General features: G+C 37.5%; 3 protein-coding genes across 3 annotated transcripts; 2 read left to right on the top strand and 1 right to left on the bottom strand.

Moving 5' to 3' along the window:
• Positions 1 to 47648: 47648 nt before the first annotated feature.
• On the top strand, positions 47649 to 208575 carry SNAP91 (synaptosome associated protein 91). Its single transcript, XM_044000628.1, is given in 31 exon segments — positions 47649 to 47793; positions 49584 to 49743; positions 89691 to 89833; positions 91302 to 91377; positions 91885 to 91987; positions 116684 to 116777; positions 119884 to 119995; positions 122955 to 123061; positions 126345 to 126386; positions 136106 to 136176; positions 137882 to 137887; positions 151205 to 151232; positions 153768 to 153877; positions 154622 to 154746; positions 160358 to 160372; positions 160518 to 160682; positions 169253 to 169360; positions 170017 to 170283; positions 170508 to 170585; positions 170746 to 170817; positions 171273 to 171356; positions 172506 to 172536; positions 172538 to 172587; positions 182108 to 182242; positions 183821 to 183970; positions 192503 to 192533; positions 193248 to 193359; positions 200820 to 200903; positions 200981 to 201085; positions 205309 to 205411; positions 207118 to 208575. Coding segments are annotated over 29 exon segments (2727 nt in total). The 5' UTR covers positions 47649 to 47793; positions 49584 to 49613; the 3' UTR covers positions 205402 to 205411; positions 207118 to 208575.
• Positions 208576 to 227374: 18799 nt separating this feature from the next.
• Positions 227375 to 234832, top strand: LOC122755062 (40S ribosomal protein S21-like). The gene is made up of 2 exons (XM_044003444.1): positions 227375 to 227463; positions 234565 to 234832. Exons 1-2 carry the CDS (start codon positions 227375 to 227377, stop codon positions 234830 to 234832), a joined length of 357 nt encoding a protein of 118 aa, XP_043859379.1.
• A 6381-nt stretch (positions 234833 to 241213) lies between these two features.
• Positions 241214 to 259018, bottom strand: PRSS35 (serine protease 35). The gene is made up of 3 exons (XM_043963475.1): positions 258775 to 259018; positions 257992 to 258107; positions 241214 to 242580 (listed from the first exon to the last, which is right to left on the bottom strand). The coding sequence occupies exon 3, from the start codon at positions 242553 to 242555 to the stop codon at positions 241320 to 241322; it is 1236 nt and encodes a 411-aa protein (XP_043819410.1). The 5' UTR covers positions 242556 to 242580; positions 257992 to 258107; positions 258775 to 259018; the 3' UTR covers positions 241214 to 241319.
• Between the last annotated feature and the right edge of the window lie 29340 nt (positions 259019 to 288358).

The raw sequence follows: 288358 nt of genomic DNA, 5'->3' as shown, positions 1-288358 counted from the left end.
AAACAGTTTAACCTTATTGAGTTCCTTATGATTTCTCCTTCACATTTAGCTTTTTATGATTCTTTTGAGTTTGGGTTTTAAAGTCAAAATTTCTATTCAGCTCTGGTCTTTTCATCAGGAATGCTTGAAAGTCCTTTATTTCATTAAATATCCCTTTTTCCCCTTGAAGGATGAAACTAAATTTTGGAAGGCAGGTTATTCTTTGTTATAAGCCCAGTATTTTTGCCTTATGGAATATCATACTCCAGGCCCTCATCTAATTTAACGTGGTAACTGCTAAATCTTGTATGATCCTGACTGTGGATCCATGGTATTGAATGGTTTCTTTGTTGCTGCTTGAATTATTTTCTCTTTGACCTGAGAGCTCTAGACTTTGGCTATAATATTCCCTGGAGTTTTCATTTTTGTATCTCTTTCAGGTGGTGATCAGTGGATTCTTTCCATTTCTATTTTACACTCTTATTCTAGGATATTGTGGTAATTTCCTTGATAATTTCTTGAAATATGATGTCTAGCTCTCTCTTTGATCATAGTTTTCAGGTAATCTAATATTTCTTAATTACCTCTCCTTGATCTATTTTCCAGATTATTTATTTTTCCAATGAGATATTATACATTTTCTTCTACTTTTCATTTTTTTTTACTTTGTTTTATTGGGGGTTTTATGTCTTATAGAGTCATTAGCTTCCAATTGCCCAATTCTAATTTTTAAGAAATTATTTTCTTTAGTGAGCTTTTGTACATCTTTTTCAATCACCAATTCTGCTTTTTAGAGTTATTTTCATCAGTGAATTTTGTACCTCTTTTTATATTTAGTGAATTCTGTTTTTCAAAGTATTATTTTCTCCAGTATTTTATGCCCCTTTTACCAAGATGTTATCTTTTTGTAATTTTCTTCCTTTGCTTTAATTTCTTTACTAATTTTTTTCCTCTACTGGATGGTTGTTGTTGTTTTGTCCTTCATTCTCAAAAAGGTCCATGATGTTGAGGTAATGTCATGACTTGCAGTGAATTGGATTCAAGTGATGGAGGACTGTGCAAGGTCACCAACCTCACTCTCTCCTCCATAGCCATCTGGGTCCAGTGGCAAGATATAGATAAGAATGATTGGAGATGATCCCGGATGTTTAAGGAAATTGTGGTTAAGTGACTTGCCCAGAGCCACACAGCTAGTAAATGGTCGAGGTGAGATTTGAACTTAGGTCTTCCCAACTTCAGGGCCAGTACTCTATCCACTGCACCACCTAGCTGCCCCTACTGTATGGTGGTAGGATTTGAAAAATCATTTTTAGCTCTTCTAGGAATTCTTATTGGACTTGTATCTGATTCACATTTTTTCCCTCTCAACCTTTGATTGTAGCTGTTGACTTCATTGTCTTCTTCTGAATTAGTATCTTGATTTTCCCTGTCATCATAATAGTTTTTTAATGGTCAGGTTCTTTTTTATGTTGTTGGCTTATTTTTTCACAAATCAAGAGATTTTCAACTCTATGTTAAAGTTGGGATCTTTTTCTGGCATGGTGGGGAAGGGGCAGTGTTTCAAGCTTCAGACTTTTTCATGCTGCTGTTTTCAGAGCTAGTTCTGAGGTTTTGAAAGTTTTTAGTGTTTACAGGGTGGTATGATCTGGGGAGGTGTAGTCACTGCTCTCCTGGTCTGTACTGTAGTCCTTATTCAGGAAGCACCCTTGATCCCTTGGTACCAGAAGTGATACTGTTCCTCATGAACCTTGATCTTTGTCATGAAATGTGATTCTGCAATTCAGGACCTACATCACCTTTTGACTCAAATGTGCTCCTCTCTGCCTTTGAACTATAACCCAGAAATTGGTATAGGAAATGGAGTTGAGAAACAGTGTTTGGTCCTGAGTCCAGTGGTAATACTGGGATCCCCTATAATCTTTTTCTGACTAGTTTCCAAGGCCCTTTATAGTCTCTGGCTTGAGGGCTCTCAAAGTTGCTGTTGTTTCCTTCATCATCACCTGACCCCACCACTGTTGTTTCAACCCTATGTCACAGATCTTTCTTTCTGATCTCTTAGTTATCTTGGGCTGGCAGAACATCTCACTTTGATCTTGTGTTGGCTCTCCCACTGCAAAATTCAATATGAGGTGTTATTTTAAAGTTGTTGGGAGGGGAATGTTGAGAGCACAGCTGAGGGCTTTCTTTCTTTGCCATTTTTGTTCTGCTCCCCACCCCCCCCACCTACACTCGATTTTTAATATCCCCTTCTCCAGCCCTCTTGAACCTTCAATGCACAGTAAAGGATATTCATATACCTGAGTTTTATATTTGGGTCCCCTTTTTCCTTTTCTAGTTTGGACATTTGTATGCAAACACACACACACAAATCATTAAAGAAGCTTTTGCTACCAAATGTGGGAATTAGAATGAGCAAGAGGCCTTGACAGGCTCTCCTTTTCATTTTTAGAGAAAAATCTCCTATAGAATCAGGAAAATAACACTTATTCAAAGGATCAAGGAAGGTTTTTTCTAGCAGGAGGCATTTCAGTTGAGCCTTGAAGGAAGTCAAGGATTCTAAGCAGGGAGATAGATGGACATTTTCTGTGGAGGCATGGAGATGGGAGATGGAATACCGAGTTCTGGGGACAGCTACTGGACAGTTTAGGAGGAACTCATAGAAGGTGAAGGGTAGTAAAATGATTTAAGTTTGGAAATGTAAGTTGGAGTCAGATTGGGGAGGCCCTTCAATGCTGCTAGTGAGTTTGTGTTTAATCTTAGAGACAATAGGAAACCTCTTAAGATTTTTGAGCAGGGAAATGATGTGACCAGAACTGGGCCCCATGAATCTATAAGCCAAGTAAATTTGCTTCTACCCATCTGATGCCATCGAGAGCCCCCACAAGATCCATGACAGGCTCCCATCGTGCCCTTTGAGTAGGACTGGCAATGATAACCATGTATATAGAGGACATGTGTGTGGTGCCTCTGGCAGAGCATGGCAGTAGCAACAGTGACATTTTCAGTTGTAAATTTCTTGAACGGTATGCTGTGCATAGCAATATAAAAGCTTAAAGTAGTGACAGCAAAGGAAAAGCAACTGACTGAAGAATGAGATGCTAATAGGGACTATTAGCAGGATGCTAATAAACCTAGTAAATTGGCTAATAGTTTGAAGCCGTTTGAAGTAAGTTCAAAATATCTCAAATGGTGTGGGCCCTTCATCCACAGATGCAGGTCACTACCCTTCTATTGACAGTCTTTGACAGTGGCTGCAGCTGAAAATTCATCACTTGCAGACAATGGGTGGACGTGCCCCTTTGACTTTCCGGTTTTTAAAATGGTCTTTGGCATTCACTGACTTTGGAGTCAGAGGTCTTGCATCCAAATCTTGTCTCTCTACTACCTATTTCACCTTGGGTAAGTCTCTTGGTGACATCTAGGTGGTGCTGGGCCTGGAGTCAGGAAGACTCATCTTTCTGAGTTTAAATCTGGTCTTAGAGACTTACTAGCTGTGTGGCACTGGGCAAGTCATTTAACCTCTGTTTGCCTTGGTCCACCAGAAAAGAAAATGGTAAACTGCTACAGTATCTGCCAAGAAAATCTCCTAGACAGTATGGTCCCATGGGTTACAAAGAGTTGGACTGATCAACTGAACAACAACATATACATTGTTAAAAATGGAGATGGTTCATTAATGTAGCCTATCTAGCAATACCAGATGAATAGCCTGCATCCTTCACTAGTGCCTATGAACATATTGAGAGACCTAGAGGAAGAATTACACACACACACACACACACACACACACACACACACACACACCATACAAGATTTATAAGAAGACATGGACAAGAGTTGCACAGGATAAGAAGCGACTTTGGACGAGATCAAATATTCATTGAAGTATTGATTGTCCAATCCATACCTGAATATGATCTTAAATACATGTGACTACTGGTGAGTTTCCTCTCAGTCAATACCCAAAGTGCAGATGTTGCCATTCATACACTGGATCATCAGCCGAGCTCCACAACCATTAGGATACTTTGAGTACTTATCACCTACTGTGTGCTAAGTGCTTTACAAATATTACCTCATGGGGTAGTTACTGATTTTATTCTTTTTGTTTCTATGGGTAGGAATAAAGAACTAAATGCTGTTAAACCACATTTCTATGATCAACCCCATTTAAAAAAAACAACAAGTAGTACCTCATTTGATCTTCACAACATCACTGGGAAGGAGGTGCTATTATTTTGCTATTTTATAGTTGAGGAAACTGAGACAGAGAGAAAAGAAGTGACTTCCCCAGGGTCACACAGATCACAAGTATCTGAGGATATATTTGAATTCACGTCTTCCTGACTCCAAGTCCAGCACTCTAACCACTAATGAAAAAATAAGTCTAAGTATATGGCATATTTACCAATAAAATTTTTTTTGACATGGCCCTCACCTACTTAGGCACTCCCATCTTCTCTTCACAGCTGTCAATAAAAATCTTCTATATAATGTATAATAAATTTACTATGCTTTAACTGGTACACTGCTTAATAAACTGTTTGACTGGATCAGGCTAAAGATAATTAAATTAGAAGTATCATTACTATGTAAGATAACCCTAGCCCTAACTCCTCAGGAAAATGGGACATCTTAGGATTTGTTTGTTTAATGCACCTTATGCCTCTTAGGTTCTATTTGTAGTAGCTTGTTAACTTCTCATCAATATCAATGTGTAAGCCAAATCTTAGTATTTCTAGTAGACACCTTTCTGAAGTTAATTCATTAAATTTAACCCATATCTGTGAATTTGTAGCATTTATGTATCAGTAAGATAGTATACATTAACTTCTTAAGTGCTTGTTCCTCTTTCCCCCCACCTTTCAGCTTAAGGTATGGACAGGAATGACACCATACTAGCTGGTTGTGGTCAGGAAGAGCTAAGCAATCTTTGGAAATAATTGACCATGGTCCTGTTCTCAGTTGATTAATCAACAACTACAGGGTTCAGATATTTACTGTTTGGTACTGTGCATGCTAGGGATAGGAATAAAAGTACAAAAGTGAGACAGTGACTTAAAAATTACATATACACTCCCTCCCACTGGGCTGGAATTCATCTCTTTCCCTCTCAATCTTCCAACCCAGGGACAGAGCTAATCCACTAGTTCCGTGTCTTATTTTTAGACTTCTTATCTTCCCATGAAAAAAAGAAGAATGTACCTACAATTAAGTTACAATGATTTACAAGAAACTATAGACCCTTCTGTGATTCTCAGAGTTCAAAACTTCATAGATAAAGAGCATAGTCTACTTGGTTCTAATGTCCTGGGAATGCCACTCATGAGATTCTAGAACTTTTCTGTGCTTTAATCTGTTTTTGCAACCCCAGCATGGAAATGGGATGCTTATAAAATACCCCAGGGGCTAATTCCTACTTTGACTTGATAGTAACACAGGGAGACTCATCTTTTTCATCTTCAAGGTCTGCATATGTGAGTACTTTTCATACTACAGGGTCATCAATTACCTAACCCCTCTGCATCTCTTTCCATCTAGGGCAGGGATTCTTAATCTGTTTTAATTTTTGTTCTTTGTATCATGGACTCCTTTGTTTGTACAGAATTGTGTGCATTTTATCACTCCTATTAGAATGTGAGCCTCTCCAGGGCAGGGGCTATTTTTGTCTTTCTTTGTAACCCAAGGCCTTTAGCACAGTACAATGGAACATTTAAAAAATACTTAATAAATATGACTAACTGAAACCTATAGACCCTTTTCTCAAAATAATGCTTTGTTGCCTATATTCCTAATTGAAAGAAATGTTAAACTTCAGCCAGAAATTGGTGAAAATAAAGATGTAATTTTTTTTCCTCCCATCCAAGTTCACAGACCCCTCCCTGGATGCAGGTTAAGAACTCCTTATGTAGTAAAATCCAAACTCCTTTGAGGCAGGGACTGTCTCACTTTTGTACTTGTATTCCTATGCCTTGCATGCATAGTATCAAGCAGTAAATATCTGAAGCCTGTCATTTTTGATTGATTGACTTTGAACAGGCTCATGGACAGTTATTTCCAAAGGTTTTCTAGCCCTTCCTCACCACAGTCAGCTAGTAGGGTGTCATTTCTGTCCAAATCTTAAGCTGGAAGGTGAGGGTTGGGAAGAGGAACGAGCACTTATTAAGTGCTTCCTATAGGTCAAGCACTGGGCTAAGCACTTTACAAATATTTCATTTGATCCTCACAACAACCCTGCCAGACAAGTGCTATTATGATCTACTAAGGCAGACAGAACTTAAGTGACTTGCCAAGAGACACACAGCCAGTAAGTGTCTGAGACTAGATTTGAACTCAGTACTCTAAACACTGTGCCACCTAGCTGGTGGAATAAAATAGTACAGTCTAGCATGTCCCTGTCAGAGTTCCTGGAATTCCTGTTAGTGGCCTCTTCCCTCCAGATACCCATATGCCTCTTCAGCTCTGCCATAGTCTCCTTGTCTCATTTACATAGATTGGTTTGTCCTCCATTAGTCTAGGTAGTGAAGTGATTTATGAAGATTCCCCACCTGTGACAAATCTGAGGAAAACCTCTGGATCAGGGTTCTACAAAGGATCAAATCTGGGCAAGGTTATCACTTCTATTGTTCCCTGAATTCAATGATTCAACAAATATGTATTGTATAACTACTGATTCTATTGATATCTTTTGTTTCCACGTCATCATCATTTCTGAATATTCCCTAGACAGATACAGAGGGAAACAGAGACAGAGAGATAGAGAGCCATCCCATGTAACAACTTTAAAAGAAAGGGTGAAAAAGATATCTCAGTAAAACTGACCGACACATCAACCAGGTCTGACAGGATGTGCAACATTCTACACTTAGAGTCCCCAACCCCTTCAAAGAAGGAGGAGCATTTTCTCAACTTCTCTCCAGGATCAAGCTTGATCATTTACAGTTTACACAGCATTCAGTTTCATCTTTTTTGTTCTTTCTGTTTACATTTTGACAAATGTTTATTAAGTTGCCACTATAGTCAAAGCACTTTGGAAGGCATTCAGGTTATAAAGACAAAAATTATATAGACCTTCCTCTCCAAAGGCTTATATTTTCTGAACAGGGATACAACATGGATGTAGAGAAGTATAATACCTGTAAGGGTATGATGGGACAAAGGAAAAATACAAAGTACTCTAGGGAAATTTGAGGAAATAGAAAAACACTTTCTGAGGTAGGAAGGGAAGATCAAGTTTCTCTGGGAGGCTAAGGAACCACATATATTTCAGAGTAGAATCATAGAACATGAGAGCTTACCTTATAGGCCAGCTAGTCCAAACCCTTCATTTTATAGATCAGGAAACTGAGGGACAGAAATAACTTTTTGTTTAAGCCCATGTATCTAGTAAATGATGGAGCAGAAACTAAAAACTAGTTTTTTTCTGGCTCCACGTCCAATGATCCAACTTCTCCTTTAATACTAGAGCTCCGAAAGGACTTCCCAAGGAAGGGGAAGAGGCTATAGTCATTTGTTTTCCTCACAGGAGGAGAACATTTTTCTCTCTTCTATTCTACATGGAGCAGAATTCATTTTTCTCCAACAGCATGCACAGAGAGGCAGTCACTCACAATTGAGTAAAGGCAAGATGTCAATTGTGGATAACTACTACTAGGACACCAAGAGTGACTTGCAGTCTGGGTGAGGTAATGCTGCAAATGACCCTAGGGGAGTAACCAAGAGCTAAGGGCAGGTATTGAAGCAATGAATAAGACACATAGATCAGCTGTCAGTCTGAGAGATTCCAGGGCTGGGGAAAGGATTTAGGTATAACTTCAGCTATATTAGATTAGTGTTCACCTGTGATAAAATCATTGAAGTGGAAGGCAAGGTGAAAAGGCATATAGGTTCAGTCACCCCAGTAGAAGGAGAAATATAGCCCTTGTCCTCATGGTGTTTGGGGTAAAGGAGATGGAACCCTAGGTACTGATGGTGGTACCAGATAATAGCCCAGGAGGGTGAATGACTATGACCAACACAGGGTTGATCATTATAAGGAGCTTGGTTTTCTCCTTCCCTTCCCTTCTTCCCCCTCTATTCCTTCCTTCTTCCTTTCCTTCCTTCCTTTCCTCTCTCCCTTCTTTTTTTCCTTCTTTCCATCCTTGATGACTTGACATGTTGAACAAAAAGTTAAGTGACTTGCCCAAGGGCACACAGTAAGTGGCTAAGCTGGAACTTAAACTCAAGTTCTCTAACTCCAGATCCCATGCTCCTTCCAGTACACCACACTAGTTTGGAATCAAAGTCCTATTAGGAATGCCACTTTCAAAATGCCATTCTATTCAACCTGAATTCCAACAACAGGATGAAAATTAATCCCAAAAAGAGTAAGGCATTCTTGTCTCCCTATACAATTCTTAAGATTCTTCTCTTATTCTAGGTCTTTTCTTAGCTGAACTCATGCACTGGTCTTGGAGTTAGCTCATCTCTCTTAGCTCTAATATAGCAAGTACTTGTGACATTTCTTCCTCTCTCTTCAGGAGCCAAATTCCAGGGAGAGAACAATTAGGTCTGCATTTATGCCACCCAGAAGCCATGTACCATCTGATACAGCAACTCTTATTTTCAAGTTAGTTTATTTCTTAGGGAAACGTATTTTATTGGCACTGAATTATGATGCACTATCACTCCCACAAGAAACCTCTGGGAAGGAATTACACATCCCAGCCCTTTGCATCAGATGTTGGCTCCCTGAATGAGGTGCTGTTTGCCCCATGCTAGTTATGGCTCTGGCTGTGTTTTTTGGCTGTCACCATAGGTAATCAATCAACAAACATTTATTAAGCACCAACTACGCTTCAAGGACTATACAGATATTGAGCATATAAAAACAAAATGAAATAGTTATTGTCCATTAGAGGGTTTGTAGTGTAATGGGAGAAACAGCATATACATATACAAATAGGTACAAAACACATACTAAACAGATCCAAGGTCCCCTTGGTGGGGGAGGAGCAGAAAGACAGTAACATCTGGTGGAGACCAAGAAAGGCCTCATGCACACAGTGGGTGATCTGAAAGATTCCATGAGGCAGAGGAGAGGAAGGAGAACATTCCAGATATAGCTAGCACTGATATAGTTTGCCAAGGGTTTTAGATATGTTATTTCATTTGACCAACAAAGTAGGTCAATAAACTGTAGTAGCCCCCGAAATAAGGAGCAGTAGGCCAGGTTCTTGATAATGAGGTGATGGAGTCAGATTTCAAAAGTAAAGCAGGACCTGAGAGTGGAGAAAATGGTTTCAGTCATGGTAGAGGTGACTGCTTCCTTCGGAAATGTTGGCTGTGGCCTGTCAGAATTCCAAGGCTCTTGACTTGGGAGCTGTGTAGGGACTGGCAGATCTCCTCTCCTGCCATTATATCTCACTTGTTTTCCACATCACTACAGCAAATAGTTTGAAAATAGTTTTCATATGGAAGTGGTGAGCAGAAAGCTTCAGCTATTTTTAACTCAAAGCCCTTCACACTGAGGACTGATCACTTATCACCCTTCAGCTTGTGATTCAACGGTGATTTTTGTATTCTATTATTTCTAACAAGGTCCATTAAAGATCAGCTGTGGTCTCCTTTTATTTATTTGTAAAACAGCTCCCAAATGACCTGGGCTTCAGACAGCCTCACAACCATGTACAAAGCACCACAGATTTAGAGTCTGAAGAAACCTTAAAAGCCATCTAGCCATTTCATTTGTGGACTCTGTGCATTTCGTGTTTTCATTATCACTCATGCCTGAAACTCTCTCCCTCATCTCAGCCTCCCAGCTTCCTTAACACCCTACCTAAAACCCCCACCTCATACAAGAAGCTGTTCCTGATCCCTCTTAACATTCGCACCTTCCCTATGATGATAATTTCCAATTTATCCTGTATGTATGTATGTATGTATGTATGTATGTATGTATGTATGTATGTATGTATGTCTTGTTTGTACTTGGTTGCTTCCATCTTGTCTCTCCCATTAGACCGTAAGCTCCTTGAGAGTGGGGACAATCTTTTGCCTTTCTTTGTATCCCAAGCTCTTATCACTGTACCTGGCACACTTATTAAATGCTTAATAAATGTAGAGGCTGTTGGTGGAGCTATGGCTACAGCACTAGGCTTGGAGAAAGGAATACCTGAGTTCAAATCTGGCTGAATTTGAGTGATCCTGGGTAAATCACAACATCTGTCTGTTTCAATTTCATTCCTCTCAGAGTTTTGAAGCTCAAATGAGATCATATTTATAAAATACTTAGAAGTGTTTAGAACAAAGCAGGCAATTAACAAATTCTTGTTTCTGTCCTCCCCTCCTTCCTTCTTCCCCTCTTTCCTGCCTTCCTCCCCTCCTCCCCTCCTTCCTTCTTCCCTGCCTTCCCTCCTCCCTCCCTCCCTTCCTTCTTTACTTTCATCCTTCTTTATTTATTTCCTTCCTTCCTTCCTCCACTCCTCCCTCCCTTCCTTATTCCTTCCTTCCTCTCTTCCTTCTTTCCTTTCATCCTTCCATCCTTTCTCCTTTCCTTTCTTTATTCCATCCATTCATTCTTCCTTCCTTGATGACTTGACATGTTGAACAAAAAGTTAAGTGACTTGCCCAAGGGTACACAGTAAGTGGCTAACCTGGGACTTAAACCCAAGTTCTCTAACTCCAAATCCCATGCTCTTTCCAGTATACCACACTAGTTTGGAATCAAAGTCCTGTTAGGAATGCCACTTTCAAAATGCCATTCTATTCGACCTGAATTCCAACAATAGGATGAAAATTAACCCCAACCGGATTGAGGCAATTTGTTGTCTCCCTATGCAATTCTTAAGATTCTTCTCTTATTCTAGGTCTTTTCTTAGCTGAACTCATGCACTGGCCTTGGACTTAGCTCATCTCTCTTAGCACTAATATAGCAAGCACTCGTGACATTTCTTCCTCTCTCTTCAGGGGCCAAATTCCAGGGAGAGAACAGTTAGGTCTGCATTTATGCCACCCAGAAGCTATGTACCATCTGATACAGAGGCTCTTGTTTTTAAAAGGATTTATTTCTTAGGGAAGCATCTATTTTACTGGCACTGAATTATGGCACTCTCTTACTCTTGCAAGAAAACATCAGCGTTTTCTAATTAGGAAGCTTAAAATGAATAGCCCTGTGGCTCCTAGAAAGCAGGAAGAAAAGCCAGCACTGTTTGGGGGCTCCACAGATGTGGTATCTTTCATTAGTGGATAAATGATTCACTGACGGCACCAAGTGAACAGCTCGGCCCTTGTTGGGAAAGGGAGTGCTTCCTTGAACATGCCATCCAGAGTCACATGTACAAAACATACACTGTCAGTTTTAGTCACCAGAGGCCATTTTGTTTACATGACAGTAGGGTAGAATCTTCCCTAGCTTCCTTTAAGGTTCGCTCATCAGAATGAAATCACTGAGGGATCTCTCAAAACTGAACCTATAGCCAGGATGCTTTAATTTGTCTTATCTCTAGTGTGACAGCCTACTCCAATGAGATAATATGAAAAGCAGTTTATAAAATTTAATGTGCCATGTAAATGCCAGCTATTATTACATATATTAATTCCCATTTACATGGTACTTTAGGATTTATAAAGTGCTTCCTTCAAAATAACAATCATATGCATTTGAGTTTAGTAAGCCTCAAAAATGAGCAATTATAATCATAGAGAGCAGGGTGCAGAGGAAAAAGTGTTAGATCTGAAGTCAAAGGAATATCATTCAAATCCCATTTCTGACACTACTGTGTGACTTTGGACAAATCACTTAACCTCTCTGGGATTCAGTTTCCTCATCTGTAAATTTAGGAGGTCTGAGGGCCCTTCCAGCTTTAAAGCTAGATCCTACTACCTTTATATCCTTAGCCCAAAGGGTGCTAATTTTTCACTGTAAACTTCTATACTTTGCTACAATTAACTTTATATCAACTAAGGAATCCAAAAGAGGGGTGAGATGGGAAATTTAACAATGAATAAACTAGTCTAGGCTCATCACTGTATACAGTTTGGGGAAATAACTGCCTAATTTATACTTAAAAAATACCCAGGGGCAGCTAGATGGCGCAGTGGATAGAGCACCGGCCCTGGAGTCAGGAGTACCTGAGTTCAAATCTGGCCTCAGACACTTAACATTTACTAGCTGTATGACCCTGGGCAAGTCACTTAACCCCAATTGCCTCACTTAAAAAAACTACCCAGAGTTGTAATTTTATCAGTGTAGGAAACTTTCAATCAGTTTGACAGTCTTTCTTCAATTTATAGCTTTACAGATTTGCCTGGGATACTAAATTTAAGTGACTGGCCTAGGGTCACACAGCCAGCATCTTTCGGAGGTGTGATTTGAATAGAAGACTTCCTGACTCTGAGACAATCCTCTATCCTCTACCCCATATTGCCCCTCAAATGTTTTATATTAGTAAATTACAATGGAAAAATGAATAAATCTTAGCATGGTGGGAGTGAATAATTATGTCCTGTGCAGATGCAAATAACCGAGCATCATAAACCTACACTTAGACTGATGGAGTCACTGTGGTCAGTGCACCATAATTAGTGACAGTCATATAAAGCTTTCCCTTGGTTTGTTTTTAGAGGAAGCAAAGGAGTAATAACAGAAGCTTTCTAATGTGCCCAGTATCTAATGGGATAACAATTCAAAAGCACATGTAACAAAGTGGTCGATCTTAGCACGGCAGGCAAAGAATAAAGTCTTCAGGATTATTGATTAACGAGCAGGAGGTATACCTATAAGCGCTGTACATATTTAGTCACCACCTTTGTTTGCCTCTCCCCTTTCCAACCTCACCTCTTGAAATCCAATCCAAGAATTTCAGTACCTCATTCAGGAATATGTTTCCTGAAGGGATACCAAAATCTGCTGTCTTATTCTCCAGTTATCTCAACAAAGCCATTATTTACCACTAATAGATTGCCACAGGAAAAGAACAGAATAGTAAATTTTTGTTGTGAATTCGTACCACCTATGAAAGGCATCTCAAACATATACCCTCATTTTATTGTAAACTCCTTTAAAGTCAGAATTGCTCCTTTCAGAATGGATGACCTTACCTTCTACATGAGCTATCACTAGTTAATTCCTTTAACACCTTATTGCCCAGTACGGTTGGGTATCATGTAAAAATTGGTGCAATTTGGCATCATGTGAAATTACTTATTGACTCCTGGTAATCACGACCTTCTCTGAAGCAGGATAATTGACTGGTGGTGGTGTTTGTAAGTGGTTTTCTTTTTTTTTAATTAATAAAGTATTTTTTCCCATTAAATGTAAAGATAGTTCTCAACTTTTGTTTATACAAGCTTTCCAATTTCAGATTTTTCTCCCTCCCTCCCCTCCCTCTCCCCTCCCCTAGACAGCAGGTAATCTGATATAGGTTATATATATATATGTGTGTGTGTGTGTGTGTGTGTGTATACACACATACACATAATAACATTAAACATATTTCTGCATTAGTCATGTTATAAGAGAAAAATCAGAGCAATGACGACAAACCTCAAAATAGAAAAACATCAGCACCCAAACCAAAAGAAATAGTATGGTTCATTCAGTATCTACTCCACAGTTCTTTTTTTTTGCTGGATTTGGAGATCCTCTTCTATCATGAGTTCCCTGGAACCCTTCTGTACCATTGCATTGGTGAGAAGAATATAGTCCATCACAGTAGATCAACACTCAATGTTGATGATACTGTGCACAATGTTCTCCTGGTTCTGCTCATCTCACTCATCATCAGCCCACGCAAGACCCTCCAGGTTTCTCTGAACTCCTCCTGCTCATCGTTTCTTACAGCACAATAGTATTCCATTGTATTCATATACCACAACTTGTCCGGCCATTCCCCAATTGATGGGCATCCCCTCAACTTCCAGTTCCTTGCCATGTAAGTGGTTTTCTTACATTTTGTAGGACTAAGGAGACAGACAGTAGGGTCATGGATTTCTAGTTAGAACGGACCTCGAGGGCCATCTGTATGAAGCTGTATGTTTTTACAAGTGAGTAAACTGAGGCCAGGTCTCCCAGGTACCCAATTCAATGGAGGGATTTGAACCCACATTGTCTTACTCCAGAGTCAGTGTTCTTTCCATATGGCATGTCAGAGAGATTGATATGGATTTTCCCTTCTCTTTAGGAAATGAGGAAATCCACACTGCCACTAAGTCCACACTGCCATATTATGAGTTTTAACTATCTCTACCTTGCCCAAGATTATGTTCAAAATATGAAGGAAAGAAATAATTCAAAGGGCACTATCAAGTCTTTGCTTATCAGTCAAGTCTGGGGTCCAAAACCGTTAGTCAGTTCTCATGGTGTTGGATCCTGTTGCAACCTTATTCCTACAACCTGCAAAGATGTAGGAGCAATACAAACATCCCTAGATACTCTCCATACTTCTAGCACATACACAGATAAGACTAATTCCCTATGGTTTGGATCCCATATACAGAATCTAAATGGAGCCAATCAATCCATTCTAGATATAGATCTGGAAAGGACCTTCAAAGCCACATTCTATAACCTTTTCATTTACTTACAGAGAAATTGAATCTCAGAGAGGTTATGACTTGCCCAAGGTCACAAGGTAGTAAGTAGAAGAGCCAGGATTTGAATTCATGTCTTTTGATGCTATATTTTATGATGCATCATGAATTCAATTCATGAATAATAATAAGCTGCCAATTTATATAGATTATGTGTGTATGTCTCTCTCCGTTGCCCTTTGATTCTTCCTGGATTGTGTTACTCTATTATTGACAATCATGTTGCATCACTGTTTTATTTTTTTATTGGACCTGTGATTTAATTGGTAAAAGGAGCTTCTGCTGAGGAGGATCTAACAATATAAATCAATGCCTTCTCTGCAATTTAGTTGGTGGACAGGTTAAGTGATTAGCCCAGGGTCACATAGCTAGTACATATCCTAGTTCGTTCTTGATCTTCCTAACTCTGAGACCAGTTCTCTGTCCACTCTCAGATAACTTGGAATTATAGTAGATCAGTGGGATCAGAATGTCCAATGAAAGCTGGAATAATTATTAAATTTGGTTTTTTTTAAAGATGGTATTTTATTTCAAGTATATAAGCTTGGGATTCATTGAAAGTGTTATACAATTTCCCAAGTGCAAACCAGCATCTTCTTCTATTCATTTGTGGGCCCAGCTACCATTTATCTGCAGCATTTTTCTAACTGGTCTCAGAGTTAGGAAGATCTGGGTTCAAGAACGAACTAGGATATGTACTAGCTATGTGACCCTGGGCTAATCACTTAACCTGTCCACCAACTAAATTGCAGAGAAGGCATTGATTTATATTGTTAGATCCTCCTCAGCAGAAGCTCCTTTTACCAATTAAATCACAGGTCCAATAAAAAAATAAAACGGTGACGCAACATTCTTATGGCTACCTCTATTGGTAGTCCATCCAACTTCATATGATGACCTAGTTAACCACCCTTCTTCATCTACTTTGTTTTAACAGTGTAGATGAGTAGGCCAAATTATTTTGATTGATTATAAATTGAATTTAGGAGTCTTTGGTGTGTCAAAGAAAGAAACGTAATCAACTCAATATCACCTCTAAAGGAATTCTGGAAGATTTTACCATCTATAACGCATTCTCTTCAATTTGGACTCTGGGCATCCTCCATGACATTGGCAACCATCTGTTGTGAGTATAGTATTTTTCTGTTTTATGTATTGCTTGATTTTTGTTTTTCGATGTTGAGCAAAACTTAATCTGACTTCTTGCATGGTAGTTGCTTTAACATATTCTAATAGAGCTTTTTTTATTTTGGGGGTTCTTTTGCAGGGCAATGAGGGTTAAGTGACTTGCCCAGGGTCACACAGCTAGTAAGTGTCAAGTGCCAATAGAGTTTTTAAAAACTGCAATATTCTGGTCCTAAATGGTATCCCCTTTATATGTAAGTCATAAAGAGACAACCATGCTACAAATTTAATGGCAAATTACAAAGATTCAGTATGCATAAGTGTATTACTATAATCAAATAAAGTATGCCCCAAATAGAGATATATTTGATGTATTGCTTGTTAATAATGAGAAGATCATGAAACAAGATTATTTCTGTTATAACACTTACCAAGTAGTTTTACATAATTTTACATTATACATTGTCATTTCGTGGAAGAAAATTTTACCTTTGTTATTTTTTATTCAAATGCTTTTTTTTTTTTGCAGGGCAATGGGGTTTAAGTGACTTGCCCGGGGTCACACAGCTGGTAAGTGTCTGAGGCTGGGTTTGAACTCAGGTCCTCCTGAATCCAAGGCTAGTGCCTTATCCATTGCGCCACCTAGCTGCCCCCTCAAATGCTTTTTTAAAAGTTAAAAAGCAACAAGTACTGTGAGATCTTATATTCTTTGTCCGTTTTCTATACTTGTGGACTGTGATGATATGGTCTGCTATAAAATAGTTAACAAAATCTTATTTGTTCACTTTGCATTCTTTGTACAAGATACTATTTATGCCTGTGTACATTATTTATTATTACAAAATGTTTGTAAAGATGAGGAATTAGGCATGTGGGTTGGTAGTTATTGGTATCCTTAACTGTATTTTTGATAGTAGTAATGTCTATGATCTTCTTTTCTAATCATTTGGTATCTTCTCTTCCCTCACATATCTTCAGAATTAATCCCTCAGTTCCCTCAAAATTGCATCATCTCTGCCACAGACTTCCTCTGTGTATACTTGGCTTTTAATAGGTGTTCTTTCTGTTTATTTTCTTTAGTGCCATTTCCACGTTCTGCAGCACATTAAGCACAATGATGCTAGCCTCTAAATGTGGAGAGGATCCACTATCTTTGATAGAGAAAAGAGTTTGATATGGAAATCTTAACAGATTTTTTTTCCTTTTTTCATGTTGTACAACACCCAGCTTCATCATTACATGTTTTCAGGATGATGTGGATTAATGAGATCTTACACGAAGCTTTATGTAAGCTTTATGTTTTCCCTCTACTCATTAATTTTTTCACTTTTTGATATTTTATGAGCTGATACTGCTCATAATCCTCTAGCAAACTCCTTCATGAAATTTTACAAATGAGTTTATATTGTCAACCAGTGTTGAGCACAGCTGTCCTTTCTCTGTGTTTAAAAAGGAGATGAAGAGTATGCTACATAAGGTGTTCTCTGTGGAGGGACATTGTCAGACCAATGCCTTAGGAAGGTGATTTTGGCAAGCATGTGGAAGATGGATTGGAGAGAGGAGAGACTAGAATCAGAGAGACTACCTAAGAAGCTATTGCAATAGTCCAGAGGTGATGAGGGACTGAACTAAGGCAGTAATAATAAGAAAAGTGTTGGATACGAGAGATGTTGTAGAGGTAGAATCACCAATATTTGGCAACTGATTTTCTATAGGGGGATGTCAGATGTTTGTTGTTGTTCATCCTTTGTTCTCAAGGAAGACCAATGATACCAGGAGGGTGATGTCTTGAGTTACAAGTAAATTAGATTTAAGTGAGGCAGAGCTGTGCAAAGTCATCAGCCCCACTCTCTCCTCCTCAGTCATCTGAGTCCACTTGCAAGACATGGGTCAAGATGGCCCCAGATACAATGGGAGACCTTGGCATTTTTTAGCTAAGGTCTTTCCCAGGTCTCAGTCTGTCTGAGGTAACACCCATTCATTAGTTAAAAGATGGATAAAATGGGTAAATGGGTAATACTCATTCATTAGTTAAAAGATTAGGTAAAAGATGACCTACTTTGTCTTCACAAAAGAATCAGTCATAGAGGGAAAGACTTTCTGAGTTTCTGGCTCAAACAAAATCCATTAAATAAAGATAGGGAAGAATAAAGAATGACTCTGAGGCTGAAAACTTGGGTGACTGGAGGACGTTGGTACCCTCAACAGAAACAGGGACCTTAGGAGAAGAAAAAAAATTCGTTTTGTGTTTACATGTTGAATTTGAGATGCCAGAGGAATACCTAGGATGTCTATCAGGCAACTGGTGATATAGAACGAAGCTTAGGGGACAGAAAAACACTGGATACATAGATTTTTGAGTCATCTTCATAAGGATGATAACTTAATTTATGGAATCTAGAGAGGGTATTGAGAGAGAAGAGATAGAGAGACCTCTAAGGCAAACCTTGGAGGAACCGCTAAGGAAGCCTTGGTGATACCTCTACTTACAAAGTAGGAGATGGATGATGATACAACAAGAAACCGTGAAAGACTAACAGGATATATAGGAGAGGAACTAGGAGAGAACAGGTCATAGAAGAAAAGGTAAGAAGATGTCCAGGCAGAAGGGTTGGCCAAAAGCATAAAAAACTACAGGAAGGCCAAGAAAAATTATGTCAAGCAGTCAGTCAATTAAGTGCCTACTATGTGCCAGGCACTATGCTAAACAGTGGAATGAGGAAAGGCTTCTTTTGTAACAGTTAAAAATCAACCTTGGAGAGAAAAGTTTCACTATGGGTATTATCAGATCAAAAGTCAGACTGAATGATAGCAAGAAGTAAATGGGAGATGAGAAAGTGGATGTCATGAATGTAAGTGGCATTTTGGAGAGTATTGGCTATAAAAGAGGGGAGAGATGAAGGATATAGCTTGAGCGAGTAGCAGGGTCTAGTGAAGGTTTTCTTAGGGAAAGGAGAGACCTGGTGATTTTTTGGTCAATGAGTAGAATTATAGGCAATGGAATTCTCCTTCCACTCCTCTTATTGGCCAGGGTCTGGCACTAGCAGATTGACTCAGTATTATTGTAATGAAGCTATTCCATAATGACAGTGTAAACTGCATTAACATTTGGGTTGAGAAAAGTGTGTGAAAGAAGTAAGAAGGAAACAAACAATAATTAAGCAACTATTATGTGCCAAGCACTGGGCTAAAAGTTTTAAAAGTATTAACTCATTTGATTCTCACAACCCTGGGAGGTAGGTGTTATTATTACCCCTATTTTATAGTTGAGGAAAAAGTGACTTTCTCAGGGACTTACAGCCAGTAAGTGTGAAAAATCCAGATTTGAATTCTGGTCTTCCTGAATCCAGGTCTATTGTGTTATCCAATGTGATACCTAGCAACTGAGTGATACTATAGCTTTTAGTATGGGTCTCTAAGAACTCAGTTCCTCAAAGGTTCAGTGAGTGGTCATTGGCCTATGTGATGACCAGTCTTGAATTCCAATTGATTCAGAATGGAATGTTTCTCCAGAGACAGGAAAACTAAAATAGTTTGTACAGGATTTCTTGTGTAGTAATCTCAGATAAGGACCATCAACCCGGACACAAGAACATTATAATCCTTTGTGAGAGGTAATGTTTCCTACACCATGTAGTCAGCATTAATATTTGACTGTAAGCCCATGTTGTACGGACTGCTTTTCAACATCACATGGAGGAGATAATAATGTTGTTGATTATAATGATAACTTAACTTTATATAGCACTTTAAAACACTATCTTACTTAAGCTTTACAAAATCTCTGTTAGGTACATACTACAAATATTGTAATATCCATTTTATGGATAAGGAAACTGATGTTCACAGAGGTTTAGTGATTTGCCCATGATCACATAGCTAGCGCGATCTTATAAGTGTCAGAATGAGAATTTGAACTCAGGTCTTCCTGCCACCAAGTTTGGTGTACTGGTTGATAGGGAGGATAAAATGTAAAACAAATAATCATTTAGTGATTAGAATGTATTCTTTAAGCTCTTAAATACTCCAGCTTTTAAAAGACATTCTATATTTTCAATCGTGAAATGTAAGAATCATAAATTTGAAGGGATGTTTATCTTTCCTTCCAATGCATTGGAAGGCCAAGAAAAATTATGTCAAGCAGTCAGTCAATTAAGTGACTACTATGTGCCAGGCACTATGCTAAACAGCGAACCCATTCCAATTCCTAGTGACCACTTCTTGCTTTTCTAAATGCTCATAAAACATCTATTCAATAATTTATGCCAGGCCTTTACACAATGAGCATGAAACTCATCAGTATGTAGTTTCATGTATCTACCTTTTTTTCTGTTTCAAAATTAAGACATTTGTCCACTTCCAGGTTGCCAGTATCTTTTCCATTCTCCATGATATCGGGACTGCATCTGCAAGTTATTTTCAGTATCCTGAAAGAGATATTCCAAAGAGGTTTTGTTATATACAGAAATGCTTTGAATTCAAAAGCTCTGAGTTCTAAGCCCTAGCCTCATAATTTACCAGCCATGTGAATTTAGGTAAGTCACTAAATCTCTCTGAGCTCTGTTCCCATCTGTAAAGTGAGGATAATAATAGCATGCCTGTCCCCAGAGGTGTTTGGAGAATCAAATGAGATAATATATGTGAAACTGCTTTAAAAAGTATAAAATACATTTAAAAGGCAAGTTGTATGCAATAGAAATTCACAGTTTTACATATAATCTTCTTTTTCTATTCTAATATGCATATGGAATTCTGGGGGGTATTTGTGTTAAGAATGTTTTTAAAAAAGAAAATTGTAAAACACAAAATATGAGTTATTTTGTCATTATTCCAACTGGGGGATTTGTTCCATTCTGAATGATTTCTTTTAGAGCAAGGTTACTACTCTTCTTACTTACTATACCTCTTAACAATCAGTAAGAGGAGAAGCCATTGTGGAGAAGGGGCCCAGTTCCCTAATTACCACCAGCAACAGCTGCTGACCTACTTCCATCAAGCAGAAGCTAGGTACAAGAGCCCCCTCCCCACAACCCAGCCCCAGACCACCAGTCCCACATCCAGCCCAACCACCACATCATCCAAGAAGACAGCTCCTGTGGAGATGGGAATACCCATCCCCACAAAGTGCCAACCAACTGCTATTCATAGGCAAATAAGTCACCCTACCTGAAGCTAGAGGAGAGAGAGGGAGGGGGAGAAAGAGACAGACAGAGACAGAGAAAAAATGGAGAGACAGAGACAGAGAGAAAGAGAGACACAGAGATACAGAGATACAGAGAGAGACAGAGACAGAGAGAAGACAGTATGTTACTAGGCAAGTCAAACCACCAGAACCATCCTGACCACCATTTCTCCTCAGATACTGATAAAAACAACCCAGTAATGCCTCCAGATGAGTGTCCTCAGCCTGGGAATATAGCCACCCCTACTGAAGAACTAAAAATTAAAGTTCTTTCCAACAAAGTTCTTGGTGCCTTTCAAATGGTTCAACAGCTGAACTGATATGGTGTTGTTTTCTGTTTGTTTTTGTTTTTGTTTTTTTGGTAGGGCAATGAGGGTTAAGTGATGTGCCCAGGGTCACACAGCTAGTAAGTGTCAAGTGTCTGAGGCTAGATTTGAACTCAGGTCCTCCTGAATCCAGGGCCAGTGCTTTATCCACTGCCCCATCTAGCTGCCCCCACTGATATGGTGTTATCAGCAGAAATGACATTAAAGAAGAGGCATTATTATCTGATTTGTCCCTGTACCCTAAGAACCATGGGACTTTTCCATGACTTGCAGCAAAAACCCTCCACCTGAATTGTCTCCCATTAGAATTTGAGCTTCTTGAGAGCAGAGACTGTCTTGGTTTTTTTAAAATTTTATCCCCATTGCTTAACAAAGTGTCCCACACAGAGCAAGCTTTAATAATAATATTAATAATCATAATTGTTATCAATATTAATAACAACTGCTTCATTCATTCATTAACTGTGTTTGTTCCTAACTTCAGTTTTAAAATCATTCTCTGTAGGGGCAGCTAGGTGACATAGTGGATAGAGCACCAGCCCTGGATTCAGGAGGACCTGAGTTCAAATCTATCCTGAGACACTTGACACTTACTAGCTGTGTGACCCTGGGCAAGTCACTTAACCCCAAATGCCTCACACATACACACAAAAATCATTCTCTGTGAAGGGTAAAATGGAAGCAAAAAACCATACATTTGTATGGTTCTGCTTTTTCTTACCTTTTAACACTACTCCATTACTTCAGGTAGTATAGGCCAATCCCTTCCTTGTTTTGCTTTTTGCCCTGAAGTTAGCCCAAAACAGCCCTTTCTGTTATCCTTAGCTTTTCCCCTAAACCTGAGCTCCTTCTGTATTTTATCCCTTCTCACACTATTCTTTTTTAATAATAAACATTTTTATTTATAGTTTTGAGCTCCAAATTTTATCCTTCCTTCCCTCCCTCCCCTCCACCATCCCTGAGGCAGTAAGCAATCAGATATGGGTTATACATATATAATTACGTAAAACATTACTATGTTAGTCATGTTGTACAAAAAAAACTTGAATAAAAAGGAAAAAAAATGAAAGAAAGTGAAAAATAGCATGCTTCAGTCTGTGTTCCATTAATACCAGTTCCTTCTTTAAAGGTGGATAGTATGTTTCATCATTAGTCCTTTGGGATTGTCTACACTGTATTGCTGAGAATAGTTAAGTCATTCACAGTTCCTCATCAAACAATATTGCTGTCTCTATGCACACTGTTCTCTTGATTCTGTTCACTTCACTATATATGAGTTCATACAAGTCTTTCCAGGCCTTTCTGAAATCATCTTGTTTGTCATTTCTTATAGCACAATAATATTCCATCACCACGATATGCCACAGATTGCTTAGCCATTCCCCAATTGATGGGCATTCCTTTGATTTCCAATTCTTAGCCACCACAAAAAGAGCTGCTATGTTTTTTTACAAATAGGTCCTGACACTATTCTTATAGGGTTCTGCCATCCTTTTGTAGTCATGCTTGGTTGTGTCCCCTAATTCACCTTTTGTGTGTGTCCTTTTAAAATATGAGCTCAATAGAGAGCTTCCTGTACAAGCACCTTGTTTCCTGTAGATGACACTCATCTTCCTCATCTGGATCATTTGTGTGTGGAGTATCATGGTTCTGTTTTTTCAAGCTCTTGTCTATTTTGAGTCATGTAACCTTTTAGTATCTCAGCCACTGGATCATAGCTATTTTTTCTCTGAAGTATTTGAAATTTGCTTTCCTAAAGTTTTAGGATTATCTGACTATGCTCACTATTTTCTTGGTTGCCTAGTAAGGATGATGATGACCACTTTCTCCTAAGGTTCCCATCAATTTTATTTTACCACCCTATTCTTTCTTATTAGTAGTAAAAAAAATCCCCTAAGTACCACTTCCTCTCATTGCTTCCTCAACCATCAACAAGTCAATGAAGTGCTACTTCCCCACTCCTTTGATTAGATCTGCTACTTTTGAATGAAGTATAGTATAGTTCTAAAAGGAAACAGAAAGCAGAACTATGCACCATTGTTTTTCTTTCCACCTTTCCTATAAAGAAGAATGACTTTAAAACTGAAAAAAGTGGAACAAACTAGTTAAGAGATGTAGAAGGCTTGGCAAAAAGAGATTTACTTTGTCTGAAATGAGGCTATTTCATATTCCAGTCATATATCAAGTTTCAGGAATGCCTATGATATTTTATTTACATATTAGTGTTAAGATTTTAAGTTCACTTTGTTATGTGTATTCTGTAGAGATCTACTTAGAGATATCTGAATACATAAGTTTAATTCTTGAGTCTTTCTCCATTGTCTTAAATGGAACATTATAGGCATACTTGTCTATGCCAAGTTTATTTTGTGATCTCAAGATATGGTTTTATTTGGATATTTTTCTCATTCACTTTCAAATTCCTGATTAAGGCCATCTTGATCAAGTCCACAAAACATGTTCTTTTTATTCTCTGTAAGGTAAACTTTATACCTTTCCAGAAACCCATTCCATTTTTCAGCATCATGTTCACTTCCTTTCATTTCCTGTCATTACGTTTCTCCATGAGAAAATACTGAAATAATGAACTTCAGTTGCCTCTCCCCTCTGGAGGGCAGGACAATAAATACTGAGGGTTCAGGATTTCCCAGCCATCTCCACGTTTCACATCAGCTGCATTATTTGGTTTCAACTCTATAAATATTACACACACACACACACACACACACACCCTCCACCATCATCTCTTACCCTCTTACCCTGCTTTTCAGCTTCCTTTTGTTTATTTTTCTTCTCCCATTAGATTATAAATTCCTTGACAGCAGGAACTGTTTTTCTTTTTCTTACTTGTCCCCAGTGCTTAGCATTGTGCCTTCTAAACAGCAGGCACTTAATAAATGTTTATTGACTATGAATTATTGAAAATATATTTCTAACATTAAAAAGTTTAATATTTAGCTACCTGAACTACCAAAGTTTGAAAGATGTTATTAATGGTATGGGATACTGTAGTTTTATGGCATTATTATATATACCTGATTTCTAAATATACTTTTTTCAATGAAAGCAGTAAGTCTTTTTGGAAAATATACCCTGGCATAAGTATATGAAAGCAAAAATCTATTTTTGAAAAAAAGATAACTATCAAGCAATCACAGAGGTGTTGGTTAAATCAAAGCTTCAAAAGTAGATTTAGGGGGCAGCTAGGTAGCACAGTGGATAAAGCACTGGCCCTGGATTCAGGAGTACCTGAGTTCAAATCCGACCTCAGACACTTGACTAGCTGTGTGACCCTGGGCAAATCACTTAACCCCCATAGCCCTGCAAAACAACAACAACAACAAAAAAAAAAACCCAAAAAAGGAGATTTAAATCCTTTGATAATTAGAAAATTTTAAAGCTGATAAATAAAAAACCTCCTCCTTCTATCTGAAAGGTAGCAAGAAACAATGGAATGAGCATTAGAGTCAGAAGATGGGTTCAAATCCTGCCTCTCTTGTTTACTACTTGTATGACTGAGGGCAAATCATTTTAATTCTTTGGGCCATAGTTTCCCCACATGCGAAATGAGGAGTTTGGACTAGGTAGGCCCTAAGGTCCCTTCTAGCTTTAAATTGATCATCCAAACATTAGAACAGCCTACCAAAGGGACTACAAAATCTATTTTTAAGAGATATTTGAAAATAGGAGAAATTTCTACCCATTTAAAAATGATTGAAGTCACTGTGCATGCCCTTTGACCCAGCGATTCCACTTTTAGGTCTTTTTCCCAAAGAAATCATGGAAGGGGGAAAGGGACCCACATGTACAAAAATATTTATAGCTGCTCTTTATGTGGTAGCAAGGAATTGGAAGTTGAGGGGGTGCCCATCAATTGGGGAATGGCTGGACAAGTTGTGTTATATGAATACAATGGAATACTATTGTGCTGTAAGAAATGATGAGCAGGAGGAATTCAGAGAAACCTGGAGGATCTTATGTGAGCTGATGATGAGTGAGATGAGCAGAACCAGAAGAACATTGTACACAGTATCATCAACATTGAGTGCTGACCTACTGTGATGGACTATATTCTTCTCACCAATGCAATGGTACAGAAGAGTTCCAGGGAACTCGTGATAGAAGAGGATCTCCAAATCCAAGAAAAAAAACAAAACTGTGGAGTATAGATGCTGATTGAACCATACTATTTCTTTTGTTTTGGGTGCTGTTGTTTTTTTTTCTATTTTGAGGTTTTGCATTACTGCTCTGATTTTTTTTCTCTTATAACAGGATTAATGCAGAAATAGGATTAATGTTATTATGGGTATATATATGTGTGTGTATATATATATATGTATATGTATATAGATATATAGATACATAGATATAACCTATATCAGATTGCCTGCTGTCTAGGGGAGGGGGGAGGGAGGGGAGGGAGGGAGAAAAATCTGAAATTGGAAAGCTTGTATAAACAAAAGTTGAGAACTATCTATATGTAACGGAAAAAATAAAATACCTTATATGTAAAAAAAAAAAAACAAAAAAAAATGATTGAAGTCTTTAGGAATATTCCACCTAATTCTATTAATTAGTTTTACAGAAACTTGACTTTAAATGAAATAACATTATAAGAGATTATTAATGTCATAGAAACCATATTACAAATGGATAATTTGCTGAAAGATAAATATAGCAGGGTCAGTGGGGATTTGTGACTTTAAAGTGAGGTTTGGTACTAATGTATTTTTAATGATGCTATTGTAAAACCACATTCCTCACTGCAACCTTATACAGGATGCTTTTAGTCTTGTCAGGAGGCAGGGGAATGGAGTACATGAACTCTTAGGTTCTCTCTCACTCTGTCTCTCTTTCTCTCTGTCTTTCTCACTGTACTTAATTTCTCTATCAATATTGTTTGGGCATTTCATACTAAAGCACTGGGGCAGCCTTCTTTTCTCATTTCTGCAGCATTTAGCTTTTTATTTAGTTTACAGGCATTGGCAAGGCACCAGAATATTTAAATAAACATTTCACTTTACTTGGCCCAGAATCAGATCAATTATAGTAAAGGTTTTGTCTCTTGAAGCCTGATTTGAGGGTCCATACTATTTGATCAACAAGAAATGTGAATTGGCTTAGAACCAACTGGCTAATTTGCTACAAAACCCTATATGATTTAAAAGTGATAGTTACTTTAAATAAAATACTGCATACACATTAGAATTTACTTTAAGTCATTTTTATGTTTGAATCAGTGATTTCATTGATATGGGGAACTCCCAGTGAGGAGTTCCACAGCCATTTCAGAGATGGAATGGTTGGGTAATTTACAATCCTAAAGGTTTATCTAAGGCACTAAGAGGTTAAGTGGTTTGTCCTGGGTCACACAGTCAGGATATGTCAGAGATAGGATTCACACTAAAGTCATCTTGACTCTGGGGCCTGTCCTCTATCCACTTTGCCAAGTTGCCTCATTGCTTTTCACATAACAATAGAAACCTTAAGTCAACAATGGTTAAAATAGAAAGAGATAAAAGACTTCTGATTCAGAAACTCAAACTATATAAATTAGTTGATAATAAGTAAGGAAGGTGTTTGACATCAGCCTAGGAAAGTAGCTGGCTGGCCACCTGTGCCATTCTCTGAATTTCACCTGCCATCAATGAACCCAGTTTACCCTGGGTTTATTCCTCTATGGTGGCCTGACTCCTATAAGGATAAGGAAAGTAGGCTCCCTAATTCTCACATTCATTGGATCTTCATTCTCACCCTAGTGATGCTGGGGAAAGTTCCTACTTATAGAGTGGCTAAATATAGAAATGGTTATGGGCTCAAAGTCTAAGAATTCTCCCCAGCAAAGGGGAAAGTAAAAAAAAAAATGAGTACCCAGTGTTCAAACATGAATCAGGTATAGAATAAGCATTTTATTCCTATCCAGAAAAGGAAATGATCAGCAGTGAAGAATCATGGAATGATTACAACGGAATGCGTAATTTATCATTACTAGTACAGACATTTAGGAGCTTAATATTCAAGCCAGGTTAAGACATAAACAGTCCTTCTGACCCCTCCCACCGCAACCCCAAACTTCGAATTATCCAGTTCATATTACACCTCCACTGAGCACTGCCCGATCAAACACTAAGTCATATCATCTGCTCAGAGGCCCAACTCTCCAATGCCTATTCCTTTTTTGTTGCAAGCCAGATCCTGACATCACTGCTGCCACCCAGCTGTCCAGTGGATGCTACCCTTATTGTCAATACTCACAGACCTTCTATGACCATTTGATGTTCATAAGGTTGCTACCAAAGAAAAGAAAACATATAAGGAGAGATAACAAAGCCACTGCCCTTATGGCTTAACAATGGGTTGGGTTAACATTTCATATCAGGAGTGGGTGCTCAGAAAGCCCACCTTTCATTCTATCTACCCCTTTCTGGTACCCCACTGGAATGATATCTTCTTTTCTCATAAGCTATCTCCAAGAGATCTGTCAGCTAGAAACCACCTCTTCTTCTGATAGAGTGCTAGACCTGGAGTTAGGAAGACCTGAGTTCAAATCCAGCCTCAGACATGTACTATCCTGTGTGACCTTGGGCAAGTCACTTAACCTCTTTCTGCCTCAATTTCCTCAACTATAAAATGGGAATAACAACAGGGCTTAATTCACAGGGTGTTGCAAGTCTCAAATGAGATACTATCTGTAAAAATTACTAAAAACAGTGCCTGGCACATAGTAGGTACTACACAAATGCTTATTCTCTTCCCTTCCACGTATGGCACCTTGAACCATCAGTTTTTCTGGATCAGCAACCATTTAGGAGACTCTACCCAGCAATGTCAAATATAGCTGGAAACAGGCAGAAGATATCTGTATATACTCAAGTAGCTCCTTGATCCTCCCAGTGGAAAGGCAAAGAATTTCTGTGCTTTTCTCCAATTTGGGGGTGGGAGTGGGGAAGAAAATCTGATATACTGATATTCATGGGACAATATTGTATACATGCCAAGTCAACATCTACATTTATTTTTCTATTAAAAAAAAAATGAGGGGCAGCTAGGTGGTGCAGTGGATAGAGCACTGGCCCTGGAGTCAGGAGTACCTGAGTTCAAATCCGACCTCAGACACTTAACACTTACTAGCTGTGTGACCCTGGGCAAGTCACTTAACCCCAATTGCCTCACTAAAACAAAAACAAAAACAAAATGAATGTTTGTATGGCAATCTTAATGACATAGTGTAATATATGTTCCCTTTGTTTGTTGTAAGGAAAGCACTTTGTGAAGTTTATGGTACTGTATAAATGGGAGATGTTGATGTTGCTTCTGCTATGAAACCCAATAATATCTTTTGGATTTATAGGAACATAGGATTGCCACACTAGATCAGACCTATGGTATATACAACCCTTTACTCTTTTGACAATAGAGGGCCCAAGGGACATAGTGTTACATGATTAATCTCCCTGACCTTAAAATTCAGTAATATTCTTTTATCTTTTAATCAGAATAATCCCAAGCTAACTATGAGTTCTGCATATAATAATAATAATAATAATGAATAACCAGGACACTAACATCAGAGGGTACAGTGGGGGGAATGCTTCACTCTATCCTCGGGCTTTGTGCCCTTCTCCCAGAGCCTGCTCTAGCACCTCTTTTTTTCTCTGTCCTTCCCCCTGCCACCTCAGGCTCTTTACAGTGGTTGGGGCAGGAGAAACTACCCACCGGTCCCTTGGGAGTTTAGACTGTACTCTCTGGAGGATGAGCTGAGCTGTTCTCCCTCCCTGGGGAGAATTTTACCTGGGTCACACTGAATTTGCCTTAGGTGCAAGAATTCCTAGTTATGGTTCTGTACATATAACAAAAAGGCTTAATGAATCCAAACCACATTCTCACGTTCTCTCAGCACCAATGACTCAAAAATTGTTTTTACTCTCATTTGTTGCCTCTTACAATTGGTTCTCAACCTCTCTTTTCTCAATGCCACAATCAGGATCCTATATGCCCAATTATTAATTAATACTGGATCTTGGGAGCAACTCTAAATGCAAGATAGGGTTACTAATAATGAGCTTCTTAATGAGCAGTTCTAAGTAGAGTTGCTGCTCACTAACATCCATCATAGGATATCATTAGTGCATGGCACCCTCAAAGTTATCTTATTTGCATGGCCATGAAAGCAATGATATATCTATATCTACCTATATGTGTGTGTATGTATGTATGTAGATATAAGTAAATATGTATGTATATACATATATACACACACATATATTTACTTATATACTACAGAAGGCTATGAATAAGATTGATTAGTAAGAGATTTATAAAGTACTTTGAGTGCTTTCAGAAAAGATCTTTTAATGGACGTAGGATTTCATTGTTGTGAGTACTTATCTTTTTTTTTTTTAATGTATGAGGTATTTTATTTTTTCCGTTACATGTAAAGATAGTTCTCAACTTTTGTTTATACATGCTTTACAATTTCAGATTTTTCTCCCTCCCTCCCCTCCCTCCCCCCTCCCCTAGACAGCAGGTAATCTGATATAGGTTATATCTATATATCTCTATACATATACATATAGATATATATATACATATACACATATATATATACACATAATAACATTAATCCTATTTCTGCATTAATCCTGTTACAAGAGAAAGAATCAGAGCAGTGATGCAAAACCTCAAAATAGAAAAAAAAAAAAAAACAGCACCCAAAACAAAAGAAATAATATGGTTCAATCAGCATCTATACTCCACAGTTCTTTCTTTCTTTTTTTTTCTTGTTGTTGGAGATCCTCTTCTATCATGAGTTCCCTGGAACTCTTCTGTACCATTGCATTGGTGAGAAGAATATAGTTCATCACAGTAGGTCAACACTCAATGTTGATGATACTGTGTACAATGTTCTTCTGGTTCTGCTCATCTCACTCATCATCAGCTCACGTAAGACCCTCCAGGTTTCTCTGAACTTTTCCTGCTCATCATTTCTTACAGCACAATAGTATTCCATTGTATTCATATACCACAACTTGTCCAGCCATTCCCCAATTGATGGGCACCCTCTCAACTTCCAATTCCTTGCTACCACGTAAAGAGCAGCTATAAATATTTTTGTACATGTGGGACCCTTTCCCCCTTCCATGATTTCTTTGGGCAAAAGACCTAAAAGTGGGATTGCTGGGTCAAAGGGTATGCACAGCTTTATCGCCCTTTGGGCATAATTCCAAATTGCTCTCCAGAATGGTTGGATCAGCTCACAGCTCCACCAACAATGCATTAGTGTTCCAATTTCCCCACAGCCTCTCCAACATTTATTATCTTCCTTTTTTGTCATTTTAGCCAATCTGATAGGTGTCAGGTGGTACCTCAGAGTTGTTTTAATTTGCATCTCTCTAATCATTAGAGATTTAGAGCATTTTTTCATATGGGAATAGATAGCTTTGGTTTCTTCATCAGAAAACTGCCTGTTCATATCCTTTGACCATTTCTCCATTGGGGAATGACTTGGATTCTTATAAATTTGATTTAATTCCCTATATATTTTAGAGATGAGGCCTTTATCAGAAGCACTGGCCTCAAAAATTGTTTCCCAGCTTTCTGCCTCCCTTCTAATTTTGGATGCATTGCTTCTGTTTGTACAAAAATTTTTTAATTTAATATAATCAAAATCATCCATTTTGCATTTTATAATATACTCTATCTCTTGTTTGGTCAAAAACTGTTTTCCTTTCCAAAGATCTGATAGGTACACTATTCCTTTCTCTCCTAATTTACCTATGGTATCACCTCTTATGTCTAAATCATGTATCCATTTTGACCTTATTTTAGTATAAGGTGTAAGATGTTGGTCTATGCCTAATTTCTGCCATACTATCTTCCAGTTTTCCCAGCAGTTTTTGTCAAATACTGAGTTCCTATCCCAGAAGCTGGAGTCTTTGGGTTTATCAAACACTACATTACTAGTGTCATTTACTACTGCATTTCCTGAGCCTAGCCTATTCCATTGATCTACCACTCTATTTTTTAGCCAGTACCAGATAGTTTTGATGACTGCCGCTTTATAGTAAAGCTCCAGGTTTGGTACCACTAACCCACCTTCCTGTGAATTTTTTTTCATTATTTCCCTGGATATTCTTGATTTTTTGTTTTTCCAGATGAATTTTGTTATTATTTTTTCTAGCTGTATAAAATAATTTTTAGGTAGTCTGATTGGTATGGCGTGAGTACTTATCTTACCAATGAGACAGCAGTCTTGCTTTCTCATCTTATGTAATCCTTGCTCATAGCTCTCTTGTTGTTTCTCCTTCAATTGCAAAGAGGACCATGACATCTGGGTGATGTCATGACTTATAATGAACTGGATTTAAGTGAGGTTGGGCTGTGCAAAGTCACCAGCTTCACTCTCTCTTCCAGAGCCATCTGGGACCAGTGGCAAGATATATATCAGGGGAGCAGCTAGGTGGCGCAGTGGATAAAGCACCGGCCCTGGATTCAGGAGTACCTGAGTTCAAATCCGGCCTCAGACACTTAACACTTACTAGCTGTGTGACCCTGGGCAAGTCACTTAACCCCAATTGCCTTACCGAAAAACAAAAAACAAACAAAAACAAAACAAAAACAAAAAAACACAAAAAGATATATATCAGGGGGCAGCTAGGTAGCACAGTGGATAAAGCACCAGCTCTGGATTCAGGAGTACCTGAATTCAAATCCGGCCTCAGACACTTGACACTTACTAGCTGTGTGACCCTGGGCAAGTCACTTAACCCTCATTGCCCAGCCCAGAAAAAAAAAGATATACATCAGGACAAATGCAGATGGCCTCAGACATTTAAGGCAATTGAGTTTAAGCGACTTGCCCAGGGTCACACAGCTAGTAAGTGTCTGAGGTGAGATTTGAACTCAGGTCTTCTTGACTTCAGGGTCAGTACTCTATCACTGTGCCACCTAGCTGCCCCTCATAGCTCTATATACATCCTTCAAAAGAGCAATCCAGGGACAGCTAGGTAGCACAGTGGATAGAGCACCAGTCCTGGATTCAGAAGGACCTGAGTTCAAATCTAGCCTCAGACACTTGACACTTAACTAGCTGTGTGACCCTAGGCAAGTCACTTAACCCCAATTGCCTCACCAAAAAAAAAGAAAGAAAGAAAGAAAGCAATCCAGTGTGATGAAGGCTCTCTCTCTCTGTCTCTCTTTGTTTCTATCTCTCTCTGTCTCTGTCTCTCTGATCCTCTGTGTGTATGTGTGTGTGTGTGTGTATGTCCTTAATATCTTGGGAGTATTTACATGTCAGAAGTTGAAGAAAGGAGGAACAGCTGTACCTCTGAGGGTGCAGGGCAAACACAGCTGCACTCAGTTTCTTGGACTTATTTAAACATGTCACAAAGGATGGTTGAGAGATGGTTTTAGTCATCAGATATTAGATTGGTTATGGTGAAGGAAAGAACACAGACAGGAGTTAATGTTATGGTGAAATGAGTTTAAAGGGTTTGAGTGGCTAAAAATACATTTATATGGAATGAGGAGAACCAAGTTAGAGGGGAACTTAGAATTAGGTTAAAGGATGGATTAATTCAATGGAAAAACCTAAGTCCAGAGGACTGGAGATGAATCCTGTCAGCTGCCTTCTGCTAGAGGTGATGGACTTAAAATCCAGGATGAAAAATACATTTTTGGACATGGCCAAAGCTGGGTTTTGTTTTGTTAGACTATGTGAGTTTGTTGTGATGCTTGTTTTTGGTTTTGTTTTTTACTTTTCAATTGGGAAGGGGGCACTGGAAGAAAGAGATAACAATTTCTTGGAAAAATATATTCATAAATGATGTTTAAGAATAAACATTTTCAAAAAGTGAGTTGAGTGGAGTGAGTGAATGGAAGAGGTGATGCAATGACGATACTGGAGAGAAAAAGGGAATGAATATGAGATAATTAGTGCTTTGGACAGACCAAGCTACCACAATCTAAGTATGGGAATCAAAGTCCTAGTCCCTCCACTACTCCATACACACTATATCTATACACATACACACATATATACATATGTATATATGTGTGTACATGTATGTATATGCGTGTGTACTTGTGTGTGTACATGCATGTGTGTATGTATGTATGTATGTATGAAATGAAATTTGACAGCATACCAATCAGCTGAGGATTTAGGCATTTTTTAAAACCTCTTTGTAGGTAATTTGGGGAAGAGTCCCTTGAGGAGGGGTGTCTAAGTACACACATATATATGCATATAGACATACACATACATATATATATGTATATATGCCATTATATGTGATTATATATATATACACATATACATATATATGTACCATTCTTGTTTCTTGAAAAATCCTCTTTTTTGGTTGTATATATTCTCAACAATGTCTTTTGTGCTGCTTTTTATATACCAGTTATCATTGGTAATAAGCCGTAGCCCATTTATGCCCACCATCTGTGTTTGTCCTTTGGATTGGCATTTTGATTCTTCCAAGATCTTGGTGTATAGTGACTTGCAGTATATAAAATTCCTGGGAGTGTACTGATTTTTAAAGAAATGGGCTTTTGCTACAGTGAGCAATTTAGAACCACTGAAAGAATGGCAATGTTTTCTACAGTCAATCTAACCCTATCCCTACTCGATTTAGAGTCCAGTTCATTGTCTTCTCTCTGTCTGTCTGTCTAATCTGTCTATCTGACTTATTCAATGGGCAATGTGTTTTCCATTCACTATGTTTTTCAACATAAATGGCTGATTGAATCTCTTTAACATTGCTCTGAGGTTCACTAAGGAGATTTTGTAATGCAGGTGGTCCTTAGAAGATACTAGGGAAATATTACCATTTTACTGACTCAGTACAACTTTGGGCAATTTTCGTTAGTTTTGGTCAGCAATTCAGTATCCTTTATTGTTACTAATAAGGAATAGATTGAACTTGACAGTAGCTGTAGAAAAGAAATGAGTAAGAATGAGAAAATATATCTGTCTCCTTCTCTATCTACCAGATATAATAGATGCACTATTAATGCTGATGCAGTTGTCACTACATCAAATGCACGTCTCTGAATCTACTCAGTTAGAAGTAGATTCAAAAAGACATGATGAGAAATAATTACTTCTAAGGGCCTAAATGATGTGCTATGATGCTGATGTTAATGACAGGGCACTTTTCTAGTTTTGTTTCTGTGAACATGTTCAAAATCATTTATGAATACAATAGAAACAAGAATCCAATTTTCATATTAATAAGGCAGATTTTTAGGAAGGTCAAAAGGTCTACCAATCACATCAGTGCAAATTAGACTTCTGAGCTAAAGATATTGGCAATCCATTTAGTAATCTCCTTATGGAAATGATTGGGAATCTTTAAATAAATTTTTACAGTTTCTTGAAACCCCAAATTCTGGTATTAACACATTACCCTTTTAACAAAAGACAGAATTTGGAGGTTTAAATCTCTCCATATAAGTTCCTAAGAAGCCCAGTATGAACAAATTTTTTTGTATATCTTTTATTTTTGGCTTTGAATCAATAGATACTTGAACATTAATTCTGAAATTTTATTGTAATGTGTGACTCTGAAAGGTCTACATATCTAGATTATGGATTTTTCTAAACCTTAACACAGAGATGCTTTCTACTGTGTAATGCCTCTCTTCTGTCTGTTGTGTAAGTAAATGAGTACTTAGGCCATGGAAAATGCTTAAGGCAAACAGAAAAAACCCCAACAAAACAAAACCACTCAAGGCTGCTTAATCCATTCTGTTTGTAAAAAGCATTAAGACCACAATTATTCTGTCCAAGAGTCATTTAAGCTGTAAAACAGTCCAGTTTCAGATTGTTGCATTGAATTAGAAATAATAACACAATGGTTCGATTTCACATTAATTTTCTCATTGTTGGAAAAAGCACAAAAAGGAAAGATGATTGATTTAATGCAATTTTATATCTATCCTTTATTATTCTCATTGACAAAGGACATTTTATTAGACTAGAATATATGTAGCATATGTATATAAACACATATAACATATGCTCCCAAGAGATTCCAGTCTAAATCAAAAGATGAATAAAAAAGTCCTTTATTCCTACACCACACACACACACACACACACACACACACACACCCTTCCATGCTATCCATCCAATGAGCAGTAGAATATATAGACAAGGTCACTCCCTTCAATAGCTCAGAATATAAATTTAGATACAGACATATATAGATACAGTTACACAGAAAGGCAGAGCTTGATAGAAAGCACACTGCTCCAGCTTTTACCTCTGAATAAATGCTAGCTAATGCTATTCTCTTTGCTCAGGAGCTCAGCTTAGTATCAACAGTCTTCCCCCTGTCAAATAGCCAAAGGCATCGAACAATATAAAATTACTCCTCATTTCCAAAAATTCCTTTTCTTCCATCTGTTTTGGAGAAAAGAACTAACATTTTAATGCTATTTAAGTTCTATATACACTTATTTGTGACTCTGTTGTCTGTACTAGCTTTCTTAGAATTAATGAGATGATGATGAAAACAACTAGCATTCATATATAGTGCTTTAAAGTTTGCAAAGCACCTTCAATATATTATCTCAAGTGAAAGATATAAAGGTGTGTAAAGGCTACCACAACCAAGTACTACAGAGGCAATCTTGTTTCCCTTGTGTCCAGAATATATCTAGACATACTCACAAGGTGTTAAACTAAAATGATTCTGAATTTTAGGAGCTCTGAGTTCTAATCCTTTCTCCTGCCTTTGTTTTGCCTTCCCAATCTGTACAATGAAGCTAGTGGAATAATATTCATCAGAATACTATAGCAACTTTGGTGATTATTATCCCCAGCTAATCAACTCAATCAATACTTTCTTAGTATCTAATAATAATGGTCACAGTAGTATCTCACACTGAATAGATTTCTTTGCAGTTTACAAAGCATTTTTATCATGACCCTGTGTGGTAGGTAGAAAATTTTCTGAGGTAGGCAGACTATATTCTTAGTACAGGAAGATAAAAGGTAAAAATATCCTTCTTATTAAATAATAACATTTTCTAGTTTTGTCTCTGTGGACATATTAAAAATCATTCACAAATCCAAGAGAAATAAGGAATCCAATTTTCATATTAATAAGGCAGGTTTTTTAAGAAGATCCAAAAATCCACCAATCACCTCAGTACAAATTAGACCTCTGAACTAAAGATATTGGCTAGAATATTAAAAGTGTCTTCAAGTTTTTAAAGCACTTCATAAATCCTATCTCATTGTCTCCTCAAATAACCCTGGGAGGTAAATGCTATTGTTATCCTCATTTTACAGATGAGGAAATTGAGGCAGAGAGAGATTAAATTACTTGCCCATGGTCACACAGCTAATGTGTTTAAACTCAGGTCTTCCAGACTCCTAGTCTAGTGTAATATCCAAGTCCAAAGTGAAGTACCTGTCATTATACTTTACCAATTTAACTAAAATATTTCAGAGGAAAGTAGAGAAGGAAATTTGAATACGTCAAGTTTTAAAAGAATTTATTTTTTTATCTTTTGACTTCAATCTGGTTAACATAAAACAAGCTGTAGCTAGGTACAGTAGAAAGAGCACTAGTTTTGGACTCGGGAGGTCCAGGGTTCAAATGCTGCTTCTGATTCTTATTACCTGTGTGACCCTGGGTAAGTCCCTTAACTTTCCTAAAGTTTCAATTTCCTTATCTGTAAAGTGAGGGGCTTGGATTAGATGGCTTCTGATTTCCCTTTAGGCTCTAGTGCAATGAACCCTGGGAATGGTGAAATAGTTGCTTCTACCTCATAAATCAAAGAGATAAGATGAACAGAATCTTCCTTTCAATGTTCACCTTTAAAAAAAAAGCAAGCAAACTAAATAAAACCATTTTCAAAGAATAAGTAGTTTTAAGGGGGCAGAAAAAAGAACTGATCTTTAGGCACATTTATCATTCAATAGCATTTCTTCCTATCTGGGGTTTTATTTAACTTTTCCTTATTTTTGTTTTTTGGTGTTGTTTTTAAGGCAATCAGGGGTAAGTGACTTGCTCAGGGTCACACAGCTAGTACGTATCAAGTGTCTGAGGCCAGATTTGAATTCAGGACCTCCTGATTCCAGGGCCTATGCTCTATCCACTATACCACCTAGCTGTCCTTATTTGGTTTGAGAAAGATTACAGAGTCCTGTATATATTTAGATAGGCAATGTGTGTTTTTTTTAAAATAAAAATATTTTATTATTTTCCAGTTACATATAGAGATAGTTTTCAACATTTGTTTTTATAAGATTTCCAATTTCAAATTTTTCTCCCTCCCTCCTCTCCCTCCTCCCTCCCCTTTCTTGTACCACTGTATTGGTGAGAAGAATCTAGTCTATCACAGTTGATCAGCACATAATGGTGATGATACTGTGCACAATGTTCTTCTGGTTCTTAGGCAATTGTTTTAAAGGCTCACTTTAAATAGATGATGGTGGCATAGCTTATTTTCTTTTATTGATTGGTAAATAATATCTCTATAGACTCATTCTAGCTGTGTGACCCTGAACAAGTCATTTATCCCTATTTGCCTCAGCATATGGATAAATGAAGCCTTCTTTGACTGGTTGCACGGCTAGAACTGGGAAGCAGCTTCAAAAAAGCCCAGGCCTAGTCCCTTTGGCCATTTTCTCCCTTGATGGATCATTTGGACTCCTTGTTGATGGCATCTGGTGAGAGGCCTTGGATCCTCCTCACTGAGTCTGCCATGGGTTCCTGTGAATATAGGTGCAGGCTCTCTCCCAGCCTCCACATTTGTTCTTTCATTTTAAGTGAAGGGAGAATGTGTCCTAGCATCTAGGTTTTTGAAGCCAGCTTGGCACTGATGTCCCAAGGATGAATGTGATCTTCAGGAATGACCTTCAAGACTCAGTCCAGGGTAGCTGAGATGAGGACTTATATGAATATGATCTTCTTGGGACCAGTGTTGTGTAAGAACTATGCTAAGAGGGGGCAGCTAGGTGATGCAGTGGATAGAACACTGGCCCTGGATTCAGGAGGACCTGAGTTCAAACCCGGCCTCAGACACTTTACACTTACTAGCTTGTATGACCCTAGGCAAGTCACTTAACCCCAATTGCCTCACCAAAAAAAAAAAAAAAAAAGAACTATGCTAAGAGTAAATCTATTCTCCCCAGAGACAAAAATAGAATAGGGAGAGTGTGTCCCTGAGGTGTTGGAGTAGGGGTGGGGCAAAATGTTTGTACATTTGTTCTTGCTATAATTTCAAAGCAAATATTCAAAGTAAAATGATTAAATGAAAATGCAACACTACTGGATCGCACAGTGAGGGGCCACTCTGTGTGTGTCTGTGTGGGGAGAACATGGGTAGTAGGGATTTGAACCAATGGCATTGGAGAAAGATACCCCAACTCCTTTGGGGGGACCCCTATCACCCTGAGGAAGAGATGCAGATATCTTTCCTTTGGGAATGTGAACACAGAGCATAGAGCATACTCATTATACTCTTATTAGTTAATATCTGTAAGGAGTATAAAGTTAGCAGGAATTAAAATCCAGTCTATTATCACCATAAGTGCTGTGTAGAAGCTGTTGTCTACGTCAATTATCTGATGTCTGCCCTGGAATCAGATTTTCTATTCATGTCCAAGTAAATAATAGAATCAACATGTTTACTTCTGGTCCTCTTTTATTTGTCAAGTTCCCACAAAATAATGAGCCATTCTGGAAATGGGTATAATTTGTACATAATTCAGGCTTTTTCTATACCCTCTATGGAAGTTGGGTAATCATGATGTTCTTACCCAGAAAGACAATGTGGCCTAATGATTGATTGAACCGTTCTGGTTAAGTTCAGTGGTAAATTATCAACCTAACCCACTAGAAAGGAGAAAGAACAAAACAAAACAAAACAAAACAACCTCACCTCTTCCCCCCAAAAAAACACTTTCTCTGTGTCTGAGCAAGTAGGCCGGAGAAATGGTATAGACAGTAACACCAAGGGTGTACGTGAAAAGGCAGTTGTTTGATCATGTAGCAAGTATGGGAGCCTAAAACTACCCCATCCAAGTGCTACATTGATACTGCCAAGACAAAAAGAAAAGACCCAGGGAAAGGTCTCCAGCATGTTGGTTGTATCTTCTTACAGGATTTATGAAAGACACAGACAGGAATTCTGAAAGATAAGAAGGTGTGGGGTTGTGAGCCCCACTGGTTGGGCATGCACCCAAGTGGATGAGATCATTATTATAGAATTTTAAAGTTGGAAGGGACCTCACTGGCCAATCTAATCCATATAAGTATCTACTAAGCACTAAATAATGGTCATTAAGTTTACATGTAGTAGTACAGAAGCTTTTGCCTGTCTCCTGTTAATGACGAGGGCAATGGTAAGAAAGTTTGAATTTGTAAAATTTCATTTTCAGGGCACTGTTTCTACTTAATATTATTTTTGTAATTTTAAATTTAATTTTTTAGACTTTTTTTAATGATGTATTTAGGCCTTCAAAGAGAAAATCTTAAATGAGAGGGTTTTTTTCCTCATACTTTTATCAGGTAACCAGATAGTATTGTGGATAGAGGGTTGGCCTTAGAATTAGGAAAAACTGAGTTCAAATCCTACTTCAGACATTTCTAGTCCTGCAACCCAGGGAAAGTCACCCTCAACCTCATTTTTTATCTGCAAAATAGGAATAATAATAGCATCTATCTCATAGGGTTGTTGTGGGGATCAAATGAGATTTTATATGTGTGTGTGTATCTATATATATAAAGTGTTTTGTAAACCTTAAAGTACTATATAAACACTAGCTATTATATGGTAGCTAAATGGTACAGTGGTTAGAGTACTGGGCCTAAAATCAGGAAGACCTGATGATCAAATGGGGCCTCAGACACCCAGAACAAGTCACTACACCTCTCTCAACCTCAGTTTCGTCAACTATAAAGTGGGGATCATGATATCACCTGCCTGACAGAATTCATGTGAGGATCAAATGAGATAATAATTGTAAAGTTCCTAGCACCATACCAGACACATAGTAGGTACTTAATAAATGCTTGTTCCCTTCTTCCCTGCCCCCCCTTTTATCAAAGCTGCTTTAAAAGTCCCATCCCTATTTCAGGAGGCTTCTGGATTTGAGAATTAGAATTCTTTGCTCTAGCCTCCGGGTCATTTGCTTAACCATTTGGTAAATTTTGCTACTCTAAATGAGTAGTCAGTGAGATCCTGTGCCCAGAGAACCCACCATGGTATATTCAAACTTTAAATATCACCTTTCAGCTGAAATAATTGATTAAATCCTATCCATTATATTCTTTCCTAACTTATTTCCTGAATGACTCACAACTAAATGCTCAAATTTATACTTCAGCAATTCTTCATGGTATCCTATTTTTCCCTTCAAAGAGCAGTATACAAGTTTTGAGTTAGTATTTCACAACATCAATACACATCAGATTTTATCAAATTATAATGTTGTTTTGATCAAAGAGTCATTAGGATTCAGTCAAGTATCCATAATCCATACCACATAGCACTTTTTTATTTAGTAGGAACATTTCCAGAGTATGTTTTTCTTTTAATCATTGGTAGCCTTTGCTATATACAACATTTTTTGTCATTAAAACCTCCCTTTGGTGTTTGATCTTTGAAAGACCTAGATTTTATCTAAAATTATCATCATCTTCAAAGTAACTAGCATTTATACAATGCTTTAAGGTATAAAAAGCACTTTATAAATATTATCTCAATCTTTACAATGCCCCTGGGAAGAAGGTATAATTATTATCCCCATTTTACAAATGAGGAAACTGAGACTGAGAAAGATTAAGAGACTTACTCAGGATCAGCTAAGTGTCTTGGGCTGAATTTGAACTCAGCTCTTCCTGACTCCAGGTCCAGAACTTGATCCACTGTGCCATCTACATACCTCTGATAATCATAATCATTGTCATTAACAATTGACCTTCAAAGCTCAATGGGAAATATGACATAGCATAAGTATATATTATATTTAGGAGCTAAGACATTTTAAAATGAAAAATAACTATAACATGATACTATAGGTGCCAAATTGTTAGGAATACCTACCACCTTCCCTGTACCATTTTAGGGTACCTCCCTCTTAGCCCTCCAGCATCCTGCTCAAGAAATAAGACACAGTAAGAAATCTCAGTGGGTAGCTTCATACTATCGTTAAGAAAAAGTGTTTTTGTTGGCTAAAATATAGCATCAAAGCACTCATGTTTTCCCACTGACAAATATGCATAGCATACATGGCTATGTGAGAGGCATGTGGGCTGGATGGAGTTCACTAACCTTGTCTCCCTGGATGACCTTTTGTCCTACCTTAATTTCATTTACAACTCAGCTAGAGAGAATAATGGTGTGCATGTTGAGGGTCAGAGTGAGGAAGGACATAGAGATATATGAATAAATAACTGTTAGATAGATACTTATACTAGAAGATTTTGATCTACCATCTAGGTGTAGGAATCAAATGGGACCCTTTATCATGGAGGGTTTTAGCTACTATACCTTGGCAGACAGAAGGTCCAGTAAGGCAGAAATACTTTACACAGCAAGGAACAGGCCCAGCAGAGATTATGCAGTACCCAGCAAGGAGTAAATCTAGCATAGATGCCACTGCTCCCAGAAGGAATCAGTGGAGCAACATGTTCACCAGAGATGTCATACTCTTCAAGGAACAGAGCTACTGAGAACAAGACAGTAAGATCACCAAAAGACATCATCTTGTAGCACTGGAGGTATGGATAGTTCCTTTATAAATATTCCCATATGTAGGCCTCTTATTCTCTCCTTCATGCATGATCCCTATGGCAAAATTACTCTCCCAACTGATAGTGTTTATTTATGAGAAGCATGTGTCCCATGTTTTGGGGGGGGTATTCTATTGAAAATCTTGTTCCTATTTTACTAAATATCTTTCCTTTGTACTAATTATGCCTTCTAATGAACTAGAGAAAAAAGTATACACATTAGTGGAGAGATGTGTTATTGTTTTTGAGTAGATATGGACATACAAAGAACTTTGACCCCCGGGGAAAGCTGTGTGTAAAAGGGGGTACCATGGATGTTATACTTTATGTGAACAAACAGTGTCATCATGGCATATTTCTCCATAGTGGTACATCTTTTGTGGAGATATTGAAGCTGTTAAACCAAGAATCAAGATCAGCATGCACTATTTTTTTTTTTTGGTGAGGCAATTGGGGTTAAGTGACTTGCCCAGGGTCACACAGCTAGTAAGTGTTAAGTGTTTGAAGCCGGATTTGAACTCAGGTCCTCCTGACTCCAGGGCCGGTGCTCTATCCACTGCACCACCTAGCTGCCCCAGAATGCACTCTCATGAACACATTGCTGTTGTTCAGTTGTGTCCAACTCTTCAGGACCCTATGGACCACAGCATGCCAGGCCCTTCTATCCTTGACTATCTCTCAAAGTCTGTCCAAGTTCAGGTGCATTGTTTCCATGATACCATCTATCCCTCTCATCCTTTTTCTTTCAATCTTTCCCATGTGAAAACATAGAAATATATAATGATAACACAAGGGATGGATACTTAAAACAGAAAAACACAGTGCCACTCTAATTTGCCTTCCAGCCTTTACATATTTTCTCTAACCTGCCCTCTACAACCTGGTAAGCATTCTTCACTCATACCACAAAACATATGATTTCACAAAAAATGTTCTAGCACCCTTGGCTGAACTGGGAGGCAACCTGGTAGACCATGCCACTTACTACATGCGTGACTTCAGGTGTCATTCAGCCCCTAGATCTGAAGTCCATCATCTATAAGGGAGCTGGACCAGATAACCTCTAAGATCCCTTCCAGTTCTAAATCCAACAGCAAGCTTTCTCACCACTAAATACCATCAAGTTTCCACTTCTCCCACTTCTTCTATACTTTTTCCTTTTCTGTTCTCTAGGAAATACCTATACAGAAATGCTAGGATATCAATTGATCCCTTTGTCACAACATCTCTAGTCACAGTCAGCACCTGTGTACTTCTTCTCTCCAGCCCATGGCATCAGAAGTACCTGATCTAAATTAATGGTGTTGAAGACATTTTCATGAGTTTTCATAGCCAAAGAATTCATCACCTGGTGGTCAACCTATTGGTAATGAGCCCCTTTATAATTATAATTAGCTAGGCAGGTCCTTGAACTACTGTTCAATAGTTGGGTAGTTCAAGTGGGCTGTGTCTGTCACCAGGACTTTACTCAAAGCCTTTCCAGCTTGGTAAAAAGATCTGCAAGAGGGGCAGCTAGGTGGTGCAGTGGATAGAGCACCAGCCCTGGATTCAGGAGTACCTGAGTTCAAATCTGACCTCAGACTCTTGACACTTACTAGCTGTGTGACGCTGGGCAAGTCACTTAACCCCAATTGCCTCACCCAAAACAAAAACAAAAACAACAACAAAAAGACCTGCAAGAACTTCTACTCCTCTGGCATATACAATGAGGAATAGGGGTTACTAACTGTTTTAATTAAAAGGATAACTACCTGGTCAGGAACTACTTTCACCTTTACTATAAGTAGTATCTCATTAATTATCAATGATAAATACTTATTAGATGAAATGTTTCTCATGAACTCAATTGTTTTATCAAATGTTCTTTAACAACTAAATCTCTGCATTTTTTGCTTGGAAAACAACAGGTATAAAATAGCCAGACTTAACTAGTCCAATTCTGGCTTACTATTTTTGTAAGTATTTCATTGATCCAAATATAAGATACGCTCTCTTCTCCATGCAAACCCCCAATCCCCATCCCCAAATTTGGCTTGTATAAATCTGAATGTCTTCTGAGCACCACAGACAGTTTTAGTTTTGTTGGTCTTAAAGCAGCAGGAGCAGTAATAGCACTAGTTTTTCTTCTGATTCTTATATCACATTCAGGGGCTGTGGATAGAGCACTGGCCCTGAAGTTAGGAGGACCTGAGTTCAAATCTCACCTCAGATACTTACTATCTCTGTCACTCTGGGCAAGTCACTTAATCCCAATTGCCTTAAACATCTGGGGCCATCTCCAGGTGTCTTGATATATATGTTGCCACTGGACCCAGATGGCCCTGGAAGAGAGACTGAGGTTGGTGACTTTGTATAACCCTCCCTCATTTAAATCCAATCTACTACAAAACACGACATTACCATGATATCATAGTCCTCTTTGAGAATGAAGGGCAAACAACAACATCCCACACTGGTGTAACTTGTGTTCTATGTCCCTGTGTTGGTACAGCAAAATGAACCACATATCTCCCTCTTAATCACTGAGACTTCTTGTCTTCCCTTAGAAATTGAATTGCAAAGCCCATCAACTAGCTCCTTCCTTTACACCTGCAAGGTTTGGAGAGGACCATTAAAATCAATAGTGGAAGGGGCAGCTAGGTGGCGCAGTGGATAAAGCACAAGTCTTGGATTCAGGAGGACCTGAGTTCAAATCCAGCCTCAGACATTTGACACTTACTAGCTGTGTGACCCTGGGCAAGTCACTTAACCCTCGTTGCCCCATAACAACAACAACAACAAATCAATAGTGGAAGGGGAACCCTTAGGATTCCCCTCCCCAAAGAATTTCTACTGTATTTTGCATTCTGTCGCTGTTTCCCATTTACAGAAAAATGAATCCTCTCCACCTCTCCAAAACTTGTTCTGAGGTACAAAGTTTGTTCAGTATCATAAAGTAGAAGAATAAATGGGGATAGTGAATCCCAAATAGTTTAATGGAGTAACCAAGCTTTGAAAACGAAGGGAGTAGAAAAAGGAGGAAAATGAGTCTTTGAAGGTGACCTATAAGTGTTAACCTCCTTAAAATTAAAAAAAAAATGGCTATTACAGTTCTGGAGTCTTGGTATCCAAAATGGGTTGATTGTGAGGTACAATTATTTTCTAGTATCCCATGCAAAATGATCTCATTTTAGGGGTGTGGCCTATATTCACATTAGTACAGAAAATGGTATTACATTGACCTTCATTCTAAGATCTTTGTTTGGAGCAAGGGCACTTATAGCATGTTTGCCACAGAAAAAATAACTTGTGTCTTAGGAATATTTTTTAAAGGCTGCATTGCCACAACCCAAGGACTTCACAGACACAAGATGCTCCAGCCTGTGACCTGTTTGAGTTTTCAAGATGACCTAAAAAGAAAATGCTAGACAACAGCCATGGTGTTGTACAAATGTGAAATAATGCGAGCAAAATCTATATAAATGGAAGAAACAGCATTAGGCTTATTGTTTGCAAGTTAGGGAAGTTAAACTACCTTAAAATTAAACTTTATTTTTTACTTGTCCTGTGATTACAATCCTCATCAGAAGCTTCTTTTACCAATGCAGATGGATACCTAAGAGTTGCTTTGAGGCAAATGAGATTTTGACTTTCCCACGGACACACAGTCAGTATGTGTCAGGCAGGATTTGAATTCAGGTCTTTCCCATTCTGAAGCTAGCTTGCCATATCTATTCCACCATGGGAATTTAGCATATTTAAAATGCATTGGAGAAAGAAGAGGCTAAAGTGCTGAAACAAGCAATAGTGCTCATCAGTCTGAAGGATGTCAGTATACATAAACAAAATATAATTTAAAAAATATAATACAGGAAGTTGCATGCTACTCCATTCCTTTTAGAAGGCAGCTGCCACATCTGGACTTAAAGGACTGTGTCCTGGTATTTCAGTATGACACCCAACACAGTGAGGGTGTTGAATAATAAATGCTAATGAATTTCCATGAGTACTTTTGTTTGGACACTCAAGGCAGAACTGTACATGAGCACTGAGTAGTTAAGAAGGTTGGGTATAATGATGCAAGTACTTCCCTATAAGTGTGACCCTCTGGGCCTAACCATATGTTCCTTCCCTAGCCCCGCCTTTTAAAATTTTTGGCCTCCTGCCAACTGAGTTGCCAGAAAAACAGGCATTGAAAAGGGAGCCATGCAACTGCCCAGGAAATCCTGGTCCCTTGTAATGAGCTGCTACTGAAAAGAAATGTTTTTGTTCTTGGAGGAAAGGTACCAAGATATTATCACTTCAAATCTTCCAATGAATTTGATATAAGAAGACTTGAAAGTGATGTCATTTCAGCTGTAGCTCTGAAGGGCAGAGGTATCTTAACATGATACTAAATAAAGGATAACTTTATATAGCAAAGGTCTCCAACTTTTTTGTTGTTGTTAGTAGGAGCTACTTTCTGTTCCTCTAGAATCTTGAAACCAAGAAAGGGTAAGGCAGCGAGTGTGTGTGTGTGTGTGTGCATGCACGCATGTTGGGTTGAGAGTGAAAGAGCAATGATGAATAAATGCCATTATTTCTGGAGCACCTATGGAACACAGAGCAATGGCCCAGGGATGCCATAAAAAGTTAGAGGGGGAACAGAGGGTAAGCGGATGAAGAGATATAAAAGGAATATACATAAAACCTAAATAAAGTCATATTATGGCTGAAGTTTGAACAGAAGTTGCCTATAGTAGGTAATGAAAATTAACCTTCATAAACTGAAGACAAAATATTTTTACTGTGATGAATTTAAGATACAAAACAGGGTCCTAAAAGTATCAATATATTAAAATATTGAGGCTTGGGGTTGTTTCATGTGATTTAAGTGCCAATTCAAGCATATTTATGAAATCCAAACACCCCATCACTGACAGGTACCAATACCTGAGGCTTGATTTCATACGATAAATATTTACAAATGTTATCAATTCTAATCAGGACCCTAATTAACAAATTTCCTACTTATTCCTGAGAGGCCTTGGGTTGTCTTGAAGTATATCTCTTGGACCCTAGAAATATGGGGTCGGATCCTGACTCTGTTATTTGCTAGGGGCAAATCTATCAAATGAAGATATTAATACTGCCTAATACCTTCCTCACAGGCTTGCTATGTGAACCTAAAAGTATATAACACATTTGTGCTATCATTATTTATTGTTATTCCAAGTTCAGTCTGCCAGCAGTCATCTGTCCTTTTACTACCTCTGTGACCTTGGGTAAGTCACTTTTCACTCCCAGGCTTTAGTTTCCTCCCCTGTAAAATGGGGGGTGGGGAGAAGGAGGTTGAACTAGAGGTGCTCTAAACTACTTTTACCTTTACGGGTCTAAATATAAGATGCGGATGTGCCAGGTGTTAATACCCGAACTGAGATGCTAGTGCTAGAGCCATGTGGTTTTTTGGCCGGCCGAGATAAGAATGCAGCAGAACTGTCCAGCAGTGTCTCGGGAAGCCATCACTAGGACCAACGAAGGAGACATCCCGGCTGCCCTCCAGCGGGCAGCAGCGGGGCTCTGCCCTTGCATCGGCCTTCCACCATTTAGCATCGAGCCCAGCCAGGAGGGAAGCTGGGGGTTCGGGGCGGCGGTCTCCCCACAGCCCGCCGGGTGCCCGCTGCGGAGTCGAGAAGGCAGGTGCACCGGAGCCGGCTGTCGGCGTGCGCGTGCGCGTGCGCGTGCTGCACGGAGAGGGGGAGGGCCGGAGGTGAGGCTTCCCCTCGCAGTCTCTCCTGCACAGCCTTTCTGGGGATGCTAGCCTCCCGGTGAAGACCACCCCTAGAAAAGCTACTCGAGCCTAGCGGGACCGACGGAACGTGTACGTGTGAGTATGTATGTTTGCATGCATGCCTCTGTGTGTGGAAGGTGCGAGGAGGAGAGGGCACCGGGAAGGCTGGGGCTAGCGCTCGCGCTCCCCCCCCCCCCCGCCCATACCCACCCCGTGCGCCCCACCCGCTCTGGAGATCCTCGCGGCGGAGGGGCTCGCACCGGTTTGTCCGCGCCTGTCACCTGACTCTGTCGGAGGAACCAAAGCTGAGGTGGGGGCGGGGGGATGGGGACGCTGCCGGGGAGAGCCAGAGAGACGCGGCGGCGGCGGCAGCGGCAGCTGAGGAGGCGGTGGCGGCGGCGGCGGCGGCGGGGAGCAGCAGGCTGGTACATGCTACACCCCGGGGCGGGCGGGTTGGGGGCCCTGGGCAGCGTGGCACCATAGGGAGGGGGGGGGGACAGCGCCGAGGGCGAGCTCAGGAAGGCATCTCTCCCCACGAGACACCCGCCTGCTCGCTACCCACCCGCGGCTTCCTTCCTTCCTTCCTTCCGCTCCGTGGCCACGGACGGCAGAGCGACCGACAGGCGGGCGGACAGACAGACAGGCGGGCGGGCGGGCGGGCACGTTGTCTCTCCCCCGCGGCCCCGGGGAGCGGCGGGAGCGGTGGCAGCTGCAGCGCCGCCCTGGGGAGTGGGGGCGGGGGCGAGTAACGGACTCGTGCGGCTGTCTGTCTATACGGCCGCCGTCGGCACACCGCCCGCACCCGGCTCCTCTCTTTAGTTCTCGGGCTCGGCAGGGCCCCCTTCTTCGTGCTGTCCAGCGCCTCTGGGGCGGGGGGGGGGGGGCGCTCCATCGGAGGCGATTATCCTACCCCGGAGGGAGGCGGGCGGGGAGTGTCAGATCCGCCCGCCGCCGGCGCGGTTGCGGTGCTGCACCCCCATCGCCCAAGGGCCCGGTGCCCCTTTTCACCCTCGAGCAGCTGAGGGGCGGCAGCGGCAGGGGGACAGGGGGTCCTCGGCTTCAGCACCCGGGAAGGGTGAGCCGCATCGAGCCCTTCCACCCCTCCTCCCCAGGGCGGGCCCCCGCAGTGAGGACTGAGAGGGCTGCGGTGGGAGATGGGCGGAGGGCAGGGTCGGGGCATAAAGAGGACCAGGAGAGGGGTGCGGGAGGTGGGGGGATTAAGGACGTGGGAGGAGGTGGCGGCGGTGTGCTGAGAAGGGGGAGAAAGGGCATAATATGGCGCAATGCAACGATAATCTCCAGCTCAGAGGAGATGGGGAGAGGAAGATCCCATTGCTGCTGCAGGAGCCTCGGCAGCCGCGGCCGCATCAGGGGAGGGGGAGGGTAGGGCGTCGAAGGTTGGGCATCCGATCCAGTCAGTCTCCGTAGCCTCTTGGGGATTCCGGGGGTGGGGAGAAAGGCACGCTGCAGCAGCAGTAGTAGGGAGGTTGTCTTGTGGGCACAGTGCCCAGGGAATAACCCCAAAACCTGAAGGGTCTAGTACGAGATAAGGTTGGCTGGGGAGAAAAATTGCGGATTGCCCAGAGGGTGGGGGACATAGGGATGGTGGGGAATCAAAAAAGGGGGGGAGGATATGTTGCAGGGTAGAGAAGCCCGAGATTAGTGCACCTATAACGGGTTCATTTTCTGTGGGTGCATCTCAGGCTGATGGATTCCAGGTTCATCCGCAGCTTTACAACCTCTAGTTCTGTTGGTCCTGATACTGGGACAGCGCCTACAGGGGTCCTTCTAGGGTGGAAAAGGGAGGCTGCGGAAGGAAATAGGCCCTTGTAAAAGGCAGGAACCTTGGGCTCATGAGGGGGCCATCTATCTACTCTTTCTTGCAGAAGAGGAGGCAGTAGAAGCAGCAGCCGAAGATGTCCGGGCAAACGCTCACAGATCGAATCGCAGCTGCTCAGTACAGCGTGACTGGCTCTGCTGTAGCGAGGGCCGTCTGCAAAGCAACCACTCATGAAGTAATGGGCCCCAAGAAAAAGCACCTGGACTGTAAGCATCTCTCTTTATATAAGCCGGACATGCGCATGCCAAAGACACGCCAGAGATTAGGCAGAGGCTGTCTAGGCTTACTATCAGTAATGAATGCTGCAGCATTTGGTATTCTCAGCTGTGGAAATCTTTTTAAAGTCTGTTGTTGCCGAGTGTCTGTGGGTGATTCCTTTTCTTTCCATATTCTTTCAGTTCTATTTTTCTTCCTTTTGGTCTTTAATTTCTGTACTCAGGGAAGGTTATAGTATAGGCTTAGTGTAGAAAGCTAAAATCTGATGTGAGCTTTGAGAGATTTGAGACCCAAGCTTCACGAGTTTCTTAGGGTTGAATTGTGGGGGAGGTTTGTTATTCTTTCTTTGTTTTAAGAGTTGTCTAGTTCTAGAAATTCCGGAGTTGTACAGTTACAACTCAGAAAGAAGAGATGAACACCACAGTTGACTTTAAATGCATTTTAGATAGTTTTTTGTGTTTTTCATCCTGAGAATCCTGGTTGGCTTTTGTGATTGCATTGAAAATGCAATTTGAAGGTGTTAATAGAAATACTTCATTTTGCATGTGGAACAACATCGGGGAGATTATATTTTGGAATTAAAAATGGAAGCTTTTTCCCAGTGATATTGTAGTGATATATATTTTATTTTTCAGCTTATTCCCAGTGATGTTGGAGTGATATATGTATTATATTTTTCATATCTGTGACTTTATGGGGAAAATTTCAGACTAGTTTTAAAGGATTCCTTCTGAAATGCTTTAGCATTAATTAATTAATTAATTAATTCCTTTAATAGGAGGAATAATATGGAAACAATCTCAAAGGAAAAGACTTACCTGTCTACACAATAATTTCTGTGTAAGAAGCTACAAAATTAGCATTTTCCAAAATTGCCTTTTATTCTCTATTGGACTTGGTCAGAGCTTTCATTGGTAACTTGTTGCCTTGTACAAATTCTTGCCATTATCACACTTTTATCAGCAATTTGGTCCCAATTTCCTTTCAGAATTTTGGAAGGGCTTACTGGGTGGTCAAGGAATTGCACTGTCTAAGTTGTATTGTACTTATTTGGAATCTGTTTCTGTTCCCTGGAAAGAATGTCTATTCTTACACCTTTGTGAATTGCACTGGTATTAGCATCTATTCCTGGACCCATTAGCAGCAAAAGCACAAAATAAAGAGACTTGGAAATAGTCATAATAGACCAAAGTTTTAAGGAATTTCCATTCCTCTGGGCTTATAATATTAAATAGTTTTCCTTTTATAGGTTTATCTAATGGATATAAATTAAATATTTTTGAATAGTTTTTAAAAAGTGCTTTGCAATATATACATTTTACTATACACTTTAGGTATAAGCAAAACAATATGGATGGAGCTATGTTCCATGCAATATTAAATAATTGGGAATTATAAATTTGTAAAATGGTTGTTTTGCAGCCTATGTGATGAAAATTATGGACTTGCTTATTATCCTTTTTACCTGATAAACTTACCTATATATATGACTCATGAACCTTAAAAGGAGTGTATCTCTCCCTTTTAATGCTTTTTAATAAAAAATTCTATTAAAAGTTGTAAAATTTATATTTACAAAACATTACAAGGTACTAAACAACATTATGCAGAAATGTCAGCCTTATTTCAAAGAGTTTTCATTTTGCATGTACAAGAACTTTACCTGACAATTATGAAAGACTTATGGATGACCTGAATAATGAAGAGAGAATGATATTTTGCATAGAATTGGGGGTATCATTGGAAGAGACAGTAAAATCCATTAGCCCTGTTTTTAGGTGTTATTGTATTTTCCTTGGGGATCTCTTTGATCTGGAAAAGCTTAGTAAAAATGATGTAGACTGAAAACATTCTTTCCATTGTTTTCAGAAAGAATTAATGATTGGAATAGTTTAGAGTTGTGTAGCTTCAAGTAGTATGTGTCATTTTTAAATAAAGGAGATTATAGCATTTGATTTTTGCTTTGGTTGCTTCTGTGCATTATCAGTAATCTTTATTAAATTAATTTACATTATTAACATTAACATTGTACTCTTCTCATTTACAGGGTACTTTTTATGTTTATATTCATATTTTCTATGTATTCAAATTTGACAGACATTTATTTTGCTTACAGTGTACTACAGGGAAGGCACTGTACTAGGAACTGGGGATACAAAGAAAAAGGAAATAGTCCCTCACTTTGAGGAACTTAAATTCTTCATGTATACAAATAAATTAAATACAAGTTAATTTGGGAAAAGAGAGTACTAACAACTAGGGGAACCAAGGGAAGTCTTCAAGGAAGAGGTGACACTGTAGGTGAGCTTTGTGGGAAGTTTCTAAGTGATGAGTTGAAAGAGAAGTGAATTCCAGGTATGGGGGGAGGGGTGTCTTATAGGAATACCCCCCAGGCTAGAAAATATGGATTGTTAAGTCTGTGGAGCACATATTAGTTTAATTTTGCTCGAATCCTTCTAAACATTTCTATAGTATTAAACAATGTTGACCATTCTCTCCTGCACACTTTCTCCTCCCTGAATTTTCATGACACTACTCTGTTCTTCTACTGATCTGACTGCTCCTTTTCAGTCTCCTTTGCTGATTTATTATCCAAATCTCCTCCTCTAACTGTGGATGTTCACTAAGGTGCTGCTCAGTGCCCTGTTCTGTTCTCTCACTACTCTCTCACTTGGTGACCTCATTAGCTCCCATAGATTTAATTGTCATCTCAATGCAGGTGACTCCCAAATCTAGATATCCCATCCTAGGTCCCTCTCCTGAGCTCCGTTCTATTGTGTATTTCAAACTGAGATGTCTAAGAGGCTTTTCCAACTGCGGAAATATATTCAAAATGCATCCAAAATTGAACTTACTATCTTTCTCCAGAACCCACCCTTCTAACAAACTTCCCTATTGTTGTCAAGGGCAACAAAATCCTTTGATTCCTACAAGTCTGCAACTTGGGTGTCATCCTCAAGTCCTTACTCACCTTTTACCCACATATCTAGTCAGCTGTCAAGCTATACCTAGCACAGCGTCTCTTAGAGCTGTCCCCTTTTCTCATGGTCACCACCCTAGTTCAGGCCTTGATCATGTCACACCTGAGGTTACTGCAGTAGCCTCCTAATTGATCTCCCCACCTTCAAAGCATTCTCCTCTTTAATGTATCTTCCACATATCTACCAAAGTATTTTTTCTAACAGTTTAGATCTTAGCATATCACTCCTCTACTCAGTAAACTCCAGTAGCTCCCTATTATCTTTAGGAATATCCTCTTTTTAGCTTTTACATTCCTTTGCAATCTAGTATCAACCTACCTTTCCCACCTTTTCATATATTACTTTCCTAACCAAACTGATCTTGCTGATCTTTACCTGCCACATTCACTTCCCATCCCTGTGCCTCCACATTGACTCTCCTCCCTGTCTGGGATGCATTCTCACTACTTCTGCCTCTTAGAATCTCCAGTTTCCTTCAAAATTCTGCTCAGATGACACTTATTGAAAGCCTTTCTTGATCCTTCCAAGTGACCATTAACCACCCTCCCCATTTACTGTGTGTATGTATATCTATATGTATCTAAAGATACATATACACACACACACACACACACACACACACACACACACACACATATATATATATATATATATATATATTAGAATGTAAGTGTAAGTGGCTTTAGGGTAGGGTTTTGCTTCTTTTTATCTTTGTATCTCTAGAATCTGGCACAGTGCCTGCGCATAGTAGTTGCTTTTAATAAATGCTTATTAACTGATTGATCAAATGGACAGTATGTAGTAGATGACTGTGTGAAATGAAGCTGGAGAGTAGAGAGGTGGTTAGAGTTAGACAGTGGAGAAGCCTTAGATGCTCATTTGAGGCATTTGTGTTCTGATTGCATCAGAAATATGCATGCAGGGGGCAGCTAGGTGGTGCAGTGGATAAGGCACTAGCCTTGGATTCAGGAGGACCTGAGTTCAAACCCAGCCTCAGACACTTACTAGCTGTGTGACCCTGGGCAAGTCACTTAAAACCCCATTGCCCTTAAAAAAAAAAAGAAAGAAAGAAAGAAATATGCATGCAACATTCTGCTGAGAGAAGGGAGATATGCCTTCTAATTTATTGGTAAGAAAAACTACCTTTCACTCCCCCCAAAAAAAATCATAGATGGATGAGGCTGAGAGGAGATAGTCTAGAATTCTAAGATAATATGATATTCTGAATTTATACAACAGCTAAATTGGAATTAGTTAATAAGTTACTCTGCTTTATAATGTCACTGCAGGATTCTTTTGAGCAGTAGTCTCTTATAGTGCATTTGAATTTTAATTAATCAACCAATAAGTATTTATTGAGCACTTAATGTGTGCCAGATATCCATGGCACTGCCTAAACAGAGAAAAAAAATAAAACAATTTCTGCTCAAAAAGGACTAGAATATAACTTTTTAAGAACATATGTCGGGGGCGGCTAGGTGGCGCAGTGGATAAAGCACCGGCCCTGGATTCAGGAGGGCCTGAGTTCAAATCCGGCCTCAGACACTTGACACTTACTAGCTGTGTGACCCTGGGCAAGTCACTTAACCCCCATTGCAAAAAAAAAAAAAAAAAGAACATGTCTTACATAAATTGAAGAATATCTGTCATTAGAAGACCAAAGCTTAATTGTGCAATAGCAGCAACTGAGGGAATTTTAGGTATTCGTATATGGCTTTTAAGAATATGAGATTCTATAGATTAATGGTAAAATACTGTGCTTTATGTACACCTGGAATTTGGAATAAATAGAATGCCTGTATCTAGGGGAGAAAATGACATGCATAGTGATACTTTTTTTCATGCTTGGAGTTGAAACGGAATAATTTGGTTGAAAACAAGTTGTAACAGGTCAGGTGAAGTAAATGAATTTGGGATTCATTGGTAAAAAAAAAAATGTTTAATATATTTAAGGTAGCAGTGCATATGTTTTCTTCTCCCCTCCCCCAACCTGATTGATCATGAAATTTTAAAAAAATTGGTATGATCCTTTTTGATTGGAGTATAAGGTGAAAAGGATGCCCAAAATTAAAGTGATTCAGAAAGTTTGTCAATTTTTAAAAATAGGTGGATGACTTGTTTTAAGTTCTTGGTTACCAATAGTTTTGAACACACATTTCAAAAGAAAAGATGTTCACTTTCTACAGATTTAATGAGGATTAAACTCCTTCCTCTTTGTTCAATCATATTGAGTTTATAGGTTTGATAAGAAGCTTGTTAATATTTGGGGAGGAATTAAATGGTTAGATGGCAATGACAGGTATAAAGATTGGTTCCTAAATTTTGCTTTTTGGAATGACAATATATTTTGTTGGAGAAAAGCATTTCATTCATAATGACATTCTTATAATTAGCAGTTATTGATTAAAAATTTATTGTGAGAAAATATATGGTGAGTCTTAGTTATCTTAGATGCATCATTTCATATTCGTTTTCTTCATATACTAAGCAATGTGTTACACTACTCTGACTTCATATTTGTTTCAACGATAAGGATAATCCAATTAAGTGATGAAAGTTGGTATTTAGGATTCCTTTCTCATATCCCCCAAAACCTCTAAGATCCATTGTAAAATATAATAGTGATAATAACTTATTCTACTATGATGCTTGAAGATTTACAAAGTGATGTTGGTTTCAACCCTATTGGCTAGGTAGTGCAAATATTGTTCTTTTACTGGTGAGGAATTTTAGGCTCAAAAATATAAACATGCTCATTGTAATAGGGCTAGTTAGTTTTTGAAGCTGGGGTAGAAAGCCCAGGTTTTGAAAGTGTAAATTCAGGACTTTTCTTACTACATAACGCAGGTATGGATAATATCAAAGTAACAACCAACAAGCATTTGTTAAGCACCTACTTTGTGTGAGACACTGAAGACAGAAATACCCAAAAAAATCTTTCCCTTGTATCTTTGTTTCAGTAACCGCTCTGATGTGCTGTTTTTATGTTCAGTAATCTTAAATTGAACACATATTTAGTGAAATCAAAGTTTAAATCTTAATCTCCATAGAGTTTATAGGGAACTAATTTTTAAAAAGAAAAATTTGCTAAGCATAAAAGATAACTTAAAATTAATAAGTGCTACAAAAATAGTACTTATATCCATATTTTCCTTCTAATTTACCAATTGATTTTTAAAAATAATGATGATTCTCTTTAGATTATATTAACTAAACAGATTTTTAAGTCCTTAATCATTTGTAATCTCATTCTTAACATGTTTTTGCTATCCAGTGTTAATGAGGAATTACATTACATTTCTTTTCCTATATAATTTCTTCTGTGAAAACATTTGCAGTTAGAATTGAAGGACTGTGTTTACTTTATGGAAAGAGTTAATATCTCTTTAATTCTTATAAAGCCTTTGGAGGATTTACAATGATGTAGTACTATGCTAATAGCCATTAGCAGCATACTAGAGGAAATATGCTCCAGGCTATATTGTAATTACAGCTGCCTCAATCTTATCAGGAAAGTATTTATAAAAAGGGAATAAATTGCATGAATTTTTGAAATATTTAAATTAGAGAATAATTCACTTTACAAAAGGATTCATTTTCAGTTTTCTTAAGGTAGCTCTCCAAGACATTAAAATATTATTTGATTTACAGAAATTTTGTTTGCATACAACTTTTCAGGAGCCCCTCTGTGTATGTGTATATCTGTGTGTGTGTAAGTAAATATAAAAATACATACACAGTTATTTATAGATAGATAGATATACACATACATATATGCACATACAGTAATTTAGTCAAGGACTTTTTTGAATCATAATGTGAAAATAAGTAAAATCTGATTTTTAAAAAAAAACTAAATGAAAGTAGTGAGAAGTTTACCAGATACTAATGTAACATTAGATATGAGATAAATGGATTCTTACTATAAGTGAAAATTTGAAATCAGGAAACATGAATAATATTTATTAAGTTACTATTATACTTTTAATAGCGTGCTAGGGATGGTAAAAGAAAAGTATAAGACAATGCACTTGACTATAAGAAGCTTATAGTTTAATTGCTCTTCAACTTCTATCAGTCTTCTAAAATTTCTTATATGTGTATAGAATGCTAAGGCCAATATCAATGTTAGTTGTTTACTAACAGCCATAATGTTGTATTGTAAAATCTTGGGAGGAAAATTGCTACCTGAGGCATAACATTTAAGAGTATCAGTTATCACTTTTTAAGTTATAAGACTATAGGCTAATTTTTATGTATGATTTATGGAAATCAGCCTCATTTTATACTCATGCCCTTATACTTTTATATTTTTATAGATTTGTGATCTCATTGATATGTGAATATATAGACTATAATCAATTCACAAGCATTTCTTAAGAGCTTAATATGTGCCAGGCACCATGCTGAGTGCTAAGGATACTTAGGAAAAAAAATCCAGTCATTATCCTCAGGGCACTTCCATTCTACTGGTGGAGACAATATGTATATAAATAGGTACATAGAAGATACAGAGTAGATGAAGGTAACTGTAAAGGGGTAGTCAACCTTGCTCATATGTGTGTGTGTGTGTGTGTGTGTGTGTGTGTATTTAATGAGGCAATTGGGGTTAAGTGACTTGCCCAGGGTCACACAGCTAGTAAGTGTTAAGTGTCTGAGGCCGGATTTGAACTCAGGTACTCTTGACTCCACGGTTGGTGCTCTATTCACTGTGCTACCTAGCTGCCCCCCATATTTTCAATAAATTCTGTACAAGGGGCCCAGCCAGCATGCCAGTGAATACCAGTGGAACAACAGGTAGGCATTCCTTGGCTATCCTTTGCTAAGTAAGAACTGGATTCAAATCTTGCCTCTCACACTTATGACCCTGAGAAAGTCACTTTAAAATGAGTGGGTTGGACCCACTGGTTTCTAAGATCCCTTTCACCTCTAAATCTATGTTCCTACAAACTATCTTGTACTTATTTTGTATTTGTTCTTTGTATGTACACAGACACACCACACATATGTAGAACAGAATACCTCTTTTCTCCCCAATGGAATATAGGCTTGTTCCTTGATTGGTTGTTGCTTCTACAGAATAGATCATAATTAGTAATGTGTTAGAGTCTACTCTTGCCTATCCTGTGCCTCTTCATTGTACTTTGCCCAACATTCAATTTTAACTTTTAAAGGACTGAAACATTTAATGACACAGCTATATAGCATCACTAGAACAGTATTGATGTTCAAAAGATTAACGTTTGTTTCAGGGAGAGGCCTTGATTCACTAAAAGCATTGCATAATTTCCAAAACATAGTCCAGTTTGCTATTCAGGTTTGGGCCTAATCCATTGCCTTCTACATCGTGTATTCAAGATATATGTATTGATGGGCCATTTCTATCATCTATCCATTCAGATGAATTATGTGGTCTATACAATAGACATTTTCCAGCTCATCTTGTGTTGATAGGTCAAATTCTTGAGTGATTATGGATTCCATTTAGGAGCTCTGAAATGTTTTATATAGTAATATATTATTAATTTGAATTCCATTAATTTGAAACTTATGCTTTAGTAAAGATTATAGAAGCCTATTGAACCATCTTTTTTGGAGGAGGAAGCATTATTAAATTAAGAATCAACAAGATTTCAAGTAAAATATTCAAATTCAAGAAAACCACCATTTTCAGAGCAAATTTGCTTCAGTCTAGAGCGGTTCTTAACTCGAAGGGGTTCATGAATAGATGTCAGGGAGTCCATTAATTTATGTAGAGAAAAATAGATATCTTTAACTTCTAATCAAAATTTAGCATTTTCTTCAGTTTATTTTATACATCAAAAACCATTTTGAGACAGGGTCCATTGACTTTACCAGACTGCCAGAAAGATTCATGACACAAAAAGGTCCCTGTTCCTGAGGTATCACTGACATATCAGAATCACAGAATATGAGAATGGGAAGGGACCTCAGCTGCCATCTAGTTCAATCCATGCACAAAGAATTCCCACCGTAACATCCAAGTGATTATCCAGCTGTGGCTCGAATTCCTTTTTCTTGCAAAGTGCCCCGAAAAAGGGCTCGATGATGTTTTCTTAAAAACTAACCAGAGCTAGGGAAAGTTCTTCCTAATATTAACATCAGCAAGAGGAAATTTTAGACTCTTTATTTTAGTACTGCTTTATCTAATTCATTAGAATATAATATGAAGACAAAACATTTTTGCCTTATTTAATTGATATGCGTTGATATATGCCTGACCTTCTCATAGTATTTGCATGTTTCCCAGAGTTGCGAGGTATAGTATAGAAACCATTATGCGTTGGAGCTTAGCCATGGGAAGAAAATGTGCTTTGCTTAACCCCATTTCTTTAGCATTTGGAAGAAAGGGGATAATGGTTGCTACTGCCGATCATCAGTTGTGGAGAGAAACTAGTTTCCATGTTAACTTTTTGTTATCGATATTTTAGCTCTTCTCCATATTTTAGGAATGAAGCACTAGGGATATATAATTTTCTAAGAGGCCGGCTTCATGAACAGGAAGATGAGATCCTCAAACATTCACAATGCTTGTGACCTACATTATGAAATGCTTTCATATGTGAATAAACCATTAAATTGTTTGAATAAAAAGGAACATATACCCATGGAGAAAACTGATTTATTACTTTATGCCACTTTAATTGCAATATACACATTTACAAGATTTGCTAGGGTTGTATTGTCACCTCTTATCTGAAGAAAGAAAACAAGTGACATAGGGAATCGATGCTTCCCTGTGGCTTCATTCTTGCAGTAGGCTGAATATTATGCACCTAGCTATAAGCTGGCCACTGTTTTTCTTATTCTAGGTCATATTTTGTTTTTCTCAGATACTAAGTTGACAGTCTATTGAGTTTTGACCCAAACAGCCAGACTTAGAATAACAAAAACAGCTCCTATATCACTGTTTACATTGAATTGCATTTCTATTTTAACAAGAAGATAAACATTTATTAAGCATTAAGGTTATAAAGACAAAAATGAAATAGCCTCAGCCTTCAAGGATCTTATGTCTACTTACAGTTGAAGTGCTTTATTTGTAACAACCTTGTGAGATAAGAGGTGAAAGTGTTGTTATTCCCATTTTGTGGTGGTTCAGCAAGCTGAGTAACTTCATACATAGTGTTATATCTGGGACTTCAGCTCCATTCGTCTGATTCCATAGTCACAAGGATTATCAGGTGAAGGGTTTGATATTCAAATTCAGGCCCCTTAATTCTAAACTTAAAAAAAAAATATGTCCGCCAAAATACTTCTTTGATATGCATGTCTTTAGTACTAACCATTCAATATAAATGCCCCAGATCAGATAATTAGTGTAAGGGGCTAAAATTCTAGCTAGTCTGTCTAAAATATCTAATGAGTGGTTGCCAATAAATTATAAGCTTTAGCAAGAGTCAGATTTTTAAGCATTTATTAAGGAGAATAAGAATTTGGAAGAGAGAAAGGCCTAGATTCATCTGTCTATTAAAGGGAGAGCACATTTCTTGCTCCCTTCTCCACCCGAGTCGCCAGTCTCCACCCCTCTTCCTCCCACAAGCAAACGTCACTTCCTGACACCAAAGAGCCGGATGTCTTGCCCTCAGACGCCTTCTCCTCATGGCGGAACTTTGCCACAGTAAGTCTCCAGCAGGTGGCATCATTATAGTCATTACAGTAGTTAACATTTATTAAGTGCCTACTATGTGTCAAATACTGTTAAGCACTTTGTATATGAAGACAAAAATGAAACAGTTCTTGTCTTCAAGGAGCTTACACTGTACCATGGGAAACAACACACAAAACAACATATAAAGTAGCCTAGGGGGGAATAAGGCTGTTGGATGACTCGAATAGAAGGTGGCACTTGAAGTGAATCTTGAAGTAAGCCACAGATTCCAGGAAGGCTAAGATGAAAGAATACATCCCAGGTTTAGGAGACAGCTTTTAGCTGAAGTAAAAAGCGTGTGAATAAAATTAATGAGGAAGAGAACGAACAATCATTAAGTGCCTTCTATGTGCCAGGCAATATGTTAATTGCTTTAAAAATATTTCATTTGATTCTACATTGATCCTGTGAGGTAGGTGCTATTATCAATACCCACTTTATAGTTGAAGAAACTGAATCAGCCAAGCATTAAGTGACTTGCTCAGGATCACACAGCCAGTGTCTGAAGTCAAGTTTGAACTCAGATCTTCCTAACTCCAGGCCTAGCTGTCTATCCACTGGCCTGTTGATGTAGATGGGATTGGGCTTGCTTGTAAAGAGCTTTATCCATTTGACCATGGAGGTAACAAGGAACCAAGGGAGTTTATTAAGTAGAAAGGTGAAATAATCATAATTTTGCTTTAGGAAAAATATTGGTCATTGTATGGAAGATAGGTTAGAGATGGGAGAGACTAGAGGCAGGGAGACCCATTAGGAGGCACTTGCAGTAGTCCATGCTAGAGGACCTGCCCTGCAGTGCAGTGCTGTGTGAGTTTAGAGAAGGGAACATATGGTGAGAAATGTTGAGGATTATTTGTTAGGTGAAATATCTTTGACCTGCGTTAGTATGTTTAAGTTCTTCCAGTTGGGATCATAGAGCTGAAGAGGCACCTTGTCTCTTTTCTTTCACATTCTTGTTGATACGGATGAATTATTTTATTAATTACTTTAAAGCTATATTTTAGAGTTGTAAATAAGGAGGCAGAAATATAGTTACCATAGGGAAAAGATCTTCTGATATCTTGATATTATTTGCTTTTAAATAAAAACAATTAAAAGTGTATTTGAATTTTTAAAGCACTTCCATATCAAATAACCAACTTTTTAGAATGCCCTTTTATTGGACACTGTGGAGGTTATAAATGCATATGAAGCATTGTCCTTGCCCTTAGGGAGCCTGTAATTACATTAGAGAATACTTAGATGTAAACCATCCCTAATATCCCAATCTTTGGATAGCCTGAGTTGAATCCTAGGGGCTTCCCAAAAATATTATTGATTTTTATTATTCCTGCCCAGAATTTACTCTGGGAAATCTCGAAATGCAGTTTGTGTCCAGTTCTCTACAGATTCCTTACAGACACCTAAGATTAACCCCCCCACACACACACACACGCACACACGTATATCGACATACATCTACATATGTACATAAAAGTATGTGTATACATAGACTCCAGTCTTTATTTAACCCCATAGGAAATACACAAGATTCAGAGGACTTAGGAGTCCGTAAAAATGCAAAAATCACTTGAACAACTCATAGTAGCTCATAAAAAACCAATACAGTTCTCCACCCTTTCTGGTTGGTTCCATTTTTTGACCAGTAGTCTTTGAAATTCTTTAGTCATACCCTCTGGTATGAACTCCTCTCCTTTGGGAACTGAACTTGGAGTTGCCAGTGTGGCAAGCTAGTGAATTCCACTTGTTGGGGGGTCCTAATGTCCTCCATGTTCAGTATTACCCTGTGGTTTGGATCCTACCTGGAAAGGAAATTCACTTGTGGCTGCTAGGCAAGTAACATTCCAACTTCCCAGTGATTGCTTCATTGATCTTACAGAGACCTTTACGGTTATTCAGCCATCTGCTGTTATGATAACATGGACTTTTGGGGAAGAGAAACACACTTAGGGCTATTAGATAGGTAAAACCCTTTCCCACCATCTGAATAACTTATTGTAATAAGACTGGGCAATACAGTTCCCTTGTCATCTATATTCATCATCTTCTTGCCAAGAAAAGCCCCTGCTGAGCCATTACTCAGGATATCCCCCTGATTTTGGCAGAAGGCAGGATCCCAGAATTCTTAAACTTTGGATTCTTCAAGAAGAATAACATTGACCAGGAAATACCCCTTTCCTAGCTTAAACCATGTGGACAGGGACTTTTGGCTTCTGCCATGAAGGGTAGAAAAAAGGACCTTGGGCCTTAATGAAGTTTCACTTTATAGACCACTTCAAAGGGTAAGTTAGCCAATTCATCTTAGGCAATCCCTATCAGTGAAAACCTGGAGAACATGGTAGGATGTGTCCTTACCCTCTACTGGGAAATGCAATCAAAATTGCCTAAAGCTTACTGCCCTGGATGCTTATCAGAGAACTTCTTTGATCAACCCCTCACCTGAAAAAAACAGTTACAAAAAATAGCAGGGAATCATTGTTAAATGAAGGATACAAAAAGTGCTATACCATTTAAGAGAAATAAATCACTATGGGGTTAGGTGATCAGGGAAGCAAACCTTCATAGGGCTTTTATTGAGCTTTGCTGGATGAATGGAATGCCTTTAACAAGCACCTGTTGAATGCTGTGTATATGGTAGACATGGATGGGGAGGCAAAAATGAAAATATTGTTCTTGCTTGTAATCTATCAAGGAATTGATATCTACTCAAAGAACTATGATAGAAAACAGAATCTGATTAATCAATCAAGAGGTATAAACTAAAGCACTGTGGGAGTTCAGTGAAAGAAGAGATATCTCTTTTGGGGGGATGAGGGAACACTTCATTAAAAAATAGCATTGGAGCTTGGTAATTAAATAAAGAGTTCAACACAGAGTTATATTATGGTTTCAACAAAGTAGAAAGGTTTGGGGTATATTTGGGGGAATGGCAAGTTGTCCACTTGGTCTAGAGAAAAAGAATGTGTATGTGAAACAAGATAGAGACCAGATCGTTGAAGATCTTGAATGCCACTTTATACTTCATATAGGTATTTTTATGTTGATTTTAAAAAATGTTTTGCTACACATGCAATTATAACAATGTGGTTCAATTCTTATTCTGATAGTCTTTGCTTATGAAATACCTCTCTTCACATTTAATTTTAAGTTAACCACATTGTAAATAACCATAAGCAGATGTTTGTCATTTCAAAATATTGCCTGGACCATCTCTCTACCATGACCCCTGCATTGGTAAATTTCTCCTAGATACTCCATTCATTCCCCTGCTGGCCCTGAGTATAACCTAACAGACCTCCTCCCACCTCACTTCAAACCCTACCCCTTATAGCTCTTTTTTGTGTGTTTTGTCTTCCCCTATTTAAACTTAAGCTTCTTGAGGGTAGGGATTGTCTTTCTCTTTTGCTTATGTTTATTTCCCTAGTGATTGGCACAGCGCTTCGCATGTTGTAAGCACTTAATTGCTTCTTGCCTTCTATTTCTAATTGTTCCTTACACATATTTGTTAAGAATCTTTGTTGACCGCCCTTTTTTTTTTCTTAAAAGACCTTTTGTTTGAAACTCCTACTTGGAAGAATAAATTATTTCTCAGCATCAAAGAACATGTGAACCATTAAGTGTGCAGAAAAATACAGCATTGCTTTAGCATTAATCTGAGAGGGTGATACAGTCTTACTAGCAGAAGAAAAAACAAGATACAGAGACTGGATGTTTAGACCTTTATTTACTGCATAGCTCCATTTGTCTGTTCTGGTCATTTATAGTACTTCAGATACATTTATAGTCAATTATAATCTCAAAAACAAATATAAAATATTTTTAAAATATCCATATAATGGCTTTCTCACTAGTATTAGATTAAGAAATTATATTTAATTAAAATGACAAAACTTCTGAATTTATATCTGCTCCTGTTGGGAAAAAGAGAAAATGTTGGTGACTATTGAACTCATGGAAAATGCCCTGGATTTGGAGTCAGAGTTACCTGAGTTTTAATCTTGGTTCTACCACTTGATACCAAAGTGAACTTAGGTAAGTCATTTCAGTTTATGAGCCTCAGTTTTCTCATTGGTAAAATGAGAGAATTGAACTAGGTGATCCCTAAGGTTTCTTCTAGATCTAAATCTATAATACTAAATTTGTTATGTGTGGTAGTTGGTTACTTCAGTACTATGGTGGATCTATAATCTTATTCCTTGCTTTTCTCCTAGTGCTTCAATTGCTATACATCTATACTTTTCATCTTCTACAATTATTATCTATGTCCTCCAGTAATTTTACACAGTAGGTCCACTTACCATGCTTGGTGTCTTACTTTAGGTCTCTTGACATTATTTGAATATTAATACAGTATGTAGGCTGTCTCTTAGTTGTCCCTGGTTTTCATTACTTGACCAGTCTATCTCCTTTTCCCATGATACATCTCCCTGATTATATAATTTCTTTTTATACCACTTATTGCATGCAATTAGGCAGTGATAATATCCTGTAACCTTCATGAGCACCGATTGATTCTTAGCCCATAATTTTGATTCTTTGGAGACCATAATACTGCATGATTTGTAGCCATACAACATCACCAGAAGAATATTCATACTAGTATGATAGGATTTCTTGGTGGGAGAGAAAAGCTTGAGGTTATTAAAAAGTAGTATGTTTTCTGGAAGGAAATAAGCATTTATTAAGCACCTACTATGTGCCAGGCCCTGGGCTAAGCACTTTAAAAATATCTCACTTTATCTATACAACAACCCAAGGAGGGAGGTCCTATTATTATCCCCACTTGACAGTCAAGGAAATTGAGGTAAACAGAGGTTAAGTGACTTGCCCAGAGTCACACAGCTACTAAGTATCTGAGGTTGAATTTTAACTCGGATCTTCCTGTTTCCAGGCTCAGAGCTGTATTTGGTACATCACCTAGCTGACCAATCTTCAATTCTGGGCCTCATTGATATCATACTGCCCATCTGCAATGTCTGTCCATGATATATGTATTTATGGACTAGTTCTGTTAGTCATTTTTCCAATTTTATATCCTTATTTGAACAACTTGATCCACTTTTTTTTCTTATGCATCTAGTTAGACCAGCATTCTAGGGCTTGGTACAATCAGCATATCATCTTTAAGTAGGAGAAGACCTCTTCATCAATAGGGAATCATGCTTCCATCTGGACTCTGTGTTGGACTTCCTTTACGACAATGGCAAATACCTATGGAGAGAATACATTTTCCTGAATTATACCTTGCTTGATATTCATATGAGAGATAATCGTTTCTTGTATGTTCAAGTGTAATGATTAAAAAAAGTTTGATGGCATATTTTTGTGTGTCAGCTCTCTTCTTGAAGAAAATATTAATGATATATAATATGGGACTTCTGTTTTATTACTAGCTTAGTTACCTTCCAAATCTTAATCTTGAACATATTTTCTAATATTTTTCACAGACCACCAAGTATTAAAGTATCGATTTAACTAGAGGGTTTTATCCAGTTTTTCTTAGAATTTCTCTTTGTGTATTGTATGGTGATTATTTTGTACTCTTCTGATAGCTAAAAAAATGACATAGACTACAAATACATTTATTGATGGGTAAACATTTGGTGGCCCCAGTACAACAATGGGTTTTTAAATGAATGAATTAAAAACCATTTATTAAACAAGTGTTATATGCCAAACATGCTAAATCTGGGGAATACAAAAAGAATGAGACAGTCCCTTCTTTCAAGGAGCTTGTTTACACTGCAGTTGAGGGAAATAACACATAAAAGAAATATCAGTTGCAGGACAGATCGAAAGGTCCTGAGATCCTAAGAATGTGTAGTAGTAAGGCTGTCATACAATTCAGGGGTCTGTAGGTTGCATCAATAGGCTCATGTGATGGTATCTAGAGGTTTGGAAGACCAAGAGGCAGTACATATAGTAAGGCCTGGAGGATGTTGGGATGCATTTGCAGGGTAAATAGTAAGTCATGGTGGTTCTTCTATCTCACTGTAAGGAAAAGAGTTGTTGATATCCATCTTATTTAGGTGGTGCAAGCAGTCAAGAAACTTGAATGGGGTTTGAGTGGCCCAAGGCAGAGAAGAAGCAAAAGCAAAGGAAGGGAGCAGATAGGTAGTGCAGTGGATAAAGAACGGGCCCTGGATTCAGGAGGACCTGAGTTCAAATCCAGCTCCAGACACTTGACACACTTACTATCTGTACATCTTCCCCCACTATCTACTTCACCTAGGTCTCAGTTAAAGAAGTTGCCCTTCTTTTTGCCAAGACAAACCTTCTACATGTACCCTCCATCCTATCCCCTTTTATCGTCTCTGGCAGATTGCTTCCCCTTTCACCCCGATTCGATCTCATATTCAGTCTCTCCCAAACTGGAAGCTCCCTCTATGCTGCTCTGGACACCCATGGCTCCCTCATCCTTGAAAAACTCATTTGATATAGCACCTCAACTAGAACTTCCCCTATATCCCTCTTCTCCACCAAGAAAGCTGTCTCTTGACTTCCCCTCCTTTCACTTGTTTTGAAATAGTTAGCAATCTGGCTTCCAACTTCATCATTTAATTGAATCTGCCTTCTCCAAAGTTGTCAATGCCAGATCCAATGGTCTTTTCTCATTCCTCAAACTTCTTGACTTTTCCGCAGCATTTTACACTGTTGATTGTCTTCTCTTGAATAGTCTCTCCTCTACATTTCCATGACATTACTCTCTACAGTTGTTCTTTCTGAGTCTCCTTTGCTAAATCTTTATCCTTGTCACTCACACTAATATTGTGTATCCCTGTCAGGCCCCCTTCTCTCTTTACTTTATCCCAGGGGCTGGCAAACTATGGCCTGTAGACCAAAGACCCACTGATTGCATTTGTATTTCCCAAGGTTTACTACAAATCACAACAATGCAGTTATAACTCAACAGCATTTTGAGTGTCATCCCGAATCACTATATTGCGTTTTTATTAGCATCATGTCTAATGCCTATGATGTTAAAATAAGAAAAGAGAAAAAAAGTTTTATTATGATTTTTTAAACTCAGGGCCAAAATTGAAATTTTCTGAATGAGAACTGCCCTCAGCCATTATTATTGAACACTCAGTGACTTTGGAAATTAGCTTTTGGGTAGGTTTTATAATTTTTCTTAATAACCTGAAATTATAAGGGAAAGTAGTGCTTATATGCAAAACCTATACTACAGTAATGTTAATTCAGTGATAACTAATGTTTCAATTACAAGTAATGTCAAGCTTCTTTATACACTTCCTGTGCTGTCAAAAAATAAAACAAGAAACTACATCTCTGTTCTCACACAAATCTGCAGCAGATGTATTTTTGGAGCTTAAACTACAGTTCCAGCAGTGTTTTTCATACCTCAGTGCAAGTTCAAAAGAAATTTCCATCTTTCAAAATCCAGTTAACGAGCTTCCACCTAACCTTCAAATGGAAATGATTAATCTGCAGTGTAATAACAAACTAAAAGGTAAATATCAAGAGAAGAATCTAATAGAGTTCTATTAACTGTCTTACAAATGATGAATAAGCTCAATTAAAATCATCTTTGTGGATTGAGATCAATATTTGGCATTACCTGTTTCTGTGAAGGAACATTTTCAAAGATGAAATACATAAAATCTCGTTACAAATCAGCAATAACATGAAGACTTGCAGTCAATTTTGATGATAGGGATCACTAACTTTGAATCTCAAGAAATGTTATCTCAGGGGAAAAAAGAGAATTCCATTTTTCTTATTAATTTTTATTCTCTTAGATTTTTAAGAAATATACTCAATTATAGTTATATTTTGAATTTTGTCAGTAAAAATGTGGAGAACTTTGCACTCTCTCTTGTTATATCAGTACCTGGATAATATCCTTAATTTTGCTTCTTGACCCTCGAACTAAGATATTTACTAACTTGCCTATAGAAAAACAATTACTAACTCCTCTCTATACTTTGTAACTTGGTGAGCTTTCATAGGTTCAATTTTCATCTACATTCAAATGATTCTTAGATCTATATATTCCACTTTAACTTCTCCCTTCAGTTACAGTGATGTATCACCAACTGCCGTTTGGGTAATTTGAACTGTATGTTCTGTAGTCATATCAGCATGTCCAAAAAACAATTCACTGTCTTTCCTGTCCAAATCTCCCTTCCACTGAATTTCCCTATTACCGTGAAGGGCGCCACCATCCTCTCAGTTACTGAGGCTTGCAATTGCAGTGTTATCCTCGACTTTTTACTGTCATTCACTCCCCCACATATGAATCTAATCCAATCCAAGACTTCTTGTTTCTACCTTCACATCTCACATATGTTACCTTTCCTTCATTCACACATCCACAGCAGTCTTCCAGGCCCTTAGAACTTGCCTGGACTATTGCAATAGCTTTCTAACCAGTCTCCCTATAGTCTTTCCCTATTCCAATTTACTTAGCTGCTCAGGTGGTTAAGGTTCAGGTCTGACTGTCTCACCCCTCTGCTCAGTGGGCTCCAGTGGCTCCTTATTATCTCCAAATTCAAATATTAAACTTCTCTGTAGGGCATTTAAAGCTTTTTATAACTTGACTCTTTCCTACTTTTTATACTTTCCAAGTCTTTTTTACACTCCCCTCTGTACCCCTAGGTTCTAGTATATTGGCTTACTCTGTCTCCCTTTGTGCTTTTGCACTGGCTGTACCCCATGTCTTTAATGCTCTACCCTCTTACCTCTAATACTTAGTTTCCCTAGCTTCCTTCAAGACTCAACTCTAATTTTACTTTCAGGAAACCTTTCCCACTTCCCCCATATGCTAAAGCCTTCTCTATTCTGATGACCTTCTATTTATTCTGAGCTATTGGATCATTTATATGTTGTCCTGTCCTCCCTTCCTCCACTAGAATGTAAGCTCCTTGAGGGCAGGGACTGATTTGCTTTTCTTTGGCTCCCCTTAGCTTAGCATCATATTGGCATGTAGTCAATATTTAAATACTTGTTAACTGACAGACTTGTTGAAATGTTGCTGAATCATGGAAATATTAAATATTAAGATAATAAATTCTAAATATTAGTCAATAAACAATATGAAAATCACACCTATGCAGTGTTGAGAATATGAGAAGATTCTAAAAACCTTGGCCATAATATGTGAATAGTAATAACTTTATTTAAAGGTTATAATAATATAAGGACTGGGATTAAGCATGAGGCAGTCTCAATAAGACTTTTATAGTTAGTCAGTAGTTGTGGTTAAGAAGTTGCCTATTGGGGCAGCTAGGTGGTGCAGTGGATAAAGCTCTGGCCCTGGATTCAAGAGGACCAGAGTTCAAATCCAGCCTCAGACACTTGACACTTACTAGCTGTGTGACCTTGGGCAAGTTACTTAACTTTCATTGCCCCACAAAAAAAAAAAGGTGCCTATCATAAACTAATAATAAATCTTTATGGATGGGGAAATCATAAAATAAACAGGTTATAATTGTTCATAACCTTTGCCCCCCAAACCCTCTCCTGCTCTTACATGCTAACAGATTATATTTTGAAGCAAAATTTATTGAACACATTAGTTAGATTTTATGTATATTTTACTATCCTTACAAGCAGATATTTGGACTTAACTTTTATTTTGAATAATAGCAACCACTGCCCTATTAGGGCTGGAAATAATTTATTCTGTTATAGATTACACAAATGGTACATAGAATCATAATTACTGGCTTTAGCATGGATGTTTCAAAGTAATATTAGACTTGAAGCTTAATGAAAAATATATGAAATATCAAATATTTTGAATGAGTAAGGCATAGGCAGTATGCAGTGAAAAGAGCACTGAGCTTGGCGTCAACAAGCCCTGAGGTTGAACACTTAAATTCTGCCACTTAATACCTCTCTGTGCTTGTGGGTATATGATTTAACCTCTCTGGGCCTTAGTTTCCTCATCTGTAAAATGAAGGGGTTCAGGGGGAAGCTAGGTGGCACAGTGGATAGAGCACTGGCCCTGGAGTCAGGAGGACCTAAATTCAAATCTGGCCTCAGATACTTAACACTTACTAGCTGCGTGACCCTGGGCAAGTCACTTAACCCCAATTGCCTCACCAAAAAAAATAGTATAAGAAAAAATGAAGGGGTTGAGCTACATAACCTCTGAGATTCCTTCCAGTTTTAGATAAGTGATATTTTTAATCTATGTCATAAAAAAGCTTTTTTATTCCCTTGTCTATTGTCCTTCCTCCCACACATGCATTGCAAAGAAGTAAAACAAGACAATGTTGGAAGAGAATATAGGTAGTCATTGCAGCTGTGAAAAGTCCCCAAACATCCAAACATGGATAATCTGTGCTGAGTATCTTTTTTACTGGAATTAGCCTAGAACCATTATACTGCTTCATGTTCCTAAACTGCATTGCCTCAATAATGTAGTGAAAAAATATTTTCAATAATTACTATGCTTTCATCCTTCCTTTCAGGTTTGTTTGTATGTGTACAACCAACTAAACAAAAACCCTTTCCATATATTTGTTACTTAAATAACCAGAAAGTCTAATTGCTTAAGCAGAGAATGAAAAATGTCTTGTTATATATATACATATATATATGAATTGCATTGTGTACCATCTTTATTTGCAAACCTTTTTTAATGTTTGCTTATTTTTATATTTATATAACTATTCATTTTCAAAATTTGTTTCAGATTTTTGGTGTTTTGGATTTTCATATTACCTTCATTTCTTATTATCTTGAATTTTTCTAAATTCTGAATTTAAATATTAAAAATAAAATTTCCATAGACATAGCAGGACATGAAAGGAGGATTTTTATGAAACTGAATCTACATTTCACACTGCTTGCTGTTTTAAAAAGTATATAATAGGGGCAGCTAGGTGGCGCAGTGGATAGAGCACCGGCCCTGGAGTCAGGAGTACCTGAGTTCAAATCCGGCCTCAGACACTTAACACTTACTAGCTATGTGACCCTGGGCAAGTCACTTAACCCCAATTGCCTCACTAAAAAATTAAAAAAAAAAAAGTATATAATAAAGTCCACAAATTATTTTCAAAACTGCCCTGATTATCTGTGCTTCCTTCTGAACTAAGTTCCCTTCTGTACTTTTCCAAGTGTTACAATGACCCCCCCCCCCTTTTTTAGGATTACTAAGGTTAACATCCACCTCTCCCCATTTCCAGTTAACTTGGAGAAAAGGGAGAAAATCCTGTTATCAACTAAGCATGGTCAAGAAAAATGAGTCCACACACTATCATTTCTAAATACATCTGCCTGTTTTCCCTACCAAGACAGCCATTCCTCATAACAAAGAATAAAAAAATTTAAGCATTTCCTCATCATACATCAACATTAATATAACAGTATATGCAAAATTACATACTAATAGGCCCCTGCCTCTCAAATTAAGGGAGTGAGGTGCATTTTTCTCATTCCTTCTTTAGGCACAAGATTGGTCCCTGTATAATTAAATATATTTTTATTTTACATTTACTATAATTATAATTGCAGTGTCTAGTTTTTTTGGTTTTGTTTTTTTAATTTGCATTGGTATAGTGATTGTGGATTTTTTTTTGGTCCTGTTTACTTTGCATCAGTTTGTAAGTATCTTCGAGAGCTTCTACATTCTTCAAATTCATTGTTTCTTATGGAGCAATAATGTTAAAGCTGAGTTAACACATATATCTCATGTACCACAATGTTTAGCCATTCTTCAGTTTATAAGCATTTACTTTGTTTCCAGTTCTTTGCTACCATAAAAAATGATGCTATTAATATTTTCATGCGTATAGTCTTTCTTTTTATTATTGACCTCCTTAAAGATATATGCCTAGCAATGGGAGCTCTGGGCCAAAGTGTATGCATATTTTAGTCACTTTATTTTGGACAATTCTAAATTGTTGGACCAATTCAAAGCTCTACCAACAGTGTATTTATGTGCTTGTCTTTCTACAGGCCCTCCAACCTTAAGTATGCCAATCTAATGGTGACTTTGCCCATTTGTTCATTATGACATGGAATCCCAAGTTCGTTTTGATTTGTATTTCTCTTAGTTTTAGTGATTTGAAATAGTCTTTCATATGATTGATAATAGTTCATGATTTCTTTTGATTACTCATTACTCTCTTTCACACGCTGACTTTTCTGTTGTTCTCTCTGTACATGGTATTCCATCTCTAATCTCAGTGCCTAATCTCATGCCTACTCTCCACCTCTTTTAACCCTCAACTTTCTTCAGTGTTTAGTTTAATCACCACCTTCTATTTGAGGCATTTGCTGAATTCACCTCTCTCAAATGCTATTTCTCTCAGAAATTAACTTGTATTTAGTTTATATGTATTTAATTGATATTTCCTTATTTGTGTACATGTTATTTTCCTTGATAAAAAATAAGTTTCATGAGGGTGTAGATTTTTCACTAGAATAGTACCTGGCACATAGTAGGTACTTATTAGTTTTTTATTTATTGATTGAATAGTACATAGTGTCAAACTGTTTATATTATGGCTTTCGGTGTTGTGGAGGAGCTTTTTATGATATAGTAAGGATTATCCTGAATAACCAATAAAATCCCTTTTCCCTCCTCCTCTTCCTCCTCTTTTCTTCCTTTCCTTCCTTCTTTTTCTTTTTTTCTTTCTTTCCCTTCCTTTCCTTCTCTTCCTTCCTTCCTTCCTTCCTTCTTTTTTTTTTCTTTCACTAGACATGGGATTTCATCTGTCTGCTGAACTCCCAGTGAGAAACTTTCTCTCAGTTTTAGAGATTTGCCTGGGGCACAGAGAGTTTCAGTGATTAGTCCAGAATAGTCTCACAGATCATATATGCCTAGAGGCAATACTTAAACACTTGTCACCCTGACTCCAAGGTCAAATCTCTATCTACTAGTCCAACTTACCTTTTTTCTAACCCTTAAGATTCTTTAATTCTATAGGTACTTGAGAATGGGCAGCAAAAAGGGAAAAAACTAAAAAAACTAAAATTTGGATTTGGATTTGGATTTATAAGAGTAACACCAACTAATCATTTATGTGAGCTACTTGTCCTTTTTTAAAAATAAAGCTTATTTTGAAGAGCTTTTGGTTGTAACAAAGAAAAACAGTTAAGCAAAACTAATTACTAAGTCAGCTTCTCCTACACACTGAAAGGAATGAGTGAGGTCCGTTTCTTTCTATTACTAAGGACTGAGTTTATTCCTTATAATATACAAAGTTCTGCTTCCTCTTAGTGTTTTTTCATTATTGCAATTATATCTATCATTCTTTTAGTTCTTCTGCTCACTTTACTTTACCAGTTCATATAAGTTAATCTCACATTTCTCTGAATTTCTAATAATCATTACTACTTGAAGTGTTATACTATTTCATTCATATACCACAGTTTGTTCAGCCATTCCCCAACAGTTGGGCTTTGTTTCTAGTTTTTTTTTTGTTAATACAAAAAGGATTGCTATGACAATTTTGATCCACATAGAGAAGTTTTCTTTGTCCATGAAAAGTAGTAATATCACTGGGTCAAAGAATATGAATAAATAGTAACTTTTCTTGGATAATTCCTAATTGTTTTTCTAAATGGTTGAAACAATTCACAGCTTATATGAACTGATGCAGAGGGAATTGAGCAGAACCATAGCAGTTAACACGCTGACCACAATAATGTTAAAGAAAACAACTTTGAAAGACTTCATTCAGAACCCTGATCTAAGCAGAGACTTCTCCTGACCTCAGAAGACTGATGATGAAGCCTACCTCTCATCAGAAAGTTAATGGACTAGAAGTACAGACTGATATGGCCAATGTGTTGATTTGTGTTTGAATGATTCTACATATCTGTTAATGACAAAAGGGCTTCTATTAAAAGGGTTATTGAGTTAATGGGTAGTGATAGAGATGCCTCCCAGATTCATCAAAAAATATAAAGATTAAAAACAAGTTTTATAAGAGGATAGAAATATGTTCAAATTTGACATGCTTAGAATTGTATGGAATAAGAGTTCAGTTTCTTTTGTATTTCTTTTTCTTGTTTTTTATATATTAAAATTTAAGTTTCTAATAAAATTAAAATAAAAGCTTTTTTAAATTCAATTCTCTGCTCTTTTTTCATGCATGTTTTTAAAATTTTATATACTTGAATTTGTTTTATCTTTTATATTGTCCTTTAAAACCCTATTTAGTTAAAAAATATTACCACAACCATTGTTGTGAAAAGTATTTCATTCTAATTTCTTCTTATTTTTAAAAATGATATGACCTTTTATATTTGGATCAAGGATCTTTTTGGAACCTACTCTGGTATATATTATAAAATGCTAGTAAAAGCCTAATTTATGCTAAACTCCTTTATAATTTTCTCCACAGTTCTTGTTAAATAATGAGACTTCTTGCTCCCCTAACTCAATTATTTGTTAGAGTTTAGTTTCTTCCAATAATCTACTTTTTAATTTTTTTAACTAGCACCAAATAGTTTTGATGATCCATATTTCATAATATAACATGAGATACAGACATACTCAAAATACTCAGATGAATCTGTCATCTCTTTTAACAATTCACATCACAACCCATACATGCCTGCCAGCCTATAGTTTCTGTCCCCAGAATTCACTGTAGGAGGTCACCTAAGGTACTGGAGGCCTTCCTTGCTTTCTTGAAAAAATACCTGTGGAATATTCTGGTGATGATGCAACTGGCTTAATGTTATCTGAAAACAAGAATTTATGAAGGACCTTTATATCCACAGACTTTAATCAAATTGGACTGTGAGCTGGACTTCCTCCATCAAATTCACTGAAATCTTTAGCTAACATACATCGCCTTATATTTGTGATTAGAGACAAGGCCACCAAATGGAGTTATTTGTTGTATCTTTAACACTGGAAAGACCAGGCACATCAATTGACTCAAAAAATTATTGTAATTTTACTTGGAAATAAAAAACTTCACCTTATCTCTTTTTTTCTTTGCCTTATGGGTAAGAAAACCCACTGTGTTAATTGTTGCAGTTTAGTCCTTCAAGAGGTATTCTTAAGTTCTGGTCTTTCTGGTGTGAAGAGCACCTTCAAGTTGGTCTTTTGTTCTGTTGAATCAGATGATTTTTCATAATCTGACAACAGGCACAGTAAGATCTTATATTCTCTACATCTTTCAATCAGTTGAGAAATGGTTAACGTGTGGTCCATTGTTGAACCTCACTTATAAAAGCCCATTTGTCTCTTTATTATATTCTCATCAACGATATTCTTGTTTTGTGTATAAATGAGTATCATAAAGATTTTGCAGAGGGGGAAAAGTTGTCAAAGGTAGGGGGATTTGAGTCTACACCCCCCTCCCCCCATGTACCTGCATAATATGATACTAGATGAGGAAGTATAAATGAGTTAACAAGATGTTAACAAGAGATCTGATCCCTTTAGAAAACCTGCACACCTTTCTCTGATGAAATTAAAGGGAGCCTGGTCTTAGGAAGAACAAAGGCAAATTGGCTGTGCCCCTGGGAGTTTTAATAAGTAAGTCCTGAAGAACATCAACAGTAAAGTTGGAAAGTTTGGAGGTGGTCAAGAGAGTCAACAGTGGTAGAAAATCCCCTCCAGAGAGAAGTGCTGGTTTCTTTCCAGACTGCTGTCTCTCCTAGACTGATTCCAGCTGTCCAGCTGCATAGAGTATCCAGGGCTTAGCTATTTAAATCCTCCAAAGGCATGGCCAGTTTGTTTGCTCTTCCAATAACCACAGTCGCTTTAATTCCATTAGATAAAAGTGTGCCAGTTTCCTAAAAGGATCACTCCATAGTAATACCTTGTTACAACATTTGTACCTCATCATCTGTCATTATAATCCTGTGACCAAATCAACTGAGCTGGGGGAGGGGGGGTGCTAGATCTCCATCTACTCCTTATAGTAGGCTTATCTGTCAGGAGTAGTTCATATAGTTAAACTAAGACTTTCTAAAAGAAAGTACACTCTATGAGTAATGATAGATTTGTTTGGAAAGAGTAGTATGGAGTTTCTTTTGTGTGTAGCTATATGTCCTATAAACACTGTGCAGTGTTTAGACACTGACACTTTTAAAATATTTAGATTAATGAATTATTTTTCAGTTCTGTGTGGCAATGCCCAAATCTTTTTCTTTGAATTACTTGGTAGGAAGAAAATTAAGGACTTAGGAATGATAGAGAAGTAGTGATGAAAAAAAAAGTTGTAAGTTTAATAATCAATTACCCTCACATTACACAGCTAATTAGAATGGCCAATACTATGGTTACTACTGTGGTTAAAGTTTCAGGCATAGATAGTGGTATAAGCATGGATGGAAAAATGTTAATGTGATCTAGTAAACTCTACAGTTCTAATTTCTGGAGACCTAATTGGTTTAAGCGAGAGAGAAGTACAGCTTTTTAAAAGTCTTTATGGTCTTACTACTTTATTGTGAGAGTGCTTAGGAATGTGTTAATTATTATTTAGTCTTAAGCAGTTAGGATCTGCTTTAAAAGCTTTGGATAGAAAAGCTGTATAAAAAGGTTTTCTGCTTTTATCTCTGGGAACTCTATGCCTATGAATAGTAGTCCATTATGAACTGAGTGAAAGAGTAGACTTTTTTTTTTAAATAGGAGAACTTGACTTGCCCATAGTGGGTATTTAATAAATAATCCTAGATTTAACTAGAATTCTTTTTTTTAAAAGATTTGTTAGCATTATTCACTAAGACTGTCTTTTTACTCTTTTTGAAACATGAAAGTGAAACTGGTAAATATTGATCATGATGTGAAAGGGTTATGCCTAGTTTTCATGTAAATTAGGAGTTATTAGTGGGGTGTCACCAGTTATTTTCTGCTGAGGACAGAACATGAACTTAGCTGTAGCATGAGAAATTTAATTTAAATAAGAAAGTTGTTGATAGAGTTGATACTCATTAGAGTAGGTATAGATATGAAGATCAATTTTCATTCATTCTAGTTAGTGTTGACATGTCCCATCAAAGTTCCCAAAAGTTATGATGCCATAACTCTTCTACCTACTCCAGTTCAAAAGAGAATCATATTTCCTATTTCCCTCTCCTCCCAGCATCTTTACCCAGAATTGGGAAAAAGGTTTTCTGGTTTAGGTATTATTCCCACCATATTGTGTAGTGTTCATGTGTGTATGCATGTATGTGTGCATATGCTTGGCAAACAGATACTTAAATATTAGCACATTGAAGAATCTTTTAAATTTGAAGGACACAAATGCCAATATTGTAAAGATCAAAAGAATCTGCCAATCACAATTAGAAAGGAAGAATCCCAGGAATGTCACAAACAAAATAAAAATTCCTACATCAAAGAAAAACACCTACCAGTAACCAGAAAGAAGTAGTTCAAATAAAAAGGTACCACAATTAGCATCAAACAAGACTAGGCAACTTCTACTAAAAACTGGAATACATCTCAGAATACAAGATTCTAAATGACAAAAGAGAGGGACTTATAATCAAGAATAATTTGTCTTGTAAAGGCAAGCATAATCCAATAGGGGAAATAGTTTTATAGAAGTTTTTTTCAAGCAGTCCTTATGAAAAGACCAAAGCTGAATAGGAAATTTGAAATATAAACACAAAAATATGGAGAAACTTGGATAAATTTATTTAAGCACTTAGAAGGAACTGTATGTTGATTTATAGTGCTGACATGCAAATATGAGAAGAAAACAAAGTCTTCAGAATCAGCCTTCAGTGGGTATTAAGGGAGTTATGTAAGAAAAACAGAGATCCTAGAAGTGGATTGGGTATGTTTTGAGGATTTAAAGAGGGGAAAGAGAGAGCAGGGAAAAGGACAATTGCATTAATATAGAAATGAGAAAGGAGTTGGAACTTGGTGTTTCTCATAATTGGAGTACCCGAGAAGAAAATACAAATCAAGAGAAAGGGGTGGGGAGAATGAGCATCAGATGATTTCTCCCCGCCATAGCTTGAAATGGATCAATAGGTGTTGAACACACATAAAATGTGATTTATAGAAATACATCATACTTAATAGGGAAACAAACAGGGCTATCAGGGAACATGGGAAGAAATAATTACAAATAGCACAAACTTCCCAATTCTGTAAGAATTAGGAAGAGGGAAAAGAAAAAAAAATGAACCTAAGGGGATGACTTAGATCAGAGGTGTCAAAAAAAGCTACTGACACTCCTGAGTGGACTGAACCAGGTTAAAATATAATTGGGAAATATTTAGCAAAATAAAAATTCAATAAAACATAGTTAACATTACACTTTAAAACTAAATCAATATGCTACCTGCAGGAATCCTTATGTAGAGATTAATGGTGCCTGTTTATATTTATATTTATGTTTATATTTATATTTATGTTTATATTTAAGTTTGATATCACTAACTTAGAGTACCTCTTAGGCAGTTGGTACATGGCAGAACAAACTTATATAAATATAAAGTAATATTAATATGCTACAAGAAATGGAAAAAAAGACTTTCAAGAAATCTTAGGTAGTATGAACTAAGAAGTGAGAATAACCAAGAGAAGAGTTTATATAAGGATAACAACACTGTTTTTAAAAGCATTGGAAAGGTTTCAGAACTCTAATCAAAACAATGATCAACCATGTTTCTGGAGGAATTTTTGACAGATGATAGAAACATATATTGTTGAACATGGTCACTTTGTGGATTTGTTTCATTTAACTATGCTTATTTGTTACAAGATAGTCCCCTCCCCACTTTTAATTAGGGGAGGCTGGGGAAACTGTGGTAATGCTTTTAAAATGCAAAGATATACATGCACATATATACATACATATTTTATATTTTTTAATATAGCTATACATACACATATATGTGTATACAAATAAATATATACATACATAGTTGTATATCTCTAATTTATTTCTGATCTGCTATTGACTTCTTTTGGGTATATGCCCAGTAGTGAAATCATTACTGGGTTTGAACATTCTAGGAAGTCATATAATTCTAAAATGTTTTCTAAAACATTTGATAGAATTAGTATCTCCACCAACAATGTATCATGAGTGTGCTTGTCTTTTCACAGCCCATCCAACTTTGACTTTAACGCATAATTTTTTGGATATGATCATGCAACCTGTTTGCTAAAATTTTTTCATTTGTATTCATTGGCGATCTTTTTATAGCTCTTTATTTTATCCCTCCTTGGTTTGGGTATCAGGACCATATTTGTCTCCCCCAAAATTGGTATGGAGTGTGTTATTCCTGTTATGAGGAACACCTTTTGGAACTTTGGTATTAATTACTATTTAAACATTTAATAGAATTTGCTTTTAAATTCAACTGGACTAAAAAGGTTCCCCCATTCTTTTGCTGTTTTTTGTTCTTTTCAAAAAATGGCAATTTCTATTTCTTATTTTGACATTTTTTGATAATCCTCTATTTCTTTTAAATCATAAATTTTGTTGGCATATCATTTTGTTTAGTAAATTCTGATCATTTTCTTAATTTCCTTACTGTTGGTTCATCTTGTTCATATTCATTTTGACAATTTAATTTCCTCTCTTTAAAAAAGTTACCTAATAGTTTATTTTTCTTCATATTTTAAAGAAAATCACCCATTCTGTTTTGTTTCAGTTTAATAGACTTTCATTTTAATTATTTATTTCTACTTAACATTCAAGATTTTTTTGTTTTGGGACAGTTTTCCATTGCTGCAAAATGTTACCAGATTTAAAAAAAAACAACTATATAAAAAGAATTGTATTTAGTAGTACTTTTGCAAATAATTTATGTCACTTGGCCTACATGAAAATTCCCTGTAAATTGATGACCATATAGCCATCATTTAAAAATATATCAAAGTGTCTAATTTGTTAATGTAATACCCACTGAGTGAAAGATGAGACTCTTATTTTACTTCAGTGGAGGCTCTAGTTGATAAGATACCTTTGTTATCGGATGAAAGGACTACAGAATCAACAAGATTTAGTAACAGAATGGCAGCCACAACAGCATTTCCATTGATAGAAATAGGGAAATTTAGGTAATAGGCTTTCAATCTGTAAAATAAAGGGATCAGATGAAATTGACCTTTTAACATAAATTTATGGTTTGCATTTTCCATCTATAGGTGGCATTGAAATGGTGAGAATCTTGGTGGATAGAGTTCAGATGAAAAACAGGTAGAAAAGGCAGTTATTTCTAATCTTTTGGGAGTTGTTTATATGATATTTATTTTTATGACACTGCTTCATCATTCAGTAAGAATTTGTTAAGCATCTTCTAAGTACTAGGCACTTATGAGGCACAAGGGGATAAATGGGAAATGGAACAAAGGAAAAAATGAATAGTCTTGTCTTCTAAGAGCTTACAATCTATCAGGGAGACAAAAGGGCATGTATATGACATATTCTTTTCTGCTGTGGTGGAGAAGCAGGAAATGAAGATTGGTCTGGGTCTGAATAGATTTCTGGGATTTGTTGTTTTTTAGTTATCTCCTGACTAGGAAAAGAGCCCATAGGGACAGCTAGGTAGCACAGTGAATAAAGCACTGGCCTTGGATTCAGGAAGACCTGAGTTCAAATATGGCCTCAGACACTTGACACTAGCTCTGTGACCCTGGGCAAATCACTTAACCCTCATTGCCCTGCCCCCCCCCCCGAAAAAAAGAAAGAAAAGAGCTCATGAAAAAATGGAGGAGAGAGGATATGCCAAAAGGGGTGTAATGACGGCCCTTTTCCCAGCCATGAGGGTCAGTAGTGTTCCAACAGTAGTGGTGGTGACATTGGTAATTACTCCTTCAAATCCATAACCATGGGGAAACTATAGAAAAGAAAGTTAAAGGTGAAAGCAGTAATTTATAACACACACACACACACACACACACACACACACACACACACACACATATATGTGTGTGTGTGCGTGTGTGCGTGCATATATCTATATCTTTAGATCTCTAGCTATCCATCACTCTGTCTATCTCTCAGTATATTTGAAGCAAGCATTGGCTTTAGTGACTGGAGTGCTAAGGATAAAAAACTGGTTATAGGGAATACTCTGGAACTGAGAGGTCCCTATCTCCTTTTACTGTTTTACTTCACCAGGGTGCAGCTAAAATCCATTTCTAAGTCCATTATTTCATTCTGTTAAAAACTGCATCTGACTGATTTAATCTTATTTCTTATAAACACTTGTGATTGACCCAGAACTCTCCTTTTCCTTTCCTTGTGTTACTAGGTTTGTGACATAAGGGTATAACATAGCTTTGGAAGCCACACAGCAGAGAAAGACCTTTACTATCAAAGGGCTGTGATCCTAACCCCACCTCCCCAGCCCATTATTAAAGACTTTTCTTTCTCTGAGGGCATAATTACAAACCATTCATATGTTTTATAACTATACTCCCAAGAATTAATACAAGCCTCAGCTCAGTAGGCTACATCAGACCATGAGCCTAACCTATAGCGACACCTAGTGTTTAGAAAACACAAAGTAGTCAAGGTAAGGTGGACCTTTATGTTAAATTTGTGAATTAAAGTTTAATTTTGTTTTGAGAATTTTTTGGAAATTTTACTCCTTTACATAATTGGAGGTACTCCCAGAGTGACAAAAATCATATAATGGAATTTTTTTTAAAAAAAGACTTTTATTACCCTCCTGCTCTGGACTTAATAAAACAGTTTTTCATTCATCTGTTAGACTCTAAATTTCACAAAAGCATGGACCATGTCTTTCATTGAAAAACAATCCTGAGTTAGAAAGATTAAAGAAATTTGTGTTATTTTAATCAAATAGGGCAGGTTATATCCCTTTGTATATTTTAATTCATAATGGAGAGATAAATTACAAATAACTGAAAAAAGGTGGTCATCAAGTTCATATAAAAAGAGAAAACTGTGGAAAGGGAGAGGGGATTCACTTTCTCATTAGTTCATAAAAACTGCCTAGGGTTTTCCATTTAGCTTCTTTTGGGCTTCTTATTCTAGGTTTGTTTTTTTAGTCCTTCAAATGAAGTACTTTAAGAGGAAGTACATTATCATCTAAACCAGAAGTGGTAAAAAGAAACCACACATAAAATTGACTATGTATTATTTTGGATGTGTTACAGAACTGCTCAATAATACTAACAATAATAAATGAAATGCTTTTTAGAGGGAGTAGGGTACTATTGCATCTTCTTGAGTGTAAAGATTGTGTTGGAGATGGGAAAGACTAGAGGCAGAGAGATAATTTAAAAACTGCTACGGTAGTCCAGATGAAAAGTGATAAAGACCTGAACTTGTGTACTGGATGTATGAGTGGAGAAAAGAGAATGGATGTGAGATATGTTGTGGAAGTATAATCAACAAGTCTTAACAAGTGATTGGAAATGGAAGAGTGAGGTATAATGAGGAGTCAAGGATGGAATGTAAGATCCTTGAGTAGGGGTTTTCCATTTTTTAAAAAAATTGTATCCTTAATAGTGCAGTGTCTGGCACACAGTAGGCACTTAAAAAGTGCTTAAATTGATTGACTCAAGATCTAGATGTTGCAAACCTAGATGACTGGAAGGATTGGTGGTTCTTTCAACAGAAATATGGAAGTTTGGAAGAAAGATAGTTTTAAAAAGCTAATCAGTTCTGTTTCAGACATTTTGATACCCTAAGGACATCCAGATAGAAATATACAGCATGCATTTCATAATGTGGGACTAAATTTTAGCAGAGATATGCAATCTGGGATCTGTATATTTGGGATTCCTCTGCATAAAGATAATTTAACTCATGAGAACTAGTAAACTCACCAAGACACAAGAGGGCAATGCCTTACAGTACACCAGTGTAAAAGAAGAACAGAGATGATGATCCTGCAAAGGAGATTGTAGAGGAGTGGTTAGGCAGTCAGGTAGGTGGAGAACTGGGAGAGAGAAGGGTCACAAAAATCAGGGAAGAGGGTGTCCAGGAGGAAGGAGCCCTCTTGGCAGCAGCTAGTAAAACAGAGATCAAGAATGAAGAATGTGGGGCAGCTAGGTGGCGCAGTAGATAGAGCACCAGCCCTGAGTCAGGAGGACCTGAGTTCAAATCTGGCCTCAGACACTTGACACTTAATAGCTGTGTGACCCTGGGCAAGTTACTTAACCCCGATTGCCTCGCCAAAAAAATTTTTTAAAAATGAAGAATGAAATGAGGCCATTGTATTTACTGATTAAAAACATAATTGATAGCCATCACATTAATATTTATTCCATTATTTTCTCTGAAATTCTCTGTTCCATTTTTATATATTTATCCCTTCTCATATAATGGAAACTTGATGTATTATTTTGTGACATAAATTACTAATTTCATTAATGGCATTAACACATAGTTTTTAGAGGAATCAACTTATTGAATTCCCATTGATGTCAAAACTTTCTGTTTGACAAATTTTGATAAATGTGTTATAATGCTAGGGATGGAAGTATAAATTAAAGAAAAGTAGAATATTGGTTATTAGATGTTAATAATAAACAGTGTTAAAATATATTGCAAATAACAAACAAAGTAATTATTATAGGGTTTGCTTGTCAGTCATGCTACAAATTCTTTTTTAAATAGATTTTTATTGATACCATGTTATTATATTACCTTAATTTTTCCCAGTGTCCTTCCCTCTCCCAGAGACCTGTGCCTTAATAAAGAATTTTTTTTATTTAGAATTTTCCCCCACCTTACATGAAAAAACAGATTATAACATTGATTTTTAAAACTTTGTGTTCCAAATTCTCTTCTTTCCTCCTTATCCCCTCTTAGGAACTCAAGCAATTCAATATAAGTTATACATGTGCAGTCATGCAAAACATAGCAGACAAAAAACTTTAGAAAAAAGGAACAACAATAACAACGAAATTCCATCTGTATTCAGATACCATCAGTTCTTTCTCTGCAGATAGGTTTTATTTTTCATAAGTCCTTCAGAGTTGCCTTGGATCATTGCATTGCTAAAAAGAACTAAATCATTCGCAGCAGATCATCTTACAATATTATTGTTATTTTGTATATAGTATACTTCACTTTGCATCAGTTCATGTAGGTTTTTCTGATAGCATCCTGCTCATCTTTTTTTTAAATAGTAAACTACATTTATATAGTACTTTAAAGAGAGATTTCCTTACAAAACACCCATGAAATTGATTATTGCTACAACAATAATAGCCAACATTTATATAGTACCTTATACCTGACAAAGAATTTTCTTCACAATCGTACCATTGGCATCGTTGTCATCATTTTACATTGCTCTTTCCTCTGCTTCAAATTTTTTTCCCAGTTACTTTTGCTAACTGTGTTTCCTTCCATCCTATTCCCTCCATATGGTATTTACTCTATTTTCTATCTTTTTTTTTTTCGTGAGGCAATTGGGGTTAAGTGACTTGCCCAGGGTCACACGGCTGTTAAGTGTCTGAGGCCGGATTTGAACTCAGGTATTCCTGACTCCAGGGCCCGTGCTCTATCCACTGCGCCACCTAGCTGCCCTATTTTCTATCTTGTTTTACCCTATTCCTCCTCAAATGTGTTTTGCTTCTGACTGCCCCTCCCCTAATCTGCCCTCCCTTCCTTCATCCCTGGCCCCTTATCCCCTTCCCCTCCCACTTCTCTTCAGGGCAAGATGTATTACCATACACACTTGAGTGTATATGTTATTCCCTAATAAAGATTTTTTTTAAGAAAAGAAAAATAGAAAATAAGAAAATAATATTTGTGAAACTGACCCAATACTTCAAAAAAATCTGAAAATATATCCTTATGTCTCTGTAAAGGAACAGAGGGAGATATTTGGTGCCAACCTTGTTCTTTATAATTTCACAAGATTCAGTTTTGACTATTTCTGGTTTTTCTTTGCATTTACATTATTGTAGTCATTGTTTATGCTGTCACTTTATATCAGTTCATATGCATCTTTCCACACTTATTTGTATTCATCATGTCTATCTTTTCCTACAGCATTTTATATTACATTCCCATATCACTGGTGGCTTTGTGATTCCCCCAATTGCTGGGCATTTGTTTCTACTTCTTTTCTACCACAAAACAAGCTACTGTAAATATTTTGGAATACATGGAGCCTTTGTTGTTTTTTGTTTTTTTGTTTTTAATTTTTTTTTGGTGAGGCAGTTGGGGTTAAGTGACTTGCCCAGGGTCACACAGCTAGTAAGTGTTAAGTGTTTGAGGTTAGATTTGAACTCAGGTCCTCCTGAATCTAGGGCCAGTGCTCTATCCACTGCACCACCTAGCTGCCCTTCAGACTGACTCTTTTAGCATTTGTGTAGGTAGAGAGAATGCCTAGAATGCTCCCAGGAGAACTGATTTATGTGGAGTTTGGGTAGCACAAGAAATAGATTGCTTTGTAAAGGTCTGTGTGAAAGTCTTCAGGCATAACCCAGATGATTATCTTTAGGGGATATTATAGATTATTAGAATAGCTTCCTAATCTTGCTTCTTCAGGTCTTTCTCCTCTGCAATCTATCTTCCACACAGGTGTGAAAGTGATTTTCCTCATCTGACTACTCTCATACTCAGTCAACTCCAGTATCTGGCTACCGTCTGTAGAATAAAATATAAACTCCTCTATTTGGTTTTTAAAGCCCTGCAGATCTGGGCCCCAACCTATTTTACCAACCTTGTTGTACCCAGCTCTCCCTCCCACACTCTGTAATCCAGCCAAGGGACCTTCTCTTTTCCACATATATATGCCATTCTGTTTCTGATTTCTGTGACTTGGCTATAACCTGTGCCTGGAATGAATTGCCTCCTCTCTTGTGGCTCAAAGAACCCTTCTCTGTAAGGTACAAGATGGCAAACCACTCTAGTCTCTTTGCAAAAAAAAACCCAAAAAACAAATGGGGTTACAAAGAATTGGACATGACTGAAAAGTCTGAACAGTATCAACATATATCTATATCTGTAGCCATATATCAATGTCTTTAGTCATAGACTCTTAGAATGTAAGCTCCTTCAGAGTAGGGATAGTTTCATTCTTTGCATTTATATCCTTAGTACCTATGTCAATGTCTTGTTCACAGTAGGCATTTAATAAATGCTTATTTATTGATATTGCATTAATGTTTCCACTTGAGATCACATGTTATATTAGATGGTCTCTGAAATTCCTTTATTAGATTTTATGAATTATGTTTATTAGATTATATGAATGACAGGAGGGTGCCTCTTTCTGAGAAACTTGAAGATCTTTTTAAGAATTAAGCCTCTTTTCAGCACCAATTTCTCAGCACTCAAGGAGGGTTGGGTAGGCGGGGGTATATTTATCAAATATTTATTTATAAGAATAAGTAATAACTGAAATCCATATAACACTCTAAGTTTTATATAGTACTTTGCATAATTCTCATTTATCTCCACAACAGTTTTGAGGTAATACTATTGGTATTATCTCTATTTTAAAGATGATGAAACTGACTCTTAGAAGTTGGGACTTGCCCTAATTCACATAGGCTAATAAATGTCAGAGATATAATTTAAACCCAGATTTCTTTCAACTCCATATCCTACTACACCATGTCTATTCATAATTATGGGAATTTAGCACATAGTCAATTTAGAAAATTGAACAAAAGAAAGTATAAGCCATAGTGAATTTTTTTAAAGTCTCAACCTGTTTTTGGTAAATGAGGGGATACGAAGTACAAAGAAATTGAAATGCAGAATAAAGCTGCTGTTGCTGCTTATATATAATCTTTTGGTAGCTTGTGGATAGAAACTCATGTAGGCATAGTTGAAACCCATATTTAGTGTGTTAACCTCTTTTCATAAAATGAAATACACTTTGTATGTTTTAATAACATGTTAAAATTATAATTTGAAAAAGCACTTACAAAATAGTAATATTCAGAACTGTATGTGGTTCTTTTGTATGTGACTATTAAGATCTTTAATTTATGGATTAGCATATTTTATTATATTAAACACTACACGGTGTCTTTAGTAGTTTGGCTTTTTTTGGTTAACAATTGTTAATTATTGGCCTAGATCTAGAATCATATAACACTACACTATACTCTAAGTTGACATGAATCTGAGTGCATTGTTCAGTGTCCTATAAAATAGTTCAATTATTAAGGGTACTAATAATCTCAATGTACTTTGCTTTGGTCATACAATGTCTGGAGTATTGTGTTCAGTTCTAAGGGCCAGATTTTAGGAAAGACAGTGGTAAATTGGAACAAATGCAGAGAAGGGTAACCAAGATGGTAAGAGAACCATGCTAGATCTATCAACACCATTTGAAGCAACTAATGATTATCCTGGAGTAGAGGAAACTTGGAGGTGTACATGATAGCTTCTTCAGATATTTGAAGGGCAGTAAGAAAGGAGTAATACTCGTTCTGCTTGTTCCCAGAGGGCAGAACTATGAAAAATGGGTGGAAGTTTGGGAGATTTCAGCTTGATATAAGGAGATATTTATCAGTTGAAGCTATTCCAGAATGGGCATACTTGTAATTTAAGGGATTTCCTATCACTGGAGATGTTTAATCAGAGGCTGTATGACTACTTGTTGGGTATGTTGTAGAGTAGAGATTACCACTCAGTTGAGTTAGATGATGTAAAATCAAAGTGATCTGGGTCCTAGGCATAGGACTGTTACTAACTGTGTCAATGTGGACAAGGCACTTATCCTCTTTCTAAGTCTGAGGTTTGGTTGGGTTTTGTTTGTTGTGGCCGAATAAGGATACTAACTAGATGATCTGTATGTCTTCCTTCCATTTCTTATTTTCTAAGAAGTATTCTTTTAAGAAGGGGTCTGTGAATAGCAGCATACCATAAATAAAACTAGAGTGATATTTTATGGCAAACAATTACAGTAATGGAATTTATTGGAAGGGACGAGTATAGTATTCAACTGTTCATGGAGTAGAAGGACTATGAATTTTAAAAATTAAGGTAATATGTTTTGCTCTAATGAAGGCCTAGCAATTGACTGAGAATTTTGGTCCTGATGTTTTAGAAATGTTGCATGGCATTGTGCTACATGCTTTACTTAAGCCAAGGGGTATCAACTTAAAGTTGTATAGCATGACAAAAATGGCAGAAACTAGCTGTTGTAGATGAAGGCTCTTCTGAACATGACTATCTTCTAGGCTGGGTGCCCTTTAAAACACAGGGAAGTTTTGACCACCAAGAGATTCTAAAATGTGTTGGTAGTAGGAGCGAGAAAGACTGTTACAGTTTCTGCCTCTTAGAACCCTCCTAAATCAATACAATTGCATATGGGTTCTCTTCCAGTGCAATATCAGCCTGTCTCAGCAGGTTTCATCTGACCCATTGGGATAGTTTTTTAGAAATTGGGTTCCTCCTGAGGATTTCTCAAATCTTTTTCCCCATAAGGGAATTAGTACTATTAAGTCAAGTTGGTATTAGTACTGAAGATGTTGAGTCCAATGAAGTCCCATCATAATGTACTTAACTAGTCTTGTTCCATATAGTCATATAGGTATATGATGAAGGTTTCATTGTACTGATTATGTGAAAATCATATCCTAAAAGCTACTGCCTCAATTGACCAGGCTATCTACTATGTACTTGAAAGCATATTGCTAATATAGAAATAACACACATTCAGTGGAAATATCCTAAAGAAGTTAGATGTTTAATAAACTTTTCACTAAAATAAAGGCATGCAAGACAAGGATTAGCAGGTCAGATTACAGTACTCTAAACCTTCCACATTCTTTTGTCAGATCTTAGGTCCAAGCAGCTGTACCCATCCATAAGGTCATGAGGGAGTTTGTGCTCTACCCTGCCCTCCTGTCACTCTTGCTCACTTTAACAGGGAATGTTCTCAGGGATATTGATGCTGCTATTCCATTTAAGAGTAGAATGAAGTTTATTTTTAGCTCTTATGTTAAGAATGTAAGATATCATTTTAATGAGTACATGTGTATATTGACATCAAAGATGACACAGTTAAGAAAAGAATGCTAACATGTTAATAGAATCATCTGAATATTGAAAATTAACATAAATCCAGAGGCATTTATAATAATAGAACAAAGATGTGGGTAAGAAAAAGTAAAATGAAATACTGAAAAGAGATAATTTAACAGCAAGAGCAAAACACATGAATAAATCAAATACATTATGTTTAGAAGGTAAGCTATATTTGTGTATGCATGTATATTTACTATATAAAGTTTTGTGAAAATTTCTTATTAAAAAAACTGCCTTTGCCTATTTTATTAGTTAGTATCAAAGGAATTATGAAAACAGTTTTCCAGGAGGTATACTTTTCATTTATAAAAGTTAAAGTAAATAACCTGTAAAGATAAACATAATTTACCCTGTATCTCTTGTGTGTGTGTGTGTGTGTGTGTGTTTTTTAATAGATTTGATTCAGGCTACCAATGAGACAAATGTTAATATCCCTCAGATGGCTGACACACTCTTTGAAAGAGCAACAAATAGTAGCTGGGTGGTTGTATTCAAAGCCTTAGTAACAACACACCATTTAATGGTCCACGGTAATGAGGTAAGCTATAGTTTTGTTTTATTTTTTCAATTTAGTGCTTTTGTTTGTTTTTTTTTAATAGGAGGGAAGGTTAACAGGAATATTGCAACTAAGTTTGTTTAGTAATTAGTAGATGCTAAAGAGTCATTTCTCATCTCCTCCTTTCCTTTCTTTATTTTAAAAAAAAATTTTTTTTGAAACACGAGATCACTGATCACTCTTTTTCTCTCTCTCTCTCTCTCTTTTTTTTTTTTTTTGCGGGGCAATGGGGGTTAAGTGACTTGCCCAGGGTCACACAGCTAGTAAGTGTCAAGTGTCTGAGACCGGATTTGAACTCAGGTCCTCCTGAATCCACAGCCAGTGCTTTATCCACTGTGCCACCTAGCTGCCCCCTTTCCTTTCTTTATATACTCATTTTCATCTGTTCTTGGAGGGATTGATTAGGAAGGATAGTGAAATGTACCCTATGTGATCACTGATAAGATAAGGTTGATTTTACCTTCCTCTGCTACCAGAACAGGTTTTTCTTAGTATTACACCCCTGTCATTATTTATATAATATTAAGGTGTTTTTGCAGGGGAAGGAAGGGGGAGAAATTTGTTGACTAAAGGTTGTAAAGATTTGGATGTTAGAAAGTAAAGAGGAAAAACTGTCTAAGATATTTAATGTAATTTTTGGATCTTCATGTAGCCATTTTTCCCAAGAAAATTTTTAAGCTAAATATTTTCCTTTCTTTTAAATTTATGAAATAGCATTATGAATACTGTTTCAAATGCTAGGTAATAAATTGAAATTTGGTTTAGTTGTAAATGAAGGGGCAGCTAGGTGGCACAGTGGATAAAGCACCAGCCTTGGATTCAGGAGTACTTGAGTTCAAATCCGGCCTCAGACACTTGACATTTAACTAGCTGTGTGACCCTGGGCAAGTCACTTAACTTTCATTGCCCTGCAAAAAGAAAAAGAAAGTTGTAAATGAATTCTGTTTAAAAAAAAAAAAAGAAGTACCAGTTGTGTATAAAGGACAATGCTAAGTATATTTGGGTGGAATAGGATGTGATTGTGCTATTGCTATGTGTATACATAAATGAATATGACAAGTTTCTTGCCCTCAAAGATTTAGCATTTAGTAGGAAAAGATAGGCATATTCATAAATAACTACTAAAATAATTGAGAGATGTTCTATGAGAGGTTAAAAACAAATAACTGGCAAAATAAAAATTATTTTTGGCCAGATAGATAAGGAAAGATTTCTGGGGAAAGTGTCTTTTGAGCTAGTCTTTGAAAGGGAGGGGAAAATTTTGACAAAAAAATAATGGGTGGGCCTTGGGGATGAGGGGTGAGAATAGGAAGGACATTCCAAGTGTAAGGAACACTCTCTTTCCAGTGTCTGTGTCAATGCTTATGAAGCGTGTGCTTAGAGGAATAACAGTTCAGTTTCACTCAAGCTTCAGAGAAATAGAACATTTAATTATGATTTTGTTTTTCAGAGATTTATTCAGTATTTGGCCTCTAGAAATACATTATTCAATCTCAGCAATTTTTTGGACAAGAGTGGATCTCATGGTAAGGACATTTTTGTAATATATTGCTTGAGATTTGTAAGTAAAGAGATATGATCAAACTTGGAGCTGTATTATTATAGTTCTTGCCACCGATTTTGGCCCCAAACTGGCTTATTTCTGCCCCCTAAGATGATATCCTTTTGCATCATGAAGTAGAATAATGATTTAAATCTTTAGAAAGATAATTTCGGGGGGCAGTGGATAAAGCACTGGCTGGGGATTCAGGAGGACTTGAGTTCAAAAATGGCCTCAGAAAACTTGACCCTGGGTAAGTCACTTAACCCTCATTGTCCTGCAAAAAGAAGAAAAGAAAGAAAGAAAGAAAATTTCCTCTTTGGGGGAAAAATACTTATTTTTTTTAAAAATCCATGATTACATTTTAATTCTTCACAAGACTTCACATGAAGCTATTTGAATGTATTTGGGTGATGTAGTTTTTATCTTAGTAAACAAAATTACAGTTAAAGGTTTCCTATAAAATAAATTTTTGTTGTGTTTTTTTTTACAGGTTATGATATGTCTACCTTTATAAGACGTTATAGTAGATACTTGAATGAAAAGGCTTTCTCCTACAGACAAATGGCCTTTGACTTTGCCAGAGTGAAGAAGGGGTATGACTTGCATTTCATATTTCTATTTTAGCATAGTGAAGAAGTGAAACATTCTTGGTTTCTCTTCACCCATCAGCTAAGGAATTTATTATAGAGTTGCTAGGAAGCTTGAAAAGAAACATCAGCTAAGCTTGAACATTTGAAATTCTTCATGGAGGGGGGAGGAAATTCTCTCTATCAGTGGTACTATGAGAGTTAATATTGAGATATTTCTATTTATTATTTTTTTAATATATCTTTATATTTTCATGCCCCAAAGTCAGCTTTGCTTTTAGAAGTTGTATCAGGAAGTTACAATTTAGGTAATTATATTTAAATGTTTCCTCTACATCTGCCAATCTAAATTGATGCTAAATAGAATAATACTTTTACAGTCTTTTATTGAGAAGAAATAAAGCAACATACATTTTAAGTCAGGGTGACTTTTAGATTATAGATATTAAAAAGGATATTATTTTCTAAGACCCTGAGCACTTTAGGCTCATTTTACCTATTTTCCTGGGCCAGCAAACACTGCTCTCTTCCCTTGGGATTCTATGGGAAGCCTTTTAATGTTCTTCCTGGCTCTAATCCTGTGAATCCACTCTAGATTGGACTGTTGCTTTCCTCAAAGTCCTACCTTGGATGAGCCTAAGTCTACCCTTGACATCCCTGGGCATTGCTGAGAGCAGGAAAGCAGGGAGTTCTACTCTGTGGCAGGTTATTTTATATTAAGGTGTGGAGGCTCCGGAGTGTGTGGGGACAAGAGCACCAGGCTAATAGTCTGAAGGACTTGGATTTGAATTCTGGCTCTAGCATTTATTAGCTGTGTGAATTGTGTGTTTAGTCACTAATCAGTTTTCTTCCCCCCCCCTCCATGCCAGAACTGTGTCTGACACAGGCACATAAGTGCATAATAAACACTTGCCTTATTGCCAACTAGGGAACTCTGAAATAGAGGATGAGCGACAGGGAAGAATTAAGAATCATTCCAATGTAAATATGCTTGATGCTTTCAGTAAAAGCACATTGATTGTTCTCAACAGAAATAGGGATGTGTTCTGGTAGAAATATGGGGAATTCTGTTTTGGACCTATTCAATTTGAGATGCCTATGGGCCATCCAGGTGGAGATGTTGGTAATGGAGGATTGGAGTTAAAGAAATTAGGACTGGTTATTTAAGTTAGTTTTAAATTGTATTGTTGGGGGCAGCTAGGTGGCTCAGTGGATCAAAGCACTGGCCTTGGATTCAGGAGGACCTGAGTTCAAATTCGGCCTCACACACTTGACACTTACTAGCTGTGTGACCTTGAACAAGTCATTTAACCATCATTGCACCACCAAAAAAATTTAATTAATTAATTAGTTAATTAAAATAAATTGTGTTGTTGCCTCTTGATTTTAAACCATAGTAATTTCCCCTTAACTCCTCTCCCACAACCTCCATTGAAACTTTCCTTGTAACAAGGAAAATATTAAGTATAAAGAGATATACCCCCTAATTCCAATTAATGTAACTAAAAGATGCTCTGACTTTTATCAGATGGAAATGCTTTTTTTGAGTTGCATAATCATTCCATCTGTGTAATTTAAAATTCTAAATGTGGGTTCTAATCTGTCCCCCCCAGTTTTGGGGGGAAACTGGCTAAAATCACTGATAAATGAGTTTAGGTTTTTAAGGGTTTATTAAAAGATATAAGATAGTAAAGAAAAAGAAAGATCAAGAACAGATTTCTTATAGCATGGAAATCCTAGCCTTCCTAAACCTCCCACTTCTGAAGGCCTCTGCCACCATGCCGATGTCTCACACCAAAAGAGAAAGAACTCTTCCTCCAGCATTCACTTCCTCCTTCATGTTCTCCTCCCAGAAATGGGAGGTTCTTCTAGCTGATTGGCTAGCGTCATTCAAATTCGTTGGTTCACTGGACCTAAAGGTGGTCTCGATGTAAAGTTCAAAGTTTTCAGCTTCTGAGAACAACACTCTCTTAAGTACCAGCCAGATGTGCTTACAAGCGAGTCAGCAGTCAGTCACTCTCACCCAATTCAATCAGTTTAGATCAATCTCCAGGTGGGCCCCTGAGTATCTGCTAAATCCCCTCATCTACCACATTTCATTATCTTGACACACATCCATCAAAGGTGCAGACTAGGTCCAAACAAATCTTCAATCCATTGGCTGAAATCAGAATATTTACAGATGTGAGATTTAAAATTGGATATTAGATCATAAATCTCCCCTACTTAACCTTTCCCTTAATTTATCTCCCAAACTAGTAAATGGAAGCAGCTTTTGGTTTTCTAGATAGACCTTTTTATTTATAGTTATGATAGTCACAAGGTGATGTTGGTTAGAAGGATAGGAAAGTAGAAACACAATACAAATCGTCTTAAGTCTAAGCTTAGTCTATATTCCTTATAACAACTCACCAAACCGACAAGGCCACCTTTGGAGAGAGAATCTGTTCCGCGCCGTCAGGAGTCCCGCCAAGCAGGCAAAAAGGGCTCCTCTCCTTCTCTCCACCCCGGAAGTCCCAAAAAAAAACCCCGCAGGCAGTCTGACATGCGCAGCAGGCGCACTGTACCTGGCAGGCAGTCTGACATGCGCAGCAGGCGGACTGTACCCGGCAGGCAGTCTGACATGCGCAGCAGGCAGACTGTTCATCTCCTCCCCAAAAGGGTGGTCCTTGAAAAACTGGCGTCTTTCAGTTATCCTAACCGACTGTTAAAAACTTTCATATTTTACCACATTTCCCCCCTTTGCTTCCTCAAGAAACGGAATGTTTCCTTGATGGAACAGTAAAAAGAACATAATAACTTTTGCTGACTAATAATATGCGAACAACAATACAGAAAAGGAAGAGAGGAAAGTTTTGTCCAGAGGGGCGATATTTTTTTTTTTTTTTCTCATGAACCGACGCTTTGACATTAGTCTTGCAAAGGGAGAGCCTCTGCAGAGAGTACATGTTACAGATAGTATATAACAGAAAGGAGATAGTAAAAGCTAATAAAGCAAAACAGTTCATATAAAGTCTCTGAGTTCTCTTGTCTTCTTGAAGTGGTAAGATGTCATCAGGAGGAAACTGGATTCTGGTCTGGAAAACTGGATTCTGGACTCTGGTCTCTGGTCTGGAAAGCTGGATTATCTTCTTTAACTGTTTGAATTGCTGTATTTTTAAAACCTTAGCATAGCATTGTCAATGATCAAATTAATAAATTCCATTACATTCCCTCCTTTATATGGTTAGACTTGTAATAGAGGGTTGAGGTAGTTATGCAATGTGTAACACTTTTTACCACCATGTGTCTGGATCAAAGCCAAATTTAGTATGTGTTCATGACACCTGAAAATGTTATGGAAAGGTTATCATACCATATCTCATGGTTCTGAAACAGCCAGTGATTGTGCTAGGCCACAGGTGAATTCAACTGAGTGAGATAAAAAGATAAATAAGTTCAGTTAAATTAGGTTAAATTAGGAGGGAGAGAGGATGAATACTGGACTGTGCCTAGTAATTGTGCTCTACATAGTCACCATCATAAGCAAACCATGGACTTACGTATACCTGTCTCTCCTTTTGTTGCACATATATTCTCTCCAGGGCCTGCATCAGAGTTCACAGCAAGTTAGTCTCTGAAATGATAAGTTTCCATATTTCTGAAATCTCATTAATTTCACCAAAGACAATATGATGGTAAAAATGTGTGCTATGCTGCATAACTGAGAATATATTAGTGATATATACAATAATTCCAAACCATACCCAGAGTATAATGACATATAAATAATAAACGAATGTAAATAGCTGATTATATTAGACATTGTTACATAATCTTCTTTTAGACATTATTACATAATCTTCTTTTAGCAAGTAGACCACATCATCTTATACATGAATTCTCTAGTATAACAGTAGCAGATACTTAAAGTGGTGATTAATTCATCAAAAAGAAATAAGACTTCAATTAGCAAGATTCAATATTCAATGTTTTCAGTGAGGTATCAAGCAATTTCTGGTACTTTTTAGTTAAACAGAACAACATACAAGAGAAAGGAGAAAAATAAATAAATAAAACAAAACTCATTAGAACTCATGGTTCTCTCAAAAAGAAAGAGTAAATAAAAAAAAAGAATTCTGGTAGCTTCTGAGGCCCGATAGCCTCACCCACAGCATATACTTAAAATGTCTTTGAATAATCACTTAGTTTACAAAATTTAGTTTTAAAGAAAAGCAAAAGAAACAAAAGTAAAAAAAAAACCAAAGCAAAACCAAAAATAAAAAATAAAAAGCAAAAGATTCGCTAAGCACCCTTTTGTGCTCTTAAAGAACTTAAAGGTGCGGTCAATTCCAGGTCTTTTCAGTGCCTTTCAAAAGTCAAAACAAAAACAAAAAACCCAAAAATTAATAAAAAAAAATAGTTGAGGTAGGCCAGAAAACTAGGCCATGTACTTCAGTGCTTTTGCCTGTAGAAGGAAATGCTTGTTAAATTATAAGGTATTTAAGCTGCTAGAGTTTGGGGTATGCCACATTGTTTTAACTGGTTCCCCAATTCTCTGCATGCCAAAGTGGCAGGGGTTTCTGAATTGTCATTGATCTTTCTAATGCTGTCATAATGTTCTTTATGGTAGAAAATGTGGAGTTCTCTAGCATCAGTTTTGTCTGTGCCACTGATTTTCAATAAAGGCTGATTTAATTGATGAACCACAACATTCAGCTGATGCTGCTTAGCAAATGCTACAATTGTATCATTTCCTCCCCACTTTCCAAATTTCTTTAATTCATCAACATATTCTTCAAAAGGGGAGTCATTTACTCTAAAAGACTCAAACTCTTGTCTATGGTTAATCATATAAGAAGCAGCTTCTTGTCTGTGTCTGAGATGATTTCTACAGTGACCTTCTAGCTGGTCTGCTAAAGCCCTAAAAAGGCAATTTCCGTCTCCTGATACTTTACGAAGACTGAGTCCCAGAGCATTTAACTGATCAGTGGGATTATCAAATGGGAACTGCCTGTTTCCTCTGAACTTTCTTTGCTCTTTAACAGTTGCTATCGTTAGGGTTTTTACCTCTTTAGCGTCTACCTCAGGTCTATCTGAAATCTCTTCACCTATGAATGGTGCAGGCTTTATATGAGAGCAATGAATCCATGAGTCTTTTTCACCAATTTTAATGGCAGTAGGAGTTGTCAATAATACCTGAAAAGGTCCTTCCCAGGCAGGTTGAGTTCCACTGGTTCTCTGAAAATTCTTTACATATATTTTATCTCCTGGGTTGAAGTTATGCAATGAAAAGTCTAATGGTCCTGCCTGGACCACAGCTCCTGCCTCATGGAGTTCACGTAGCCTGGTCTGTAATTCCTGTATATAGGAGGCAACAGAAGTATCACCTCCCACCAGTGATGTATAAACTGGGGAAAAAGTTTTAGCTTGGATAGGAGGGTGACCAAAAAGCATTTCATAAGGAGATATATGAAGTTCTCCTCTTGGTCTACTTCGTAGATAGAATAATGCCAATGGTAGAACATCAGGCCATTTCAAATGGGTTTCAGTACATAATTTGCCAATCATACTCTTAAGCTCTTTATTCATACGTTCGACTTGGCCTGAACTTTGTGGATGGTAGGGCGTGTGGAACTTTGGAGTCACTCCCAAGAAAGAGTAGATTTGGGATAAAATCGAATCAGTGAAATGTGTGCCTTTGTCAGAATCGATGAGGGCTGGTGGGCCAAAACGAGGTACTATCTCTTTAAGAAGAATTTTGGCAACAAAGGCAGCTGTGGCTCGGGGGCTGGGAAAGGCCTCCACCCACCGAGTGAGCTGATCAACTATAACAAGGCAAAATTTATAATGTCCTGCTTTTGGCATAGTAATATAATCAATTTGTAAGTGCTCAAAAGGTGTATATGCTAGAGGACGCCCTCCATAAGCTTTGGCCTTAAAAGCATACTGATTATAAGACTGACATGTGGAGCAGCCCGAGCAGATTCGAGATGCTGTATTAGTCACACCTGGTGCTATCCAGGTTCTCTTAATAGAGTCTACAATGCCTTGTGTACCAAAATGGCCTTTTCTGTGAACAGAGAGGCATACCTGGTGGTAGAATTTCCGGGGAAGAAATGGCTTACCTTCCGGAGACACCCAGATGCCATTGATCTGTTTCGCCTTAAATTTCTTTTTCCACTTTTCTACTTCAGAATCGTCATAGGTTAGGTTGGAAGGAATATCCTCAGAAGGTGAAAGGTTAAATACATGTTCAGGAGCTTCTAATGCAGCAAGCTTGGCTGCAGAATCGGCTCGTGCATTTCCCTTTGAAACAGGGTCACTATTCCCTGTGTGGGCAGGGCAATGTACAACGGCTAGGGAAGAAGGCAGTTTTAGGGCATCTAAGAGGTCATTGATAAGGTCCCCATTGGCAATAGCCTTGCCCGAGGATGTTAGAAAGCCTCGTTGACGCCAAATCATACCAATAAAGTGGCATATGCCAAAGCCATATTTCGAGTCAGTAAAAATGGTGGCACTCTTATCTTTAGCTATATTACAGGCCTGTGTAAGAGCCACAAGTTCAGCAGCCTGTGCACTAAAATGGCAAGGCAGAGAAGCTGCCCAGAGGGTGTCATAATCAGAAACTACAGCAGCTCCAGTAAAACGGGTTCCCTCTCTCATAAATGAGGAACCATCTGTATAGAGGACAAGATCAGGATTTTCTAAAGGTGTATCAAAAAGATCATCACGGGGTTTTTCAGCCATATCAACTAAAGAAGCACAGTCATGCAACGGTTCCCCCGAGAATGGTAAATTAGGGAGTAGTGTTGCTGGATTAAGAACTGTGCAGCGTTTTAAAGTGATATTCTCATTACCTAACAGGGTTATTTCATACTTAGCCAGCCTTTGATCTGAAAAGGCTTGTGTCCTGTGACGTAGTAAGAGAGCCTCCACTTCATGAGGGCATTGCACAGTTAGAGGGTTACCTAGGACCAAATCAGAGGCTTTTTCTACCAAAAGGGCTGTGGCCGCCACTGCTCTAAGGCAAGGTGGCACTCCAGCCGCTACAGGGTCCAGCTGAATTGAATAGTAGGCTATAGGGCGTTGGTTAGGCCCCAGTGACTGAGTCAGGACTCCAGAAGCCACCCCCCTTTGTTCATGTACAAAGAGAGTGAAAGGCTTACTATAATCTGGCAGTCCTAGGGCAGGTGCTGATAACAAGGCCCGTTTTAATTCTTTTATGGCTGAGAGATGCTGGGGATCCAACTGTAAAATGTCTGGAACAGAACTTTTTGTAAGAGCTATGAGGGGTTTAGTAATTTCACCAAAAGAGGGTATCCATTGTCTACAGTACCCAGCTGCTCCCAGAATGGCTCTCAACTGCCTCTTAGTAGTGGGGGCAGAGAGTTGTTGAATGGCCTGGACTCGCTTAGAAGAGACAGAGCGAGTTCCAGCAGCCAAAATAAATCCTAAATATTCTACCTGGGGCAAACACCATTGTACCTTTGTCTTGGAAACCTTGTGTCCTCTCTTGTGCAGCTCCAGCAGTAAGTGACGGCTATCTTCCTGACAAATTTCAGCATTAGGAGAGGCCAAAAGTAAGTCATCAACATATTGTACTAGTGTGGAGGCTTTAAAGGTAATAGAGGCCAGATCCTGCTGTAAAATTTGGGAAAATAATGTGGGACTGTCTACAAATCCCTGTGGGAGTCTAGTCCAGGTCCACTGTCTATTTTTCCAGGTAAAAGCAAATAAATATTGGAAGTCCTCATGTACTGGTATGGAGAAAAAGGCAGAGCAAAGGTCTACCACTGTGAAACATGTAGATTCATAGGGAATTGAGGAAATTATCATAGCCGGATTTGCGACTATAGAATGTCTAGGAATAACATAATTATTAATCGCTCTAAGATCTTGCACAAAGCGATAAACAGGTTTACCATCTGGCCCAGGCTTGGGTTTTTTAACTGGCAAAATGGGAGTATTGCATGGAGAGTGATGACATGGAATAATAATACCCTGGCTTTTCAAAGCCTCAATTATAGGGGTGATCCCTTCTATTGCTTCCCTAGACAATGGATACTGTGGAATGGAGGGGGGTGGTCCCCCCTTAACTTTAAAGGTAACAGGCATGGCAGACTTAAGGAGCCCCACCTCATTAGGGGATGAGGCCCATAAAGACTCAGGAATGTCAGAGGGGATTTTGGATACCTCCCCTGCTGATCCTTGAGCTTCTGTAAGTAAAATTGGTAATAAATGAACAGTATCCTCTGGCAATTGTAGGGAGACAGCCCCATCTGGAGCACAAGATATGGTTGCTCTAAGCTTACAAAGGAGATCACGACCTAATAAATTTACAGGGGCATCAGGCATGAGTAAAAATGAATGTTCTACTGTTAAGGGCCCCATAGATACCATGCGAGGATTCAATTTTGCCACTCTCTGGCTCTTTCCTGAGACTCCTACTACATTTAAAAATCCTACAGGTCTACACCCAGCATCTGGTTTGCTTACTAATACTGATTTAGAGGCTCCTGTGTCTAGCAGACAATCATAATAAGTCTCCCCCACTTTTAGGGTGACATGTGGTTCTTTACTCTGGGGAGGTGAATGGACTGGTACAAGGGCATTCAAAAAATCTGGATCTGGGAATATATGGCTTTCATTATCTATGTTCCATTCCTCCCCAAGACCCCGTCAATCCTGTGCCCTCCTCTGAGAGGGACCTTGGTCACCATTATTCTGGTACTGCCTTTCTGTATTCCTCCAAAAAGATCTATTCCTATTTTGATTTCGCCTGTAATTAGAATTAGAATTTCTTCTCCAAGTCCTACATTCTCTCAATTCATGCCCCTCCTTATGACAGTAACAACACACCTTAGTGTCCTTGTTCCGGTGTTCACATGGCTGACAGGAACAACACACCTTAGTGTCCTTGTTCCGGTGTTCACATGGCTGACAGGAACAACACACCTTAGTGCCCTTGTTCTGGTGTTCACATGGCTGACTAGGAATCACCGGTGCCAGAATGCTCTGTTTGGGGTGATCTGGACCTGTCTCACGTGAGTCAAAGACATAATTTGCAAGTTCCTTAAGTCTATCAGCTGTTAAGCTCCTCCAATCTGGACATTGGGTCAGAAAATATTTGCGTACTTCTGGCAGTGAATTACAAATAAACATGTTGAGAATAATATAAGAATCTTTTGAATCAATTGGATCTAATCTGGTGTATTGCCTGGCGGTCTCACAAAGCCTATCGTAAAATCTGCTTGGTCTTTCATTAGCCTCCTGAAATGTGCTCATAAATTTCGTCCAGTTTTCGGGTTTTCTAGAGCATAATTCCATTCCCTTCAGAAGTGTTTCCCTAGCATCCTTTAATCTTTGGAAATCCCTGTCATTATTATAATTCCACTCTGGATCCTTTAGAGGCCATTCCTCATCGGCCTTACCCTTCGCAACAAGGGCATTTCCTGCCGAGATAATATCTGTCATCTCAGTTGGGGACAGTAAAGTTTCCATAAGGCAAGTAACATCAGCCCAAGTGGGTTGATATATATTAAATATAGTCCTTTTGGATCCATTTGGATGTTTCTCAAAACTAGGGAAGATTGTTTTCCATGAGCTCAAGTCAGTTGCTGTAAAGGGGTGATATTTTCTAACCTGAACTGATACTCCCTTTTTATTAAATTCTATATCTTCCTGCAAGGGAAGTAGTTTCAGCTGATTTGATTCTAAAGACTGGCCAATATCCGTTTCTGTAACTGGGTTACCTCCAGTAGGGGGAGCTATCTTAGCGTCTCCCTCGCCACGTGGTGAGGCTGGGTTACCTTCAGCAGAGGGAGCCATCTTAGTGTCTCCCTCGCCACGTGGTTTACCTTTAATCTCTTTCCATATTACAACTATGATAATACCCATAATGAGAGTTACAGTCATGTGAACTATCGTGAGTATGGTATTACAATTTATTTCAACTGCAGGCAAAAAATTCCTACTAATATTAAACACATTTTCAGTGGAGACAGTTACACTCATACCATTATACCAAAAAGATTTTGCTGTGTGAGTGAGGAGGAGACCTATAACACAATGAAGGAATACCGAGTAAACTAGATGTCTAAATTTGGACAGTATGGTACCCCAACATGCTCCAATGCAAAAAAACGAAAAAACCAAAGGGAAAATGACATATTCGATCATATTTTAAACTGGGCTGGCTTTTTCCTTTAAAACAAGGCTTTTAGAGGCTTAAAGTCTTTAAGGGAGATTAGACAAAGGGAAACTCCGTGGGGGGGGGGGGTATTTGGAAAATCCACCGAATTAGCCGGCTTATGGCCAAACTAGGGAGGGTGGGAGGGTCCTTAAGGTCCCTTCGGGGTCGCCAAACTGTGAGATTTAAAATTGGATATTAGATCATAAATCTCCCCTACTTAACCTTTCCCTTAATTTATCTCCCAAACTAGTAAATGGAAGCAGCTTTTGGTTTTCTAGATAGACCTTTTTATTTATAGTTATGATAGTCACAAGGTGATGTTGGTTAGAAGGATAGGAAAGTAGAAACACAATACAAATCGTCTTAAGTCTAAGCTTAGTCTATATTCCTTATAACAACTCACCAAACCGACAAGGCCACCTTTGGAGAGAGAATCTGTTCCGCGCCGTCAGGAGTCCCGCCAAGCAGGCAAAAAGGGCTCCTCTCCTTCTCTCCACCCCGGAAGTCCCAAAAAAAAACCCCGCAGGCAGTCTGACATGCGCAGCAGGCGCACTGTACCTGGCAGGCAGTCTGACATGCGCAGCAGGCGGACTGTACCCGGCAGGCAGTCTGACATGCGCAGCAGGCAGACTGTTCATCTCCTCCCCAAAAGGGTGGTCCTTGAAAAACTGGCGTCTTTCAGTTATCCTAACCGACTGTTAAAAACTTTCATATTTTACCACACAGAGGAAATATATTGTGATTATTCAGAGGAGAAAGTACTGCAGAAACACCTTGATGAACCTTGTGAGTGAGCCCAGAGCAAGTGTGACCTCCCTCTCTCCATTAACTATATCATAGGAACAACTTGACTGGGCTATCATAGGAACAGTGTATCTAGCTGAGAACTGAGAGAGAACAAACCAGATACTAACTGAAGGCAGCTTTAGGAGTGCGACTTCTTTGTAGGTGGAGAGAAGTGTAGCTATGACTCTTACAAAGAGATGAGCAGTTACATCTAAGGAGAACTTCATGAGGACTCCACAAAGGGAGAAAAAGTTTTCAGTGACAAAGAGCTGTGAATTACCTCTTTGCCACATATGTAGGCTTGAGCCCATTTATTTGCTGAACTCTGTATGTGTTTGTAGTGTGGAGTAATTGCTTTTATACTAATTGTTCTTTTTATACCACCAGAGAAATAGCCCTTTTATAGGCTTAAGCCTAGTAATTAGTGAGGAGCAAAGGAGATAGGGGTTTGTAAGCAACAGTATTAGAAAACTATCGTTAAGCCCTCAACATTACCCTCTAGAGCTGTGAAGGGAAGAGTAATCAGTTGCCCATTTGGGACCCAGCCTGCCAATTTGAATTGGACCTGGGAGAATTATCCCAAATTTGGGAAGGGAAACAACATAAGCAAGGAGATCAGTGTCCTTCCTCAAGGACAGTAACACATTCCATCTATAGTCATCTCTCAAATGAGAGTAAAAAGTATGTGTTTTTCAATTCTCTTGGACCATAATTGTTCATTCAATTTAGTAGGAAGAGAGCCAAGAGAAACAAATATGACGGAAGCCAAGGGAAGAGAGAGTGTTTCAGAAGATGGCGTAGTCAGTAGTGTCAGAAGCTGTAGAGATGTCAAGTTTAGTGGATTTAAGAAAAGACCCTTTCATTTAGCAGTTAAGAGATCATTTGTAAATTGGCAGAGAACAGGTTCAGTTACGTGGTAGATTGGGAAGCAAGATTGCAATAGATTGCTAAGTGAATGAGAAGTGAGACAGTGTAGGTCGTGAGTGTAGTCAGCTCTTTAAAAGAGTTGGACTATGAAAAAGAAAAGTGGTTATGAGAGGGGAGCTTAAGGAGATGGTAGGGTAACGTCTAAAGGTTTGGGGTTTTTTTAAAGATCAGGGAAGGGGCAGCTGGGTGGCGCAGTGGATAGAGCACTGGCCCTGGAGTCAGGAGTACCTGGGTTCAAATCCGGCCTCAGACACTTAACACTCACTAGCTGTGTGACCCTGGGCAAGTCACTTAACCCTCATTGCCCTGAAAAAAACAAAACCAAAAAAAAAAGAGTACTAGTAAAGTCAAGGAGTTGTCAAGGAGTTTTTCATCAGAGATTGGAGCAAATGAAAAAAGAATCAGGATTGATGGAGAGAGATTTTTAGGTGTTAGAATAGAGGAGAAAAGGGAGTACATGATGACTTACCTGTTTTCCAAATAAAGTAGGTTGGAAGACCCTCTGTTGAAAAGGCTTAATGAGGAAGTATGGTATGAGAGGTTTGAGCAGGTTGGGGGCAGGGGGAAGTTAAGAATAGCTGCTAAGTATTCTGACAGCTAAGGAAGGAGAGAATTAAGGTATTTCTGTCAATGGTGTATGAGTGGAGGAGTAAGGGTAGAGGGGTCTTTGAACTACATACTGAACTCCCTGAGAAAGGAAGAATGACTTGAAAGTTAGTAGTGTTGGGGGGCAGCAAGGTGGCACAGTGGATAAAGTTCCAGCCCTGAAATTCAGGAGGACCTGAGTTCAAATCTGGCCTCAGACACTTGACACTTACTAGCTGTGTGACCCTGGGCAAGTCACTTACCCCTCAATTGCCCCACAAAAAAAAAGAAAAGAAAGTTAGTAGCATACTAAGACCAAATTTTGGACTAGGGTTACAGCTTTCTAATGCAGTGTTCCATACTATGGTCTCCCACATCTGCAAAGATGTTTGGGGAGTTATTTTCCATAAAGTGTGCTGCACCTGAAGTTAATAGAGACTAAACATCAGATATTTTATTATGAGTGATTCATTTAACCTTTGAGTCTGTTTCCTCCTTAGTAAAATGTAAATAATAATGCCTATGTTGCCTCTACATCACAGGGTTGTTATCAGGATCAAATCATTATTCATACATGCATGAGTATGTATGTTCACATATATATATACACACTCACACACATTGTGCTTTGTAAAACTTAAAGTTATATATAAAATTGTTATTATTTATTATAGTTCAATGGCCAATTCCATCTTTTTGGTCAGAACCAGGTCCAGAATTAGTGTTTCCTGTTATTACTTACGTATATGCATCTTATTTCCCTGAATGGAATGTAAGGTCCTTGAGGGTGGCTACTCTTTAACTTTTGTCTTTGTATTTCCAATATCTAGCCCAATGCCTGGCATTTCGTATCACAGAGTCACAGAATCTGAGAGTTGGAAGGAACTTCAGTAGCAATTTAGTCCAACCTATACACAAAAGGAATCCCACTCTAACAACCTGACACATGGTGTTATAGCCTCTACTTGAAACTTCCAAAGGAGAACTCACTATCTCTTAAGGCAGGCTATTCTACTTTTGGACAATTCTAATTATAGGAAATTTTTTACTTATACTGAGCCTAAATTTACCTCTTAGCCACTTACACCCATTAACTTCAGGATTTGCTTTCTAAGGCTAAATAGAAAGGGTCTCCTCCACATCATGGCCATTAAGTCAATAACCATTTATTAAGCACCTGTTATTTGCCAAACGCTCTCCTAAACTCTGGGTTTAAAAATATGAAAAAGAAAAACAATCCCTGAGAGAGCTTATAGTCTAATAGGGGAAGACAACACACAAAAAGGAGCTGAAATAAGGGGAGAAAGAAAGTACTCAGTAGAGGGATGATGGAGGATTCCAAAGGAGGGAAATGAAAAGACAGCTGGCCTGAGTGCCCTTCTTAAATAGGGTTTTGGGGCTCATAATTCCTGCCCTCCAATAATAGGGGTAGAGGATATTGATGAGGTGTCAGTACCAACGTTGATTTGACCTTGCAGGATGTTGAGGTTTCCCTTTTAAATATTTAGAGATAGCTATTGTGTTCCTCTACTCCATGGCCCACCTCCAGACCTTCCCTTTAAACATAGCCAGTTCCTTCAACCAATCCTCATACAGCATGGACTTAAGGTCCTTCATCATTATATTTGCTCTTCTCTATGTGCCTTTTAAACTTAGCAGTGCTGTGTTTTTTAATTAACTAAGACTGTGTAGTGTGTTTTTTATTAATTGCTAATGTACCAGTTTGGGCAGTAAGCATAGTATTATTTTGTTAACATTATATACCAGTAAAGGATTTACCACATAGCAGTTAGCATGAGCAGGAGAAAAGCCCCAGATGACCCATGCTGTCTCTCAGAGAGACAGCACATGGTCTCGAGAGTTCGGAAGACTGACAAAGCCTATGCTGTTCTAAGAGGGAGAGCTAAGAGCAAAGAGTGTGTTCAGAGAGCGAGGGTCAAGTGCCAGCCAAGAGATCAAGGGAGCATGTGACCTCTTCCAGTTTTTATCCTCATTTGGTAGAAGCTTGTCATTATACATTGATCAAAGCTAATTGGTTAGCATCATTAAATTTCATTGGTTGATATGACTTGAGGGTGGTCTAAAGCTAAAATGAACTCTAATGATGACATCAAGGAGAAGACCCTCTCTCAAATTGCTTAAGCCAAAGTCCATTATCTAGGTGTGGTCCTTTACTGAGCTAGACAAAAGGATCAATCTCTATTTCTTTTGTTCCTTTGGGTTTCTCCCAGATCAAGATCTGAACTTTCTGGAGTGGGGAGGAAGAAAGGACTGAAACTAATCTCTGGGTTCCCCCCCAAGAAATCCATTATTAATAATATTTTTTCACACTACTCTAAAACCGTGGTGTCCAGAACTGAAAACATATTCCAAATGAGGTCAGGGTACATGGAGCAACATTTGCCTATTCATGAAAACTATGCCTCTCTTAATGCAACCCAAGATGGCAAGAGCTTTTCTTGGCTGCCGTGTCACACTGCTGTCTCATATTGAGCTTAGAATGTACTAAAATCCTAAGATCTTTATTAGAACAACTGTTGTTTAACCACACCACAGTCCCATCTTGTATTTATACAACCAATTACTTTGTACCCATGTTGAAGACTTTATACTTATCCCTGTTGAATTTCATCTTATTAGGTTTAGCCCAGTTTTCCAGATTATTAAGAATTTTTTGGATACTATCATCCTGTGTGTTAATTATCCCTCCTTACTTTGTATCAACTGCAAATATAAGCATACCATCCCTGGATTTATAAGTCAATCATTCCCAAACTTTTTGGTCTCAGGAGCTCTTTACATTCTTAAAAGTTATTGAATATGTTAAAGGGCTCTGGCTTATGTTGGTTATATCCATCAGTATTTACCATAGAAATTAAAATGTCTTAGTTTTATTATGAAAATAATTTTATCCTCCAGGACTCTCAGGGTTAGGAACCCTAGACCTTACTTTGAGGACTGCCAATCTAAGACATCGATACAGATGTTAAAACCTGGACAGATTCCTGGTGTACTCCACTGCAAAACTGCTATGACACTTACAAGGATCCATTAGCAGCTACTCCTTGAATCCAGCCACCCAATCAGTTCTGAATTCATCTAATTATATTATCATGTATTTTCTAGTTAAGTATATGACTGTTGATTAATTCTTCTACCTTTTACAGAATGAACTTATCATTAAAGTAAGGCATGGATTGATTAATTGCCCTACTTTTAACAAATAGTTTACTAGTAGATGACCATATAATTAGTCTCCTATCACTGCAATATTATATCTTAATGTCAGGCTTGTGATCTGTGTCCATCCTTCATCTGTTTTCTCTTCCTGTCCAGGAAGAGGACGCTCCTTCACAATGTTGCTTCTGCTTCTCTAATTGTTTATCTTAATCCTTATTCTGTTTCCCTTGAATCCTCATTCTGATTTCCTGGATTTTCTTAAATGAGTATATTCAATCCTATTGCACCACTAAGTTTATTCTATTTCTTTTGAATAAGATATGACCTTTACATTTATTCTAGCCACTTACCTAATCCTAGTAAGTTTCTGTTACTTCTGAGGTCAAATTTGTTCCCAGGTAGTAAAAATATCTCGTTCACTTTGCTTCTTAAATGTTTTGTGCATTTGTGTATTATCCTCCATCTTTTCTGTCCTTTGTGGCTAAATTCCTTGGAATGTCCATTTATGATAGGTACCTCCATTTTCTTTCCTTTCAGAAGTTTCTGTACAGTCAAGCTTCCAACTTTATCATTCCACCAAAACTGTTCTCTCCAAAGTTACTACTGATCTCTGAGTCACCAAATCCAAAGGCCTTTTCTCAGTCTTCATCTCCTCAGCCTCTCTGTAGCCTTTAACAATTATCCTCTCTTCTCAAGGTTCTCAGGATACCCCTCTTTCCCATTTCTCCTACCTCTCAGGCTACTTCTTCTCAGCCTGCTTTGCTTATCCTCATCCATATCACACCTTCTAACTGTAGGTGTCTGATAGGGTTCTGTTCTGGGCCTTCTCCCTCTATGTTAAACATGGTGATTTAATTACTATCTCCATGCTGACAATTCTCAAAACGACCTCTCTTGTCCCAACCTTTTGCTGACCTCCATTCTCTCATCTCTAGCTACCTTTCAGACATCTCAAACTGTATGTCCGGTAGGCAGACATCTTAAACTCATCATGTCCAAAATGGAATGCATTATCTTTCCCTCTAAGACCTTCCCCCTCCTACTTTTCATATTAATGTAGAAAGTAATGCCATCCTTCCAGTTCCTTGGGCTCACAGCCTAGGTGTTATCTTTGACACTTCACTATCTCTTACCCCACCCCCACCCCCAAAATCTAACCAGTTGCCAAACCCTGCTGGTTTCACCTTTGCAAAATTTCCTGAATATACCCCCTTCTCCCCTCTGACGTTGTCACCACTCTGATTCAGGCACTCATGATTACATGCTTAGATTATTATAATAGTCTTCTAGGGGGTTCTGCTTGCTTTGGGCCTCTTCCCCACTCTAATCCTTTCTCCATTTGACCACTAAAGTGATTTTCCTAAAGCACAAATCCAATCATGTCACACACACACACACTCACACACACACACACACACACACACTACCACCACCACCCTCAATATATTCCAGTGGTTCCTTATCACATCCAGGATCAAATTGTTAAAAAAATCCTCTGACTGGTATCCAAAGGCCTTCATAACCTAATCTACTACTTTTCCAGTCTTCTCAAACCTTACTCCCTAACACCCTTTAATCCAGTGACACTAGCCTCTTTGTTTTTCTCTATCTCTCTCTTCTGGGCGTTTTTCTGTGTCCCCCCCCCCCCAAAAAAAAATATGCTTCAATTTGTATTCAGTTTACCACTTCTCTGTCTGGAGATGGATAGCATTTTTCATCATGAGTCCTCTGGAATTATTTTGGATGATTATATTGATCAGAGTAGCTAAATCTTTCACAGTTGATCATCATTACAGTATTGCTGTTACTTTACACAATGTTCTGGTTCTTACTTTGTATTAGTTCATATAAGTCTTCCCAGGTTTTCTGAAACCATCCCCCTCATCATTCCTTATAGTACTACAGTATTCCATCAAATCACATACCACAACTTTTTTAGGTATTCCCCAATTAATGGGTACCCCCACAATTTCCAGTTCTTTGCTACCACAAAAAGTGCTGCTATTAATATTTTTGTACATACAGGTCCTTTTCCTTTTCCTTTGATCTCTTTTGGATACAGATCTAGTAGTGGTATTTCTGAGTCAAAGGATATTGGACTTAGTTCCAAATTGCTCTCCAGAATGGTTGGACCAGTTCACAACTCTATCAGCAATACATTAGTGTACCAATTCTTTACACATCCCCTTCAGCATTTGTTATTTTCCTTTTCTGTCATGTTAGCCAATCTGATAGGTGTGAGGTGGTACCTCAGAGTTGTTTAATTTTGCATTTCTCTAATCAATAGTGATTTAGAGGGGCAGCTAGGTAGCACAGTGGATAAAGCACTGGCTCTGGATTCAGGAGGACCTGAGTTCAAATTCGGCCTTAGACACTTGACACTTACTAGCTGCGTGACCCTAGGCAAGTGACTTAACCCTCATTGCCCCCCCCTCAAAACAAACAAACAAACAAAAAATAGTGATTTAGAACATTTTTTTCATGTGACTCTTGAGATCTTTGATCTCTTCCTCTGAAAACTTCCAGTTCATCTCCTTTGACCATTTATCAACTATAGAATGACTCTTTTTTTAAAAAATTAATTTAACTTAGTTCCCTATGTGAGAAAATGAGACCTTTATCAGAAAAGCTTTCCTTCTAATTTTGGTTGCATTGGTTTTGTTTGTGCAAAATCTTTTTTATTTTATGTAAAAAAAATACTCATTTTACTCCCTGTGATCCACTCTGTCTTTTGTTTGGTCATAAAGTCTTCCCTTATCCATAGATCTGACAGGTAAGCCACTCTGTGCTCTCCTAATTTGCTTATGTTATTACTTTTTATTTCTAAATCATGTACCCATTTTGACCTTATCTTGGCATACAGTATGAGATGTTGGTTTATCCCTACTTTCTACCAAACTACTTTCCAGATTTCCTAGCAATTTTTGTCAAATAGTGAGTTCTTGTCCCCAAAGCCTAGATTTGGGGGTTTGTCAAACATTACATTATGGTCATTTACTACTATATATTATGTATGTAATCTATTCCACTGATCCACAACTGTTTTTTAGCCAATACTAAATTGTTTTGATGATTACCACTTTTTCATATTATTTGAAATCTGGTACTGATAGGCAATTTCCTTCACAGTTTTTTCAGTGATTTCCTTACTAATCTTGATCTTTTGTTCATCTAGATGAATTTTGTTATTTTTTCTAACTCTAAAAAATAAATCTTTGGCAGTTTGATTGGCACTTAGTAGTAGATTAATGTGGGTAGAATTGTCTTTTTTATAATATATTGACTTGGCCTACCTATAAGCAATTAATATTTCTCCTGTGTTTTAGATCTGTCTTTATTTGTGAAAAATGTTTTGTAATTTTGTTCATATAGTTCCTGGGTTTCTCTTGGCAGGTAGACTCACAAGTATTTTCTATTGTCCTCAGTTGTTTTAAAGGGAATTTTTCTTTCTATCTCTTCCTGCTGTATTTTGTTGGTAATATAAAGAAATGTTGATGACTTTTTTGTTTATTCTATATGCTGCAATTTTGTTAAAGATTATGAATTGTTTCAACTAATTTTTTAGTTGATTCTCTATGGTTCTCTAAGTATACCATCATATCATCTGCAAAAAGCGATAGTTTCATTTTCTCATTCTCTATTCTTACTCCTTCAATTTCTTTTCTTGCCTTATGTATAGCTAGAATTGAATAATTCTATTTGAATTATTGAATAATAGTGGTGATAATGGACATCCTTGCTTCACCCTTGATTTTCTTGAAAAACCTTCTAATTTATCCCCATTAAAGATAATTCTTGGGGCAGCTACATGGCGCAGTGGATAAAACACTGGCCCTGGAGTCAGGAGGACCTGAGTTCAAATCCGGCCTCAGACACTTGACAACTTACTAGCTGAGTGACCCTGGGCAAGTCACTTAACCTCAATTGCCTCACACACACAGAAAAAAAGATAATTCTTGCTCTTGGGTTCAGATGGATATTACTTTTCCTTTTAAGAAAAACTCCATTGATTTCTATTGTTTCTGGTGTTTTTAATAGGAATGGGTATTGCATTATATTAAAAGTTTTTTCTTCATCTATTCAAATAATCATATGATTTTTGTTTTTGGTTTTTTGTTACTGATATGGTCAGTTATGCTGATAGTTTTCCTAATATTTAACCAGCCCTGCATCTCTGGTATAAATCCCATCTGGTCATAGTATATGATCTTTGTGATATATTATACAATATCCTTGCTAGTATTTTATTTAATATTTTCGCATCCATATTTACTAGGGGAATTTGTCTATAGTTTTCTTCCTCTGTTTTTTCTTTCTCTCTGAGTTAGGTTTCAAAACTACACTTTTTTCATAGGAGGAGTTTACTAGGACTCCTTTACCAATTTTTTCCAAAGAATTTATATAGTATTGTAATTAATTATTTTTTAAAATGTTTGGTACAATTCACTTGTAAATTCATCTGGTCTTTAGAATTTTTTCTTAGGGTGCTTATTGATGGCTTGTTCAATTTCTTTTTCTTAGATAGGGTTATTTAAGTATTAAATTTTCTCTTCTGTTAATCTGGATAACTTATATTTTTGTAAATATTCATCCATTTCACTTAGATTGTGAGTTTTATTGGCATGTAATTGGGCAGAATAGCTGCTAATAATTGCTTTATTTCATCTTCATTGGGGGTGCATTTCCATTTTTATTTCTGATACTAAAAATGTTGTTTTATGCTTTCTTTTTTAAAATAAAATTAATCAATGGTTTATCTATTTTATTATTTTTTCCATAAAACCAGTTCCTAGTTTTATTATTTTTTAACTTTCAGTTTTATTCTTTCCTTTCATTTTCAGGATATCCATTTTGGTGTTTAGTTGGAAATTTTTAATTTGTTCCTTTTCTAAGTATTTCTTTAATCATGTGCCCAATCTCTTCTTTCTCTTTTTTATCAATGTAAGTGTTTAGAGATATAATTTTCCCCCTAAGTAATGCTTTGCATCCCACACATTTTGGTATGTACTCTAATTGTTGTCATTATCTTTGATGAAATTGTTGATTGTTTCTATGATTTGTTCTTTGATTCTGTGATTTGATTATGAATATTTGATGTGGTTATTGTGATTTGATGATTTAATTATGCTTATCTATGGTAATAGAAATTATTTTATTATTTGATTTGTTTTTATAATTCTGTGATTTGTGATTATGTCTCTATGATTTGATTCTATGATTCTATTAGGCTTAGATTATTTAATTTCCAATTAATTTTAATCTATGCTTCCAAGGTCCTTTATTGAATGTAATTTTTATTGCATTGTGGTATGAAAAGGTTCTATTCAATATTTCTGTTTTCTGAATTAATTTTTCTGTTAACTGGGATGCCGGAGTGTCATGTGTTATAATGGTGCCATGTAATTAAAAAAATTTCTGACCCAAAATTACAGATGGATTTCTAGAGTTGGAAAACTAGAAAATTAGAAGTATTGTGGTGTAGAATTGTAACATACTAGAGCCATGAAAAAGCATTACTCTTTTTAATAATTATCAGTAAAGTATAAATTGAAAGTGCAGATAATTTTAAAACTAAAGATATGTATATAAAAATAGATATTTTAATGACATTCTCTTTGAAAGAAGTTGACAAATAGTATGATGTGATGATTTTCTGTCAGAAAGTTCTCTTTATGACCAGTAAGCCTAATGATTATGATTTATTTCATTTTTAAACTTTGTAGGCCATAGCATATCATGAGACAACTGTCCTTAATTAGCTTGTTACCATAAGGCATAAGTGTAAGATTTTTAGCAAAACCTGTCATTCAGACTACCACTTATTTATATATGAAATTTAGCTTATCTTAAGTACATACTATGTGCAAAGTATTCAAGTCATCATCCATTTATTGAGTGCCTACTGTATGTCAGGCCCTGTGCTAGGCCCTCAGGATACAGACAGTAGATCAGCCCTTCCTTTTAAGAAGCTTACTTTCTCTTGACGGGAAACAGAATGTACATAGATAACAATAAGCAAAATGTAGAAAGTAAATACAAAGTAATTTTGGAGTCAGAAGACTGTTCATAACTGGGATGTTAGGAAAGGCTTATATATTATATCTTATATCTTATATATATATATATATTATATTATATATTATAGCTTATATCTTATAGGAGGTGACCCTTGAATTGTAATGTGAATTAACTATTGGTTCTGTGATACAAAGGTGAGCAGGGACAGAAAAGCAGGAGGTAAAATGTTACATATGTACAAAAATAGACAGGCCAGATTGGCTGTAATGTTGAGTGGGTGAGGTGAAGTAATGTGCTATCAGCCTGAAAAAAAAAAATGGGTCAGAGCTAGACTGTGTAAATGGCTTTAAATGCCAAAAAAGAAGCATTTGCATTTTATCTAGAAACTATAAGAGTCAGTATGAAGCTTCTTGACCAGGGAAGTGACAGCTTGCTTTGGGGTTGTAAATCTGGCTGTTATGTGGAGAATGCAAGATAGAGTGGAAGAACTAAAAAGGAAGGAGGCCAATTATGTGGATATTATAATAGTCCAGGAAAGAGGGATTGAAGACCTGAACTAGGTTGGTCATACCGTGGTGAAGATAAAGGGGATGAATATAAGCAATGTTGTAGAGGTAGAATCAATAAGCCCTGGCAACTGATTGGCTATAAAGAGAGAATAGAGTTGAGCATGACTTTGAGGTTGTGAAACTGGGTGACCAGAAGGATGGTTCTGTCATCAACAGAAATGTGAAGTTTAGAGGTGGAATAGATTTTAATGGGGAAAGATAATGAGTTCTGTTTTAGATATAGTCAGTTTGAGTTTCCTGCAGGAAATTCAAGAACACATATCAGAGAGCTACTGATATGGGATTAGACCTCATAAGGGAGATAACAACTGGAAAGTTATGGAAATAAATATAGACACACACATATACGTATCTATAGGAGTCATGTGCTTGAGTAATAAGTATACTTTGATATTCTTACATTTTACAATGTAATTTATATCTATTAAGCAGTGTGTTTTTATTATAACTTAATGCAGGTGACATTTTAATAGTAAATTAAACAAACATCTATTTCATTCAAGATATTCTTGGTAGGTACTAGGAATGTCATGATGAAAATCTGCACAGGGACTGGGAATGAACTAATAAAAGATAATATATATCCTTCCCTTAAGTTTATGACATATTTGACCTTAGTCTAATACTCTTTATATATTATTTTATGATAAATACTTTTCCCATTTACAAAGGCATATTCTAAAAACACTGGGAAATAGGGAAGTCAAGGCATTATACTTTGACTGTCAGGTGGAGAGAAGCCCTCAAATTGGCACCAAACAACAGCACAGTAGCGATTACTGCAGAATCTAGAAATATCTGACTCGATTAAATTAAGGAGCCACAAGATGTTAAAAGGAAAGATTACAGCCTACTTGAAGCAGTTTCCTTAATATAAGTTAGTGAGCAGCTAATAACATTTTACTGTATTTGAGGAAAACACTACAATACAACTCAATGAATTCTGAGATTTTTCTTACCATTAATACAAACTGCCATGGAAAGAATTTCAGGGTTTTATTTCTGGTTCATTCCATCTTTACTCCATTTAGAGTAAAACCATTTTCTAACTTATTACACAGAATGATAGCATATTATATATATTTGTATGTTGCTCTATACCAGAGATGCCTTACCTTTTTACTTCATTTCCCCAAAGCTTTGAGATAATCAGGGGACAAAAGAGCAAAATATGAAGTGGAGCTGACTTTATTACCCCTATGTGTAGGTCTGTGTAGGGAGGAGAAACATTTCTTTGGGATACAGGCAAACCATAGAATCTTGGGCCATATTATTGGCAACTGGCTTAGAGATCTACTAGTAAATTTTTGAAATATAATGGTATACTCCTGCTTTATGCTTTTTCAGAGTACTTTCACAGATATAGTCTAAAATAACTTTAACTCTTTTAAACCAAAAATCCAGTACAAGCCCTGTTCTTTCCCTTCCTTAGCCCTATCAAAGGTGTTAAAGGTAAGGAGAGGTTATGAAGAGAGCCCAGCATCTAAAGGAAGCAAATTCACTTAGCTTATGTCGTTTAAAGTTTGTGGTTACTATCACCAAAAGACTGTTCAGAGCTTTCAAGCTCCAGACTCTGTGTACGTCATAGGATGAGCGATTCCTTGTAGAAGTCACCATTTCTCAGTTCAGGGGACAGCCCCACTTTTTAATTAAAGAGGAAAAAGACAGATTATAACACTAACATGGTGATTCTTGCAACTGTATTCAAGTAATATAAGTTGTTTTATAAACAGAGTGATGTGATCCTAACTAATAATTAAGTCTATTTTCTCGAATTCAAATGCTTCAGAAATTCTCTTTTCTATTCATCTCCTCTACCCTAGCCCTCATAAAAGTAAAATGAAATAAAATCCACCAAAGAACAAGTTAAATAAAGTGTTTTTAGTTGTCTTCATAGTCAATGGAGATGCTAATGGAGAACCTATAACCTTGTTTTTGTAGCAGTAAGTACTGATTAGGGCAGCTAGGTGGCATAGTGAATAGAGTACTGAGCATGAGCGCCTCATCTTCCCAAGTTCAAATTTAGCCTCAGACACTGACTAGTTATACGACCCTGGGCAAGTCACTTAATCTTGTTTGCCTCCATTTCCTCATCTGTAAAATGAGCTGGAGAAGGAAATGGCAAACCACTCCAGTATCTTTGCCAAGATAACCCCTAATGAGATCACTCACAAAAAAGTCGGACATAACTGAAACTGACTGAACAACAACAAAAGGTACTGATTAAGGTCAATATCATTTCTGTTCTTTTACTGTACACAGTAAAACATATCTCATGGAAAGAGTACTGAATTGCAAGTTAAGATGTCAGAATTCTCTAATGCTACTTGTTTGTTCCATACCTTGTATGTAGGCAAGAGTAAATGAGGTAATAGTGGAAAGTATTTGGACATTATGCATATAGTCTTGAGTTTATTACATCCTTGTAAAATCTAACATAATGTCTTCATTTTTGTCTTATAGAGCTGATGGTGTAATGAGAACAATGGTTCCTGAAAAACTACTAAAGAGTATGCCAATATTGCAGGGACAGATTGATGCATTGCTTGAATTTGATGTATGTATCCACAAACTTGGATTTTTTTCCACTTTAATTTTTTAAAAAGAGGTATCAATACTTCATGGATATATAATTTTGTCAGTGTGGTTACCAGGTATGTAGATGAATATTAGAAGGCATCTAGGACTTGATAAATGGTCTTCAAGTTGCTATGGCCAAAAAAAAAAAATTGTTCTGAAACCAACTTGTTGGTGGACTTTTATGAATTTAGTTAGGCTGATCCTTGGACAGTAGACATTCAGTCCCTCACTAAACTCATAGAGCCTTTTCAGCTTGGCATAGGAGACCTACCAGAGCTTCTGTTCTGATTATATAGCCTCCAAGAATCTAATGAGCATCTTATCAGGACTTTCCTCTAGATATACATACATGTGGCACACAAAATATTATTCTATCAATTGAATGTCATATCCTAACTGAAGTAACTTTTAATATTGTTTAAGATTTAGGATTTGTACCCATCTATTCACAAAAGGATTTGCAGTAGCTTAAAAAGTTAAAACACGGAAAAACAGGATAAACACTTAAATTGCATTTTTTGCCAACTTAGAGTTTTAAAATGATTTGGGGGGGATGACTTAAATACATCATGCTTCTTAGATTGTCTGAGGAATTTGAACTGATGTCCTTTTTCCTCTGAAATTTCCCTATGGTGAACAGAGGCATTTAGAATAATTTCAATAACCTTAAGACAAAATTTAGGATGATTATTTTCAAAAGTAATCTTTCCATAATCTAAATATTTGAAGGCCTCACTAAAGATCTCTTTGTTTCTGATATTCTTGTTCATCTTATTTTCTTTGTTCTCTTTATCAACACTACCACTCCTCATCCTCTAAAATGTTGGTAGGATGCCCAAAGGAAAAGAAATCTGGTATCTGGCTACTTTTTTGGCAGGAAACAAGCAGGAGGTGGGATTAATGAAAATTGGCTCCTATTTTATATTGTATTTTTAACTGTTTTTATACTGTGAAACTTGGATTCTAGAAAGCAATCACTTTCTATCCCTCAAAGGGGGAGAGACCTTAAGCCATTACTCAGTAATCCATTACTCAACAAATGGAAGATCAGAGGAGATACAGAATATGAGAAAAGGCCACAAAGTACATCCATTATTTTCTGGATCCAAGATGTATGTTACCTCATCCCTGTAAGCTGAGGACCAAAGAATTATGGAGGAAATCAATTTGAGCAGGAAAAAGAGAAACTATGTTAGAGAAAACATGGAGAATTCAGGCTTGGGAGAAAGGCATCTGGTGTTTTATACTGTATGATCTTGGAGCCACAAGGTCCAAAGAAAGAAGTAGACCCAAATACCAGAATTATACAGTAGAAAACCCAGCTGCAAAGATACATCTCTTATTAATATCTAGTGAAATAATTTCAAACAAACTAGGACAGAAAAGGGCCAGTAATAACATAATTTGGGGGGCTAGAGCCTCAGAATCTCTCCTCAAAAAAAAAACAACAAGGATGACAACTGTAAATTTTTATAGCATGAAGCTTAAGGGAAGATCTTAGGAAATATAGAGAAGGGTGAAACGTGAAATTTAGCAAAAAGGTAAACTGAAGCAATTCTCCAAGCAAGATATCAGTTTAAAAGGACATTGAATTTATTAAAAAGATTGGGTCAATTGCACTCTCCAGCCAAAAATCCAGAATTAAATATGTACTTCCTTTATAAACATAGAACATATAACAGAATGGTAATCATATCATTGGTTATAGAATTGACAACATCATGGGTTTGAGGAATCATCATTGGGTACTTTAAAGAGTGTAAGCATAGCATACATGTGGAATAAAGACCACCTCCCTCTTTCTCTAGGGAATGCCTTTTTGAATGTATGGGTCCCAGCTACATCCTGAGATCACTGATTGTGAACCAAAAGCTGCAGACTCATAGGTACCTGAGAATTAGATAAAAACACCTTTAAGTGGCAAGAATGAGAGTAAAGATGGAAAATGGTCGATTTGTTTTGTGCCCAAGGATAGCATACCAATGCTGTGCTATTTCTCAGGAACTGAAATTATAAGAGAAGACAAGAATTCCTTATAAAGGGATTGAATTGCAGGTAGCATTGAGATATCAGATCCCTTAGCTCAGAGCATTTCTCTAACAGTGGTTATGGGAAAGCTTTAACTTTTACATCTAGCTCTGAGAAAGGGACTGAACTTTTGAATCCATGAGCTTCTTCACTCAAAGAAAAGACTTAGGTTTATTACATTACAGAATATGGTTACAGAATAAAATCAAATATAAAATACAAGATCAAGAATTACTTTTCACAAGGAAAAAGCAGGATGGGCTCTACCAGGTCAATGGCCAGTGGTTGTTAAGTGACTTAGGAGTAGAGGGGAGGAAAAACCAGAACAAGAAGGGGACAGGAACTGATCTTCCCAGTGCTCAGAGCTGGTGAAGCGAATTCTACAAGGGCCCTGACACCTACACCCAAACCAAATCCATTGACTAGTACCTTAGAACTAATCTAACAATTATCTGAGGCAGGATTTGGCTAAATGTGAGGCCCAAATCTTGTACTAGTAGAGGGGCGTATAGGTGGATGAGAGCTAGGTCTGTAGAAGTAGGGTAGGCTTTTAAAATTCATTGTGGTAAGGAAATTACAGAGAGATGTATATACTCCAGAGATGAATTGTTTTTGTTTATTTGTTTTCATATGGGGGAATAGACATCTTCTTCTTTGGTTATCTCTGGATCCTATCTCAAACTTAGCATCCCAGACTGCAATAATTTAAAAAGCAAATATGAGTGAGGTAAAGATGCTAAGGAGTAAATTTAGATTGCATAGAATGAACAGAGCAGTGTAATGCAAACTGGGGAAAAATAGCTATTGTCTTTGCATCCACAATGTGGGTCACTGATAAAACGGAAACCTTTGATGGAATAATTAATCTTGCAATTTAGAGGAACTATTAAATTTCCTTAAATTGAAGGGTTTTAAAAACACATTATTAGGAAAATTTAAAAATATTCCCTTGTATTTATACATTGTTGTTAAGTACTTGACTGAGATTTTAAAAGTTTTGAGAAAATTGTCAATTCAGAATATGCAGTTAATTGACTTTTTATATCTATTTATAGGTTCATCCAAATGAGCTGACAAATGGTGTCATAAATGCTGCATTTATGCTTCTTTTTAAAGATCTCATCAAACTTTTTGCTTGCTATAATGATGGAGTTATTAATTTGTTAGGTATGTAAAACTGCTGAAATCTTTTCTTTCAACTATACCCCTTATTCAAGGAAACATTGGAAAATACTGTCCTGATAGTTAACAATCGAATTTTGATCTTTTATGTATAACAGTAGCAGGGAAGTACTTGTGGCTGAAACATTAGCAACCTGGTACCATGGGCAAATTTTTGATTAATAATCTAAGAGTTCAACAATAAGAGTTGAATAATGTAACAGTTTTCTCGGATGCTATTTACCCTCTAATCCCTACCCCCTCTCCCAATCTCCAGTCCTCCTTTTCCAGCATTGCCAAATCTGTGAGCAAGATTTGAGCACTGACAGCATAAAAGTAGACCCTGGGCCTGGGTTTTCCCCCATAAGCCCCTCATGTTTGTCTTTCTATTGTATCTTTATTTGGGATGAGAATCATAGACTTGATAGAAGCTTGCCAAATTAATAATTCAGTTTGTTATAAAAATATTCCATAGGAATGTGTATGTCATACTAACCATATTGAAAACATGCATTATGATGAGCCCCCATATAGAATATTATTTTCAGTTTTGCATGCCACTTTAGGAAAAACATTGACCAGCTAGAAAGGGGAGTAACCAATGCTTAAGGGCTTGAAAATCATGCCACATGAACATCCACTGTAATAACTGTAAATTTTTATCTTGGTAAAGAGAAGACTAAGGGGTGACAGGAGGAGGAGAGCAAGAATGCCCTATATATGAAAGATCCATGCATCTCAAATTCAAAAAAGGATTTAACTGAAGCTTTGCCTAGGCCCACATACTCTGGATGTCACTAATAAACCTGGAGCCTAGTTGAGCCTCTCAGGGGGAGTGAAACAAGAGTACATCAAGGTTTGAATATGTAGTGTACTAGCTATACATTAGGCATCACAAATAGTCTTTAACCCTAGTGTCTGCTCTATTATAGAAATTATTGTGACATTTCATCCTAATGTCACAATTCTTTGAGTGTTAGGAATAGTCTAAAATATAGTGACAAAAAATAAGAAAAACTTTAAAACTCCAGACTGAGAAAGGGAATTGCTTATTTTTTTGGAAATTGGTTGTTCAAAGAAAAATTAAGAGAATTAAAATTATGTAGCTAAATAAACTTAATTATTTTTAAGTATATGATGAGTTGATGATTAAGAGTTTATCTCTTCACTATTTCAATTAAGAAAACACAAGAGGAAATAGGTTTTAAATTATAACAGAAGGGATATATAAAGTTTTAGAAGATATTCCTTTCAATTATGAGAAAGTAAAAATGTTACCAAGAAAAGTATGAAATTATCCGGGGAAAAAGAAAGAAAAATATAAAAAATCTTTAGATAGCACAGAAGCCAACCTATAGTTCAATATCTTTAATGAATATTAATTCTTTTTTTTTAATCCTGTCAAACAGACTACAGTGACTTATCAAAAAAATAATTCTTTACAACCAAGTTGGATTTATGTACTAGAAGGTATAAAGTAATGGTGTTAACTCAAAAAGAAACAGGGGGCCACTAAACTATACATAACAATCCCTGTGGGCTATATATTGACTTAGAAAACCACACATTTATTTCTTTTTCAAAAAAATTTATTTACTGTATTAAATATTTCCCAGCTACATTTTAATCTGGGTTAGGCTACAACCAAGAGTGTCGTAGGCCACATATGTTTGACATTTCTGATATGAAAGGATGGGGGCGGGGGAGAGAGAGAGAGGTTTTTGCAGGTTCTGTTTACTTCACTGCATCAATTTGTGGTCTTACCTTGCATTTCTAAAGTTTTTATAGTCCTAATTTCTCTCTACAGAACAATATTTCATTGAATTCATGTACCACAACTTGTTTAGTCATTCCTCAATTGATAGACATTGTACTTAGGTTTTTGTGTCATAGGGATTTTTGTAGACTAACCCCTAGATATTTAATACATGTTTTTTTTTCAGTTTTATTTCCTCATAACATATTGTCCAGAATTTTGTTTGAAATATAAAAAAATACTGATAGTTTGTAGATTTACTTTGTATCCTACAGTACATTTTATTAAAGTTTTTAATTGCTTCAGTAATTTTTTATTATTATGTGGGGTTTTCTGTTTTACCTTCATATTGTGGGCAGTATGGCGTAGTGGATAGAGTTCTAAACTTGGAGTCAATAAGACCCATGTTCAAATATGGTCTTATACACTTAGCAAATATAAGACCTTAGGCAAGTCATGTAACCTTTTTGCCTCAGTTTCCTCAATTTTAAAATGACAATGGCACCCACCTTGCAATTTTGTTGTGATGTCAAATCCACTTATTTTGTACACCTTAAAGTTATATGTTAATGCCAGCTGCTATTATTACTATTATTATTATCTTTAGATAGAGAAAATTTTGGCTTTTGTACTTCCTATCCATATTATTACATTTTATTTTTCATTTCACATTGTTATCAATAGCATTTCTCATGCTCTGTTGAAAATTAATGAGGAGAAAAGACATCTTCCTCCTGTAGTTTCCTGCATTTCTCCATTAGAAGTAATGATTAGCTCTTGGTTTTAGAGAAATGTGTTTGATTATATTAAAGAAAGGTCCTTTGGTTCATTTTTAGGAAGCAAATGCTTTTTAGCATTTTTAACATAAATTACTTATTTTCTCAAAAGGTTTTTTCTGCATCTATTCACATATTATGATTTTTTAAAAATTAATAAATTGCTTTCCTAATAGTTAGCTTAATATTGGCCCTTGCTTGCATAATTGAAATTAATTGAACTTGGTTAAGTGAGGGCAGTTAACAAAAATGAATATAAAATTTTGGCAGTAAAAATACTGTCATGCTAAACCTGGAGAGAAAAGACCATCTAAATACATTTCATAGTACCATTAACATTAGGCTTAACTTTAGTTAACACAACCATAAAATAAAGTTAAATTATATTACTTTTATTTTCCAGATTAATAATTATTTTATCTATTATTCCTAGAAAAATTTTTTGAAATGAAGAAGGGGCAATGCAAAGATGCCTTAGAAATTTATAAGCGATTTCTAACAAGAATGACACGAGTCTCAGAATTTCTTAAAGTTGCAGAGGTAAGTGATATAAAATTTTATTATGAGTGGAGTCAAAGTGTCGGCATATATGAGTGGGCAGAATATGTAATGGAGCTTAAAAACAAGCAAAAAATCAGTAATACAATCACAGAGTCTTAAAAGTGTTAAAGAAACGAGTCATCTCAACCAACTTCCCACCCAAAGCAGAAGCTAGAGCTTCTCTATAGCATTTTTGATAGTTACCTACTCAGCAATTTTTAATACTTGGCAGCAACTGGAACCTCATTACTGTGAGAGGCAGCTCATTTCCGCTATGACCAGATCTAATATTTACTTCTCCCCATATTGTTTCCTTGTAATGTTTCAGAATGAAGTGGTTTGTCAGTCTGCTAAGTTCTAACTCTATAGGAAAATAATGTATATACAAAATGGAATTAACATCACTTTGCTATTTACCTAAGTATAATAGTGAATTAAAAGACATTTAAAAATAAGATGGTTTTCTTTTTCTTACTTCCATAAGTAATTTATATTTTCATTTTGAGAATCGTCATGCTAGTTTATATTGATATTTGAGACCTAGTTGATATATACAGTACCAGTACACTCACAATATAAATTTAAGTCATTTAATTGGGTCATTTTTTTGGATTAACATGTGTACATAGGAGGATAGATGATAACAAGAAAGTGTATGTACATATATATATATATACACATATATTTTTTCAACCTTGAGAGTATCATATTTAAGTTGTGTATTTATGAAATAAAAGATCTTATATGTGCTGTTAGTGACAACATTACTTAAGGATGACACAAAATTGAGAGACATAACTAAAACTTGGTTGGGAGAATTGGGATGCAAAATGATCTCAGTAGGTTTAACAGTGGGCTGATAAATTTTGGGACTTTGATAAATTAAGTCTGGTACTTGCATTTAGGTAGGTAGCTAGATATTTAGGGGTCTTAGTAAACTGAAAGCTCAATGTGATTCAGTAATGTGATGTAACAGCCAAAATGTAATACAATCTTCGAGCAAATTAATAGAGAGATAATGTATAGATCAAGAGGTATGATAGTGCTGCTGTATTTGAGCCTAAGCAGATCATATCTTTGAATATTATGCTCAATTCGATATGCCACACTTTAGGAGGTGAATTAACAAGTTACACATATACCAAGGGACGTCAATAACAATAGGAATGGGTCTTGAAATCATGCCAGACAGGGATTGATTAAAGAAATTAGAAGTGTTTAACCTGAAAAAAAAACACATGTACACGGAAGGTATGATTGAAATTTGAAAGGTTATCTTGTGGAAGGAAGCTCCATAAAGTAGAACTTATACTTGGCTACATTGGGCAAAGGTAATGAATAGAAATTATAAGGAGGCTGATTTCAGCTCATTATCAGGGGGGGAAAAGAGTTACATCCCTTTAAAAGGAGAACTGCTTGCTTTATAAAGTAGTGAGTTTCCTATCGTTGGAGATCTTCACTTGCTAGCCATATGGCTTTTCAGGAGTCTTGTGGACAGGATTTGTGTTTTAGGGAGAGGTGGGACTAAAATTCTATGGTACCAGATTTATTTGAAGCTTAGGATGTTTAACATAGAACCTTCAGGGAAAGATTCTAGACTTTTAGAAGGTGGAAGAGTTAAGGAGGAAGTGGATATTTAGTTTAAGCAATTCCTCTACAAATCAAGATAGTAACCTACTTCAGCTGCTGTGGGACAGTTCCAATATTTTAAAATAACTTTTAAAGAATATCCCTTTTTAAATATGAATTTTTCTATAGTTACCTTCATTACTGACCTAGCAAAAGTTCGTTTGGATCCCTTCCAGCCTCTGTCAAGAAATATACCAATATATTCCAGTAAAATATTAACAAATATATTTTCAAGGTAATAACATGATTTATAACTCCATTTCCAAGTCAGCTGACACAATCAGTATGACTGCTTAAACAATCAAAACTCCATAATGTTGTAATAGCTCATACTGTATAACACAGTGGTTGGAAAGAACTTCACATCTCTTATCCAGTTTTATCCATAGAACCAACCTGTGAAATAGTTTAAGTATTACCTACATTTAACAGATGAGAAAAATCAAAGTTCAGATAAATTAAATGACTTCTCCAAAGATACAGCCAGTCAGCAGTGAAGCTGACACCAAGTCTAGTGTCCTTTTTACTTCACTGGCAGCTTCAACTGGTAGAACCACTTACAGAAACTTTCTTGAGTAAAGCTTTCCAGTTTCCTAGTAGTTATTTATCAAATGCCAATACCTTTGAAAACAAAATAAAACTCCCCTTTAGAGAACTAACTAATCATAATTATAATTTAAGAAAGCAATGGTCAAAATATGAGGCATCCATGGTGTAGTAACTAAAGATCCAGCCTTGAAGCCACCTTTGGTTCAAATCTTGCTTCTGACTTGTAGTGGCATTTAACCTCTCCGTAGTAGCCCCAGGCCACTTTAAGATCTCTTAGTTGCTGAGAAGGCACTTTTGATCTTCAGGAGAAGTCTCTTCAGCAGGAATTCCCTATACCAGTCAAGTCAATTAAAATACCTGCTATATGTCCTAATAGATGGTGGATATGGTATTGGACTAATCAACAGGAAGATCCAGGTTCTAAGCACTATCTCTGGTGCTTATGTGCTCTGTGACCTGGGGCAAATCACTTGACCTAGGATGATAGATCACAAGGACATAGGCCTAGAGTTGGAAGGGACCTTAGAGGTCCTCTAATCTGGGCCCTCTCATTTTACAGTTGAGGAAACCAAGACCCAGAGAGGTTAAATGACTTACCCAGGGTCACACAGCTAGCATTAGAAGGGAGTTTTGACCACAAGTCTTACTGATTCCAGGTCTAGCACAAATCATTCTCCCTCTTTGAGTCTCAGTTTCCTCATCTATAAAATGCAGATAATAATACCTTTCTCACAGCACTGCTATGAGACACATATAAAATATTTGTAAAGCCCTTGGCAAACCTTTTATTATTTTTGTTTTGCTACTTTATTACTGACTGACCAATTAGGAAGTTTTAGAAGTTCGTGTTACTTAACAGAACTGTAACATTTTCCTTGGGTTCTAATAAAAGACATATATGACATATATGCACACCCAGATATAGAAACAGAATCATTTTTATATCTTATTATTTGCAAGAAAGTGAATGTGATCCAAATGAAATTGACTTATACTATAATACTTAAAATAATGGGCTATAGTTTTTTTCATTGTTTACAGATAATTTAAATTATAAAAGAATAAATAAAAACTTCCCACTAAATTGCTTATTTTTTATTCACAGCAAGTTGGCATTGATAAAGGTGATATTCCGGATCTTACACAGGTAAGAAATCTGTAGAGGAAAAGATAAAATAAAGATGGCATTATTCGGAGGCCAGATTGGTGCGTGCCACTAGTAACTAAGCTATTAAAGAGAAATTCCATGGCCTATCAATTATATGTGTATTTTCCAGGGCACATTTAGAGATAGGATGCGCCATTTTGACACAGACTATTCTTGTGAACAACAAATACTTTTTCCATTATGTCTAGTCCACTCTGTTAGAGATGATTGAAACTTTATTTTTATTGCCAATATGATTATATTTGTAGGGATAATTTAAGGATGACCTGTCATGCTTTTTTTCCCTCTATATAAGGCCACTAAATTTGCTTGTTGATTTATATATGTCAGTTTTGGTTGCCAAACTTGAACCAAACTAAACTATTATATAGGAATGCATATATAAAATGCTCTTATTAGCAGTAATGCCTCTCCATATGACATATATGTAAAAACAAGAACATTTTCCCTGCTTGTGCTGCTATGCCTCACAATTTCATTTTAATAGATGGGCTATAAATAAGAGGGCCAAGGCTAGGAAAAACATTGCTGTCTCAAGTCTACCACATTGCTTCCTGCTTTCCCTATACCACTAGGAATTTCACCACTGCATGACTTAAAGTATAACTGTTGATAGCTGAAGATTTTCCTGGGTGCTACCTGTGGTTTTTTATTTGCAGAGAGATGGGATTCAGATAAAAGGAGGTACTTTTTTCCCTCCATTTATGTGTCTGGAGTACAGAATTACAACTTTCTTAGGAGAATTGAATTTATTAATACTAATAAAATTTTCTCAGAAAATGTATTTCAAACATGGCATTTTATCAAATGTAGAGCAGCTGAAGTTTAAGTCAATTAATGTCTCATCTCTTCTGTTTAAATCCTAGCAGCATTTTTGCTCATACTGGAACTAAACAGAAGTCTTATGTAGTACTTATGAAAATCATCTAATGGAGACTCTTTTGTATTATGGTAATGATTGTTACAGAAAATGTTCTGTTTTAAACTAAGAAGACATTGTAGCAGATAGAAATTGTCCCAATTTTATATTTTTATAATACTACATAATATGCATTTGCATATAACATGATAATATATTGTTAATTTGTAATTTTATGTTATAAAAATGGAATATTTTTGTTATTTGACACCTTAGTCCTCAGCTTTATTCTAAATAATACCCTTAAACATTATTTTAAAATTCAAGGTAGAGCAGCTTGAAAAAAATGAAGCCTTAAGACTTAGTTAAATATAAATTAAATGTTAAGTTTTAGAAATTAGACCTAAAATAAAAAATATTATTAAAATAATTCACATATTGCAGATTATTATATTTCTTTCCAGTTGACAGTAGCTATATTTAGCATGAAATATTTTATGCTAAAGTAAGATAGTGTATTTTGAAGCCTGTAACTAAATAAGATGATTATATAATTGAAAATGTGGCTAAAAACTGTTTTGTCAGTTTTGTATAGAAATTAAAATTAAATTAAATCTGCATTATTACATTTTCTCCGTCACTTTAAGTCAAGACAATCAACAGAACAATGTATTGAAGCCTGATTTGTAGCTTTTGCTGATTTCCAACGTGTAAAATGTTCATCCTGAACATTTAACAGTTGTGTCTCATGAGCCAGTTCAAGCTGACTCCAGCACAACCCTGGTACAATCCATTATTAGACCTATACTTAAAAATGTTTATACCTTGGAAGTACCTGAAACAACTTATCCTTTGCCTACAAAACCTTTGAGAACCTAGGGTCGCCTCCAGGAAGCAAGGAGGCACTGGAATATAACCTTATTGAAGGTTATCACATATGCTTTAATTAAATTTTAGACACATTTTCTCAAATTCTATTTATTTACATAATAATCCCAACATAGAACGTAGTGATTTTAACCAAGCCGCTCTTATAAATGTTGAATAGTCTTAATATAAATATTAAAATAGTCTTAATAGCTGTAAGCTAATAAATATGGCTATAGAAAAAAAATGCAGTGTTTGATATATCAAAGGGGCAAATTTATCTACAGATTTTTAAGCAAAAGCATAAATGTTCATCTTAGTTCGTTTAAGTGTAGTATAATTTTAAAACTAGAAAATGGCCTAAAATTTACTCCTTGTTTTTAAAAACTGAGATATGGTTTTATTACAAAAAGATATATTGACTTGTTTGGGTTTCATTTTCCAGTACCAATTTTAATTTGTATATCACTTTTCATGTTAGTTATGAAAATAATGGAGCAAAGAATCATGTTAAGGCTACTCTTTGAATGTGAGGTCTCACGCATACATCAAAATCATTTAAGGTTTCTTGAAAGATGAACAGAAAAATCTTATTCAGTGATAAGCATCAGGTGGAGCATAAAACAGGGAGATGTGTATTTGCCAAAAATGCTAACTATTGTGATAGAGAACTAAGTTCAAAGAAGTATTCCTTGTGCATAATGAGATCTTTCAGATGCTCCTATTTGTAAATAACATTGTGCCAAATATAACAAGCCCCAGAACACTTAAGAATCTCCTCCTGAAAGTAAATAATTAAAAGAGGAAAGGTACTAGAATTAAGGTTTGGAAAAGGCTCCCTGTAAAAGATGGAATTTAAGGAAGTTGGTAGGCAGAGGTGAGGAGTGAGAACATTACAGGCATGGGAGTAAACCAAAGAATATGGTTTGTGGAGTAGCCAGGAGGCCAGTGCCACTGGATTGAGGAGTATGGGTCATGCCATAAGGTTTAAGAAGACTGGAAAGTAGGAAGAGCTAGGTTATGAAGGGCTTTGAATGCCATACAGAGAATTTTATATTTGATCTTAGAGATGACTGAATTTACTGAGGAGAAGAAAGGAGGTAACATGATTGGACTTGTGCTTTAGGAGGATGGACTGGAATGGGCAGAGACTTGAGGCACGCTGACCCACCAGCAGCAGGCTATTGCAGTAATCAAGGCATGAGCTGATGAGGGCCTGCACCAAAGTGGTGCCAGTGTTAGAGGAGAGAAGGGGATATATTTGAAAGATATTGCAGAGATGAAATCACTAGAGGGAACATCCAGATTGATGAGATCATAGATACACCCTAATATTAAATATTGAGTAACACCTTTTTGCCAAGCACATAAAAATTTTACATATGTATAGTTTATTTAATTCATTCTCACATTCACATAATGTGTTTTTATACATATAGGGAAGAAGAACCAGAAAGAACTTAAATGGCATTCTCTGACTTTTATAAAAAGAGTTTTGCTACAAATGGATTAGAACCAAAGTTGCATTTCACTTTCTGTTCTTACTGTTGTTTCTTACAGTTACATACCCAAGTGTACTTTCAATTTAAAAAGTTAATTGTGAATCATGCTTCAGAACCCCTGACCCTCACTTAATTTTAAATATATAGGGAAGGTATCTTTTAAACCCCAAGTCAGTTGTTTGGTATACTGCTTTGTTTGCAAGACATTCAATAAATAATTGTTGCCTAATTTTAGAATTTTAAAGCTTAAGATTTATTTCTATTTCAGTTTTTAAAAGGTTACAGGTTAAATAAATAAATAAAAATAAAAGGGTAGCTAGATGGGGCAGTGGATGAAGCACTGGCCCTGGATTCAGGAGGACCTGAGTTCAAATCCAGCCTCAAGCATTTGACACTAGCTGTGTGACCTTGGGCAAGTCACTTAATCCTCATTGCCCCACAAAATTAATTATTCTTTTTTTTAAAAGGTTACAGGTGGTATAGTCTAAAATGAACCTGAATGTACTTCAGCATGTGCCCTATCCAGCCCGGGTTTAGAGAACCAAAGGAGGCTAGATGAATTCTGTGAATTAGAATTCTAGATACACCATAACAACTGGATTAACTGAACCCTGAGGTAGTCCTCAGGAGTATTGGAAACCCTTGGGTCAAGCCAGAATTCACAAATGTCCCAGCACTGGAGTAGAGCCTCTATACCTCATTTAGAAGTTTAGAATAGAATCTGGTTAACCTCTGAATCTGTGGTATAGATAATATATATCCAAGCAGTTATCTTCTTTGACAATTTTTCTATCTTTGTCTGATCTTTGTCTAATAAATGGAGGAAAAAGGCTCTATTGGAGAAAGGGTAACATGAGGTCAGTAGGGATTTCCCTTGACTTGGAAGTGAAATATATATTTTTTGAAACAAAAGAAGAGAAAACTTGATTTTCCTGTTGACCCAAGGAATGGAAAAGAGGTGGCAGGCATTCTATGGGTTCCTTTTTCTTTCTTTACCAAGAAAATATAGGAGAACCTTGAGAAATCAAGCCAGTTGTCTGAAGCCCTTTTCTCTCATTAAATTTTCATTATAACCACCTATATATTTGAAATTTCTTGCTAACCTTTTCAAAGAGACATACAAGTTTTAGGTGTGAGAATATGAAGATTGAAGATTATATTGATATCAGAACTGGTACTTTTCTTTTCAACACTTAATATTATTTGGTTTTTAAAGAAATGACCAAGGAAAAATTTTAAATTTTCAAATGAATATGAATAATGTGTAAGTCAATTCTTCTTGCATTTGACTTATTTATAATACTCTTGTAATCAGCTTTATTTTCCACCAGAAGGATTATTGGGAAGGTACTAATTTGCTTTTGGGTACACATGTTCTAAATTTAGGATCTCCACTTACAAAAACCCTCTTAAACTTTTCTGACTGGTCCGAAAACCACTAGTAATAAAAATTCTCCTTTTAAAGATTGACACTGGGGGCAGCTAGGTGGCACAGTGGACAGAGCACTGGCCCTGGATTCAGGAGGACCTGAGTTCAAATCTGGCCTCAGACACTTAACAATTACTAGCTGTGTGACCATAGGCAAGTCACTTAACCCCAATTGCCTCACCAAAAAAAAAAAAAACATTGACACTGGTGAATTGGTAACTCTTATATAATATTACTATTATCTTAAATTTCTCTAATGCTATCCTTTAGTTCTTTGGACTTGTGTTCTAATTCAGTTAGTGTCTACTAGATTTGGCACTATTTTTCCTTGAGTAACTCAGGATACTGTTGAGTATTCTTGCATACTATATATTCCCTTGCTTCCTTTAACGATGACAGAGACATTTGAGTGTACTTCTTATCAGAGATTTGAGACATAATCCATGAATTGTTGAGGTCAGTGTACTTTTTCTTTTTTCACTGACAAGGATGAACTTATTTCTATTTGATTCCTAAATGGAATTGTTGATTGCAGGGGTTGCAATAGTTAGCTTTTGAGGTATTTTTCCATTCTATGTTTCTTTAGAAATGTTGACTTGATTTATGTTTGTATCAGCTATATTGACATTGTGATCAGATAGAAATTCTCCTACTAGTGGTACTCTCTAACCAGTAAATATGGTGGTTAAAAAGGATGTTTTTAACTTGGCCCTCTTCTTTCTGGAGCTCTAGTCATGACTAGCAGATCCCTATTAGACATTTCACACTGGGTGTTGTGCAGGCATTTCAAGCAGCCTTTCCAAACCAGAGCTCACCATCTTTTCTCTCAAACCCACACCTTTCTGGACCTCCACATTTTTGCCAGGTTCCTCATCATTCAATGACTCAGGTTCTCTATTTCAGCATTATTCTTGAATCCTTACTTTCCCTCATCTTATATTTCCAATTAATTGCCAACTATTGTTATTTATTCTTCCACCGTGTCTTAAACATCTCTCCCTTTCTCACTACTCCAATGGCCACCACCCCAGCCCGGACCCTCATCACCTCTTGCAACGGCCTCTTCATTTTTTATTGTATCCTTAGTGCTTAGCACAATGTTTGACATGTAGTAGGCACCTAATATTTATTTATTTATTCATTCATTCATTCATTCACTAGCCTCGCCCCCTCAAGTCCTGCTTTGTTCCAAACCATCTTTCACAAAGCCATTAAAATGCCTTTCCTAAAGTGAAGGCTGATCATGTCACTAAGTACATTCCAGTTTCTACTTGTTACATCAGGGATAAAATATAAATTCCTCAGTGACTCTTCCCTGATTCTAACCTTCCTCTTAGGCCTCTTATACTACCATACATGGTTCCCTTTAGCACACTTTCTGGTCTAGGAATATTGGCTCTCTTGCTATTCCTTATAGGATAATGCCTTTATATTATAGGAACTGCATGTTCTTTTCACCTCTGCTTCTTGAAGTCCCTTGTTTCCTTCAAAACAAAACTGCAAGTGCCCTCATTGAATCCCATTGCTTTACATTTATTTTATGTATATTGTGTATATATTTATATACGTAAGTGTTGTCTCCTCTGTTAAAATGTAATCTCTTTGAACTCAAAAAATATTTTATTTAGCCTTTTTAAAAAATTAGAAACTTAAATGATTTTATAAGAAAGGAATCAATGAACTTTATCTTTAACATCTAAATTGGTTCAAATTATGTACTGATATTTTAATGTGGGCAGCTAGGTGGCATAGTAGATAGAGCATTGGGCTTGAAGTCAGAAAGACTGATCTTCCTGAGTTCAAATCCAGCCTAAGATACTTACTATGTTACTATGGGCAAGTCACTTAACCCTGTTTGTCTCAGTTCCTTGTCTATAAAATGAACTGGAGAAGGAAATGGCAAACCACTACAGTATCTCTGCCATGAAAGCCACTAATGGGATCATGAAGAGTCAGACACTATTGAAAACAACTAAACAACAACAAATTTATTAATGTACTAACATATCTTTGACTTTTAGCTATTTCTATATATTGCGAAATCTTATATAATTAATTCTTATACCTCAGAGTTTACAATGCAGAGTATTAAAACAATAAAAATGACTTAATCTGATTTTCAACCTATTTTTTTAAATTAATAAAGTATTTTTTTCCGTTACATGTAAAGATAATTCTCATCTTTTGTTTATACAAGCTTTACAATTTCAGATTTTTCTCCCTCCCTCCCCTCCCTACCCCCTCCCCTAGACAGCAGGTAATCTGATATAGGTTTTATATATATATATATATACACACACACATACACATATATATACACATATACATATATATATACACATATACATATATATACATAATAACATTAATCCTATTTCTGCATTAGTCATGTTATAAGAGAAAAAATCAGAGCACTCTTGAAAAACCTCAAAATAGAAAAAAATAACAGCACCAAAAACAAAAGAAATAGTATAGTTCATTCAGCATCTATACTCCGCAGTTCTTTTTTTTTTTTTCTTGGATTTGGAGATCCTCTTCCATCATGAGTTCCCTGGAACTCTTCTATACCATTGCATTGGTGAGAAGAATATAGTCCATCACAGTAGATCAACACTCAATGTTTCAACCTATTTTAAAGAATAATCTTTTAAATGAATTTTATGCCCCCAAAATAAAAGTAGTTTGACAGTTTAAGCACAAAAAAGTAAAATCAACATTCTATTCAAATTCAAATTATATGCTTCCTACTTCATTACACTTCTGTTTAATTTTTTTAATTAGAAAATAGTTATTTAGCATTTATCTTAATAGTTAAAACCAAAATTTTAGTTATGCTGAAAGAGTTGGTTCTGTCATAAGTGAAGAGCAATATATATTTATTCCCTTGACAATATATCTGAATTTATTTTGTAATATCAAGATTGTTAGGGCAAATAGTGACTATAAGAAACACTGATGTTTGGGGAAAGATTTCTTTTTTTAAAAAATAAGTCCTAAAATTTCTTTTTAAGTAGTTTATGTGATTAAAATAAGACTGGTCAATCTGTACAATAACTATTAAGCACTTATTTGTAAAATGCTAGGGATAAACAAGACAAAAATACAAAACAGTCCTTGGATCTTGCATTATACAGGTCAAAAATATATTACACTGGTGAATTTATGACTTTTTCATTTAACTAGGTTAGACAAAATTTATCACATTTCTTTTACTAGGTGTATGACCCTAGGAAAACCATTAACCTCTGTCAGACTCAATTTCCCCATTTGTAAAATGGGGATAATAATAGCATCTACCTCACATAGTAGTAAGGATTAAATAAGAATCGTGAAATGCTTTTCAAACCTTGAATCTAAAGTCTTAAAGTGACATAAATATTAGCTTTTATTTTACCTAGTAGTATAAGTTGCTTTTGTAATAGAAATGTACCATTTCAAATGTACAATAAATTGCATATTGGAATAATTGTCAAAGTGAGTCACTCCAGGATTCTTGCCTCTCCATTGCCAAGTGACCTGTTCTTGGAGGTCATGGATATCTTGCATAGGTCGGAGTTGTACTCCAAAGCATTCTCTCTTCTGTTAATGATTTATTTAGAGATTTAGCTACAATTTATTGAACTTATTATTTGAAACTTAAAGTCATTGTAAAACACTTAGCAGAGGTCCTGGCACATGATAAGTGCTATATAAATGTTAGCCATTATGTAAGCATGAAATTCCAAAACTATGAAAATTTATGTATTTTATATTCTTGACCTAAAATTAATTTAATGTACCATTGTTGTAAAATGTATTTAGTGTGAGATTTTCTTACTATATTTTTCTATTATGACAGTTAAAATGATAAAAATGTGGTTGCTTCTTTGAAGCACATTTAAAAATAATTTTTATATCTAAAGAAATACTTATTAGTTTACATATAATTTCAGTTGTAGTTATGAATAGGTCATTTAACAGTCCTGTAAATGTCTATGAAGTTTTTGGATCTGAGTGTTATCAGGCTGAAGATAATGTTAAAATTTCTAAAGTTTTAAGATAAATTGGTTAGACTATTTCTATGAACCTATTACTTCAAATACAGCAAAATTCTGTGCATTTCTATTGCCTGGAATGTTTTTAAGGTAATCTTTGAGGCTTTCTTTAAAAAAGGATAGCATCTCAATTTAATTTGAGATATTTTAATTATCTTTTGGTATTGTTACTAACATAGAACAAAGTTATTTTTTAGTTTAAATTAAAATATATCTGAACAGAAGAAATTTTAGTGCTTATTTACCATTTAAAAGATATGTGCTTATTTTACCATGATTCCTACTTTCCATATTTTTCCCCTGTTCTTTTTTCGTTCAGGTGTACAGTACTGAAATTTTACTGTATTTTTATAAATTTGCTTTGGGATCATGTTTCTATCTGAGATTTACCTAACTATTCTTATGTTCTTAGTATGGATATGAATTGATGAGCTTTAGCTGACAAATATTTTTCAAAAATAAATATTAAACATTTTTTGTGTTGTATAATTTGATATGCTGAGACCTCACAATGGTCAGTGGCACAGTAGATAGAGTGCTTGGCCTGGAGGCCAGACAACTTATTTTCTTGACCTCAAATCTGGCCTCAGACAATACTAGCTGTGTGACCCTGGGCAAGTCACCACCCTATTTACCTTAGTTTCCTCATCTGTAAAATGAGCTAGCTAGAGAAGGCAAACCACTTCAGTATCTTTGCCAAGAAAATGCTAAATGGGGTCACAAAGAGTTGGACAGGACTGAAAACAACTAAACAACAACAAACCAACCTCACAACAATACTGTTTACTATAGGGTCAAATTAGGCATAATGTGGGTCTGTCTTAGATCCTGTCTAGTGGGGTTTAATTTTGCAATATCATAAGAACTTTATCTGAGAGAATCTTACATGTTCAGTGGAACCTGACTATGGATTTTTAGGAGATGGTTATAGTCTAATTCCAGGGTTTTTAACTTTGGCAGGCTAAGGGAAAAGAATATAGACATTCACTTTTACTTTTTCATTATAGGCTCCGAGCAGTCTTATGGAGACACTTGAACAGCATCTAAATACATTAGAAGGAAAGAAAACTGGAAACAAGTATGCTTTAGTTGTATATTCTAAAGTGTGTATGTGTGTATGTTGTGGGGGTGATCTTTGCTAGATTAAAAAAGTGATTTTTAATAAGATTATAGTATAATTTATAAATGACATCCTTAATTCTACACCAATTCCTATTATTAGGACATTTTTCAAAAATTTTTAACTCAAGTAATAGAATTTTGTGAATCTAAATAATTATGTTAACTGATTTGTTTTTAAATTGACTTGAAAAATGTGAGTTTCTATATTGGCAATATAGTTTTTTGCCAATGAAATTCTGAGTACATCACCCAAAAGATTTTGTTGAGGTTTTTTTTTTTGCCTGATGGGTTATTTTCTTTGATTCACTTTTCCTTTGTAGAGATTCTTAAGCAGTTGTCTCCTTTCCCCTTCCCTTCTATCTTTGACTCTAACTGAATTTGGGGAAGACAAATAAACACAAATACAAATTTGTGACCTTAACTACGTTCTGAAAATACTATTTTAGTTGGCTACTAGTTCCAAAGTAGATATAGAAATAGGTTCCTAACTGGTCTCCTTGTCTCTGGTATCTCCATTCAGTCTGTTCTTCACAAAGCTAATAAATTTATCTTTCTAAAACTACATTTATATTATGCAGTTCCCTACTAGAAAAACTTCTATGGCCTTTAGTCTAAACTTCTTAGCCTAAATTAAAGGCCCTGACCCCACCTTATGCCTCTAGTTTTATTTCCCACTGCTTACTTAGACAATCCTGAGCCCTCTATAGGAGTCAAATCCTTATACTTAGCAGGCCTCAAATTTTGCTATTTCCTTGGTTTGAAGGAAGCATTCATTTTTCATGGAATTCCTTTTTTCACCCTCTTTCCCTGTCAAAATCCAGCTCAAGTCCTAACACTTATGTGAAGCCATTTCCTGACTACCTGAATCAGAAGTTATTTCTCCCTACTCTAAAATAGTAAATTATTTTTCTACTTTGAGTTTTTTTAGGTATTTTTGCATCAAAAGAGCAAGTTTTGTGCCTTATAGTATTCTTTATTTGTTCTATATCATTCTTTGCATACAGAAATTATATAATGAATATTTGTTGGTGGTTATAAGAGCCATCAATTAAACAAACACACTAGGTTGAGAACAGAAAAGTCAGTGAAGATAGTCCAATAATTTTCATGTGATTGATGGATCTTGAGTTGTTGAGAGACTTTAGCTGGGTCATAATCCATCACAGTATATGTTTTCCCCTCTTTCTATCCAGTTTCCTAGATCTCAGAATTTTGTCCTGAGAAAAAGATTATACATTTTCGTGACATTTTTGTAATGTGTCCATATGTGTTATGATTGTATCATAAAGAAATATAATTTACTAATGGAAGCTAGTGTCTGACAATCTTAATGTACAAAAAGGCTATACATCCTTAAAAAAGAAAAGTTCATAATATAATTATTTTGTTTTAGAATCATCCTTTGGATGGAGTAAATGCTTTCTCCCCACTCCTTTTCAGCTCACTTTATGTTTATCAAAAATCCTTTTCCTCCCTGAATTGTGACCACTCCTTTTCAGCTCACTTTATGTTTATCAAAAATCCTTTTCCCCCCTGAATTGTGAATTAGTCCAGAGCATTTTTGGACATATGTTAATCTTCTTATCCGTAATTACAATTAACAGACTTGAGTAGTTAACGATTTTCATTTTTCTATATTTGTGCTTACCTGGGAACTTAAGTGATGGGTAAGTACTATATTGAGTGTTTACTTTGCATTCAGTTATTACTGTTTATGCAAAAATACTCATAAAGTAGAACTTACTATATTTAGAGCATCTAAATGTCAAGTTTCTATTTGGTTTTTGATTTGTTATCTTTTTCAGTGGTGCTTTTCAGGCTCTCAGCAAAAATGGCATAGATTTATAGTGGGTTGTTATTTGTGCCTTCTTGAGACTGTATAAAGAACCTTCTAGAAACATATTCCCTCAGTCTTGGTCTTAGTCTCTAAAATCTCAAAGATTTTACAGTGAGATGTTGTGTGTGGGGGGGGTTTTGTAAGATTTTACAAAAACAAGTTTGACGGAGTTATCAAAGGACAATTTCATGAAAATAATTTTTTTTATTTTTTATCATCCGTATAGAATAAGTCTGATCTCTAGGTCTGAGAGGAGATTTATATGCTCTTAGAAGGAAACCTACAGTTTATGTTGATGCCCTGTTTATCTTCAGGATTATGTAACCTACTCTCTGGTATTGTTCTGAGAATTATTTTATAACATTATACAAAATCCTTTTGTATTTCATCTCTTAAAAAACTCCCAATGGACAAAAAGTGATTTCATTCATGCTTTTATCTTTAAAATATTTTTAAAAAATCGTTAGTTGCTTTAAACTAATGTTGTATTGATGGGGAAAATACAAGATGGGTTTTCTGTAGCTTTCTTTTTAAGAGTAAAAGCTTAGGATATATTCAATATCATATGGATTATCATGTAGATACTTAATTTTGCCTCAATATTAGCTTGAGGATAGTATCAGATTTATTGAGCATTTTGAATAGAATTGAAATATTTGAAATTTCTATAGCAATATGTTTAGAGTCTTAGAGCTGTAAGGTACCTTGTATCACTTATCCCCATGTTATCTAACTCCCTGTCTAGGGCAATTTCTGCCACACATTGTTACTTTCCTTAATGTTAATATATTGGGAAAAAATCCCTGTCCTACTTGACGTACTTAATAGAATATCAAGGATTCATACTAAGTTATGCCAAGTACAATATGATGCTATCTGAAGCAGTCATCCTATTTTCTTTCATTAATATATGTTCCAGACCCTCCATCTTTTGGGGTGGAGAGAGGTAGGCAGGAAAACAAAATTTATCATAAAATCAGTGATTTGAATGTTAAATCTTAAAATATTTATTATCTAAGGCAAAGGTGGGCAAGCTTATGAAACTGTTCTTTTATGAAGAAAAAATGTCATATATAGAAAATGAAACCAATTTAGGATTTTGTTTGTGCATAAAGAACAAAGTATTCTACTTATACAGTTTTGAAATTTAAAAAACAAAGTACAAAACTCAACTCATTTATATTGAATTGCATGGTGAACTAACAATTTGTTAAAAAGTAGTGAGTGGGGCAGCTAGGTGGCCCAGTGGATAGAATACTGGCCCTGGAGTCAGGAGGACCTGAGTTCAAATCCGGCTTCAGACACTTAACACTTACTAGCTGTGTGACCCTGGGCAAGTCACTTAAGCCCAATTGCCTCACTTTAAAAAAAAAAGTAGTGAGTTTGGGGGGGGGGGGCAGCTAGGTAGTGCAGTGGATAAAGCACTGGCCCTGGATTCAGGAGGACCTGAGTTCAAATCTGGTATCAGACACTTGACACTTACTAGTTGTGTGACCCTGGGCAAGTCACTTAACCCCCATTGCCTTGGGGAAACAATTTTTTTTTAATTATTGAGTTCTAGAATAAAGGCATTTAAAAGCTTTGGTTTGTGGAGGGAGGGGGGTGGAAGTCCCCCTGAGTCATAAAGATAGCACTTAATTTTATAATACTTTCTTTTCAGAAAATGTTGATATTTCATAAATTCTAAAAATATTTATTTGTTTGTGAAGGGTTTCAATTCTTATTTAAAGTTTAGAAGCCCAAGAATTCTTGATTTTTTTGTTAATTTGATGTGAAAATCTGAACTTACTACTTTGCAAAGTATAATGTATCCTCTCTCATTTAATGAATAGAATGGTCTATTTTTATGGAATAACATCCCAATCTTACAAAATCATAGCTTCACAGTATTTTAGCATTGTAATAGACCTTTGCCACCATCTAATCATAATTTAGAACACATATTTTTAGCCAGTAGAAAAATCTTATTTACAAGGTCTCTGTTGAATTAGTTTAACCTAAGGTCCATGTCATGATGAGGAGGAAGGGGGCAGCTAGGTGGCGCAATGGATAAAGCACTGGCCTTGGATTCAGGAGGACCTGAGTTCAAATCCAGCCTCAGGCACTTGACAATTACTAGCTGTGTGACCCTGGGCAAGTCACTTAACCCCAATTGCCTCACCAAAAAAAAAAAAATTTCATGATGAGGAGGAAGCAGTGGCTAATTAGGAGAATGCATGTATATGGCAAATTAAAGGAAATGTGTGTGTGTGTATATATATCCATATGTTTAGATATACATAGGTAAGTATGTAGGTAGATTGATCAGGGACTTGTGTGCCCTGAATTGGGAAGGCTTGGCAAGAACCCAAGAACCATGAAACACTAGTGAATTGGGTTTTGATGATTCTGATTGGACTAGGATCCCTGTTATTGTAATTAATCTGCTTCTAATAAAGAAATAGGGTTAGAGTTTGGCCTACTTGAAACCATGATGATCAACAGTTTGACACAGGTGTTCCTTCATATTCTGTTACCACAAGAAGTCAACCTATACTGGAAAAAAATCATACCAATACCCTACCTTTTAGAAATACCTCAGTGCTGACCACTATAGCAAGCAAGCAGCAAATATGTATGAAATGCATTGAAGACATGAATATTTTCATTATGTACCACAATTGGGAAACTAACTCAGCAATTGTAGTCAAGGGCTTTGTATCAATAATACCATTTATTCCCAGTCACACAACAATTCATTGCTGACCAATATGAGACAATAATAAAAATAATTCTCTCTAAGTCTGGTTTAGATGAAATAGAGCTACCAAAACCAGAAGTGGGAAAGTTGGAAAATTTAAGGTCATTGGAAATCCTCATTTAATGCAAACTAGAAATTATCCCTAATAATGAAACAGATGACAAAAACCATTCCAGTGTCTTAAATTATTTCAAAAAGGAGATGGGACTACTTAGACTAGAATTCTAAAATGCCTTTGGATTTGATGGCATAATTCCAACTAGCTAGAACAATTAAGCCAAAACAAGAGTAACATAAAAAGCCATTATTTTCAGTAATTATCATGAATGAATGTATTTTCTCACAATATTTAACAAAAAGTTTAAAATCATTGCAGTGGTTGTTGCCATACAGGAAAGTCAAGCCAATAAAAGAAAGCATCTATTGAATTTTTACTATATGTGTGGTATTGTGCTAAGCTCTAGGGATATGAAGAAAAGCAAAAACAAAAACAAAGAGTTCTTGGCCTCAAGAAACTTGCATTTTGATGCAGAAGGCAACAGGTAAACAACGATGTACATCTAAGAAATATATAGAATAAATAGAAGGTAATTTCAGTGAGTGAAGAAGGCATTAGCAGCTAGGGGAACTAGAAAAGGCCTTCTTAAGTGGGTTGAGCTGAGTTTTGAAGGAAGTCAGAGAAGCTAAGAAGCAGAGGTAAGGGGCATTCCAAGCATAGAGAGAGCCAGTGCAAAGACATAGATGGAATGTTGTGTTCAAGGACCTTGAAAGTAGAACAATGTTGCTGGAACATAGAGTGGATGGAGAGTAAAGTCTAAGAAGACTGGAAAGGTAGGAAGGGACCAGATTATGAAGAGCTTTGCCCAAAAAGTGTATATTTGATGCTGGAGCATATACATATATAGCCTCTGGAAATCCTTGAGCTGGGAGGTGACATGTTAAGGCCTATGCTTTAGAAAAATCTTGCTGGCAGCTGAATGGAGGTTGAATTGGAAATGTGAGAGACTAGAGGCAGAGAGACCAATTAGAAAGCTATTGCATTAATCCAAGAATAGTGATTAGGGCCTGAACTAAAGTGGTTGTGTGAGTAGAAAAAAGAGAACATATACAAAAGATGTTGTGATGGTAGAAATTCAAGAATTTGGCAACGGATTGGAAAAGGTGAATGAAAGTGAGGAGTCAGGGATGGCACAGATTGCAAGTCTGGGGATTTGGGAGGATCATGGTGCTCTTCATGATAATAGAGAAGTTCAGAAGATGAGAGGGTTTTAAGGAGAAAGAAGATGAATTCCTTTTTTGAACATTGAATATTAGGTGGCTACTAGAAATCCAGCCAGTGGTATCCAAAAGTTAGTCTGTGATATGGGACTGAAGCTCAACAGATAATCTTAGAGGAAGAGAGGAACTCTAAAGTGGAGAGTAGGAAAGAGTGCATTCTGTTCATGAAGGATGGCCACTACAAAAGTATGGAATTGAGAGATGGAGTATTATGGATGAAAGAAAGAAAAGGCCAGTTTGACTAGATCATATATAAATATACATACATAAATGGGTGCATGTTTTTATAAGTGTGCATGCATGTATATATTTATATATGAAATATAAATATCCATTATATATTATATGTACTTCCATATATTAACATACATATATACATTTGCTATTGGGTCCTCTATTAGAATATGTTACTTGTAAGTAAGGATTGTCTCATTCTTTGTATTTTTATTCACAGAGCCTAGACACTGTACTAGGCCCAGGTTAAAGGACTTGACCAAGGTCATATAGACAGTAAGTGGCAGAGCTTAGATTTAAACTCAAGTTTTGGTTTTTTAATTTTTATTTTTAATCTATTGCTCTTTCTGCTATACTATGCTATCTTCTTCCAAAGAAGGGGGATATACAAGATTTCTGTTCATCTATATGATCACAGAAAATCCAACACAACGAAAAGACAAGCTTACTTCGACAAGAATTAGAAAGTTGGACACCATTTATGTAATCAATGACAGAACAGTTACGTTGAAAGATAACTAAAACACTTAACTTCTCTGCAAAGCAGGAAAGCTACTGGGCTGGTTAAGATCCATAACTATTGACTGAAACACTTCTCAGTAATACACAAATTACTAGAAAGGCACTTTACCAGCTTCCCCTCAGAAATAAATCCAACCACACATTTTTTTTTAATGGAAGACATTAATACTTATCACTGTAATATGAAGAACACTAGCAGCCTACCCAAATATAGGCCAATTACATAGTTGTGTTTTATACAGTGTTCAATGCTTGCATTACTAAAACACACACACACACATATGTGAATGTGTTATATTGGCTAATAAGCAAAACAAGTGTGACAAGAGTCTCAGAAAAAGCAACTTATTTGCAGTTCAGTAATTATTGAAAAAGCTGCACCATGATATTTATATTACCTCTGTTGTCTATCACAAAACCTTTTAACTCAGTTCTGCATTGTGACTTACTCACATGCTACAATTATATAAAATAAACCCAATTATAATGAGAATATTAGAATATTTTATATTCACATGGAAAACTTCTCTGTTTAAAACATACCACTAACACAATAATTGCTATTAAGAACAATTAAAACATGCCACTAACACAATAATTGCAATCAAGAACAATTTCTGTATAGCATGACATCTTTCATCAATTTAAGATCATAGTAGTTCTGACTAGCTTTAAATCCAAAGAATCATAGATTTAGAGAATTAGAGAACATGGATACTATTGAGTCCAACCCCTTCATTTCACAGATGAGGTAACTGAGGCTCAAGAAAGTTAAGTGACTTGTCTAGCATCACTATTGTTTGCTCAATAGTAGCCTTAATGTACCTTTTCAGAACTGTAAAAAAAACTGGAACAAGCCAACATCACTTCACCCAGCAATTTTACAAATTTATGTTAAATAATTCCAACTGGACCTTTATTATAACAAGACAATCCTATACACCTTCCTAATTGATTCACTGTGATTCAAACCCAATGACTCTTAAGTCACTCCACTATAGCATATCTAACTTTATCAACTCTCTTAAATAGAATGGAATATAGATTTTTTGCCACCTTCAATTAACAAACATTTATTTTCTCTCCCTCTTACCACCCCCCCACACTATAAAAAATCTCTTGTAACAAATGTACACAGTCAGGCAAATCAAAGTAAATTGAACCAAATATTTTATTTATCACTTATTACACGTAGATGACATCAAGCTATATGATTCCATTAAAATATCTTAAAGAACTCCATCCTTTCATAGAATTTTCTTCTCCAACGATATCAGAACATCATTTAAACTATATATGTAAAATTCTTAATTATATACCAAGAAAAATTTGGAGACTGAAAGTTTAAGTTTGACCAGGATTCATATTGAACTAATGAATGAAGGTGATACCTATGGATATCTTTGTCTTCTCCAGCTAAGATACATCCAACATAAAGATGTCCAGAAGACTGTAGAATTAAGAGACTTACTGGCAATATGAAACCAAAGCTTACTGGGAAAAGCTATAAAGCAATATTTGCTCAATAGGTGCCTTAATGTACCTTTTCAGAATTGTAAAAAAAACAAAAACAAAAAACGGAATAAGCCGGCATCACTTCGCCCAGCAATTGTAAAAATTTATGTTAAATAATTTCAACTGGGCCTTTATTATAACAAGGCAATCCTATACACCTTCCTAATTGACTCACTATTCCACTCACCACAACAGCTTTTCCCAAATCTTTTCAGCCCTCCTCAAACCTCTCATCCCCTTGCCTTCATTCTTTCAACCAGGAACCTTGCTTCATATTTTACTGAAAAAAAATTGGCCCATTTGATAAGAGCTCCCTTTTCTCTCTACTCCTCCTCAACTTGTATCACTCCAATGTCTTCAGCCATTTTCTTTTCCTTACCTATGTCTCACACAAAAGGGTAGCTCTTCTCCTTGCCAAGGCAAGCCTATACTGCACAAGTGATCCATCCATCCCTTCTCTTGAGATTATCCCTCTTATCATTCCTACTCTCTCATTTATCATGAATCTCTGCTCCTGGGTACTTCCCTGCTTACTACAAACATGTCCATGTCTCTCTCATTCTCAAAAAAAACCAAACAAACAAACCTCACTTGATCCATCCATTCCCTTAAGCTATTATCCCATATTTCCTTTTCTTTTTGTGGTTAAACTCTTCAAGAAACTGTCTACAATTGGTACCTCCGTTTCTTCCTATTCTATTACTATTCTATTCTGTTACTTTCTACCTCATTGTTTTACTGAAACTGTTCTCTCAATAATTGCTGATGATTCTTCTATGTGTTAAGGTTAAGGTTACAGACCTCTCTGTAACATTGACAATCATACTCTTCTCTTTGATATGCTCTTCTCTCTAGGTTTTTGTGACATTTCTCTTATAATCTGACCTTTCTAACTGCTCATTCTCAGGCTTCTTTACTGGATTTCATCCAGGTCAGGCCCACTAACTGAGCGACCCAGAAGTTCTGTTGTGGGTCGTCTTCTCCCTTTCGACTGTTGCACTTGAATCTCATCAGCTCCCATGTATTCAATATCATTCCTATGCTGATTTTTCTCAGTTCTAAATAATAATAATAACAACAGTAATAGCATTTACATTGTGCTTTACAGTTTGCAAAGTATTTTACATGTGTGAACTCATTTGATCCAGCCTTATCCTCTCTCCTAACTTTTAGACTGACATTTCCAACTACTAGTTGAACATCTTGAACTGAATATCCTGTAGACATCAGTAATTTAACTTATTTAAAATTCAACTCATTATCCTTACACTCCATCCCCAAACCCTGCTCTCTTCCCGACTTTCTATATTGACAAGGGCTATACCATGCTCCTAGTCACCCAGGCTCCCAAATTCAGAGTCATCCTTGACTCCTCACTTTCTCTCTTATCCCACCCTCACCCCCATTTCCAATCAGTAAGTTGTTTGGATTCTGTCTTTATAACATCTATTTTTATATATATATCCTCTTCTCTCCTCTGACATGCCTACCACCCTGGTTCAGGCCCTTATCACTTCATCCCTAGACTGTTGCTACTTAATTTCTGTCTCAAGCTTCTCTTCTCTCCAGTTCATCCTCCATTCAGCTGTCAAATAAGCACAGGTCTAACTATTTAACATCCTTGTCCACATTAAATAAATTCTAGTGGCTCCCTTCCAAGATCAATTATGAAATCTTCTGTTTAGCAATCAAAGCCCTTCATAATTTGTCCCCTTCCTACTTTTCTAGTCTTCTTACACCTTAATCACTTATACATATTCCATGTGTGTAGAGGATGGGCCAGGGATACTGGCCTCCTTGCTGATACAAGATATTACTCTCCCAACTCCGGGCATTTTTATTGGCTGTCTGCCATACCTGGAATTCTCTCTCTCTCTTCATCTCTATTTCCTGATTTCCCTGTTTTTCTTTAAGTCCCAGCTAAAATCCCTCCTTCTACAAGATGGCTTTCCCATTCACCCTTAATGCAAATGTCTTCCCTTTGTTGATTATCTCCAATTTATACAGTATATATCTAATTTGTACATAGTTGTTTGCATAGTGTCTCCCCCATTAGACTGTGAGTGAGTTCCAGGAGAGCAAAGATTGGTTTTTGCCTTTCTTTTGTGTCCTAGCACTTAATACAATGTCTGGTATCTAGTAAGTACTTAATAAATGCTTCTTGACTGAATGACTAGTAAAGGTCACTTGTATCAGGTAAAATACCATTACATTGTTTAATGTAACTTACCAAAAGTGATTTATCTCTGGATGGAATCTATGAAATGGTTACGGTCAAGAATGAAATGGAAAGGCCCTCCATGGGAGACATCCAAATTAATTCAACCAACAATAATATTTTATTCTGATAAAAGTATTTTATTTTTTCCAGTTACATGTAAAAATAGTTCTCAACATTTGTTTATATAAGCTTTCCAATTTCAGATTTTTCTCCCTCTCCCTTCCCCCTCCCCTAGATAGCAGGTAATCTGATATAGGTGTTATATATATATATATATGTATATGTATATATATATACACACACACACATACACATATATACATATATACATATACATGTACATATGTGTATATATGTATATACACATACATAATAACATTAAATGTATTTCTGCATTAGTCATGTTATAAGAGAAGAATCAGAGCAATGAGGAAAAACCTCAAAATAGAAAAACAACAGCACCAAAAGCAAAAGAAATAGTACGGTTCAATCAGCATCTCTACTCCACAGTTCTTTTTTTTTCTGGATTTGGAGATCCCCTTCCATCATGGATCCCCTGGAACTCTTCTGTACCATTGCATTCAACCAACAATAATATTGAAAAAGTGGCATTAGACAAATGACTAAGTCATGTGAATTTCTTTGTGGATATGGAGTTTTAAGATGGCAATTTATAACCTTGTCATCGCAGCCAGAGATTATATAAGGATTATTCTTAACAAGAATAGACATAGTAATCAGTGTAGATGATGCAGTGAAATGGTGAAAAAATTGTAAAACACATCATTCAGGTTGTAAAATTTTGTACCCGTTGAATACTTACGAAGACAATTTTTTTGCTAGAATTACACACCATAAGTTCACTACCATTTACTCACAAATTCCTGTACTACAAATGCTAGATCTAGAATGTTATCACACACTGAAATACTACCCACCATCACTTGTTTACATTTTACATTTATATTTTAAATAGATGTCATCATTCCAAATGCTCATAACCCCAAGGAAAAATAAATACGTTCCTTCTAATGATATATTTAGAACTGTTTAGAGGTCATCTCTTCAGATGCCATTATTTTACAGACTTGTCTGAAGTCATACGAGTAGTAAATCCCAGACAAGCATTTTTTTTTTTTCTGTTTTTGAGGAAAGGTTTTTTATTCATCCTTCCTTGTCCTGGATCTCCACCCACTTACCTCCTATGGTCAATGTGCAATCATTTATACAATTTGCATAACCAGTGTTGTTTGGATCCAGGATTGCACAAACTCCAAATCTAAGAAAATAAACCCATGGTGAAAAAAAATCTAAACTACATCCCCAAATGTCCCTTCAAGTAAATGAGATCCCTTTTTCTCCCCAAAGGAGAGCCCACTGTCAAATTAGGTTCCTTTCACCTTTCAGCCAAAAACCAAACAAACAACAAAAATGGTCAGAGGGCTGGAGATGAAACTGAAAAATACAAAAAAAATACAACACACAAAATCCTGGTTCAGGTAAGAGGAGCAAGGGAGTTAGTTGGTCAGGAAAGTAGTGAAATCTTTTGGGATTCCATATCAAAAAATCTTTCACAGGGGAGCACAGGGTTGGGGAGGCCAACTAAGTACCTCCTAAGATCTAGGATAGCCACAACATCCACAATTTGAACACAATGGGTACAAAAGAAGACAACAGAGTGTTTTGTTACTACTTATACTTAGGTCTTATTACTTCATATCTAGCTATCCTTCCTCTGAGTTGTTGCACTGCCTTTATTCTCTATTTTTATTAACAATATCACCATTTTCCCAGTCACCTAGATCTGAAACTTGTGATTTATATTTGACTGCATTGTCTCCTTATCTCCCTATATCTAATCATTTCTGAAGACCTATTGATTCTATGTTCAAAATATTTAATTGTTCCCTCTTAAACAGAATTATAGAATAGGAAAGACCTTGAGAGCTCACCTAATTCGTCTCTACTCAATCTCTGACCAACATTCCCCTCCATAATATGCCCAAATAAGTAGAAATGTTAGTTTTTCCTCGAATTAACTGTAAAACTCTGAAACTTTTACCCATTGCTCCTAGTTCTCCCCTCTGGGTCCAAGCAGACCAAGTCTAATTTCTCTTTCTTTGACACCCCTACAGATAACTTAATATCATTATGTTGTGCCGCACATATCTTTTCTTCAGTAGGCTAAACACCCATACTTCCTCCAACTGAAGGTTGTATGCCATGTTCTTGAGTCTGCTAGCTATCCTTGTTTCCTTTTTTTACATTTTCTCTAGATTATCAATATCCTTCCCAAAATGTGGTACATAGAACAATAATTAAGAAACAACCTGATTGGGGGAAAGTACAAGATGGTATCTTACTCATTCTAGACACTGCATCTCATAGCGCAGTTTAAAATTAGATTAGGGTTTGGAGGGATGGAGTGAGGGTTGTGTGTGGGTTTGGGTTTGGGGTTTTGATGGGTTGGGGTGTTTTTACAGCCATGTCTCTCTCTGACTCATACTGACCACTAAAGCTCCCAGATCAAACTGTAGTTAAGCCTTACACACCCCATGTTATATTTTTTGAACTTTATCTTTTTAATCCAGTTTTAAGACTTCAATATTTATCCTTGTTGAATTTCATCTTACTAGATTGAGCCTATTATTCTAGCCTACTCTTTACCCCTTATTTCTAGGTGTTGAAATCTTGCTTACATGTATCCTTTTCTAGGTATTCTCTGATTTTGCTCCATTCCATTTGATTTCTCTCTCCTCCAAATCTTCATACTACTTTATACTTTTCTTTGGTGACTATATATATAGAAATAAAAATCTACAAAACAGATAACTGTATAATATTGATTTATACACATTCTTTTTTTCTAGATTGTAAGCTCTTTTATTCATCTATATAGTTCTTTTCATGGCCTAGACCAATATATTACATATATTAAACTCTTAATACTTTCTGAATAAATGAAAAAATGGATAGAAATCTGTGGCTTCCTGCCCTCAAGGAACCTATGTTAATCAATTAGATTTATATCACGTGAGTTCAATCTCAGTCATCTTCAGTAAGTATGACAAACATGGACCCTTTGGCAACAGTATTCCAAAACATTTCTCTCACTTCTTTAGTCATAACCTGTTCACTAATGAAGTCCAACATACTCACTTCACTCCTTTTTTCTAGGAAATAACATATGTTAACACACACATAAATGGCTAACTATGATTTATAACAGAGATTCATTCAATCCAAGGCAAGGGTTGGCTCATTTGTCATACTAGAGTTGCCTACATGTAAGATTAACAATTTGAAGATTATTATTTTTCTCTAAAAACAATTCATGGCCCAAACTTTAAACTCTGTCATATTTCAAATCCTAAGTAGAGAAACTGCCGTTTATTTTGTGGAGTGGCTATTTCTTTTCATTTTCTTCCTAAAACATTTATATGACACCAAACTCCAATTGTCATTTGAGTACCTCACAATCCCAATCCTATATTCTGGTGTTACTGCTTCTTGTTGTTAACATCCATATGATATGGGGAATTTTAGACTTTTGGTGGTTTTGCTGCATTTGCTAGAAATAGTACTATTGCTAGGTGTATGCTTCTACTTAAACGGCCTTATTATCTCCTCATCTTCATTTACTAAACCAGGAGCAAGCTTTGAGGTTATTGTATAAGAGAAAACAGTAGATGCGGTGACAGTAGGGGGAGTTTTCTTTTGTCCTAGAGCAGTTTTATTATAGAAACATCAGGTGACAGAGATTTTAGTCATCACCATGTGCAAATTATGTCATGGTTCCTCTAAAAGGTTGGTTGGAAACATTCTCATTACTTCTGCCTTGATTAATAAACCTTGGTAGACGCTATTCTTAATTAGTTTTTGGTCATTTGTTAATTTCTTTAACACTTAGCTATCTCTTTTTTCAAAATATGTAAAAATGAAGTTTTCACAGAATCACAATGTTCACTTTTATTTTCCTTTTTATATGCTTTAAAAATAGTTTTTCTACATTTGAGATAGGAGCTTCTCCAGTTTCAGTATGGTCAGTTTTATGATCTGGTAGAAATGTAATAAGGGATAAGTAGGGTATTGAAGTTTTAGAAATGTTTAAAATGAAAATAAGATTAAGATATTGCTTTATAGAAATTCTTCTTAGTGCATCATTAACAAGATTTTTGCAAGGAAAGCACTTTGTAAATTTTATAGTTCTCTATGAATTCAAATTGTCTTTATAACCAGTAATATCAGGTCAGTTACGGCATTAATCAGCTGTTACTTTGTTCAAGTCACTCAACCACTCTGCTTTATTTAGTTTCTTCATTTATAAAATAGATCTTTAAAGTTCTTTCCAGCTCTAAAGCTCTATAATTTGCTAAAGTAACAAAGAAAATAATAGTTAAAGAAGGTAGCATAATTTAATATAGAAAATCTTGAAGTCCTAGAAAATGTTATTACTCAACTTTGTTTTTATGCTAAAGTTAGTATTTCTAATGGATGGCTTTGAAATGCCATTTTATACATGGACACTACATGTTTACACATAAGCAAATTAAATCTTGACATTTTTAAAGTTATTTGAAATGTTTTGTGTATATTCATATGCTTTCCTTTTTAAATTTTTCTTAATTAAATTTTAGATCTGGTGCTCCCTCTCCACTGAGTAAGGTAAGTCTTATTATTTTCTGCATTAGAAAAATAATAACAATAATACAGCAAAGCATTGCCTACTTGGCTTTTTTATCTTATAAGCTAAGAGCCATCTCTAAATTTACATAATCATAGTTTTGAAGAATCCTGAACTTTGTATGATTTAATCTTATCCTTGACAAATTTCTGTCATTCAAATAGTGGAGTTTGTGCTAGACACCTCAAATGCCTGGATTAAGATATCAGATACAAGAAAACTTATTAATGTCAGTTACTATTAAGGATTCCAGGACATCAGTAAGTATTTAGTAAGTGTACAATGACAACATAATAAAAGTTCCTATTGCAGGGTAATACAGGATTTAAAAAAACACTGACTGAAGTCAGAGAAGCTGGGCTCAAGTCCTGCCTCTTATATTTACTACTTTGTGTGACTTTGGCCAAGTCATTTAAACTCTCTGGACCAGAGGGCCTCTAGAGTCTCTGCCAGTTCTAGATCCATGATCTAGGATCCTAACACTTGATCAGCACTATACTTTGAAATGGGTTTATTTTTTCTGTAATTAATGATTGTTGACCCCATAAATAATCTAATTGTTATCCTAGAACATTTTGAGCTTTTTAATCTATATGCATATACTGTTTGTTTGTTCGTTTGTTTGTTTTTTTAGTGAGGCAATTGGGGTTAAGTGACTTGCCCAGGGTCACACAGCTAGTAAGTGTTAAGTGTCTGAGGCCGGATTTGAACTCAGGTACTCCTGACTCCAGGGCCGGTGCTCTATCCACTGCGCCATCTAGCTGCCCCTTATATGGCATATACTGTTAATAGGTAAAACTGCTAAATAGCAGGATATAAATTTTTCTGGCATTATAGACAAAGGATGACAAAATTTCCACAATGTTCATTGCGTAGTTTTAACATTATTTGTTGTAATCTAGGTCATGCATTGGTCAAATCAGATTGAAATTTGTCTGATTTATCTTAAATTGTAATGTCCAAAAATTTTGCATAGCTGCCACAGCTATCATGCATCCTGCCAAGAACTGTACTGTCAGTAAGCTACTTTACAAAGCCACCTGTTTATATATGCTCTTAACTGCTTTTGTATTTGTTATATTTATAACTGTTCAGCTATTGTAACAAGAGTTGTGACAAAAGTGACGTGTCATTTTAAATTTATATTGGTATGCCTATATTAAGCCTATTGCTATGGTTGAAGAATATATCTGAGTTTTATTCAGGTATGTTAATGCTCATAGCTGAAATTTTACATAAATAGCCTAATTTTTATATGCAAACCAGATTTATCTTATCAGTTTCTATCACTTTGAAGATATTATTTTGTATTTGAACAATATCCTAATTTCTTATTTGGGGAAAAAAGATTTGAGTAGAATTTTGCACAACAGAAATCCATTTACTACTTTTGTTTCTTTACTTAAAGCATTCTGTAACTGAGACTCATATCCATTTAATTCTGAATTCTTGGTTACAGAGTTTGTAGATTGGAAACAAGTATGTACTCTGTACATATACTGCCTCTGTACATATACTGTGCACATAACTTTTAATGCTAAGGTGTCTCCCACAAATACTTACCTTTTTGTTCCTTTTTCTGGAGTAGTTTTCTTTTAAAAAATACTAAGAGTTTAGTTTTGTGTGTTTTTTTTAATTAGGTTAGTTATATATTTATTTGATCATTGTCTTGAAGTGTTTGTTGTGCTGTTAATTCTTTAAGCAGAAATGAGATTTCTGTGTCTGACTTGCTTTGATACCAGGCAGGCCCTCCCCTCCTATAGATATTATTCTTCTGAGAATATGGGAAAGTAGAATTACCTCATGAAAGGAAGCAGAGCTAGTGTGATGGCTAACCACAACTTTAAGTATTTATTTAGTTTTTCAACTGTCCTCATGTGCTATTTACCTAGTCTGCCTCAAACTGAACAAATCCAGAAAAAGGATTTATAGGCTTTGTTGTTCTTTTTCAGCTGGTTGTGTCAGATTAGTGGGTGGATATGCACAAGATATCCTCAAGCTGCCAGTGACTTGAATCATGCTTATGAGTCATTCTTTGCCATCTCTGAATTGTTTTGTAAGTTGGATTTTTAGACACTAAAGACGTGCAGGAAGATTCCCATTAGAGGTTTAGGTGTAGGAAGGGAAGGGAAAAGAGTGGCGGGGGTGAGTGTATTAAGTGAACTGAGTGTCTTGGCAGTTACTTCAAATGTTTCTTCACATATTTAAGTTTTTGGCAGCCACTAGTATTTTTTTCTTTTCAACTAATTTTCTGATGAGGGAATGATTTTAGGCATTGACGATGTGATAAATATAGAATTGGAAGTTTTTGTGAGGTTAGATTTAAAGTGTTTGGTAAACTTTTATAATTTGAGACTTTCTTTACAGTCTAATAATAATTAAACCATTTTTTATTCTATGTTGAATTTTATTCCTTGTCATTGCAAATGGTAAACTTCTACAGTAAGTTTTGCTTTAGCTTATGTGTGGTATAAATGCTTATTAGAGTATTATATATTGTACATCTTTACTTTCAGTCTTCTCCAGCAACAACTGTTACATCTCCTAATTCTACTCCAGCTAAAACTATTGATACATCCCCACCTGTTGACCTATTTGCAACTTCATCTGCAGTAGCTCCCATCAGGTTAGTTAATTATTATTGGTGAATTGTTGATATTTTTGTTTGATTTTTATTTGTATAGAAGTTTTACTTTTTATGCCAGCATTACTGGTATAGAAACTAAAAGTCTGTTATTCATATTGTCTACTGTGGGAGAAGGAGCTCTTGGCTATCAAGACAGTGTTTGAAACCTGGAAGTATTCCATGGAAGGCACCTGGTAACTAGTTGGTGGTAAAAAGATAAAGTAAAAATTGGGCACTGGACTTAAAAAAACAACAGGTTTGGGGGTTGGAAAGCAGAGATGGGATAACAATAGATTCTGATCAGATGAGAGAATTTCAGTGTTCCTGAACATGGAAGTACGGTATATTTATGAACGATGGCAAGATCAAGGATATAAACCTCTCTTTGTGTGGTTGAGGTGGGGTGGATGAGGTCATGTGATATGAGTAAACTGAGGATCCATGAAGTTAAGGTGTTTGAGGGAGTCTTTATGCTACATAGTTGAAAGAGCTTTACTCCAAACAGCAGTGACTATAGAGGAGAATAGGGTTACCTTGCAGCTGTATTCAAATTTATATTCTAATTTCCAGAGTACTTGAATACAATATTTTAATAACCAATTTGTGCAGCTACTGTCTTAATTAGATTCTATATTTTAAAACATCTTTGCTCTACAGTGTTGGTCAAATTTAACAAATGTTCCTATATATAATTCTTCAAAATATGCTAAACTAACTGTAAAGTCTTCTTTTTCTTTCCTTCAGTACTTCTAAACCATCTAGTGATCTTCTTGACCTCCAACCAGACTTTTCATCTGGGGCACAGTCCACAACAGCAGCAGCAGCAGCAGCCCCTGCAGCACCTTCTGGGGGGGCAACTGCATGGGGAGGTAAGAGAAAAAAGAGAAAACAATTTCTGTTTTCCTGCATCTTATTATTTCTAGGTTAGTCTAAAATGTAATTTTTCTCCATTTTGGAAAAAAATGTTTTGCTTCTTTTATAATCTGACAATTCTAAATGGCCATAGAAAACAAGAAGGGAAGAACCACAAGGGACATCTATAGGCATGTAATTGTGTTAGCTTTTTTAAAAACTATAATACAGGGGCAGCTAGGTGGCGCAGTGGATAAAGCACCGGCCCTGGATTCAGGAGTACCTGAGTTCAAATCCGGCCTCAGACACTTAACACTTACTAGCTGTGGGACCTTGGGCAAGTCACTTAACCCCAATTGCCTCACCAAAAAACAAAACAAAACAAAAAACTATAATATAATTAAAATTTTATGTGTATGTGTTTTTTAGCTTGAGTTAAAATTTGTAATATAAGGAAATATTTTATTTTATCCAAATTCTGAGTTTTGTTTTTGTTTTTGTAGTGAGGCAGTTGGGGTTAAGTGACTTGCCCAGGGTCACACAGCTAGTAAGTGTTAAGTGTCTGAGGCCGGATTTGAACTCAGGTACTCCTGACTCCAGGGCCGGTGCTCTATCCACTGCGCCACCTAGCTGCCCCTGAGGTTTTTTTTTAATTAATAGGATATTAAGAAATAGCAAGATTAACTGAAAGTATTAAGTCAAATCTTTGTGGAACTTAAAAGTTCTTGCTCATTTTGATTATATATAGCACTGATTATGGATTCATTTAGATTCAAATTGGTATTTTCATCATGTTGTCCTTGACGTGAACCAACACTTAGAGTTAACTTCTGGTAATTGCATTATAATAAAGGTAATAATTTTTGGCAAAATAAATACTACATTCCGGAAGATCACAATATTTAATACTAGTTTTCTTCAGGGACTCTAGATAAATCTAGTCTTGGCAATATTCATTTTTAAATGTTACATGTTTTTTCTAGTGTTTATTTCAATGCTAAAGTATAATATATTCATGACATCCTTAAAATAAAACTACAAAATGGTCTGCAATGTTGTGTCATCCCCCCTTTCTGTAGAGTTGTGGGAAAGGGAGTAGAAGATGCTAAAAATCAATTCTTAGACTACTTATAAACTTTAACTTGGCTGTTGATACTCTAAATTTGATAACTCTGCCCATTGACCATTGAGTGGAGTAAGGTAAACCATAGTTGGTTTTAAATATTTTATATTTTTGCAGAATGCATTGGTATTCTTGTCTCCTTTCAGTTAATCATTGACTCAATCTGGGCAATTTAAAATTATATTGAACTTGTAGTCCTAACTTATCTTCCCCCACTTTTTTTTATATGAATTACTGTCAAGTCATATTTCTTCCAGTTTGTGCTTTTGCAGTTTAATACTTAAACCTAAGTCAGTTGCCCTCAACCTGGTTTAGCCTGTCTGTCAAGGTAGTTTACTAGTATGTGGCCATTGTACATGCTACAATCTTGGAGCCGCAGGTGAGAGTTGGGTGACAGGTAGACACCAAAACAGCCCTGAAAAGTGCTCAACGGCCCTCACACCAGAGGTACTAATGTTCCTTGAATACCTGTACTCCTCAAACCTGCTGGTGAGTCAGCAGGGTATCTACCCCTAGCATGTAAAGACTTCTCCCAGCAGAATGGATGAATGAGAACAGTTTTTCCAATGGCCATGAAGACAGCTAAAGCAGCCACTGTGGAGTTTGATCGGACATCAAAGATGTCAGGGCCATCCACTGCATCCCAGGCCACTGCCAGTCCTCTTGACTTTTGTCTTGCTGATGAACTTCAGTGATTCTGGAAGAGAGTGAGGCTCTGCCTCATTTACATCCAATTCACACATGAGTCAGAACATCACTCCTTGAGGTCATTGGTCCTCTTCTCAAATAAAGGACAAAACAACAGCTTAAAACCTAAGTGCTGGGCACATGTGCAAGTGCTCTCTCACTCACACACACACACACACTCTCTCTCTCTCTATATATATATAGAGAGAGAGATGTGTGTGTGTTTATACATATATACACATACATACATATATGTATCCTTATTAAACTTTATTGCTGGGATCTCATGACATCATTCCATTCTAGCAGGATTTTATTTTTACCCTTTCATTATTCAGTATATTAGCAGTTGCCTCCATTTTCTTATCAGATAAGCATATTAATCATGCCTTCATCTAAGTCATTGATAAAAATAGAAAAGAACAAGGCTTACACAGAACCCTGAGACATAATTCTAGACATGGTCTTCCAAAATGAAAACTGAACAAAAATGACCATATTATTACATGTCAGTAAGAAACATACAGCTTGTGTGATAAAAGGATGTTCTACTTGATCAAATACCAACCAGTTAACAATTCTACTCAAAGTTAATGTCATTCCATTAATATGGTTGATAAATGAGTTATGAATCCACTTAATCATGTAGTCATTCAGCCCATAGTTCTCTATCTTGTTCATGTAATGTTGTAAAAGACTGTGAAATGCCTTGCTGAAATAGAGGTATATATGTGTGTGGCATTATCCTAATTAGCAGTTCTGTGGCTTTTTTAATGAGCTTAATTTAGCATGACATGTGCTTAGTAAAATGCTATCTTCAAGTGATCACCACTCTTAACATGATCCCATTTGCTTAATAATAATAAACTCTAGGATAAGTTAAGACTATTCTTTATCATATGTCTTTTCTATGATGATTAGTGTTTACTGTATCTGAAGCTATGACTCAGGAAACAAAATTGTCTTCCTTAGCACTAACTTTTTAACTACTTTATTCTTCATATTCTCTTCTCTTCTAAAGTTCTAGCCTTAAATTGAAAAGAGAAATGAGAAAACCACCACTGTTTCCAAGTCCTTCAGGTTCTTGCTCAGAATGTTACATAATTCCTAGAAATTATTTCTAGATTTATTTTGGAATGATCATTTCTTGCCTAATTAACAAAGAGGGGCCAACAGATTTGGTAAACCTCTGGCAGCTCTCTGTGCTCTGTGTGTGTGTGTGTGTGTGTGTGTGTGTGTGTGTGTGTGTGCCAGGGAGGCAACCTAATTAGTCATGTCAAATTATCATGAGCGTTCTCCATCTTATCAATGCTGTTGTCCCCCCCCTCCCCGCAACTGAACTCAGTAATTCAGATGTGAGTTGACTATATCCTCCTATTCCTGAACATGATACCTCTAAAAATCACATTACCTCTTTTGGTTACTATATAATACTGGCAATTCATATTAAGCTTGCAGTTTTCTTAAACCCCTAGACTTTTTCAGATGAACTGTTGTTCATATGTCCTCAGTGTTGTACTTATGAAGTTACTTTCTTTTTTAACCTGAAGATAAAACTTTATATTTCTTCATCTTAAATTTCTTCTAAAAAGAAGCATCCCATGTTCTAGCCAATTGGGGTTTGCTTGTTTGTTTTTTACTCTGACTTTTCCCATCTTCTTTTCTTCTCTCCCAGTTTTATGTCATTTGCAGATTTGATAAGTTTGCCATCAATGACTGTACACAAGTAGTTGATAAAAAGGTTAAATAGCAGGTGGCTGATTTATCAATCACTTAGATGAAGACAGAGCATTTTATGCGATAAGAAAATGGAGACAATTGCTAATATATTGGATAATGGAGGATCAAAAGAGATCCTGCTAGAATGGAATGGTGGGCTAAGTCTGGGAGACAAAATTTAATAAGACTAAATGTAAAGCCAGCACTAAGGTTCAAATATGTTGTACATATAACACTTTAAAAAATATCTATCTTGGAATCTATATGGTTCTCTTAGAACTTATTCTTTGCTTAGGCTGTGGGTTTGCTTGCAGGTGTTTTTATTTTATTTGCAAAATTACGTATGTATCTCAAGCTTTTATATACTACCTTCCTTCGCATCTTTACATATTTTCACTTCCTGTACATACCCACAAAACCACACCGACAAATCTTTCTCTTTCCCACTTAGACTGTGAAACATCTTAATCTCCTTTTTCCTTTCATAATCAGGTACATAGTCAGTTTTGGGCCAGTCTTCTAGGCATTGTAGCTGTAGCCAATAGAAAGGAAGGATAGTAAAAACAAGTTCCTCTACCCTAGCATCAAGGACAAATTGATTATGACAAGTGGATCTTAATGCCTCTTCTCGCTACTAGACAATCTAATTTCATGTATTATGGCTACAGTGGAAGAGTAACATGCTAGGCTAGCTGCCATTAAATGATGTGCTTTTCTGTCTGGTTTTTTTACTCTTTACAGCTGGCCTTTCTATTCCTCTTCATGAAACTGAGCTGGTCTCTCCCCAAAGTAGAAGATAGCATTTATAGATGTAATTTTTATTGCTTATGCACTGCTTTCCAGGGTTGCCGAATTATATTTTCTAAGAATTTAAACTCTTGCTGATAGCAAGTAGTGTTTATATGTGCTATAATCCAGACTTCTAGAAGAACTTGGTTCTTTGTATTTGTATAATACCTAGTGTAACATTTAGTGCATTTGCAAATTTATTCTTATGGAGAGATTATTCTTAGTTTTCTCAAATCCAGTGCATATTTCAAGATTGAAATGGAGCATCTAGAAGCCTGGTTTGATTTGGTTTTTCTTTTTCCAAAAAGATATCTCCAAATCCTTCTTTAATGTTTCTAAAAAATGTATCATAACATTTTAATTGTTTAATTTGTTTATATAAAGTGCCAGTTGTACTTATCAACCAAATATCTATGTCTACAATTTAAGTATTGTCAGATGTTAAATGAGTTAAAATAGGTGATACTAATAGGGTGCCCTCCAAATGCCTTACCTATTGTAAGTTTAATTGTACTAATACTTATCTTATTAGTACTAATGATCACAAGTAGTAATAATACTAATTACTCCCCTAGCTTTTAATTTGTAGTGCTACCTCTAACTATTTAAGTATTAGGCAACAGTTGATTGATGGGTGACCTCAGAATATCTGAAAAATGTTATTATAACTAAACATCTTTTATGTTGCTTCTACTTTATTTTAAATTCTTTTTTATGGGGCAGTGAGGGTTAAGTGACTTGCCCAGGGTCACACAGCTAGTAAGTGTCAAGTGTCTGAGGCTGGATTTGAACTTATGTCCTCCTGAATCCAGGCTCGGTGCTTTATCCACTCTGCCACCTAGCTGCCCCCTGTTTTAAATTCTTAAATATGATTTTTCCCTTGAATTTATTTCTTTCCTATTTGATATATGTTTACCTTAAATTATAGTATCCAAAGCTTTTATTAGTTCTCTAGTACATATGACTACCTAAATGCTAGATAAGAAAAGAATAAAGGTCTATTCAGAATCTACATTTATAATGAAATCATGCAATTAGATAAAATTATGTGTTTGAACAAGAAATACATTGATTTTATCTTACATAGTATAGTTATTGAAGTTCTTGGGCTTTATTTAGGTCTGCATTTATGTTTTAAAAGATGGTCTAATTCTAGTCATTTTCTTGGTTATTACTGACAGCTTCACACTGCTGATATTCCTTATACACAAGTAACTTTTATTAGCAGTAGCTTTACTACTGATACTATTCAATGTCTCAGTTTTAACTTTTGTTTCTTTATGCGGCTATCATATAATGGAAATTATTAGACCTTTTGGGAGAAGGTAAGTAATATTTCATTCTCAAGGTTTTGAACTAATTAATAGATTAGAGTCTTACTTTGACCATTTTTATTATTTGGAGTCCAGTATATTTCTCTTCCTTTCCTTTCCCTCTTTTCTATTTAATTATCATCTTTGGTGGACATAGATTCTCTGGCTGCACTTTCCACTGTTCCCTCTGAAGCACAGATTTCAGATCCATTTGCACCAGAGCCTAGCCCTCCTACCACTGCTGAAATTGCAACTGCTTCTGCTTCCTCTTCAACTACCACGACTATTACTGCTGTCACTGCTGAAGTGGATCTTTTTGGAGGTTAGTTGAGAGGCATTACCTCTTTAAAATAAATGTCTTACAGGATTATTAGAATGCTTTAGTAATAAAAGTATTTAAAGACTTGATAGACATTTGGAGGGAGGATTTGGAATTGGTTTTTTGTTTTGTTTTTCCCATAAGTGCCAAGAACTCCCAGTGTGAACTCCTTCTGCATATGCAGATTGGTACCTCCCTTACAGCTTGTAATTTTTTTATTTTACTTTCAGTTAACAAACATTTTCTCTCCCATACCACCCCATTTAAAAGAAAAACAAAACCCTTAGAACAAGTAGATATAATTAAGCAAAGACTCAAGGTCCAATTAACTATGTATATGCATACTTCATTGTACTGATTCACCTCAGTTTTAGGATTACTTACAATAGAGATGAACTAGCCATTCTTTTGATCTAATTAAATGGTCAAATAGAATTTTTAAAGTGTTAAAGGTGCAAGTTACCTTAGATATAATATAGTATAATTCCCTTCCTTGAGATATTAAATTACTTAACCTAGGTGATATAGTGAGTTAATGGTAGGGCCAGGACTTGAACCCATGTTTCTGTCTGTGCTCTCCCTCCTCCTTCATATTAAAATTTGGCCTGAAATTTGTAAACTTTTATCATTATACAGTGGGTGGGTACTGAATAGTATTAGAGGTTATGTGGTAATTCCATGGACAATTTAGTTGTGGTTAAGAAAAGGAGGCTTACTTAGCCATAGCATAGAAAAGATATTGCACAAGGATACTTCAGTGATAAGGTGTGGTCAGCCTCCCTTGTCTCCAAATGTGCCTAGTCCAGCCTGATAGGATGTGGTGACTCTGTGGTCTTTGGACAGCCACAAACTCTGAAAGACTTAGACTATGCATGAGTGGGTCATGTGTGCCCTTAGAAGACCTAAAAGCCCTATAATTCTGACTAAAAGCCGCCGAGAAGTTGGGATGAGCAGCTCGAGCCATGGCCTCATAGGTCAATGAAAGCCCAGGGGAAACTTTGTTATAAACTTTAAGGGAGGAAAAACACAACTAATCTAATCCCTATGGCAAGGAGTACCCTTGTATATGATGATCCTGTCACAAATAGAAACATCATGGATATCTGGTTTCTGTTTCACACATAGACCTGGAGTGTTTCATTCATGAGGCAATGGAATTATTTTTCCCCCTGTGGCTATGGAGTGATATCGTCTAACCCAGAAAACATGAGAAACTGGGGAATGGTCCTATCCTTATTCCTCTCCCAAGAGCTCAGGAGTAGAGGTTGAAAGTTTCTAAAAACTATTAATTGAATCTTCATTGTAGTTTGACCAGTGCCTTATTCTCTTGCCATCTTGAGCCCTATATTTTAAGGAAATGTTGAGATGAAAACAACATGTTTAAGCCAAGCTCAGAGGTGGATTATAGATACACATAGTCTGGTCTTCACATTTTAAATACTAACATCAACTTGGATAGAATAGAACTCACTTCAGTAGTATTCTATACTTGAACATGAGAAATCATCCTGCCACCCCAGATCCAGGTTTATTTGCATAGAACTTTCTGGAAGTCTGCTAGAATAAACTTAATTTTTCATTTCATAACCAAGAATCATTTCATAGCCACCCTGGCAAAAAAATTACCTTCCTTCTTCTGAAATCTTATAGCACTTAATACCTCTCAGGCATTGATGTTCTTTTTGGATTATATGGTTTTGTTTATACTTGTCAGCTTTCCTAGTATATTATAAACTACAGCCACTGCATCTCACCAAACACTTCTTAATAAATGCTTGAAGTTTAACTGAATTACAGTTTTAAATCTTTTTATAATGTTCCATCTTCTAGTTATAGAACAAAGTTTTCCTTCCTTGGATAGAGATAACTAATTAACCTTAGAAAATAGGAGGATATGCTGATAGAGGAAATTTTGGTAACTTTTTAAGAATTAGAATATAAGTGGAGTGGAGGAGAAATCAGCTAAGTTACCTATGACTTATCATTTCCTGGTATCATCTGAGGAAATGAATGAAAACACACATAGCTGACTACTTACACTATTAAAAGTACCATTAAAATAGATTCTCTGCCCACTGAGGAAGATACAGTAAGATCAATCAATCAGGTCTTTATTAAGCATTTAACTTTGTTCTGCACTGTGCTGGAAGCTGGAGATACAAAACCAGTCAACAAAACAAATCCATCCTCCTAAGGGCCTTACATTCTATTGGGGAAGACAAGTGCACATGTAAGTATAAGCCAAATAAATATAAAGAGAAAAAATACACATAAATACCAAGTAGTTAAACAGTTTAGGGAACAAGACACCAGAAGTTTGAGGGAACTGAGAGAGGATTTATCTAGAAGGTGGGAGTGCATTCCAGGCATGTGTTTGGCTGGAGAAAAGGCTTGGGGATGGGCAATGGGCTTCTATGAACAACAAAGAAAAGGCCAGCATGCCTGGATCACAAAGTATTGGAGGGGGAATGAGGTACAGAGTCTGGAAAGATAGATTGGGGCCAAGTTATAAAGGCCGTTAGAAGCTAAGCAGAGGAGTTTATATTTTATCATAGAGGCAAGAAGGAACTATTGGAGTTGATTAAGGGAGTTGCATGGTAATATCTCTGCTTAAGGAAAATCACTTTGGCAACAGTGTGAAAGATAGAGTGAAGTAGTGAGAGACTTGAAATGGGGAGACCAATCAGGATAGTATTACAGCAATCTAGTAATCTAGTTCTCCAGCCTCACCTGAAAGAAACCTAAGTGGGCAGTTATTGTCCCACATAGTTCTCTGCCGTTTCCACATTTTGACAGGATTCCCCTAGGGGTGGAGAGGGTGGAGATAGTCAGAAGCAACTTTCCTTCCCTCTTCCATCTGCGGAAATATGGCTTCAGAATCTCCCAATGTCCATCTGCCTCATAAAACCCCACAATATAAAGTAGTGGTGTCAGACTCAAATAGGGACCACTAAATTGTACACAGAAACCCCTGTGGGCTACATAATGACTTTGAAAAACACATTAATATTGTTTATGTTGTGCTGTATTTGTATTTATTTTGTTAGATTTTCCCCAATTACATTTTAATCTGGCTCAAAGGCACTCAAGAGTGTTGTGGGCAGCATGTTCCCCCGATTATGTTTGGCACATCTGATGGAAAGGATAGGAATTTAGCACCATGTTTTAATTTGTTACATACCCAAATAACTTGAGATTATAAAAAATTAAAAGATTACTTATATGTTATAACTTTTTAGTCTTTTCTTCATTTTTCACTTCATTTGTCCCCTGCTTTATTGTATGAATCATCTTAGCCTAGAGATAGGAGAGGAGTAATAGGAGAAATTCATGGAACACAGAAGATATGGATAGGTAAGGCAACAATTTTGTGTTGAGAGTGCTTTTTAAGGCTTTTAGATGCCTTTTCCATTTTGTATAATCTGCAAAGAATTCAGTATTTACTTTTTTTTTTTTTGGTGAGTCAATTGAGGTTAAGTGACTTGCCCAGGGTCACACAGCTAGTAAGTGTCAAGTGTCTGAGGCCAGATTTGAATTCAGGTCCTCCTGAATCCAAGGCTGGTGCTTTATCCACTGCATCACATAGCTGCCCCACAGTATTTACTCTTGGGGTTTTCTTTTTTTTTTTTTTCAGGGCAATGGGGGTTAAGTGACTTGCCCAGGGTCACACAGCTAGTAAGTGTCTGAGGTTGGGTTTGAACTCAGGTCCTCCTGAATCCAAGGCTGGTGCCTTATCCACTGCGCCACCTAGCTGCCCCAGTATTTACTCTTAAGGAACAACTCAAAGAGAGAGAGAGAGAAGCCAGCTTTCATCCAGCTTACTATAAATGACATAAGATTTTCTACAGTGAAAGGTTCTCTATGCTGTTATACCAACTATAGGAGCATTAAAGTTTATTGTGATTCAATGCAGTTACACATGTGTGTAGTGATTATAATCAGTTGAATTGTGTCATGGTTTATATTTTTAATATGTCTTTCCTACTTAGAATAATAATACTATTGTATGGTTCTTAGAAAATAAATTTAGTAAATTTTATCAGTTAAGGACTGACAATTCTGTTATCCAAAGTTAATTTAATGATATACTATAACATTTTATAAATGTATAGCTAGAATTTAACATTTCTCTATAGGTAGTAATTAGCCAAAACTAATGCTACAATATCAGTATTACAGTGAGATAGTAAGCTTTTATTTTAAATTTGGTAACACCTCAGATTAATGCCAAAATCTTTAGTCTTGTCCATTTAAGTAACTTAAATTATTTTTTAAAAGTTTTCAGATATTTAAAAAAGGTTTTGATTATATAAATTAGTTAACTTCAAAATTATAAGTAATTAGCCTGAAGATTGGTGTGGTTAAGAGGAAAGATCTTTGAATCTTGACTCAGAGGCCTGGGTGCAAATTCCACTTTTCTGTTTGTTGCGTGTGTCCTTGCATGAATAATTTCTTTCTTTCTGGACCTAAGTTTCTTAAATTGCAAAGTTAAAGGGTAGAAATTAATGTCCCCTAAAGGTCCTTTCTACCTCTAGACCCTTTAATCCTAAGAAAAAATAGTTGCCTCATTAACTTTCTATTTTTGTGAATTTGAGGTAATATGCAAGATAGAGTATACGTGGTAGAATTAAAATAGCACTTTTTGCTGCCAAAGCCATTAATAATTGTCTTCTCATTTTCCCAGTCACTCTATACTTCTTCCTTTTCTCAATCTGAAATCCTATAAATGAAATAAAAATCTCAATGTAAATTCTTAACAACGTACAAAGCAGACATTACAGTCCTTGCCCTTAAGATACTTGTAGACTGGGGGGCAGCTAGATGGCACAGTGGTTAAAGCACGGGCCCTGGATTCAGGAGTACCTGAGTTCAAATCCGGCCTCAGACACTTGACACTTACTAGCTGTGTGACCGTGGGCAAGTCACTTAACCCCCATTGCCTAAAAAAATTAAAAAAAAAAATTTAAAAAAAGATACTTGTAGACTAATGGTAAAATAAGATAAATTCATAGATGGGACTCAAAGGATGGGACTTTGACCCTGGACATATGATTCCACTGACATTGCCTGAAGCACCTAAAGGTGAGGTAGATTATTCAGGCTCACACAGACTCTCGAAATGTCAGTGAGAGGTATGCCCTGAACTTCTGAACTCCAAGACAAGCTCACTATCTACTATGCTTAAAACCTATAAGATAAATTTTTATAAATTCCAATAAATGTGAACGATAAGAAAAAACATAAATGTTCTGCACCTGATATTTGAAAATTCTACCATTAAACGGAACTTTGGGGTTTTTTTCTTAGTAATAGTTCATTTATAGTGATCCCTTTATATAGATGTTTGCATAAATGTCTATATTTGACCAGGAAGAGAAGATTTATGGATCTGAGAGGAAACAATTTCTATAGCATAATAAGGTCAAAAGCCAGACAGCAGTGTTTTTGCTGAGTTGTTTTAAATAAATGTTGCTAGTAGTATTAAAAACAAATATTATATTATAACAAATGTATATAACAAAATATGTTTGATTTGAGATGCATGCGTAATCTCAGTTGAAAGTTAATCATCAGTTACATATTTTTTAGGTTGTCTGGAACTGAATTGGCAAGCATTAGTCAATTTTTAAGGTGGATATAACTGTATTTAATTCAATTTGTTAAAAGCTGTTTAAAATGAAAAGACTTGTTGGGTTCTCAAATATATGTTGAATTTAAATGACTTAGATATCTGAAATATGAAGAAATCCATCCTATTAAAACCCTGCTTTGTGTTTCTCAGACATTGTGACTTTCTACTTATTTTGGATTCCTTAGTGATTTTGTGAAATTATATAAGAGGCGTAAGATTTAGGTAGTTGCCAATTTTTCTTCAATAATTATAGATTGTTATTGCATATACTGTTTAGAGAACTCAATAAAGTATACATTTTTATTTTTTTCATGCATAAGCTGACATAAGTCATCCCATCCCTAGTGCCACTTTTGGGGGAACACTATCCCCCTTCTTTAGCAGTTATTGCAAACCTTCCCACAGACAAAACCTTACTCAACTTGTAGAAAATGTTATTAACAAGTGTTAATATATGAGCATGTAACTAAGACTTTCTCTCTCATGAATTAAATGAGTTGAAATACCTTTTTTAAAAGGGAAAGTTTTGGAAAGTGTTCACATTTTACATTGGAAATAAATGCTCATAGATTTGTCTAAGAACTCTTTACAATATATCTCATAAGTCTTTAGTGTCTTTTTTTAACCATAATCTTTTGTTCTTTTTTCTTAACATTTTCTCAATTAAAATATTTACCATTCAAATCTTTATATGAGGCATGCTTTCCAATTACTTTGTGTGCTTTAATAAGTGCTGTAGGGTGAAAAGTACTGCCTTTAGAGTCAGTTTCAAAATATAAGATATAGAAGTCACTTTTAAAGCATTCCAAGTTAGCAAAATGCTTTGAAAAGAAACTAGCTAACATGATTTGCCTGGCAACATATTTCAGCATGGACAGTGTCCACTTAATTTCAAAAATATTTCAATTATGTTTGCATTGAATATGTTTAATTAGATTGTTTAAAAAAGTATTGGTGTACCCTTTTCTATCTTGGCTTTGTAGGTGGCTCTTGTTTAATCTTCAAGAATAAAAATTTAGCTATTGATTACTATTTGTTTTAAGAAGTTTGAGGGTATATTAGCCATTTTTACTTTTTGTTGAGCTTTTCTTTGACAGTGACACAAACGTTTTTCTAGTGAGATATTTTCCATTCTATTCTGTTCCACTCATGGTAGTATAAACTTTACCATGAAAGTTTTCCTGTATCTATGAACTTTAAAAACAGCATTGAAATTGCATGATTCCTTTTCAGTCAGTAGTATTTGAAATAAATTGTACATAATTTAATAGACCTTAATAGGCACTTAAAGAATAAAGCATTAAATATCAGTACATCAACATGTATATATGTGGATAGATAGGCAGGCAGGTATTGTATATGTTTATATGACTTGGGTGCATGGTTTTCTACTTTTGTCTAGCATTAATTACTTCTGGAAATAAAACATCTCATTGTATTCTTACATTATTTATACCAAATTTATACTAAAATGTCCATAATTTAAAACCCATAGAAGTTTGAGCTTCTGTACTTTTAAAATGTTGATAATAGGGGCAGCTAGATGGCACAGTGGATAGAGCACCGGCCCTGGAGTCAGGAGTACCTGAGTTCAAATCCGGCCTCAGACACTTAACACTTACTAGCTGTGTGACCCTGGGCAAGTCACTTAACCCCAATTGCCTCACTAAAAAAAAAAAATGTTGATAATAGTCTAAATGGTCGGCTTTCGAGGAAAATACATTTAAGATGGTATTATCTAAACCTTCACTATTATACATGTTTTAAGATGCTTTTTTAAAACTATGTTATTAGGCTTATGCATGCCCAATTTAGGATTTATTTAAGGTTCTTTTTGACAAAAAAGGCTAAATTGCATTATCTTTAAAATATGGCACAACATTGAAATAGATTATTTTCTCATTGGATTCTGAATAGTAGACATCTTATCAGATGTTCTTTCTAGAATGTGCTAACTAATCAAAAATAAGGTTCGGAGAATGAAATTATAGTAATGTTGAATGTAGTTAAATGCTAACCTCTTAACCTACTGAAACTGTTTCTGGCAAGTGCATTAATAAGCTCTGACAAGTACAGTACATGATAAGCTTTCTAGATACAAATAGTTCACTGATGGCATGAGATAAATGTTAGGACAGAAGATTACATATGAATATATAGAACAAACCCAAATTTTTCAGTAATTGAGGAAAGGTTTTTCACACTAATTGGAGCACTACTGTAATAGCTAAAAAATGAAAGCTAATTAAATTATTTTAATAGAAATAAGGGAACTTTACTCATTCCCCATATTTCTTTAAAATAAAATTTTATATTTGTCTAGAAATGCTTTCATTGACTAAGAAAGTTCTAATCTTTGTGGGTAACTAAGTAGTCTTTTATGTTGTTATTAAATGTTGTTGCTTTACCCTGTTAAATATTTGGAACTAGACTATAACTGATGCATTCCATATACATTACAGGTACCTATTTACCTAGATTGGCATTAAAGAAGACATTCATGTTTGCTTTAAGCCACTAGTCAGATGTGTCATAATAGTTACCTTAAGCAAGTCTGACTGAACATGAAAATTTTAATGTCTTAACTGACATTAGTTTACTCTTGTATTTTAATTTTTAACATCCATTCTAGTTAATTTCTAATATTACATAAAATGTGCTGCTCAGAACCCTTATACAATGAGAATCATGTTATCTTTTGGGACTTTAATGTGCCTTGGCAGTAACATAGATGAACACATAGTATATAACTAACTAGAAGGAATGTAAGGAAAAATTTACTTCATGACTGTCAACAGTGCATGACCCATAAAAATAACATATCTAAAAATTCATGTTGTATAAGGGAGCCTTCTTCTGCAATTTAACTTGGTTCTTTTACTATATTTTCTTCTCTTTTATTCTTTTAATTTCTATTGTTTAAAAAAATACTGCACCCAAGATGCCTTTGCAGCTTCTCCTGGTGAAGCCCCTGCAGCACCTGAAGGGGCAGCAGCACCAGCTACCCCAACCCCTGTAGCAGCAGCACTTGATGCATGTTCAGGAAATGGTGGGTTTTATGTCATTAGCAAGTCTCTTGTTTTGTGTTCTAGTATGAAACCCTGTAGTCAGATGTGGCCATGTGTTGTTGTTGTTTTGTTGAGTTGGTTTTTTTTTAATTTATCAGTCATTCTTGGTTTCTTGTGAGTATAAAGTATCATTCATTAAATTAAATTAATAATACCAACACTTAAAACATTAAGATGGAGATATGCATACTTCTCAAAATTGGCAATTTCTCAAGATTGACAATTTTTCTCAATGCAAGTATGCTTTCTTAATGTTTTTTTCTCTAATGCTATGGAGTACTTTTTATTACACTAGTCCAAGTAACTAATAAACAGCATGTTTTTGTAAATGTAAAAAATTTACTGTTTGTCAGTGGGTTTTGAGGATTTGAAGTTGTACTCCCCTTACATTTCATTCTGATCTTACCCAACTAGAGTTTGAAGTTTTTACCTTTATAGTTGTAACTTTCTTAAAAAGACAAAAAAAAAGTGTACTAACTTCACGCTGGTTAGGCTTGCACTAGAATAGAGCTCCATTTAAGTACCTAACTTATGTGTATATCTGTGTATGGTGTATGTTATCCTTGGCTCTGATTATTTTCTCTTATTTCCTTCCTTACTGATCCTCTATATATATTCTCCACTTTCCTTTTACAAGACCCCTTTGCCCCATCTGAAGGTAGTGCAGAGACTGCTCCTGAACTGGACCTTTTTGCAATGAAGCCACCTGAGACCAGCCTTCCTGTAGTTACCCCTACAACTAGTGCAGCCCCCACGATTCCCGCAACAACTCCTTCTCCTGCTCCTGCTGCTGCAGCTGCCACTGCTACTACTACTACTGCTGCTACTGCCACTACCACCACCGCCACCACACCTGCCACTACCACCACAACCACTGCTCCTCCTGCTCTAGATATCTTTGGTGGTAATTCTTTAAAGCTCTTTGATTCTGGTGGATTGAATTCTGGTTTGTCAAATGCACATACAGCATACACACATAACATTGCATGTATATGGTATATTTAAATTATTTGCTACAAACCATTTGCAATATACCTCAGAATTCCCCCAATCAAAATTCAGAACTGGAAATGAATGTTGTTTCAGTTTGGTCATATTGAGTAAAGGTTTATATATTCTTGGTCTTAGATTTGTTTGAATCTGCTCCTGATGTTGCTGCAGCGCCTAAGCCAGATGCTACTCCTAGCATAGACTTGTTTGGTACAGGTAAAAACCAATAGATCCTTTCTTTCATTTTGATTTCTTGGATGTTTTCATGCTTAAGCTCCTGACTCTCAGTTGTGATGATAAGGTTGTTAGATTTTTGACTCTGATTTCAGCTTTCTACTTATTTCTGCTTGATTTTGGTTTGTTTCATTTTTGGAAGATGCTTTCTCATCTCCTCCACATGGGGCTTCTCCTGTGCCTGAGAGTTCTCTCACTGCTGATCTCTTATCTGGTGAGTTCTTATTCAGAATTCCAGTCTTCTTAGTTGCTGGTGCATTTTTATGTGTGGACAGATAATGAATGTCCTTGCATATGTGATATTTGAGTTCTTTAGGCTAAATAAAGTTGAGGAATTCAGTTCAAGCTTTTCTTAACCATCCAGCAGAAGTTGGATGTGCTTTTGTCTATTGGTAAGATTTACCATTCCCCATCTTGCTATCAGTTACTTTAAATTACATACATACTCTTTAATCTGGGCAGGCAGGGGAAAAATAACTTGGATTAAAATCCTTAATTTTTAAAGTGATATTTTGAACTATTTTTTTCTTCTTAAAAATGCATGTATATATACATATATATAATATATATGTTAAAATGTGAATCTACTTTTGCCTTATTAATAGTATTCTCTTCGGGCTCTCAGTTTTCTTTGATGTACAATATTATCTGTTCTCTGCTTAACTACAGTGGATGCATTTGCAGCAGCATCTCCTGTAGCCACTGCCTCTCCGGCAAAGGTGGATTCTTCAGGTGTGATTGATCTTTTTGGTGGTGCGTATTAATCTTTTTTCACCACTTAAATCATTTTTAATCAAATTACATTTAGACATTCTTATTCATTTAATTCAGTCATTTTCTCACTTTTACAAAATCATTTTTTCTGTCTTAAGTGTAAATATGATTTTCAAAGCTATGATTTTTCATCTATTGTGCTTCTTTACTATCATCTATTCCATCATTTTATTGCTTTAAACATTTTATTGTTTAAACATAACCAGGTCATTTTTCCATTGTTTTAATATAAAAATATTTATTTGAATTTTATCTACCCTGATTCTTTTTCATCTCTATTGCCTTAATCAGCTTTGCTTACTTCTTGAAAAATCATTGCAATCATTAATTAGGGATCGAAGAAAATTGAAGCACCCAGATTTGAAAAGTAAAATTTATAATGGACTAAATAAGTTGCTTAGTTGTTAAATCCTCTCACAAAATTAGTAGGTATTTTACTAGTTTAGAACATTTTAATCTTGGAAATGACACCTTTTTTGGCCAAAAGTATAGGTGATTGTACACTACAAAGTTTACTGCTTTGACAGTATATACTCAGTGGTTTGCATAGTAAAAGACAAAAGGTGCAGGTGGGAGGACTTGCTGAATGTCTGGTGTAGCTATGAAGCATAATCAAAGCACTAAAATATCAATCACCACATTCAAATTTGGAAAGGTAAATTTTGAGCTGAAATATAGATACAATCAGGTTTTTCCTTGCACAAATCTAAACTTATCAAGCATCACAAATTGATCCATTTCTAAATAGAAAATAAATCATTGCCTTTATAATTAAAGAAAAAACTGTCAATTTTGTTACGTATGGATGACATATATAATAATCTACAAATGTAGTCTGTGGGAAACAATTTTTGTTTTCCCCTTATACTCCTTATACCCCAAGCTTAAGATTAAGGTCACAACTTTTATTAAGGGGCATTCATTCTTCTTCAGGGACAATTTCAACAATCCATTATTTTGAAAATTATCAATGTATAGTTCAGTTTGTATTTTTGTGTTCCTATGAGATATTTGTCACTAGGAAATACAAGGTACTACAATTATGCATTTTATTGCATAACATCGATTCAATGTGTTCACTATTTAAACTCTTTTACCTTTTTTGCTGCATAATGGATAATCCAAAAGATGCTTTTGGAAGCAGTGTTTCTGACCCCAACCTGCAACCCAGGCGTTTCTAGTTCCTCAGCTTCGGCCGACCTACTCTCTGGTAATTAATTTAAAATGTTTTAATTAAATTTTGTTTTATAAAAATTTAAGATGGGAATTAACAATGTGATATGTGTTTGTTTACTTTTCCCATTGATATCATAGAACTGAAAACAAACTGATATGATCAAAAGCTGCTTATTATATTCTTGTATAAACTTCATTGCATTTGATGAAGTTAGTTTTTTAAATCATCTTATATGCAAAACTACCCTTATAGATCATATAGGTTATTGTGATCTTTCCATTAGGCTATTTTCTTTATTGTTCTTCTAATGTCTCTGGACTTAGTACTCTTGCTAGAGTTTCCTTTTGTACCGCAGTTTGTCTTTGGAATAATATGAATCATATGAAGATTTATTGTTTTATTGGGTTATTGTGGTGGGGAAAGATTAATATATAGGTTTTAAAAAAAAGATCAGTAGGAGATAAAAGGATCTAATATATAATGAGAATTTGAACCAAGAGAAGGGAAAGTAGAAGATTTGAATTAATACTCCATGGTTAATCTTATGTGTGAGAGAATAACAGAGTTGGAAGCTGCACAAATGGAGAGGGGTTCAGTAAGGAATTGATGGGAGTGAGTGAAGAAGTACTTCTACCAAATTCATGAGTGAATGATGAAAGGATAATAATTCCCATTCTCTCTCAATAAGAAGTAACTCTGGGAGAAAAGGATTAAAATGGAGTGGGATGAGATGAGGGATTAAGGGTACATGGGATACATGTCCCAGAAGGGAAATGAAAGAGTACCACTCAAGAGCATTTCCTTGGAAAGTGGGTGCATGTCTATAATAAGAGACAAGGACCTTAAAATGTAGACCTACTCCATTCATAACATCACTTACCATAGAATCATTGATTTAGAGTTGAAAAAAGGACCCTACAGGCTGTTACATAACTAGTATACCTGATGCAGAATTTGAATCTAGGTTTTCCTGATTCCTGGGTCCACGCCCTACCTAGCTGCTGTTTTTTCTGCCAAGACATACCTTTGGACAAGAAGGTCAGAAGAAATAGGGGCTATAGAAAGTGAATTCCAGAGAGGACAGGCAATGACTCCTAAGAGCTCTTCCCCAGATCACTGCAAATCCCTTCCAATAATTCCATAAGACAATACCTGGAGCAGCAGAACCCACAAAAGGATGGGGTGAGATTATTTTCCAGCCAAAGACATCTTAGAAGGTCAGTAGGAGGGGGCTGCCGTGCCAGGGTGGGAGTGGAGCCCAGCCTCAAGGTCATACTGATGCAGATCCAGTCCCAAGCAGGCTGAGCCAGAGAAAGAAACCCCTGGAGCCTCTAAATCAGCTGCATCACCAACATCTTCTGGAACTAAGCTTATGGTCTGGTGAGAGGGCTGAGCAGTTGGCTGGGGGGAGATTACAGGAGTCTCTGCTGGCACTGAGGTGGAACTTGGGTGTTTCACCCCTGCTGGGAACCAGGAAGTAGGCTTGAGTAGAAGTGGCCCAGGTGGAGGAGGGGTGCAAGCTCATTGGAGCTAACAACCACAGCACACAAAGTTTTGCTGCCTGGTTAATTAGCAAGTTGGCCTGGGTTTATTATCTATGGACCAGAGAATAGGACAGGGGAGTGAAGAACCTGCCCCTCCTTAAATTGTACCACCTTACACCCCCTGAAGCTTGGGATAGTACATCCTGGAAGCAGTGCCCCACTTTAAGGAGTTAAAGGTCAAGTAAAAGACAGGCAAGATGAGCAGACAGAGAAATATGCGGACCATAGAAAGTTTCTTTACTGACAAGGAAGATTGATGTGCACCCTCAGAAAACAATAGCAACATCAGGGCTCCTACATCCAAAGCTTCCAAGAAAAATATGCATTGGTCTCAGGCCATAGAAGCACTCAAAAAGGACTTTGAAGATAAAGTAAGAGAGGTAGAGGAAAAAATGGAAAGAGAAATGGGAGTGATGCAGAAGAGTCATGAAAAAAAGTGAACAGCTTGAAAAGCCAAATTGGCCAAATGGAAAAGGAGGTACAAAAGCTCTCTGAAGAAAATCACTGCTTAAAAATTAGGATTGAGAAAATAGAAAGAAACTAATGACTTTATGAGAAATCAAGACACAATAAAGCAAATCCAAATAAATTTTTTAAATAGAAGGTAGTGTGGAATATCTTCTTGAAAAGTTAATTCCAGAGATATGTAAAAAGCTATTAAGAGAACAAGCACCTAAATAGCCCTGATGAATTCAGCCTTGATTACGGTTGAACACCTGTTAATTACCTACTTTGTTGCCAGGCATCATGCTAGACACAGATAATACCAAGTCAAAATCAAATAGCTTCTTTATGGAGCTTACATGAGGAAAAAGCTACAACTGGGGGAGAGAAGGTAAGAAAGCTGTAAAGGCTTCTTATAAGAGAGGTGTCATTTGAACTGAGTATTGAAGGGATCAAGGTATTCCAAAAGGAACTTCTTCCAGAAAGAAGACTGTTGCAGGAATAGGGGACAACTTTTAAAAGGTACAGAAGCAAGAAACAGTGTTAAGTATGAGAATATCAAGTGAAATTTTGCTGTAATGGATAGTCTGCGAGGGGACAGACAGAAGCTAAGAAATCAGTCCAGATATATAGATTGGAGCCACATTGTGAAGGGCTTTAAATGTCAAAGAACTTTATATTTGATTTTACAAAAGTGATAGGAAGCTCAAACTTCCTACTGGTTCTCTTATTATCAAAGACTTCCTCTACCCACCAAAAACCACAAGTTCCCCAAATAGCAACCATTAGAATGGAAACCCTTCAAATCTGATGTCCCCAGACATAGGACTCCTCCACTGCCTCTCTCCCCACTCTTTTTTCAGAACCAGGTTTAGCTCAGCATAGATAGGAGAGGTAGAGCCCAGAATTCAAGGGTTGGGGAAGAGATTGATGAAGGCATTCACCAGCAGTAGCTGGACCAGCTGCTCAGGCTAGAGGGCATGGACACAGGATCAAAGGTCTCCTGCTCTATCTGCAGCAGTGTCGGTCCAAACATAATACCCAAGATTTGGGGGGTCATGTAGTGGTCTGCATGTAGAGATTCTCTATAAGACACTGAGATATGCCCTGGTTGGGCTTTGGCAATGAGCATATAAACTCCTATACTCTAAGATACACATTTCTCTGGTTCAGGAAGTTGAAGGACTTCTCAGTAGAGGCACAGGGAGCTGGGAAAACTCCCAAAGAAAAAGTTCCAGGTCCCAGTCAAAATGTGGATGGCATCTGACTCTGCCATCTCAGCTATGTGGTGGCAAAGTGTATAGAGAGATGAGCCTGGAGTCAGGAAGATCTAAGTTTAAATCTGGCTTAAAATACTCACTAGCTGTGTAACCCTAGGCAAGTCACAACTTATGTTTGCCTCAGTTTTCTCATCTGTAAGAAGGGGATAATAGTAACACCTGACAGAGTTGTTGTGAGGATTAATAATAATAATTATAAAGCTCTTAGCATAGTAACTAACTAGCATGTTTTGTTGTTAAGTTGTTTTTCAGTCGTGTCCAACTGTCAGTGACCCCATTTGGGATTTTCTTGGCAGAAATACTGGAATGGTCTGCCATTCTCCAGTTTATTTTATAGATGAGGAACTGAGGCAAACAGGGTTAAGTGACTTGCCCAGGGTTACACAGCTAATAAGAGTCTGAGGCCAGATTTGAAGTAAAGAGTCTTCCTGACTCCAGGCCCAGCACTCTGCCACCTAGTAAGTGCTACATGAATGTTAGCTATATATAATAATAATCATTACTATTATTCCCCCCACCTCTATTGTCTACAGTGGTTATGCACAGCTGGAAAAAGTTTGGTATGGTAAGTTTCCTTTCTTCTTACATGAAGACTACAGTTCTGATTATTAGAGTTACCCTTAAGTGCAAAGGGCTGATTCAGAAGGTAGTGGTTTCCCCTCTTCAGAATGTCCCTATTTCTATTCAGGACAACAGCATCCTTCCAGTCTCCCAAATTTGAAACCTCAGCATTATCCTTGACTTCTCACCCTCTGTTACCTCACAGTATTCAGATGTCAAATATTATCGACTCTGCCTCCACATCATCTCTCTTAGCCTACCACTTCTATCTACTTTTATGGCGACCACCCTAATTTATGTCCTCATCACCTTTCACTTGATCTATTATAGTAGCCTGCTAATTGGTGTCTCCGCATCAAATTTCACTTGTCTCCAATCCACCCTCTACATAGTTACCAAAGTGATTAGGAGAAAATCTGATCATGGCATTCCCCTCACTAATCAGCTCCTGTGATCTCCTATTGTTTCTAGGATTTAAAAAAAAACTACTCTCACTTTTAAAGCTGTTCACAACTCGGTCTCCCTTTCCAGGCTTATTATACTTTTCCCTATGGCTAACCAAACTGGCCTTGCTGCTACTCACACACCAGCAAAAATTATTTTACCTGTGGCCAGCTGGGAATAGAGGAAACCAAGAAAATAGATAGATGGTGGTGGCAGCCAGAACTCAAAAGAAGACGTTAGGCCTAGCTTTGGGTTGCCTCATATAAAAAGAAGAGGTGTCTTGCAGTAGAAAGACAACGCTGGTTCCCTCTCCCCAAATCTAGGCCGTCTGGGAAAAATATCTAGTTTCTAAGTTTTAATAGAATCCTTGGAAAATTGTTTTATTTTCTTTGTATGTGATCCTTCCCTTCTACCCTCCTTTAGTAGTTTCATTAGAATAAGGCTGAAATGATAAATAAATTTCAAGTATTTCAAATTTATTTTTAAAAATTAAATGCCTAAATATATTTAGCAAATTATACTGTTGAAATCACAGGGTAATTTTCTTTTCTTTTTTCTTTTTGTTCTTTATTTTTTTTGGGGGGATGGGGGCAGGGCAATGAGGGTTAAGTGACTTGCCCAGGGTCACAGCTAGTAAGTGTCAAGTGTCTGAGGCTGGATTTGAACTCAGGTCCTCCTGAATCCAGGCCTGGTGCTTTATCTACTGTACCACCCAGCCACCCCCTACAGGGTAATTTTCAAGTATTTCAAAAGGGAGCATAGAATCTCAATTGTTCTATGGGTTCTCTATCTTCCCAGGATTTTAAGATAAGAAGACAGTGTTTTTCCCAACCTGAGAGTAAAAGATTAACTGATTTTGTATAGCCTGTCAATCTGTGATTAACATATCTATCTTAATTTCTATTAATTTTATCATAAAAATTTATTACTATTATTACTATTGCTTTGAAAGTCACTTGCTTTTATAACATGCTTTTAACATTAATTTTAGCAACCGTTAAGTTTGTTTTTGTAAGTTAAATTACAAAAAACCAATTCTTGCCCGTTTTGAGGATATTTTCTGGTGCTTTTCTTTTTACCTAGTCTCCTTTCTTTTGGTCACTTGTCAGGAACTAAAATAAAAATAAAAGAAGAAGAAAAAAGAAACAGCAGCTTCAATATTACTTTCTTTTATGTTAGTTTGAATAAGATAATAAAGTAACAAGACTGATATCTGTATGCTACATCAAAAAAATAGTCTTTCCCAAATTAACTGAGTCCATAATAGAGCCCAGAATTCAGAACTTAAGATACCAGTGTTTTGTGCATGTGTGTGTGTGTGTGTGTGTGTGTGTGTGTGTGTGTGTGTGTGTGTGTGTAAGAGCAGCATTAAAGAGTTATTTCAGGGGAAAAGAGGTATTTCCCCCAAAATGGAAGTATAGCTCAGTCAAGGAAAACTAAGAACCATTTCAGAGAATGGCAGATTAGATATGATCTATACATTAGGTTTAAATACACCAAAGGGTAAAAACCAGGTAATAGCAGTGGGATTCCATGATGATTGTGGAATAAGATGGATATTCGGGTATGAAAAGAAGGTAATGCACATGCTAAATAAAATTTGTGCCTATCTTAACCAAGGAAAATGTCAGTAAAATTCTCGCTCCTAAATTGTCCTTTGAAAAGTGATGTTTATAGGTTGGTTAATGCAAAGACCTTTGGTCTTCTTCCCAAAGGTAGAATGAATTCAAGTATTGATGCTGCCACTTACTCCTTGGGCAAATCACTTAACCCTTTTCTCAGCCTCAGTCTCTTCATCAATAAATTGGAGAAGGAGCCAGACAGGGGTGTAAAATAGGTAATTTCTAAGGTCCCTTCTAGGTTTAACTCTTATGACCCTATAAAAATATGTGATCCTATGATAAACTAGAAGTCAATAATAATTCACTAAATCATACTTTATGGACATTTTAAAGGAAGTGAACAGTAAGATCATATAACCCTCATTCTACAAAGGATTATAGAAGTTACGTGGCATATTAGAGAACAGTGAGTATTTCTTCTATACCAACTAATTTTTGAATAATACATATATAAAAAAACAACGAAGTTCTAAATACTGTGGGCAAATCTAAGCAGTTCTCTGTAGGGGTGAGGAATGCAGTAAAACTGATTTCTTTTCCTACGTTATGAATTACCTTAGAAGGCAAAAAAGACAGGATTAAATAAGTACTTGTCTGAATGAAGAGGTATGATCTTATTTGAGAAATATGTTGGTAGGACATAGTAACATCTCACATTTCTAGATGATACTTAGCTCTTCAAGGAAATGAGTGGTCAAGCTAATAAACATAGAATATTTATTTTGCAAGCCTAGATTACAAACATACTTTCTCATTTTACCTCATTGAATTGCAGAGTTTGAAGGGACTAGAGAGGTTATATAGTTCACTTCAAACTCAAATCATGAATTGTGACTGCCCTAGGGAATAGAAGACATATGGTCACTCTCATTAAAGGGAAACCATCTCTTTTCCGACCTGACTAGCTAGTTTTCTGCTTCATGAGCTGAGTTGCCCTAAACTCTAATGGAGGGGACAAAGGACAGGGGGTTCCTCCAGGGAAAAGCTCATCCAAACTGGATTCTGTTTATTCTCTAAATCAGGGCTTCTTGACCTTTTTTTACTTGTTACCCCTTTTTGCCCAAGAAATTTTTATGCAACCCCAGGTATATAAAATAGGTATATAAGTCAAACACTGCCAGATTTTTCACAACTCCCACTTTCAGTTATGCAATCAATCCCATATAGGATCAGGACTCACCTTTTAAGAAGCTTTGCTCTAAACAGAAATTAGGTCTCCCAGTTGGTTGGGTTCCCATGTGCCTTGAGGGCTAGAAGTAAATTTCATCACTCACTCAGCCATGCCTTCAGAGGCTAACTGACCTTTTCAGGACATGGGTGTCAACAGAAATAAGAAAGGAAAGGGTGGATCGCAAATTGATAATTAGTTACTAAACAATAGTATAATACTGATTTCTCGCAATTGTTACTTCTTAACAGTACAGTCAAAAGATTTTCTAAATCCTAAAAATTTGTAATTCCCATGGATATGTAGGACAAATCTTTCCTCTAATATTGCAGCCTCCTGATTTAAGTGTAGTATTTTTTCTAGTAGTCCACATTGCTATATAACTATTATACTATGACCTCCATAAAAGCAGAGCATGCCTTTTATCTTCATATCTCCATCATTTAGCATAGTGCCTACACAAATAGTATATACTTACTTAATGGTTGTTTATTGACTGATTAACTTTAAGACATCTATTTTGGGGGGCAGGCAATGAGGATTAAGTGACTTGCCCAGGGTCACACAGCTAGTAAGTGTCAAGTGTCTGAGACTGGATTTGAACTCAGGTCCTCCTGAATCCAGGGCCAAAGCTTATTCACCGTGCCACCTAGCTGCCCTCTAAGACATTTTTTAAACCCAACACACTTCTTTGTTTAATTGTATTACTTTAAGAATTACCTATATGCCTTAGGTATAAAAAAAATTATACCACTTCTTTTTGTGATAGATAGGAAAGACCTGGAAACTAAAGCGAGTGCCCATCAAAGGGGGAATGGATGACCGAATTATGGTATATGAATGTAATGGAATACTATTGTGGTATAAGACATATTGAAGAGAGAGTCTTAGAGAAATCAAGGAAGACTAGTATGAACTAATTCAGAGTTAAATAGGTGGAACCAAAAGGATACAATAACAAATAATACTGTAAAGGTGAACAACTTTGAAATACTTTAAAATTCTGAAAGAAAGAATTTGGAAATGAAAATAACTAAATGTTTAACAAGAATGGTAAGTATGAGGAATTCAGAGAAGTTTAGGAAGAACGAATGCATAGTAAAATAAGGAAAGCCAAGAAGACAATATACAGTACAACCACAATAATGTTAAAGGAAAGGAAAATCAAATGAAAGCTGCATACTGTATAATTATAATGGCCAAATATGGCCCCAGAGAAAAGCTAAGAAAATGTACCTTCTTCTCTTCTTTGTGAAAGTAAGAGCCTATGAGTGTAGAATATTACATATGCTATTGGATGTGGCTGATGTGGTTTTTTGCTGAACTATATATCCCCACTTCATCATTTTCAATCTTGGTTCTAAATGATGGCTCATTGGGTGGATAAAGGATATATTCAGATATTAAATGCAATATAAAAACAGAAGGCATCAACAAAAAGAAGACTTTTAAAAAGAAAAAATATTACTCTTTTGGTCTTAGTTGAATGCCATTTTTTCCATTCTATACTTATTCTAGCTTTCTTGTAATCCTGAATATCTGTTGCATCTCTCCTCTTCTCTCTACTCACTATCTACCACCCTCTTTCAGGCCCTCATCAATTATCTCCTGGACTAGTTCAGCTTCAAGTTTTATCCCTCTCCATAGAAGGTTGAACTATTTTCCACAGAGTATCAAGTGATAGTCTTAAAGCAAGTCTGACCATGTCATTACCCTTCATTCTTTTACATCTTTAATCAAATCCAAATTTCTCAGAAGGGCATTTAAAATCTCACACAATGTTTCCAGCCTGTCATTGACTTCACTCACTCTTGAGGCCAGCCCAAATTGGCCAACTGCTTGATCATCACACACACACACGTGTGCACATGCACGCACGCACGCACGCACTCCATTTATCCTTTCTCCTTACCACCTACAAAGCTCAGCTCAAGGACCACCTATTACACGAGGCCTTTCCTGAACCTCCAGCCACACAACCAGCTACACTAGCCTCACTACTGAAATTAATATGTATGTACCTATATGTGTGCATGCAGATGAGTCTTTAAACCCTCTCTCCAAGAATGTAAGCTCCTTGAGGGCAGAGGCTTTCATTTTTGTCTTTGTATCCCCCAGAGTATTGCACAGTATAATAAATAAATGCTTGTTTGATTGATGGGTAAAGAAATGAAACTTAATGTACGAAATATAGTTATTTCCAAAATTTTCTTTATAACAAAGTATTAGTGGTTATAGGCTAGTTCTTCCTTGTTCTCCATAAAACTATTCAACTTATATTTTCTCCATCTTCTTATTGTAATTTAGCTTTTGTATTAGGCAGTGATCTTTGAAAAAACTCTAAACAATCCATTTACTTTTTCTGACTTTTTATCCATTCTTAAATTTAAATCTTATTTTTTATCTATACTCCTCTAGCTCCTGTTTACCACAGTATTTGTACATAACATTGCTCTAAATGTTTTTTTTCCTTTCCAACTGTTTTTTCAGGCTTTGGGGGTTCTTTTATTGCACCCTCTCCATCACCAGTAACACCAGCTCAGAACAACCTATTGCAGCCTAATTTTGAAGCAGCTTTTGGAACATCACCATCAACCACTAGCAGCAGCTCCTTTGATCCATCAGGTGAGGAAATTAATTAGACTTTTAACTTAACTTATTTGAATTCATTGAAAAATAACTTAGTTTATTTGTTCTTTAATTTATCAAGAATTTAACAGCAAATATTGGGTGTTGAGAACCTTATCATTTCAAACTGATTCCTTGTATTTTAAAAGTAGTAATTTTAATAGTTACTTGCCATTAGTGCATTTGTGGGTAGCATTAGGAATAACCCACAAACCCTCTCTCAATATGTTTTTAATTTTTAGCAGAAATCTAACTTCACATGCACATCATCTCTTTGCATGTGCTTATCTTTGCATGAGTTCTTAGAACTTAAGGGAAAACAAATATGTACTATATAGTCAGTATCTGTGTACTCTCACTGCTGTTGGCAGGGAGAGCATGCCAGCTTGCATGGCATTCAGTTTTTCAAAGTTGAGATACAAATACAGAGTGTTCTTTGCCTGCCTTTAACCTTTCATCCCTGCTGTCATTTTGTTTGTATTCTCTTCCATTCTACTCTTCCTATGCTGGGTCCTTACTACAAATTTACAATTGGTGAGTTTTTGGCAATTAAGTGAGTTTAAAAAGCACCCTAATTCTATACCTTGCTTGATGATTCAGTTGCTTCTGTAGCTAGTGCATAATTGAATGCTATATTTTCCCTCAGTTTAAATTATAGTATTACAGTATTTATGATAGATGTCTAGCAAATATTACTTGTATTGAATTTTAGCAATACAATTTCCTAGAACCTATAGATATGGTATCAACAATACCTACTGTGAGTCTGTATTTGGAATGATCCATTTGGGCAACTGAGACTTCTCAAATGTTGTTTTGCAGAATGAGCTATAAGAGTCATTAGGTAAATCTCTATAGGGCCAGCTTTTTGTTTTAAAATTCCTAAGGTCATTAGAGTTCTTTAGGTGTGATCTTAAAGTTGTAAGCTAAAGTAAGTTCCCTAGAATAAGAAATAAGAATTATAGTTTTCAATATATACCTAAAATACTGACTCTAAGTTTAAGTTTATTCCTTATGAATATTACTTGTCAGGTCTTAGAACAAACCTTACTATGACATTCATTTCATTTGGTATTGTGAGAATCAACCATTTACTCAAATTTAAATGCTCAAAAATCAGTTGTTTTGGGTTTTTTCCAGAATAGAATTTACATTCCTAGGTTATACACAAAGCATTTCAATGATCATTTAAATGTTCATTAAATTTATTTAAGCTTTGAGAGTTCTGTGTTTTCATATTTGAAAAATTATGAGTCAAGTCTTTCTCAAATTATCTTCTTGCCAGCAGTAAAATACTTTTACTTATTGGTAAACGTATATTATTTACTTGCACCAACAATTTTAATTTAGGTCATTTCAATTACAAGCAACTCTCTAATAAGCCTATAAATGGTGGAAAAGTTGTCCATCTGCACTGGTAACAAAAGTTTCCTAACTGGGAGCTTTGTACACCTATGAAATCAAAGGTCTAATTCCCCTGCTCACCCTTACCCCCCCACAAAGAAAGAAATAAAAGAAATAACTCGATTTTATTATGTTCAAAAATATTCTGAATCTGGTCTTTTTGAATTCCAGTGTTTGATGGTCTAGGGGATCTTCTTATGCCAACTATGATCCCTGCTGGTCAGCCTGCACCTATTTCAGCTGTGACACCTGGTCCTGCTATGGCAGCAAGCAAAGCCCTTGGAAGTGATCTTGATTCATCTCTTGCAAATTTAGTAGGCAGTAAGTAACAACATTACTTCTTAAGTTAAATAAAACTAAGTGCAATTCTTTGATTAAACTTATTTTTGTTTCCAGTATTCACCTTCTGATGTTTATACTTATAAGACCAAGAGTAAGTAGCATTATCCATTAATGGGTATAAATATTATACCTAGTACAGCCGTTAATTCAATTCAACAAACATTTATTTACTAAGCACAACTAGGCCACTAAGAGCCGTCAGTCTCTTTTTATACGACTTTGTCTCCGTCTTAGAGACTGATATCTTTCAGTTCAGCAAGCCTTTATCATACTTGTTCTGTGTGCCAGGAATTGTGCTAAGGAACTGGAGATGAAAAGATAGAAATGAGGCAGCCAGGAGTCACAGGGGACAGACCACGTAAGCCAAAATATCTGCCATATATAATGGCTGTGTGACCCTGGACAAATCACTTAAACTTATCAGCCTCAGTTTTCTCATCTCTAAAATGAGGAGGGTTGCACTCCAAGCTCCCTTCCAGCTCTAAATCTTCAGTTCTGTGAAAACTGTGCCTCCCCTCAAGAAGCTTACATTCTACTAGGAGAAAGCTACATGTACACTGATTCTTGTTCAGCTATTCAGTCACGTCCAACACTTTGTGATTCCATGGACCATTGCACTCGAGGTTCCTCTGTCCTGCACTGTTTCTTGAAGTCTGTCCACATTCAGGTTCATTGTTCCCATGACACAATCTATCCATCTCATCCTTCTGTCATCCCCTTTTCTTTTTGCCTCCAATCTTTCCCAATATCGGGGTCTTTTCCACTGTGTCCTATCTTCTCATTATGTGGTTAAAGTATTTAAGCTTCAGCTTCAGTATTTGACCTTTCAGTGAATAGCCTGAATTAATTTCTTTAAGTATTGACTGATTTGATCTCCCTGCTGTCCAGGAGACTCTCAAAGCACACTTCTTCAGCACAATTAGAAAGTGTCAATTCTGTGGAACTCAGCTTTCCTTATAGTTCAACTCTCACAGCCATACATTACTACTGGAAAAACCTTTTTTTCTTTGATTATACAGACCTTTGTCAGCAAGGTGATGTCTCTGCTTCTTAGTGCGAGATAGATACACACACACACACACACACACACACTTATTTATAAATACAAAACATATACAAATTAAGTATAAGGCCATAAGAGGATGTTCAAGTGGATGAAAGCAAGTATTAACAAACACTGTCACTGAGGGTGGTAATAGCTAGTAAAGTCTTTCTCAATCTAGTAAATTTAATCATGTTAGTTGGTAGAGCCAAAGGCTGTTTCCTATAAGAGATTGGATTCTCTATCTGTGATATTATTCTATGGCCCTATGAACAGAAGAAACAGAAAATGTCCTCACTCCTAGGGTTCCCATTTCCTGGGAATTTACTATATGAGGAGTAATTGATCTGTACTAGGACAGGAAGGTTTTTTCTTACTAGGTCATTGTTGATTTCAATTGCCTCTTAACTATTTTGCTCTCTTCTCTCTAATATGAACATATTTCTCATTGACCCTAATCCAATCCGGCCAAACAATGGATGTATTCTCGTATTGTTCTTGGCTCTCAACAAAGCTTAAAAAACAATACCACTACCCCACTATTTCTGTTGTCTTTACTAATTTTCACAAGCCTCGATTTATTCTAAGCTTTACCTTTTGTGTTTTTATTCTTATGGTATCATGCCCCTCTTTTGTTTTTTTTCCCTGAGTTACATGCTCTGGCTTCTATTTTTCATCTGTGTCCTACTAAAAATCTCAGATCATTTTAGAACTTTTAGAGCACCCACATCAGATTCTTAGACCTCTTATATTCTTCCTAGGAATTAATAAGGAAAACTCCAAAAGAAAGGATTAACAAATTGGAGAGAGAATCAGGGCTAAGGGGAAATGAGCTAGTGGAAATAGGACCTTCTTTAAAAGGATTAAGCTAGGGGAAGCTAGGTGGTGTGGTGGATAAATCACTGGCCCTGGATTCAAGAGGACCTGAGTTCAAATCTGCCCTCGAACACTTGACACTTACTAGCTGTGTGACTCTGGGCAAGTCACTTAACCCTCATTGCCCCACCAAAAAAAAAAAAAAAAAAGGATTAAGCTAAAGTTACCTAAGACACATAGCACTGTTTACAACAAAAGAAGATCAAAATCATACTTTTTAAAAAACAGTATTAAAGACAATAGAGGAAAATATAAATTAACTCTCATAACTTTAAATGTGAATGATTTAAACAATCTGTTGCTTTTAACAAGAAACATATTTAAAAATCAAAGACATGCATAAAATAAAACTGAGAAAATGGAAAAAATGATTCACTATGCATCATGTGAATCAAAAAAAAAAAAGCAGGCATTGAAATCATGCTATCTGACAAAGCAAAAACAAACATTCAAACAAGGAAACTACATCATGCTGAAAGGAACTACAAACAAACTAATATCCGTAACAAATTTGTACACTCCAAATGTCTTAGAATCTAAATTCACAAAGGAAACATTAACTAAGCTACAAGAAGACAGTAGCACAGGGGTGACAAGAGGCTTCAATATCCTTTTCTCAGTTTTGTATAAATCTAACAGAAAAACAAACAAAAAGAAACATGTGGAACTGAGCAAATTGCTATAGAAACTAAAGTTAAAAGACTTAAGGTGTCTTCCAAATGGGACTACAAAAATATAAATATAACTGAAGGAATATTCAGTGCTGTAGGCTAGGCTCTACCAATATAATAAAAATTACTATTGTCCTATATTAAATTATACTTTTAACACTATTCTACTTACATTGCCAGAGGATACTTTATAGAACTTGATAAAATAATAAAATTCACTTGGAAAAAACAGGATATATACATACATACATATATATATATACACACATTTGTGTGTATGTATATATATGTATACATATGTATGTATGTATGTATGTATATGTTAGGGAATATGATGAAAGAAGTAAGGATGAAAAGGGACTAGTACTCCTAAACTTCAAACTTTATCATAAAGCAAAAGTGAGCTAAACAATCTGGTTTTGATTTTAAATTGTAGAGATAAGTTAGTAGGACAGACTCGATGAGGGGAAATCAGTTTGATAAAGTAGTAAATATAAATTACTAAGAAGGGGGGAAATCTCCTTATTTGATAAAAATTGTTGTGAAAACTGGAACACAGTCTGGCAGAACTTGGGCTTAGGCCAACATATTATGCTATATTCCACAATATATTCTAAATTGACTTCTGACTTTAATATTAAAGATTATACTATTAAAATGTTAGAAGAAAAGCAGATTATATATCTCTCATAGCTCTGGGGAGGAGATACAGTCTTTTTGTTGTTGTTTTTGTTTTTGTAGGGCAATGGGGGTTAAGTGACTTGCCCAGGGTCACACAGCTATTAAGTGTCAAGTGTCTGAGGCCGGATTTGAACTCAGGTACTCCTGAATCCAGGGCCCATGCTCCATCCACTGCGCCATCTAGCCCCCCCCCGAGATACAGTCTTAACCAAAGAGGGATAGAGGTTATTTTAAAAGATAAAATAGATTTGATAACTTAAAACTGGAATGCTTTTGCACAGACAAAATTAATGTACCTAGGATAAGCAAATATTTTTGTATACACACACACATAAATTTAATAGCCTGTCCCCAATAAATAAGTATTGATATGAACAGTTTAACTCTAAAAGTTATGAACAAACAGTTCATATCCAAAGGAAACAAATATGTCATTTGCATTTGAACAGTTACTGGTCTTTACACATCAAGGAAACTATTAGTAAGAAGAAAGTCCCCATCTACATCAAAATATTTATAGCAGCACTTTTGTGATAACAGAATTGGAAATAAAGTAGATGCCCATTGGTTGGGGAATGGCTAAACAAATATATTGAAATGCTTTGTGATACATAAATGTAATGGAATATTACTGTGCTATAAGAATTTTATATATATATATATATGTATGTATATATATATGCTGAATCCAGAGAAGCATGAAAATATCTACATGAACTTATTCAGAATAAAATATGCAGAGCCATGAAAACAATATACACAATAATTACAACAATGTAAATGGAAATAACAACCACACTCACATAAATCAAGACTAAATGTAGCAAAACTATAAAGATCAAACATAACTGGATTGAAGAGTTATGAGAAGACACACCCAACATATCCCTTGGTGGAGGTGGCAAGTTCACAGATGCACATGTTTTCAGATATTTTTCAATGTATTGATCAATTTGCTGATTTTTTTTCTTTTTATGCCAATTATTATCAGCTAAGTTACAAAACTGGCCTCTTCTACCAATTTCTACCAGTTTCCTCAGGAAAAACATTTCCTACTTCCCATTAATCCTTTCCTCTTTGTTCTTAGTCTCTATAAACTAGGTGGCCTAGTAGATAGAGTATTAGACTTAGTGTCAAGAAGACATTTACTAGCTCACAAGCATGTCCTTTAGCAAATGGCTTAACCTTTCTGTGCCTCAGATTTTTCATCTGTTAATTTGCTGTAATAATAGCACTGGTTTTCCAAGATTGTGAAGGTCAAATGAGATAGTGTTCTGTGCTTTGCAACCACTAAAATGCTGTATAAATGCTAGCTATAGTTAGCTATTATTGTTATCAAAGTCATTTCAGCTAGAAAATAACAGATGACATAAAAACTTATGCATGTTTGAAAAGTTGGACACATTCCCATTTTGAAAAGTGGTAAGAGTCTATATACTACTAACCAATGAGTTTGCCCAGTGCCTAGGAAAATTCTAGAATAAGTTATTAGAGATGGTTTGCAAAAATTTGGAAAAGGAAGCAATAATTACAAAGAGATAGCATAGAGCATTATACGTAATGGGGATAACCTAGAAGCCTTCCCAGTACAATCAGGGGTGAAGAAAGGATGCCCATTAACACCTCTATTATTTAATATTGTACTAGAAATGTTAGCTATAGCAATAAGAGAAGAAAAATAAAAGGAATTAGAATAAGTAATGAGGAAACAAAACTATTACTCTTTGCAGATGATAGGATGTTATACTTAGAAAATCTTAGAGAATCAACTAAAAAAGTAATTGAAATTATTAACAACTTTAGCAAAGTTGCAGGATACAAAATAAGCTCACATAAATCATAAGCATTTCTCTACATTCCCAACAAAATCCAGAAACAACAGATAGAAAGAGAAATTCTATTTAAATTAACTGTGGATGGAGCAGCTAGGTGGCACAGTGTATAAAGCAGCAGCCTTGGATTCAGGAGGACCTGAGTTCAAATATGGCCTCAGACACTTGACATTTACCAGCTGTGTGACCCTGGGCAAATCACTTAACCCTCATTGCTCCACAAAAAAAAAACTCTCAAAACTGGACAGTATAAAATACTTGGGAGTCTACCTGCCAAGACAAACCCAAGAGCTATATGACTAGAACTATAAAACACTTTTCACACAAATTAAATCGGATCTAAATAATTGGAAAACTATTAATTGCTTATGGGTAAGCTGAGCCAATATAATAAAAATGACAATGCTACGTAAGTTAATTCATTTATTTAGTGCTATACCAACCAAACTATCAAAAATATTTTATAGATATAGAAAAAAATAATAATAAAATTCATCTGGAAAAACAAAAGCTCAAGGACATCAGGGAAATCAATGGAAAAAAATGCAAAAGAAGGTGGACTAGCAGTACCAGATCTCAAACTGTATTATAAAGTAGTAATTATCAAAAGAATCTGGTACTGGCTAAGAAATAGAGAGGTGGATCAATGGAATAGAATAGATACAAATTACACTATAGTAAATGACTATAGTAATCTAGTATATGATAAACACAAAGATCCAAGTTTTTTGAATAAAAATTTATTATTTGACAGAAACTTCTGGTAAAACTAGAAAACAGTATGGAACACCTTATACCAAAATAAAGTTCAAAATGGGTACATGATTTACACATAAAGGGTGACACCATAAGCAAATTAAGAGAGTATGGAATCGTTTATCTGGAATCATTTATCTATCAGATTTATGGACAGAGGAAGAATTTAGGACCAAAGAAGATATGAGAGCAAAACAAAATATAAAATAGATAATTTTAATTACTTAAAATTAAAAAAGGTTTTGCACAAACAAAACTAATGAAACCAAGATTATAAGGGAAGCAAAAACTGGGAAAGAATTTTTGAAACAGGTATCTCTGATAAAGGCCTCATTTCTCAAATATATAGATAACTGAGTCAAATTTATAAAAATACAAGTCATTCTCCAATTGATAAATGGTCAAAGGATATGAAGAGGCAGTTTTCAGACAAAGAAATCAAAGTTAACTCTAGTCATATGAAAAAATGCTCTAGATCACTATTAATCAGAGAAATACAAATTAAAACAACTCTGAGGTATCACCGCAAACCTATCAGAGTGGCAAATATAACAAAAAAAGGGAGCGTTGGATGGGATGTAGGAAAAGTGGGATACTAATCCTTTGTTGGTGAAGTTGTGAAAAAATCCAACCATTCTGGAGAGCAATTTGGAACTATGCCCAGAGTGCTATAAAATTGTGCATACACTTTGATCCAGCAATACCACTGCTAGGTTTATGTCCAAAAGACAACCCAAAAAAGAGAAAAAGGCATATTTGTACAAAGAGCGAGAGAGAGGATAGTCAGAAGTAAGGCACCTCTGAGGAGGAATAGGTAAAAAGAAGATAGAGTAAATGTCATGGGAAGGGAATGGGATGGAGGGAAATAGTTATGATGATTGATTATAATGGCAAAATGTATGGTACCTACTTTGCTGGGCTTTTGTGAAGAAGATTCTCTATCAAGCTTAAGGTACTATATAGAGGTTGTGATGAACAGGATGCTATCAGGAAAACTTGGAAAGACCTACATGAGCTGAAGCAGAGTGAAATGTACTGTATACAAAATAATAGCAATAGTGGGGGATGATCTGCTGGGAAGCATGTGATTGTTTTCAGCAAAGCAATGATCCAATGTAACCCTGAAGGAATTATGAAGATTTCAGTCTATCTGCAGAGAAAGAACTAATAGTATCTGAAAACAGATGGAAACGCATTTAAAAATTTTTTTTCATTTCCTCTTTGACAATTCCTTAATCTGAAGTTTTGGGTTTTTTGACTGTTTTCTCTCACAACTAGCTAATATGGGAATTTTTCCATGACTACTCATCTATAACTTATTTTGAATTGATTGAGTTCTTGTGGGTGAGGGGTGGGAATGGAGTGGGGAAGAGAAGTTGGAACACAAATTGATGTTAAAATTTTGTTTTTACATATATTTTGAAAAATAAAATTCTATTCAGAATAAAAAATATTTATAGCAGCTTTTTGTGATGGCTAAGAATTGGAAATCAAAGGAATGCCTATCAATTAGGGAATGGCTAAAAAGCTATGGTATATGATGGTGATAGAATATTGTTGTGCTATAAGAAATGACACGCAGGATGATTTCAGAAAGGCCTGGAAAAACTTGTATGAACTGATATATAGAGAAGTGAGCAGAACCAGGAGTTTTTGTGCATTGACAGCAATATTGTTTGATGAAGAACTGTGAATGACTGAACTATTCTCAACAATGCAATAATCCAAGACAATCCCAAAGGACTAATGATAAAGCATACTATTCACCTCCAGAGAAAGAACTGATATTGATGGAACACAGACTGAAGCATGCTATTTTTCACTTTCTTTCATTTTTTCTTTTATTCAAGTTTTCTTTGACAAAATTATTAATATGGTAATCTTTTACATAATTTCCCATGGATAACCCACATCTGATTGCTTACTGCTTTGGGGAGCAGGGGAGAGAAGAAGGGATAAAATTTGTAATTGAAAACTATAAGTAAAAATGTTTATTATTTGGGAAAAAACGAAGAGCATGACTTCAACAAGAGCAATCATGTCAGATTTATCTAATTTCCTGTATTGATTGGATTATTAATTCAACAGATATGGGGAATATAAAAATAGAAAGATTATTTTAGTAGATTTCATGTGCAGTTTTTAGGGTTACTTTTTTCAAGAATGACATTCCTTAAAGCATAGTCTCCTCATATTCAAGCATAAATGAATACTTTGAGTATTTGAGAAGCCTAGATTAATTCAGGAGAAAAATTATTTTAGACTATTCAACCATTACAAAATTACCTTTCTCAGTTGAGTCAAATTTACTTGTATAGTTATTATTCTTTGACTTCTGTTGTAAATGCTTAATCCTATTTTATAATATCAGGACCTGGCAAAGAATAATATTAACAGTTATTAATATTATTGTTAATTATTTGGCAATAATTAAACAGAATAATATCTTGATGATAAATTCTGAAGCTTGGAAAAAACATCCATCTAATTAAACAAGTCTATATGCTTCGTAATGCAGTTCTTTCTTTGGTGATTTGAAAGTCATTTTTCCTTGGAGCAAAGTAATAGACTCTAAAGCTATATTTTATGCGTCATAAAAATCATTTTATTAAAAAATTTGATGTAAATATTTTATTCTCTTATTTAATTGTAGATCTTGGAATTTCTGGTACCACATCAAAAAAGTAAGTACTGTGAACCATACTTTTCTGTTTTGTACCAAACTGAGAGGTGGAGGGACAACGTTAAAGCATTTTTCTTGGAATAACCATAGTCTATAATTAATTCACTATTAAATAAAAACTACTATAGGGAACCAGAAAAGTAAATTTCCACCTTTTATATATTAAGTGATAATGTGAAGGAGTTGCTTTTTTAGGGTAAATGTGAAGTTTATTCATTCTAAAATTAGGTCCTTTTAAATATGATTAGAAAAATATTAACTATTCTCCCTATAAATGTGTACTTCGTGGGAATAAAACATTTATTTCTCTTCAATTATCACTAAAACATATTTAGAATTATTCAAGAAGATCTGGTTTCATTATTGGGAGTTGTTGAGTAAGGTGTCATGAGTTTAAAATATTTATTTTCATTTGGGATTATTAATTTTGAGTGCTAACCATTTAACCACCTATACAGTATTTCCTATAGTTGTTTTGGCATGTTTATAATCAGTGAGAGATATAACCATGTACTTTTAATAACTAGTAAATTGGAATATTCTGAATTGGGAATTAGAGATCTTATAATATACATTTTTTCAAGTCCTATTAAATTATCTTCCATATGATAATAAACACTTAAGCAGGATCCTCCTAGTTCAAAGTTTTAATATATTTCAAATTTGTTATAATTATTTTCTCACTAGCTTATTCCATTTGCATATGATACTTTAGGGGAGATCTTCAGTGGAATGCTGGAGAAAGGAAACTGACAGGAGGAGCTAATTGGCAACCAAAAGTAGCACCAGCAACGTGGTCTACTGGTGTCCCACCAAGTGGCCCCTTGGTATGTAGCATAGTGTGTCCTCATCCAAACCTGTGATTCAGTGGAGTATTTCCAAAATATAGGCTATTATTCTTCTCCTCAAATTCTTTTGTGTCAACATTCTACCATATTTCAGCCAGAAATGAGAATAAGATATTTAATTCACTAGCATCTTAATTTCATTAAATATTTCTATTTAACAATGAGAAATAATGTAAGCATAGTATTTTATGTTAAATATAATATAAACATTAAAACATTCATATATTGACAGCTTTCTGGAAGTATTTTAGTAAGATTCATCACTTTGGAGGTCTTCATCTAATATCTTATTCATTATAACTAATTATGTAATTATATAATTTTTTTAAAAATTTGTCTATCTTAGTTGTAATTTAATTTTTTTACCAGGAAGTTGGGCAATTTTCTATTGTGTAAGTGAATTTTCATTTTAAAGTTCTACTAATTCTTCTCACCAAATTTTTCACTGAATTTGAGAATATAACATCTTTGATTTAAGATTTAATGTATTGGGCAGCTAGGTGGCGCAGTGGATAGAGCACCGGCCCTGGATTCAGGAGTACCTGAGTTCAAGTCCAGCCTCAGACACTTACTAGCTGTGTGACCCTGGGCAAGTCACTTAACCCCAATTGCCTCACTAAAAAAAAAAAAAGAAAGAAGATTTAATGTATTACTATGGTCACTCTGTGATAGCATAATGTTATAAGTACTACAGACTTGATTTACTAGTCATTTTTCCCCAAAAGACTAAGAGTACAATAAGAATGTATCTCTATCACAGACAAATTGATGACTTGGGAATTATTTTATGAAATACCAGTTCCAAAGAAATTAACCACTAAATCGCACTGCTTACTATTTGGGAAATTTGGTTTCTTTGGCCAAATGCTTTATTGAATGGGGTATGACATGGTCAGACCTAAGCTTTAGAATAATCACTTTGGCAACTAATGGGGGCATAGATTGGAGGAGAGAAAGACTTGAGGCAGAGAGACTAATTAGAAACCTATCAAAATAGTCCAGGTAAAAAGTAATGAAGTAGCTGCATGAGTGGGGAAGAAATGGTAATGTCTCAGAGTGGGGAAAGAAGGAGGTTGTTCAAGGCAACCAAGTTCATTATCAGTAACAGGACAGAACAAAACTCATCATCTAAAATTCTATAAGGAAAAGTCACTGCTAACTCTTAGTACATAGAGGATAAGTTATAAAATGATATCAAATCAACAAGCATTTATTACATGTTCACAATATCCCAGTTACTGTGCTAACTTCTGGAGACAAGGTCAAAAAGAAAAAAAATTAGTCCCTGGTTTCAAGGAGCTCACAGTCTAATGAAGAAGATAACATACAAATAACTGTGTGCAAACAAGATACAGATATAGATATAGATATATACAGGATAAACTAGAGATCATTTCACAAAGACACTAAGATTAAGGCTTCTCGGGGGCGGCTAGGTGGCGCAGTGGATAAAGCACCGGCCCTGGATTCAGGAGGACCTGAGTTCAAATCCGGCCTCAGACACTTACTAGCTGTGTGACCCTGGGCAAGTCACTTAACCCCCACTGCCCAGCAAAAAAAAAAAAGATTAAGGCTTCTCGAAAAATATGGGACTTAAGCTGAGATTTGAAGGAAGCCAGGGAAGCCAAGAGACAAGGAGATGGAGAAGGGAATTCCAGACATGGGTGATGTAATGATTGGAATGATGCCACCTACTGGAGACTTGCTGTGGGAAAGCTCCGCCATGAGGAAAATGCCTCAGAGGGCAAGGCCATGTGGCTTTTCCTTGGCGTCAGGAAATGACGTTTTGCTCATGGGTGCTGTCTATCAAGGCTACCAGCCAGTCAACTTGAGGAGCCTCCTATTTTCTGGGAGGAGACAGGAAGGAGGAAAGAGTGCCTGCGAGGAGAGCTCTCGCTCTTTTGGGTTCGTGACTTGATGGTGGTGGTGGCAGCAGAGGACTTCACAGGAAATTTGAGGAAAGATAGGAATGCCAGGCTGTTGGAATTCTGTTCTCAATCTTTTTCTTTCTATTTTTCAAAAAACCCTTAAAAACCTAAACTCGTTTTATCAGTGATTTTAGTCAGTTTCCCCCAAAACTGGGGGAACAGATTAGAATCCACATTTAGAATCTTAAATTACACACAATGATGGCCAGTGAAAATGCTCAGAGTTGGGAGATAGAGTTTTGTGTGTGAGGTAGGTGCCGCTGGGTAACATAGTATGTAGTGGGGAATAAGATTTTAAAAGACTGGAAAGGTAGAAGAGGGCTAGGTTAGAGGGGGCCTTTATAAGCCAAATGGCAGATTTTGTATTATATCCTGGAGGCAATAGGAAACAACTGAGTGGGTGGGGCAGGGTGACATGATCAAACCTTTGCTTTAGGAAGATCATTTTTATAGCTGAGTCTAGAGGGTGGCCTAGAGAGGAAAAAGATGAGTTGATAAGGGCCTGCACCAGGTCAGTGGCAACATAAGAGAAGAGAAGGAGGCATATACTAAATATGTTGTTATAGTAGAACTTATAGGACTTAGCAAGAGTTTAGATAGGAAGGTGAGAAAGAGTGAGAGGTGTCAGGATGTGACACATAGATTGTTAGCCTGGATGAGAAGATGATGGTGCCCTCAACAGTAATAATGAAATTTCAAAGATGAGTGTGTTGGTGTGGGGAGAGGAATAATGAGTTTATTTTGGGACATGTTGAGTTTAAGTTAATGTCTACAAAGACATCCAGTTTGAGATTTCCTTAGGCAGTTGTAGATTTGAAACTGGAGGTCAGGAGAGAAGTAAGGGTTAGACAAATATAATAAAAGTCATTCATATAGATAGAGATGATAGTTAAGTCTATGGGAGCTGATGAGAGTTTTCAAAAGAGAAAACAAATTATTAATAATTACTTATAAAAATTCTAAACCTTATTGATTAGCAGTGATTCAAAAAAACAACTTGAGGAGTGTTCAAAATAATTAAAATGACACAACTCATGGATGACAAGATTGTGGGAAAATAGGAACAATCGTCCATTACTAGTGGAATCACAATTGAGTAGTCTGTTTTAGAAAATAATCTGGCAGTGCATAATTACAAAAATAGGTATACCCTTTGAACAGTCATCACATTGTTGGTAATATACCTTGAAAGCATAATCAAAAACAAAATAAAAAAGAGCCAACTCTTATTTTGAATGTGCCTATGCATATGTAAATAATATATTGTTGGATTATAAGCTACTTGAGGGCAGAGAATATTTTACTTTTTGCCTTTGTATCCTTAGCATGCTTAGCACATAGTAGCCATTTTAAAAATACTTGTTAATTGATTACACATATTAAAGGAAAAGTAAATAGTCAAAGAATTTTGATGGGACTTGGAGGGAATGATTGGAAAATTGTTATGGTATTTGTGGCACAGTAAATAGAGCACTGGCCCTGGAGTCAGGAGAAGCTGAGTTCAAATTCAGCCTCAAACAGTTGATACATACTAGCTGTGTGATCTTGAGCAAGTCACTTAACCCTGATTGCCTCAAACATCCAGGACCATCTCCAATCATCTTGATGTATATCTTGCCACTGGACCCAGATAGCTCTGGAGGAGAGAGTGAGGCTGGTGACTCTACACAGCCCTCCCTTACTTAAATTCAATTCACTGCAAGCCATGCCACCAACTCCTGATATCTTGATCTTCTTCAAGAACAAAGGACATGGGGCAGCTAGGTGGCACAGTGGATAGAGCACTGGCCCTGGAGTCAGGAGTACCTGAGTTCAAATCTGGCCTCAGACACTTAACACTTACTAGCTGTGTGACCCTGGGCAAGTCACTTAACCCCAATTGCCTCACTAAAAAAAAAAAAATTTAAAAAAAAAAAGAACAAAGGACAAACAACAATAACAGTTTTAAGTGTAAATGATCACTAAGCAAGTGAGGCTGGTGGTTTTGATATTCAGAGTTAAGTTTCTAATAAAATTGTTTTTTATCTTTAAAAAGAGATCATTGTCAAGTGGTAAGGTCAAAATACAAATTGCAGGGGGTTGAGAAATTAGTGGGAGGTAAGGAAAATCAAAGTAATGATAGCACACAACTTTTTCTAGGAATTTGGTGATGAAATGAAGACAGGTTGGGGTGGTGTCAGGGTGAAGTGAGGTGGGTTTTTTTTTAAGTATAGAGTGATCTAGAGGAGAGTGGACTTAGATATCATTCATCATAGAGGTCAGAATTGTAGATTCAATGGGTTCAAGTTAGAGAAAGGAAGAATTTTTATCTCCCTAGAAAGAACTTTTTCACGGCTATAGCTTTCTAAAAATGGAATGAGATTTGTGAAGTAGTGATCTCCACAATTCAAGAAGTGTTCAAACAAATGCTTAATGATCGCCCGTCAAGGATGGTATAAAATAGACTTCTTTTCAGATGGGGATCAGACTAGATCTTCCTTATGACTAAAATACTCTCCTTAACATGAATTTGGATACAGTAATTGAATCTATATTAATAAAGGAATAAGAATATATCAGATATGGGGCAGCTAGATGGCGCAGTGGTTAAAGCACCGGCCCTGGATTCAGGAGTACCTGAGTTCAAATCCAGTCTCAGACACTTGACACTTACTAGCTGTGTGACCATGGGCAAGTCACTTAACCCCCATTGCCTTAAAAAAAAAAAAAAGAATACATTAGATATGTTAGGGAATTTGTCTTTCCAACTGAAGCTAGAAAATAAAACATTACTTTGGGAGAATTAGGAGCTTATTCTAAATTTTTTTCTTTTTCCCATCCTGACCTCTTGGGGAACCAATTCAACTCTACACTGTCCTCATCTTTGGAATCCCTAGCCTCTTTACCATATCACTGATTTCACCCAGCCAAGCCTGAACTTGATATTACTGCCACCATTCATCACCTTCTCTCTTACACATCTACTACTTAACAAAGTTGGAGAAAATTATGCAACCATTTTGACTGAGTCCACTACAAATTTATGTGATATGACCCCACCTGGGCCCTCACTGTTGTTAGACAATCTTTCTTTACCTCTCTTATCAACTCATTATCCCACTCTCCACATGGACCCTTCCAAACCTTTTCATCTCTCCTTAAACCTCTCATGGCTCCTCCTCCCCCAATTTTCCCATCTGAGAAACTTTCCTCATATTCTACAGAAAAAAATGAAATCATTTGCTATGAGCCCACTCTTCTTCCTTCTCCCTCATCTCCTATCACTCAGATGCCTTCTGCAACTATCTCCTTCTTTACTTCTGTGTCATGTGAAGAGGTGGCCTTACTCTTTATCAAAGCTAACCCATCTACTTGTTCAAGCTATCCCATTCCATACTGTCCTGCAAAAGATTGCTCCCAGGGGCAGCTAGGTGGTGCAGTAGATAAAGTACTGGCCCTGTATCCAGGAGGACCTGAGTTCAAATGTGACCTCAGACACTTGACACTAGCTGTGTGACCCTGGGCAAGTCACTTAACCCTCATTGCCCCGCAAAAAAATTTTTTTTTTAATAATTGCTCCCTCTGTCAGCCCTGCTCTATCATGTATTTTTAATCTATCCCTGTATACTGGCTCCTTCCCTACTGCCTACAAATATGCCCATGTCTCCCTCATCTTAAACAAAAAACAACTCTTACTTCCATCCTTGATAACTATCACTTTATACCCCTTCTGCCCTTTGTGGCTAAAAACCTTAAAAAGTCAGTCTACAGTAGGTAGCTCCACTTTCTCTCCTCTCACTTTCTCTTTATCCCTTTCAATCCAGCTTCCAAACCCATCATTCCACTGAAACTGCTGTCCCAAAAGTAAGCAATAGTCTCTCGGTTACAAAATACAATGGGCTTTTCTCAGTCCTCATTTTCCTCAACCTCTCTTTAACCTCTGACACTGCTGATCACTGTCTTTTCCTTCATACTCTTCTTTGTCTAAGTTTCCAAGTCTTCACCTTCTCCTGGTTCTCCTCTTACCTATCAGACCGCTCCTTCTTAGTCTCCTTTACCAGATCCTCATCCAGATAATGCCCTTCAAACATAGGCTTCCCCCAGGATTTTGTCCTGGACCCTCCTCTCTTCTCCTTCTATACCACTTCACTTGGTGATCTCATCAATTCCCATGTATTTAATTACCATCTATATGCTGATGATTCTCAAATCTACCTATTCTGCCCTAACCTCCCTACTGATTGCCAGTCTCACATCTCCAACTTCCTTTTGGTCATCTAGAACTTGGTGTTTAGCAGATACCTTAAACTCAACATGTTCAAAACTAAACTCATTTTCCCCCTAAACTTTCCTACCAACCTACACTCCCTATTACTGTTGAGAGCAACACCATCCACCCATTTCCTCAAGCTTGCAACCTAGGAGTCCTCCTGGATTCCCCTCTGTCTCTCACCACCCCCCATATCCAATCTGTTGCCAAGGCTGGTTGATTTCATCTCTGAAGAATCTCTCAAATCCACTCCCTTTCTCCTATGATGCTGCTGCCACTCTAGGTCAGGGCCTCATCACCTCACACCTAGACTGTTGTATAATAACCTGCCCATGGACCCACCTGCCTCAAGATTCTCCCCACTCCCATCGATCCACTAGTCAGTCACCAAATTCCAATCATGTCTCCCCTCTCCTTGGTAAATTCCAGCAGCTCCCTATAACCTCAGAGATCAAGTACAAAATCTTCTGTCTGGCATTCAGAGCCCTACCTTATTACACCTTACTTTTTGACATGGACTACTCTTGGATATAGTGACACCGGCCTCTTGGCTGTTCCACAGACAAGGCCCTTCATCTCTCTCTCTCTTCTGCGCATCCCATGCCTGGAATGCTCTCCTTTCCCATCTCTACTTCCTGATGTCCCTGGCTTCCTTCAGATCCCAAATAGAATTCTGTTTTCTACAGGAACCTTTTCTCAAATCCTTTTAATTTTAGTGGCTTCCCTCTTTTAAGTATTTCCTATCTGCCCTCTATGTAGCTTGCTTGTTCATATGTGTTTTTCTTGTCTCCATTAGATTGTGAGCTCCTTTGGGAAAAAGACTTCCTTTGCCTTTTTTGTATCCATAGCTCTTAGCATAGTACATCAAACATAATAGGAACTTAGTAGGTACTTATTGATTGACTTGTTGTCTAAATACCAGATTTTAAAATGATCATTAGTTAGAATGTGTTCAAGTATTTACAGTAGAAGAAAAAGGTGTAAGAAGGGTAAAATTAGGCAGAAAGGAGTTGTTTATAAGTGATAAATGTGAGAATGAGAAGGGAGGAGAAAACTGGTGAGAACACACTGCATGTCCAGTGGTAACATTAGTTATGTATTGTCAAATTATTAAAGTAGTAACCCTTTTTGCAATTAGGTCTGATATTTAGTTGTGAAGTCTAGGAGATAAAATATAAAATTCATATATTATGAACTCAACTCATTTTAAAATCATCTTCTATGAGCTTTAAAAGTTGTGTGCACATTTTACATGTTTTTAGCAAGGAGCTGTACCTTCAGCTAGTACAGTTGCTCCTGGTGCTGGTGCACCACCTGTCGGACAACCAGGAACAGGATTTGGAATGGTAAGAGTTCACCTTAATTAAATTTCTCTATATAATAGGTTCAGTTTCATGTTCTGAACTTTTGAATAATATTTCAGCCTCCTACTGGAACGGGTGTACCCATGATGCCACAGCAGCAAGTTATGTTTGCACAGCCCATGATGAGGCCACCATTTGGAGCTGCCTCTGTACCTGGTGCACAGGTAAGTAGTTGTTATTTTTTAATGAAATAGCAACACAAAGTTGTAAGAATGTTCATTGCTGGGGGCAGCTAGGTGGCGCAGTGGATAAAGTGTCAGCCCTGGATTCAGGAGTACCTGAGTTCAAATCCGGGCTCAGACACTTGACACTTACTAGCTGTGTGACCCTGGGCAAGTCACTTAGTCCCCATCGCCCCGCAAAAAACAAAAACAAAACAAAAAAAAGAATGTTCATTGCTATGCAGTTTTTTAAAAAAACATTTACCTTCCCAGATATCTTCTTAAAACTTCAGATGTAAGGGCAACCTCACAGCAGGGGCATGTGAGGATACTTGGAGAAAAGTGTATAAAGTGTCAGAGAGCAAACTTGGTACAAACTTGGAGTTTCCATTATTGTAAAAATGTCAAGATGGTAGGGAGTAAGGAGGTTGCTAAGATGGAGGTTACACACTAGTATAACCCTACAGACAAGAGCATCATCTCTTGTAACTCACAATCTACAAAGACAGAATGATACATGACCTTGCAACTGTTTTTCAGGAGTGGATCTTAATTCTCTGTGTCCTTCATGACTGACATTCTGCAAATGCAAAATGTTGAACCAGGATAAGAGTAACTGCAAAGTTTAAGTTTAATCTACTTTGTATGTAGTTACTAGTCCAACCCTAAGTCTTAGCTTTGTTATCATCATGCTCCATGCAACAGAGTTGATTGAGCTAAATAAATCTAATAGAATTAAATTTAGCACTCCTTAAGCCCATGCTATATGCAATTCATCTGCTAGATGTTGAAGATACAAAACAAAACAAAAAATATTCCCTTCTCTCAAGAAGCTTATAGTTAAAGAGGGTTACTACATATACACAGATACATGGATATGTATAGCATTGCCAAGATTTGACAACTAATTAGTCTAAGGAAAAGTCAAAGACAACTCCAGGGTTGGGTAATCCTCAAAATAAATAGGGAAGTTTAGAGAAGGGATGGATTTGGGGAAAATATTGAGTTCTGTTTTGGGCATGTCGAACTTGAGATGTCAGTGGGACATGGAGGTATAGATGGATGCAAGCAGTTGATGGTTCAGGACTGGGGATCAGGATAATGATTAGGGCTGAGCATACAGCTGTGGGACTTCTCTATATATTGAAGATGCTTGACTACAAGTGGTGGTGTTAAAAATCACTAACGAGGGAGATTATAAGAAAAAAGTGGGCCAAGAACAGAGCCTGGCATGGGATGGCGGGGAGAGAGGTGGACAAACAATTAAATTCATCCATAATTGGGATCAGCAAAGGAAATAGGCATGAAGAGGGAGCCTTGTCACAGAAACCAAGAAAGGAGGACAGCTGTCTAGGAAGAGGTAGTGTGTGGCAGAGAGGTCAAGGAGATTGAGGCCTGAGGAAAGCCACTGAATTTAGCAGCTGAGCCACAGCTGGCCTTGGAGAGAGCAATTTCAGTAAATTAGTTGGATTAAAGTCCATATTGCTAAAAGCTGAGAACTGAATAGTGATGAGAAAGTGGAGACATTAGAGTAGATGACTTTTCTAGGAACTGGGTGGTGAAATGAAGAAGAGATAAGAAAATTATGGCAGCTTTAGGGGTTGGAAGGATCAAGTGAGGCAGTTTTGAGAATGTGGAAGACCTGTGAATGTCTGTAGGCACCAAGAGTCAGTGAATAGGAAGAGATTCAAGATGGGAGAGAGAAGAAATAATCAATAGGGTAAGGACCAAGAAGAGATGAGAGAAATTGGTATGAGAAGCACAGATAGATTTGTCTTGGCAAGGAGAAGGGGGCAGAATGCAGCAAAAACAGAAAGGATATTTTGAGAAGTGGAGAGAAGGAAACGAGGGAACTCATTCACCATGAATGACCTTACCTCCCTCTTTAATGGAGAAAGCAAAGCCATAGGCTTCAGGAAGAGAGACAGAGGATGAAGATGGCATAAATGGGCTTGTAAGGAGAGAGATTTGGAACAGACACTGCATGCTAAACTATCAAGAAAAACAAAGGGCTTTCTTTTCTACCATCAAATTTAACCCCCAAAAAACTAGACTGGTAAGATTCCATACTAAACCTCTATATTATGGTTTTGCCCTTATTTATGGGAAACTTTGAATTGTCTAAGAACTATTTTCCATATGTCCTAAAAGGACATATGGAAATGAGTATGATAGAGAATAATACTAATAGCTGGTATATAATACTTAAAAGGTTCAGTGCTTTGTTTATATTCTCTCATTTGAGTATCTAAATCTATGGCATTGAAGCTACAATATTAACCATTTTTACAGATTAGGGGAAAAAAGGCTAAGAGAAGATAAATCACTTGCCCATAGTCACACCAGCCAACCAGGGTTGGAGGCAGAACTTTAAGCCACCTCTCCCACCCTCCCAACCTCAACTCCCTCATCTATAAAATGAGGATAATAATCCCTCCAATACCTACATCCCAGTATTGTTTTGAGGAAAGCACTTTGTAGATAGTAATGTGCTATGTAAATGTGACCTGTTATAATTTCTAACAACTTATTAACTGCATCAAGATTAGTTCTTTTTTTGGTTTCATTTCCAATACTCTTCAGTTAAGATTATATCTCACTTGTAGTGGTTCATCATAAAACGGTGCCCTGAATTTCTACAGACCATATTGTCTAAGGAACTCTAAAATCCAATTCTTACCATTCATGTAAAGTTTTTTTAATTGTCCAAACCTATGATTTCATCAACATGGAAACTTTCCCCACCAGTATTGATCAGCAACTCCTTTCGTTCAGAACCTCAGAGGATTGCTTGGAGGCATTAAGAGGTTGTCAGACCATCAAGTCAACATGCAGTTATTAGCTTGTTACTTGTCCATAGTTATAGGGCTTGGTATATCCCAGAGGCAGTGCTTGAACTCAGATCATCCTCATTCTAAAACCAGTCTTCTATCCACAGATCTACACTACCTTTCATAAAACATTGTCCCTACTTTAAAGTTGATAAACTGAGAGATAAACTTGGCTGTAATAACGTATCTAAACAATCTTCTTTCCACTCAACCCACCTTCCTTGGTTCTCTGAAGCTTTGATTATTTCATATAACATATAAGACACATTTAACTCTATTATCTCTCATGACAAAAGTTATAAAACTATACAAATTCACTTAGCACATTTGTATTTTATAAACAAGGAGATGGTTTTTTTTCCATTCCTCTTAGCAAAAAGGAAACAAAATTGCCAAGTTCTTGACCCCTCTGATCCAGGTACATCATAAAATGGCTTAGGTGGCCACTGAAGCAAAACAGAGTCAGCTTTTTCTTTCAAATTCTATATGGATATTTGCCTATAGAATTACAAGCCATTAATTTTACTATCAGTAATCAACTTTACCCTCTTTCATCTTAAAAGCTAAAAAAATAAAATTAGCTGGCCAAGAGATACAGCAAATTGCTTTTAGAGATAAGATTTATCTGGATAAGTTCATCCAATTAGAATAAACTTGCTTATTTTTGATTAGTACTTGTTAATATGGAATCCTAAGTATACTTAACTAATCACTGAGTAATTCTCTTTTTTCTTTTTTTTTTTTTTTGTGGGGCAATTGGGGTTAAGTGACTTGCCCAGGGTCACATAGCTAGTAAGTGTTAAGTATCTGAGGTCAGATTTGAACTCAGGTCCTCCTGAATCCAGGGCTGGTGTTCTATCCACTGCACTACCTAGCTTGCCCCATCACTGTGTAATTCTTAAACAACTTTCTGCAAACTCATCTTTACTATGGAAAAATCCATTTAACTTTCTTAGTTTAGAGATACTGATATCTTGATATAAAAATTATTTCATGTAGAGAAATGGGTTTTGACTATACACTTTTTATGTGTGTAAATATACATGTTACTAAACTATTAGATTAGTTGTTCACATCATCCCTACAATGACTGAAGTCTTATTCTACCAAAGTCCCCAAAATTTATTTTTTTCAAAACCTGATATTGAAGTGTTTGAAGTTATATAAACTATATATTTTTCCAACCTCAGATCAAATATTTTATTTTGACAAAGTAGAAAAAAGTATTGTGGGTCTTTGTTTTTTGTTCTTCTTGTTTTGTTGGGGTTTTTTTGTAAACTTCAGGCATCTAATTTTTTGCATGTTTGTTCTATGTAGTTTGTGTCCTACCTAATGCTTGTATATCCTTGTTTGCTTTCTATGCCTGCTTTCTTTGGCTGGCTTTTCTTCCATTAGCTTTCTCCAAGCCCTACACCTGCCACTCAGAGCCCCAAGAAACCTCCAGCAAAGGACCCACTAGCGGATCTTAACATCAAGGATTTCTTATAAACAATTGAAGGTATTTAATATTGAGCTTTTTTGTGGGTTTGTTTGCAGTAATCACAAAGTATTTAACTATTTCTCATGTTCAAATAATTACATTTAAACAATGTAGAACCCCATGTAATATTACTGAAGAAGCTAGTAAAGCTTAAAGCTAAACTAAGACTTTTGGAACACTTTGTATAATATAGTCATACTCTTACAAAATATCCATGATTAAGTGGTACTGTAGATCCCTCTAGCTATATAGATCACACCCTCTCCATCCTTTAGAAGATATTTTCTACAGTTGCTGTAACCCAAAATTTCATCACCCTGGGACCAATCTATTAGTAATGAGTCTCTCTGCACCAAACAAGATTGGTCCTCAAATAATAGGCATTCAATCTGTCATTGGTGGGACCTGACAGAGTATGTGTCCATTAGCATAACTTTCAAGATCCCAAAGCCACCTTTATGCCATGAAGAGGCGGCATTGGAATAGAATTTTACAAAAGCTATCAATTAATTGCTTAACTTAATTTTATTTAAACAATAATAGGGCCATTCTCCAGACTAAAATTATATTATTATGCTCTAAAATTATATAGGTAAAACTGAAATGACATTTTGCACAAGTTGTTTGACATTTAACCTAGAAATTATAGAAAGTTAAAACTTACAGTGTTATAATTTGGTAGAACATTTTATTCTAAAAATATATTTAATTATATAACTATTTGGATTTATTTTCATTTTATCAATCATACCTTAAAAATTCCTCCCTTATATCTCTTCAAGAATATTTATATCTTTTTTAAAGTTTTATCTTTTGAAAACTTAATGGTGGGCATTTGGGAAAACTTGTTTAGAAGATGTTTATTAAAAACTGTTTACTATATGTTATAAATTTCCAAGGGTTGAGGGGGCTCCTGGTTCATATTTTCACTTACTCATATTTCTTTATTTGGAGTCTCAGCTCTGTACCTAAACTCATCAGTCAGTTGGCAAAATAACCAGATTTGCTGCCATTAGCACCCAGGTTTCATTTCCCTCCAGTTCCCTCTGCTTTGATGTGGCCTGGGTTGAACTGGATCAAGAGGGGAGATACTGAGGACAACGTCCACCCTCATTCACAGGTTTAAGGAGAGGAAACACCGTGCCTCCCTTTATAAAACTATTACTTCTGACAGGCCTTTTATCACATTGAGATTTGGTGCAGTAGTACAATTTATTCTGTTCTGTCACTTGCCTTGGTTCATAGACCCCCTTTACAGTATAACTCAATAGAATGGAAGAAGCAGTGGTATGGCAGAGCCATTTTTAATATCTGTACTTAGTTTTAGAAGTAAAACATTCAAAACAAAGTCCGATAATAATGTAAGATTACATTTGAAAGTTTCCCCAGTGTATTTTCTGAAGATTTTTCAATCCAAGTTGTGATTGTTTTTCTGTTTATTCTTATAATTAAAAACATGTACTGTTGGAGCTTTTGGGGAGGTAGAAGAAGAAAGTTTGAAGGAAAACACAGGCTTTATTTCCCCATCTGCAAAATGAAAGGTGTCGAACTAAGTAAACTCCAGGGTTGCTTCCATCTCTAATTCTGTGATCTAAGGGGAATACAGATTTTAGTTTAGCCATATTGATGTGAGACTTTGAGGAAACCTAAATGGATTTGGGGTGTACTTTGGAAAAGAACACTACATTCTACTCTCTAATTGAAGTATTATTTTGTTTCCCCAGCTGCAGTTTTGTGACTGAATAAGGGGGGGGAAAGTGAGTTTGGAGACTACAAATAAGTTGGATGCTCAGAGTTTCAAAGTGAGCCACCAGTACCAAACCCAGTGCTTCTTCATATCTTCTCTTCCAAAACGTGTAGCCCAGCTGTGAAAGTGAACTTTAGGAATGTGTACTACCTTAGCTGTTATCCCAACTCTCTCACTTTTAGTGTATTGGGGTTATTTGTGTGTTTTACAATTTAAACAATGGATGTATGTTTCTGATGCCTTTAGTGCTTTTCTGAACCTCCTGTGGAACAGATTATGCAGCTGTTGTATGGTGAGCTGTTTGAAGCGATGTGTCTGTGTTTTTTGAAGGTTTCAATGTATATAACTTTTGGACAAACCCTAAAACTTTCTCCATAAGTTCCGTTTCCTTCTGTATCTCTGTTACAAAGCATATGTGATAATATCAGATGATAAGGAAAACACTCTTAAATATACAAAACTCTTTTTTTTTTTGGTGTGGAGTACATTTTTCCAATCACCGGAATTTGAATTGTTGTGAGAAATGTTTATTTTTGTGGCACTGTATATGTTGAATAATATTATTATTTAAAGGAATATAAAGGTTAACTTCCATAATAAACACTTCTCCTTGAAGCTACCTTACCAAGAATGAAGAATCATATTGGAAAGAATACCATATTTATCATTGTTATATTTTAAAATATATATTTTAATTATATTTGACAAGTTCTGCATCTAAATTGGCTTATTTATCCAGTTTTGCTTAAAAGCACTGAAGAATAAGTAAATGGTCAGTTTCTCCTAATGTAGTTGAAAAAAATCAACCATAATTGTGCTTTCTCATAAGGGGTTTAAAGTGATTGTGGAGGCACTCTTTGGTATTTAGGTAGTCAGGATATTACTGCAAAGATTGTTATTTTTACTTCACATTTTATGTATATCTGTTTAGTAATTGTGTATGTGTGTGTATCATAGACTAATGTTTCTCCATTCCTAAAATGAGCTCTGAGTAGGGGGTTTTTTTGTACCATTTATAATTAGGATTTAAACTAATTCAATGAATATGCTCTTTCACTGTACATATTGTGTTTTTCCTTTAATTTTGGTTTTTTTTTTTTTCATACTGTTTGTGCTGATGGCTTGGCTGAAGATTTCGGTGCATAAATGAGGTCACTGTTGATCAGTGTTACAAATGGCTTGGCAGCTCTTTGTGAAAGCATATTGGGTTGGAAAGATGTTCACCTGAGTCTTTCAAATTATTTAATCGATGTATGGTACCATTTACAAGTGGTTGTATCTGAATTTACTGTGGGGATAACATACACTGTAATGGGGGAAAAATAACATAAAGCTAATTTCACAATGGCTTTTCTTTGTATTTTGGTTTAAAAACCCAGTGCATGTATGTATGCCCTCTGAGATGCAATAAACACCTTGAACAAAGAAAATGCAAGCCGAATTCATGTTTCTTCTGTTTTATTGGGGGGAGGGGTGACATAAGGGAAGACCATTGTGTTAAGGGCTAAAATTCTAGCTAACTGTCTAAAATATCTAATGAGTGGTCGCCAATAAATTATAAGCTTTAGCAAGAGTTAGACTTTTAAGCATTTATTAAGGAGGATAAGAATTTGGTAAAGAGAGAAGAAAAGGCCTAGATTCCTATCTATTAAAGGGAGAGCACATTTCTAGCTCCCCTCTCTGCCAGAGTCCCCAGGAAAGAGCGCCAGTCAGAGTGCCAGGTTCTTCCTCCTTCCTCCCACAAGCAAATGTCACTTCCTGATGCCAAAGAAAAGACTCCTGGTCTTGCCCTCAAAGACCTTCACTTCATGGCGAAGCTTTTCTATAGTAAGTCTCCAGTAGGTGGCATCATTCCAATCATTACAGTCCCCACTTTGTTTTGTCAAGAAATGGGACATTTCCTTGATGAAACAGTAAAAAATAACAGAATATTATAACCTATGCTAACTAACAATATGTTAATAACAATATAGAAAAGGAAGAGAGGAAAGTTTTGTCCAGTGGGGCAATTTTTTGTCCTCATGAACCGACACTTTGACATTGGTCTTGCAAAGGGAGGGCCTCTGCAGGGAGTACATGTTACAGATGGTGTATATTATAACAGAAAGAGAAAAGAGAAAAAAAACAACAACAAAACAAAACTGTTCATTTAAAGTCTTTGAAAGTCTTTTCTCAGATTTCCTCTTAGTTGTGGAATGGAAGTCTTTTTAGGGGTTGATGTGTGGATGCTGGTAATAAGCATTCCAATCATTACAATTGCAAATTGAATTCTAACTATTGGGATTGAGTTTGGGAAACAGCTGATAGTTCAGTTTGACTATAATACAGAATGTGTGAAGGAGAATGATATGAAGTAAGACTAGAATGGAGATGGGATCCAGAATGGGGATGGCTCTAAATGCCAGGCTAAGGAGTTAGTATTTTACCACGGGGGCAATAGTGAGCTACTAAAGATTGTTTCAGTAAGGAAGATCCACTGTGTTTTAGGAATATTAATTTGGCAATGAAGTAGAAGATGGATTGGAAAGAAAAGACTAGAAGCAGGGAGACTAATTAAGAGACTACTGCAATAATTCAGGTGAGAGATGATGAAGACCTGAACTAAGGTAGTATGTTATAGTAAAAAGGAAGATACTGCAAGGCATATTATGCCTATGAATATTGAACAATATATATCTGACAATTGATTGGACATGGAGGTTGGGAGAAGGGAAGTGCAAGAGAGGGAAGGTTCAAGAATGATTCCAAAGTTATAAACCAGGATAGTTAGAAGGATGTTGGTTTCCCCTATAGAAATAGAGCAATTTGGAGAAAAAAAACAGTGTTTTATTTTGGAAGTGCTGAGTTTGAGATAACCAGTAAAGCCATCTAAGTAGAGAGATATAGAAAGCCATTGATTATGTGTAACAAGAGTGGACCCCTATATGTGTAGTGAGGCTTATAGGTAGCAAAGTTTGTAGTTGGGTGCTTGAAGGGAGGCAGAATAGACATCTCTAGCCTCTTCTCCAAAGGAGACTTGCCAGGAAGTTAGGGGCAGAAGCTACTCTGCTCTCCTCAGAGGGAAGGAGGATTCTATTATTTTGTCATTATTGGGGGAATGGGACCCTACAAGCTCTATATCCAAAGCTTGACCCCTTTCCCACCAAATACTACTTCCATAATGAACACAGCAAATACCAAAGAGCCCCATGTATCCAAATCATAGGAAAACAGAAATCAGAGAAGGTATACATAGGAGAATATATACCACACAATACAAAATGGAGGCTCACTCCCAGTGGGAACTCAACTAAGAGAGAGTGTCCTTGATCTCACCCAAGGGGGAAACTCCCTAAAGTCTCCAGCTGGGCAAAGGGACATGATGGAGACTGCCAGCTCTTCTCATGTTTTCCAAGAGTATTTTCCTTCAGCAACCTGAAATGGTGTTGGTGTCTTCCAACTCAAAGCTTTGGAAGCCAGAAGCACCTGAAGGGACACAAATTTCAGAGAGTCCTGTCAAAGACTGGCTGAGAACTGAAGCTCTCTTGAATTTTCACCAACTCTGCTCTTTCGCGTGGGGCAGGGCACTCAGCACCTCCAATAAGGAGAGAACCCCATACCAATGGGCTTTGGGATAAGCGTTACATATACATAGCTGGAGTTCAGGAAAGATTAAAACTAAGCATACAGGTTTAGGGATCACATGTATAGATACCATTGGGCCTAGGAGATCAGATAGATCACTATGAAAATGTACAAAGAAAAATACCCAGAATAAATCCTCAGGAGGACACCCAGAGTTGGTGGAGAAGAGGAATATTGATCCAACAAAGGAGACTGATTCATCAAACAGGTGGAAAGGAGAAAAACCAAGAGAGCAGTCCAAGAGAGGGTAGACAACAATTATAATAAACTGCAGAAATGGGCCAAATACATGGACCATTGGAGCTAGCATTTAAGTCATTCTTAACCTTGGAGTGAGCAGTTTCAGTAGAATGATGGGGTTGGAAAATAAATTGCAAGGTAATGAGAAATAATGAAATAAAATTAATAAGTAAAAATGACTTTAAGAGACTGACTTTGAAGGGTGTTAGTTTCAGGGGATAACAGGGTGAGTGAAGTGAAAGCTTTATAAATCTAAGGACTACAGCAATTTGAGTATATAGCTATTGTAAAGAATTAATTGTTATTTGAGGTTTTTATACCTCAGCGCGCACTGGCCTGGGGCTCCGCAAACCACACGGTGCTCCACCCACTGGTTGTAGCCATTGCCATGGCGCTGGCACCTCACGTCATCACCACTCGCGACACCTACATGGGCCCGGCAAAATTATAATGATTGGAAGCCTAGTGAGGGCAGTCATGTGACTGTCAGAACAGCCATACCATTGGCTGGGGCTGTGTGGGGTTTTTCTGGGTTTGGGGGAGGGAGATTGGGCATCTAGGTGGACGCTGGAACGAACATGAGGTCTGCAGCGTATTCTTAGCTGATTCCTGGACGGTGGTATCTTTTGAGGTTGTATAATTTCCCTTTCCCCATTTTATTTCCTTTCCCTTGATCCTACTGATCCTGTTTGTGTTTGTTTGTTTTTTAAGTTCGTTCTTGTTAAAATAAATCCTGTTCTGTTTTGAGGGAGGCTGCCGGTCTCCTTCCTTGCCCCAATATTGCGGCGAGCCGCTTAGCTAGCACTCCCCAATTAAAAATTGGTCCCCACACTGTACAAATGCAACACAATAATTGTCAGCTACAGGCAGCCAGGATGTATAGTGGATAGAGTGCTAGGTGTGGAATCAGCAGGGCCTGAGTTCGAATCCAGCCTGATACTGGTGACCATGGGCAAATCTCTTAACCTCCATTTCCTCCCCTATAAAATGAAGATAATAACAGCATCTCCCTCCCACAGTTACTGTGAGGATCAAATGAGATATTTGGGAAAGTGCTTAGCACAGTGCCTGGCACAGAGGAGGTACTATTTAATGCTTCTTCACTTCCCTACCCCTTCACTCCATACATTCAATATGACTAACTGAAGCTCTAGGTCAAAATGTGATCTGGAGGTCCCTGTGGCCCTTTAAGGGAGTTTGTGAGGTCAAAACTTTACATAATAAAAATAAAGTGTTTTAATTTCTAATAATTTTTAAGAGTATAAAGGATCCCAAGACCAAAACATTTAAGAACCTCTGTGTTAATCTGCATGACCCTGACACGACTGCCAGATTCATTATGTGAGCTGAAAGGAACTCATCCCTGCCCGATTATGACCTGGGAGAGATTCTGCTGATAGGGAAATTGGAGTGCTTTTTTTAAAAGATAGACTTAACTCAGGAATTCTTCCACACTGGTGGGGTTTGGCAGTGGTTCTGTCTCTCTCATGGAAGACCTTTAACAGCTCTGAGACTATGCATTAAAAAAAAAAACTGTCAATGTTCTCTCTTTGGGGAGAAGCCTTGCAGAAATTTGAAGGAAAAAATCACAGATGAACTACCTAGTTGCAATTCATTAGATGGTCAACAGGTGGCAGCAGCATAATAGAAAAGTGGTTCAGCAGATGCCATCATTTCTTTGCCAAAGCAACAAATAGATTTGGGGATAGAAGGTCTCCAAATCTAGGAAGCAACGCTAAGGACATGAGTTTTTCAGACTATAAAAATTTCCTCTCCCACCAGTAGTATAGGAGTCTTTGTCTAATGGGTTGGTCTGATAAAAGGGAAGCATCAGACTGGGAGGAGGAGGGGAGGGCACCCTTGAGCTGTGGCTTTGAATAGATGCTGATTCAATGAATACCTTAAATCTAGATGTCATTTTCAGAAAGTCATCTTGAGGATATCCTGGAAAATATAAAAATGGGGGCAGACCTAGATATATTTGTTGGCAGTAGAGAAAGAGGAGAGACTGAAGATGAGATAGAAATAAAATAATGAAGAGGAGGGCAGCAAAACCTGAAAGGGAATAAAATAAAGAACAAAAGTTAGAGGGGCTTAGTTTGGCAAGTAAAAGTGACCTCTCTTTATCAGGAGACCAGTAGATTGGTGCGAACACTTTAGAGAGGAGTAATAGGGCAATATTCAATAATAACCACAAAGGTAATCAAACCTCTCACCCCAGTGATTTCATTTCTAGAACTTTATTCCCCAAAACATCCTAAAAAGGAAATAGCTGTACAAAAATGTTCTTAGTGGCTCCATTGGTAAAAATAAATTAATGTAAAATTTTTTAAATGAAAGCAACTTTTTATTTCCAACATTTGAAGAATAGCTAAATATATAAATATGAAGTATGTAAGAAATTTATGGAAAGACCTTTATGAAGCAATTTAAATAAAAATCAGAATTTTATATAGATTGACTATGATATGGAAATGGAAATAAAGTTAAAGTTAGGGGCAGCTAGTTGGCGCAGTGGATAGAGCACCGGCCCTGGAGTCAGGAGTACCTGAGTTCAAATCCGGCCTCAGACACTTAACACTTACTAGCTGTGTGACCCTGGGCAAGTCACTTAACCCCAATTGCCTCACTAAAAAAAAAAAAAAAGTTAAAGTTAAAACATCTGGTCCAATACCTTAATTTTGTAGATGATGAAATTAAGGCCCAGGGATGTTGTGACTTGCCCAAGGTCACAGAGATAATAAGCATCAAAGGTGAAATTTGAACTCCAGTCCTCTACAGAATCAGTACTTTTTTTCCCCACAGTCCATGAGTTCCACCATTTCTCTAGATTTTAAATTAATTTGGTTCTACTTTCTTAAATGATAAGGAGTTATGTAATGTTTTTCTGTCTTTATTTTATTTTTTTAGTGAGGCAATTGGGGTTAAGTGACTTGCCCAGGGTCACACAGCTAGTAAGTGTTAGGTGTCTGAGGCCGGATTTGAACTCAGGTACTCCTGACTCCAGGGCCGGTGCTCTATCCACTGCGCAACCTAGCTGACCCTCTGTCTTTATTGATAATGTAACAAGACAGTAGAGAATATCCACTAGTGTATGGAAACCTCCAGTCTCCCTCTCCTTAATTTCCCATGGAATTCCCCTAACCCTGTGACAGACAGGCCAGATTATGACTGACAAGCCAGCCACTTCTTTTCCTAACAGAGGAGGAAGGCAAAAGCCACAATGAGGAGAAGAAAGCTGCCCCAAGAGGACACACAGGCCAGCCTAAGAGGCAGAAACCAGAGCCACTGCTGCCATTATTGTTATCTGTATTGGGAAGTGAGAGAAGCCCCTGACAAAACCCACAGAAAGAGAGAATGAGCCATGAGACCCTCAGCACTATTCTACAGGAGAACTCTGTAATCGAGCCATGTACCAGAGACACTGGGCAGATGCTGGGTTTACTAAAACTCTTTAATCTTCTGAAATCAAGGCTGGTGACTCTTTATACTTCCTCTTCTTAGTGTCTCTCTGTTTTCAAGAGACATGTCCCTGTTCCCCTAGTCTCCATCTCATAGAAATGTGTTTGCTTCCCTTTTTTTCATGTTTGTATATATGTTTCTGTGGGTGTCTTCAAGTGCACTAATATTTTAAAATGAGGATAATATTAACAGCTATTTCAGAGGATTTTTTGTGAGAACCAAATGAGATAATATATGGAAAGTTTAAGTCAAAGGCAATCCAATGAGATAATATATGCAAAGTGCATTGCAAACCTTAAACCACTATATATAAATGCTACCTATGATGATGATGATGTCATAAATGTGATTGACATTAGTAATATTGCATTAACATTAGTGGTAGTGCATTAGTGGCATGTGTTTTATTGCTTAAATGCAGCAGAGAAAATCAGAGGAATACTTGGGAGAAAGAGGATTGGATTTTTTTTCAGCTGCCATAAACAGAGTGAACTGAAAGTCAGTACAATTTTAAGCTCTTCTAGTCTTCCATATTGGCAGCTTAGCCAAGAAAGCTTGGCATTTTTTGATAGCATCTGTAAAATGACTTCAGGAACTTGAATTGAGAGGTTGATCTCATTCATATGGTGAAAAATATCTGCCAGATAAGCCAACAAAATGAATAAAAATCTTCTCTTTCAGTGTCCCCAAAGAAGTTTTTCTATTCTTTTAGAAAATGCAAGTCAAGTAAACAAGCACTAATTAAGAATTTTTCATGTTTGTGCTAAGCACTAGAGATTCAATGAAAAGCAAAAAAAGCCTCTGCTCTCAGGAGGCTCACACTTTAATGGGGAAGACAGGATGCAAAAAAAACCCACATAAGTGCAATCAGGCATGGGATCGGGGAGAAGGTGGAAGTTGAACAGAAGGAATTTGATCAAATCAAGGATTTTATCCTCAAATTAATTGGGAGCAACTGAAGTTTATTGATTAGAGGTGTGACATGGTAAAACTTACACTTTAGAAAGATCAATTTGATAGTGGACTAGAGGATGGACTGAAGCAGAGGGAGAGATTTGAAGCAGGGAGAACAAACAGAAAGCTATTATAATAATCCAGGCATCACGTAAGTTTGGCCTACATAAGGGTGGTAGTGTCAGAGGAGAGAAGGGAGAATAATCAAGAGATGTTATTTTCTCAGTTATACTTGACACCATCACAAACAAATGCAGTAAAGCAGAAATATTAAATGCCCGTTTTACTGGTCATCATATAATAAAAATTTCATTCAGCAAAAGGTTTTTGAAGTAAATAATAAAAATTAATTAGAATCTATATAGCTTAATCCTAAAGAATGGGTGGATCAAAGAACAAATAATAGAAATAATCAATAATTTAATTGAAGATGATGACAATAATAAGACAATGTGCCAAAATTTATGGGATGCAGCCAAAGTAGTACTCAGGGAAAATGTTCTGCCCCCTAATTGCTTTCATGAAAAAAAACAGAAAAAGAATAAATCAACAAATTGAACATGCAACTAAAAAACCCCAAAAAAACTAGAAAACCAAACCACAAAAGTAGAAATACTGAAAACCAAAGAAGAGATTAATAAACTTTTCAGTTTTAAAAAAATGATAAAACAAATAAGTTATTGGCTAATTTGATGGGGGAAAAAGAAAACCAAAATGCTGGAATCAAAAAAAATTTTTTAAGAAAACCAAAATGCCAGTATCAAAAAAAAAAAAAAAATTAACCAACGAAGTAACAAAAGCAATTATCAGAAGCTATTTTACCCAACTACATGCCACTAAAATTGATAATCTAAATAAAATGCATGAATAATTACAAAAATATAAATTGCTCAGACTAATAGAAAAGGAAATAGGCTACTAATATAAACATATCTTAGAAAAAGAAATGAAGGAAGTCATAAATGAATGCCCAAAGGGTGGGGGTGGGGGGAGGAGACATAGAACCAGATCAATTTACAAGCAAATTCTTACAAGCAAAAATTTAAAGAATGATTCATCCTAATTCTATGTAATCTATTTGAAAAAATGGGAATGAAAGAAGCCTACTAAAATTCCTTGTATAATACAAATATGGTTTTGATACCTAAACTAGGGAGAACCAAAACAGAGAAAGAAAACTATAGACCAATATCCCTAATGAGCTTTGGCACAAATAATTTAAATGAAATATTAGCAAAGAGGCTATAGGAACTGGTCAAAAAGATTATACATGATGACCGGTTATATTTCTACCAAAAAAGCAAGGCTGGTTATTATTAGGAAAACTATTCTAAAAAATGACCAAATTTTTTGACAAGGTACAATACCCATTACTATTGCGGGGGGGGGGGGGGTTGGGGGGGGAGGACAGGGCATTGAGGGTTAAGTGACTTGCCCAAGGTCACACAGCTAATAAGCATCAAGTGTCTAAGGTCAGATTTGATCTCAGGTCCTCCTGAATCCAGGGCCGGTGTTTTATCCACTGAACCACCTAGCCGCCGCACCCCTCCCCATTACTTTTTTTTTTTTTTAATGTGAAGGAACATAGGAATAAATGGATCTTTCCTCAACCTAAGTAACATCTAAAACCAAGATCTAGGATTACATGTAGTGGGGATAAACAGAAGTCTTTTCCAATAAGATCAAGGTAAAACAGGGATGTACATAATTATCACTGATATTTGATGGAGTGCTAGAAATGTTAGCTATAGCATTATAAAAAAATCTGAGGGAATAAGCATAGGAAAAAGGAAAATAAAATTATCATTTTTGAAGATGATATGATGAACTGTTTGATAACTTTATAGAGTCAACTAAAGACGTAACTGAAGCAATAACCAGCAAAGTTTCAGTATAAAAAATAAACCCAGATAAATCAACATTTCTGCATGTTTCCAACAAAATCAGCTAGCAGGAAGAGATAAACATAGAAATCTATTTAAAATAACTACAGAATACATAAAATACTTGGAAGAGTACTTGCCAAAACATACACGAACTATATGAGAACTCTAAAACTCCCTTAACACAAACAAGGACAGAACCAAATAACTAGAGAAATATTAATTGCTCATTGATAGGATGAGCCAATATAATAAATAGCAATGACAATGCTATGTAAATTAATTTTACTTATTCCATGCCATACCAATCAAACTATGTGAGGATCATTTTTTAGAGCTGGAAAAAACAATAACCACATTCATCTGGAGGAACAAAAAGTCAAGAATCTCTCAATATGGAATGAAAAAAAAATGAAAGAAGAATGACTAGCAAAACCAGACCTCAAATTGTATTACAAAGTATTAATAATCAGAACCATTTGGTACTGGTTAAGAAATCATTTGAGGGGCAGCTAGGTGGCGCAGTGGATAGAGCACTGGCCCTGGATTCAGGAGGACCTGAGTTCAAATCTGACCTCGGACACTTAACACTTACTAGCTGTGTGACCCTGGGCAAGTCACTTAACCCCAATTGCCTCACCAAAAAGAAAAAAAAAATCATTTGATTGGGAGCAGCTAGGTGGCACAGTGGATAGAGTACCTGCCTGAATTCAGGAGGACCTGAGTTCAAATGTGACCTCAGACACTTGACAATAGCTGTGTGACCCTGGGCAAGTCACTTAACTCTCATTGCCTTGCCAAAAAAAAAAAGAAAAATTGTTTGATTGACAAAACAAATTTTGTACTTGATAAGGCAAAGTAGCCTGATGATTGATAAACTTAAAGACACAGCTACTGGGGTAAGAAATCACTATTTGACAAAAACTGGTGGGGATACTGGACAGCAGTCTGGCAGAAATTAGTTATACACCAATATCTCACACCATTTACCAAGATAAGCTCTAAATTGTTACATGACTTGATACTTAAAAGGATACATCATAAATGAATTAAAAGATCAAGGAAAAATTACCTTTCAGGTCTATAGACCCCCTTAAGCGTTCCTTGATACCTTTGTCCCTCCTCCTTCCCCCCACCAAAAATGACCTATGCTGTCCAAAAAATCATACCTTTGTTTATATTGTACTTTATGCCTGGGCCCATTCAAGTGCCACCTCCATTAGGAAGCTATTTCTTTCTTTCTTTCTTTGTGGGGCAATGAGGGTTAAATTACTTCCCCAGGGTCACACAGCTAGTAAGTGTCAAGAGTCTGAGGCCGGATTTGAACTCAGGTCCTCCTGAATCCAGGGCCCATGCTTTACCCACTGTGCCACCTAGCTGCCTCAGGAAGCTATTTCTAATTTCCACATCCTCCCAATTCAATAACGACTTTATTCCTTTACGACTTCAAAAAACAATTTTGTATTTTTGCACTTCTCTAATCCAATTACACAAATATCATGTCCTAGTGGACCATCTTAAAGATCCTAAGAGACTAGGACTCACTTAAAGATGTATCTTCCCTCAATGCTTGGCATGTAGTCTTTAATAAATAAATAGACTAATTAATAAATAAATGTTGCTTGAGTTGGGTTGAGTTAAGTGTCTTTATTTTTTGTACTAACCAGTTGCTTACCTTCTGTCTGCCCCTAAATTGCCCTAAATCTTCCCCACCAACCAACAGTACAGGGACCCCAGAGTTTAGTGCCTGGGCAGTCATTCTGAATACCTGAATTATCCCTAGCAGACTATCTCCACTTTGTAAATAAACAACTCCAAGTAGTACCTGGTCACCTGGAAACTGGTAGCTGTGTCCATTCCCATGCTGGGGTATAGATATGAAGTTCATTCATCTGGAGTATCCTCAGAAAGTCTAATTGATTCTTGACTTCATGTTGAGTTAAAGGCCTTGGAGCTCTGAGCCTTGAGTCATTATACCTGAGTTCAAAAATGGCCTTAGAGACTTATTACCTGTATGACCCTGGGAAAATCGTTTAACTTGTGTCTGACTCAATTTCTTCATCTGTAAAATGGGGATAATAATGGCACCTATCTTCCAGGATTGTTGTGGAGAGAAAATGAAATATTTGTAACGTGCCTTGCAAACCTTAAAGCTATGCAAATACTAGCTTTCATTATTATTATTATTGTTATTATTAATACAGTGGGATCTAGAATCAATCCATAATTATTTCTCAAGTGCCTTTTGTGTACCAGACACTTCAAGGACCTAGGAATAAAAAATAAATTAATTAAAATAAAAGTGAAAAACAGTCCCTGCCTTCTTTGAGAATAGACAACATATATATATGAGTATAGATAGAACGTTGTTGTTCAGTTGTGTCAGACTCTCCATGGTTCCATTTGGGGTTTTCTTGGCAGAGATACTGGAACATTTTTCCATTTCCTTCTCTATCACATTTTACAGATGAGGAAACTGAGGCAATCAGGGTTAAGTGACTTGCCTAGGCTCACACAACTAGTAAGTGTCAGAGACCAGATCTGAATTCAGGAAAATGAGTCTTCTTGACTCCAAGTCTGGCACTCTATCTGCTATGCCATCTAGCAGCCCCCATATATAGAATAAATAAAAGTAAAGTATAAAAATAGATTAAACAAAAGTAAAAATAAAGGTTTGGAGTTTTTTTTGAAAGAAGAACACTAGCAGTTGTGGGGGGAGGGGAGAGGAGAAAAAAGGAGAGCAGAGGTTTCATAAAGAAACGTGGTGTTTGAGCTGCCTTAAAGAAAATAAGGGGATGAAATGGGGGCAGCTTAGTGGCACAGTGGATAAAGCACTGGCCCTGGATTCAGGAGCACCTTAATTCAAATCTGGCCTCAGACACTTGACACTTACTAGCTGCGTGACCCTTGGCAAGTCACTTAACCCTCATTGCCCTGCAAAAAAGAAAAGAAGGAAATCTACAAGCCAGACATGAGAAATTAGTACATTCTAGGCATGGAGTATAACCAATGTAAAGGCATGGAACATTCCTACACTCATCCCAGGACAGACCTAAACTTTTCCGCAAGCCCTTGAAATGACCTAGTCTTCTAGGTTCTCTTCACTATGGATGATGTCTCAGGGCATACCTGTCATATCCTAACCTGAATTGATCATCTCCAATTACAAAACAGAAAGTCTTTCTTTCTTTCTTTCTTTCTTTCTTTCTTTCTTTCTTTCTTTCTTTCTTTCTTTCTTTCTTTCTTTCTGGTGAGGCAATTGAGGTTAAGTGACTTGCACAGGGTCACACAGCTAGTAAGTGTTAAGTGTCTGAAGCCAGATTTGAACTCAGATCCTCCTGAATCCAGGGCCAGTGCTCTATCTACTTCGCCACCTAGCTGCCCCCAGAAAGTTTTTCTGGGGATAAAGGGAGGGCAATATCCACCATGACTTTCAGTACTTGCCACAGAACTAGGAGCAGAGGAGTAAACTAATTTATGTTATCATAGATTTTTGAGTTGGAAGGACCCCTAAAGATAAACCAATCCAACTATCATTTACAGGAGTACAGAGTACCACTAAGTACATTTTGCAAAGCACAGACTTACTCATATTCAGCTAGGATTCATTCCAACTCAGTTCCACTGACTCTCAGCTCTATATACGGCACCACATTACCCTACTATATATAGAGGGAAAAAATCAGATTTTTTAAAAGTAAAAATAACATCCTGCCAGAACTCATCTGATTTAAATCCTGGATGTCAGAGTTATTTCTTGACCCCAGTGGATAAAGGTCTAGCCTAAGATATTTTTTTAATTGGCCCATTAGTAGACTTGGTTACATTTTAGTTTAGGCCTCATCCTGCAGAAGATTGGAGAGCAGCTTTTCTATAGGACATTTCCTTTTAAGTAATATTTAACATAGCAGTACCACCAATTAAGTTAACCAATTCGAGTTGTTAGGACATCACTCTAAGTGGTCATTGCAACTGTGATCTGTTTAAATTCCATTGAGCCTAAGATAAAATGAAGGTAAATGTTGTTTGCTAAACTTAGCAAAATGATCCATATTTTTGTTCTTGTTGTTGGAGTAAGGGAAGGGAAGTAATGGGGGTAAATAAAGGATGAGGAAATGAGAAAGGAAGTGAATTGAAAGTAAGGACCTACGGCCCCATTTGGCCACTCTTTTTTTTTTCACTTAATAGTATTTTATTTTTACCCAATTACATGTAAAGATAGTTTTCAACATTCATTTTTGTAAGATTTTGAGTTTCAAATTTTTCTTCCTCCTCCCTTCCCCAAGATAGTAAGCAATCTGATATAAATTACACAGTACAATCATGTTAAACATATTTCCACATTAGTCATGTTACAAAAGAAAAATCAGAAGAAAAGGAAAAAAAACACAAGAAAGAAAAAACAAAACAAAACAAAGTGAAAATAGCGTGCTTCCCTCTGCATTCAGAATCCATAGTTCTTTCTCTGAATGTGGATGGCATTTTCTATCATGAATCTTTTAGAATTATCTTGGATCACTGTATTGCTAAGAGCTAAGTCTATCACAGTTGATCATTACACAATGTTGCTGTTACTGTGGATAATGTTCTCCTGGGTCTACCCACTTCACCCAGCATCAGTTCATGTAAGTCTTTCCAGGTTTTTCTGAAATCTGCCTGCTCATCATTTCTTATAGCACAATAGTATTCTATTACATTCATCTACCACAACTTGTCCAGCCATTCCCCAAATGAAGGGCATTCCCTCAATTTATTTGGCCACTCAATAGCAATCTTAATGCTATCTATATCATTAAGATGCCTCCTACCACCCAAGATTGTGAGAGGAAAAAACTAAGGCATGGTTACTTAGTCATAATTATTGCATATGCGTACATTAGAGCAAGTACATCATGTGCATATCAGAATTACTATTTATCTTCGTTTAAAAAAAACACATTAATCTTTATTTTTGTTATTGTGCTTTTGAGGATTTTTTAAAATTCTTAATCTCAAGATCCATACCATCTTCAAAAAATTTCCCTATTTTTACAATCCTGCTGACCATACAATTATTTTATCAATAATTCTTCTGGCCTTCTCTGGATTCAGGAAGGTAAAAGACTGGGATGTCTTGCATCTGCATGAAGGAGTCTTTGACAACTTCAATGAAAATCTTCTTTGTTATAAAATTGTGCACACCCTTTGATCCATCAATATCTCTGCTAAGCCTGATGTCAAAGGAGGGGGCAAAGGACCTATACGTACAAAAATATTTATAGCAGTTCTTTTTGTGGTGACAAAGAACTAGAAGTTGAAGGGATGCCCATCAACTGCGGAATGGCTGAATAACTTGTAGTATATGATTGTGATGGAATATTATTGTGCTATAAGAAACAATAAGCAGGACGATTTCAGAAAAACCTGGAAAGACTTACATGAACGGATGCAAAGTGAAATGAGCAGAACCAGGAGAATGATGTACACAGGAACAATGACTTAGCTATTCTTAGCAATATAATGATCCAAGACAATCCCAAAGGACTAAAGATGAAGTATGCTACCTGCCTCCAGAGAAAGAACTGATATTGTCCGAATACAGACTAAAACATGCTATTTTTCATTCATTCATTCTTTCTTTCTTTCTTTATTCTTTTTATACAAAATGACTAATATGGAAATGTTTCATATGTTTGCACATATATAACCTATATCTGTTTACTGTCTCATGGAGGAAGAGGAGAAGGAGGGATACAATTTGGAACTCAAAACTTTTTTTAAAATGTTAAAAAATTGTTTTAACATGTAATGGAGAAATAACATTATAATATACACATACTTGCACGTACATACATATCCACACGCATATGCATATGTGCATACCTACATACATACATATATATATATATACATATATACGTATATATAAATCTAGCAAGTTCAAAGCACCAGGACCTATAAAGAGTTCATTTCTCCCTCTATCACATATATCCATGCCATTTTTACAATGGTGAAAAAGATAATATTTGGAACAAACATGAACTTGGCTAATTGATATCTAATAAATCATCAATGTCCTTTGAAAGTTAACCATAATAATTAATTGACACATATAGCACAATTTAATATTTGCAAAACATTTTGCATATATGATCACATTTAAACCTCACAACAAGCCTTTGACATAGGTAGGTACTGCAGAAATTACCAGCATTTTATAGACTAGGAAAATGAGGCTAAGAGGAGTGACATAGGGGCAGCTAGGTGGGGCAGTGGATGGAGCACCAGCCCTGGATTCAGGAGTACCTGAGTTCAAATCCGGCCTCAGACACTTAACACTTACTAGCTGTGTGACCCTGGGCAAGTCACTTAACCCCAATTGCCTCACAAAAAAAAAAAAAAAGAGGAGTGACATAATGATATACCACACATCTAATAAGTGTCTGAGGAGGGATTTAGACCCAGGTCTTCCTGATTCCAGGTGCCAGATTTCTGACCCCTATGTGCCATTGCCTTTCCTATGCAAAGTTAATAACTAGAAAACTGGCATTTGATGGGAGCCCAAGCCAACTCAAATACTTCTGGAACAAATTCCCATATTTTATGAACTATTAAATATTCTCCCTCTCCTCATCCTTCCTAATTTTCCCACCCTTAAAAACACACAAGACAATGGTAAGTAGAGAATTTTCACATTGATCCATAATAAAGCAAAGCCAAAAAAAACCAACCCTCAATTCAACATAATAAAGCAAAGCATTAATCAGAAACATGGGGAAGGGGAAATGTTCTCTATTTTTTTTTTTGGTCTTTTTGTATTTAAGTTCAAAATGAATTAAAAAATTTTAAAGCGTGGGGAGAAAATGAATTTTTTTAATGAAATGATCTCCACTGTGCTGATTATATAACTCTTATTCTTACTCAACAGGGACCTTTTAACTAAAGCATTCTTCACATCTACTCCAATTTAAAATAAAAATAGTAAGTTAATACTTGTCAAACATTTACCTTGAGGACATTTTAACAGGTTGATGGGTTGTTTGATACATATGTATAATTCCTGTTTGAAACAGCTTAGGTTTTCTCCTCTGTAATTTCCTGTCATTTTAGACACCAGAAAAGAACAGAAAATATAGGGCCAGAAGATGAATTGCCTTGGTCATTTTGACTTAAAAGCAGCAGCAGAAAATGATTATATGTGGAGACCTTAAAAAACAAAGATAGGGTCTCTGAGCCTTATAGGAAACATCACCGAGAGAAAATATGGTGAGCTTGCAGCTGATAACCTGGCAGTTACTCAATTTAATTTAGAACCCCCAGGCCCAGTGACAACCCTCGAAGATGACTGCCAGTCATCTAATCCTGACCATGGACCAGTGGTTAGACCAATGGACCAGTTGACTTACCAGGCAATTGACTAGGAAGCAAATGCCATCCCTGCAGGTATTGGGAGCAGATGAATGTTACCCACTACACAATAAATCAGTGTGAGGTGATTGTGGTGAGCCCTGGATGTAGCTTTATGCTTCACTTTTTTACTTCTAAGCCGGAAAAAGCTTGAGGGTTAGTCCCTCCACCAACAGAGTCTGTGGGTGGAAACATCTGACACAAAAGATTTCATATCTTACGAGGAACAAGATTGCCATTCGTTGTAATAACAAATCCAACATGGCTAATTTTGTTGATGCTTTAGTAGCACAGTGGATTAGAGCGCTGCCTTCCATTATAATTTATCTGGGCTCTTAAAATACCAACTTTGAAATACATTTAAGAGGAAAAAAATCTTTAAATATGTTCTATCACCGGATCAAGAAATGGAATAGTACCTAGCTTTGAGAGTTAATCAGTATAAATAAAGATCCCAATGGATACAATATAAATATACAATGTACTGATAATTATATCATTCAATAAGCATTTATTAAGCACCTACTATGTGCCAGACACTTTTCTAAAAGGGTCCTCATCCACATGGTTAACACTGCTGACAGGGTTTCACCTTTCCCTGGTTTTGGAGCTTTGTTTATTGGTTCCTTTTTCTTCCTTGCTTTTATCTATTTATTTCTTTTTTTCCCCGTCAAGTGTAATTTCTCTTCTTCTACCTCAATTTTTGTTCCTTAGGTTTTGTTTTTGTTTTTGTTTTTTCGTAGGTCAATGGGGATTAAGTGACTTGCCCAGGGTCACATAGCTAGTAAGTGTCAAGTGGCTGAGGCCAGATTTGAACTCAGGTACTCCTGAATCCAGGGCTGGTGCTTTATCCACTGTACCACCTAGCTGCCCCTTGTTCCTTAGTTTTTAAATTTTCATTTTCTATGCCTTTTTCTAGATGCTGGCAGACTCTCTAAAGGATTCAACCAATCTTTAGAATTAAGTATAAGTCAAAAGAGAGAGATTATCTAAGGGAAAATTCATGAAGACTCCTCCACAAAGGAAGAAAAGAATTTCTAGTAACCTGAAGCTGTGAATTGCCTTTGCCACATATGTGTCCTATCCTTTATGTTGGTCTCACCACCATTTCACTCTTGGTTTGAGCCTGATTTTCCAGTGGATCTATGTGTATTCTTGTGGAAGAGTGCGCTCTAGACTTTGGAGATGAGGATGGTTTTTATGTCAGTGTTCTTATGATACAATTTTAGTAAATTTTTCCCCTTAAAAATTGATTGAGTGTGAAGGCTGATCATCAGTATATTGGATGAGAGTTAATGAGCAACAGTACTAAAAACCCAAGACTCCCAGGGTCAACCCAAGAACCCTGAGGGGAAGAAGGATTCATTATCTTCTAGGGACCCAAATTCTGCTTGTGGGAATTGAGATGGGTAAGATACTTCACTGATTATATGAACATGGATTACAGACCAATACTGGGATCTTCCTTTTGCCACTAACTAGCTCTGTGACCTTGGGCGAGTCACTTAATCTTCCCACCCTCTATTTCCTCATCTGTAAAATGAAAGGGTTAAACTAGATGAGTGCAGGACTCAGAGAAATAGATATCCTTGAGGGCCACTCACCTACTTTAAGCTGTTGTATAAAAAGGGAGATGAAGATGGAGCAAAAAGGTCTCAAACAGTGATGGAGATAGAGATCGTCATGCCCTGAGCCCCAATCCAGTGTACTTCCTATTGATAATCAGTCAGTAGATTCAATTAATAACCAAGTCACCCAACAAAGTGTAAAAATTGGACAAAGGAAATTCTAAGGCCAGTTGGTATCTATAGCAGACACATGTCAAATGCAGAACTACCCTGGACTAAAACTCATATCAGCAGCCCTGAAAACATGGGATTTATGGGGCAGCTAGGTGGCACAGTGGATAGAGCCCCAGCCCTGGATTCAGGAGAATCTGAGTTCAAATTCAGCCTCAGACACTTAACACTTACTAGCTGTGTGACCCTGGGCAAGTCACTTAACTCCAATTGCCTCACCAAAAAAAAAGAGAGAGAGTAAAAAAAAGAAAATATGGGATTTATGATTGAACTGACTCAAGAGAAACTTATGTATTGCCAGATGCCATGCAGCATAATGGATAGTGCCAAGATGATAGTAATTATAGCTTTAACTAATGCAGAGGTTGATGGTTTTTCACTGGATTTTAGGAGGAAGGAGAGAAGGAAGGAAGGAAGAAAGGAAGGAAGGAAGGAAGGAAGGAAGGAAGGAAGGAAGGAAGGAAGGAAGGAAGGAAGGAAGGAAGGAAGGAAGGAAGGAAGGAAGGAAGGAAGGAAGGAAGGAAGGAAGGGAGGGAGGGAGGGAGGGAGGGAGGGAGGGAGGAAAAGAGGGAGGGAGGGGGAGAGAAAGAGAGAGAGAGAGAGAGAGAGAGAGAGAGAGAGAGAGAGAGAGAGAGAACATTGTCCTGTTATGTGCTCCTGTAATAGAGGAAGGGGCTTATAGCTCATTGAGCCAATGAGGTCAGAGTCATAGATGGTTAGTTTATTTTGTTTCATATTTTTCTTATTTGCTCCAGTTAGTTTTGCACTGAGAAAAAATCCTATGCCTTGACCCAGATCAAATTCCTGACCTTAACCATCTGTCTCACAGAAATGCATACTGTCACAAAGAAGTTTGGGAACAAATATAGTCTCTGCCCTGCAGACAATGGATCAGGGTCTGAAATTCATTCATAGAATTATAGAATACATCTGGTTTTATACTGTTCCTGGTGGGATGGATGTATTCCTCCAGAGGTATGTGGTGGAAAAGAATGCTTTGCTGGAAGTCAAGAGATTTGGCTTCTGTGCCTGGATCTGTCACTAACCGTGTGACCTTGATGAAATCACTCTCCTTTTCTGCATGTTAGTATCTTCAGATCCATAAAATGAGGTGGTTGGGTTAGAGTCAATTCAATTCAGCAGATACACACAGAATCACGTAGTTGGCAGTTAACTCAAAGTTGTCTAGTCCAACCCATGCCTGACTAAGAATCCCCTCTACCTGAAAAGTCTTTGCTTGAAGACCTCTGATGAGGAGACCTGCTCATTCCTGAGGCAATCTTTCTTCCTTCTGGCTAGTTCCAGTTTTAGAAAGTTAAGCCAAAAGTCAACAGACCATCTCCCCCCTGGTTCTAGCCTCTGGGGCCAAACAGACCAACACTCCACCAATCTAGTGCAGTTTTGGAGTTTTAAGAGCTTAGTTTGAACCTATACCAGCCCTTCGAACACCTGAAGACATCTCTAGCATCCACCCTATGTTTTGTCTTCTCCAGTTTAAACAGTCTCAATTCCTTCAAACCATCTTCTTATGGTAGGAGTGTTAGAAGATAAGAGTTGGGGCAGCTAGGTGGTGCAGTGGATAGAGCACTGGCCCTGGATTCAGGAGGATCTGAGTTCAAATCCAGCCTCAGACACTTAACGCTTACTACCTGTGTGACCCTGGGCAAGTCACTTAAACGCAATTACCTCACCAAGAAAAAGAAGAAGAAGAAGAAGAAGAAGATAAGAGTCATTTCTACTTCATCTCATATTCTTCCTGGAAGCCTTTATGAAGGCTTTTTTTTTTTAAACCAGGATTTCCTTGATGTGAGGACGTTATTGCCAAGGAAAAAGTAGCACTGATTAAATACTTCAAATTAAAGTTGGTTTTGAAGATGACACTAAATTTTAAATTTACCACTGAACTTAGAACATATGCTGAATAAGACCATCATTATGGTTGGAAAAATGGCATGTGCTAACTGAAGTCTTCAATCTGATACTTGTCATTTCAATTCAGAGCAGTATTTAACCAACGTGGTTCCATCAACAGATATAGAAAGTGAATTCAGCCAGGACGGTCTTTGCAAAAATTGCAAGGTTCCCCACCTAGCCCACTGAAATTAAAGACACATCTCTGGTGACTCAAAGGTAACATGCTGCCATGTGGACAGCCTTGGTTTGTGAGCCAATCCTTGAGCCATCCACTGTTCAGTCTAGATGAAACAGCCGCTCTTTGACCATCTTCCAATTAAGACTGCTTTTCTGAAGCATTCAAATTCTCTCGCTTCTGTTTAACCGCATGTTGCACTTAGATGTACAGTTCCCAATTTGAACCAATTTGTGGGCACAGTAGCCAGTTCCTAAGGAAGCCAGTTGTCTGGAGCATCCTTCTTCCCTGAAGACTTACTGGCCACTATGCTGCAGTGAATTGGGACTGAGGCCCTAATGCTAAGCAAGATTAGAGCTGGTGGTGGTGAGCCCTGTTAAGAGCACTACCCAGTCAGTAGGCCCTGTTGCCCTCACTGGAATGGGGCTACAGCTCTGCTATATCAGTAAGCTAGATTAGCAATGGGTCAAGTAGATGTTGCCATAGTGCACAGAGTGCCAGGCCTGGAGTCAGGAAGACTCATCTTCCTGAGTTCAAATCCAGTCTCAGACCTTTACTAGCTGTGTGATCTTGGGCAAGTCACTTAACCCTGTTTGCCTCAGTTCCTCATCTGTAAAATGAGCTGGAGAAGGAAATGCCAAACTGTAAGAAACAGGTAAACTGAGGCAGGACTCCCAGTCTGGTGCAAAGCAGGAAGGCCATTTTGTTATGATCTTGAAAGGAAGGACACACACTTTCAAAGAAGTTGTGCAAAGCCTGCTCCTCTCAGCAAACCCTTTATCATGTCCCTAACGCAGAGATTCTCTCCCCTGTTTCACCATTGGCTGGCTACTCTGGATGCACACTCTGCGTGACACTCCTACTACATATTAACTCCTAAAAATGTACCCCCACCCTGATCATATAACACATGTCTAATTATAATGTTAAATCTCCACCCAGGGGTGTGTTAGAAAATATGCATGAGGCTTATTAAGCAAGCGCAGTACAATTTGAGGTTAACTAGGGGACATGAAGGGATTGGTTTGGGCTGATATACTAGTTTCCCTGATTCTGGGGAGAAATTATCCTTGTGGGACAACTTCTGATTGGATGGGGATTTCGTGGTTTTCCTGTTATCTGACTTAGACAACTGTAACTGCCAGCTCAGCAGGAAAAGAAAGGGGGGGGGAGGGAGAGAAAGAAACCCCTGGGACTTGAGTAATGTGACTTGCCTGCCTTGAGGACAACACATTTTACTTATTTCTCTCAAAACCAAGAAAACCCCAAATGGAGTCATGAAGAGTCAGACTTGACTGAAAAATGACTCAACAACAGATTAGCCACAGACACAAAATAATAATAATAATAGCTAGCATTTGTAGAGTGCTTCAAGGTTTGCTAATCACTTAACACAACTTAATGAATGCTCACAGCAACCCCTATGAGGTAGATGCTATTATTATCTTCTTCATTTTACAGATGAGAGAAACTGAGGCTAGGAGAAGTTTAGAGACTTGCCCAGGGTCACAGTAAGTGCCTGAGGCAGGATTATGACTATACATCTTCCTGAGTCAAGGTCCAGCATTCTATCCACTGTGGCACCAAGCAGCCACCAATTTCTCAAAGCAAAACTCCGGTGTTGGTGGTAATGGGACATAAAGGGGATTTCTCCCCCTCTCTAGAAGTAACTATAATAACTACACATGGGAATGGGAATGTGACAGTGTCTGGGTGAAACTGAGACTGGACCTCAAGTCCCTAACTCCTATCTGCTTTGTGTTTCTCTCCATGAGCAGAGATTACTAAACAGCAAACCTATAAGATGCATGTTCCCAGCTTTAGCAGCTACCTTGTGAGCTCTAGTCAATCAACCAATAAACAATTATTGAGCACCTACCAAGAGCCAGGCACTGTGCTAAGTGCTGGGGATACAAAAAGCAAAAGATGGTTCCTGGGGCAGCTAGGTAGCACAGTGGATAAAGCGCCGGCTCTGGATTCAAGAGGATCTGAGTTCAAATCCCACCTCAGACACTTGACACTTACTAGCTGTGTGACCCTGGGCAAGTCACTTAACCCTCATTGCCCCGCCAAAAGAAAAAAAGAAAAAGAAAAAAAGATAGTCCCTGCCCTCAAGGAGCTTACAATCTAATAGGGGAGACAGCAAGCAAACAAATATAAATAAAGCAAGCTGTATATAGGATAAAGAGGAAATAATTAAAAGAGGAAATGTACTGTAATTAAGAGAGGCTGGGGGTTTGCATGACGACACATGTAGAACATATTGAAATGCTTGATTTCTTGGGGTGGGGAGGGAAGGAGGAAGAAAATTTGGAACACAAAGTTTTAAAAAGTCAATGTGGGGGCAGCTGGGTGGCGCAGTGGATGGAGCACCGGCCCTGGAGTCAGGAGTACCTGAGTTCAGATCCGGCCTCAGACACTTAACACTTACTGGCTGTGTGACCCTGGGCAAGTCACTTGGCCCCAATTGCCTCACTAAAAAAAAAAAAGTCAATGTGAAAAAATTAATTTTTTTACATGTAACTTGGGGAAAATTCTAAATCAATCGAGAGAGAGAGAGAGAGAGAGAGAGAGAGAGAGAGAGAGAGAGAGAGAGAGAGAGGCTGGGGAAGGCTTCTTGCAGAAGTCATTGAATTGGGTATTGGTTGCACCCAACCAGCAGGTAGTCTCTGTAACTATATCCTTTTCATAGGACAACTTGAGCCATACATTAGCCCTGGCCTGGAAGAAAATATGGGCCTAGAGTTATTGCTCAAAAGGTCAAAATCCAAAGTGAATGTAAAAAATTTGTTTATTAGTCCTGATGAATGGAAGAGAGGGACCATGTGTTTTAATTATGAATAAATGTGTGCTTAAGAGTCTTTCATGATTTAATCATGCTTTTGGAGTGGGGAAAATAAGTAACTGTCCTCTATCTGATATCTACTAGTTACACAATGAGTAGCTTTTCTAGAAGGGACGTTGTTAACACCTTTTGGGGAGACTATAAACATGAGACAAACTTAAGCTTTTATTTAAGAGATTTCTCCAGGACTCTGTGGTGGGAGCATAACAAATCCAAAAGTGTGAGGAAAAGCCTTTTTTGAGATCAGGATTGAACCTAGATCCTACTGAACCCACAACTGAAGCCCTTGTGATATGTGTGTGTATGGATGGATGGATGGATGGATGGATGGATGGATGGATGGATGGATGGATGGATGGATGGATAGATGGATGAGTGGGTGGGTGGGTGGGTGGATGGCTGAATATGTATCTCTGTGTGTACAGACTTCTTATATACACATATACATACATATGTATATGAGCCTGCCCATCACAGGATGGCTGGTAGACACCACTGGCAGCTACAATGCAGCTTTTCTTCTCTGTTGATTTTCAGTGATCTTCAGTTCTATATTACTTAGCTTTGCTAGACTTATAAAAAAGATGAAAACATCCCAGGTGTGTTCTCTTGACAAAGATCCTGGCCCCAACCTGCAGCTTTGGCCTAATGAAACAGTAGATTATTCTGTAGCAGGAGGACTAGACCAGATGGAGTGAGGCTTTTGATGATCACTGGAAAAGACAATTACAACACATGACCAATTCCCATGGAGCCTGGAAGCATTCAGAGGTGGGAGACCTGGGACCACAGTGTAGATTCATTTTCTGCCTAAAACACAAGTAAATGATTCTCTGTTATATTTTTATAGTGGAGGGGGGAGATAATTGATATAAAAAGGCTAATGACAAAGAAAAATGTACACATATATGTATATATGTATGTGTGCATACAAATACATATTCACATATATATCTTTACGTGTGTTTGTGCATACATTTAGATATTGTATTGTATATATCTGTGTAAATGTATATATTTATATTTGTATATATATACATATATGTATGTATATTTGCATCTAGATGCATATATGCTGTTTCTTAGTGCAATAAGCACTATTAGAGTTTAAAACTGCACTAAGACTTTTGGGATACTGTATATATATACAGGTAAACATATATATGCACACATAAATATATACATATAATATATACATGTGTGTATTTTATGTGCATATTTATAAATACTTTTATGTGTGTATGTATATGAATACATGATTCACCCACCAACTGAGTTTAACAGGCGAGGTAGTAGGTTCCTTAATTACAAAAGGAGGTGATTGTGAAATCTCTCTCAACATATTTTTTTCTTTTCTCTTTTTTTTTTTGTTTTGTGGGACAATGAGGGTTAAGTGACTTGCCCAGGGTCACACAGCTAGTGAGTATCAAGTGTCTGAGGTCAAATTTGAACCCAGGTCCCGCTCAATCCAGGGCTGGTGCTTTATCCACCACGCCACCTAGCTGCCCCTCTGAACATATTTTTTAAATGTAATACATGCCTCTCACCATAATGGGTTTCTGATCTCTGTAATAAAGCCAAAGGTGTATACTATAAGTGTATACTATGACCCTCCTAGGGGATTTGAGGTAAAAACAGAAGGTGACTTGAACGTGGTTTTGCCACAAATTGTAGGTTATCTCTTGAGGTCTCTCTCTTATCCCTTATGGTTGAGCTAAGTACAAAAAGATACATGATGTTGTAGGGAGCAAGGGCGGTAAAAAGGAGGCACAGGGAAGTGAGGAGAGGAACAACTTTTATTTCAAAGTCTTTTGCAGTGATTATAAAAGTTTAAGCCAGACCATTTTAGTGAAATTCAGATTCTGAAAAGAGTAAGAGAATAACAAATAAAGGCTAATGGATAGCTACTAGTGTTTTTTCACCATAGTGACAGCAGAATGTATTGCTTTAATACAAGATTACTCACTAGACCCCAAAATAATAGAGAAGGGTAATGGAACATGACTCCAACATTCCTCTCTGGATCTGTAATGATTTACATGCTTCATTAGCTTCCATATCCTGTAGATGGCAGGTTGCTCTTGTTCTATTAGCCCTTTCACCTTAAGCTCTAATTTCATAATTATCAGCTCTCTTAACACGAGCTAAGTTAACGATATAGAAAAGTGTGATGGAATGGAAAGTGCTCTAGATCTAGGTTCAAATCCTGACTCTGCCACTTACTACCTCTGTGACCTTGGGCAATCAATCAACAAATACTTACTGTGCACCTACTATGTTCCAGGCACTCTCAAGTCATTTAAACTTTTGAGCCTCAGTTTAAACAACTCTGAAGTATAATGATAACTTTACTGGACATCTAAATAACTACATTTCCTGTCCTTGGAATATACAGGCTCAATTCTAGGTTCTCTTTCAGAGAAATATATAAAAATCAAACAGTGTCTTCCAGCTCCTTCATCAATGTAGCAAGGATCTATGATTTCATCAGTGTGTGAACTCCCTCCACCAGGGTAGATCATAACCTAGCTATAAAAATGAAACAATTTTAATAAGACTTATAAGACAGATGTTAAATGACTTGTCCATGTTTTACATAGCTACAAAGTGTCGGAAGGGACTTTAATTGAAGTTCGGCTTTCCATTTACCATACCACACTGCATCTAATTAATTCCAGCATTATTCATTAAGAAGCACAAAAAGTCTCTGTGGCACATGCTATTTTTCAAAATAGTAAACATCAATTATCTGGCAATTACATGAATGAAACCCAACAGGTCACAACCAGAGTGAGACTAGCATCCCTTCTGGTTTTGTAGAAGAACCAACAATATTTCAATGAAAATCACACAACAAACATGCAGTGAGCAGACTTATTGATTTATATAAACACAAAACTTGAAATATATAATTTCTATTTTTCTTGTCTTACTTTTTTAATAACTCAATAGCATTTTACAGGTGAAAATAAACATTTCACAAACATTATTGAGCTCTGTACATAAAGTTATGGAAGTATCAAGAACCCTGATCCTAGAATTATATAATTATTATACAAGAATTATTCATTCTGTTTTTAACTGAGAAAGTGAGACTGTAAGAAATACATCAGAAGCCTTTTTCTCTTCTGCCACTTTCGAGTTTGCACTCAGTTCCCTCAGCTGCCGACACTGGAGAGTTCGTGGACCTGTACGTGCCACGGAAATGCTCCGCGAGCAACAGGATCATCGGGGCCAAGGACCACATGTCCATCCAGATAAACGTGGCCGAGGTTGACAAGGTCACATGCAGATTCAATGGCCAATTTAAAACTTATGCAATTTGTGGAGCAATTATTAGAATGGGAGAATCTGATGACTCTATTCTTCAGCTGGCAAAAAATGATGGTATTGTTTCAAAGAATTTCTAATTGAAGAAACCATGTGGAATATGTCTTAATAAATCAGAAAAGGGGCAGCTAGATGGCGCAGTGGTTAAAGCACCGGCCCTGGACTCAGGAGTACCTGAGTTCAAATCCGGCCTCAGACACTTGACATTTACTAGCTGTGTGACCGTGGGCAAGTCACTTAACCCCCGTTGCCTAAAAAAAAAAAAAAAAAAAAAAAAAGAGACAAAAACAAAAAACAGAAAAACGGGGAAAAAAAGAAATACGTCAGAAGGGGGTGGGGGAGAATATAGTAAAATTGTGTCCATACCTATCTCTACAAGGAGGAGGGAGAGAGAGGAACAGAGTTCAATTGTGGGATTTAGAGCCAGAATCAATCAATTGGCATTTATTAAGTGCTTACTATGTATATACCAGGCACTGGAAGAGACCCTAGAGATTATCTAGTCCAATTCCCTCATTTTACAGATGAATAAACTGAAGCCCAGTGAGATGAAGTGATTTGTCTGGGGTCAACTCATTAATCAATCAACAAGCATTTATTAAGCACTGGTTATACAAAGAAAGGCAAAATCCTTGAAGAACTGACAGTCTAATGGGTAGTAAGAGGTAGAACCATGATTTCCACCCAGGCCTTCTAACTCCAAAACGAATACCCTCTTTACAAACCAGGAAATTCTTCTGCATAGTTTAGGAAAAGAAAAACAGAACTAAAGTAAAATGCGATTGAAACAAATAATTAAACAGTTGTTTGAATTTAAGCTTTGGGATTGATTTCTTATCTTAGCCCAGGACCCGGCACACAGTAGGTGCTTAATAAATGTTTATTAAATTGAATCTGTGGTTTTACATGCCATTTAAGTGTCATTTCATCCCAAGAAAATGCACCTAAATATAAAGGCCACAAATGGAGAAAGGAAAGTTGTAGAATGAGATTTCCTGAGTTTATTTTCCTCTGATGTTACAGTAGGAGGCATATCTTGCCTGTGACATTTACCTGGGTCACCTCGAGTAAGTCATACCTCCAGGGGCCTCAGATGCCTCATCTGTAAAGTGAGAAGATTGTGCTAGATGTGTATCATGTATGCATGTATGTATAGATAAAAACTTTCACTAAAGTGGATAAAGCATTGGCCTTATGTATGAGTATGGAAATGACCCTAGGTTCCCAGAGGTTGTGCCAGCAAAGGATAAATTCTGAGAGGCTACAAACTTCTACCAACTGCAAAAACTTTGATGTATGGGCCTAGTAATGGACTACCCAGGCATCTGTTATCTGAGGACCAGTCTAGTTAATTTCAGGATTCATGGCTGTGATCAGCCACAGCAACATTATGAAGACATCTGCTAGAGCATCTGTCACATAGTCCCCGTGTGAACTCGAGGTGTCTTGGTTCTGAATGCCCCTTTTAGCTCCTGTAGAGTGTCAGCTACCAGAGGTCAAAGGCTGATGTACTTCTGTCTTTGTATCTCCAGAACCTAGCACAGCTCTTGGGGCACTAGCAAGCACTTAGTGAATACTTGTTCACTGATTGGTTGATTATTAACTCTATGAGCCTGTGATCCCATGGCATGTGGGGAATCCCAATTCACTTTGTTGGAGGGAGTTATCTCACTCAAATGAAATCACAGGTCTTTTAATCATGAAGGTGCAAATCAAAAATGCTAAACTATCTGTTTCAAAAAAGGAGTCAGAGTACCCGAGTTCAAAATCCGGCCTCAGACACTTAACACTTACTAGCTGTGTGACCCTGGGCAAGTCACTTAACCCCAATTGCCTCACTAAAAAAAAAAAAAAAGGATACAACTTGGGTGCTTTAATGAAATTCATTAGCATAGGTGGCAGATTCAAGCTAAATAAAAAAGCCATTTGAAATGTCTGACTGTGGTTTTGGGTTTTTTTTTTTCCAATTTAAAATGTGATATTTTTTTAGAGACTGTGCATAAATTAAGCAATTTATTATAGAATTACAACCAACTGCAAACTAGTAACACTTATTTCAGTGTTATATCTCTACATACAAGGTATCCCCAAAGTGTTAGTGTAGTTTTAAGCTATTAAAGGCTAAGACTTTGGGGATATCTTGTATTTTATATACATATATGTGTGTGTGTGTGTGTATACACACATATATATGTATGTACACATCATATGGGTCTCCCTATCTCATCCAGGCTCAAATGCAGAGGCCACTCAGTGGACCAGTTCCAAGAGTAATTCATAAAGAAGTTTTAACCTGCTACATTTTTCTGACCTGGGCTGGTTTGCTCCTTGCTAGGCAATCCAGTAGCCCTCTGCTTCCACCAGCCTCAGTGTCCCCAGTAGCAAGGACTACAGATATATATATACACCACCATTCCTGGCTTCAGTGTTACATTGAGGTAAGTGCTATCTTCAAGCTACCCTGAATGCTTTTCTTTGAGGTTTTGATTATGTTGATACAATAGCTCTAAGGCTTTTGGAAAGTGAAGCAAAATGTAGAGTCTTTGATTTGGTTCTTGAGGTTCCCAAAACATTTTCACTAGCGATGGGATTAAGCTACAGCCTAGAACTTCCTATGTGGGGTGGAACTTATTAGTAAATAAGGAAAGTCATTTCTAAATGGAATTCATATAATCACAAGTTCTCAAAGGTGCAAGGGACCAGAAACCTCAATGGTCATCTAGTTCAACTTGTACTTAACCAGGATTCCCCTCTATTACATGTCTAAGTCTCTATCTGAAGACCTGTAGTGATAAGGAACTTCCTATATCCCACCAATAACAATAGCTAGCATTTGCATAGCACTTTAAGGTTTTCAAAGCACTTTATATGTTATATTATTTGATTCTATCTTCATAACAACAGTGAGGTAGGTGTTATCATTACCTTCCTTTAACAGATGATGAAACTGAGGGTGAGATGGGTCAACTGAATTGCATAGGGGCATATAGCTTTTCTGGGGCAAGATTTGAACTCAGGTCTTCTTGACTCCAAGTCCAGCCCTTCATCCACTGTGACACTTAGCTGCTTACATATCGTTCTGGGATAGGTCTAATTATTAGGAACTTTTTCCTTAAAACAAAATGAAATTATTCTTCATGTAAATTCTACCCCTTCGAGCAAAATAAATCTAATCCCTCTTATACATGATATCCCCTAAAAATATTTAATGTCAGCAGGCATGCCTCCCATATTGGATATTCCCAATTACTTCAACCAAACTTCAGGTAGCATGGTTTCAAGATGGCAAGTGCACCATCTTGGGCACCCTCTTCTTTATATAGTCCTACTGATAAACTCTGGACATGTTAATAGATAATGTCAAGGACACTGATAAATGTCTTTCCTATATTATGGCACCTAGAAATGGACACAATATTCTAAATGTGGTCTGATTAGGGCAGATTATAGTGGTACAACTGATTGATTCCCTTATTCTGAATCCCATGCTGTATTAGCCTAAATAGACAAGCTCACCGATGCTCAGGTTCAAGTGACTGTCCTACAGTGGTGAAGTTAACCCAACAATAAACTACATCTCCCCACATGCACCTGTTAATGAAACCCAAGATTAGCCTACCTTTTATTCTTGCTGATGTGACACCCTGCAGACTCATGTTGAAGTCTACTAAGACTCTAGGTTGTCTGGGCTTTTTTCATATGACATGAGCCACGTCTGTTTCCCATCCCTCCATTTCTATATGGATGCCACTGATATTTTGAACCCAAGTGAAAAGTTTTATGTTCCTCTCTATTAAGTTTCATCTTATTAGATTTCACCCTCCATTTCTGCCTAAAGAGAGTTTTTGGACCCCAATTCTATCATCCTATGCATTAGCTTTCCTCCTTCCATCCATAAATTTAACGATTCCATCATGGGATGCAGAATAGAAAGAACACTGGATATGGAACAAAGTCCTGATTCTACTATTGACTACCTGTGTGACCTTGAGCAAGTTACTTTGTAGATGAGGTATCTACAAAATGAGGATATAACAAATGACTTCCTAACTCCACTCCAGCTCTAAAACGATGACTGTATGATTTATATTTTTGTCAAAATCATTTATAAAAACATTGAGCAGGTTGACACCAACTGATATGAATCTTATGGAGCTGAATCATGTTAAGGAAAAGGAAGAACTACATGACCCCAGAGGGATACGTGAATTTTTGTCATTCAGTCGTTTCAGGCATGTCTGACTCTTTACAACCCCATTTAGGGTTTTCTTGGCAAAGATACTAGAGTGGAGTTGGTTTGCCATTTCCTTGTCCAACTCATTTTATAGATGAAGAAACTGTGGCAAACAAGGTTAAGTGACTTGTCCAGAGTCACACATATAGTAAGGGTCCGAGGCCAGATTTGAACTCAGGAAGATGAGTCTTCCTGACTCCAGGCCTAGCATTCCATCCACTATGCCACCTAGCTGCCCCAATATATGTAAACACAGTACATTTAATGTTAAGGACCTACTTTTTTATATTCTTTAAAGTAGAGCCTGTGATTTCATAGATGTAGGGAGCTCTTGGTGAGGAATGCCCTCTACCAATACAGATTGATGCTTGTGTTCAATTTATAATCTTGGAAAATTCCCTGTTGCACCAAGAGATTGAATGACTCACCCACTGACACACAGCCAGCATGTCTCAGAGGCAAGACTTGCATTCAGGTCTTTCTGAACTGGAAGCCCAGCTACCTAGCCAGTATATCCTACTCCCTCTTGCCTAGTGTGAATAACTCTAACCACACAAAAAAAGTTTATTTCCCTCAGATATGCTATTATCACATAGAAGATGGCCAAGAAAAGATTTTTAATTGTTGGCTCCATAATGATACACTTTTGCCCTCAATGGAACACCAGCAATAAAGCACCAATCAGTAAACTCACGAATAATTATACCTCACAAGTTCACACACAGTAGAAAAGAATGTGAGTTAGAACTATATTTAAGTTGATTTCTCTGAATCCTACATTTCAGAAAGTTATTACCAATCAAACATACAGATCATACAATGGCATAAAGGTATACCTTGCTGTTGTTGTGATTGTGATTATTGTTTGTCCTTCATTCTTGAAGAGGACCATGACATCAGGGTGATGTCATAGCTTGGCAGTGAATTGGATTTAAGTAAGGAAAGGCTTTGCAAGGTCACTAGCCTTACTCTCTCCTCCACAGCCATCTGGGTCCAGTGGAAAGATATATGTCAGGGCAACTGGAGATGGCCCTGGATATTTTAAGGTAATTGGGGTTAAGTGACTTGCTCAGGGTAAAATTTGAACTCAGGTGCTCCCAACTTCAGGAACAGTGCTCTGTGCACTAGCTGCCCCAAAGGTATACCTAGGCTTCCTTAGAAATAAAGATAAAGGGGAAGCTAAGTGGCACAGTGGGTAAAGCATGGACCCTGGATTCAGGAGGACCTGAGTTCAAATCCAGCCTCAGACACTTGACACTTAACTAGCCGTATGACCCTGGCCAACCACTTAACCCTCATTGCCCTGCAAAAACAAACAAAAAAAAAAAAGAAGAAGGAAAGATAAAAGTATCTTTATGCTAAGCAGAACATGAATTGGGTGGAGGTTAGAGGAGTGCAGGAAGGTTAGTAATATCTTCCAGATACCGAGTAAGGATCATAAATCTACAAGTCTTAGGTGGACTATTTGCTTCCTAGTTAGGAGATCCTTAACTTGGGACATCTTTCTTAGCTATAGGGTCCCAAGACTATGCCTCTTCTGGATTCTGTCCCAAGGTTGTGTTTTGGCTAATATTGAGTTTGGCTAACATTGAACTTGAATTACCATGGGTTCTCCAAGTGATGAGATGATCTGATTAGAATGACCAATTCATTCAAAAACATGAAAGTTTTTGACATAGAAATAGAGCATATTAAAAATAGAATAGACACCAAGGAACTGGAATATATGACTAAAAGCTAATAATATTTGTCAGAAAAAATAACTGTTTCTTGAGGTGGGAGGAAATAACGGAAATCCTACTTTGAGAAAAAATAGCACCTAGTAATACAGAGTAATACAGTGTTTATACTCACTGGGTTCTCAGTATCTCTCCATTGACCTATTTTAAATACTGTCTGTTATGATTTACCTGCTTCTGCAGATACCGTTCTACAGGTTCTAATTAGAGCAGAACCCTGAGAACAAGTCTATGGAAAAATGACCTATTATTTAATAGTACCAGTTTGAGGCTTCAAGTTTGCCTCATTTTTTTTTAAGGCAGAATAAAACATATTTGCTCATAAACAACTTTAAATGACCACAATTTGAAGAAAAGTATAAACTTTGCCACTAGAGTGCCCATTCCATGTTAGTAGCTATACAGACTTAAAATTCTCTTTTTAAAAATTATGAAAATACTCTCATTGTCTTTTAGGAATAATTTTCAGAATGCTGAAATGCTGATGATAGATGTCAAAGTCAAATATAACCTGAGATGAGGTGCTGTTGTAGTAACTTGAGACTGGTTTTTTGCTGTGTTTTGGGAATGTGGCTTTGGGGGTGGGAACTAAAGTCAGCCATAAGTACAATCAGCATCATTTCCATGGATCCACAGACAAATCTGTGCATACTTGAGAGGAGTGATGCGTACGGCTACGTTATAATCCTTCTGGACTCCATCGACATCCATCTGCTGGTGACCTGAATAGATGGCAATGATCTTGCGCTTCCACTTCTTGTCCAGGTCCTTTAGGCGGAGATAGACCCCAGAGCCTGTAGACCCGGGCTCTGCATCACAGTACTGGTAGAAGAGGTCAGTGGATTCATCTGACACGCTACAAAATCGGTAGACCAGCTGGCCAGATCTATCATCATCAAAACCTGAGAAATGAATCATGCTCCCAGGCATCTTCTTGATGGCTGGGCTAATGCCCAACTCCATATACTTCTTTTTATGGGGACGTTTCAGCTCAAGAAGAGCATAGTCATAATCCAGAGCAACATTTCCACTTACTCCTCTAACCCATCCTTTGGGAATGTGGGTTGTCTTAACCCTGGTCCACTGGAAAGAGGGCTTACCCTCAGAGCCTCTCTGACCCCTTCCCGATTCTTTCTTTCTTCTCCTTCCCTTGGATCTCAAATTCAGCTCCTCCTGAACACCCTGTGGTGGATCTCCATACTCAGCTTCCCGTCGACTCCTCTTAGCACCTCTAGGTTTCTTGCCGTTCCTCTTGGACCTCATCTTGAGCAATCCCACCCTTAGTTTTTTGCCCCCTTTGACATAGTCCTGTCCATCATGAATACAGTGAGCTGCTGTTAAGACGTGGTTAGGGGAGACAAGAATGCCACTACAGCCTGTGGAGAGCTTCACTGCTGTGCTGAAAGGGAAACTGGTTACAAATCGCTTGTCCAAGATACTGAAGCGACTATCAACACCATATACCTGTCTCTTTCTCCTGGATGTTATTTTTCTTGTAGTGTTCTGAGTTGGCTCAAGCATCAAACCCTGGACATGCACTTGCGTCAAGGTTCGAGTGCCATTCTCAAAGACAGTCTCATAGGAGAGGGACTCCTCCAGCTCAGCAAGGCTTGGCACTGGTCGTTCCTTTTGGCATTCAATACCACATACTCTGTCGAGCACCAGTTTGGCATCTGCTTCAAATCTGGGACTGGAAAGATGCAAAGTCCTTTCACTGATCACCTGAGGTATTTTTCGTAAGTGCCAGGTAAAATCCTGTTCCGTTTCAGAGCCGCCAATGATGGTCCACATAGGAGTAGAAAGGATCAGCCAGAATAGTATATTTTCCATTTTTATAGCACAACTCAAGCTTGTCCTTCAAAAAGAAATAGAGAAGGGTTAGTATTTTATTATCTAAAGATACTCATCAAATTTTACTTAAAGTTAGAGGTAATAGCTTCTCAAGAAGCAGAAATCCTATTTTTTTATCTTTCCAATATGTTGAGAGTCCAATAATAATTTTTTGGGGGTGGCAATGAAGGTTAAGTGACTTGCCCAGGGTCACACAGCTAGTAAGTGTCAAGTGTCTGAGGCCAGATTTGAACTCAGATCCTCCTGAATCCAGGGCTGGTGCTTTATCCACCTAGCTGCCCCCATTAGTGATTTTTTGTGTCTATTTGATTGTTGGCCAGATAATTAGTATACTTACAAGTAAGGGATAAGGAATTATCCTTTTCCATAGATCCTCTTAATCCCTCCCACAGCACCACAGAAAAACCCCTAATACCCCTTTCCACACCATAACCCAGAGACCTAGCAATGGTAGTCAGAAATACTTTTCTAGATCTTTTACAGTTCTAGTTCCAGGGGAGTAAAAATAAAATTGCAGAGTCTGGGTACCCTAAGACTTCTCATGAATTGGCATTTGAAGCTCTGGTACCTGTGGCTAGGATCTGTATTAGTCAGACATTGCAAGCATTGTTCTATGACCACTAGGTGGCAAAATCTCATCTGTTTATCATCATTAAACTATCTCTTGTCTGTGTTATTGTTGTTTATTAAACAGAACTAGCTCTCTAAAAACTAGACCCACACGTCATTCCTTCTCTGTGTGTAGAGATGCAGTATACAATGATGTACACAGGGGTTAGACTGTATCACCAAAGTTTTGATATTATTAGAAAAATAAGGTCTAACAGTAAAGCTGACCTGGTAGGGACAGACAGAGCTTGGGTACAGTCAAAATACCAGGAAGCAAAGCAAGGGCTGCCCTTAGTGGGGTATCAGTGTACTTAAGCATTGAGGAGAATGAATCTTTCTCTCATATATCTGCTGCTGTTGCAGGATGAATATAAGAGTGGTGAGGGGCAGCTAGGGGCTCAGTGAATAAAGCACCAGCCCTGGATTCAGGAGGACCTGAGTTCAAATCCGGCATCAGTCACTTGACACTAGCTGTGTGACCCTGGGCAAGTCACTTAACCCCAATTGCCTCATCAAAAAATAAATGAAATTCAGAATGGTGAGAAGCAAAGTAGACCCTTTGATGTAGAAATCACCAATTAAGCAACAACAAGCATCTGTTAAGCCTCTACTATAAGCCAGGCACTGTGCCAGTTTCTGGAGGTATAAAATACATTAAATATTTAAATATATTTAAAATATATAAAAATATATAAAAGGATATGAAATATAAAAAGGATAAAAAGGGTAAAAAAAGGAGTTTGTATTCTATAGAGTGAGATAACATAGCTGTGTGTATGTATACATACATAGACATCTATATACATATGTGCATATACATAGATACATATGTGTATACACATTTGCATATATACATATATAATGCAAAATAAATACAAGGTAGATCAGGGAGGGAGAGAATAAGGCAGCCCAGTTGCAGTAGTTTAGGATCTGCAGATGCCTTCTTTTCCATATAATTCTTTCTACTCTGCTGATAAATCTTTCACCCATGGAAGGCAAGCAAGAGGGCATATGTTCTGTGTGTTCTTCTGGGCATGCATTGTGTATCTGTCCTGGAGAGCTATCCAAAGATCCCAGCAGAAACCATGCCAGTCAATGATGGTGTGAATGCCAGCATCAATCAATCAATAAGTATCTATGAAATACCTACTGGTGACAGATACTTGGCTAGGCTCTGGCTATACAAATAATTCCAAATCACAGTGAATTTACATTCTAATAGGAGAGAGATCCAGCAGGTGCTGGCTGATTTGGCTTCCCAAGCCCATTCCTTTCCTCTCAGGTTGATCCAGTGGCAGAGAATGATAACCTTCTCAGTACTGTTAATACAAGGGCAAGCAATGTAGCTGACACATGGAGGTGTGGCTAGGATGTCACAGTACCAGAAAGTCCATGGTTGCTTCTACACCAGCAGGGCCTGAAGACAGGCCAGTGTATTTGAGAATAACAGACTGTTGCTGGTGTTGTTAACACAGCCATAGACTTTAGAGCTGGAAGGGAATACAGAGAGGACTTAGTCCAGATTGCTCAGTTTAAGGGGGCAGCTAGGTGGTACGGTGGATAAAGCACTGGCCCTAGAGTCAAGAGGACCTGAGTTCAAATCCGGCCTCAGATACTTGACACTTACTAGCTGTGTGACCCTGGGAAAGTCACTTAACCCCCATTGCCCTGCGAAAAAAAAAGAGTAATAGCAGATTGCTCATTTTACAGGTGAGAAAATTAAAGCCTAGAAAGGCTAATAGATGTGCCCAAAGGCACACAGGCAGAAAAGAACAGAACCAGTATTTGAACACAGGTCTTCTGACACCAAGGACCACAGCTATTCTATTCTACCTTTTAATTTTCTTTCAGTCTTGTCTTCCTCTTGATAGGAAGGGGTAAAATTTAGATAGTTATTAAATGAAAAATAATTTTAAATAGAGATGTGTAAGTCACATACCATAAGAGGTCAAAAGGGGGCTTAAATCACAAGGCAAAAGTGCCTTGGGAAGCTGGGGCAAAAGGGACAAATACCTCCCAGCTAGGGGAAAGAGCCATGAAATCTTCACTAAAAACCCTCCTCGAAGTTTAGAGGAAGAATAATAATTATTAATTTACTATACTGGGGTGGGCAGCTAGGTGGCACAGTGGATAGAGCACCGGCCCTGGAGTCAGGAGGACCTGAGTTCAAATCCGGCCTCAGACACTTGACACTTACTAGCTTATGACCCTGAGCAAGTCACCTAACCCTCATTGCCCTGCAAAAAAGAAATAAACAAATAAATAAATTTACTATACTACACTATACCCATTTCTAAAGTATACTAAGGTTTTCAAGACCCTTTTCATACAACAATCCTGTGTAGTAGGTAACACAGCCATTATGATTCTCATTTTATGGTTGAGGAAACCAAAGCTTAGAGAGGTAAAGGAATAAAATTGCTGACATCTATTTAAATTGTCTCATTTGATACCCATAACGATGATGAAAGGTAAGTGATACAGATATTATTATATACATTTGACAAATGGAGAAATTGAGGCTCAAAGAAATTGACTAATTCAATCATCATCAACCAGTTGTGGTAAGATTTGAACCCAGATTTTCCTGACTCCCTATCTGTCGCTTTATATACTATACCACACTGGCTCACTGGTTCTAACATGTCTTTGATGATAAAGTAAGTAAACTTCAGACACAAGATTTGAACCCAGGTATTTCCTGACTTGATAACATTCACTGTCTTCTAAGGATTATTAGAGATCATCTTATCTATCTCTAAGTCTAAATTAACCTTTTCTTAAATAAAATAATGGCTGCTCTTTGTGATCACTGCTAGCTTTTCTGACTCATTATTGACATGGGGTTTAGGATATGTCTTTTGGGGTTTTTTGTTGGCTTGGGGGGGGGGTTGCAGGGCAATGAGAGTTGTGATTTGCCCAGGGTCACACAGCTAGTAAATGTCAAGTGTCTGAGGGCAGATTTGAACTCAGGTCCTCCTGAATCCAGGGCCAGTGCTTTATCCACTGCGCCACCTAGCTGCCCCCTACTGCTAGCCTTTCAAGGTTTTCACTAACCATCCTTTTAATAATTTCATTCAGAATTAAAGTCAAATTCAGTGACCTCTAGTTAGCAGACTAATTCCTATCCTTTTTTGAAAATGAGAACATGTGCTCTTCTCTAGTCCTATAGTGCCTCTCCTTGTCCTCCATAATATTTCAGACATCACTAATGGGGGCTCGACAATTCCATCCAGCAGTTCTTTCAGTACCTAAGGATATAGTTCAAGGCAAGGTAACTTGAATTCACCAAGGGCAGTTAGGTTCTCTCTTGCTTAAATCTGGAGCATCAATTCCCTATTAGCCACTTTTATTCTTTCCTCCCTAATCCAAAGGTCATTCTTCTTGGCAAACAGGAAAAAACTTATGAACAAAGGCAGCTAGGTGGCACAGTGGATAAAGCACAGGCCCTGGATTCAGGAGAACCTGAGTTCAAATCCAGCCTCAGACATTTGACACTTACTAGCTGTGTGACCCTAGGCAAGTCATTTAACCCTCACTGCCCTGCAAAAACAAACAAAAAACAAAACAAAACCATGAGCAGCACTGCCTCCTCTGTTACTATTTATTATCATCATCCCAGCCACCCAAAAGCCATGTTCCTCTTTCTCCTTTGAGCCTTCTCTTTTCCCTTATAACTGAAAAACAAGTTCCCTTTTTGATGTCCTCAGCTTTACTTTCAAGCTTCAGTTCATCCTGAGCTTTTATGCTTCTAACATTATTCTTACATTATCACCTTTTTATACTCATCTTCTGTTACCTGACTTTGTTTGCATCTTCTGCACATTTCTTTAGAAAATCTAAATTTATTGGTGATCTTCCACACCACTTTCTTCAGACAACTCATGTTTTTTCTCCTCATTAGAATTATATCTCTGTCTTCAGAATTTCATCTTTGAGGATTTCCCATTTAACTTAGGCTGGCTTCCCCTAAAGAATTATTAGTCCATAGATCTTCTCTATCCTTCCTTTGAGTCCTTTGAAATCTGCTATATTCAAATTTAAGGTGCATGCCAGATAATTCCCTTGATTTTCTCTCTTCTACTGCAGACTTTAGGAGGGACTGACATATTTGGTATCAGTATGCATTTCTTTGTCTTTCTCTTGGTAGGAAGAAATAAAATTTAGAAAGTGATTAAATAAAACAAATAAATAAATCTAGATAGCCAGAGGTGTGTAGGGTGCCAAAAATCTATCATATAATCAAAATTATTTCTGATTGGCTGAGTTAAGCCAGGCACTGCAGACTTCACCAATTAGCTTGAATGGAGTAAGCAGAAGGACTGATTCCAAAATGGCTTCAGGATGGTGTTGATAGTGGTAATTGGGCGGGGGGGGGGGGGGGGGGGCGTAGAAGTGTTCACTGCCGATGGGGTCCATGAGGAAAAAAATGCTTCTGACTGTGAGAGAATTACAATGGGCACAAGAGCCAAACTAGATTCAAGGACAGTAGCTAGAGAGAAGAGCGTAAAAGCTAAGTACTGCCCAGTCCAAGAATGGAGAGTTTTATTTTTATCTCCACTTCTAATTATCTTGCTCTGGCATATTATTTCTGAATTTGTATACTGTATTTTCTTTTCCCTTATAAATAAACTTTAGAAAACATACTCTTGTGGTCTAGAATTTGTGGAAATGGAGCAGAATGGAAAGAGGGAACAGATCCCAGAATTGGGCATCTGGTTACAGTGGCAGGGGAATGGGGAAAGAAAATTAGGGATTGAGTACATATCTTCAGACCCAGGAAGCTAAGCAGCTTCAGGACCAGTAGAATTCAGGAGAAATTTTGTCTCAAGTTGGGAATGCAGTGATCAGGAAGAGGAGGGACACAGGGGCAGGGGCAGGGGAGAGGGGAGAGGATGTTATTAAGTAGTCAATGGTGAAATCACTGGAACCAAAAGCAAAGAGGCGCTGGCTTGATCAGCAAAGCCCAAGGCTGGTTCCTTCACAAGTCATGTTTGTTCTCTTCCTTCTCCTGCAAGTTAACTGCACTGTTCACTCTGTTATGGTCACAGGCAGAGCAAGGTTATTAGTACAACTGTCTTATGTAAATATTTAGCAAGAATACATTGGGCACAGGTATATCTGCCCATCAGTGTTCTGGAGCCTGCTCCTGGGATTCCTGAGAGACAGCTGCTAAATTTTCAGCATGAACATTTATTTATACATTGGAAATTGGTAATCACTACAAACAAGGTCTTTATGTATTGTTTTGCTGATTGTCTAGACTTTTGCTGTTTGTCTTTGGGGGGAGGGGTTGTTTTGTTTTGTTTTGGTGAGGCAGTTGGGGTTAAGTGACTTGCCCAGGGTCACACAGCTAGTGTCAAGTGTCTGAGGTCAGATTTGAACTAAAGTCTTCCTGACTCCAGGGCTGGTGCTCTATCCACCGTGCCATCTAGCTGCCCTGATTGTCTAGACTTTTTTAAATGATGAAGAAAATGTTAATAATGAAGGTTAAGGGGCAGCTAGGTGGTAGCTTACTAGCTCTGTGACTCTGGGCAAGTCACTTAACTCCAACTGCATCACCAAAAACAAAAAAAAAACAAAAAAAAATGAAGGTTAAATTGAAAAGTATAAAAATAAAAATGAAAAGTACATGTTTTCCCCAGAGAGCCAGCCAGTAAACATTAGCCAGCACACTCCTGAATATTCTAGTCCCTTGGGGGTACAGAACCAAAATGAAACATGCTTCTTGTCATCAAGGACCACTGAACCTTTCCAGCTGACTTTGAAGCTGAGTTTTCCTAAACGTGTTGCTTCCCCCTATTAGATTGTGGTCTCTTTGAGGGGGGGGAACTGTCTCAACTTTTCTACTTCTATTTTTTGGCACTTAGCATAGTACCTTACACACAAGAAGCATTTAATAAATGTATTTGTCATTCATTCACCTGAATAGCAGCATCCATGTAAAAACTGCCCCTTTTCTTTGGAAAAATTCTTTACCAGTGCCTCCTTTGGAGAGAGTTACCATTTCAGCTGTTTCTACCCAGAAATAACAGTCACCACCTAATGCATCATTTTTTAACATAAAGATGGTGATCCAATTCAATAAACCTTTACTGAGAACCTAATGTATTTAATACCAGAGCAGAGCACACTAAGGTAGGCACTAAGGGAGACAAAGATGATGGAGTGATTTTGATTGCTGGGGAGAAGAAAAGAAGGGGTGGAAAAAGGTTACTACCTTCATTAGATCCATCTATCCCTTCTTTGTTCCTGAGCCTATTTGAATAGCAACCAAGGGCATTATGGGGGTTAAAAAATCTCCAGGAGCAGCTAGGTGGCGCAGTGGATAGAGCACTGGCTGTGTGACCCTGGGCAGGTCACTTAACCCCAATTGCCTCACTAAAAAAAAAAAAAAAAAATCTCCACACTCTCACTCCATTCAACTTCTTTGCAGATTTGCTAAGTGAAGTCCTTAGAATGAATTGAAGGAGACCCTCACTGCTGACCTAGTAGTATAATAGCAAAAAAAAAATTAGATCTTAAGAATTCTGGTAAATATTTAGACTGAAAGCAGTAGAAAAAAAGAGTTCAAAAGACATGCTTAAGAATGACTAAGTTGGGGGCAGCTAGGATGTGCAGTGGATAAAGCACGGGCCCTGGATTCAGGAGGAACTGAGTTCAAATGTGACTTCATACACTTGACACTTACTACCTGTGTGACCCTGGGCAAGTCACTTAATCCTCACTGCCCCGCAAAAAAAAAAAAAGAATGACTAAGTCTTCTATAGTTATCTTACTAGGTACTGCTCACTGGGGTCTACTTGACTGAAGAAGAAAATATATCCTCTGTGATATCTAAACCAAAAAAATCGGAGGATCTTTCCTCAAGAGAAGAGGTTGTTTGTCAGATGAAGACCTGAAGGTGGCAGCAGAGATGCCTAATGGAGACTAAAGCTCTCAGTATAATGAATGGATGAATAAAGAGGCATTTACGGTGTGCCAAGCTAAGATGACATCATCATAGGACACTGAGTGTAACCCTAAAGCATCAGAGGCATGAATTACTGTGGCCACTCACATTCTCTGGCTTACAATATGCCCTTTGCCTTTCACAAGTATTACCTATATTTCTTCTCTCCCAAATAGTTGATGCACATTCTGGGAGAGTGTACCTATGTGTATTTTGGAGTCGAGGAATCCTTCCTGTAATATATTTGGCTATACCAAATGTCTTTTCCTTTAAACTTCTATATCTTCTGGTTGTCTAGGGGGAAAAACACATTGGTGGGATCATGTGAGCTGTGGTTTTTGAGCGGATACTAACCCAGTAACCTGACACCTGGGATAGCTTTCCTCTGCCTGTGTCTAAGGGGAAGTTCTGTGTGCTACATTAAATAAAACACAGGGGCAGCTACGTGGTGCAGTGGATAAAGCACCAGCCCTGGATTCAGGAGGACCTGAGTTCAAATCCAGCCTCAGACACGTAACACTTACTAGCTGTGTGACCCTGGGCAAGTCACTTAACCCTCATTGCCTTGCAAAAAAAAAAAAAAAATTTAAAAACACAGTTTTCGCCCTCTTTGAGCTTAGACTTAAAAAACAATGATTATGGAATCACAGTATCTTAGAGCTGGGAGAGACATCAGAAATCACCTAGTCCAAATGTCTAAATGAGGAATGCTGCTACTCAGTCATTTTTCAGTCATGCCTGACTCTTTGTGACTACATTTGAGGTTTTCTTGGCAAAGACACTGTAAGAGTTTGCCATTTCCTCCTCCAGATCATTTTATAGATAGGAAACTGAGGCAAAGAGGGTTGAGTGATTTCCCCAAGGGTCACACAGCTAGTAAGCGTCTGAGGCCAGATTTGAACTGAAGAAGTGAGGAATTCACACCTAGAAATGTAAAGGCCACAGAGCTAAATAGAGACAGATGCAGGACTAGAACTCATGTTTCCCAATTTTTAATTTAATGTTCTTTCCACTCCAACACCCTGTTGTTTTATTGCATCTGAATTTAATTTGGGTTTTGATTCTTTTTTATCTATGTTAAGTAACTGAAAATTTGAGTGTTAAAGATATTTAATAAGGAACATTTTTTAAAATAGTTTCGAGTGAATGCTTTAGTCAATTTTGCCACTCTACAGGTTACTTTCAGTCTTTTAAAACTATCACCATAGGGGCAGCTAGGTGGCGCAGTGGATAGATCACCGGCCCTGGATTCAGGAGGACCTGAGTTCAAATCTGACCTCAGACACTTAACACTTACTAGCTGTGTGACCCTGGGCAAGTCACTTTACCCCAATTGCCTCACTTAAAAAAAAAAACCATCACCATAATAAATGTCATTTGCCAGTTACGTGAGAACATTTGAATGTGTTCAGTATTACTATAACACACAAGTGAGTCTAGAAACACCAAGGTCAGCTTGCAAAAGGCAGGGCCTTACAATGTGACCTCAAAATCAAAGCAATTAGAGACCATGCATTTGGTTAACCTTTCTAATTTAGTCTATAATTAAGCATATTTTAAAATAGGATGAATACTGAAGAGCACTTTACTTTGGAAAATCTGAGTTTGCCTTGTGGTGAAATTTAAATGTAGCATCAGTGATAGCTGGTGCTGATGGAAGCAGCAGCCCTGAAGCAGACATCAAGACCCATCTTCAGAGTCCACAAGCGGCATTTATTTTTTAAAGCAGCCCCATCCTGGGGGATGGCGGCTGGTGTACACTGGAGGCTCAGGTGTGTGTGCCTGGCCTTCTTCCACTCCCTTTTCTTTGTCTGACTGTCTTGTGTCACCATGCACTCCAAAGGACCAAAACTGTCTGTTCCAAACCCCAGCCTTGGATAATAAGGCTGAGGTCAGAACAGTAATACTCTACTGTGAGTCAGCCTGCACAGCTGATTATGGGGTGGGCAGAGCACAGATGGGAACATGAGAAAAGGGAGAGGCTTACAGTAATTAAATGAGAATATATATGTGTATATACAGGGTGGGCCAAAAGACATGAATATTTAATAACTCCTTTATTTTTTTTGTTTTTAATTTACAATACCATAGCATCATTTACAATATATATAGGAAATGAATTTATATTATGTGTGAAAAATCAAATTTCATAAATGGTAAAAAAATTTAATTTAAAAAGTCATTAAATATAGCAATATTTTACATAATTGCACACGTATCACCTATATCTGATTGCTTACCACCTCAGGGAGGGAAGAAGGGAGAGAGGGTAGCAGGGATAGAATTTAGAACTCAAAACTTTAAATAAAGATGTTTCTTATCATAAATAAAATTTGCAAAAAAGAAAAAAAGTTATTAAAACATCAGACCTCTTCATGGCTTTTGGCCTACCCTGGATATATGAAAATATATGTGTATATGAGAATATACATATAAAATATATATAATGAGAAATAAGGTATTCATTACTACTACTACTACTACTACTCCTATTTGTAATCTGACATCAGTTAGTGATGGCACAACTATGAGTTTATGAGATGTCATTTGTATATGACTTTCCAATACCAAAAAGTGTCCAAACTTCATTCTAAAAGACCATTAAATTTTGTTTGTATACTTAATTTTTATCTTCCTGTTAGTTTTTTTATCCCAGTTTAGTTTGTCAGACTAGCTTTCCTCCTTGGGCCTCAAATACCACTTAGTTTCTATTTCTTGTAGGGACATATGTAGCATTTTGTATTTTAGTTATTTGTGTCCATGTCCCCTTACAAGGTGGTAAACTCCAATAGGGAAGGGGCTATCTTTTTTTGGGGGGGGTGAGGCAATTGGGGTTAAGTGACTTGCCCAGGGTCACACAGCTAGTAAGTGTCAAGTATCTGAGGCTGGATTTGAACTCAGGTCCTCCTGAATCCAGGGCCAGTACTTTATCCACTGCACCACCTAGCTGCCCCTATCTTTTTTTGTTAATCTTTAAATCTCCCCCAACAATAGTACCAGCACAATACTCTAGAAATAACAAATGAATCTTTTATGGAGGCTTAGAGCTGGAAGGAACCTCAGAGCCTACAGAATCATAGATTTAGAGGCACTGGGGACATCCGAGGCCCAGAGAGATTAAGTGACTTGCTCAATGTCATAGAGATAAATAAATAAATGAGAGAAGTGAGATTTGAATCCAGGGCCTCTGACTCCAAAGACAACATTTAGCTGAAAAGGACTCTCTTCTGTAACATTCACAACAAGCAGTCTCCAATGATAGGCAATTCACCTGACGTAAGGCACCCATTCCACTTCTGATAGCTCTAATTATCAGGAAGTTTTTCCTTATCCTGAAGTGAAACTCAATTCAACAAACATTCATTAAATGCCTACTATGTGCAGGATAGTGTGCAAGGTGCCAGGAATACAAAGTCAAAATTAAAACTAATACTAGCCTCCAAGCAGCTTACATGCTACTAAATCTGTTTCTCTGAAGCTTCCATCCATTGCTTCACTTCTACCCTCTGGGGTCAAGCAGAAGAGGTTTAATTTGTCTTTCACGTGTAGCTAAAGTTGAAGCCAGTTGTAAATTCTAATTGGCAATGTCGGTAAACAAGTATACATTCCCTAAAACCTTTTTCCTTATCCTCTAGTCAAGATATTTTTAAAAGATTACCAGAGAGGCAGCTAGGTGGTGCAGTGGATAGAGCACTGGCCCTGGATTCAGGAGGACCTGAGTTCAAATTTGACCTCAGACACTTACTATCTGTGTGACCCTAGGCAAGTCACTTAACCTCAATTGCCTCTCTCACACACACACACACACACACACACACACACACACACACACACACAGATTACCAGATTCCTATTAGCTTAAGTGACACTGGTATTTCAATAACTTTCTTTACAGATAGAAAATATGGAATTGGTTACAAATGTGTAACCTATTTTCCTCTTCATATTTAAATAACTCCTAACGCTTAACCCCTCTCTTCAACATTCATATTATGCCAGGTGTCATGTGCCTTAATTATTGCCTACAAGTGCATTAGGACTTTTGTCTCCATCACTTGTAAAGCTTTTAATTAAGGTTGATGCCCTTGGGGACTAAAAATATCAATTCCAAGACCAAAAAAATCTAGGAATTGTACTCAAGAAGGAGAAAAATCTTCCTCACAGAGTTTTTCTGAGGGTGCACATCACTTCACTTAGGACCTATAAGGGGAGAGAGTTACTTTTTATGTCTAAGGCATAGATTTTGTCCTGAAGGCACTTGGATTCATAGGATCATTGATCTAGCACTTATATAGCCCTATAAAATAAGGAAACTGAAGTTCAGAAAGTTAAGTGATTTGACCTAGGTCACATAGGTAAATAAGCATCAACGGTATGATTTGAACCCAAGTCCTCTGATTCCTAAGTTAGCACTCTTTCCACCATACCACAATTCTAGAGTAGAGAATATGGAATAGTATGTGCATAATAAATGTGTGTGATTTAGGAGGCATTGTGGTGCGTGGACACTGCATTTGGAATCAAAGGATCTGTGTTCAAATTCTGACTGCTTCTTACTACCTTGTGTGACCTTGGGCAAGTCACTTAACCTCTCTAGGCCTCAATTTCCTTATCTGTGAAATGAAGTCAGACTACATAATCTCTAAGTTCCCTTTTTTGCTCTAAATAGTATAATTCTATAACTGAAAATTTCCAAGTCATAAAGATTAGTGTATCGCTTAGCACTTAGCATTTAGCACTTGGCACGGTCTAGGTGCTTAATAAATGTTTATTGATTGATACTAGAGAAATTGAGAATTGACACAGTACCAACTCTTTCTTCTGACACATTTTTAGCTATTGTCATCTCTGAAGTACCTTCTAGTACTAAAATTCTCTTGTTTTCTTATTAGATGAAAAACATCATTAATTTCCGAAACAGTTTGCAGCACGACAATTTTTGGTTCCAAGCTAAAAATGCTCATGCTTTACACCTCAAGACCACTAGGTGGCAGAACCAGACAGAACATAACAATTCTCACCAATAAGACTTGGAATGTTGAAGCTGGAAGACTTTAGAGGTCATCCAATCTGACTCTCATTTTATAGTTGAGGAAACTGAGGCTTAATATATTCATTTGAATTATTGTTCAGTGTGCCACAGTGGATAAAGAACAGCCCTAAACCAGGAAGCTCTGTCTAAAGTTTAAAATCCCTGCTCTACAACTCATTTGTGAATTATATTTTACTTTGAAACATTCAATAGGGGCAGCTAGGTGGTGCAGTGGAGAAAGCACTGGCCCTGGATTCAGGAGGGCCTGAGTTCAAATCTGACCTCAGACACTTGACACTTTCTAGCTGTGTGACCCTGCGCAAGTCACTTAACCCTCATTGCTCCACAAAAAGAAAGAAAGAAAAAGATTCAATACAAAAATGGTTAACAGATTAAAAGACTAAAATGTTTTCATAATAACTGACATTCATATAATACATTATCTCATTTGAACCTTTTGACAAACCCATGAGGAAAGTGCTATTATCCTCACTTTTACAAATAAGAACACAAAGAGTGATTCTATACAAATCCCACTTCAGAAGTGGGATTTGAACCCAGATGTTCTTGACTCCAAGCCTAACCCACCATCCATTGCCTTTCACATATGGAATGTATTACATTAAGAGAACCTACCATGTAGTTTACATAGTATGAATTGATGAACTGAGGGATAATATTATCCATTAGCAGCCAACTTTCTGGTAGATGTCTGCCAACCATCAGTGCTGTGCCAATTGATTTCCCCTGACCCAGATCCCTGCTGAATCTTCTAAAGCTGCACAGCCATCCCATTCATCATGCAGAGGGAACACTCTCTACCCCATTACCCATGTCATGTATGTCGGGATTTAGGCATACTTGAATCAACCAAAGAATACTAAGCTTTTTGTTGGCTTCTCTATGAAAACGAATGGCAATAGACTGTTCCAACAGATATTGGGAATGTCTGTGGGCCTATTTTTAAATGTAGTTTGAAGAATGAAAACAAAATTATGTTAGTGGCATTTTGCAATAGTTTGGAGAGAAGGCTGATGGCAGAGGCACAGTGGACTACTATTCAGACATGGTTTTGTCAGTTCACTTTAAAAGCTTCCTATTGTTTTGGGTGCCTTGAAGTCTGTACACAGTAGGTGCATTTCTACAAAGCTGTTTTTTCAAAGAAATTTGGATCGATTAACCTGGAACTTATTCATTAAAGAAATCAATCCTGCAGGGAGTTTCTTTTGTAAAATAAAGATTCCTGCCAATTGAATAAGGAGGAAAAAACCATCAGAATGAATAAGGCATGCCCTCTGGGTTCTGGAACACTGTTTTTTTTTTTTTTAAAGCAAAAATCACTTAGAAATTCTTGTTGGTTAGGCTATTTTTCAGGCTTTTCAATTTACTTAAACTCATAGTTGCTTTTTAGCTTAGTCACTGATCACTTTTTTTTTTTTTTTTTTTAGTGAGACAATTGGGGTTAAGTGACTTGCCCAGGGTCACACAGCTAGTAAGTGTTAAGTGTCTAGGGCCGCATTTGAACTCAGGTACTCCTGACTCCAGGGCCGGTGCTCTATACACTTCGCCACCTAGCTGCCCCCACTGATCACTTTTAACTAAACAAAATAGGAATAGAACATGAAATCTAGAAATACAAATCATTGCAATAAAATGTAAACTCCTTGAGGTCATGGACTATTAAGGATGGGGAGGGGGTGTTGTTGTTAATAATTATTTTGGTCTTTGTATTGCCAGCATCTTGACTTCAAAAAAAATAATGACTTCCTTTATTTCCAATAGAAGGTAAGCTGTGTAAGGATAGAAACTTAAATTTTTCTCTTTGTATAATCAAGTAGTAATAGCACACAGTAGTCACTAATACATGCTTGCTGATTGCTTGATTCTGTGTATTGTGGAAGGGACCTCAGAAGTCATCTAATCTGACCTCTTTATATTAGGGATGAAAAAACACCTCAGAGAGGTAATTTGTTCACACAGTGGGTAAACACCACATTTAAATGTAATGAATATACTTTGGTTATCTACGATAAGTTGAATAAGCATGCTTCATTCAATCAGAAAATAAAACAATACTGATAAATACTGATTCACCATTACCCTCCCTCCCATCCCCTCACCCCCAACACCTTCTAAAGAAAATACAAATAAAGTAAGCCCTGGGGTTAGAGGACAAATTACTCAACTTCTCTGGTTCCTCAGGTTCCTCATTCTTAAAAATGTACAGGATGGGGGCAGCTAGGTGGTGCAGTGGATAAAACACTGGCTCTGGATTCAGATGGACTTGAGTTCAAATCCCACCTCAGACATTTGAAACTTACTAGCTGTGTGACCCTGGGCAAGTCACTTAACCCTCATTGCCTCTCCCCCCCCACAAAAACAAAAACAAAAACAAAAATGTACAGGATGGTCTAAGTGACCCTCTGAGATTCCTTCTGGCTTGAAATCCATGATTCTATGAATATTTACTTAAAACCTGACCAAATGTCACACTGCCGATATTGTTGCCAAATCCAACTCCTTCCTAGACTTGAAACTCTCTGACAATTCTTCATCAAAATGAAGTTTTGTCAAATGCTTGGTTATTTCCTTCAAGCCTAAATGTCTCGTGTTGGTGAGATCTCTCTTCTCTCTCAAATGTTGAGCCAGTTAATTCTAAATATGATACTACAGATGGTGAAGTCATTTTCAAGAACAGATTTGATATTCCCTGAACCCCTTATTCTCCAGCCATGGAAGCCATCAGGTTAAAGGGGGCACCTCCTTTTTCAGAACTCTGCAGGGGAAATTAAAGATAAAGAAGAAAGCCAGACTGTACTTACAGTCTCCTCCTCTCCAACAGAGGCACTAGTGGGGAAATGGTGTAGGGATGGGCAGCCCAGTCTCTGCAAGACTTTGTGAATACTCCCTCTGGGCTCTTTTGCTTGTCCGTGTGCAGCTAGGTTGATAGAAAAAGAAAAACAGAAAAAGAAAACCGCCCGTTATAAACCTGCCAAAGATACTTTCAACAAGAAGAGCAGACTTTCCAGGAATGGGTTTTACACCTTTTTTTTAAAAAATGGCATCTGTTAATAATTATATAAATTAAAAGGGAAGCAAATCCTTTGGTACTGCTTAACTAGCAAGAATTCCATTTGGATTCCAAATGAAACACTGTCACTTAATATTTAAAGCATCTGTAGTAGCAGAAAACTTCTCTGCAACTCTATTGCCCAGACTAGAAGCTGTCCAACAGAAAACTTCTGCAAGTACTGAGCTTGCTCCTCATCGTTGGGGCACTAAAAACCCAGTTGCCTCAAGAACCACATCCCTTTTCCAGGGATAGTCCCAGGGTCTTGGAGAGCATGCGAATGTTAAGTTAAGCACAACTGAGAAAAATTCTCATGCACTAGAGTCATGGGATAAAAGATTCCTAGCTTTGATCTGGACAGGACCTCAGAAACCATCTCCCCTTCATTTTACAGATGGGGAAACTGAAGCCAAGGAAGTAAAATGACACTTGGCTGAAATAAGTGAGAGGCAGGATTTGAATCAAGGTCCTCTGATTCCCAACTCAATATTCTGAGTTATGCACATGCATCCTGAGAAGGTGTTTTGCTCCCTACCTGTTGACTCCGGAAAGGTGAGCGGAATGACGGCCGCAGAGATGCTACCCAGCTTGGCTTAAGAGATTCCTGTTTCGGTCATGGAGCCTCGTGGGTGGGATAATGGGGGACTACAATGCCATGGGATACCAGGGCATAGGCAAGAGCTGGAGTCACCACCGAGGAGCACTGGAGGAGACTGAGGAGGCGAAGTAGAAGCCGGGTGGTTCTTTCCAGAGAAGGGGTTTAGGGAGGAGGGAAGAGGGAGGGGGGGAGAAAAAAAAAGGAGGAGGGAAATAGAAGGGGAAAGTGAATGACTCCCAAGCTTCGGAGCGAGCTCGGGGTGAAGAGACATGGGAGGGGTCTTTCTTTGGAAAGGAAGGAGAAGAAAATGGGAAGAGGGTGGGGAAGGAGAGAGGGGAAGGAATCTGGAGGGGAGGGGGAGGGAATTCTTCGGGGACTGAAAGAAGAAAGAGGGGGAGGGATCAGAAATTCTGGGGAGTGCCCTCTCCTCAATGCATTAAAAGGGATAAAAGGGGGAGAAAGTGACCTTGCCCTAGGAATGTAGTCTCAGCATCTCCCAGCAGGGATGCCCGCTTCCCAGGGTGAAGGGATGGAGCCGTGCAGTAAAGAATTAAAGGGTCCCCTAGGCTCTCACGGGGATGGGGGTAGGGGTGGGGTGGAGGATGGGCGGGGAATGGGGTGGGAGCTCTCGGAGGAATTGGGAGACGTAACTAAGATCTACAAGTCCTAAGTGAGGCTTGGCCTCTTTGCACTCAGACAAAGCGGAGAGCGCATTTTTTTTTTCCCCTCCCTGGCCAATTCCTTTGCCTCTTCCCTCGAAGAAAGGCTTCCCCCTCCACTTCCAAGGCAGCTGACCTTCCTGGAAAGTGAGATTCTAGTAGTACCGGGTGTATCCAGTTCTGGAAAGAGAGGATGGATCTAGGGCGACGAAGGGAGCCCCGTGGTCAACTCTCTCGAGGGAGGTCCGGAGCCTCCCTACTTAGTGAAATTCCGAAGTCGTTGCGCACTCAATCGTGGATCATTGAAGACCGTGTGGGACGTGGGACGCAGGGTCAGAATCTCCGGAATGCATACTTAAACTTATTAATCGTGTGATTTGTAACTTGCCGCTTAAAACCCTCCCTGAATCACAGTTTCCTCATCTGTAAAATGGGAATGATAATATATAAAGTTGTAGTGAGGACAGTGCTGTTGGGAAAAAAAAAAAGTCTTACAATCAAACGTGACAGATTATTTGGAAATGCAGTGTGGTGTAGTGGAGGGAAGACATAAATTGAAGTCTTGCCTCTGATATCCTAGATCTAGGATCAGAGACCTTGGACAAGTAATTTAACCTCTCAGTGCCCATGGCAACTTACTAAGACAATGACTAAAGGGCGAGGGAGAAGGACTTTCAACCCTGAGAGTTCACAATATATTTGAAATCACAGGTCCATGACTATATATGTGTGTTTGTTGAGTATGCGCCCTGGCTCACTCTCCCTGGAGCCAAGGAGCCTACATCTCTTCAAGGTTCTAGGGTATCCTGAGGGATTAGGAGCATTCTTTTCTCTAATGCTATCATTTGGAGCTCCCATGGGCTGCTATCTCCCCAGTGCCCCAGTTCCATATTACCACTTAACATTAATTAACTTTAGGGGCAGCTAAGTGGAGCAGTAAATAAAGACAGACTCTGGATTCAGGAGGACCTGAGTTCAAATCCGACCTCAGATACGTGACACTTACTGGCTGTGTGACCCTGGACAAGTCACTTAACCCTCATTGCCCTGCAAAATAAAATAAAATGCACCCCTCCAAAAAAAAAATCCCTGCTTTGAAGAAGCTTACAGTCTAATGATCAGTGTTCTGGGGCCCTGAGGACTGATTTGCAGCTAGCTAGTTAGTGTAACACATAGAGTGCTGGACTTGGAATCAGGAAGACCTAACACCTAAGCCTCAGACATTAACTAGGCGTGTGACCTTGGACAAATCACTTAGCCTTTCCCAATATATTCATCTATAAAATGGGAATAACAACAGCACCTAGTCCTTTGGGTTTTTGTGAAAATTAAATGAATTAACACGTACTTTACAAAGCTTCAAGTGCTATATAAATGTAGGCTATTACTATTATCTTCTTAACTTGGTGGGTGTTCCTACAGACTGGCAGACAGCCTTTTCAGGCTCTGTCCAGACTAGGGCTTGCTTGAGGCCCAGACCAAAATAGGACTGTTTTCACATGTCAAAGTGGTCAAGGACTGCTAAGGAAAAACAGGGAGAGGAAATTCTTTACAATCCAGAATCAAGCCCTAATTCCCTTGAAAGGCCATCTCTTTAGGAGACCACAGACTGTAGCTTGTATCTCTCTGCCTCAGAGTCATTGCTAAAGGCCTCCCCAATAATATTTGGCTCCAAGGCCTGTCCAACAATTCTGTGCTACCGTTTGCCAGTCACTGTCCCAATGATGCTCTTGCTTATTCTACTGACCATAGATGGCACCTATGGATAGATCAAGTCTCTACTCTCCAACCCCACACCCTACCAGGGATTCTCTCTCTCCCAAACCTTCTCAAGGACTGAAGGGAAGCCACATGTGGTGGCAGTGGGAGCCTCCAGCTGGGTGGGGGGAAGAGGTTTGGGGGAGAGGAGTGGAGGGGGAAATAAATAAATAAGCCAAGGAAAAGCAGCACAGCACCTCCTCCTGATCTAGTTTGGAGGAAATACTAGAATTTTCTCTGCACCATCCCCCAGCACCCAAGCAAATGCAGATAAACAGGCCTGCACCAGAAATGAAGATGGGCCAGCAAATCTAAGCAATGCTGGCACACCTGCTGTGCATCTGCAGTGCTATTAAGGAGGAAGCAGCTGGAAGACAGGATCCTGACTAACAGAAAAAACCTGAGCCATCCCTGGGGATTAGAAACCACGGTAAGTGTTGAGGCTGAGGTCCTGGGTTAAAAATCCCCCATCTGCTATTTCCCAGTTATGTTACATTTGGCAAGTCGATAGATCTCCTTGGATTTGTTTCCTTATCTGTACAGTGAGGGAGTTGGTTAGGTTGCATGCTCTCCCAGGTTTCCCTCTATCTCTAAATCTATTGAATCTACGCTATGCTTGTTCAGTTGTTTCAGTTGTATCTGACTCTTCATGACCCCATTTGGGGTTTTCTTGTCAAAAGTAGTGGAGTGAGGAGCAGCTAGGTGGCACAGTGGATAGAGCACCAGCCCTGAGTCAGGAGGACCTGAGTTCAAATCCAGCCTCAGACACTTAACACTTACTAGCTGTGTGACCCTGGGCAAGTCACTTAACCCCAATTGCCTCACTTAAACAAGAAAAAAAAAAAGTACTGGAGTGGTTTGTCGTTTCCTTCTCCCGTTCATCTTACAGATGAGGAAACAAAGACAAACAGGGTTAAAGTGATTTGACCAGAGTCACACAGCTAGTAAGTGTCTGAGGCCGGATTTGAACTTAAGTCTTCCTGACTCCAGGTGTGACATTCATGCCCTTTCATCACTGTAGGGCTGACAAGAATGGAGTAATCCCCTAGACCAAGGCTCCTCATTCTTCTTTGTGTCATGGATCCCTTTGACAGTCTGGTGAAGCCTGTGGACCCCTTCTCAGAGTCAAGTTTTTGGCAGTAAATGTTTGATTTTTCTATGGGGCAATGAGGGATAAGTGACTTGCCCAGGGTCATGTCTGAGGCCAAATTTGAACTCAGGTACTCCTGACTCCAGGGCTGGTGGTCTATCCACTGCGCCACCTAGCTGCCCCCAGAGTCAAGTTTTTTGATGCTTAAAATAAAATATAGAAGATTACCTATATATATATTTATAATCAAAATACTAAGTAGTTATCAAATGTACTAAAAATAGTAAAATATTGAAATAGTTATCAAAATATTAAAAAATAAAATATAATAAAGAAGTTCATGAATCCCTTAAAATCTAGCCACAGACGAACTATGGACAACAAGGAAAGAATCCCTATCCTGCAGGAACTCAGGCTACCTGGAGGTAGGTTTGATTCTGCTGTGTGATTGTCCTGTATTTGCTCCTTCCTTCCCACCCCTCTTTTCCATCTTGCCTTGACTTTGTCATTAGCCACAGGTTTTGAAATATTTGAAGGCCAAGTGTGGGATGAAAGAGTAATTTTTATTACTGGTGGTTTAACAATTTCAAAGGAGGTAGAGACTTAGTATACACATTTACTTCATAGAATTGTTGTTTTTTCTCTGGTTTAACCCCTAATTTTAGAGTTTGCCTATTTAACCACCAGGTGGCATTCATATCCTCTGCCTGGGGAGTCTGTCAGTCATATGCTCATCCTCATGGTTTGCACATGTCCCACTGGGGAGAAATGCTGAGTAATTGCAACGCTTTCTATGGCTCACCGAAAACTGGTGACCTTTCTCCTGATCAACTCCACCTCTGTCTGGTCTAGAGCAACACTGGCTCCGTTGTTAAGGGGTATGTTGATTTGTTGATCTCCCCAATTGGAACCTGGCTCTCATCCCCAACCCACTGGTGAAACCTTATCTCCTTTATTGAATTTGCTTTATTTCAGTGATCACTAGGCTTGATGATCTAAAACTGGAAGGACTTTCAGAGGGCATCTAATCCAACTCTGTCACTTTGCAGTTGAGGAAGCCGGGACCAAAGAGATTAAGTAATTTGCCCAAGGTTATATAGGTAATGGTAAAGTTAAGATTTGAAGTCGGGTCTTCTGATTCCAAATCTCTTTCCCACTGTGCCATAAGTCACCTTTATACAGAAGTAGCAGAGCAGGCTTGTATTGTACATGCTGTGGAGCGACTCCTCCAATATCTTCCTGGAAGCTAGGTGAAGCAGTGGATGGAGCATGGGACTTGGAGTCAGGAAGAACTGAGTTCAAATCTGACCCCAGACACTGATTAGCTGTGTGAAGCTGAGCAAGTCACTGTCTCAGTTTCCCCAACTGTAAAAGGAGGATAATAAAAGCACTTACTATGTAGGGTTGTTGTGAGGATCAAATGACATATCTGTACAAGGCTTAGCAGAGTGCCTGGTACATAGTTGGCACTACATATATATATACACACACATATATATATACATGTATATGTATGTATGTGTGTATATGTATATATGTATGTGTGTGTATATGTATATATGTATGTGTGTGTGTGTGTGTGTATATACTTATTCTCTCCTCCCCAAAACCCACTTGTACTAGCATGTCAGATTCCCCAGAGCTTCCCCTGGAATGTTTGTCTAATGCTATAGCTTATGAATCTCTCCCATGAGTATCTCCCCTTCTCCCCCCTCCATCACCAGTTGATAATAATTAGAGTTGATTAGCTTTTAGAAATAGAGATTTACTAGATTGTTATGGGTGGTACAAAATATCTAGCTGTCCAAAGTCTGTCTCATACTCTCCAGAAGTTCATATAGTGTCTTGGGAAAGTGGGCTGGCTCAAGCACATGTGGCAAAAAAGAGTGACACAGATTCTAATTATTGGGAGGGTGTCTCTTTCTCCCCTGTGTGGATTAGTCACAAAGGTCCCCTTAGGTATGGTATAGCTTTTCTGTTGGGCTCCTGGTAGAACTTTGAATATGCCCTTCTTCATCATATCCAGTCTATCCTTGGTTCCCAAGATAGATAGTTTCCAGCTTCTGTTGTCTCTGAGATGTTGTTATAACTGATTTTTAAAAAGCCTGGGGGGGGGCAGCTAGGTGGCGCAGTGGATAAAGCATCAGCCCTGGATTCAGGAGGACCCGAGTTTAAATCCAGATTCAGACACTTGACACTTACTACCTGTGTGACCCTGGGCAAATCACTTAACCCTCATTACCCTGCAAAAAAAAAAAAATCCCAACTCCTTTGGTCCTCCAAAGTTCACAAGGTGTTACTCTGGCAAGGGTTGGGGTGAGGCTAAGGGGGGCAGGGAGTACGGAATTGTGGCAAAGAAGACCAAAGCCAAGGCATTCTACTTGCCTCCAAGCAATTCCTTTTTTTTTTCTTTTTTTTTTTTTTTGTTTTTTTTTTAGTGAGGCGATTGGGGTTAAGTGACTTGCCCAGAGTCACACAGCTAGTAAGTGTTAAGTGTCTGAGGCCGGATTTGAACTCAGGTACTCCTGACTCCAGGGCCGGTACTCTATCCACTGCACCATCTAGCTGCCCCCAAGCAATTCCTTTTTAAATTAGTTGTTTCTCCTATGAAATAAATTTTTTTCTATTTAAAAAAATCTTTGGACTTTGTTTTATTATTTCTTGATGTCTCATGGACTGATTAGTTTCCATATAGGCAAATCTAATTTTCAGGGAGTTATTTTCTTCAGTAAGGTTTTGTACCTCATTTTCTAATTTTCATATTCTTCCATGGTTCTCATTTGTTTGTGATTTGGGGGGAATGGTTTGAAGGGCAATGAAGGTTAAGTGACTTGCCCAGGATCACACAGCTTGTACATGTCAAGTGTCTGAGGTCAGATTTGAACTCAGGTCCTACTGAATCCAGGGCCAGTGCTTTATTCACTTCACCACCTAGCTGCCCCTCTCATTTGGTTGTTTTTTGTTTTTTTGTTTTTTTTTTAAATGTATGAGGTATTTTATTTTTTCCATTACATGTAAAGATAGTTCTCAACTTTTGTTTATACATGCTTTACAATTTCAGATTTTTCTCCCTCCCACCCCTCCCTCCCCCCTCCCCTAGACAGCAGGTAATCTGATATAGGTTATATCTATATATCTCTATACATATACATATATATATACACACACACATATATATATACACATAATAACATTAATCCTATTTCTGCATTAATCCTGTTACAAGAGAAAGAATCAGAGCAGTGATGCAAAACCTCAAAATAGAAAGAAAAAAAAAACAACAGCACCCAAAACAAAAGAAATAATATGGTTCAATCAGCATCTATACTCCACAGTTCTTTCTTTCTTTCTTTCTTTCTTTCTTTTTTCTTGGATTTGGAGATCCTCTTCTATCATGAGTTCCCTGGAACTCTTCTGTACCATTGCATTGGTGAGAAGAATATAGTCCATCACAGTAGGTCAACACTAATGTTGATGATACTGTGTACTCATTTGGTTTTTAAAATCATTTTTAGCTCTTAAAAAATAAAACCAATTATTTCTTTAACTTTTCTAGGAATTCTTGTTGGACTTCTGTAGGTGTTTTCAAGTAATTTTCTTTTGTGTTTATGTCTTGAGCTTCCTTGTCATCACATTTAGTTCTTTATGGTCAGGTTCTTTTTTCTTTTTTTAATTATTTACCCATTCTGCCAGCCTGCTTCCTGACTTTTATGTCCTTCTGCTGCTTTCACAGCTCATTCTGGTGGTCTACAAGTCTTTAGCACCCCCAAAGTAGTGTGATCTGGGGGATGGTCTCTTTACTGACTTCTGGTTCTGAGCTCTGCATGTTTCTGACTCAGGTTTGGGATTGGTGATTTGTACTGGTGTTAGCCTGCTAGAAGGTTCTGCAGGTTCAGAGTGACTGAACTGCTTTATCCTCGTTGGTCTGACACTTCTGCCATTATTATTCCACTTTAGGCTTATGTGCTGAACTACAGGGTAGAATTGAGTTCCCCATTCTGATCATAGGATCATAGCCACACAGCTTTCTTTCCAGAACTTGTTCTGTGCTCAGTAATCAGCTAGGGTCCTGCTTGATCTTTACCTGTTGTCTCTGTCCTGGATCTGTAACCCAGAGCTGGGTAATGGTCAACAGATTTGCCAGATGACACTACTCCTGCACCCAGCATAGTTCAGTTACCCCTAGAATAATAACACACTGATGCATTTTCTAAGTCTTCGAGGAGGAGTGTGATGGTTGAACTAGGCAAAAATGCTTCCTTTCTCACTCCATCATCTTGACTCTACCATAGCAATTCTTTCTCAAAGGCTTGTTTGGAAGTTTCCACCACTAATTTGCCAGGCGATCAAATGTTTAATTCTAAACTAGCTCTCTGGTTTGATAGAAGTCCTGCAAGGGCATGACCAGTTTTCTTTAACCAATCCAAATGTACCTCCTGTGCAATGTCACTTATAGTTCATCCAATGATTTTCAAATAGTTAATTGATAAAAGACTTTTGACACTTAGTCTAATGTTTATGATTGATGATTCAATAGAAAAAATGCTTTCCCCTTTGTTAAAGAATGTTGGCGGGCGGGGAGGGGTTGGGGCAGGTAGGTGGGGCAGTGGATTAGGCACTGGCCTTGAATTCAGGAGTACCTAAGTTCAAATCTGGCTTCAGACACTTGACACTTACTAGCTCTGTGACCCTGGGCAAGTCACTTAACCCCCATTGCCCCACAAAAATAAAAAATAATGTTGGCACCTACTTTATTTATTTGTTTATTTTCGGGGCAAGAGGCTTAAGTGACTTGCCCAGGGTCACATAGCTAGTAAGTGTCAAGTGTCTGGGGCAGGATTTGAACTCAGGTCCTACTGAATCCAGGGCTGTTGCTTTATCTACTGCACTACCTGTGCCCCTTGGCACCTACTTTAAGTGGGGTAGGGATGATTGATTGAATCAGTGGACCCCCCTCTTACATTCATATGCAGAATTGAGCTATTTTTACTCTTAGCATAGTATCAATAATCAAATAAAAACATAATAACTAACACACAATGCATGCTAATGCATAATAATATCTACCAGTTGGCTGAGAGCCTATTTTTCTCAGTCTCAAAAGCCCATAAGACAGGACTCCTCTGGACCCAGTAGTTCTAGGAAATGTACAATCTTCATTTCCTTGTTGGGAAGCTAGGTGGATCATGGGACTTGGAGTCCCATGGAGTCAGGAAGAACTGACCCTTCCTAGCTGTGTAACCCTTGACACATCACTTAACCACTGTCTGCCTCAGTTTCCTCATCTGTAAAATGGAGATAAATAATAGTAGCTACCTTACAGGGTTGTTTTAAGATTCAATTGAGTTAATATATGTAAAGTGCTTTGCAAACCTTAAGGTGCTATATAAATAACTGATGATCAGGCAAGGGAGTTTAATACAGTTCCCATAGGATGTCCAGCTCACACTTTGGGGGGGGGGCAGGGCAACAAGGGTTAAGTGACTTGCCCAGGGTCACACAGCTAGTAAGAGTCAAGTTTCTGAGGCTGGACTTGAACTCAGGTCCTTCTGAATCCAGGGCCGGTGCTCTATCCACTGTGCCACCTAGCTGGGCCCCCAGCTCACACTTTCAATAGGATTAGTCATTAGGTGCCAGTGCTGAAACTCTGAAAGCACATGAAACCTGGGACTCATGATGTGGGAAATGAAATTAGGATCTGGGTAACCTCTGGATCTCAGCTCAGTCTGGAGCTCGATCCTGCCTATCCTTTTGTTCCCAGAGGCATCGTAACTAACCTAGCATGGAGCAGAGTGAGTGGATTGGATGGTCATCCCAGGCAAGAAGCCCACTACCTCTGTCCTGGTCCTGAATTCCCTCTGACTTAGATCCTAAGTGTGGCAACCTTCTGCTAAAGCTCTGTCTTATTACTTCATACCATCACACACCAGCCAAAGCCTCATAGTTCTAAGCAGCAGGGGAAGGAGAGCAGACCCAGTGAAAAGATCATTAACAGCAAGAGCTCCTTATTCTTTCAAGAGGAAACCTCCTTTACTCCTTTACACACCTAGATAAAGGCGTTTCCAAAGTGTCACATATCCTGAACCTGGCTGCTCAACTCTGCTAGGAGGATTCTTTTGGATGCAGTCTGGCTTGACTTTAAATGAAAGCTCTGAAAGGCGGGACTGGGCCCTTCACAAGCATAGCCATGATGGGAAATGAAGGCCTCCCTCCCAAATCCCAGAAACCAGCCCTTATTTTACCTTCACCTAATACCAAGACAAAGAGAAATCTTTTCTTTACCTCAGTGCTGAGTCATGCCTCAGATCATTCACCATTTTCTAAGACTTTAGGAAGGTACTTCCTTTGCCTGCTAAGTCAGTTGTTAACATTTTCTCACTCAGGGGTTCTTAACCTTTCTTGTGTTATGGACCCCTTTGGGAGTCTGAAAGAGTCTACAGATCCCTTCTCAGAATGATGCATTTAAATGCATAAAATAAATAAGGAAAATCAATTATGTTGAAATATGGTTATCTCTATCTAAATATATATTAAGGTTATATATAGTGAAGGTTACGTATAGTAAATGTATAAAAGTTATATAAAGAATATAAACATGGGGGCAGCTAGGTGGCGCAGTGGGTAAAGCATGGGCCCTGGATTCAGGAGGACCTGAGTTCAAATCTGACCTCAGACACTTGACACTTACTAGCTGTGTGACCCTGGGCAAGTCACTTAACCCTTACTGCCCCACCCCCAAATAATATAAACATGTATGTGTAAGTAGATATATACATATATAAATGTATGTTATATGTGTGTATGTAACATACATACTTGTTATTCAGTTGTTTGTCATGGTCTCTTCGTGACCCCATTTGATATTTTCTTGGCAAAGATACTAAAGTGGTTTGCCATTTCCTCCTCCAGATCATTTTACAGAGGAGGAAACTGAGGCAAAAAGGGTTGAATGACTTGCCCAGGGTTATATGGCTAGCAAGGGTCTGAGGCAACATTTGAACTCAGGAAGATGAGTCTTCCTGACTCCAGGCCCAGTACTCCACTGCACCATTTAGCTGCCTATATACCCAGATATGTTTATACATACCTATATACCCAAGTTCACATACACACACACACATACATGTATTTATGTTCCCAAGTTCACACATATGTATATATTCAAGTTCATATTCCCTAGGTTAACAACTCCTACTCTTGACTTTAAGGACCACAGCTGACTCTATCCATTTTGATTCTGACTGTGAGAATCAAGGGCATTTTAGAAGGGCTAATTCTTCAGAAACACCTCACAAAGGTACAACATGAATCAATCACGTGTCCCACATCAGGCCAGCCTGACTCTGGATACCTCCCTACCAGTTTGATTAATGAATAATGATTGACTTTAGGCTTAAGTCATCCTGACTTAGAAGACAGGGAGGCCTATCCAGATCCCTCCAGTTGTTAGTGACTCCCCCCATCTTAATTACTTTAAATACATTCTGTATTTACTGTACATTTCTGTGTACATGTTGTTTTTCCCAATATAATGTAAGTCTCTTGAGGGCAAGGGCTTTTTTTTTCTGTTTAACCCCAGTGTCTAACACAGTACCTGGCACATAGTAGGTGTTTAATAAGTGTTTGTTGAATGAGCGAATGAACTCAAAACCATTGGGTGACACTAACATATTTCAAAGAGAGCCTATATGATGCTACAGGCCACTCCCTCCCTGATACTACCAGTTTCCAGTGTCAGCAAATTCCATGGCCTAACTTGGAGTCAGGAAGACCTGGATGCAAGCTTTACCTCTCACCCTTAATCATTTTGTGATGGAAGGCAAGGCAAGGCAAGGCAAAGGAAGACAAGGAAATGTAAGAAAAGGGAAAGAAATGGAAGGGAAGCTTCTACTATGTCCCAGGAACTGTTTTAAATGCTTGATAAATATTTCCTTTGATCTAAAAGCAGAAGAACCCAGGGGCAGCTAGGTGGCACAGTGGGTAGAGCACTGGCCCTGGATTCAGGAGGACCTGAGTTCAAATCTGGCCTCAGACACTTAACACTTACTAGCTGTGTGACTCTGGGCAAGTCACTTAACCCCAATTGCCTCACCAAAAATAAATAAATAAAAATAAAAGTAGAAGAACCCAAGCTCTGTCTATCCCTCTCTATTTCTCCAACTTTCTAAAATGAGTCCAATGCACAGTAGGCTGGGTGCAATAACAAAGAAGAGGGTTAGATTTTACAAGGTAGAGAAGGGTTTAAGGGTTAACCCCTGCAAGCTATTAGGGGTTAATCCTTATGAGCTATTGCTTACAAGCAACAGATCAGGAGAACTAGGTCTTGCTTTTTCCAAGGTCTTTCTTCATTCCTGATTTGTTTCTTCTAGTTCTTGTCCTTGCTGTTAACTCAAATCTTTTTTTTTCTTCAAAGAATGGGGAACTCTTTTGGTAAGGCATCTCTCGAAGTTCTTAGACCTCTGCAATCTATTTTTCAACCTTTTCATCTTCTTATGTGAAAACCTAGAGTCTTAAGCACATGCAGTTATCCCTTCCACATCGTGATTTTCCCCATTGCGGTTTAGATATATGGAAGGTTAGCATAAGAAATGAAATGAGAGTTTGGAGGAGTTTTGTGGACGCCAAAGATAACACAGAAAAAATTTAGAAACTCAGAAATGAATAAGATATATGTATAGTATATAATATCACACCAAACTTTACAATAAGTTACTGTAAATACCCCATAAAAGAAAAAGAAAAAATTCAAACTTCTGTGGTATGAAGCTAAAAAGTTTTATGTGGATTTTCCAGATTGGGGAGAGGCATCCCTAACCCCCACAATGTGGAAGGGATAACTGTATCTCTTTCCTCAAGTCCCTTCAGTTGAGACCTTGTCATGGGATTCCAAACATTAGACTCACTGGTTTTAAAACTAGGAAGCCTACTCCCTCCTGCCTTTGGACAAATGCCTCACCCTATCCAACTCCCTTCTCCCTCTTTTTTTTTTTTTTTTTTTTTTGCGGGGCAATGGGGGTTAAGTGACTTGCCCAGGGTCACACAGCCAGTAAGTATCAAGTGTCTGAGGCCGGATTTGAACTCAGGAACTCCTGAATCCAGGGCTGGTGCTTTATCCACTGCCCCACCTAGCTGCGCCCCCTTCTCCCTCTTGATCTAAAGTCCTCATACCTCCATGACCCTCACAGATTCCTACACTGTGAGCTTGAAGGGTCCTTAGAAATTATACAGCCCATTAGCCTCCTTTTATTGATAGGGAAATTAAGGCCAAGAGAGCAGAAATGACTTTCCCTGTATCAAAGAACAAATTAGCGTACAGAACTAGGACTAGAACCCCTATCTTCCCAAAATCAGGCTAATGTTTCTGAGATCCTAATACTCTGGGCTACTGGAGGGGTGCGCTTGCGCTCGTACACGCTCGCTCGCTCTGTCTGTCTGTCTTTCTGACCTTCTGTCCCTCTCTGTGTCTTTGTCTCTGTCTCTCTGATTCTGTTTCTGCATCTGTCTCTATCTCTGTGTCTCTGTCTCTATTTCTCTCTGCCTCTATTTCTCTCTGTCTCTGTCTCTGTCTCTCACCCATGACCTATTTGGGTTTGTTTATTTGTTTGTTTGTTTTTCATCTCTGGTTTATCTGCCTAGAGCAAATTTCCCTAGCTGGGTTGTTATGTTTGGATCTGCTCTTGATGGCGAAATCTCTGTTGCAATGTACTGCCTCAGACTGGCATGGGGCCCTATGATCTGGGACCCTAAGGGCCATGAAGACTGAAGAATCCATGACCTTTCTTTTTAAGCCGGTTTTCCCTCCCACTGCTTCCAGCATGAACTCTCCTCCCAGACTCTTCTGCTATCTTTCTGACCATGGGTCCTTCTGCTGGGCTGTCTGTAGCAACTCCCTCAGAGACCCAGCACACACCCTAAAGCCAAAGGATACTGGGATACCTCTTCTTTGTCTCCCTGCTGATTCATAGCTCAGGCCATACACCAGGGAGGGGCTGTTTTACCAACTCCCGGTTTCACAATAATTAAAAGTAATGTTTAGTGCATGTAGCATGAGATATATCAACATATTCCTCACCTCATCCCACCCCACACCTCTAATCCTGGTGCATGAACATATGAGCAATACCCAAGCAAACAAAAGTGGTTATCAGGGGTGTGTTGGTAAATGTTTAACAACCAGCTCTGGTAGGGGAGATAAGAATGTAGCCATGACACACTTTTAAGTGTGTCTGCATTATTTGTGTGCAGTGTGTGTCTGCATTATTAATATTTTCTCTATCACTTTCTTAATTCTAGATAATCAACAAAACAATTAAATCAAGCCTTGATTTGTAGTGTTTGCTATTTTCCAAAAATTTAGCAATTAAACTCTTCCCAAGCTGGCTCCAGCACACCACTGTCTAATAAGATAGCCTAGGGGGCTACCTATTACATTATCATCATCCTTCCACCCCATCCCCTACCTCCAGCTATTTCTTTTTCCTCTGCATATATAACACTAGGTTTGCCATTTGTAAAATGAAGATGATTATAGCAACTACCTCACAAAGTCGTTGTGAAGATCCAATGAAGAAGCATATGAAAAGCACTTTACAACAATTTTAAATGCTATATAAGTGATAGCTATTAGTCCAACTCCTTTATTTTACAAATGAGGAAACTGAGGCTAAATAACTTGTTCAGTCACCCAAGTTGTAAATAGCAGAGCTGAGATTTGTGCTCAAGTCTTATGAATCCACATTTAATGCTCTTTCCATTTGTCACAGGCAGAAATGGTACCTGGGACTACTCCCACCTAGGGCTCCACCCTCACCTTTTTATAAACCGTGGTGATCACATCCTTCATCCTAGCCTCAGGACCTCTCCACTCACCTCCTCTTGAAACCTGGCTCCACAGGTCATAAATATGGCCCAAACAATGGAATGGGAACTGAGGATGAATCGTGTCCCAATAATCAGAGATCCTTCCCCTGACCAATTTATGGCAAATTACAAAGTGAAAATAGTTGGGTCTTTTCCTTTTAAATAGAATTTTATTTTTTCTAATTCAAAGATAATTTTTAACATTCTTTTTTTTTTTAAATAAAATTTTGAGTTCCAAATTTTCTTGATTCCCTCCTTATCTTCTCCCTAAGACAGTAAGCAATTTGATACAGGTTATATATGTGAAATCAGGTAAAACATTTCCGTATTAGTTATGTGAAAGAAAAGAAAACAAAACAAAAGGAAAAAACTATGAAAAAATAAAGTGAAAATAGTATGCTTTGATCCACATTCAGATCCTTCATCAGTTCTTTTTCTGGATGTGGAGAGCATTTTCCATCATGACTCTTTTGGAATTGTCTTGGATCATTGTGTTGCTGAGAAGAGCTAAGTAAATCAGTCATAGTTGATCATCACACAATGTTGCTGCTACTGTGCACTATATTCTCCTGATTCTGCTCACTTCACTTAGCAACAGTCCACTAAAGTCTAGTGAAAACATTTTTTAAGCTGACTCGAGACCAGAGGTAGCGAACCTTTTTATTGCCCTATACACTTGATGTTCCGGTATAGCTGAGTATTGATTATGGGATAAATTTGTTTACACATCAGTCAAAATGAATCCTGCCACCGATTCAACATTCTGTTACTCAATAGAAGAAAAACATATTTGGGTTCTCATTCTTTTTCTCCCATTTAATAAAGGGGAGTTATAATTTCCCATTAGAATCTTTTCCTCCACGAAACAGTGATGTATTTGCTCCTAACCCTAAGCCTCTTGTAACCTAAAACACTCCAGGTGATATTTAGAATTTTTACAAAATTGTGTTAATGATTTTACTTGCCATACTATACACATAAAAATGACTACAGATTTCTAAGGATATCAATTATTAATGTTTGATTTAAGATATACAGTAATACAGCGAATTAAATCTAAAATGATTCCTGTGTCCTAATTTTATCCATCAGAAGTAATTTTATCCTATTATAAAACAACTGGCCTCTTCTGGTAACTTACCATCTTCCTGAAATAGATCTGACATCATAAATGGCTAAGCAAACCTTCACAATATCAGTTTCTATCCTTAGACACCTAAGGCTAATATCAGGCATCATATTTATTCATTTAATTTCCCCCTTTCTTTCCTTGATATTTTCACTATTAAGCAGAGGATAAGCAGCAACTGTATGAACACTGGGATCCTGCTTTGCCTTCATTAATTTGACGTTCTCATCCTCATTTGCTAAAGAATAGTGAGAAAAATTAATTAGTGGCAAAAATGAATTGGTATCTAGATATATGGACATCTCTTTCATCTCCTGACAATTTTTGATGTTTCTGAGAAACATAGTCAAAACCTAATGTTGCAGGGCAGCTATGTGGTGCAGCGGATAGAGCACCAGTCCTGGAGTCAGGAGGACCTGAGTTAAAATGCGACCTCAGACACTTGACACTTACTAGCTGTGTGACCCTGGGCAAGTCACCTAAACCCAATTACTTCACCAAAAAAACCAAATCTCAATTAATTAATTAATTAATGGCTGAACAAATAAATAAAATCTAATGTTTCAATCTGTTTCTGAATTCAAGGAACAGGAGGCATGATTTGCAAGTGACTGAAAAAGTATGGCTATATTTTTGATTGCCTTCTTTTTTTCCTTCAATTTTTTTTTTCTTTGTGAGGCAATTGGGGTAAAGTGACTTTCCCAGGGCCACATGGCTAGTAAGTGTTAAGTGTCTGAGGCCAGATTTGAACTCAGGTCCTCCTGAATCCAGGGCTGGTGCTCTATCCACTGTGCCAGCTAGCTTCCCCTTTTCCTTCAATTTTAAGCTTTTAGCTTAAGAGCTTTTCATCCCAGGAAAGAAGGACCAGTCAGCTGCTGTATAGACCTAATTTACAACTGGCATTCTCCCAGCCAGGTGGCATAGTGGATAGAGTGCCAGGGCTTGAGTCAGAAAGACTCATCTCCCTGAGTTCAAACCCAGACATAAGATACTTACTAGTTACTTCAGCCCACTTACTTTGCAAATGACAAAACTGAGGGAAAGGGAAGTTAACTGATTTTCTTAAGGCCACACAGGTAATGTGGGTGGGATTTGGATCCATATTCTCTGACTCAAGAGTCAGTGGTCTTTCCCTGATATCACAGAACTAACATTATGCATATATTAAGCAGTTTTCCTTGGAAAATGAGAGGATTCCTTCATCAAATTAAATAACATGCTTTGGGTTCTACTATCTGTGTGACCTTGGGTAAGTCACTTAACCCTGTTTGCCCAAGTTTCCTCATCTGTAAAATGAGCTGGAGAAGGAAATGGCAAACCACTCCAGTATCTTTGCCAAGAAAACACTAAACAGGGTCACAAAGAGTCAGACACACTGAATAACAATAACAAAAATTCTCCCATAAGGTTGGAGTTGTGTAGAGGAGTTGACCATACTGCAACACTAGTTCACAGAAGATAAAGAGGAAAAGGAGAGCAGTAATTGAAGTCTCCCTCACAGCCATCCTCATTCTAGCCAAGGGGAAGGAGCTAGATTCTCTAAGAGAGCTATTTTTGCTAAGACAAAGTATAAATCTGCATTCATTTATGAAGTTCATTACTGGGAGCTCCCTATACCAGTGGAGTCGATAGAAATAAGGACCACTAAACTGTACTTAAGGATCCCTGAGGGTACATATTGACTTTAAAAACTACGTATTAACATTATCTATACAATGGATAGAGCACCAGCCCTGGAATCAGGAGGACCTGAGTTCAAATTAGGCCTCACACTTGACACCTACTAGCTATGTGACCCTGAGCAAGTCACTTAACCCCAATTGCCTCACCAAAAAAGAAAAATAAAAACCAATAACAATAACCGACACACACATTATCTATATTTTAGTGTATTTTTATATATTGTTAACCATTTCCCACTTACATTTTAATCTCATTAAGCAGTACTCAGGAAAGCTACAGACCTTAATATCTCTGTCTTCCACCAAGGAAATCACAAGTCTGGTTGTTAATCCAAACACTGCCAGTAGGTGTCAAAATAAACATCAATCCAGCTGGTCCAAACCTTCTTCTATTTTACCAGGTTACATGGCTTCTATATTTTAGATCTAAAATTTTAAGATGTATTAAAATGAGTTACAAAGACAATCTGCACAATGATTTGAAATCCTTCAGCCAATGCTAGGGAATACTAGACTGACACCTCAAAATGTTCAACATTCTGGACCAAAGCCAATTAAAAGTGGATTTAGGGGGCGGCTAGGTGGTGCAGTGGATAAAGCACCAGCCCTGGATTCAGGAGTACCTGAGTTCAAATCCGGCCTCAGACACTTGACACTTACTAGCTGTGTGACCCTGGGTAAGTCACTTAACCCCCATTGTCCTGTAAAAAAATTTTTTTTTAAATCTTAAAAGTAGATTTAGTCATAGAGGTAAAGCTAGAAAGGACCTTAGAAGTCCTCTAATCCAACCCCCTCATTTATTGGTTGGGGAAACTGAGGCTCAGAGAGAATAAGTGACTTACCCAAGGTCACATAGATAGTAGAACCCCAAAGCATGTTATTTAATTTGATGAAGGAATCCTCTCATTTTCCAAGGAAAACTTTTAAATACATGCACAATGTCAGTACCGTGGTGTTGGGGGAAAGACCACTGACTCTTGAGTCAGAGAATCTGGATCCAAATCTCACTTCCATTACCTGTGTGGCCTTGAGAAAGTCAGTTAACTTCCCTTGGCCTCACTTTTGATCATTTGTAACATCAGTGGGTGGAAGTAACTGGCTCCCAAAGTACAATGCTACAATAGAAAACATAAGGCAAGAGAACCATTAAGTTTTATGGAATGCTGGGAAAAGCCCTGCTTGCATATTCTGTCCAAGCAGCCCCCAGCTTACAAATGGGTTGTGTTCTAAGAGTCTGCAAGTCAGTTGTTTGGAACACTGAGCATTTTCCCACAGACACAATATATTATGCATAGCGGTTAGGATCCTGGACTACTTCACAAAAGCTGAAGAAAGATCTTTGGGGTTTTTTTTAAATTTCCCTTTAGGAATGCACTAACCTCTAGCTTAAGATCCAGCCAGAGATGACAAATTTCAATTGAACCTATAATGTAGTTGAAATACCTAATGCACTGTTAACGTTCAGCATTTAACACAATGCGTATAGAAGACAGGTATCAAATGCTGGTTGAATGGAAGAATGCATAAGCCTAAACACTTTTATCAAAGGAATGCATTCAGAATTCCATTTTGGAATACTTTTAGCACACCCACTTTTTCCCTTTTTTCTTACCTCTTCTCCCTGCAAATAGGATCAGAATTGAGGGTTTCCCTTTATTGTATGTTTCTTTTTCTTTTTCTTTTTTGGTGGGGCAATGAGGGTTAAGTGACTTACCCAGGGTCACACAGCTAGTAAGTGTCAAGTGTCCGAGGCCGGATTTGAACTCAGGTCCTCCTGAATCCAGGGCCGGTGCTTTATACACTGTGCTGCCTAGCTGCCCCCAGTTGTATGTTTCATAAGGTGTTGTGTATGGACTTGTTTGCTTTTATAACTGATTATGAACATAAAGAAATGGGTGTAGAAATAGCCTTTTTCTGGATAGTTTTCATATTGTTGCTTTCCCTTGCCTCTCATCACACCTATGTGGCAGCTTCTTCTAAGTATTCTTTGCTAGATCATCCTTCATGTCCTGCCTCCTAACCATGGATACATTCAAGGCTATGTTCTAGGCCCTCAAATTTTGGAGCCTTGTATGCTGCTGATTGCTCAAGGGTGAGGACTAAAAAAAAGCCACTGAATCGGTCAATTAAGAAAGAATTGGCAGGGCAGCTAGATGGCGCAGTGGTTAAAGCACTGGCCCTGGATTCAGGAGTGCCTGAGTTCAGGTCCGGCCTCAGACACTTGACACTTGCTAGCTGTGTGACCCTGGGCAAGTCACTTAACCCTCATTGCCTGCAAAAAAAAACAAAACAAAACAAAAAAGAGGGAATTGGCAAGTTCAGGGAGTATTTTCAGGCAAGGAATAAAGTCCGAATCCAAACTGCAAGGGAGTAGGAAGTGAGCGAGATAAGAGGACGGAGAGGAAAATCATATGAGGAAATGGCAGGGTCAAGTGAATGATACAAAAGAGTTGTGTACTGGTAAACATCAGGAAAGTTAGCTTGGGACAGATTGAAGAATAAAGTGGGGGTGGGGGGTGGGGGGTGGGGGAGGATGTTTATGAGAAAAATATCAGGAAGATAGAATGAAAGGCAGAAGTAGAAGGGATGGCTTTGACACAAATGGCCATGTTTTCATCCGAGACTGGAGAAGAAAAGGGAGGCTTATGTCTCTTCTACAACTCTCAATCTAGGAGTGGTACCTACAGATCCCTCTATAGGTCAGCTGGTATCCTATGCTCTTTAGCCTATTTTCCTACATCTAGGCTCATGGATAGACTAGCCTGGATGATTCTGTCTCTTGCCTCTACTGGGCTAAGCACAGTACGTATCTGTGCTGCTAGGACTTCCACAGCTGATAACGGTCTGACCTCTAGAGTCACCTCACCCTATCTGGCAAAAGACCTTCTCAGGTTGGGACGGGTCTGGAATGCCTCCCTCAGTGCCCAAGAATTCAGCAAGTTTGTGCTTCCTCTTCGTGTAGATTTTGACTTGTAGCCTTAGGTGGTTCAATTGTCCACTTCCTCATAATTTATGTAGGGTTATGTAGCATGTTACAGTCCTTTATGACACATGTCTAACCTTTGCTATTCCCTTAATAGCAAAATGGCCTAACAAGTGCCAAGATTGATTTTGCAAGAGCCATGCCCCCTCTCTCTTGACCAAAATCATTTCATCTTGCCACTAAGCTTGCTGCAAGTCATCTGTGGTCAATTTTGACAGGAGACGTTAGTTCAAAATGAGGTGGCACAGTAGATAGAGTGCGAGGCCTGGAATCAAGAAGACTCATCTTCCTAAGTTCAAATGCGGCCTCAGACATTTACTAGCTATGTGACTCTGGGCAAGTCACTTAACCCTTGTTGCCTCAGTTCCTCATCTGTAAAATGAGTTGGAGAAGGAAATGGCAAACCACTCCAGTATCTTTGTCAAGGAACCCCAAATGGGATCACAATATCCATTATGTCCACTGATAGTATATTCTCTTGAGAAAATCCCAATCTTTCCACTGTGTTTTCTTGTGTGAGCAGTTCAGACCACTTTCATCACCTCCTCCCTTGAAATCGCCATGATGTTATATGCACAGGGCTAATGGGGATGGGACATCAATATCCCCATTGGTTTTTCTCTGGCCTGTCATAATGTATGCTGAACACAGAGTTAGCTGAAGCAGCTTCCTATCTCTGGCAAGTAGCATCCAACTTTCTGCTTCTCAGGCCATGAGTTGATGGATTGTTTCCTCTCCACACTTGGAACTGAATTCCATATGCATAATCTGAACATACTGAACTTATCAGTAACAGCCCACTTCCAGGCCAAGATTCTAAATTGTGTATGGTATAGTGGTACAGAGATTCCCCTACTGTAGTTTTTCTGGTGGCTATCAACTCTCTTGTCTCTAGTGTCTGTATATAACTTTTATTTCATTTTTTATCCCTTGCTTCCTTTCTTCTAGGTTTTCAAATGGTTCTTGTGGAAAATTCATTTTTCACCCTTGAGTCTCTTACTTGCAGTTGTTGGAGTATTGCTGTCTCCTTCTAAACTAAATCTTGGGGGCATGTCTGTATCTATAATAATTTTATAGTAGTTAGGGTCTACTTTGGTTTACTTATCTCTCAAGCCTTGGTTCTTTATTTGGGGCATTGGGCCAGGTTCTGTCCCTTGCTGAACTTTTCGGTGGGATGGTTGACCCTGCCTTATTTATTCCTGGGTTGACTAGGTTCCTGTCTAACCTCCTGGGGTTAGATCTTCCTTCCCCAACACCCTAGATCTTTTGAGGTTTGGAGTGCTGGATCTTCAAGAATCACTATATCTCAGGACAGAGTACTAGGGACCTCAGACACCTGGTGTGCCCCATTCTGAGTGCTGCTGTGTCCACCTGGTTATTGCCAATTCTAAGTGACTTCCATGGTCTCTGCTCTGGGTTTCTGACTCTGCCACCCTCATCCCTGCCAGAGGGGCTTCTTGGATGAGCCCTCTGGTTTCCCTGTCTCTAGAGATAGAGCCTTTTAAGCTACACATGTGTCTGGCTCATTGTCTTTGGCTCTGGGCTCCTTGGAAGGCAGCTCATTTGTTGGCCTGTGCTGGCACTGGCTTCACTGGCCATTACCTAATGCCTATTGGCTTCTGGCTGACTTTTTGTTCATTTCTGGGGTGGAAGAAGTCGGTCACTGTAGTTTCTCATTGGATTCTTTGATCATTTGGCCTGGTGTTATTTTTATGGTTTAATTGGTGTCAGTCTGGGGGAGTTCTGACAGCTATCTTGGCCAGAAGTCCGTGGTGTCAGTGAATGACACTAAGGGCTTGCTTGTATAAAGGGGATTACATATTATACTCAAATCAGAAAAAGCCAACCCTAGTGCTTTAGGGAGGCAGCTAGCCAAGTTCTCAAAAGCATAATCATATTTCTTGTCCCAGTGTTCTTTAAAACGTTCCAGGACGTCTAAGTCAGACCATCCACTTCCCTTCTGCTTATGGTTCATCTTACTTGTATATTAATGGGTGAGATTTTTTGTTTTGTTTTGTTTTTTTGTTTTGTGGGGCAATGAGGGTTAAGTGACTTGCCCAGGGTCACACAGCTAGTGTCAAGTGTCTGAGGCTGGATTTGAACTCAGGTCCTCCTGAATCCAGGGCCAGTGCTTTATCCACTGCACCACCTAGCTGCCCCTAATGGGTGAGATTTTTGAAAGGTTTTCTACAGTTGTCTCAAATCATCAACAATAGCCACCAAGCCTCAGCAACATCTTCAGCTCCCAATAATCTCTTCTAAAATGTAACTATGGGGGGCAGCTAGGTGGTGCAGTGGATAAAGCACTGGCCCTGGATTCAGGAGGACCTGAGTTCAAATCCGACCTCAGACACTTGACAGTTACTAGCTATGTCACCCTGGGCAAGTCACTTAATCCTGATTGCCCCGGAAAAAAAAAAAAAAGCTAAGTGATGAGTACTTCTATTTTTTCAAGATTAGAATTTACTCCCCTCACGAGACACTATATATTCTGCATATTTGGCAGATGTTCTACGAACTGGCATTTGTTAATTGATAGCTTTGGATCATCAGCTTCTAGCCAATTTAATACCTTAGTAGTCTTTCCTCATGGTCTTCCAGTGTCTTTCCAAACACAGCATGACTAGCTCTAAATAGTTTGTGTCCCCTGCTACCTTTTCCATAAGTCAGTAAAAAGTAGTAGAGGATCTAGAAATCCCTTGGGTCATGTACCCAAATGAAAAGAATCCTAATGGACAAACCAAGCCTGTGTTTTACGTAATTTCCTCTTCCAGGGACTGGAGCATTTCCTTCCTGGGTCTTCAGTAGCTGTGACTGTAGCATCAGCAGGAGCAGTTGCTAGTCTGTGTCGTTGCAGGATTATTTCTACAAACCCACATCTGGAAGCACTGCTACTGCCAAGGCTATTGGGGTCAGGGTCCTACAGGGAGATGGTGGTCAAGGTGATGGTGGTAGTTTGACTTCCCTGACATTTCCTGGCCCATGCTGGTATATGTGTGTGCACACATGCATACATATACACATATACACACGCACGCACGCGCGCGCGCGCGCGCGCGCGCACACACACACACACACACACACACACACACACACTATGTTCCTTCAACTAGACTGCCTGGTCTGCCCTGTGAGTGGCACTTGGTTAGCAATTGGTGGGGTCTGGTTCCATCTCCACAGGAGTTGCTACTCCAGATGATGACTGTGAAGGCTGAGCTGGAAGCAAGACAAATCTGGGGGTGCTGTGCCTATTAGGAAGGAAGGAATGGAGGGAGGGAGGAGAGAGGGAAGGAAAGAAGAAAGGGAGGAAGGGAGGGAGGAGAGAAGGAAGGAAGGGATGGAGGGAGGGAGGAGAGAAGGAAGGAAAGAAGAAAGGAAGGAATGGAGGGAGGGAGGAGAGAGGGAAAGAAAGAAGGAAGGGAAGGAGGGGTAGAGGGAGGAGAGAAGGAAGGAAAGAAGGAAGTGTGATGTTTAAAATCTAAATTGTGGTCGCCTTAAATCAGAAGCTTCAGCACCAGTCTAGGCTAGAGTTCCAGCCTGGTTGGGTTCTTCCTGAAGTCCTCCTCCAAGAGCCTGCTTTAATCAGGAACTCACTTGCAAGCTGATTGTGGAAGCTTTTTATAGGTCTGGAACAGAGGTGGTCCTTACACACTGCTTCAAGCTGATTGGTTGGCGTCATCCAAAGCCATTGGTTTTGGAGGTGTTCTCAAGTTGAGTTCACAGTCTAGTTTCTGAGAACAATACCTTCTTTGTTTTTGTTTTTTTTTTAGTGAGGCAATTGGGGTTAAGTGACTTGCCCAGGGTCACAGAGCTAGTAAGTGTCTGAGGCTCGATTTGAACTCAGGTGCTCCTGAATCCAGGGCCGGTGCTTATCCACTGTGTCATCTAGCTGCCCCGAACAATACCCTCTTAAGGGATAGCCAGGTGTGATTACAATCCAATTAACTTGAAGTAGGCTTAATCAGCATTCAATCACTCTCACTTGATTCAATCAGTATAGATTAATCTCCAGGTGGGTCTTTGAGTATCTGCTAAATCCCATTATTTCATCACAGAAGGAAGGAAGGAAGGGAGGAGAGAAGGAAGGAAAGAAGGAAGGGAGGGAGGGAGAAGGAAGTTAGGGATGGAGAGAGGGAAGAGAGAAGGAAGGAAGGAAGGAAGGAAGGGAGAAGGGAAGGAAGGGAGAAGGGAAGGAAGGGAGAAGGGAAGGAAGCAAGCAAGCAAGCATTTGTTAAGCACTTACTATATGCCAGGCACTATGCTAAGTGCTTTACAAATAGTAACACATTTGATCTTTATAACAACCCTGTGAATTCGGTCTGTATTCAGCAAATACTAATGGGGGTTGCCACAGAATTAGCAAAGTAATCCACTATGTGATACTACCTTCGCTAGATGCCCAATCATGACCACAAAACTAGTGGGGACCGGTGAAACAAATACTCAGGAGAGAGGCCACAGCCTCTTTTGGAGGCAACTAAGTGGTGCAGTGGATAGAGTACTAGGCCTAGACTCAGGGAGACCTGAGTTCAAACTTGACTTCAGATATGTAACGATTGGAATGTCGCCACCTGCTGGAGACTTACTGTAGAAGAGTCCGCCCATGAAGCGAAGGTCTTTGAGGGCAAGACCAGGAGTCTTTTCTTTGGCGTCAGGAAGTGACGCGGGCTAGTGGGAGGAGGAAGGAAGAGACTGGCGCTCAGTCTCGCTCTCTTTCCTTTGGACTCTGGTGGAGAGCAGAGCTAGAAATGTGCTCTCCCTTTAATAGATAGGAATCTAGGCCTTTCTCTCTCTTTACCAAATTCTTATTCTCCTTAATAAATGCTTAAAAGTCTAACTCTTGCTAAAGCTTATAATTTATTGGCAACCACTCATTAGATATTTTAGACAGACTAGCTAGAATTTTAGCCCTTAACAGATACTTACTAGCTGTGTGACCCTGGAGAAGTCATTTAATCTGTTTGCCTCAGTTTTCTTAACTGCAAAACAGGGATAAGGAACAAATGAGATAATATTTTTAAAAGTTAGCCCAGTGCCTGGAATTTATTAGGTGTTATATAAATGTTAACTACTACTACTACTACTACTACTACTACTACTACTACTACTACTACTACAACCACCACCATTGTCATTACCTCACTACTACTACCACCATTATTATTACCTCGTGGGGTCCCGGGGAGAACATTTTCAATGACATTATCAGAAGATAGGTAGTCCTGCAGCATTTGGAAGTGTGAGTTGCCTTTTCACACATTCCTCAAGTATAGGCTCCATATGCAGTATCCCTATGGGTGCTCATTCTCCCTACTGAGGGTGTATTTATTTGTGGGAGAGCATTCACTGTGTTTATGGGCGGGGATAGTCTATTGCCAAGCTTTTTAATTATTGCCAACACTATTTAATGAAATACCTTCGCTTAGAATTAATTGTGTCTTCAGGCTTACTAGAGAAAAATCCAGTACCATGGGGGGGGGGGGTGTCATGAACGATTGTTTTAAGTACACATGGATTGACCTTGAATGTGGGATAACTCTCCTGGTGGTCCCACGGTGTTCCAGGTCCTAACCTGGGGATTTGACTTAGCTCAACTGTTAAGCAACCAAAACAGCCAATAAATATTTTTGAACAAACACATACTTGTTATAAAAACATTTTATTAGGAAAAACAAGTAAGCACTTCACAGAATCAATGTGTGTGTGTGGGGGGGAGGCAGGGTCTCACCAGCCAGAGTATTCCCCAATTGCTGGTCCAGTTATAAGTGTAGGGTCTACATCCCTACCTGATGGTCACATCACCTGTTATCTGCCCTCCCAACTTCTAAAGCTGCTACTCTGATGTGCTTTCCTTATATTTGCTACTGGTGGTGACTGCCTTCACCATGCTATAGTTCCCTGGGCCTTCCCTTAGTGAGGCCTCTCTGCTTCTAAGCCAGTGGCATAACATAAAAGCTCAGCCCTTTTCTGTCTTTATGGTTCTTTTACTCATGCCCTTCTTTTGTCAGATTTCCCCCCCTTTTAGCTGCCTCTATTCCGTGCTTTCCCCTTTATAAGTTTAGCCCATAAAATTCTGGGAAATGCAGTATTTTCCCTACCTATAAATGTATAGATTGTCTTTCTACAGTCCTATATTATTCTGATTGTCACTAACAATGCCAAGAGACATTGGTAAAAGGGCTAAACCTGGTGTTGGCAGACGCAAGTTTGAATCTGGGTTCTGCTATTTACTACCTATGTAACCTTGATCAGATCACTTAAACTCTCTGGGTTTAAACTCAGTTAACTCAAACTCAGTTTTCTCATCTGTAGAATGAGGGGGGTGGGGTTGGATACCTCTAAGGTCCCCTAAGTGACTGGATGCCTGTTGTGGGAATGAAACTGTGGATAATGTTCCTTTGTTGTGCATTTATGAGAAAACATGAAAAAATAAATATATAGGATAAAAGCATTACTAATACTGAGGGGTAGCCAAGGTATGGTAGATTGAGAGCTGTCCTTGGAGTAAGAAAGACTCCCACCTTAGCCATATACTAGCTGTGTGAACCTGGGCAAGTCAGTCACTTAAATTCTCAGTGCCTCAGATGACTCTCTGAGACTAGAACTGGGGCAGATAGGTGATTCAATGGATAAAGTGCTGGGTGTGGATTCAGGAAAACCTGAGTTCAAGCCCATCCTTACTACTATGTGACCTGAGCACGTCACTTCATTTTTTGTTTGCCTCAGTTTCCTCATGTGTAAAATGGGGACAATAATGGCACCTACCTTCCAGGGTCGTTGTGTCATGGGGATCAAATGAGATAAAATAATTGTAAAGAGCCTAGTAGTACATAGTAGGCACTATATAAATGTTAGTTATGTATTATTATTATTATGTATATACACATATGTATGTTTGCATATATACATATATGTATATGTATATTTGTATACACTAACAGCAACAAATCACTTAAATGACATTTTATATACATTGCTAGTATGTTCTTATTTGGGTCTCATAGCAGCCCTATAGGATGAGGACAGTGGTATTGTTTTTTTCCCATTTTGTAGATGAGGAAACTGAGGCTTAGAAAATTTTTTTATCTGTGTACAAATATCTGCCTAGTATAATGCAGTCTAGGAGCAGCAACTGTTTCATTTTAATGTTTGTAAACTCAGCACCAAGTACTATGTCTAAGTCCATTAGAACAGGGACTACCTTTTGCCTTTCTTTGTATCACTGGATCGGTGTCTGGGACATAGTAGGCACTTAATAAATGCTAGTCAATAAGCTGACTGAACGACTGAATGACCCACAATAGGCTCTGAACAAATGCTCATTGAATGGAAGAATTTCCTTTTGAAACAAAATGAAGAACTCAGTCACAAACTCTTCTGAGAAAAACACATTATAATCGTTTATTCTTTCTAAAAATTTCCTTGCTATTCCTGACCACAAGGGTAAGTAATTAATGATTTTTACCATGATCCTGTGTCCCTCCCTAACTCTCACACTGATGCATTTCTTTCCAGGATGGGTGATAGCTGCCAAGTCTTCTCTTGATGGGCTGGGATAGGTAACTCCCAGCCTCCTTTTCCCTGTACTCTGAGTTCCTGAGGTTAGAGGGCACATTCTGGGCTTCTGGCCAGCTCAGCTAAACTGTAGACTCTTGAAAATGGATTTTTTTTCCCCACTTGCCCCACTTTGAGCTGACCTGACCTGACTCCTCCATTCACAAAGTGATTATCCTCCCACCAGTTTTTTCTTCTAAACTCTTGACTGTATTTTATGAGACACATAAGACCTCTTTTGCAATATTTACTAATAGTGGAAAAGTAAGAAAAAGGTCCAGTGACTAAACCAATTTGTTTTTTACATCAATATATACTGCCACAAAATAATGTTACTGTATTTAAGGGTCCCTAAAATGTCATCTTTCAAACAAAATGAAATAGGAAATAAATGATCTGAACTCTTGACCTAAATTATCAAATGTTTCTAGAGGATTAAACTTTGTATTTTTTTCCCATACCTGCACCTTTAAATTTCCTCTCTAATGCTTTTGTTTTGAAGGGTGAAATAGAGAGGGAACTTGTGATTTCATTGGTGCAGAGACCTTTGAGTGTGAAAACTCCCCCTGTGGAAACAGAGCAATTTTTCATTAACTGACAGTCCTAGAGGTATAGGGGGGAGGCACGCAGTGGTAAAGTGTCTTGCTCATGGGTCGTCCAGCTGATCTATGTTAGGCAGGATGTGGATTTCCAAATCTTTCAAGGCTGACCTAAAAAGACTCTTTCACTTGCCTCTCTGTTTTTTTTTTCCTCTCCTCCGTATCTCTCTCTCTCTGTCTCTCTCTGTCTCTATCTCTGGCTCTCTTTCCCTCTTCTCTGTCCCCCTCTCTCTTTCTCTTTCTTTTCTCTCTGTCCCTGTCTCTACCTCTTTCCTTATCTCCCTCTCCCACTATCAGCACCAAATAAAGATGTTCAACATTCAAATGTTTCATATAAAGTACATTTGACCCTCTACTGCATTTTGCCAATTCTTTAGGCTGTTTCAAACTTATTTTTGAGACTAGAGAATTAAAATTATCCAGATAAGCTTCAAATATCCAAGTCTCTGTCAAAGAAGTACAGCATAACCAATAAGGCATTGGCCTTTGAACCTAGTCACTTACGAATTTAACTGTTGTGTGCCCATAGGTGCCCCTCCAGAAATGTCAGTTACTGAAAACTTGCTGGTCTGGATTAAGTAGAGGGAGTTTCTATCTACACCAAGGTGGAATCACTTAACTTCTCTCTTCTTCATCCACTAAGTGAGGGGGTGTATCCTTTTTTTTTCAGGGCAATGAGGGTAAAGTGACTTGCCCAGGGTCACACAGCTAGTAAGTGTCAAGTATCTGAGGCCAGATTTGAACTCAGGTCCTCCTGAATCCAGGGCCAGATCTTTATCCATTGTACTACCTATCCGCCCCCAAGGGGTTTTTACTTAAGGGCCTTTAAGGTCCCTTCCATGTCCCATTGAAATTCTGAGCATTGCCCAAGGAAGCTTGCCCCACATTCTATCTGTCTTCTGGGCAAGTCTCAGTATTTATCATCTTGGGATGAGGCTATGGAATGGTTCCAATAGTAAGAGTAAGCTCAGTCCATTTCCTCCATGGACCTATTCACTATGGTCATCATCTGCTATTTCTGGGGTTTCGAACTGTGAGACATCTTAAGCCTCAGAGAACCAGGGCTACTAGAGGTCTTGTGTTGAAGGAGACCCGCATCCATCCAAGATCCTGAGCAGATCCACGAACTTTTGAACATCAACTCTATTAGAGGGTTACTTCTTCTGTAGGCTCAGAGACTGGGGACTTAAGTGCTTGCCTCACATGC

The sequence above is a fragment of the Dromiciops gliroides genome, chromosome 4 (genome assembly GCF_019393635.1).
Source record: "Dromiciops gliroides isolate mDroGli1 chromosome 4, mDroGli1.pri, whole genome shotgun sequence".
Taxonomy (NCBI): Eukaryota; Metazoa; Chordata; class Mammalia; order Microbiotheria; family Microbiotheriidae; genus Dromiciops; species Dromiciops gliroides.
This window is presented reverse-complemented; position numbering and strand designations above follow the sequence as displayed.

Coding starts and splice junctions, on each gene's coding strand:
- LOC122755062 (XM_044003444.1), top strand. CDS start 227,375: ATGGATCAGGGTCTGAAATTCATTCATAGAATTATAGAATACATCTGG. Junction 227,464..234,564: donor ATGGATGTATTCCTCCAGAG/GTATGTGGTGGA, acceptor GCCACTTTCGAG/TTTGCACTCAGTTCCCTCAG.
- PRSS35 (XM_043963475.1), bottom strand. CDS start 242,555: ATGGAAAATATACTATTCTGGCTGATCCTTTCTACTCCTATGTGGACC.